We start from the raw sequence: 288,358 nt of genomic DNA on the forward strand, positions 1-288,358 counted from the left end.
ATATTGTACACTCCACCCTCTTATCAGTTAAATGCACCTACATAAGTTGTAATATTTATTTTATTTTTCTATATATTATGGTTAAAAAACAGTGGAAAATGCAGGAAATAGTTGCATTCTTCCATCATACAATGACACAGCTACTAGCAGGCAAAATTCAGTGTATCTGAATCCACATCCTACTTATAACTGAGGGGAAAAAATGTCTTCACGCAACTACCTCTGACTGAAAGAAAGGACAAAAGTCAATCTCAAATAAATCTGAGCATGACATGTGAACCTAACCAGGGACATGGAAAATAACAAGAGGAAAACAATTTAAATACAGGATATTTCTTTGCTTTTCAGGGAAGGATATCCTCCCTTGTGGCTTACAACTAACAGTGTTAAAATGAGTTTGCCTTGTGGTGGGAAGGGCGTTTCTGTATTCATTCTTGCACTCTGCTCTAACCAGATCATCTCCTTGGCAGGGCAATCTCAAATGCAACATCTCTGACAAAGGGGACCATTCTCTCTTTCCAAATCTCTTCAGTGGTACCTAGTCCTTATAAATGATGGACAAGTTTCTGTTGAAACATGGATTCCTATTAGACATGTAGAAGGGCAGCAAATTTTTGGAACAAATTTCTTAGATATATAAGGGGGGAATTGGTCAAGATGAATAACAAGCACACTTGCCAGTAGTTATGGAGTACTGCTCCTTTTCCATGATAGTTTATACTAAAAAAAAAAAACTGATAAAAATTGGAAATGAAAAACAACTTCCATATCAAGTCCACTAGGAAAACAAGAGGTGTGTCCAAATAATAAAAACTGGCTTTTCCCCAATCTACATACAGTCCTCTAGCTGTCATCCTCCCACATTTATTTTCCTTTATAGGCTTTATACAAGGGCATCATTGGTGGTCTTTGGTGGACAGAAAGCAGATGTTTCTCCCACACTGCAGAGGAATCTTCTCCTACACTTTTTCCGAAATCCATTTTTTTCTTCCCATGTTGAAAGTGTATTTTCAAAAGATAAAATGCAAGCATCAGCTTATCCCACAAAATGTTCCTTTCATCTACATTAAATTGCAAAACTCCAATTCTTCCATCTTGTATAGGACATCTTGCAAAAAAAGAAATAAGTTTTTATGTATTTTTTAAAGACATTTGTACTTAGATTTGAATGTGGGAATTGCTACATAAATACTAAAGGGAGCATAACAACACTGATTTCACCATAACTTCTCATTTGTAAGTGTAGAAATAAGTAACCCCAGCAGTGAGGCATAACTGAAAAACTTTTCCTTTCCCCCCTGCCCCAATTCTTTCAGTCTTTAAAAATAAGAGAGGTCTTCCCTTTTTTCTATGTATCAAAATGTCTTAGGATCACACAGAGATCAGTGTCATACCCCTGTAATAGCTCTTGACAGTGATCTCCTAACCAGTATTTCTAGTTTTACAGATCAGTAAAACATCATAGCTATATAACTATTGCAATCAAGAGGGGCAAAAGTATTATACTGAATGAAAGGCTATGTGTATGTGAGAGATCCCATTGTTAATATAATCATATCTGCAGAGATCCAGTTTGGAACTCCTTTAAAATTCTACCCCTCTTGTTAATGTAAATTAATCTGATGCTACTGTGTGTTCACGGTTAGTTTCCTGTTATTTGTTTTGCTGTTATTAATACTTTCCAATTACAGCTACATTATGCTACAGACATTACAGTGCAGCTGAATTAGGAGTTTATGTAACATTCAAATATATATCAGTATTTTTTAATCTATAAAAGAATAAAAACATGAAAATGGCATAAACAGAAAATGTGACAAAACAGTAGAAAAAAAGATTAAAATTTCAACAGATATCAAGGAGTCTGAAGAAATAATAAAGTTGTACATGATGGCAAAAAAGATGCAAGTGTAGGCTTAGCCATGTATTCCAAGGAATAGTGTTCTACATGCCATTAGCCATAGGGCCATCTACCTGCTACAAGCTTCCTCGCTTCTGACAGTCATAGCTACCATAGCAGGTATCCTGGATCACCTCTAGATCACATCAAGGATGAACGGAATTTTTAAGGGTTTATGCTGTATAGAACACTATTTAGGTTCACTTTTTGACAGCAACATGCTTCAGGCTGGGCTGAAATCTTCACTGTTATACTCAGGGTGCATAACTGATAACCAAGAGCAAAAATCCATCAAAACGGAAGAGGGGAAAACACAGCTGAGGAAAGAAGGCAATCTGAAGATCAGGGGCTAGATATACCAAAAGCAACAACAGAGTTGCAAGGAAAAAATCAGACACAGCTAATAACTCAAGGTGACAGCAGAAGTTCAGAGTCCAGGGTAACCGTATGTGCAACTGAGGATCAAAAGCTTAAACAGCAGGAAGCAGGAGCAGGAATATAATAGCTTATACCACTAGAATCCCCAGGGCAGGATCCTGGGCATAAATGAGCCCTCCAACATCGCCTTTGGCACCAGGTATGTTCCCTGCCTATTTTCATATTTTCAAAAAACATTTAAAAGAAGAACCAGAAAAGTAACATGTTGCAAAGCAAAGTGCCAGCCTCCGGTGTCATCTGCATTCGCAAGAATGCCTCTGAGCCTGCATCTGACATTTCTTCAGATATCCAAGACTCTGTATGTGAGGCTGTGTCTGGAAGCTTCATCTGGTGCAAAAAAAAACAAAAAAAAGCTGATGCCAAAGATGTTGTCTGAGGAATCATTTATGCCCAGCATCCTGACCTGAGATTCCAGTTGTGCCAAAGCCAGAGTGTTAATCAATGCATGCTATTAGGAGCAGGTCATTGCCAGTTGTTTGCTGGGCACAACTTAAGGGTGTTAGCTTTAGTCTTTGGAACACTGAATGGTTTGGGGCTTGATATAGGAGAGAGTACCTATCGCAATATGAGTCTGTCTGAGCTTTATTCTACAAATACCTCTTAATATTGGCTTTACCTTCTGCCTATATTGTGAGGCACGTTGGATAGCCTTTTGTGTTGCTCCCAAGCTATAAAATAGGCTCTCTTGGGTTGTGTTCAGCCCCCACTCTTTCTACTTTTAGGAAATATGTTAAGACTTCTTTCTTAAGCCAGGCCTTTTCAGTTTGAGTTATTCAGTATTTGTTTGTAACTCTTTTTATCAGCTTTTTAATGGTTAATTCTTTTGCATTTTTTCTGGAAAGAAAGGAATACTATCCACTTGACTGTATTACAGTCAAATAAAAAATAAACATTCCTAGGTTGAACAGCCTTTACATTTGTAAATATAAAGTATATACGTGATTAATTGCAAATCCTGCTCTTGATTATTCATTTGCAAGGCACCTTAAATCAGTGGAACTTTGCCATCTATATGACAAGAGCCCTTTGACTTTATTAACATGTAAAGAAAACAAACGAGTTTATTTCCACTCAATATAATTAGTTTTTATTAATATAATTGTTCAATTTACATATAACATTGCATACAGATGAAATTGAGGCAAAACATTTCACATGTTTCGTAGAAGAAAATTCAGAAGTTCCCAAATAAAGAAATTGGGTCATATTAATCTTAGGTTTGGTGATATGTTGTTATTTCAACAGGTGAAAAAAAAAATCTCTGCCAGAATTATGTATAAGGGATTAATGTTATCCCCCACAAAAAATAAAATTTTGATAGAATTCTTCTTAGTGTTGCTTTGCTGCCCTTGAAGTGAGTTGCTTCATGATCTGTAGTCCCCAAAAAGCAATGCAGAGGGAAAATAGTACCTGTTGTATGAAAGATAAACACAAAAAGACATTTTTACCTGCTTATGAGTTATACAAAGTAATGAAGACAGCTTTGTTCTCAAATTACAAAATAAAATACAATAACCTGTTAATAATTTCAGAATAATGCAAGATATACTAAAGAGACAAGGTATATTAAATATGAACATAAACCTCTCCAACTGCATTCCATAGAAGGATCATTAACAAATAAGATTGCCAATATTCTGGTCAGTTTTTATATTGGTGTGCTAATTTGTTGAGGGATGCATATTGTTAGTGGGCAGGGCATAAACCAGTGGGCAGGGCATTCTTTAGTATCTCTTCTCTGTTTTTCCTTTTCTCTTTCTTTGCAATGGTCTGCTCTGGAAAGTAAATAAGAGGACTGTGTTAACTTAGCTTGATGCATTCCACAGCTGCAAGTTATCTCCCCATGCTGTGAAAATGATGTATTCAACAATGAACATGCCTCAGGGAATTGAATCTGTGGAGGCCATATGGTTTGGAAGGAGTCAAGAGTAAGTAGAGGCATGTATCCATAATAGAAATTCAAGATGCTGCTGGGAAGATGGGAGGACCATCCGAATATAAGGAACTGTGGTTGGCTTGGAATGATATAGAGACAGGGCAGAGAATTTATTGAAAATCAGTTGTATTATCCAGGAACAAATTAAGTAGAGGTCTAATTGTGGTCTTCTAAAGACTTTAACAAGCCAAAAATGTCCATGAAGGTGAGGGCTTGATTATGTTCTGGACCTCTAGTAATTGGACAGTCCCATTCAGTTCCACCAGGGCTTACACAGAATAAATTTCTTGAGGATTGTACAATAATTAAAGACACACATTTAAATGCTGTCAACAGTACAGAAATTCAGTTAACAGCAATTCAAACTTTCTGAGCCTCCAGCCTGTCTTATTTTCATTAGTTTTGATGTAAAACACAGAAGCAATTGCTGTGGTGATAAAAATATGGTTAAACTGATTGTGATTCACTGGACTTATATAAATATCATTTAAGGAAGGAAGGAAAGAAGGTGAGATAACCCATCATCTAAATAATAACAACAATAATATAAGTAACATATTTACTACTTCAATCCAATGACAGTGTATTACTTTAGGACAGCAAAATGTATCCTAAATGTCTCCAAATAAATATACATATGTAGTATAAAATAAATATTCCACTGGACCTTATTTTACTCTTCATGTTACAACTGCAAAAATCAGTCTTTTTCTTGATAGGTTTTATATCTCCAGTTGTACTTATGTATTTACAGAAAGAAGTATGAATGACAATATTTATTTTAATGTTTATAGTTTACTGCTATGCAGGTTACACTGACATTGTCCAAGAAGAAATATCATGTAGATCTAGTTCTGTATAAATTCTGTAATAAAAATAACCTTATGGCTAATTTTGTCTCACACAACTGAAATGTTCAGCTATTAAAAAACTGAATAATGATATTGCAATGTTAAAGAGCTGAAATTAAAATATTAAATAAATACTGGAGTTCTCTATACACCAGGAAGTAATTCAAGGTAATTTAGTGAGAATTACTTTTGATTAAATATGTACAGGTTTGCACTGAATATATCCAGATTATGATTCACAGTCTTAATTCTGAAATTCAAACTGTTTTTGACTCCTGCAATTTAGAAGCGAATTTGAAATATGAATGGTGAAGAGTAGTGTTTCTTTCAGATATAAAGTAATTTTTTTCTTATTTTGTTTAATGCTCCAAGTGCATATGATTCAGCAACTGTTCCTTATCACACAAATGTTCATTTGATAAAGCATTACATTTTAAAAAGGCTTAAAAAAACGGGTCCATTTTTTTAAAAAATCAACAGCAATGACTAAAGAGCAGAGTTGTTCTGGAGAAATAATTAATGGATGCCTTTGAGGCAAACTGTAGGACACTAAAAGCCAGAAGACGTTCTCAGCTGAAGCTGCCATAGCTATTCTTTATAGAAGGGAAACCCTTTATTTATTAAATGTTATCACCACCCATCCCCCCCCAAAGGAGGGACTCTGGGCAGTTTACAATAAAAACAAAGTTAAGATTCAGTACAATTATAAAACCAATAAATGTAAATATAAATAGACAATAAAAATATAAAATCTGAGGGACTGAGAAAGTCTATAGGAATCCATGAGTCTAAAGGGCTGTTCTAGGGGGCTAGCCATTCCCAGGAATAACTATTCCCCTTCCCGCTTCAGGCATGTTGGAAAAACCAGGTTTTTAGTTTTTTTCGAAAGTCCAGGAATGAGGGGGCTTGTCTCACCTCCGGGTGAAGAATGTGTGTGCAATTTTTTAAACATGTTTGCAATTTTTTTCATTTGCAAACACCATCTTGCAACGGTGCAAGATTTATTTTTAAAACATCTTCTTTTTACCATGTTTTAATATGCAGTGAATGTTTGTGGAAAGGAATATACAGAATTAAAGAACTGGAGTAACATACACTATAGCAAATAGTCTTTTAGAATTCCATTACAAAAGAAAAACAGAAACATGATGAATTCAAAGCTAAGCACATTTGAAGTATTTTTCTATTGCTGAAGGCACAACGTTCTAGTTACCACTCAACATAATTACAAACTATGGTTTTTCATTATTTAAACTGATGGGTCTAACCTGGCATGACAATTTGATAACAATTTGACAGAATATCAAGCTAAAAGATGATAGAATGTACATACTTATTTGTCATCCATGCCATCAATCAAGACAGCTTTTGAAGTTGTTCATAACTGCAGGCAATGTTGAATGCAGCCGTAAGCATGGAGAGATTTTTTGCTTGAAATTGCAGAATAGTGGTAGTGTTTTGAGGGGAGGAGTAGGGCTTGCTTATCATTTATTTTGCTTTTAACTTACTATCTCATACCTTCTCTGCCTGTACAGGCCCTTTGATAATCTCTGAGGACATCTTGACGTGCTGCTGCCAAGTGATGTAATGTAGAGGAGCATTATAAGGAAATAAAAACTTCCTGGCCTTCCTATGTTAATGTATCATTAGCACCAGGCAAGGATATTTCTCTCTTCCAAGGCATTTTATAGTTTGTATTCAACTTGGTATCTGGTCTGACCTGGAATAGTGAAGTGTGTGTGTGTGTGTGTGTGTGTGTATGTGTTTGTATGTAAATACACATATTGCACACAATGTATTTTTTTATTATTATCTTTAGAACCTTTTAATCACTTAAACCAATTTTTAACTCAGAGAACTTTGGTTGTTGGACAGATAATAAACATGATTAACAAATGTTGGAATAATAATCCAGTGACTTGAAGGTTAAGAAAAACATTTATCTCTACTGATGACAATTACATGGTGAGGTAAAGGGGTATTTAACATAACTGGAAAGTTTGGTTTCTAAAATAACGAATAATGATGTTTTCCCTGCTCTCAAACGGCACTGCACTAACAGTTCATAAGAAACTACATTTCACCGATTTTTCATTTTATAAACCAGGCAAACTATCCTGTTGCTGAAAAATTAGACAGCAATAATTCGCACTGGGAAAGTGTACAAAATAAATCATAATAGGCAACTTACTTATACAACTGTTAAAAGCTCTTTCCACTTTGATATGAAAATTTAGGAATTATGTTGCCAGTGATTTATTTGAATCTACAAACTACAGTGACTTCTTTCTCTTTCTCTGAGTCAATAGGATTTTTCAGGATGTAAAACTATCCTAAGACTCTAGAATTTTTTTCCTCTGTGGGCTGGGGTTGGGAGAAAAGCTGCCTCTTAACTCTTTTCCACCAATCATCAATCTTCTCCCAAGTATTAACTATCTTACTTCACTTTTTGATCAGGTAACTATCTCAACAGATTGAAGGAATACTATAGACATAATAAGTCTTAACAGTGATGAAGCATTTGACAAAATACTATATGACAGGTTGATTAGCAAGCTGTTTAAGTGTGATAGATGTCATGACAATTAAGTAGGTGCATAGATGGCTCCAAAAATCATCCTCAAAGAGTGCATGTTAATGGCTCATCATCAGATTGGCAAGAGGTATTAAGTGAGGTGCTAAATGGATCCATCCTGGGTCCTATACTCAATATTTTTAATTCTGTGGATGCAGTAGCAGAAGGACTAGTTATGCAGTTTTCAGATTATAAAAATTCTGACTCCTAATACCCTAGAAGGCACAACTAAAATTGAAAACAATTTTGATAGGTAAGAAAAAGGAACAGAAAGAACAGAATGAAATTTAATGGAGACAAATCTTCATTTAGAAAACAAAAATCAGATGCAAGATATAGGATGATGAATTACCTCGCTAGGAAATGCTACTTGTAAAACAGGTTTAGAGTAGTAGCTGACTGCAAATCAAATAAAGATGAACAGTATGTTTTGTTGTTGTTTATTCGTTCAGTCGCTTCCAACTCTTCGTGACTTCAAGGACCAGCCCACGCCAGAGCTTCCTGTCGGTCATCAACACCCCCAGCTCCCCCAGGGATGAGTCCGTCACCTCTAGACTATCATCCATCCACCTTGCCCTTGGTCGGCCCCTCTTTCTTTTGCCCTCCACTCTCCCTAGCATCAGCATCTTCTCCAGGGTGTCCTGTCTTCTCATTATGTGGCCAAAGTATTTCAGTTTTGCCTTTGATATCATTCCCTCAAGTGAGCAGTCTGGCTTTGTTTCCTGGAGGATGGACTGGTTTGATCTTCTTGCAGTCCAAGGCACTCAGAATTTTCCTCCAACACCACAGTTCAAAAGCATCGATCTTCCTTCTCTCAGCCTTCCTTATGGTCCAGCTCTCGCAGCCATATGTTACTACAGGGAACACCATTGCTTTAACTATGCCGGCCTTTGTTGTCAGTGTGATGTCTCTGCTCTTAACTATTTTATTGAGATTTGTCATTGCTCTTCTCCCAAGTATTAAGCGTCTTCTGATTTCCTGACTTCAGTCAGCATCTGTGGTAATCTTCACACCTAGAAATAAAAAGTCTTTCACTGCCTCTATGTTTTCTCCCTCTATTTGCCAGTTATCAATCAAGCTGGTTGCCATAATCTTGGTTTTTTTGAGGTTTAGCTGCAAGCCAGCTTTTGCACTTTCTTCTTTCACCTTCATCATAAGGCTCCTCAGTTCCTCTTCGCTTTCAGCCATCAAAGTGGTATCATCTGCATATCTGAGATTGTTAATGTTTCTTGCAGCGAGTTTAACTCCAGCCTTGGATTCCTCAAGCCCAGCATGTCGCATGATGTGTTCTGCGTACAAGTTGAATAGGTAGGGTGAGAGTATACAGCCCTGCCGTACTCCTTTCCCAATCTTAAACCAGTCCGTTGTTCCGTGGTCTGTTCTTACTGTTGCTACTTGGTCGTTATACAGATTCCTCAGGAGGAATACAAGATGACTTGGTATCCCCATACCACTAAGAACTTGCCACAATTTGTTATGGTCCACACAGTCAAAGGCTTTAGAATAGTCAATAAAACAGAAATAGATGTTTTTCTGAAACTCCCTGGCTTTTTCCATTATCCAGCGGATATTGGCAATTTGGTCCCTAGTTCCTCTGCCTTTTCTAAACCCAGCTTGTACATCTGGCAATTCTCGCTCCATGAATTGCTGAAGTCTACCTTGCAGGATCTTGAGCATTACCTTACTGGCATGTGAAATGAGTGCCACTGTTCGATAGTTTGAACATTCTTTAGTGTTTCCCTTTTTTGGTATGGGGATATAAGTTGATTCTTTCCAGTCTGATGGCCATTCTTGTGTTTTCCAAATCTGCTGGCATATAGCATGCATTACCTTGACAGCATCATCTTGCAAGATTTTGAACAGTTCAGCTGGGATGCCGTCACCTCCTGCTGCCTTGTTATTAGCAATGCTTCTTAAGGCCCATTCAACCTCACTCTTCAGGATGTCTGGCTCTAGCTCACTGACCACACCGTCAAAGCTATCCCCGATATTGTTATCCTTCCTATACAGGTCTTCTGTATATTCTTGCCACCTTTTCTTGATCTCTTCTTCTTCTGTTAGGTCCTTGCCACCTTTGTTTTTGATCATACCCATTTTTGCCTGGAATTTACCACCAATGGTTCTAATTTTCTGGAAGAGGTCTCTTGTCCTTCCTATTCTATTGTCCTCTTCCACTTCCATGCATTGCTTGTTTAAAAATAATTCCTGATCTCTTCTGGCTAACCTCTGGAATTTTGCATTTAATTGGGCATATCTCCCCCTATCACTGTTGCCTTTTGCTTTCCTTCTTTCTTGGGCTACTTCTAGTGTCTCAGCAGACAGCCATTTTGCCTTCTTGGTTTTCTCTTTCTTTGGGATGTATTTTGTTGCCGCCTCCTGAACAATGTTGCGAACTTCTGTCCAGAGTTCTTCTGGGACCCTATCTACTAAGTCCAGTCCCTTAAATCTATTCTTCACCTCCACTGCATATTCCTTAGGAATATTAGTGAGCTCATATCTAGCTGATCTGTGGGTCTTCCCTAATCTCTTTAGTCTGATCCTAAATTGTGCAATAAGAAGTTCGTGATCTGAACTACAGTCAGCTCCAGGTCTTGTTTTTACCGACTGTATAGATGTCCACCACCTTTGGCTGCAAAGGATGTAATCAATCTGATTTCGGTGTTGTCCATCTGGGGAAGTCCATGTTTAAAGCCGTCTCTTAGGTTGTTGGAAGAGAGTGTTTGTTATGCAGAGTGAGTTGTCTTGGCAAAATTCTATCAGCCTATGTCCTGCTTCGTTTTGTTCTCCCAGGCCAGGCTTACCTGTAATTCCAGGTGTCATTTGACTGCCCACCTTAGCATTCCAGTCTCCTGTGATGAAAATAACATCTCTTTTAGGCGTGTTGTCCAGTAGGTGCTGCAGATCCTCATAGAACTGCTCTACTTCAGCTTCTTCAGCATCTGTGGTTGGGGCGTATATTTGGATCACTGTGATGTTAGATGGCTTGCCCTGAATTCGAACTGAGATCATTCTATCATTTTTTGGATTGTATCCAAGCAGAACAGTATGTTACAGCAGCAAAAAAAAAAAGCAAATGCAGTTTTAGGTTTCATGAATAGAAGTATACTTTTCAAATAATGGAAAATAGTTTATTTTTATTTTATTTATTTTCTATCCAGTCTTTAGTATTTTTATAAATAACTCAAGGCGGCGAACATACAACAACCACCCTGTGAGTTGGGCTGGGCTGAGAGAGAGAGACTGGCCCAAGGTCACCCAGCCGGCTTTCATGCCTAAGGTGGGACTAGAATGCAGAGTCTCCTGGTTTCTAGCCCAGCACCTTGACCACTAGACCAAACTGGCTTGTCCCACTCTATTCTGGTTTGGGTCAGACCTTATCAAAATTACTGTGTCCAGTTGAAAACACCACATTTTTTGGAATTGGAAAAATTGGAACAGTTTTATAGAAGGGCAATGAAGATGATCAGGGGACTAGAAATCATGACCACTGAAGGGAACTTGAGAAAAGATGATTTGGCAAGAACATGATAGCATTTTCTAAATATCTGAAAAGTATTTTTCATACAGCAGAATGCCAAAATCGATTATCCTTCCAAAGTGCAGTTCATAGAATGGATGTAAATTACAGAAAGGTAGATAGCAACTGAACATTAGGAGGGGGACATTTGTACCAGTAACAGCAATGTCCCATAGAATTGGTGGAAATCTCTTTATTGGATGTGTTCAAGTGGAAGCTAAACATCCACCTGGATTCATAAATGGGCCTTCCCTATGATTCTAAGTATTTAATATAAGCATGGTGGAGATGTTATGCATAACAAAGATAGCCATGCCTTCTAGATACCAGCTGGCAATGCCTCCGATCCATATTCATTATTGTATATATCTCCAGACATCTGAGTACAAGACTACCACTACTGAGACATGAACCTTGAGTGACCAAAGTTTGCATCCCCCTTATATAAAGTTCACTTCAAACTGATACGAGTTACATGTTAGCTGGGCTGCTGTCTGACATATGTATTAACGTTCAGGGGCAGGTCTGTTCAGTTGGTGCATGAAAGCCCTTCCGATAGTTACACAAAATGCCTAATGAGAAATATAATCTATTTTTATTTATTAGCACATCATGTAACAGGCTGTGCTTTCATGTATTTTCCTGCAAATGTTCACTTTCACAGTTGTACTTCACAATATACTGTTTTTACTAGAAAAATAAGCTATCTTTTATAATGGAAGAAGAAAACAAAATTAGTTCAACTCCCTCACATAGAGCTTCAAAACCTAGGACTCTGGAGAACAAGTCAGAAATCTGGGCTCAGCCACAAAGCTCCCTGGGTGACTTTGGACTAATCATGTTCTTCTACCCAAAGTTACTTCAGATGGTTAATGTAATCATAGGACTGCATTGTGATTCTGATGTACTTATGCAGATGGCCACTAGATGGAAACAAATACATACAATTCTAACTATTTGCTGCCAACTAGCAGTTATGTGGAGTTTTGCAGCCCAGATATGGAAGCTCAACTGTACATTCATTTGCCAGAGTACAGCTTTTGCTATATTTGCATCTCAGATTCTAACCCTGGAGAGAGTATGGGAGGGGGCCAATACATACCTTCCATATTCTTCTATTCTTACAACTTCATGCTCTTAGATAAAGTACTGAAAAAAGGCTAATAATGTCCCTTTCACAACAATGCTAGAGACAGTGCTACACTCATTCTAGCATGCACATTGCCAGCATCAAGTTTACAATGAATATGGAAGTTCTTCAGTATATGAAAATGTACTGAAAAGCATCTACAAAACTCTAAGTCAAATTAGGAGCATATGAATATCCATACATTCTATACCTTCAACACTCCTTACCCTCTTGAATGATCTTTCATCAGATTCAAAGTTATAACTTTAATAAAGCCCACCAGTAAAACATAGCTTGATGCAGAGGCAAGATGTGACATATAGTATATATCCAGTCTCTATTCTGTAGTTCCTGTGCTCTTCCAGAAACTGTAGGCAAAGTGATAATTCAATGTACTTTTTTAGCTGTCACAGAAGCCTTGTATTCATAATGGGTAAGGAGGGGGGAAGAGGAGGAAGTCATCAGCCTTTCTCCTGCAGTATTAACACTGCCCTCTGCTGTCTCAAAAAAGAGTACCTATAGGTTGTCTTCTAGACTGTTTTAGGACTATTTGATCAACACAAACATATTGTGTATGAAGATTTTTCAGAAAACTGATTTGATCTCAAGTGGAAACCTCAGATTAGTATAAAAATCAGAGGGACAATAAGCAAACTTAGTGAACTTTGCTTAATAACTGTTCAATATAGGTTTCTGTTCATTCAACCTGAGGCATTTCATACTGGTCACAATACACATACTAGTAAGACTCCCACTTCTGGGCTACAAAAATCCAGGCAATCATTTGATGGCACCAAACTGACAAGGGTTTTGTGGTTTTATTTGCTGACATCTAGTGGTTGTCAATATCTGTGCAGTCCAATTCAGGAGAAAATCATTCTCTAATAATGAAGCTAAAAACAGTTGGACAAAAAACAAGGAAGCAAGAAGAAGAAACCAATGATTGGACAAATGGAAGTTAAGTGCAAAGAGGCCATCAGAAGACCAGGTGGGTAGATAACTATATCTGATGACACAAATATGAGTTTATAAGATCTCCAAGAAGCAGTTACAATCCTGGCAAAATGGCAACCCTTGACTCGTGAAGCATTGGAACCAATTAAACAAGTGAGCTACAACACCAAAACCAACTTTTTCTAAGAGTGTGGGGAGGGATTCTTAGAAAATCCACACTTTATTCCCTCTCTTACTGAGAATTTGCTTCAAGTTTTGAAGCTGCCTAGATATTCATGCTTAATACAGGAGGTGATAGATGCAGTGGGGCCAGTGATGGAACAGCAATGATTCAGCACACACCACTTTATGTTTGAAGTGGTATGCTCTTCGTGATGCCCTGTCAAACACAATGAAGGCTTTGGTGGAAATAATCTAACCCAGGCTTTCCCCTAATGGTGGCTTTGGAGACTTCAGTTCCTGCCAGCCCTTGGTTGAGAATTAAGGAAAATGAAGTCTAATGCATCTGAAGGGCATCTGGCCTGTGAAGGCTGAATCATAAGCGATGAAATCATTTTAAATAATAATACTAATAGGATATTTTTCTCATGATCTGTATGGGTTGCGATTTTTATACTGACTTTTTAAACCGGTCATTTCAAATGTTGTTTTCCATTTTATTTACACTGCCTACTAAAACCAACACTATTTAAGAAGAGGGGAAAAAATCTAACCCACATAGCTGTATCCTGGCAGAGCTTGTTATTGTTTTGCTTCTATGTCAAAGGATGGCTGAAGTTTCAACCATTGTTAACCTCTCCCATGGTGTGCTAAGAAAAGGTCAGAGGCTCACATGTGGCTTGAAGCCTTGGGAATTGCTCTCAGTGTTCTGCCAGGGAAAGGAATGGCCCAAATGCTTTCTCTCATAAGTTCTAAGCCATAAACTGCATCCTACTTGATGAACTATGCCAAAAGTAGACCCAAGGGTATACTGGGACTTGGCTGATGGGAAAAATGAGCGCTTCCTATGGAAGCTACAGATGTTTTCCTGAGAATGAGAGAGAGGACATGCATTTGTCAGAACTCTTTCCTCCTACTTTCCACTTTTAACTACCTGTTCTGACAAGGTTTTGATTAAAGGAAAGAAAAACAGCAGACACTGTGCATTGAAAATATGGATAATTCCCATAGAAAGGCAAGTTTTGTCTGTTTAGATGCATTGTGTCTTTTTTTCCCTTGGCACTTAAAGCTGTTAAAATGTAAATATATACAAATGCCCTACCTCTCAAGATGAAGCCTTTGATTATGAAATCAGTATGAAATTCATACTAACAACCATGTGATGGTTGCTTAAAATCCCACTAACGTGGGAGGTGTTCCTAACAGCAATGCATGCTCACAAACCCCCTACTTGCAGGGCATATGTAAAAAATGAAGATAGTTGTGTTCATCCAGGAAGAAAATTCCAAAATGTAAGAGTTGGGCAATACTTTAGAATCAGCTAAAATACCTTGCATGAGTATGAGTATCTCCAGAACTCATCATCAAGGTGGTGGTATAAAAACAGATTGTGGGAAAAGACTAGAAAATCCCAAAACTGCATCTAACAGTGTTCATTTTCTTCTTCTTGCCCTCCAGTGCATTAATATACCAAACATTTTACACAGATGGGCTTAGCCTCAAAGTCACATATACAGTATTAGCTTGTCTTTATGAAAAGTACTTCTAACAGCACCCTTCCTTTCTCTTCTACCAAACTGAAACTCAGCTGAGAGAGACTTCACATTTCTAGATAAAAATTAGTTTTACAATATTAGATTATAGCAATAAACTGCATGGTAAAAGAAAAAGACATGAGAAATAACCTAGTGGGCAATAATTTAAAGCACATGCCTTCTAGGTAAAAGCACAAGGTTTAATTTGTTATCTGTAATAAAATAAACAAACAAAAGGCAGCAAGTGATGGCAAAGAAGGTTTTATCTTCATCTGGGAAGGTAGTGCCAAAGTAAATGCTGTTTACAAAAGAAACACATCCCTACCTCATCTCCTCTCCAGTTTTATCACAAAGGTATGCATATTCATCTGGGGACTAAAGTTGTAGACTTCCTTAGAGTATCTGTCATCATTGATAGTATTTATGTAAAATACTGTTATCCATTAATAGCATTCTATCTCTTCATATAATTAAACACAAGCCAACGATGTCTGTTCATAATAAATCCTTACACTAATAATGGAAATATAAGCTCACATGGGCCAATGAATTGTCTCCACAGAGCTTCTTTTTTTTCTGGGGAAAAATTTTTTTCTACCTAAACTCAGAATCAATATAATAGTTTGCATATTTGTTACTCAACTGCTATTGCATTTCAAGTACAAGAGTTCAGTTAGAAGGAGGCCGGAAGGTTAAATGTTTTCAAGCCTTTTTAAATATATAAATTTCCCTTCTCACCCCTATGGGTGGTATTTGTCTTTCTCAACTTCTCTACCAGAGGCCTGAGAGTTTGAGGGTTCTGCACAGTATCCTAGCTGTTCCTACCACTGCATTCTTCTGGACAGAGAGCTCTGATGTTGTTCCTCGGATCTGTTGGAGCCACTCTCCAGCCTAGGAGTCACAGCCCCGAGTGCCCCTACCACCACTGAAACACCTTTGGCCTTTACTTTCCACATCCTCTCTAGTTCTTCCTTCAGGCCCTGGTACTTCTCCAGCTTCTCATACTCCTTCTTCCTAATGTTGCTGTCACTTGGCACCACTACATCTATCACCACCACTGTCTTCTGGTCCTTGTCTCCTACCACAGTGTCTGGTTGATTGGCAAGTACCTGCCTGTCTGTCTGGATCTGGAAATCCCACAGGATCTTAGCCCTGCCATTCTCCATGACTTTCTGTGGAATCTCCCATCTGGACTTGGGTCTAGCCCATACGCTGTGCAGATGTTCCTGTACACAATGCCAGCTACTTAGTTGTGCTGCTCAGTGTATGCTGTTCCTGCCTGCATCTTACATCCTGCCACTATGTTCCTCTCTCTCTCTCTCTCTCTCTCTCTCTCTCAGAAAAAAAAAAATATTTTCAATAATTCCCTAAGAGTTATAGAAGGTAATCTTAACTAGCTAGTGTTTGGGATGAGTGGTGGAGTTGGTAAGTAAATTGGTTTATTATTACTTTTTCCACATAATTAGCAAGCATTAAAATGGTTTATCAAAGTAATTGAGCTGAATTTGTTTTAATAATTTCAGTGATAATTTAGATTTAATCACTAGCACTCTTTCAAAACCATTAGTTTCATATTTACAGATAGTCAGTAGCCTGGAACAGCCTTAGACTATGGGTTGTCATTTTTCCCCCTTATCTGGATTTTCGGTCAAGTATTCATTATAAGCATTTAACCGATCAGTTCACACAGCTAAGTCACCATATGGCTGATTGGTTTTTTGTGAGCATCTGTCAGTGTGGTTCAGTGTATCGGCACTGTAGACAATGGGTGAGAAGATAGTGGTGTGGACTCCTTTTTCCCGCTCTGCACATGTAAGATTCAGCAAGCTATAGCAATATATACTGTATGTTACTTAGCAAGCTTTGTGGTTTGCACCATTGTTTTGTGAATCACTCTCACTTGGAAGCCTCTTATCTGTAATCTTACTTATCACAGTTAAGATAATGAGAACACCACCAGCTCCTTAATCTGACACCTGCTATGGGGAAAGAGAATGATGTTTCTCATAACTATATTCATAGCAAAGGAACACTTATCTAGATTCCCAAATTATTCACAGATGTGTCATCAGACCATCCCCAGTGGGATGCTGTCTTACTTTAAAATATCTCTGGCAGGAGATCAACTGAGTTGTGACCAAGTCACTTATGTACTAACAAACCATATTCAGGTATTATTGTTTATACTCCTAGTCTTGCTAGAAAAGTATGGTGGGGGTGAGAGGTGCTTTGGTCTGAATTGCCAGCTTTGGGGAGGATTGTCAGCTACCATTTCTTCTGTGGGATTGCTGGTAAGCTAAAGAGACATAGATTAGCATATTTCTTTTTATCTCTTCCTCCTGTGATTCTTTTAATATGTACTCAATAACAATCCTTTTTGGCATTTCACCCTGGTTTGAGTTCATTGTCTAACGAATTTTAAACAAAGTGCTGTCTTCTGGCTGGCCACCAGGTGGCAACACAGTCAGCAAACCAGAGTTTAAAATCATGGTTTAGCAAAATGTGTGAGCTGAGCCCAGCCAACATAATGCAATTCAAACAAGCTCTTTAGGTTAATAACAGGCCTTATGAACACACACATCAGGACCATTTCCGCTTTTATTTATTCTCTATTACTCTTTGCACTAAACTGAGTCAGTTGCAAATGCCTTCAATATTTCCATTTTTCCCCCTCCTATGAATGCCACTGAAAGAAACCCATGCATATTGCATATGTTCCTTTGTGTGGAGCATAATAGAACAGAACTACCATGACAGCAACAAAGCAGCCATGTATGAGGTTAAGAATAATTGGTGTATCTAATGTAAAATTCCACCCATATTAGAAAACAGTCAAATAAATCACTTGTCTATTTACAGAAATGTATGTGACTGGTTAGATAAAGTAGTAAATAATTATTCTCAGGCTTTCTGACTTCCAAGCATTTTGTGGTTTAACATGTCCTAGATGCAGAATTCAGGATTTCAAAAGACATTATTCTCTTCATTCCTTTTCTGGAATTTCATTAATTCTGTCAATCTTCTTCCAAGTCTACCTATAAATCTTTCCCTGAAAAAGACTGGATTTTTTAATATATATTGCATCTCTTCTAGTTCTTCTTTTAAGCAAAATGCAAACAACCCTTGTTCTGAGTGAAACTGTAAGAATTACATCTTAAAATAAGATACTCTTTTGCATCACACTCTATGAATGGCAACCCTAGTATCCATGGTTAAGCAGTCCAATAAGATGCAGCTGTTTACTTCTATACTCTCTTGTTTGCTACATATGGAAGGGTACGTTTTCCTACATATGAAGAAACTGCATGGATTCTCTTAGCTGCAGGCACATTTGCTACCAGAATTCAGCAGCTACTTGTTGTTCTAGATCTTCTATTTTTTTTTTCCTTCCTAGCGTTTTTCCTGAGAGTGCAGGATCCACTTTTTTCAGATCAGCCAAATGTTGATCCATTGGTTGCAACAGGAATCCAAGGAATATTTCCCTTTTTGTAATTGTTTCTCTTGTCTACAGAATTTCCCCCCCCCCCATTGTATTCTGGGAGGAAACACTCCACCTGGAGACAAAAGGTTCTTGGTGTTCTACAGCTGTTGCTTGCTGTGCTGCAAATGACAGTTGTTAGTCCAGCTTACAAGGAGTGGTTGGACTCTTGATCCTGGAAACTAAGATCTATGTTGCTCTACAGGTAGTGGTTTTGCCTAGCTCAGCTGACCTCACAGATGAGAGGTGGGGAACCACTTCTTAGTATAGTGATATGTCACTGAAGCTATTCCATACTAGTGTTAAAATGGTTAGACCTGCTGTCTTTATATTGTTTCTCTGCATCTTCCATCCCATTGGTTTTAAAAATGTATACACATACAACTTAATATATGTGCAATACAATGCATGTACAGACTGGGCCAATAGATGTACACTGAAAGTAAGTTTACAGTTTCTTCATTTGGATGTAGGTTTTCATAGGACAATAGAATATCACTCAACTTCAGTCATTTAGTTCAAGCCAATCTCCTCTGGCATATTTGAAAATGGAGTCTTCACACTAAACAGTGAAAGATTGAAACTGCAGGCCTTTGTCTGTAATGCTAATCAAAATTGCTGCTTTTCAAATAGTTTCTACTTTGGAATACATCTTAATAAAGATATTGCCATCCCACTAACTTAGTGAACTTAGCTACTGGAAGGAATAAGGACAAGCATGAGATGGATTCATTCCCAAACATGTTCAAGGCCATTTTTTAAAACAAAGGATCCTGACTGGGAAGCACAATGTTCCTCATACAGTAATGCTTCATAAAATTGGGTTATAAAGGGAATACAAACTAGCCTTCTGAACCTGTTCCCTTAAGCTGAAGTCTGATAGATCTAAATGTTAGCTTTGTGACACAGTAACAGTTGCTTTGCCCAAACATTATAGCAATTTAAAAAGTGTGCCAAATCTACCATTGCATTTTTACTATTGTTGCATTAGAATATTTTTGTTTCACAAGATGTTGTGACGCCCCAAGATTGTTGGGTACCATTGCATAAATTACTACATTTGTTTTTCTGGGGAAAAGGGGTTAAATTTAATACAGCTGGATAGCTGAACAGCTGCTTTCATGATTTAAATAAAAACAAGCTGAAATCCTTGCTGTCAAATGGGTGATATATGACTTGTAATGGGATGTTTCCAACCTTTTCTTCCATATGGTTGCCTATGTTAGGAAATACACACAGCCTCCACTCCAGCCAGGTTCCCAGAAAACATCTGGCTCCTATTCCTGCTCTGTTAGTTCCAAAGTTGCCTCCCACAAACATAAAATGATTCATAGGGCAACATCCCTTTGCTTAAGGATCCAATTAGGAGCTTCATTGATAATTTTATCATGTGCCACAACTAGAGATATGGGAAAATGGAACACATTCAAAATGGATTTTTCACATATATCTGATTGTACAGTATCTGCACATGATAAATTTAATATTTCAGGCGGTATTTCCATAGCTAATTTTGGAAGCCAACCAAGGTGTAGTAAATGTATTGTTAAGAGTTAATTAACTATGTTATTGCTATTTATTCTGTAACAAAATAAAATTAAAATAAGATTACATTTTTTCAGCAAAACAACATCAGTCAGTTATTATTGTGGCCCTGGAGTGGGCTTTTCACAAACAGAGAGGTTTTGTTTGTTTGTGGAGGGAACCCAGATTCAGTGTAGATTCCCATCTGGTCAAAGAAGGCAGGGTCTCCTCAAACTTTCAGAGATTTCTGCCAGTTCCTCCTGCAGCCTCCTACATCATCTCATGATGTTCTGGAAGGTCTCATCAAACTTCCACAGCAGATTTTCAGACACACAGGAGGCTGCAGCATCATGGGAAATTAGCAAAAAAAAAGAAAAGAAAAGAAAAAAGAAAAGAAAAGAAAAGAAAAGGCTTCTCCAGTCCTTTCCAACAATAGGATTATTCAGTCTGTTGTGTTTCATTTTAGACAATCATGGATCATTACTTCTAATGGGAAAATTGTAGTTTTCTGCAAAACCATTAAATCATTTTATATTGAATGGGCATCTCTGAAGTAATTATATCAGTATTTCTCAAGCAATTAATACTACAGTCCAACCCTAATCCTAACTGTAGGAGCAGTTCAGTTGTTCCTTTTGACTATTCAGTAGATACATAGAAGTAGAGTTGGAATATGTCCACAGGTCATACCACCCTGCTTCGAACATTTAGCTGAACATGTAAACATCAGTCTGAGCAGCTATCACAACCCAGTCATACCTGGTTACAGACTGTGAGATACTGTCAGAATATTTGTAAGAGTCTCTTTTACAAGCTTAGTTGAATGCACAGAAATCGAGTCCACTTGGTCCTTAGCATGCTCACTGATGAATAAGTGAAGGGGGCTTAACATAACCGCCCTGTGTGTCTCCTCAGAACTAAGAGCGATTGAGTTCAATGAGATTTAGCCTCAAATAATAATACCTAACAAGAATGTGAAATTTTTTTCAGTCTTTGTATGGCATTCTACAGACCACATTCCAAAAATGGTGGGGCAGGGTAAAACTAAATTGGATTTAATTTAAGCTTAATTAAATCAATACAGCTCATATAATTAGCCCCTGTGTATTTCATATTTTTCCCTTTCTGTCAAATGAAAAATTATCAATTTATTGCCAGCTTTTGAAAGAGCACTGTTTTGGCAGGCTGCATGAACCTCTCATGTATATGCCTGTCGTTTTTCGTTTACCAGGGCATGGCAATAAATCTGCCTCTAGAAACTGAACCCTCAACAGTCAGGGACTAGCAGTGGTAGAGTCAAGGGCAAGGCTCAGACAGACAGGCTGCTTTCGCTGCAACTACAAGGAGCTTGATACCAAAGAAGAAAAGCTCATGCAGGACACAGCACTGCAACTTAGTAGAAATATCAGCCTAAGGTTGAAATTCTCTGTCTCTTTCTCCTGCCCTTCCTAAGTGGGAATGGATTCTTGCTGCTTGTTTCCTCCCAAGCAAGTGTGATGTGGAAAGCAAATACATCTTATTTTGAGAATGGTTCTGTCTGGTTACAGGCTTTTTGTTTCTAGCACTGGCAGATTCTGCCCTCAAAGTTAAATTTTTTGAGGTTGTTATCTTTGTGTTGATGGTCTTATGTGATACACTTATACTAGCAATGAAGGTTCTACGCGTACTGATCTAATAGTGTATGACAGAATCAATCAACTGTTTGAAGGGAAGCTAAATCAGGCTTTCTGCCATAAATAGCTAATTAGCATTCTTACCACTAGTCTTGTCATCTGGATCAAGTTAGTGGCCACATTCTTGGCATTTGAGACCTATTCCACACTTCTCTATTGTCTAACAAACATGAAGTTGCATTGTTGTAACTCTATTCCAACACCTCTCCTTCTATTCTCCCTTTTTGCATTTTCCAGTGTCTACAGTTTTGAGTTTCTCAACACTACACCAAATTTCTCAGAGCTGATTAAAAAAATATCTGTTTTATTTACAGTTCTGTTCAGGTTTTATTGAAACAATTACAGATATGCTTCAGCAAGTCACAGCCAAAGCTTTTTTCCTAGTATTCCCCCCCCCCCACACACAAACAACACACATTTGTTCTTTTTCTTCTTCTCTATCATTCTCCTTCTTTCTTCTTTGTTCAGTTAATCACCTACATCTTTGGATGAAGGACAGGATCCACATAAAACCAACTCTTCACCAAAAGTGTTCTGAAGGGATGCACAATCCCAGGAAGTGCTCATGAATGCTAATGCTTAACTAAAATGAGAATAAACTGCTTCGTGTTCATGGAGGGCTTTTATCTAACTGAACATGGACTTGAATTTCCTTTCCAGGGTCCCCAAAAAGCTATTGAGGGATGCCAATGTGCCCACAGACACCTTCCATAATCCCCACTACATTTCCTGCCCCACCTGTGTTTTTGCATTTTTAAGAAATTATTTTATTCATTTTTTAAATAAGAGAAGTTGGCATGCTACAAAGGAAGTGCTAGACTCCACAATTATACTAATCTCAAAAGGAAGGCACCCTAAAAACGTTCTTAGAAAGTAACAATTATGAGCAGTAGCAGCTCAGTGCAGAGTTTGGAAGTGTGTCCACCTGCCCAGAACATCCTGCATGGTGATGACAAGAAGGCAGAAAGCTGTCTAACACATTGTGTTTATAACAGGCTAGATTTCACCATGGCAGCCATTTTGGCCAAAACCCTTAGCAGCCATTTTGTGAGCATTCCCACAACATGTTCATGAATTTCCAGAAAGGTCCATCTACCAACAAGATTGGGCAACCCGGCTCTGTTCTATTATTCCAGGAATGCCAATCCTGGAATATACCATTTTTCCCTCAAGCACAGTATTTTAGATTATGTCCACAATAGCAACAAATAATTCTAACTGCATCTACTGTATTTGGCTGATTGGATGTTTTTAAAGAAGAATCAGTGTTGCTTCCATCTACCAGCTATTGAATGTGAAGTGTGGGCTTTCGCACTGCAACTTTAAATATCAGAGCAGAACTGTGTGGATTTTATTTTATTCTCTGGGGTATATGCAGGGATAGCTAAATATAGTTAAGTAGCTCCCCCCCCCCATGCAAACACCCTATTTAATATAAAGCAGAGGCCCATTTATATAGCAGTAATATTGCTGCCATTTATGAACTCAAGTTATCCAGTCACACATTCATTTCATATATTTATATTTTCTTTTCTTTTAAACATATTCCTTCTGAAATTGTACTTTAAGGCAATAAACTGATGTTTAAAAAATACACTCCCTCCAATGCACTTGTAAATTTCATTATACTGTATGTAAAAACGGTTCTTAAAAAAACTTACACAGGAGAATAGTTCATGGAGGAAGTAGAGTGGAGGGCCAATGGAAGGTGAAACTTTAGTTTATACTTTGTATGACCTATAAATCTGAATCTTACCCAGATGATACTCAACCGTTATTCTCATAAGGAAAAGAGAATGAAGTGGGTGGAAGGCTATCTTAGTGTCAAGAGAAATCCTATCGGGATGGGCTGTAATTATTTGCAAGGAATTGGCATAACTATTCAGATCAATTTGTTTTTCATTAGTTTGCTTTCAAATAATGGGTCAAAGATTGCCTTCATTCTCCACCACGTCTTAGAATCACTCTTTTCTTCAGATTAATAGAAAAAGCAAAAGCATTTCACTGACTCCTAGTAAGTCCAGATGTGGTGGGACAAGTACCAGAATTCTGAGCCAGTGCGGCTGCTGACATTTTAACACATCTGGAAGGCGCAAGGTTAGAGAAGACTGCTCTACAAAGAGCTCCTTTTCTAAACAAATATATTATTCTGAATGCCCAAAGCAGAAAAGAAACATCAGTCAGTAAGCTACTAATTAGGTGGCATAGCAAGATGAAGAACATTTTCCATACATCCACCAGAAGTTGAACCTGACCCCATGGCTCCTACTTGACTATAGTATTAATTCATATGAATCTCTGTGCTGAAAATAGTTGTTGTTGTTAGTTGCCATTGAGTCATTTACGACTCATGGGGACCCTATATATAACAGAATGAAGCTATTTGGTCTTGCGCTATATGCCTGGCTGTTCCAATGTTTGCATCCACTGTTGCAGTAATTGTATCAATCCAGTGCATTGAAGGTCTTCCTCTTTTCCACTGGCCCTCGACTTTACCAAACATGATGTCCTTTTCAAGCGATCGGCCTTTCCTGACCATGTGCCCAAAGTATGAGAGTCTAAGCCTAGTTATCTTCACTTCTAGGGAACATTCTGGTTGTATTTCTTCTAAAACTGATTTGTTTGTTCTTCCGGCAGTCCATAGTATTTTTAACAATCTTTGCCAACACCACAATTCAAATGCATCAATTCTTCTTCTATCTTCCTTTTTTAATGTCCAACTTTCACAGGCATATGTGGCAATTGAGAAGACCATGGCATGAGTCAGACGCACCTTTGTTTTTAAACTGACGTCTTTACTTCTGAAAACTTTAGATAGGTCTTTGATGGCAGATTTTCCCAGCATGATACGTCATTTGATTTCTTGATTACTACTTCCCTTGGCATTGATAGTTGATCTGAGTAGACTGAAATTGTTGACGACTTCAATTTCTTCTCCATTTATTGTGACATTGTTTATTAGTCCATTTGTGAGTATCTTTGTCTTGTTCACATTCAGGTGTAGTCTGTATTGCTGACTACAATCTTTGATCTTCATCAGCAAGTACTTCAAGTCTTTTTCACTTCCAGCAAGCAAAGTTGTATTATCTGCATATCACAGGTTGTTAATGAGTCTTCCACCAATTCTGATACCCCGTTCTTTGTACACTCCTGCTTCTCAAATTATTTGTTCAGCGTACACATTGAATAAGTAGGGTGAAAGTATACAACCTTGCTGCACACCGTTTCCAATTTTGAACCACTCGGTATCACCATTTTCTGTTCTAACAATTGCCTCTTGATCCATCTACAGGTTCCGCATGAGTACAATTAAGTGCTCTGGAATTCCCATTCTTCATAATATTAACCATAACTTGTTATAGTCCACACTGTTGAATGCCTTTGGGTAGTCAATGAAACAGAGGTAAACATCTTTCCAGTATTCTTTACATTCAGTCAAGATCCATCTGGCATAAGCAATGCTATCTCTTGTACCGCTTCCTCTTCTAAATCCAGCTTGGACTTCTGGTAGTTCTCTGTCAATGTAAGGCTGCAAACATTGTTGAATTATTTTCAGCAAAATTTTGCTAGCATGTGAAATTAATGAAATTGTTTTATAATTTCCACATAATAATTTATGTGCTGAAAATAAAGTCCTTAATCTTCAAATATGAGTGCTTGGTGCATATATTTCATTATGAGCTTATTACACTGTATGACTCAAAAACCGTGCCTAAGATGGATGGAGAAGAGGGATCTCAAACATGAATGTGACTGTCAAAACCTGTTCACAGAAGTGATTCAGGCAAGAATAGGCTGGGTAAGGACAAAAGCAATTTTACCCCAATATATTTGTATTTGTAAGCCACCCAGAGTCTATAGGACTGGGTAGCTATAATTTAAATAAATAATAAAGGTTGTGTGAATTGACATACTGCTGTCACTTTTCCAACCTGGTGTTCTCCCAAGATGTTGGGCTATTCTATTCCATAAGTTATCATCTCAGTATCTTGAGAGGCTGACTGGTTATGGAAAAAACATCTCTTCTAAAGCATGAGAACATAACAAACTGCAACTGTAATTATCGAAGTCTTTTTGAAAATGCTCAGATTATTAGGTATGGGCAGCTCTGATCTCCTTCTTAGAGGATGTTTTGACCATGATGCTATACTCTCCTAACTACATAAGACTGTAATCTTTACTACTTTGTAAAGATTATGAAGTGGAGAACTTTTATTTGGGGGTAGAATTGAATATAAACCTAACGAACAGAAACAACAAAAAAGTCCTGAATTCTATAATCACAGATGCATATTCATCCTACATTCATACTGTCCATTTAAGAGCAAAACAGCTTGGTAAGATTTGGATTACCATTAATTAAAAATAACAAATATTTATTCCTGATGTGACTGCTTGCCAAAGTCCATTCACAAAATCTTTCAGTATAATCCTTCTCTTCCAGACAAGAAATAATTTTAGATTATTCCTGATTTTATACACCTTTAATACTGTATACAATGTACTATGTACATTTTAATACAGATTGCACATGAAAATCCTTTATGAAGTGGGCTGATCCCTTCAGCGAACTAGTTCCATTGTGCTTTGTTTTTTATGTCTAGCCTATAATATGTGACTAGTTTTCTAACCCTACTGGGACTGTCTTCTAGTAAGTACATATAGGATTTAAGCCAAACTTATTTACACTTAAGTCCACTGAAATAAATGCGAAAGGTTAGTAATGACTAAGTGAAAGCCCACTGAGTCCAAGATTGGCTATACTTCCTTATGATCCCACAGTCATCTCTCTCCTGCAACTGAGATAATCTACAGCTGTGACACAAGAGGAACCAACCTCAAGCTGGTTTTCTGATCCTGGAATTCTACAGATCTTTGGCTTAGTGTGTTTGTCCACTGGAGGAACTCTGCCTCATTCATGTCTACTCTCAGGTCCTGCCCTTCAGCTGCCATAGCAAGTCCTCTAAAGGAAAGCTGCTTCAATAGTTTCTTTTTCCCCACACAGATGAAGTGAGCAAGTATTGACAAAATTCAGCAGGAAATTGGCAAAATTCTGCAGTTTCTTTTGCAGGAAATGAGCTGGAACACATTATGCAATTTCCTTCCTTGCTTCCTTCTCATTTTGTGTAAAGTAGAGGGGAAGATTTTCATTCCTTCTTCCCAGAGCTTCTATGTTGAGAGAAAGTAAGAAGATTGTGGATTGGTTTCAAGGTGCTTTTGAGAGCCTGGGGAATGGAAATTATGGTACAGAAGTACTCCAAAGTTGGGATTGACCCTAATAAATGAAGGCTATAAAAGCCCCAGATAGATCAATGTAAAAAGTAATCTATAGATTTTAATGTTGTAAAAGTTACACAATAACTCATATCCACTCAATGCTAATCACCCAATCACCTGTACTATTTTTTTTTTAAATTAGTTCAGGATTGATCAAACAAATTTATCCTGGAGATATAATCTATGGGGTAGATCTTCAGACATTCATCCTCTTGCCATCAACAAAAACTGCTTCCACTTAATGGAAATGTGCAGTTGGACTCCAACCTGAGCATTTCAGCCAAAGCTACCAAATAGCTTTTGTTTGCCAATCCTTTCCATCACTATTCAGCCAAACAATCTGCCTGCACCCAGGTTTCTCTGAATTATAGCCAATGTGTATGGCATTATTAATTTTTCTGTTTAAAATATGGAAAAGGTTGATTCTCTGAATGGTTCTTTCACTTTACAACTCATATGTTATTCAGGACAATTGTGATGGTTGCCCTTATTCCAATAAAGCACAGACTCACTAGCCAGGGCTAAGGATTTCCGGTTGATTGGGAATAGAATGCATACACAGAAAAAGACGGGAATGAGCACATGGCGTGCGAGGTAGCCGGTAAATACCCGTGGTGCGGACCTGGTCCTTCTCCACCCCCCATTGTCCCAAAGTCCTGATCCGGAGTCTTGATGGGTGATCAGGGTGCGATTCCAGAGTCTCAATGGGCGATCAGGGGGCTTAGCGCTGATCACCCTGTCCTCTTCCTGTGCCCGGCGCAGGTGTGTCCCCCGGGGTAATGCAGAGATGTCAGGGAGATAGGATGATGGCTTCTCGGGTCAGGGCAAAGGTATGGTTCCTTTGTCCTTTATTGGTATTTGTCTGTTAGTGCTTAAAGGATTATCACTAATTCCTTCCTCTTTCCTTCCCTTCTCCAGAAAGGCATGTTCCCCGTTGTGATGCATGTATGCATTGCAACGGGGGACATGACAACAATGCTAATTAATCAACCATGAAAAGGTTTACCCACAAATGATTCAGTGCAAGTAGCTTAAGTTGGAGTGACTTTTCTTCAAAGATTGCTTTGACTACATCTCCTTTTGATCAATTCCAGTTGTGTTATTAATGCTTTTATGCATGTCTGATCTCTATAATGATTCACTTTTTCCATCCACTCACTTTCAGGTAACTTGAAAACAGATGAGGTGAAACAAAGGCTATTCCATGTGGACCATTGAGATTTTGGAAATATTCAAGATTGCTTCATTAATTAAGTTGAAATCTTCAAGATAGTGGAGAATGCTCAAATCAAGCATAGGAGAGCCAGCAGTACTTATTTCTTTGACTGCATTATCCAAAGATATATGGCGGTAGACAAGGGAATAGGGCAGAATTCACTCTTGTAGAGATGTCAGGAAAAAGTTTTGTCTTTTTACTTGAACAAAATCATGCAAAGACTGTCTACCAAGTTCAAGAAGCTTTTTAAATAAGGCCAAAAATATTGAGTAATATTACAATAACACACAGATTTCTGATACTTTTTTCTTTTTTTGGACAAGCTCCCAGTTTGAAAGTTGGATCAAATTTATCTTTATTTTGCCAAACCAATGGAAACTCAAAAATACTAATAATTAAAATTAAAATGCAATATAAACACAAAACATCACTTATTAAGAACAACTCGATAACTGATAAATACATTTTAGAATACATGATTCCGAAGTAGCTTCTATTTGTTTTGGACTAAATAAGTATAAAAGAAGAAAAAATGCTGCAGCAATGTAACTTAAATATGACCTACGTTTTAGACAAGAGGAATGGCAACTCTGTCTTTTCTTACAGAACAGTATGTTTCTTCTCAACGGAAATGCACATTATAAATCTATTGACCTATGTGATTCTAATGATTGGAGCATCCAACAAACTCTAAAATCCTGCAGCCTCCAGAATGCTGAATTCCCATGTTATGGTTGTCTCTCAGCTCAGAAAGAATATTCTCATTTCTACAAAGCTTCTTGGATTGTTCTCTCAGTGTAGTAATATATTGCAGCATTAATTTCTGTTGAAACCAGTGGGGCTTAAATAAACCAGGTTCTCCACTGACTTCAGTGGGATAGAACACTGATTAATTTAATCTGTATCAAACCCAGGAACATAGAGCCAAAGATCCACATGCTTCAGTGGTACCACTTTTGTTTCCCTGTGATAAACTGCTGACTCTCAATCACTGTTTTGCCATTCCCACTTCTGCAGTCTCTTAACACATGGATGGAAGGTAGATGTTTGATTGTGACCCTCCTTCTATTTCAAACTGGACTCAAAATACTAATACATTAATGGAAGCTTAATTCAAGATGTGGTTCGTGAAAACTCTGTTGCTGAAAAAATCATATTGTGACTTCACGAAGTGCTCAAACCATAGCTAAGAAATGGAATGGAAGGGTAAATGTTCCATGGTGACAGTCTCCTAAAAATTTACCAAGGAAGCAGATGAGTTTTGATGGTGAGAAATACTTAAGGTCTCACTAGAACATTAGAACGGAGCCAGTTTGGTGTAGTGGTTAAGGCATCAGGCTAGAAACTGAGACACTGTGAGTTCTAGTCCTGCCTTAGGCACAAAGCCAGCTGGGAGACCTTAGGCCAGGCACTCTCTCTCAGCCTTAGGAAACAGGCAATGGAGTCAAGACTGACACAAATGTACGTGCACACACACACACAAAACAAAATTAGCAGCAGCTATGTTGGGGTCAGTAACTTTTTCCTGCTGTGGGCTTCATTCTATAATTTCATATGATGTTGTGGGTGCTAGAATTAAAAATGACCAACATCTCATATGAAATTTAGCTATCTCATGACATTGGAGCCACTTGTAGTTTTTTAAAATAATTTTAACAGTTTATTGCTATTTACTATTTTTTTTTTAAATAATAGATACATATCCAGTACTTATTATTCAGTGAGTACTGATCAAATGTCATATAGCCTTACTATTATACACATGGTCCTTCCTCACTTGCATCTGACCACAGTAGAAATATTCCCTGGTTAGATTTTTTTTTTCTATATGGTGTCCTTAGTCATACCAGTTTTTAAAAGCAACATTCTCCTCCTTCAGCTGGCTCCATCCAACCAAGATGCAAGCTATATAAAAATGGTTACTGCAGCAATGGAAGGGTAAGTATGACCCAGCAGTTGTGGGAGTGATCAGAGCGGTGCTTATTGGCTGATCTGTCCTGCAGTCTTTGTTAAAAAAAATTGAACTATGATTAACAAACATTAACAAGTAACTGAATTAACCTAAATCCAAGATGCATAGAGAAAAAAGATATAGAAAATACAAAACAAATCTACTAAAAAGCAGTCCTGTGTTAGCTGTCAGGCTTGCTGGCAAGACCTTGGCAGTAATTCCTGAATATCTGAACTGGCATGGCTTTACTGGGTTGTACAGCCAAACTGAGCTTAAGACTGCCAGACATACAACTTGGTATGCTAAATAATGATGTTCACTGGGGACAAGGAAGAATCCATGAAACATGCGATCGCTCTCTGTCAACATGAAGGTACAGTTCCTTTTTTACGCTTAGTTTAATTTAATAGCAGCACATCTTTCTCCCATGGTTTAAGAGACTTTGGACCCTAGGTATCTTAACCTATAGTAAGTGACTGTGGATTGCTGACATCACAGACCTCTCTGCCTTGAGTTGCTCCAGGCCTCAACTTCCTTGTTTGCTGTCTCACTCCTGTTGTCTCCTAAAGAGCAGTGCTGTGCTGTGCTGTGCTGTGCTGTGCTGTGCTGTGCTGTGCTGTGCTGTGCTGTGCTGTGCTGTGCTGGTGATCTCTCAGAATGGCACTAGACAGCTCAGTTAGCAGTACTTTAAGTATTTTATACCCAGTCATCCTGGATTGTGTGTTGTTGCTATATGATTTTTTTTATATATATATATATATATATATATATATATATATATATATATATATATATATATTCATTCATTCATTCATTCATTCATTCATTCATTCATTCATTCATTCATTCATTCTATATAGAGAGAGAGAATATAAATGAAACATGAATTGATTAGGAGAGGGGATCAATGAGCAGCCGTTCAGCACAAACAAGGCCAGGAACCAGTTGACTGAGCTTACCTTATAAATCTCTGTAGCCAATATAATGCATATTCATAAAATTATACTGGACATTATTTTTGGCTTTTAGGTCTTATAAAAAGGCTGGGATTGCTGCTGAATAAACATGACTTCAAGAAAGCAAGCAAGAAAAAAATGCTTGGACATTTTGAAAGCAGCTTTTTTCCCCACCTTGAAAAATTGAGAGATTTAGTTTTAGTGCTAAGATGGAGAGAGGATTTAACTATCTGAACTGAATGTGACTTTGTTCACAGATCAAAAAAGACTTGAAATATCAGTTACTTTGAAGAAATAACCCAGGACATTGAAATAATGGTAAACGTATTCTTCTGGGATTATATCATCTTGGGGAGCTATCCAAGGGGAAATACATAATTTCAGACTTACTGTACTAGCCCAGGGTTTCCCTCCTTGTAGAACAACTTTTTATAATAAGCATTATTAAAAAAACTTCATGCTCCACAAATGAGACTAAGGAGTAATCACAACTGCTACTGGAATCAAGTTTACAGGATCCTTGCATGAACAATTAAGAGCAGTACAGCCAATGAAAGAACAGTTTATTCAAATCTGTAAAATATTCTGGTCAATATGCAGCAGCACTATAAATATATTTTATGCTATATACAAAAGTAAAATATTTTTATCCATGCATGTACAGTACATATGTATGTATGTATGAATATTGCTGCTTTTAATGACATATATTCTTGAGCAAAGTTAACTGAGTGAAATTCTTTTTTGCGTTTTGACAGTTTCACGCTTGTTCTTTACTACGTAGTACAGACTGGTTAAAATAACTAACAAATTTACTCGGATATAAGTCACAATTTGTAGCAGCCATTCAAAAAATATTCCCCAAGAACTTTAAAACTATTCTTTTAATTACTTGTCAATCCTGAAAAGAAACAGGTCAAACCCCACTAAGATTAAAGAAACTATTAGAAGTACACCCAACATGACCCTGAAATAAATAACCTAAATAAATACAGTAAAAATACAGTTATACCATTTTGGGAAAATATTGCTCTGCATAATAGCACAGATCCCAGTACTAAACTGCTTTGTTCCAAGTCAGCCATTCAGGAGCATCCACAGAGGACATCAAAAAAGTCAAACCTGTGTCTGCCACTGAATGTTCAGAGCCCCACCCATTTTTACAAGTATTGTGATGCAGTGAGAAAGGGGAGGAACTTTGATCATATGGTTGCAGAAGCCATCTTTATTTTTTGATTCCTCTCCCTGATGGATGGCCCTGCAGACCCTTCTAGTTCACTAACAACTCACCACCATTTTAGGTAGGAGTCTTTGTGTGTTTCCTGGAGATACTGGAGGGCTTAATACAAGCACAGGTTCTGCTCCATCACTGAATTACATCTGTTTCCTGAAGTCTAACTAACCTCCCTCCTGGACAGAGCCTGTTTTAGGAATCATGGAACAAGCCTCCCATTAGGCAGAATGAAACAACCACATTAAATGGCAGATGCTGACATGCAGGAGTGGCAGTTCCTGACTATTCCTCTTAAGCCTTGCCAGGTTTTGGAAGAAAGCCTTTTGGAGACAGCTGAACCTGCCCTAATCATCAAAACCAGGAGTACAAAGAGTAGGGTTGAGAGACTGTATGTGGCCATCAGCATCCCTTTGAGCTTTTTTTTTTTTTTTTTCCTTTTGGGAGTTGCGAGAAAATTAGAGGGGCAAATGTGTGGCTTAGACCCTGCAGACTCTCCTGTTCTACTTTTTTGAGCAACTCAAATCTCCTCTCTAAATGGGCCCTCATGCCACCCTTGGAGTACAGACTCTGACATGTCATATAAGGTTTACTATTGTTATCAAGCTGATGGAAGTGATGGAACACCTCCATCCTAAATTGATGTGTTGCCTTCTGGTATGGTGTAGGATATCATGCCACCACAATGTCTGGCTGTGGAACGGCAGAGGAATTGTCACCAGCACGAATTAAAGATTTTGCTTGTGAAGGTTCACACAGTGTTGTGTCATTCCAATGTCAGCAAGGGGCAGAGGAAAGAAAGTGTGTGTGGCTAGATTCAATAATTCCATCCTCTCCTTGACCACAAATTGCTTATAGCTGAAGTAACTATATTAGTCATCTCAAGTTGAGCTGAACTGGGACACAATCTTCACTATAATCCTATAAATCCTATGAAGTATTTGTGCTTTTTATACAGTACATGGAGCTAAACCATTGGCTTTTGTAGTTTAACCTCCACTATTTTTTCTCTTCCTAGGATGTGAATGAACAGAACCAACCAATCAGATTTAGCATGTCTAGGAAACTCTAACTCATACATGGAGACCTCTGACCCTTACATGCTGCTAAACTACAACTCTAACTCTCTCCATTGGTCCTACATGGTGGGACTGCAATTCAACAACTGGCAGACTATTTCTCTAAATACAAGAATTTACAATGCCCATTTTCCGTACCTTTCAGGATTCATTCCCCACCCCAAATGTGATGGATACAGCTGGCTTTCTGTGGGTCAGAGGTAAAAAACCCATGGCATCTCAGATCCTGTTGAACTACAGTTCCCAGAATCATTCCTGTTGCTCATGCTGGCTGAAACTGCTAGTTGTAGATCAGCAACAGCTGGAGGGCATAGATTCTCCATCCTGATTGTAGATTATATACACATTTTAGCTAAATATGTTTATCTCATGGAGGCAAAATCCCTGAAGATGTTCTGGCATGACTGCAAGACATGCATTATCTTAATTGGGCCAAATGATTACCCTTGTAAAAGACTCACAAACTGCCATGAAACAACTGCTTAGATAATGTAGCACCAACATATGCAATACACATACATATCATCTTGGACAACTGGTTCTCTTAACAGCATATCAGAGAATATGGTACGAGAGAAACTACGAACTGGGAAAACACACACATGCATTCATGCACAGGAGCCTATAATTCCACCACAGGTTAAGAATAATTTCCAGACAAGTTTTGATTGCCAGCATGGTTACACTAAAGAACTGGATCTTGGTTTCTTGGTTTTAGAAATTTATAGAGCCATATGTAGCCTTTTGGGTCGAAAACATAAATCATGTACCGCTGTGAAATAAGTCATCACTCATCAGCTACATTTCATACTAATGCTATCATTGCACTCTCTCTGGGTAATTTGCTCAGGAGCAACAGCTGCTGAGATCTGATACAGTATGCAGGCCTCTGAGCAGGTTGGCTCAATGTGAACTGAACAGGCTTGGTTTTCATTTTAAAAAATGGCCCACTGAATACTTTCAGAATCTGAAATAAGGTCTGAACTTCAGGCTTATTATATTGATAAAAGCAGTTTGACATGGGAAAGGAAGACCTGAATTGCCTCAACTAATATTTCTTGGGGATAACATTTTTTTTTGATTGATACAAAGAACCATGAAAGGATTTCTACTTACATGTGGGAACTGGTCTCTCATCCTTTAATGGCACACCCTTGTGCCCCACATAAAGCATTACTTAGAGTGAAAAAGGGAGGCAGAACAGCATGCAATATGGTGTGGAGGGACTATAAATGGAAATTTATTTTTAAGTATTAAATTTATACTCCATCTTCCCTCTGGAAGCTCCAGAAAGCATATGTGGGGGCGGGGGCGGGGGGGGGGCTCTCTTCATTTCATCTTCACAAGAACCATCCTCTGAAGTTAAGTGGGCTGAGAGACAGCAACTGGCCAAAGTCACCCAAAAAGCTACGCCACTGTGTGGAGACTTGAAACTGTTTTTCAAGCCTAATCCACCTACTAGGTCATACTGGCTTACCTGAGCAGAAATGCCCTTGGTTCACCTGTGGGACTTATGTGGGTTCTAATCACATTCCCTTCCATAGGGCATGTCTGCCATTCCAGAGCTTTTTGACTGATGTTCCCCCAAATAATCTTGATTTAATGGACTCTTATTTAGCAGACTTCCCATGGTTCCATGGAATATCCCTGCAAAATAGTGAACTGCTACATTCAAAGTAATCTAGGCCAGTGTTTCTCAACCTCAGCAACTTTAAGATGTGTGGATTTCCTAGAATTCCCCAGTCAGCATGTCCACACATCTTAAAGTTGCTGAAGTTGAAAAACACTGGCCTACACAAGGAACTTCAATTTGTGAATTGTCCTTTGTGCCAATTTACGTCATTGCATAAGGACATCATCACACATATTGATGCAAATAGTGCATCTGGATAATGATTGGATTTAAGTGACATCCAGGAGTAATGGACAGCCCACTTCCTAGAATGGTTCATTAAATGCGGTTTACTGTAATACAGTCAATATAAAGTATTAAGGAAGACAACAAGCTTCCCCAAACTACTTTGAAACAGTTCTTAAACACCATCCATGACATTTGACCCCAGTGAGGGAAGACAATTCTTCTAGAACTGCAACGCTGGCACTGAAACCTTCCATTCAACTTGACCTTAATTCTCAGATATGTATATGTCGGCACAAGTAGAATCAGGAGATTGAATTGACTGAAGTTACGGTATGCAGTCAACAAAAAAGGGATATTACATTTTAATATCTTCCATTCACAAAACTGTATATACAATTTAATCCAACTCCCAGATTTCAATTAGTGTCAAATACAAATTGCATTCACCGTACACAACCACAAACCAGAATATAAATGCCAAAGATTTATGCACCCCTCTTTCCACAATTCAGATCAAACGAAGTGGGATGGTAAAACCTTTTCAGAAGATGGAACAAAAACCATTCTTGCTTAAAATTATTCTTTAAATCTTTTGATTGTCCAGGCCCCCATATGCCCAATTTTGTTTTATTTTGTATTACCTAAACGTTTGCTCAGTTACTTGCTGGCAAAGATGTTGGTGGCTTGATTCCATTAAATACAATTCATTTCCATCAATAAGTAGAAAGTCTACATTTTGGCAGGCTTGTTACTGATTAATCACAGCGTTCTTCAACATGCTTACTGTATATTAAAACACACAATAGGAAAAAAAATAAATTGTTAAAAAGTGTACCCTCCTCCTGGTTCTGTGGCTTGTATTATACAAAGCATGCTGAATCAGCTAAGGCCTTAAATTCCTTACAGATGATAGGTATGCATAGCACAATATAGCAGACTAGGACTCTACAACATACTTGAAAGGCCCATGCTATAAAAATTCAGCGGCTCAAAGTACAAAATAGTCAGTTACATGGATAACGGGGTATGCAGTTTTGTAGGAAAGCTACTAAAAATGTCCCAGCTTTTTACAAGGATTGACCAGAACTCAATGTGCCTGCCTGTTCAGATTGAGAGAGAAGAAAACATTATGCGATCATCTGAATTGGTGCTACCAATTTGTGCTACCACTATGGAGGCAAAATTGATCAACTTCACAGTTACATGAAGTTCATTCAACATAAGAGCAAAACCGCTGTCCTCAGCTACATTTGTCAACTTCGTAAATATATTGTGTAATCAACTACTTTGCTTACCAAGGCATTGTAATTTTGAATTATATAGGACAGTGCTGCACTGGCACATTAAAAAATAACTGAGGTTTTGGTTTGGGGTTAAGGTTAGCATTGGCCCAGAATGAAATGATGGAAGGAGAGCTAGGCTTTCTAGCATAAATAAAACATTTCTCCACTAGAATTAGCTTTGCAATAACATTCATTTCTGTATTAGCTAGGCTAGGAAAGAACAAGTATAGGTGGCAAGCATCCTATGCATATACAGGACTAAAATGTAAGTGTTGAATGAGCCAGATTACCTGTTGTCATGAATTAATGAAGTTCTCTAAAGATGCATTGAACAGAATTCCAGTATTTCTTCCCATAAACATTGTATTGACACAGAGACTATATCAGGAATCGTACACCACACTGTTAAAATGGTTTGACTTAATAGTGTCACATATCAAATATAAAGCTAAACCATGGTTTAGGAGCCTCAATAACTGGGTTCTGACCAAAAGTTGCTTAGATGATACATTCTAACTGTACTAACTCCTCACTGAAAACATACTTTAAGCTGAGGTGACAGTGTAATAGTACAAAATGATGAGTAATCATGAAGCAGTTGAGTTGTTGGGTTGACTACAATGCTTCTTGTCCAGAGATGGGAGTCCCAATCATGTTACAGCTATTTGTTATCAGTGCTGCCTATTTTTAGGGTCTCCTGAAATGGCCTGAAATGAGCACTTTGTATGCCTTGGATAGGAGGGCAAACTGGCTAAGGCTTAATTGTTTCAGTTAGTTCCTCCCAGAAGAGAGAATGGTACTGATTCCTAAATGTTATTTTACTTGAAAAATGATCTAGGATGTGTAAAATGCAGGCCTCGTTCATCACCACACCACCCCGACCCCCAAAAAACCTTCTTGCCTAACTGGTTCAGTAAAGAACTCCCCCTCTATCATTATTCTTTTGGCAACTTTTCTTAAAAGAGCAAGATCCAGCCTTGGGAAACTGTTGATTCCCTCAACCACTGACTAAAACAAAGGAATTAGCTGTTGTCATTTAGTAACCTTGACAGTTGTTTACTATATACTTTCTTCTCTTTTCCTTCCAATATATTTCCAATGAGACTAGGAAATTGCATTACATATTTTAAAAGCTCAGTCACTCTTTATTTTATTTTGGGACTGTGTATTACAAACATTTCTTCCTAGAGTTCCTAATAATAGGTAAACAACATGGTAACCACAAGAGAAAGAAAGAATATTTAGCATTGGCTGGATTCAGCCTTGTCATATTTAGAATAGATTCCATGATAAATTTAAGTCACATTTGATTCATAGGGTCTACTCTCAGTATAATGAAGTCTGGATCCATCCTCCCATGAACTTTTAACTGGCAGCAATAATATAAATGATTTTTCATCCTTTTCATCTGTTGAGAAATCTACAAACTTCCCTGTCATATTTATAGCAAACAATTCTCAATTCTGCTTTTCAGGACTTAGCTTGTGGTATACTGAAAAATATTTTTTTTTATTTAGATGATGGTAAATAGTATAATTCTCATAGCTGAGGTGAAGGATCTTCTATTTACCTTACTTATGAGAAAGCCAAAAGGCTTCAGTGACTGTCCTGTTTCTCACTGTGTCCAGAGATCTGTAACCTCCCTGACTTTCTACATTTCTATTAAATGCCATGAAAAACATCAAGAAAATCTACTCCCATGGGGCTTTTCCAGATTCGGAAATAAGGATCCTCTAGAGGGCTGCAGGGAGAGAGCCGTGGATAACAGGAGAAAGCTATAGCAGCAACATTTGCTTCCTGATGACAACAACTTAAACTCAAGCCACCACCAAAAGCAATTTAAAAAGAATTTTGAAACATCCCAAGAATGAGATAAAGAAACAGATGCCTCTCTTGAAAAGGAAGAAAACTTTCTGAAATTGAAGGGCAGATTTCAGTACAATAATAAACATGGTTATGTTGAACTGTAAAAGAAGTGTCCATGACAAGGAGTTAGAATGCAACTAAAAAATATCTAGATAGCACAAGAAAAAGTAGAGGCATCCCAGATCACACTGCTAATGTCTGATGGACAGTGGAAAAGGCAAGGGAGCTTAGAAAAACTATTTTTGATTTATTGATTATACAAAGATTTTTAACTATAAACAACAACAAATTGTGGCTATGTATTAACACACTGCTGTACCAGCCCACCTCATCTGGTTATTGAACAAACAGAAATTATGGGGAGAAACATCAATAACCCTAAACATGCTAATAATACTATTATCATGCCTGGAAGGATGGAAGAAAGAGTTAGAGAATCATACTGAAGATGAAAGAAGAGAGTGCAAAACCTCACTTATAGTAAAACAACAACCATAACCACAAATATTATCTCAACAGGCAGTACCTGTTGCAAGTAGACTAGGTATTCTCAACAAATTTGTCTAGCGTTTTTTCTTTGCTTGGCCTTTCGGAGGAACAGCCCTATGATACAACTGGGAAATTCATAGTCTTGACAGTACTTACCTTTGGAGTCAGTGACATGTCTCTGTACCTTAATATTCAGTCTACTTTTGTTAAAGTCTTTCTTCTAAATAGCTGAAATATCTTTATTTCATGGCTATAGTCACCATCCTATGAGTTATTGAGCAAACTACTTTTACTTGGACTTTGAAGAGATATTGAAGAGTTAACAGAAAATACTGGGACGATGAACTAATATGTTGGTTATATATATATAAAAATCCTTTAAAAATGCAGGCAAGCCTTCCAAACAGAAAGGGAGGGCATTAATTAAATACAGGTAAAAGGCCTTGTTAATTATTGACCAGAGAGTTAAAACGGTTTTATAGTGTTGCGTGCATTTTTACTATAAGTCAAATTAAGCTGTTATAAATTATTTCTTAGTGTTAACTACTTAAAGTCATGGGAACCAGAATGATCAAAACAGGCATGTGCAATATTCACAAAGGATTTTTTTTTTCTTGGCTCCAAGCTGAAATACTAGAAATTTCCATTAGATGACTCAAGCTTAGTAGAGTTGTCCCTAGACAAAAAAATGCTTATTGTTTCTAGATTTATAAACATAGAGCCATTAATTTTTAATTTTTTGCTGGGGGTAGAAATATGGCGTGGCTTATTTTCACCATTCCCATGTATTTTTCTGAGAATTTAGAATGCTTATTATGAAAATAAATGTGCAGGGGAATATTTGAAGAACTGGTTGAACAGATGATTTTCTTATGACGGCTAGATGGTGTGTAAAATTAACTGATGGACTTTCAATATACTTTGGAAAGTCCCTTTTGCTGTAACTTGGACGAATACAATTGAACCAAATAAATGCACAGTGCTCTTTCTGCTGTTCCCTTCCTCATTCAGTTCCATGTCTGGATACCCAAAAAGAACATAACACATTCTCAGATCCAAAGGACAACAAGCAAAACCAGAGATGGGCAATATGCCATCTTTCACAAATGCTATTAGGAATGCCGAGTTGGCAATCACCAGGGTTCAAAAATATCAGGAAGATTAGTTTTCCCCACACTTAGTTAGCAATGATTTAGCAGAGGATTAAGGAAGGAAGGGATTTGCTCCTGAACCACTCAAATTTAGCAACAGCTCTCTTTTCCAGAATTTATAGGATAGAAATACATAAAATCAGTATGAAATTAACATAAAGATGCAAGCTAAACCCCAGGTCTGTCATGCTGGAAGTAAGTCCCATTGAATTTAGTGGGGGATATTGTGTGAGTGGACTGGCCAGCAGTAATCTGTAAGTACCTGTTTTCCTTTTAAGTGGAAGTGTGAGCAAATTGCCTTTCCACGTTATATTTACCATCCAGCAATACAAGGATTCAGATAATATTTTTGAGGACTGTTTCTGGCAACAGACTATGCATTGCTCATTTTGGAATTAGTTCTTAGATTTTTCATAAGCATGAACAAACTTTCAGACTTTTTTTTTAAATCTACTTCCTAACATTATGTTCTCAAAAGGAAAAAGATCAATGCACAAGCATTCCAGTTATTTTGCTTGCTTTTGGAATCTTCTTGTCAGATTTTGTTTTTGCATTAAACCGAGGGTCTTTTTGTGTGTCAGGTTTCTGAACAAGTTAAAATATTCGTTCTTGCTTGCTCTGCCCACCTCCAGTTGTCAGTGACCTGCCAAAAGCAAGGATACTAGCATTTTTTTAAAACCATCTTTTCTTCTTTAGAGTTTAAACTCTCAGAAGTTTAAAAAATGAAAGAGAAAGACATTTGCAGTCTCACAGTAACAAAATGGGACTACTTTGTTTCAAATGATTTTTAAAACAAAGGAAACCAAGACACACGGCAGGCCATACCCAGCCATCCCTACAGAAGAGAAATGGCTCTTTGGTTGTAGATGATCTTTTCCTTAAAGGCTATCTCCTGCAGCAGGGAGTCTTGGATGGGTGGCTTCCCATGCCATTTCTAAGCCTTATCCCTTCCAGCATGTGATGTCAGGGGCTGGACTAACTTGTGCTGCCCTGTTACAGCCTTTTATAAAGTTGCTCTGTCGGGAGAATAACACTCTCACAGGGCTGCAGCCTGACAGGATATCATATTTGCAGACTCGGAAAGCAGCACATACTGTATATTAACTGAGTGTAAAGTCGGGCTATCAAGCCATCTTAACTGTCAGCATGCAGGCCAGAGGATGAGCCTGTGGCCATATGAACTTGAAGGTACCATGCAACTGCTGAAGACAGCCACTCCATTCTTATCAGGCTCTCAAGTCAGCATTGTGTGCATCATGGTGTACATGCCATAATTTGTAATGCTCAGCTGAGAGGGTCTGAGCCATTCTAATCAGGCTAACACCATCTGAATGAGGAGAGCCTTCAGCAGTATGTGTGAAGTATCAGATACATAATGACCTGCAGTTTGAAAGAAGAATTCATATAAGACATGAATTTATAAGACTACAAACCAGCCTTAAAAAGGAATTACTCAGAAATCCTCCAAAATGCCCAAAAGCACATATAGAAAAATATTTTTGATTACAGAGAAAAATGCCTCTGAGCAAATGAATTTTCAGGGCCAATGCTGCAACCCAGAACAGAAAGCAAGCTCCAGAAGAAATTTGTCTCCAATGCTTCTAAGACTAGTTCAAAGGATTCCAAGGAATAGGGGAAGATTTATTAATCCCCCAAGTCTCGTAAAATGATTGTTATTCCCTTTCCCAACCTCCCTTCCAGGCAAGGTTCTTTATATTCTCAAAACCTCCTAAGAGCTGAGGCAGCAGAATTTTAGCTTTAATAGAGGAAGTCTTTTCCTTGGGTTAGTAAGCCATAATATTTTAAAAAGTTCATACCTAAATAACATTTTATCTTCTTCAAGTAAACAGGGAAACCACAACAATTACTGGTATCTAATCTTGTAGCATGGCATTCCTGAATATAGCGAAAGTAATTAACAATTTGCAATACTCTTTTTACTAATGTAACCATGATTAAACTTGACGATCAGTTTCCATATTGCAAAACTCTAGTGCTAGTTAAATATCTAATGAGCCATAACCTATCCAGCTGTGCAAGTGTGCAGTACATGATGGGTCACTGTGATGGGTCACTATTCTAATTAAACTTTATCTTCACTTCTACAGTAATTAATTCCACAAATGTTGAAGCATCTTCTTGTCAACCAGCCAGTAGATAAATAAAAAGCACAGCAGAAGTGGACAAAAACTTAAATGATTTTTCTAGTTAAGAGAGAGTGGACACTTCCTATTACATCAGTGTTCAATTCCAATGGGTTAAGGTCCTATGTAGGAGGATTCTTAGGGACGCGGTGGCGCTGCGGGTTAAACCGCTGAGCTGTCGATCGGAAGGTCGGCGGTTCGAAACCGCGCGGCGGGGTGAGCTCCCATTGCTCGTCCCAGCTTCTGCACACCAAGCAGTTCGAAAACATGCAAATGTGAGTAGATCAATAGGTACCGCTTCGGCGGGAAGGTAACGGCGTTCCGTGAGTCATGCTGGCCACATGACCCGGAAGTGTCCTATGGACAACGCCGGCTCCAAGGCTTTGAAACGGAGATGAGCACCGCCCCCTAGAGTCGGACACGACTGGACTTTACGTCAAGGGAAACCTTTACCTTTACCTTAGGAGGATTCTTATTCCCCTAAGAATAATCCTTGCCACTCCCCAAATTGCAAAAATAGGTTTGTGGGACCATATGCAAGCCTGGGTTCCCTACAGTATGGTGAGGAATTTACAGTGGTGGACTAGGCCTGGGAAATCCAGGTCCAAGTCAACTCCTACTCATGGAAGCTTACTGGGTACCTTTGTTCCAATCTCTCTCTCTCTCTCTCTCTCTCAGCTCAGTCTGCTCCATAGGCGGTAGCTGTTATGAGGACATGATGAAGGGTGATCACTGTTTAAGCCATCTTAAGCTCTTGGGGAAAGATGAAATATAAATGTAACAAATAAACTAAAATGCCCAATATTGTTGACATTGATAGATGGCTTTTAGCCATTACTATATGAAATACTGGAGCCTGAACCTGGGATTTGTAGGAAAAACAAGCTTTGCCACTGAGCTATGAGGGTGTTTTTTTGTTTTTTTTTTCAAATCTAGCAAGGAGAATGGGAGAGCAATATTCAGACAATGTCTTCTCCACAGCATCTGGCATTCAGAAGTGTTTTGAGATCACTGTATTTTGACTTCAATTATAGATCATTATTGTCAAAGAAATCCAAAAGTTTAATGTAGAATTCTTTCCAGAAACAATTCTAATTCTTACTCTAATTCTATACCTAATCTCAAAATACAATGATGGAAAATTACTATGCATGAAAGGATGCAAATGACCTTAAATAAGGATAGAAATGTATTCTAAAACTGTAACAGTATTCCAGCTCACAGAAACCAAAATAAAACAATTGGACATAAACCCATATTATAGAGTTTGATTATTACAAATTAGGGGGAAAAACTGTTAGCCTGGAGAATACATTAAATTGTTTCTAGTGAAGAAACCTGGGAGTGGTATACAAATAAATAGGGGGAAAGGATTACAAATAGTATACAACTATTAGGCTGCAATAATTGGTCAAAAATAGCTTTTCAAGCTTCATGCAAAAATAAGTTTTAATTAGGTAGGTTCCAGAAAAGATAACCAAAATGGATTTGTCAGGATTACTTTTCAAGTATAATGCCTGTAGCTTTTCGGCTGTAATTAAGTTAATCTGAATAAGAAAATACTAAGACCTTCACAGTTTCTACAGAATTTTTATTTATTGTTTCAATAAAACAGTGAAATAAGAAGAGGCACATTCATAATTTAAAGGCAGCCCATTCTAAAGAAATTTGCACTCCAGAGCAAGCTCGGTTTTAGCAGATTAATTCAGCTTTCAAAAAGTTATAATGAATAACTGAAAGCATTTTATTTTTGCAATTAAAGCCAAATTGTTTGGTTAGATGTGTGTATGCAGCTCCACAGCCATTTCCTATGTTCAATAAAGATAAGTAAAAAGCTCTTCATAATATTCAATAATGTCAGTAAAATAAAGGAACATTTTCCAATTCCATGTAATTAGTCCAACACTCTACATTCAAGTACTGCCTTTCAGTTGGATGTTTATTTGACCTTTAAGAACAGACATAGATAAAATATGATCCTTTATATATCACTGAATTCCAACATCCATTAGCCACAGTAAGCTATGATGGGAGTCACAATCAATAACAACTGAGAATTTCAGATTGACAGCCCTGTGTTAAGATGGTGGCTTCTCATAATGCATTTAGAAATGCTACAGAGATAATGTTCTGGATAATTATCTCAATTATTAACATATGAAGAGAGAGAGAGAGAGAGATGGCAGTAAATAAAATCAAGTAGAAAATGAGGATGTACACTTTGTAGGTAAGGAGGGAGGAAGGGAGTATATAATAAGCATCAGCCACAATATACTGTAATGTGATGACCAGGACACATTAGATTCAGTTGAGTAAATTCGTCAGGATTCTTTTAATGCTTTTAAAAAGAGAAATGATCTAACAAAATGCATACAACAAAATACAATCAGCATAATCACCGCCTCAGGATGCAATTCTAAGTTATTAGTATTAATAACTATATTAAAAGCAAAATATCACCCTGGTAAATTTTATACACCAACAGTGTAAAATGTACAGAAGGTGATTTTATTCTTTTTTAAAGTTTACATTCATTCACACAGGGCTTGGTTAGATTTTATCATGTGCTCATTCAAGCAACAGATTTTCTTTAACAACTCAAAAAGATATACCTCACATTAAGAACATTTGAAAGCTGAAGACACATGAGTGTATGGGTATCAGTAAAGATACCGCCATCTCTAACTCAGCACTATCTCCGGTTCAGGTGAGCAGAATTAAGGCTCTGGAGTTACCAGGGCTCATTTGAAACATTCTGGCACTGCCTAAACAGTGTAATGGATTTTTTGACACATGATGAATTAGGCATTATGAAACTGTCAACTTTTGCAGACATAAGGGTGTTAAAATATGGAATCTGTAAGTCAATAGTGTTCCTTTTTTAGAAAAGGAGGAAGTTCATATATATTTATATCTCTTTCTCACATCACAAACTGGATCATGCTGGAAAGGGATTATGGGAATTATAGCCCAACATATTTTGAAAATGCTAAATTGGGAAAGTGTCTATAGGCTGACTTTCCAAAATGTCTTGGGTCACAAATAACATTAACCTGAAATCAATTCCCAAAGCAAGTCTGCTAAGCCAAAGCCAACTAAACCACATTATGATGTGTGAATCTGATCAATGTGTTCTACATTAGTGTATTCAATTCACCACACTGTCTCCTACAAACCTTAAAAAAAATGCAGTATTTTGCAGTTTGATTCATTTGATCCACATGATCCTGCCATGAAGAGGCTCCTGGCATACATGCATCCATTCATTAAATTAATACCAGTGATTTTCTTCCACTGAAAACCAAGCAATGTTCATAGGGTTCCTCAGCTTGGGAAATGTCTACATAGTTCTGTGTGACTGCTGCCTCAAAACGTATTTCCAGCACCCCAGAGGCCCAGTCAAAATCCCAGATGAAAACAAATACTTGCCGTTATTTAGACTAGTCACCTAAACCTAATCCACTGATCTGGACTAATCATCTAAACAGCAAGTATTTTTTTTCCCTCATATCTTCCTACTTTATAGGTAACTCTTTTCTGGTTTTTGTCACACCTCATAATTTGCATTGTTTCCACAGAGTCAGACTTGCATGGTGACCTCAAAAGAGCATACCTTTTTATAAAGTGGCTCTCTCTTGAACCACTATATTAGTGCATCGTAATAGTAGTATCTGATAGTTAATGCCACAGACTTCATTCCACTTCAAAGCCAAGATGTTAAAGTCTTATTTTCCACCACAAAAACAGGTGCATTTTTATTGCCTCCCCAAACCCCAAAAGTTGATGCACATTCACTTGTGGATATCTTACCAAGCACCATTATATAAAGACGTGCTGTGACGGCCATAGAACATGCAACTTCTGAAGAACAAAGCTTATACAACTGGAGTCTCCTAACAAGTGACTGGAACCAAGAGTTGCATCATTTAAGCTAAATCATAACACAACTACAGTACATTTTCCAAGTGTGCTAAATTAAGCAACGGTATCCAGAAAAAGTCTATAGTTTACAGAGCCCCAATTGTCAATTAACAAAGGATGAGACCAGACTGATTCTTAACTTAGCCTGGAAGATGTGCATCATAATGAAATGTTTCCTTAGTTTTTATTGGTAATGGAAGTGGATTGCCAGCTCTGTATTTAAACACCTGGCTATAAAGGACAGACTCCCCATTTGTAAAACAGTTTCTGAAAGTGCCTGAGGGGAAGATAAGCAAACTGGGAAAACAAAAGTCTTTAACTGATTTTGTAAGGAGAAATTTCCATTTCTATCTGGTGTGGTCTGAGGCTTGTTTGTTTGATAGAAAAGGGGTCTGATACTATTACCTCCTTTGCTGTTTATTTTCTTTAAAAGATTAATTGGAAAGTAGAAGCATTTTATCATCTTGTCACAATCCTGTAATTAAAAGGAAAAAAAGTTGTTGATTAGTAGTACCACAATGCTGCAATTTAAATTACCACTAAAATAGTACAATGAAAAATGATCTTTTTCAATTTACTGCCTTTCACCACATTGTCCTCCAGCTGGAAATATTTCACCATCACATTGGTATGCAAATGGGGGAAAACGTTTAGCAAGCTCCGCAGTCTTTCAGCTTAGTTCCGGAAATTTTTTCAGTGCCCATATTCCACTGGAAAATATTTGGTCACTCATATGCTACCTTGGACAGAAAGTTGTCTCCTGGAATAGAAATCATGTTAAAACTGCCAGCATCCTTGCTCAGACTGGCTCTGAGAATATGTATTAGGCCAAATTTCTGTCAAATCATTTTCATCTTGGGCCAACAATACCTTTTAAATGGACTTTGATTGCCAGCTGCCAGGCAAGAATTCATTACACCATGAATTGTTCAATATTATTTTACCTTTCACGTCTGCAGTTTTAAGCTTATACAGTAGCAACACATTTGCATTCTGCATTATGTCTTTCTACAGGTTTGCAGACAGTGGCCAACCACAATATTCACACTTCACACTAGCAGCTTAGCAATCTTTCCTTTACTTAAAATAGAAGGATTCATTGAATGCAAAAACCTCAAACATAACTTTTAAAAAGAGTCTCTCTTTTGAGGGAGATGGGCAGTGACGGAATTTGAAATATAAGTAATCCATAAAGATATCACTCTATTTTAATTGGTCCACAGTATAAGATTCTTCATAAATAAATGTTTAACATAATGTAACTCACCAAGATGAAACTAAACACTATTATTTTGCATATATTTGCTTTTTTTTTCTGTGTGCCTTCAATTCAGCTTTGACTCCTGGCAACTGCTTGGGCAAGCCCCTGCAGTCTTCTTGGCCAGATTTCAGAAGTGGTTTGCCATTGCCTCCTTCCTAGGGCTGAGAGCTGGCTTTTTGCCTAGATGGGATTAGAACTCACAGTCTCCTGGTTTCTAGCCTGGTGCCTTAACCACTACACCAAACTGGCTCTCATATATTTGCTTACAACATATAAAAGTTACTGCTATATTGACTAAGTACATTTCCAGAATACAGTACTCATCATGGATTCGAAAATGGAACTGATGCAGCCCAACAGAAAGTTATTAGTACATTTTTAGCATTTCTACTACTCTGACGAATACAGTTCTAGCTAGAAAGAAAACATAGAAGTTGTGCACATTGTCCAGGTGGGGCTACTTCAGAAACTGACCAAAACATCATTCTGATTCTGTTAGTTGAAGGTATGACTTGCATGTCTGCAGCCATTTGGAGGGTGTCCTCATGTTAGCTGAACATTCATATGTATGCACAAAACTTCTATAGAAATTCAGCTTTTGCAGTCCTGGCCAAAATGTCTTCCATTCATACACACCCATGTTGATGTTAAAAGATATAATTCTCTTTAATTTTCTTTGAGTATGTTTGGTGGGGCAATTCAGCAGAGATGTGCCTGAGGGGGCAGGATGGTGGGAAACAGTAGAATTTTAGGATTAATGGTAACTGACCCACCCTGTCATGCAGAGAGGGCATGTTATGGACCCCGTCTGTAAAGCAATTCCATCCTGCAGGGTCTCAGAAGCAGGCCTTCTCTACAATACCTCCCGCTCTCTGGAACATCCTTCCCCTGGAGGTGAGACAGGCCCCCTCGCTCCTGGACTTCCGTAAAAAAATTAAAAACCTGGTTTTGCCAGCAAGCCTGGAGCGGGAAGAGGAATGGCCACACCTGGGGATGGCTGGCACCCTAGGACAATCCTGGAATGGCCCTTATACTCATGGCCTGATAGAGAACTTTTAGTCATCTAGATTTTATTATATTTTCATTTTTATTGTATTTTGTATTCATAATCATCTTGAATTTTAACTTGTTTTTATTGTAAACCACCCAGAGTCCCTCCTGTAGGGGGGTAGATGGGCGGTGATAACAATCTAATAAATAAATAAATAAACTGGGCTGATTTGGACTGCTGGGCTTGGTGTGAAAAAGGCAAAGAGGATGGAAGGCAACAAGTTAGTTCATATAGATTTTTGAGACAAGAATGGGACTGAGAGGGTGAGTAAGGGTGGTGGGGACAGGAGCAGTGAACAGCTATTTGCCTCTTAATGAAGGCTACTGACAGGAAGAGTGTAATTCACATAAATACCACTTTGTTGAATGTCACCCCAAAAAATCAGGTATTTAAAGAAAGAAACTATGAACTATGTTACTTATTTCAAGTTTTTTTTTTAAAAAAGCTACCTTTCAAACATTAAACTCCTGACTGCTCTTTGTACTGAGGTGACTTGGGGAAGCTGTCAAAGTGGGTCTGTCAAGTCAAGAGAACACAGCACTTCAGCTCCCTAAGGATGTTTACTTTGCAAAGCACCCCTCCAAAAGGTTCACACAACTCTGGGAAACACATTATTGTTTTACTGAATTTCTATTGGTGAGCAATTAATCAATAGGGTAGTGGCCAAAATTTCACAAAATTGTATGACAGAATTATTGAAGACTCTGGCTTGTGGGTTACAGTCAAATCTGTTGGTTCATATAGTATCACATTCTCTAAAAAGTGTGAACAAGTACTCTAACTAGAATCTTAGCAACCACAAAACCTTAACCCTTTACTAACAGTTATAGCTGCCTTCTGGATTATGACTTGCTATAGGAACAATAATCCAGGAACTTAACTCAGACATAATGCTCAACTTTCTACGGCAGACTCATACTTGGTTCCTGAAGCTAGTCCATCCTGCAAGTATAGCCAAGTGAAGAGTTCAGGCAAGTCTACCACCTTACTAATAAACCTTAATTCTCAAAAGTTCTGATTGACTGTTTTAGGTCTTGCTGCTCACTGCATGTTTGGTTATATTGCAAGTTCTGTTTCATAGAAGTAGTTCTCACTCTCTGCTTTTGCACTGATGTCTTCCCATTTTTTGCCATTATGAGAGTTCTAGGTTTAAATCAATGTTTGTTGAAAATAATCTGGAAATAATTGCTAGCACGTTATGAATAGTATCAACTCTTGCATCTGATCATCTAAATACTCTACTGAAAGGCATATCTTTCAGAATAGCAAGAACAACTTCGCTGAATTAGACCAGTAGCTCCTTTAATCTAGTATTCCAGTTCTGAGAATAGATAGCCAGATGGTCTTTGTATTGCTTTTCTTCCTAATAAAACTGCAAAACTGTCAACATGCCATTGGTGGCCACTCTATTTGGTGTACATTTCTAGTAACACCGTCCAACAATGTGGATAGTTGATTTTTTTCTAATCTCCAAGCCAAGAGAACAAGAATGTCTTTCTACATCTTTAGGCTGGAAATCAACCAAAACTATTGAAGTCATCCTTAATGTTACAAAGTTTATAAAATGTGTGACTGAGTTCACATAGATGGCTAAGCCAGATTTTTAAAATCCAATTCTGTTGAATAAAACACTGTGACCTAGTTTACAGATATCAGAAAACCAAATGTGCTCTATTTTTTTTCATTTATTAGTGGGTTTTTTCACTTGTGCAAAGAAGCATTTTCTGCTTCAAGGGATCACCTTCCATCACAGAAACAACATGCCTGCCTTTGTTCCACCTTGAGGTTCCACTTTGACACTTTGCTTAGAAGCATCAAGGCAGGACCAATACGCCTCAAGTGACCACCTCACTTCAAGAAAAGTGTGAAGTGCAGAACTATTTTTCAAGCTCCATGCTTTTTAGTGTGGTGTGATCAAGAAACTTAAGGAGGTTATATGGCACTAGTGCAAGGCTGAGCAACCTGCAACCCATTTGTGACCCACAAACATCCCAAGATTGCACCACTACCATTCAGTGAATTGCTGTAGCACAATTCTCAGCAAAACAATGTGATAATAAGGCTGGAAATGGAAGTACAAGGCTATGGTTCATACATGTGTGAAATGCCCCATTGTATTTGTTGGTGCAAGACCATGGCTGTGTGTGTGTGTGTGTGTGTGTGTGTGAAATGCTATCACCCATTGTATTTGTTGTTATGAGAATGACAAAATGTGTGTCATGATTTCACAAGACAAACTCCACCCTTTATGTGTGTGCATGAACATTGTGACACATGAAAACAAGGGGCGGAGTTTGCCCTGTGATATTGCAAGCACATTTCATTAAAAAAACCAAACATTTTATTACTGTATTTGTATGCTGTACACTCCCAAAGGCTCTGAAAGGCTAACAGTCAGAAAGAGAATAAAAAGATCACCATAAGAATAAATAAACCCATATAAAAATCATCATCATCATCATCTCATCACCATCATAAAGGTTAAGAAAAGCATCCAACATTCAAAGCATGCCTTCCTCCTTCCTCTAGGTGGAAAAGCTTAACTGCTCTCCTGAACAGGAGGAGGAACAAAGGGCTAGACCATATTGTATCTACAGAGGGAGGGAATTCCAAAGGATGGGGTAGCAATAAAAAATGCCTGTTTTCTAGGTCCTCCCAGATTGCATTCTCCTGGAAGGAGTTGACCCTGTTTGATCTGATCAGATGGGCATATGAATATGTAAGATGACCTCATAGATAAACAAGTCTGGAGTCATGTAGGTCCTTACAGCTGACAACCAGCTATGTACTTGAATTGTACCCAGAAGCTCACTGACAGCCAATGCAACTCCCAAAGCTGTGGGATGACCAGATTATAATGGGAAATATCCATCTCTGCCTGGCCCACTGCAGTTTGCAATAGCTGTAGCTTCCAAATGCTTTTCAAGGGCAGCCCCACTTATAGCACATTACAGTAATCCAGGCGGGAGGTAACTAGGACATGAGTGACTGTGAGCAGGCTTTGTAATAAAGGAATGGCTGCAACTGTGTGAAAGCTTTCTGGTCACAGCTGCCACCTGCTTGTTGAGCAGAGTTCTGAGTACAGGAGGACCCCCATCATTTATTTATTTGTACTGTGTCACCATCAAATGACTATCAGCAGTTAACACAATATAAAAACAATTTATAACATCCACGGTAGGCATAAAAACTACATAACCATAAAATAACAATTCAAAGATAAATCAACTCAAATTAAAAGTCCAATCTGATTAGAATGCCTCTGGAACAGTTTTCTTTTCAGCTTCTTTCTGAACATAATCAGGAAGGGGGCCAGCCTGATTTCCACAGGGAAACTGTACCAAAGGGAGAAGCAGTGCCTCCTAGCTTCAGTTCCCTTTACTTCCTGAAAGTGAAGAATTACAGTAGTTTCTCCCTAGAAGACCTAATAGGTCAAGCTAATTCTGGTGGGAGCAAGTGGTCCTGTAAATACTAAGGTGCCAAGCTATAAAAGGCTTTATAGGTCAAAGCCAACAATTTAAATTGCATCTGGAAGCTAACCAATAGGCAGTGCAGGGTCTGCAGTATAGATACAATATGTTCCTAACAAAGGTGCTGTTGAGCATATGCCCGGGCTGCTGTATTCTGACAAACTGCAGCCTGTAAGTAGTCTTTACAAGCAACCCCATGGAATGTGTGTTCCAGTAGTTTTACCAGGTGGTAATAAGGGCATGAGTCATTGTAGTTAATTACTCTGGCACCAGGTAAGGTTGCAGCTGGTACACCCAGTGAAGCTTAGTGAAGTCTCCTCTAGACACAGCTTTCATCAGCTGCACCAGTGGAAGCTGCAAATCTGAAAGTTATGAACCTGCTTCTTCATGGATAATGCCAGAGATAAGACTCAAGCCATCAGAGAGCTTTGGTGGACAAACACCATAGTATTTCTATATTGTCTGGGTTCAGCTTCAGCTTGTTCTGTCCTTTCCAGACCCTGACAGCTTCTGAGCACTGGGAATGGACATTCACAACATCTCTCCTATAGCCTGGGGTGGCATTTAAAGTTGAATATCATCCATCCTGGTGATAGTTTCCCAAGCTGTCAGTTGACTTCATACAGAAGCGCAGGGGAGAGAGGACTGTCCTTTGTGAAACCCCACAAAGCAAGGACTATTATGTCAATGTCTCCTCCCCCACTATCACTAACTGAACCTAGCCATTTAGGAAGGAGTGGAACAGCTGCAAAACAAAGTGTCCAATCCCTTAAGGCAATCCTGAGTTTACAGGCCAGGAGTTCCAGGTAATATGACAAGATAATGTCCCAGTTACCACCCAATAATTTTTTCATCATGGTCAATTGTATCAAAGGCAGCTGAGAGATCTAAAAGGACCAGAAGAGACATACTCTCCTCATCCAAGTCTTGACAGTCAAGGAGAGAGACCAGTGCTGTCCCCATCCCATAACTGAGCCTGAAATCTGATTCTGAATTCAGATAATCCACTTAATCTAGGGTGCTTCATAGGTAATCCATCACCACTGATGTCTCAACAGCTTTTCCAGAAAAGAAAAGGTTGGAGTCCAAGGAGGATCTCTTCAGGATGAGGTGCACCACCACCTCTTTCACAGCTGCTGGGAAACCCCTCTGCAGAATGCAGAATGGTGTGGGTATCTCCCATATCCAAGTGGTCACACCGACCCTGGCCCCACATATGAGCCAGGATGGCAAGCTCACAAGTGGCAGAAAATTACCTTGAGAGCACTCTATCCACCTCCTCTGAGTTTAAAGGCCAGAAGTTCCAGTAATATGACAAGATAATGCCCCAGTTACCACCCAAGATTCTGTCCATGAGGATTCTGGGAAATCTGAGATTTTACTGGCAAAATGCTGTACCCATGGGTCACAGCAGCCAGGCTGAAGATCTTGTTGACTTTTTTCTGACAGGGAATTAGTTACCCTAACAAAGCTGCTGGATAATGGCCTGCAGATACAATAAGGCAGAAGAAGGAGAGACATTTCACCTCCCTTGTTGCCATGGTGTAGACCTGTGACACGTACCCATGACTTAGGACAATAATTTTTCATCATTCTCTGCAAGACTGCTAGGCTTCATTTATGTTGCTTCAGTAAACCAAGGTCGAAACCAGGATCAGCCAACAGAATGAGGCCACTTAGTAGCAATTTCATTCAGCGCTCAGCTTGTCTCCCATTGCCAGTGGTTCACCAGAGTTGCCTGCTAGAGTGCTGAGGAATTCCCCAAGTGCCTTTGAGAAACCATCCAGATCCGTAAGGCAGTTGTGGCAGATCATGAGTTCATGCGCTTGTTGAGGTCCTAGGTGGTATTCAGTGTTATCCAGATCAGGGTGATTCCTTTATATGCCCCTCTTCCCTTGACACCCATGTTACCACACTATCTTTAAATCATTGCCAAAGCATATTGCCTGCCATTGGTCTAATGGTCTAAATAATGTTGAGCCCACCTGCTGTGATCTGCTGGCTGATCATGAAAGTGTGTTACAATCCTTTGACTAGAAAAATTGTCCACCTCTTCCCTAGGACATAGGTTATGAATTCCTGACCTAAAGAACAACTTCCTCCTTCTATAATCCTCCCTGTCAAATAAGAATTTGAAAGAGGGCCTTGCTCCATGTTATGGAACAAATCTTAAGCTTATATTTTATTTTTAAATTAATAAACAATGTGCATTTATTCACATTCTAGCTAATTGGATTCTGATCTAATTTTAGAACCATTAAACACCAGATAATTGAAGGTGTATTCATCACTATATTCAGTGATTGAAAATTACAAATATTGTTGGCTGTTTATTTTTTTCTGGAGGGTTATTTGAAGTAGCCAGAGTATAGGATTACTACAGGCTATAAAAACAGTGTTACAATGTAAGCACATTTTCTTGTTTCTTATTGCTAATTTCTATTTCTCCTCTACTAGTTAAGTCATACATATTCCAGCTGAAGATAACTAATGGTCTGGTTTGTATAACTATTTGTGTTTTAAGCACTGCGTCACTGAAATACCTTACCAAGAATTAAATCATAAGAGAGCTGTCATACCTGGACAATTACAGCATGTGAGCAGTTACACGTCCATAATGATATAATTACACTTGATGGCAGTAATAGCACATGATGGAAGCTATTAATAATATATGAAACTCTCACAAACCTCAGAAATGATGAATCTCCCATGTGGAGAAATAACATGAGGAATAGCAGGCATCACTTATCTATTTCAAGTGCTTGGTTTGCAGAAAACATGGATGGAAAGTTCAATTGCAAAATGATTTTGCAATCTGTGATTCATTTGAGAGAAACTGTTACACTGCTGTTTTTTAGTACTTCATGTTGTTTTTCTGTTTAACATACTTTTGAATCGCTCCAACATACAGTGAGACCTTGAAATGACTTAAAATAAAACCATAAAGCAGTGTACAACAATGCCAAATAAGTAAAAACTTATTGCAAGGTAAATACATACAGTATTTATATTTAACTCTAGAAAATTACAATAATTACATTATTTATGAAGAATTTCACAGAACAATATATCCCGCCCCCGCTCTCTGAAGTTCAGTAATCATGGAATCAACCGAAAACTCTGAATAAAGCATCAAAAGCTACTAGAATGTTGCATGAATGTTATTACAAGTTATACCACCAAAACAGACAATTCAGAAGAAAAAGAAAGTCAGTGCAATTAATAATTAGTAGTCAGGGAGGAAAAATGAGAACCAAACTCTTTCTAGCTGAGTGCTGTCCTATTGTGTTGGGTTTTACATCCCATGATACCACAACTAGCAGGATTAGCAGAGTTTGAATCCAACTCATCTAATCCAGCACTAGATTTTCTAATGGGAAAAAATGGGAAAATGGGAAAAATATAAAATCATGTTATAAATGACACATTCATATCTGTATTCTGAAGTTTCAAAAACTATTTTGCTCCTGAAATTTTTTATACTTCAGAACTATAAATACTGCATCCTAATGAGTTAATGAGGTCTGATCAAGATTCACTTCCTCCAACCCAGCTCACATTTGATGTGGCAAAGTAATCACAGGATTTTGCCTCATTAATTTTACAGTTGTGATGGTAATTTTCCAAGCAACCTCACGTAGTTCCAGGTTATACTGTATACAGCTTGACAACCAACAAGATGACTGACACTGTAGGCTCCATCTTTCATCTTTCTTGGAGGAGTACCCATAATAGTCACTATGTGATTGCATAATTTCTTCAAAACTTTGCCACATCAAAAGCAAACATGGGAAATGGTCCTACATTCCATCTTTTCTAGATTATAAGTGCAAATCAAAATGATGGAATACTATGAGGCGAGTTCTTGTAGAAATATTTGGCAAACTTTCTACCTGACCTTTCTGATATACATAACTTATGGTAAATATAAATCAAGAATAAACCAGATAATGGAATTACCCAAGAAACCTAATATATTTTTCTGCATGAAGCAAGGAATGAGATGTTTCCTCTTTCAATATCCAAAATCTGATTAAATTAGCAGCTGAATCTTTAACACTGCCACTGCAGCAGAGTTTTCAAGTAAAGTCAAGTAAAGGGTTAGAAAATATAGGGCACATAGAACACACAACTCTCTCTTCTTTAATGATGTTTACCTAACTCTCAATATCTGCTGTCTGAGATGGCATTCTGCCTAATGTTTGGTCGAAACCTGCAAAGCGACAGTCATAATATAAGTGTTTTCTGGCACAATTAAGTCTTAAAACATTTATTATGACATAAACTTGATGCAATTAATCAACTCAGCTGCTTTCCCCTGTACAATGCTATTTATCATGTGCAGTACCATTAAACTTTTCTACAAAATATTAGGCATTAATTACTGTAATGTATTACAATTGTACACACACACACAGTGGCATATGTATTATACTGCAAGCACCATGGAACAGTCAGCTCTTAATGTCTATTTTGTGTTATCTGAGCTAAATTACGTGTTACCTTTAATATATACCATGCAACCACTATATGCTCAGTGTTTTTTTTTACCCAATTCTGCTGAATCGTTAAAAATATTTAATAGATTTCCTATGATGGTCAATGAGAGGTGCAAAGCTTCAGTTTCCAAACAGGCAGCCAATGAAACTGATCCAACTATCATTTTTATTTCTTGGATTACTGAATTGGGTTGAATTTACTGGTCTATGCAACTCATACAATGAAATGCTTTGCATACCCTTGTGCATCCACTCCTCAAAGCTGCAAACGAGCCACAACAGCTCAAAGGATTTGTACTGCTGCTTCAGAGCCTGCCCAAGGTTTCCTGGGTACCTGTGTACATTCACAGAAGGCACTCCAGCTGCAATAGTTAGCAAAGCAAATATGTGAGGCTTTGAGGAGTGGATCCAGTGGGGCACTTTGCTTGTTGAATGATTTGCACAGCCCAAGTGCAGGCTTCTATTATACTGTTGTCATGACAGTACAATAGTTATTGCAACATTTCTTAAACTATTTTGCTCCAGTTGAAAGCTTCTACAGTGACACTGCTGGAATATTTTTCTCTCATTTATCACAACATGAGAAGTAAGTCAATTCAGGGTTCCACCTAATTCCACCCACATTTCAATCCCTTCAGAGACCATACTGCTTGCAGTTTTTGATGCTGCTGTTTGATTTGAAGATTTAAATTAGCATTATTTGCTACATATTTAAAGAGTTTGCTTTTGAAATAATTCATGGAATGCAAATAATAATAATACTAGAATATAAACATACAAGCAAGTTTCATGTCATTCTGAAGCCATTAAGACAAAACTGCAAAACTTCTGCATATACAGATGTGGTTGTGAATCTGGATGTCTGCTTCTCTTTCCAGATTTTTTTTTACTACTTATTAACAATGTCTTGAAAAGCAGTGGATCCTGGTTTTAAGACATAGTTAAGCTTATATTTTTAGATGAAATATATTTGTAAAATATGAGTTTTAGACTACAAATATAAGTATACTTACTTTTTCAGGACAATTGTCAAAGAACAGGAAGTAAACCCTCTAGATGACAATTTGTAATAAAGTGGTTGAAGCCTTAGTTATTTAAATATAAAACAGCCATTTTTTAAAAATGCTCAGTCATATTGTTAATATCATATTGTTAACACTATCTAGGAAAGATTGCATTCCACATTGTACACAAATTATTGCCTTGAGTTGTCAAATGGGAATGACATAAATACTGCCAGATGTTTCTTTTGTAGCAAGTACTACAGAAAACTTCATAATTTCCAGTTATATACAACTGCTGGATAGACTCTCACAACCAAGAGGTCCCAACAATAAATGTTTTATTTACTTTTCTATGAAGAAACAGATGTTTAAGTCTCATCTTCAGTGATAATACTTGACAGTTTCCAACCTGACTTGTTTTGGTCTCTCTCAAATCATATATACTTTCTGATTGTAATTAAGCCCAGGGAAAATTTGCCTCTTGATTTTACCACCTGAAGCTGCAGCTGTTGGCTGACATTATCAAAGCCTCACAATTGCAAACTCACGTGCAAATCTCATCAAGGGTAGACATTTCTAATTAATTCCAGAAGTCTTTATTTTGTTCAGATCAGGAGACAGAAGAAAAATAATGATCAGCTTCCAAACAGTGGGTGTTCAGCTTCAGCATGGAGACTTTAAAAGCTCTAACTTGGCTGCCTCACCAGAAATGCAGAGGAATTTTACGGTCAATTGGCCAGAGCATTTGGAACTATACATCATCATCTGTAGAGGATGGTAATGAAGCTCACACAACTAAAAGTAGAATTGGTAATGACTCTGTCACAATGAGGTAGAAAGCAATATTTCCAAATGGGTGTTATTACCATTTGGGCTCTCATCTTATTGAAAAGGTCTATCGTACTAGTATGTGGGTCAAGAGTTATTTGTTAGCAAACATGATATCAATAGTACAAGTTCAGCTTGTGTTTATTTAAACAAGAGTAGGCAATCATGGTCAGGACAGAAAGGCTTGGAAGCCTTTCCCTTACTATGTTGAGGGAAAGGCTTCCAAGGGCCACTGAGGCATCTGGTAGTCACTTGAAGATTCTCAAAAGTTTTGATCTTTGGAGGGAAGTTCTCCAAATAACCCTTAACAATTTGTGCAAACCAGTATTTCTTGGGAGGGGATCTGGAAGCCATAAAAAGGAGCTATACATGTGGCTTGCAGGATATCTATCTTTGGTTTCCATCTATATATGCTGCCAAAGCTTTTTATCTTGAACCTTTAAGGCAGCTTTTTTCCATCGCTTTCTTTCTTCATCTTCCTATAATTGCCTTCAACCCCTCTCCCATACATACAGCAAGGGTATGGACGATGAGCAGGGAACTTCTTTTCTAAATTCAGGAGTGTGAAGCTTGAGGGCTGCACTGGGATTTATGCAGTGCAGCATGTGTTGCACTCCAAAAGTTGATGAAACTACTTTTATTTTTTACTTTTTTCCCAAAAAAAATTTACTCTATTATTTTGTTAATTATAATTATAGCTTCATCAGTAGAGGGTGCTATAATGCTGACTCTATTTCAGTGTCCTAGCTTCTTCCACTAATAAAAAAAAAAGTTGCAGCTATTTTATTCCCCCACCCCACCCCAATATAACAAATATAGACTTTAAACTGGGGACAAGGGAGCAGGAACAGCATCTACTTGGCCAAAATCCATTTCAAGTACTATGTCCAGTTCTAGACACCATATTTTTAAGAAGGATTCTGAGAAACTGGAACAGATTCTAAGAAGGTCAATAAAGAATCAGGATCTAGAAACTAAGTCCTATGAAAAGAGACTGAAGGAGCTATTTTTAGCCTTGAGGAAAGAAGACTTAGTGGGGATCTTTTCAGGTAGCTATTCAAGATACCTGAAAGAAAGTCACATAAAGACTTGTTCTCTATCATTTTGAGCACAGGACACAGAATAATGGATTTATGTTACAAAAAGATAAATTCTAATTAATTTTTTTTAAAAAAACCCTTCCTAACAATACAAACAAGGTTTGAAAGCAGATCCAATTATTAAAAGTAGACCCTTCCCTATATGTGCTGAAATGTAAGTTAGACAGCCATTTATAGTAGATGCTTTAATTTGGACTCCTCTCTGAGCAGATTTTGAGACTTGACGGACTAATTGGCTCAGCTTTATGTTCTACCAGGAAAGAGAGAACAATAGGAATTATCAGCAGGGGCTGGGGAATAACTTGTGGAGAGGAAGCAAGGGGCAAGGAATTGGGGGATCAGAGGAGGAAAGTTTTGAGGTAACAAGTGGGGATGAAAGCAGACAAAGAGGGCTGGAGAAGACATGAAGCAACAGAGACAAGTGCAGCCATGGGAATAGTAGGTAGGTAAAATGCATATTGGCAGAAAGGTATTGGCAGAAAGAAGCTTATGAAAGGGACATGGGAGAAGGGGATATACTGTGACTCTACAATGGATTCTCTCAGGCCACATGCTGCCTGCAACCATAGTTTCATATGTTCCTGTTTTAAACAAAGTCCTACAAATAGTACTGTCTTTCCACACATCCTCAGTGTATCCTGAGTTCTTTGGAACAAAGGCAAGATGGAAAGCAATAAACAAATAGTAAATACAGAGGCAAGGCAGAATTATAGAAACAAATGCACGTATGTATGCATAAATATCTAAAATACTGCATAAGAAAACCAACAATTTTAGGTACTGATTAGCTCAAATACTGTATATCTAGATCAACAATTATGCTAATTTGAGATACATGAACATAATTACAAAACTTGGAGGTATGAATAAATGAATTATATAGATGACATTTACAGTAATTTATTTTACAAAGAGAATAATTTGGTAAACATAAATTGTATTTATGTACTTTATATTTAAATCATAATGTCTGTTTCAGAATGATAACTATTCTCTGCTAAGCTTGCAAAATAAATAATCCACGTACAAACACACGTGGATCATACCAAAACAGCTGTGAAATAGATGTGTTGTGTGGACATCAGTATGTGTAATTCCATAATAAAGCAACTTTTCTTACCTCATATGTGATTGACAAAAGCACAGTATGCACTTCCAAATAACCAAGCTTGTACAGAGCAAGGAAAACAGAGCAACGTGCAGATTCCAAGAAAGCAGCTTCAGGTCTAAAAATAATTGCAGTTTTAAAATGATCAAAATTAATTGACTCTTTAATTGGTTACAAGGCTCATTTTATAGACCTAAAAACCAGAGATGCACAAAGCCATATGTGGCCCTATACAACCTTTCTAAAAGTTGGTGCAGAATTGTAACTATTTCATGAGACAGAAATGGGAGATGTTTAACTGCATTGGGAGAAATCACATATTAAACCAAAGTTAGCTTCTGTCTTGGACCTATATACGTATCTGAGAGAAGCTCCTAGCATATTATTCAAAAAACATATATTCGAGGTAGTCCTCAACTTAAGATCATCCGTTCAGCGACTGCTCAAAGTTACTATGGTGCTGAAAAAAGTGACTTGCGACTATCACAGTATCCCCACAATCAAAATTTAGGCGCATGGCAACTAGAATGTATTTACAAGGGTTGCAGCATCCTAGGGTCATGTGATTGCCATTTGAGACCTTTCCTTCCAGCTTCCAACAAGCAAAATCAATGGAGAACTGCATAATTCACTTAATGACCACATGGTTCGCTTAATGCCCATGTGATTCATTTAATGACCATCACAAAAAATGAAATTGGGTACGGTCACGTGATGCCTCACTTAACTGCACCGCTTAATGATGAATTTTCCAGTCCCTATTTTAGTCTAAGTTGAGGACTACCTGTACACATTTCTGTCCTTTAGGTAACAAAAATGGAATCAGCTACTGTGTTTCTAAGAAATGAAAAGTACTCAATGGTATCATTCTGCTAGCACAAAGCATCCCATGTTGGTAGAAACTTTATTTCTATTCTAACAGATGTATCAGATCTAATTCTTTGTTTCTGTTGGTGCAGAAAGTTGTACAAACTGTTGCACAAACACTTCAGTGACTCTGAACAATGTCATTATGCTAGCTATTTCTTGCATTTATGGCTTTTGCTAGTAGAGTACACAAAGACCAGCAAAACGTCATTTCTTGGACTTGTTCAGCTAGTATTACATAAGACACAGCAAGCAAACTTTAAATGGTACTTATGAATGTGTAGATATTATTGAGAGGTATACCTAAAAAGAGAAAGGAATGAATTTTATACTGGAAAAATATATGCACTGTATATTATTGTATAAAATAAAAAAATATTAAGAATACAAATTATATAATAGTCTTATTATTTCTGGAAATTGACAGAATAATCTGTGTTATCTGTGGCAGAGGTATTCTATCAGTCTTTCGAAGTATTATATCTGCAAATAATTTTATGAATTATGGAATTCCAGCGGAAATTAGTGTTTGCCCTTCTTGTTTCTTGGTAGTGCTCTCTGGACCCTCATTTTACAGAGGTCCTGGGCTTCTTTATTATTATTTTTAAGCATCTTTCAATTACCTTTTTCTTCTAACAGGCTCCCAACATTATTTTTAATGTGAGTTTTTGAACTTCATATACCTATTGCTTTGAATCCATATTCTAATGTTTGGTACGTTCTGTAATGGTATTCATTTTATGCTTCAATACATTTTCTTCTGAAAATATCATAATTTCTTAAACATGTACATATAGAGAACCAGTATGGTGAAGTAATTAAGGTGCTGGACTAGGAGCAGAGAACCCAGGTTTTAGACCTCCCTTGGGCAGGGAAGCCACCTGGGTGACCTTGGGCAAGTCATTCCCTCTCAGTCCTAAATCAGCATCAAGCATTGTGACAAGCTGACTGAAAAATAAAACTCCTTCCTCACACCATGCAGTAAGAACTTCAGCAAGCACACTACAAAACAAGTGGATCCTGCAAGCAAGCTGAACAAACCCCAAGGCAACTTAAACATGGCTCTAAAAGTGTCAGACTCTTTTAAGTTAATCCTGAAACTTTTGGGTCCTATGTGAACTTTTGTCAGTCCGGGGGTATAAATCTTATAAATCTCTTAACTCCTGATCATTGATCATGCTGCTTAGGGTTTAGATGAGCTGTTGACCAAAACATCTGGAGGATACCATGTTGCCTATCTGTATTCTATATCAAGGGTTTTCAAACTTTTTCAGCCCAGGGAACTTGTTAGTTAAAAAGGAAAAAAAAAATCCTGGAACTGTGATTAAGAGGCAAAGCAGACTTAAAAGATCAATACTAAGACATTAGTTTTGCTATTGTATGGAAAAAGACCTCAATCGTTTCCCCACTCTATTGACGCTTAGGTAAAAAAAATCAAAATCTTGATGCATTATCTTCACTTGCACTATCATTTCAGAACAGGTATGTAAAATGTTTCTCTGTTTAAATCACAAAATATCATTTTGACATTTGTCCTTTGTGTGATTTCAGCACCAGAAGAGACTGTTTTGGCAGATGAAATGCTTTTACTGTCTACAAACGGATACAGGAATAAAAGCTCAATTGCCTACCTTTGGTCCATAAGGAAACCAATGGAGGTCAATGTCAGGATAATGTAGCCAACTCCCATGAGAAGAGTTACCTGTGATAACGTCTGTTAAAACAGCAAGCAGACAAATTACTCATTTAGGTTAGCTCTCTGGAGGGATATTGTATTCTAAACTTCCCAGTGAGGTAGTCTGAACTTTCACTCCCAATTATATGAGTTTGTTACTGTCTGTTTTTTGAGCAGTTTGATACTTTGAACTTTACAACTAAAAATCCACTGCAGATTCTCTATTCCTCCTTCATGTCATTATGTTTCAAAGCTGAAGGTTACAAAAATTGGGTATTTTCCCCCAAGTCATTCTTCACACAATGTTACTCTTGAAAATAATTATTTCACTCTTATTATGGTTTCTTGTCCTGACATTATTTGAACCTTTGATGACCTGAACCAAAGTGGTAGACCAGTTTTCTAAATAAATATAATATCACATATCTGCTCCCCTTCTCCAGCCAGAACTCTTAATAGCATTAGATTTTTGTATTTTCCAATCTAGATTCTCTGGAGAGTATTGGCAACTGAAAAACATTATCCTGGTAAAAGGAGAAAAAAAAGTAGAAAGAAAATAAGTAAGGCAGTTTTATTCTACATATATTCTTCTGCTTCTTAGCTATTCAATATATTAACCTAGAATCATTAGACTATTTGGAGTATGGGCTCTTTACACTGATTCAAGTGGAACATTAAGCATATTCAGTTCATTCAGACACAGGGTTCCTGACTTGAATTCTCAATGGGGACTCAACAAATAGAATAAGGTGACAAGATTACTATTTGACTTCATGCCCTTCTGTATATCTGGAAGGATATTTCCCTGCTACACTAGACAAGAATGATCAGAGACAGTATTTAAGGCAAACTTTCGGCCAGCATAGAATTTTATTAGAGATACATCAAGGAAATAAATGGCAACAAGCACAACCAGAAGGAAAAAGAAAAAACAATGAAATCTATGACCTGGTATTTTCAAAGACTGACAAGACTGACTTCAGGAGTCATGTTAATATTATGGTTAGCTAAGAGATTAATTAATGCACTTATTAGCATTTTATTTTTGCTTCCTCCTGATAACATATTCTCAATTTTCTATAAATAAATGTGTTCTTTGAATCCACAATAGCCCTCTTCAATTCCTTTCCTCTCTCTCTGTACTGAAAAGTTCATGTTTCTCTCTTTCCTACCTCCATTCTCTTTCAGTAGAGTATAAAATATTTTTATCTATCTTCTCTTTAGCCTTCACCTTCCTTTTTCTATGTTCAGTTTACTGCCTTTACTGCTGTTTTATACCTCCTGTAGTTATTTCTTTCAGCTACAGTATCTGACCAGGGTTTCATTCTCTCAGAAATCCTCATAATGGATCAGGTCAGTTCTGACCAGCGGTTACAACAGCCTTGGAAAGGGTGCTTTACGGCCTGTAAAGCACTTCCGGCCATTGTGAAATGGCATGCCACCCGCCACAGTCACGCAACCACATTTCAGGCACTTGGTGACCAGCTCGCATTTACGACCGGTTGCCAAGCACCCTGCAATCATGTGATCATCATTTGCAATCTTCTCTGCCGGTTTCCCCAGAAAGTCACTGGGGAAGCCTGCAGGGAAGGTTGCAAGTGGAGGGGACGGAGGGGAAACCCTTCAGCAAGTTGAAGGAATGGAGCTTAAATCCTGAAGGTTTCTGCTTTGTTCCAGCAGCCCCACAAAGGATTTCCCCTCCATGCATGGAGGGGAGGGGAAACTCTTCAGCAGGCAGCTCTTTCGTTCCATCTGCTTAATGAAACGGGAGATTGCTTAATGACCGCAACTGAGAGTGCTGGGATTGTGGTCGTTGAGCGAAGCAGTCATATGGGCATCTCGCTTAACAACCAATTCGCTCAAAAACCGAAATTCTGGTCCCAATTGTGGTCGTTAATCAAGGACTATCTGTAATAGAAAACTAAAGCAATTTGAGAATATTTGTAGGGATTAAAAAACATCAGAAAACATGCACTGTAATGTGGTAATACTCATTCTGAAAGGCTTCTTCACAGAATCAGTAAGCTGTAACACTTGAAAAATCAATAAAAATTAATAAAGTTGCTCTTAGATGAAGATAATGTTGATGGTTTGAAACCTATAAAATTCATCCTGAAAAGATATGGCAGCTGAGAGAGTGGCATGTGAGAAGGATGCTGTTGAACAGGATCCTCAAATTTAATAGCAGCATAAACTCTTTTTGTCTGTGTTTGGAGAACTCATCAGGCCATATGATCCAGGCCATTTCTGAGTGGGCTTTGCTTTATTGAAGATTCAAAAGGCACCCATCATCCTCAATATTTTAATTTCTATTAAACTACAAAACAGATCCATTGCTTAACAACTTAATCAGTTTACAAGCCAATGAAGATTTCTCATTAGCACCAACATTTTAACCACAGATTCACATCCGTACTCCCAATAAAAGTGATGTTAAAAGGAAAGTTTACTGCAACAATTATTTTTACCACAATACAGTTACTAGCACATTTTATATAATTAAAAACCAAAAACATACTGATTTAGAACTTTTTTCCTTTACAGAAAAGGGGAATTTTAATATTTACTTTTTGGATAGTATTAACTATATTTAATTTAATTTAATTTTATTTCTTAATTATCACAGATCTTTATTACCATAAGTTACCTTGATACCATTTCAAGAAATGGGGAAAAATTAAATAGACAAGTTATGAATGTGATTAAAACTTAGAATGATAGAACATTGTACTAAAATATTTTTCATTGATTATATTTTTGACATGCCTCTTTTCCCCCTGTGAATATATGAATTTCTTTTGATACATGTAAACATAGCAGCTGACAACTATGTAATGTACATTTAAGAGCTGGCTCTAGACTCCAGTTCTGCCCAAGATTCCCCTCCCACAGAAATGTCATTTGATTTCTGAAAGTTTCTTCACTACTCCTACAATATACAAGCAGATCTTGCTTAATGAGCACAATTGGGACCAGAATTTCAGTTGCTAAGTTAAGTGGTCATTAAGCAAATCCAACCCAATTTTATGACCTTTTTTGCAGTGGTCAATATTAAGAAAACTGAATACCTTGAAAGCAATATCCAGACCAATGGTACACTCAAGACTGATAGATTCAAATTCAGTAGGGTAACCCAGTTCAAACATCTGACTCCATACATGTCTTCCAACTGTGACACACTACTGGATGTCCATGTATGAGTTAACACTGCCTGTTACTGGTGTTCTATACAATAAGAAAATCCCTCTATACCTGAAATTTAAAGTCTACCAGATGGTCACCAAACAAGTGGTAATGTAGGGAATGGAATATTGGCCAGTGACAGAGAAGCATGAGCAGGCTCTCCATACTATGGAGATAAGACTGCTACAGTGGTCACTTAGCATAAGAAGATTAGACTGAGTGACAAAAAAAACAACAACAGAATCCTTGGTGTTGCTCCCATCGCTGAGAAAATGTGAGAATCACAGCTGTGGTATATGGCCATGTACTATGTAACAGCAGCAACTGTGCAGCAAGAACAGCTCTAGAATTAAACATAGATCACTAGACAAAATGACAACTAAAAATACATGACTCAACCAACTGAAAGATCACAGCATCTTGTAAGACTCAAATGTAGAGGTACCACAGATCATGTGAAATGGCAAATACAATGCAAACAAGTGGACTCTACAATCAAGTGGCAAAAATGCAAGGAGGAGGTAGTAGTAGTAGCAGTGGTACATATAGACTGTAAACCAATAGTTGATGGATGAATATGAGTCTTATTTCTTATGAGTTTGATTTTTAAAAATGATTTGAGCAGAGGATGATACGTTTATTTCAGACACTTAATCAACGATATCAGAATAGTATGATCTCAGACTCAGAAATTCTACTGAACATTGCCATACCTTCTTTTATTGCCCCATCTGTCCTAACAGTCAGAAATCATGCTGAGATGGGGAGTAGGTCTCTAGTGTTTATTACTGCTACATTAACAGAATCCTAACAAACTGAAGAAGCGTGGGAAAAACCCAGACATATAAACCCCAAAAGCTAAGGCGGGCCTGATCTGTCTCTCTTTGAATGGCTGCTTAATTCCTCAGTACTACGCATGCGTTTTCCACCCTGGATCGAGGCCCCCTCCTGCTCGCCATCATTATGCATGACACCATCTGGAAATATTTCCCATCTATATTATGCTTTGCTTAATAAAACTTTTCAGCTTTTACCTCATTTCTTTATTGCTTTTGAATCCATGAACCTCCTACCTGCCTTTTAGTGTGGCAAAACAGAATCCAAACTCTTTCATTCAGTAAAACATTTACGAAACAATTCTTGTTTTTTCCATTGTTCCAAATTATGAAGTTGATACTTAGGATATTTATCATTCTCCTGCCAAATAAATCCATTCCAGTGATTCTGCTAGATACCATCAATTGCAAGGAGCCCTTCATTTTGGTATCACAAGCCATGGTCAATGAAACAAAACTGTTTCCAACAATATCACTTGTGTAGCCACTGACTCATTTTCAGTGTCCAACTTTCCTTACTAAGACCAAAAATGGTCAGACTTAATTGTCATTTAGGTTAAACTAAATGGTGGGGAGGAAAGGACATAGAACCAGATCTGAAAGAAAACCAACTGAGAATTTCTTGCTGTCTTGAACTATTAAGTTTCAAGATATTTCCTCTTAATATAATTTGAAATGGAGTCATATCCTTTTAGAAATCAGTGAAGTTCTTTCCATTGGAGTTTTATTTAAACCTGTTTGTGAAAGAATCATCTAACCAAATGTGTGTGGGGTTTATGGTCCAAATATTTTCTTCTGTGTTTCTTATTTTGTCCAAGAAAAACATTTCATACTGAGATGAGGAACTTCATGGGCAGAAAAAAACATTATGTGCTTGTGTGTAACAGCAAAGATAAAGTGACTATAGTAATGAGAATTATAAAATTATATACTGTTTCCAATGCTATATTGAATGGAACATATGTCTAAAAATGAGGAAAACAGTTGTGTCTGTTTATGGACCAATGCCACATTTGTGACATAGCCAAGGAAAAAGCTCCAGTTGTGTCTACGGGCATTTCATAATTCATTGTAGTGGAAAATTGATATTGAAGATATATGCCAAGTTATATTATTCACATAATGCTTTCTTCCTACAATAGTTTTTCTAGATTTTTGGAAGATTCCTGCAACACAGATTTTTGTCTAGCTTTAGTTTCTATTTCACGCCTAGGATAAGGATCCTGAAATGTGGACTCTTATGCAGTTTTTCCATTATTTTGTAATACTAGTCCTTTGAGCAATTATTCCCTGTCTTTGTGCTGATCATTGTTCTACATTCCATAATACTCTTAAATTGATGCTATCTATCCAAGCAGGGCCCTTTACAACCAGAGCAGGGAAATCATGGGGAAGAAAATGATCCTCTCTCAAGAGTTCTTCTCAAACAATGACCAGGATAAGGCATCCCAAGAACCATATCCCAGCAACTATGCTAAATAAACCTAATATCTGACTTGCCCTGCCCTTGACCCATCAGGAGGGCATCAGGAGCTTACTCCATCGAGTCCTTAAGAACATAGCACCCCTTATTAATTTTGATATTACCTCATCTTGGATTTTATATTTATTATCTTATTTATGCTTTTAGATTGTAATTTAGGTTTTTTATATCTTTATTATTACTTTTACTGTAAACTGCCCAGAGTCCCCCATTGGGGGAGACAGGCAGTGATATAAATTTTTAAAAAAATAAAAAATAAAAAAAAAATTGTCTAAGCGTAGAACATCAGAAGATGGAGTGGTATAGAAGTACTTGGTTATACACAGACAGATGAATCAGGTACGACTACTCACAAGTAAAGCAAGCCTGATTAGAGCTAGCTATGCTTGGGTAAGGTAAGAGAATCCTAGCAACCTGACCATGATAAATCCAATGGAACTAGTTATCAGTGAAGGTCCATCTTGACTCCCAGATCATCAAACATTACTTTATTACAAATAAACCCCTAGCATTTGATTTTAGCTTTTCCATTATGTTAGCCCATTGCATGCTGTCCTCAACAAACTTTCTTTTGGTATTCTGATATTGGATTGAATTTATGAGAACAACATGAAGGATTCAGTATATTAATACCGTGGCAGGTTTTAAAGGAACAGTTTGCTCAGCCAGTAACAGCTATGAATAACAAGTAGGCAAAGGTGAGTCAGCTGGTTAATCAGCTGCCTCTAGCTCTGATTGTTAGGTAAAGGTAAAGGTAAAGGTTTCCCTTGACATTAAGTCCAGTCGTGTCCGACTCTAGGGGGCAGCGCTCATCTCCGTTTCAAAGCTGAAGAGCCGGCATTTGTCCGTAGACACTTCCATGGTCATGTGGCCAGCATGACTACATGGAACGCCGTTACCTGCCCGCTGAAGCGGTACCTATTAATCTATTCACATTTGCATGTTTTCGAACTGCTAGGTTGGCAGGAGCTGGGACTAGCAATGGGAGCTCACCCCATTATGTGGATTCGAACTGCCGACCTTCCAATCGGCAAGCTCAGCAGCTCAGCGGTTTAACCTGCAGTGCCATGAAAAATGCCCTATTTCCTCACCAGAGATATTTAATGGGGAGCCTGGGAAATTTCCAGACTTCTTGGCTCAAATCACCTTGTTAATGCAGCTGAGAAAAAGATTTTTCTAAGGTAGGACACATAGCTGTTGATAGAAGTAGCTACCAAATGTGTCACCTGGAACAAATTCCACTAAATATTAATTGTTGTATGCTTACTTACTCATTTATTATGGGAGATGAGATGCTTATACTGGTTAAGAGATGAGCATAAGATTAAAGCATAAAATTAAAAAATTGCAGAAATTACAAACCAATAAAAATCACTATTTTCTTGCCATGTTTAAATCATGCCCATATTAAAAGGTAATTGGACAATCATGCCTCACAAAATACGGTAGCATAATTGGTTCAGTCAACATGTTTTTTTCAGTTTTATTCATCAAATGTTATCAACAACCCAAATGACTTGCATATTCTTGTATTTTTTCTTCAGTAACTCAAAGTAGCCTTTCTAAGTAAAGTTTAATTTTACTTACAGATTTGGAAGCAGATAGGTCAATATAAAATCCTAACATTAGGACAAAATGCATTACTACATAGATATACATGTAGTTTCGCAATTTGCAGTTGAAAGGAACTTCCTTTCCAGTGATCTGTAGTTAATAAAGCAGATAAGAGACTTTGTTACTAAAAATAATCAGTAATTAAAATGCATTGTCATATATGTTTTATTGTTAATTTCTTTAAACAGAATTTTCCTGAGATCTTTCACCTCTATAACTGATTTGTTATTTTAATAAACCCAATAGTTATACATATTTATGTAATATTTACTGTTAGATTCAATCACCCCCCCTTTTCCCCCTCACTCTCACTGATATCCTGTTTAGCTTCCATAAAGTGCATATGTATTTCAACCTACAGCACTGAAACAAGTCCCTTTCCAGTCCTCTGATTTTAAGAAATCCTACCTCCCACCACAGGGGAGTTAAGAATACTTAAGCAGACCTATCTATTTATCTGTTTAGAACACAGAAATATCTTAATTCTCTCTTCCCCAGAGTTTCAAGAGTATTATATGTTCTTAAGGTAAATAAGTTATAGATCTATGCATCAATAGTGTTGAAATCAAAGTAATTTCTTTTTAATTTTCTTTTCAATTAAATGGACTGAGAACTGCCAATTGTATTCTGTACAAAGATAAAACTAACTTTTTTAAAACTCAAAAACTGATCCTCTATTGTACTCAAACTCAGTGGGTTGGCTTTTAGACAACCATATATTAGGACAGCTTGTTCACAAAGGACAGGGCTCAAGGTATCTGGAAATTACTTAATGCTGAAGGGACATTTATACTTACTTCTGGAATTTCCTCAAGAAGGCCAAGTCTTGGCTTGCCTGGTGCCCATCCTGGTCCCTTGAATATAACTGAAAGCTTATTGCAGAATCCAGGGGTGCTCCAGAATACATTCCACATATAAATACAATGATGAAACTGTAAAGATGGAAAAAGCAAAGGTTTATATTGCTCATAATTAAGTGCTAATGAGAATACAAAGCAGAAGAGAAGTTTTCATTACAGGAAGTTTTAAGTAAACAGTATTATAGAGAGGTAGATTGTAACAAAGCTTTGCTTATTTGAGGAGATACTGTTAAACAGGATAAACATCCATAAGCAATCGCTGAGCTCCCATACTTCCTTGCCCATTCCACTGGCATGGAGAAGATGGATTCTTTCACTTCTATTTCAGATGGACTATTTGATTTAAGGAGAGTCAGTTTGGTGTAGTGGTTAAGATACCAGGCAATAAACTGGGAGATATTGGGTTCAAGTCCCAGGTGGGTGGCTTTGGGCCAGTCACTTTCCTTCTCTGTCCTAAGAAGGAGGCAATGGCAAACCACTCCAAACATCTTGCCAATAAAAATGCAGGGACTAGGCAGTCACCAGGAATTACTAGGAGTTAACATTGACTTAAAGGCACAAAAAAAATGATTTAAGACTTTTGGTTATTATTATGGTTTAAGAAAATAAACCAGGATCAGAATCTATGGTTTGATATCAGACTGTTCCCCTAAGTCATAATTAGTACCTAACATGACATTTACAACTAGGTGAAAATGACAACAGACACTTTCAATCTGTGTCCTGTGGTCATACCAATAAAGAAGGGGGTGGAGAGAGCAGACCCTTGAAAAATGTGCGTATAACTTACAGAAGCTGACACATGAAACAACCCAATGTGCAAACTCAGACCAAAGGAAATTTGAGAAATGTGTTAAGATAAAAAAATAAAAAAAAGCATGAAGCAGTGTTAAAACTGAGAAATCTGAAAAAGCTGGAAAGGCTTTGCCCATTGGTAAAATGACATATATTGGAAATATTTTGTAAAATAACAAGATATATGCCTGAAGCCTGATATTTTTATTATTACAGGCCATTGAAAGTTGCTGGAACAAAGATTTACTCACTCACTGGTCTAATAATAAAGGAATATTACATTCATGGTTAACTTACTTTTTTTCACCATTGCAGCTCATTTTTTACAAAACAGAATGTTTGTCAGTTGTTCGTGTGCGCGTGTGCACATGCACACTCAAAATAAAAGGAAGACTCCCTACTACCTGTATGGGGCAGTACCCATTGTTATATACAGAATATTTGAAATAAATGAGAAGTATTTCAAATAGTTCAATGTTGCCATATTATATTTCATTTCAGAATATAATTTAAAATTCTGATAATGTAACATTAATTTAAAGCAGGCCAGTGGTTGTAAGAGACCATTTGTTTTGTTAAAGCAATGTCATAATTATAGGAGAGCTATATTCTTAACCAGGGAGACAACTTTTGATGGCCCAGAACTTCATGAAACATGGGGAAGACAGAGATTAAGGGCTGCAGTAAGTAGGCGGATAAGGCAAAGCAGGAAGCACTTTATTAAACATGCAAAAGAGCAACAGTTCTGTGTTTCTTTTAGTTGGGATTATTCTTTAAAAAAACGGTTTGAGACTATTTTAGAGCTTTTGACCTCAGGCCTCACCTATTGCACCCGTGTTCTAAGCCATAGGAAAAAAATAATGATCACAGTCCTTCAAAAAAATAAAAAAGACAGTTTCATCTATATCTTTTATTAAAACATAAAAATAGCATAGGGAAACTTAATAAAAAAGGACTACCTGAACTTTCAAAGGTTCAAAAGTGTTTATGGGGTGTGTTAGGCCATATACAACTTTATCCTTTTCTGCAGCAAATGTACCTAGACAGAAGATAAACACAATGTTTAGAAAATAAATTTTAGAGAAAAATAATAATTTCATTCATTCATTCATTCATTCATTCATTCATTCATTCATTCTGTGATGACTGGAATGCTCAAGCTTTCACTCAGTCAAGACTCATAAGCAATTGCCTAGAAATCTATCTAATGAAGCAAAGTGTCCAGTACAGGGTAAAAAGTTGCAAATCCCATTTCCGGCACATTTCTACATTTAAAATCACAGGTTTCAAATTCCCCCCCACTGCCCCCTTAGGTATGTGCCCCTCCTTCCCTTGCCAGCAGATGGCTGGAACGGTTTCTCTCCCAATGACCTCGGGGCAAGGAGCATCTAGCCCAAACAAAACGATTCACACTCCAACCCAGCTCCCCCTCCCTGCTGGCAACTCGCGGGTTGCCATGGATTGCTGAAAGATGGATGCGAGTCCGATAGGTGTTCTGGGAACATTTGATCGGGGAACGTGAGACATTCATTCACATATATGACCAATATGCCACCCCTCTGGGTAGCTTATAATATCAAATAAAATAATTTCAAAACCAGAAAGTCATAACTGTCCTAACAGCCAGAAACCACGCTGAGACAAGGAACTGATCTCTAATGTTTTATTGCTTGTACATAACAGGAATCCTAACAAACTGAAGAAGCGTGGGAAAAACCCAGACATATAAACCCCAAAGGTTAAGGCGGTCCCGATCTGTGTCTCTTTGAATGGCTGCCCAATTCCTCAGTGCTATGCATGCGCTTGACAGTCTGGATGGGAGCCCCCTGCTCGCCATCCTTACTCATGACATCAACACTGAATCAAAGCATCTTAAAATATATAATAAATTAATCATCTACGTACTACAGAGCAGGATCATAACTACCTCATAAGCACCATACACTCAGTAGAAAGAGGACAGTCTTCTTACTGTTTCTTGCTGATTTCCATGACCCTGCATCCCTGCCCTGTTGCGGGGTGGGGTGGGGGAGGGTAATAAAAATCATACCCTCCCAGATACAGTGTATAAGACAGGGAGACTCTGGTCAGAGAAGATCATCCTGCAAAGGTTGGTAAGGAGCTTTATGTGAGAGTTCATTCCCACACTGATATTCAGATCTGTTTCTTATTTTTTTACTATGAGCAAATGTTCTGTTAGCTTGGGTGGGATGAAAAGTAAGTGTCAGAAGATTTGAGCCATGTCTTTATTTTATTTTATTTTATTTTATTTATTTATCAATCGAATTTTTATGACCGCCTATCTCCCCCAATTTATCAATTGGCCTAGTTCTTGAAGAACTGCAATTGAAATTCTTTTGGTAGGGCTTCCTATTTTCATCAATAAATATGATACATTCTTCATTCTTGGATTTCCTTATTAGCTTATCTAAGTGGTTGCAGTCCTGTTTCCAGCTGAAACCTCATACTTTGTAGGCCATAACCAGCACTTTGAATTGTACCTGAGACAACTGATTTCTGTAACATACATGTGTGATTCTATGGAACTAACCTTGGCCTGTTAATAAACAGGAACAGTATTCTGAATGGACTGAAGGGACAAAGACAGTCCAAGAAAGAGCATTTTACAGTCATCTAAACATAAGTTAACGAGGACAAAAGTAACTTACCAAAAATCCTGTCCCAAATAATTAATGTGCCACCATAGTTTTTATCAATACAATAAGGATTTCTGCCTAAAAAGGAAAATTGAAACAAATCTTTTCATTGGCTTTGAAGAATTTATTACTTTTGGAACCAGACATTGACATGAATGAGGGAAGTTAGTTGTTATTACTACCCAAAGGCTCAATAATTTAAATTTAGCATTATTAACTTAATTTAGATCAAGCCCATCATCTATAATTAGTAATTTTTATAATACATCCATAAACAATAAATGTGGTTTTAAAGGGTTTATTTAAAACTCCTTTCCAATACATCCTTCATAAAGGGCAAGATATCTATTCTATGGCAAAAGTATGATAATGCTTTGGAAAATAATAGCAAATATTTTCTGTAATAGAACTTAACAGTAACAAATGCCTTTGTTCAATAAACATTAGAATGTAGCTTCGATAATACATTTTCTAATAATGTAGAATGACAGTTCAGTCAATGCACTAACATGTATGATAAGAGATGGAAGACATGATGAAAGATAAAACTACAGAGTGTAAGATTAAGGGTGACCAACATTTAAATCAATAGGACACCAATGTCTAATTTAGGAATAAGAATCCATGAAGTTTGTAGGATTTTTTTTTCACATTACTTTAAGATTCATCAACCGAAAACTGTTGCAAAAGAGAATTCTATCTGATTTCTCACATTGAATAATATCAACAAATAAATACATTATTATGGGTAAGATCTAGATTGCCTACCATGATGAACTCTGTGATGACTAGGAGTATTGAGAAGAAACTCCAGTGGGCCAAGATTCTCAATGACCTTTGACAAAAACAAAAAATCACTGTGTATAATTACTATGGTTTGTGGGTCAATAAAATAATAGCAGATTATATAACAGAAGGAAACTATAGAGTGGAGAAAATGTTCAACAAACGATTAGTCAATTCAGAAAATTCAGTCAATTTTCACAAGAAAAGATGGATGTTTCTATGGTGTGTAATAATAGCAACAACAACAATTCAGAATGATCTCTTTCTTCCTATACGTTATCATTTTGATTGATTATGTGCCATCAAGTAATTTTCAACTCCTATAGTGCTATATTTTATCACATTCTTTTCTAAAGGAGCTCAAGGTAATATTTGTTAATGTCCATTTTTTAAAATTCTCCTATCAACCCTGTGTAAGTTACACTGTGAGGATCCAAGATCACCCATTGCATGGCTGAGCAGATATCTGAACCAGCCTCTCCCTAGTTTTATTTTTTAGCCATTACAACACTTCTCAACACTTCTGTTCATGTACAATATCAACTTCTAAACTCACAAACAAGAAATAAGTATAGAAATTGAGAACAACTTGCAAAACCACCTATTTGGTAAAGGGAAGAATATAATCTTGTACATTCAGCTCTTCATAGATAATATTTATTAATTTCAAGGTATTATTTTAGTGATGTGAAAGGAGACATGTGTAAGTGTGTGTGTGTGTGTGTTGTTCTTGCTCTTTTTCTGAATAAACTGATATAATTTCAATATTTTTCTCAGCAAATAAGAAGGCTATTACCTAGGGGCATTTTAGTTATAAACACATATTTATCTCAGTCATAATTTTATTTGTACAAAACAGATCCACTCTAGCAACTTGACTGAGACTATTTCTATTCCTAATATTCAAAAACCAAAAACAACACAAGTGCTTATATTTGAATGCTATCGCAAAATATCTTAAAGCCCTCCAAATTGTCTTAGATTGAAAAAAAATGCTCATATTTCAAGTTAATTCTACTTTCTTCTTTTATCAAATAAAGCAGCCTTACTGCTTTAAGCAGGATGAATCCTGATCTTCTATCAAATAAAGCAGCTTTACTTGGGAGAAGGCCTCATTCAAATCATTGGTACTTGTTTTTGAATAAAAACTTAACAGGATTCTACTGATGTTAAAAGGATTCTCCGTGAATTGTGGTCCATAAAATGAAAAATCAGCAGTTTATCTAAAATACCACACCTAACTTTGCTCTACCAAGTTTCAGTTTGTTTTTAAGATAAACAATGAAATGCTTTAGTAAAAATATACCATATTTAGAATCTCAACAGAAGAAGTACTATGGACCAACTCAAACTTTTTGGCTTTGCTTAGAAGTGGCTTAGAGCTGCACTTTTTGATCAAAGTAGATGCTTTTGATTTTTAAAAATCCCTGCTAACAGCATTGCTTACAATATGGATCCTTTGAAGAGTTTGATTTTAACCTCTGGCCCACATCTCCAGCACAGCAGTGGGCTGCAGTTCAAATCAGAGAACAAAATACTGATGTTATTCACCCACCAGACAGAGTTGCAATAAGGGTAGGAGGACAAGCTATGTGTAAAGTTGACTATCTTACAGCTTAAACTATTCTCATCACTCAGGTTAACCAAAAAATATTGTTCAATCAAAAGTGCTGTAAAAAGATTCAGATGCCATGGAATGGGAAGGAGCATTATCTTGCTTAAAGCAGCTTCTCTTCACTTCAAGTAGCAACTTGTATTCAGTCAACCCTGGATGAAAGGAGCAGGGGTAGTTCTGGAATCAATCAAGCACACATAGATCACTGAAATTGTCAAAGTGGATAGTGTTAACCATCCTTTTGGGTGGTGCTTCCTCACAGCCTTGATGCATACCCATTAATATTAAAGGGTTTGTTTCTGTATCTCCTCCAACTGTAACGAGGCTATGATGTGCACAATCACTTTCTCAGTTTCCCTGGCTTTTGCCAGAAATACAGAAAGCAGCTGAGTACAATCATTCAACACTGAAATTTTAAAACAATTATGAATTTGTTATTGACTCAAATAAATCAGATATACTTCTAGAACTACTACTGCTACTACTACTCAAATAAATACCACTCGGTTTTTATATATTAGCAATACAATCTGAGGCCCTGTGTAATCCCTGAAAGCCTTGGGATGTGGCGTTCAGAAACCTCCAAAAGTTGTTACCTATTTGTAGCTTTGAGTTTGACACAAGCAAAATCATTAAATATATGACTAAAGTATTATTGTATTAATTATATTTCATTTAAATAAAATTTAAATTTAGTGATTGTCCTCACGATACCCATTGTTTTTTGGAGTATAGCTCTCAATTTGTCTCAAAAAAACAACAACCAACTGCAGCATCTGGTCTGGTGAAAATTTCCTATCCTTGCTGCATCATTAGTCATTTATGTCTATAAACTGTCTTAATCAGTACTATTATATATTGTATATTGCATGCATATGTGAGAACATATATCCACACATACAAATGTATTTACTTCATATAAATAACAATCATATACCATAGTGAGAAATAAATTGATTCCTTTGCAAATGTCAGGGGATTGGACTTACATTGCAGTTATTTCTTGCAGCAGTTATATACCTCAATTTGTGACCTCAGAGCCTGTCTGCATCCTGGGAAAGTTTTTTTTCTGCTTAGTACTGCAAGGCATTGAATGCCATTTTTGTTTAAATAATGGGAAAAAAACCATGTCATGAAATCCAAGGGAAATTTTGCAGCTAGTGTAACAAGGCCTTATATCACTACTGCAGGCAAATCTTTATTTCATCTCTTTTGCAAAATACAGAAAGGGAACATTTTTTAAAATCAACATAGATCTAGGAATTACACAGTGATCCTTCTAATGTTCTGCATATCTCCTCCCTGGTGTCCTGAAGGTAACATGAAAAACCACGGGCCACAAAAGAGAACTTGACACTGCATATTTCATAGTATCACCAGTGCAACTATCTGGTCTGTATTATTAGTATTTTTTCATCTGTTCAATTGTGTCTGATTCTCAGAGACTGCCTGGACAACTCCCTGCAGTTTTTTTGGCAAGGTTTTTCAGAAGTGGTTTGCCATTGCCTCCTTCCTAGGGCTGAGAGAAAGTGACTGGCCCAACGTCACCCAGCAGGCTTCGTGCCTAAGGCAGGACTAGAACTCCTGGTCTCCCAGTTTCTAGTCTGATGCCTGAACCACTACACCAAACTGGCTCTCTGGACTGTATTAATACTGTAATTTTAATCCACATATAGTTGTGTTTCAACAATTGCACACCGCAGTGCCTCAGGGCGCCACAGTGACCTCACAGGGACCTCATGGGGTATTTTATTAAATGGAACCATTAGTGAGTTTGCTGCAGTGCTCAGGACATTGTGACACACAGTCTGGGAACTACTGTGGGAGCCACAAAGGTTTGGGAACCTCTGGCATATAGTAAAATATCCAGGCTGCTCTCAATGGCACCTGTACAGTAGCACTTTCTGAGATACCTGCTGAAGACTTTTTTAAAACTTCTATTATATACATAGCTGTAATGATTTACATGCATCTAAAAATAAAACAAAAATATATACATACATAGACATATTTCATGTAAACAAAAGGGCCAAGCAAGATTAGGAGGTGAGTCACTTTAATTACACTGATAGAGCCATTATAGAATATATTTTTCTTTGCATACTATTATACTTTCCTTTACCAAAATTCAAGTTGATTTACACACACTCACACCCTTAGAATATGAATCCATATTTGAGACCATCTGGTGAGGAAACATAAAAATAAAGGCATGGTTTGCTTTCTCTACTCAAATTGTTGTGTTAATTCAAAATAACCCAGCCATGTATTTTTACAGATGGACTTGGTGGCCACACTTGCCATGTGAATTCTCTACAGGGGACCTGGGAACAGCAAAAACCCTAGGATATGCGCTCGTCTGCCTGCTTGCACACTTTGAAATTTTCGGCAAACCCTGATTTATTCACCGCCAAATGTTTTCCTATCTGATTAGGCAGTTTTCTACTTCAGTAAGCATGTAATATGGAGGTAGCCAAATTTCCACATTGAGGAGTGAAACAATAATATTTTTGGTTTGCAAGTAAAAACAAGCTAAAAGAACCAGCCTGTTGGGATCATAAAGAGATTCATGGGGGTTTGAATTCTAATATAACTGTATTCTGGGTATGAAGAAGTGAAAACTTAGGGTTCAAAACTGTTTGTAGAAGAAATAGCAGGACATATTTGTAATAAATTATCTTGAAGGCAGAGTGCTGGCATCTGGTTTGTTTGTTTTTTTCTTTCTAAACCCACATTTGAGTGCACTTGGCATATAATGCAACTATTTCACCTATAATGTTCGATAAGAGGTTCTGCTTCCTGTTGGAGAAGCTCAACTCAGGTCATTAGAGATGGTGCTTTTGGTATGTCTGAATCAAGCAATCTAACTATGTCACATCCACCAGCAGCCCTCCTTCCTTGAAGTAATCTTATGACCTTTATACAAGGAGGAGAAGTTATGTTTACCGAAATACATGTGGAGACCTCAAAAAAGACCGGCCTGGCATCATCAGGGCTTTTACTTAAGGGGAAGCTTCCACATGCTCTGTACACACAGAGCTTTCATTCATATGAATGCATGGAAGAACAACATGGTATGTGAAGTCTCAGGACATGGAACTATTCATATCTGCTAATGCATGCCTATTCAAAAGTAAAGCCCATAAAATTCAATGTAACTTCGATAGGACAGTAAGCTCACTTAGAAATTTTAAAATCAATAATAATACATTAAGTCAGCACAGGGCATAAATAATACTGAAGCTTCCCTTAATATTTAAATTCAACCCGATACCCTCCAGCTATGTCAGATGTTGACTCTCATAATCCCCAGGGATTATAAACATTGAACCCTTAAACTGAAGACCTCACTATTCTAATCAAGAGATACACATTTGTAAGATATGGGTATTTATAGAGAAAAGAATAAATAAGGTACTTTGATATTTAAATAAGAAAAATGGGAACCATAATGTAACATTTATATATACGCTGTTTCCTACAAATTCATTGTATCAAACTGCAGGCTGTAATACAGAAACCTATTTTCTTATTTTGTACTGGATTACATATCTGTCTGAAAATTATGACTTTATAACCCAATATATCTGGAGGGCTAAAAATTAAAGACAGGTGACTATGATGTGATTTGAAGAATGGCACTACTACTATAGCAAACATTACTAAAATACTAAAATATAACCATTCATGTCCAAAGAACGTAGAAAAACTGCCATGAAATTAAAGAGGACTCCCATCCATATTTCTGAGTATTAAAAATACCTGAAACAAAATGTATTTAAAAAAGAGAAAGACTGACAGTTAATTAGTATTTAATATACAAATGCACACATATATGCAACACTCATGAACAAATCATGGAGGTCAATGGCAAAATTGATTCATTCGTTATAAATACAGTCTTATTTTTCTTAAAATATTTAAGATACGAAGTTATTTTTTCAGTGTTGCAGTAAGTTTAACATATTATAAAGTGAAGACATATAGTACTGTACTAAAAGAACATGATTTATACCTGCTATATTTTAAAATGTTTATGCTAATTGGGACCAAATGGCTTCACTGCTTCTTATAAACAGGTATATAGTGGAGAATAAAAAATAAAAATAAGATTGGGCTTCTTTTCAAACAAGTCATAAAAAACATAATTTTCTAATATAATAAATCAACTTCTAGTGAGCTTTCAAGACATTGATCCAATCTAGCTGTTTAGGCATTGTCAAATGTCTAAATTACCTCTGTATGTATCCAGAATTGGTAAAGGAGATTAAACTGGAGATGAACAGCATATACTGAAGGCGGAATGCAAAAAGCCATTGGGAGGTAAAATATCTAAAAGAAAAGGAGTAATAATGATCAAAAGATTCCAAAGCTTTTTAAATCAAAATGAGGCAAGTAAGGAATTCAGAAATTAACAAAACTTCCCTAGTCTATTGTCCTTCAAATCCATTGGACTATAATTCTATTTTTCCAAGCCAGAATAAAGCTGGGGAAGGCTGGATTCCATCGTGCAACTCTTTCTGTAGTGTGAATGTAAGGCTAGCTGCATATTCATGACACACCTTAGACGGTATGACCAGAAAGAGCCAGAAAACAGAAAACTCTTGGCATTCATCTAGGTCATTAGATGCATCCCATCATATTCTAACACTGTGAAATATGTTTCTTTGAAATCTAGTAGTGATAAAGATGTGAAAATAACAAAATGGATAGCCATGTTTTATTATTTTAAATTTCTTAACTCAGCTATGCTCTTTGTTGCTCTTCTGATATGGAACACCTTACTAGTAAGAATGATGAACAATACTTTCCATACTACTCATGTGGCTCCATTTAATTATCATTAAGAAAGAATCTGGAAATCTCATGGCCAAAAGCATTAGCACTTTTATCCAACAAAGGCTTATTTTAGTACTAGCTTGTATTTGTATCATAAAGCATTTCAAGAAAAGAATTTGGAACAGTTATTATCAGGGAGGTAGAAAATTATGAACTGACAGTATACGGCCTTTTCCAAGCAATGAAGACAGATTGTGAGAAGCCTGATTATTTTCCATTTTGGCACCACAAAAAAACCTCATTTTTAGCATAGTGAAACAAAACAAGCAGCATGAAACACTTTTGCTTCTTTGCTGGGTCCATCTGAAAATGGAGACCAATGTGCATCACTGGAGACAACAGACTTTCACAATGCCACACAAATTAGAAAGCTTGGTCTCATTCTGCAAGAAGTTGTTACGTCCATCAACCATGTCCTGATTCTGTAGTTAATAAGCTGTGATGCTTATTATCTTCAATAACATCTCACTTTAATCAAGAGAACAACTTCACCCACATAAATTAACCTACTTGCTTCTTAATCCATTTATGAGTTCGCTCTGATTCTCAAGAATGCTAAGTAGTGTGGTCCCGTGCTATTATATTAGGATATGATTTCAATATTTAAATCATTATAAATCTAAATGACAGAGCTTTTAGGATGAATGTTGGTGAACTACTGTATATCAAAAGGCAAAGACAAATTATAATTTTAATTTAAGGTAAATACATGAAGTCTCACAGTCTAGACACTGCTATGTGGAAATAAGTCACAGTAAAAACAGTAGAGAATTACTTTCAAATAAATAGGCATAATACAAGGCAACATAGTTTGCAACTTCATATTAAACTTATTTTCAATTAATCTATTTCCATAGATTCCACTATTTATCTAGAAAACTATTCTTTTGATTTCTTAAATTGTAACTGTTCCATTCCAAAGGCTTTGGTATCAAAGTTGAGAACTGCCAAACAGATACACTGACAACCCTCTGTGAAACTTCTCCTCTTCAGTAGAGTATACTTCTTCACCCTTTTGTAGCTCTGGTTCAAATAACAGGGATGGTATGAGAAGGAAGAGCAATCAATGGATGTCGCAGCCAGATCGCCTTCCCATCCACCACAGAAGTTATGGTGCATTTCATCATTAGTTCTCTCCCTGGCAACTAACAGTGATAAGGAAGGAAAGAGGGAAAAGTAAGCAAAAACCAGAGTCACTAGGGCAAAGTGCCCACTCAGGGTGCCTTGTAACAAGCCCATTATCTTTTCTATTGGAGCCCGTTATCGTCATTCAAAGGGAATATAATACTAGCATTTTATTATGGTACAAATGTAAAATAGCATTGCTCATCAATTACAAAGAAATATCTTAACACCTACTTTATTTTTTTTAATTTATACATATAGTAGACTCCAACGTTTTAAAATACAGTAGGTGACATTCCCCGTTTCAGCTCCCTCTAATGGGTACACTGACTGTACTAGTTAATAATTTATCAAATTAGTCTTTTTTATTGGATACATTGGGTAAATTACTTCATGGTAATTGAGGGTTGGGTCTTTTTTTCATTTTTTAGAGTAATATATATCATATAAAGAGACCAACAGTATAGTGAAATGTCTCACAAGTACAGAATATACTTATGCACTTAGATTTTTAAAAATTCAATATTCACTTATATATTTATTTTTAAGCCATTTTCCATTATTAAAATGAATTTGAAAGTGGGAAACAACTTAAAAATCAGATCAGAAGGCACAGCTGTACCATTTTAACTCAATGCCTGAGTGCATAGATACATCATAATTTGATGCTGAACATATCTGAACTGAAAAGAATTCCATAGCTATGGTGCTTCTACTAAGAATATCCTTTCTTGAGTAACTGCAGAGTGAATTGCTGACAGCTGAAGCACCCTCTGGCAGACATATGAACTAGATCTTAGTTGACAGGTAGAAATGTAAGGGCACTGTATATGCTGTTCTCTGGTATCCCAACACAATAATCTTCTGACTTGATTCATTCTTTTCTTATAGTTTCTAAAGCTCAGTGTAAAATCTGGTGATTGCTCTACTCTTTCTGTTTATGACATGCACTACACACTGGGCATTCTCACTTACCCATGATCCAAACTTTTGCAAAACAGACTGCCTTAATGCTGTGAATAAGTTATAATATTCAGAACTGTGATGTGTTTGGTGTCCTGCCCATAAGAAATTAATCTCTGCAAAAAAAAAAAGAAAAAGATTTTGTGAGCCATGGAAATGAGGAATATGCAAAATTTGATGAAATGCACATTTCTAAACAAAATTTTAGCAATTAGCAAATGTACCCTTTCATGTGCACAGAAATTCTGCATCTAGAAATATGCATGAGGCTCCAATTCTATGGAAAACATATGTAAGTGGCCTAATCACTATCCCAGCAGTTACTTCTGAAAAAATATCAGATAGCATGCAGAGCATGGCTTCTGGTATTCTTTCCGACTCCTTTACCAGCAGTAATAATAGGAGACATTTGTCTTTTCTTCTGTGTAATAAAGTAGCATGTTGCATCTCTGTGCATGAGTATGTGTATGTACATGAGGAAGCACGCTGTATTTCTCTATAGCCCCTTGCTTGATCTAGCCCATTTCCTTTCTTTTGCCAGCTTCTCCTGCCACACCAAATTTTGCTTTGCACTGTTCAGTTTTCAAACAGTTACTCTATTGCTGGAAAGACAGATGGACATACCAGATTCTCAAACCTCTTTACATAATTTCCAACATTCCATCTGGTTGGAAAGAATAATAATATATAATTGGTAGAAAATTATTTATTTTAAAACTGGAGAAGAATACCTAAAAAACAAAACTGTAAAGGAAAGAAATAGGCATTTTAACAGAACCTATGTGCTTTATAAACATAATTTTAAAAGTAAAAATGAAATAAAGAAATGTATGTTGTTTCTTATATTGCAATTCTTCTTGCATACTCTTTAGGTTTAGGTAGTTCCCAATGCATACATTCCATTGAAGATGAATGTTTTATGTTTTATACTATTCTGCAGAAAAATCAGGTATCTTTTCCTTCCTATTCTGGAATTCCAAAGAATCTTTGAATTCTTCAGTTTCTTGCAAAGACATAGAACACAAGGATCTTTCATTGACTTTTTAATAACTTATGTAGAGATATAAATTTGACCTGTCACAAATTGATCCTCTGATTAAAATCTTAAATTTACCTCTAATTTAAAAGTAGTTCAGGCTTTTACAACGGACTCAAGCCACAGAAAGGTGAACCAAGTATTATCAGAGGCAAGCAATCTGGTCCCTTTGCTTTTTTCAATTCTAACTTCTCGCAGATGGCCCCTTTCGCCAGAACAAAAAAGAACTCCAGAAAGACCTGAGACAAGATTTCAAGGCAAGGTTGGATGAACTATAGAGCATTGGCATGCACTTGTTCAGAAAGCTAGCCTATTTGATCTCCTCTTAAGACAACAGTAAATGCATTCCACAGCAAAATTAAAACTTCATACACCACCAATCTTCCTCAATGACAGGAAGTGTTTGCAGAGGCCCACATGTGAATGTGTTGCTAAAAATACTGGGAAAAACCAGCCTTTCTTAACTGGAGGTCCAGAGGCCCTAGGGTTCTATGAGAGGTCGGTAGGGGTTCTGTGAGAGATCCTGGTTGGGGGAAAAAAAAACATTTTTAAAAATATCATGTGTATAGATATCATAGTATCATAATTGTATGCAGGGGATCCCAGAGACCAGAAATTACTTCAAGGGTTCTTCCAGGGTAAAATGTTGAGAAAGGCTAAGTTAAACAGATTTTATGGGGTGATTCCCCGGCCCAGTCTATTCTCTTTGACAAGTGCATTTCTTCTTGGAAAAAAATAGTAGTCTTTGATTCATCCTACTGCAGCCTCTCAGTCCAGAAAAATAAATGTTAGAAGTCAGACAGAGACTCCTTGACTTAGACCCACAGAATGACATATCCAAAGTCTCAAGCTATTGTTATGAGCCCTTGTAGGAGATATTTTGTCGTTCCAAACAACTTTTCTAGCGAAGTGTCTTTCATGCACAGAAGTGTGTTTATGTTAGCCAGGTTTATTGCCTAACTCTTGAAAGTGTTAGTAAGGAAAATTCAGGAACACTTGATATTTGGAATACCTCCGTCTATGCTCAGATAAAGCCACTGAGACAGTCTTGCACAGCCTTTCTCAACCTTTTAACTCTGGAGGAAACCTTGAAATATTTTTCTGGCCTCAGGGAACCCCTGCACATTCAGGTTCAAATATAGACCAGAAGTTACAAAATTATATTTGTTTCATGGGTAGGCCTGTATTATTTATGCATTATCAGTGTTCTTAAACTAAACATAAAGAATGAAACTTATCTCTTTAATGTGAAGTTGCCCAAATTTGAAATAATTTTTTAAATAAATTGTGATCGCCCAGGGAACCCCTCGTGGCCTCCCATGGAACCCTACGGTTCCACGAAACCCTGGTGGGGAAGCCCTGGTCTTGCCCATCTTGGCGTGTTGTCCCTTGTACCACAGAGTGCTCTGAGTTAGCATTTCCCCCTCTCTGCAGAATGTATGGCTTGGCCTGAAATGTTTTTTACAAGCAAATTGGTCCACAGACATTTCAGTGAGTGGTTAAATTCTCCTCAAATGTGACTACTGCCATATGATGATCACCTATGTCAGGTCTAGGTTGATAATTTTTTTTAAAAAAAATTACCACCACCTTCATCTCTGTGTAATGTATTAATTCCTCTTTTTATTTATTGTTTCATATTGGAGCTATGTTTTCTTTTGGTCTTTGAATATAAATTCAGTAAGTCAAATGCATAAATAAATAGACATGTATAAATAAATTTCATACTGTGGAACAGGCAAAAGTTGGCAGATAAAGCTTTTAGGGAGGGCCACAAGGCTGCCAATCCCTCTCCCACTTTTTATATTTTACTGTTACACCAGACAAATCTCCACCCTGAAAAGTCCTCTAAAGGTCCAGCAATTCTCCCTGAAGTTGTGTTCTTAGTTGTGCCAATCCTGCAGCAAACATTGACAGAGCACACACAGTACGTTCAAAAGCCTAGAGATGATGATGAAATGCTGGCTAATGCCTTGATGCCACCATTCCTACATTTTCACTCAGGAGAAGGGAAGCAGACACAGGTTAATCTATAGCCCAACACATGCATGTTGTTCTTTGTCACCCAGTGTCACTAGCCATTTATTACTACAATTTCTATAAAGTAAGTCTAAGTGGCCAGATCACTATTAGTTTTATAAATCTTGGATATATGAGTATGTGTTTGGCAAACTCAACTGAAAAGACCAACCCTTTCAGGTTTGTCAGATGTACAGCCTAAAGCCTGTGAGACTTAAGTACATCACTGAGTGAGAGTGGTTGGTGGAGTCCAGATGTTCTTTTTATATTTACATTATAAGTTTTGATGAGTGAAGTTTAAATAAAGTCTGTGATGATAATGTGAAAATTGACTGAACAGGAGCCAAGGTAACCCCTTTCTGCAATAATGCAAATATGCCATTAAACATACTTGGCATAAATTGGGATTTTGTTGTGGTTTATTCGTTTAGTCGCTTCCAACTCTTCGTGACTTCATGGACCAGCCCACGCCAGAGCTTCCTGTCAGTCATCAACACCCCCATCTCCCCAGGGACGAGCCCGTCACCTCTAGAATATCATCCATCCACCTTGCCCTTGGTCGGCCCCTCTTCCTTTTGCCCTCCACTCTCCCTAGCATCAGCATCTTCTCCAGGGTGTCCGGTCTTCTCATTATGTGGCCAAAGTATTTCAGTTTTGCCTTTAATATCATTCCCTCAAGTGAGCAGTCTGGCTTTATTTCCTGGAGGATGGACTGGTTTGATCTTGCAGCCCAAGGCACTCTCAGAATTTTCCTCCAAGACCACAGTTCAAAAGAATCTGTCTTCTTTCTCTCAGCCTTCCTTATGGTCCAGCTCTCGCAGCCATATGTTACTACGGGGAACACCATTGCTTTAACTATGCGGACCTTTGTTGTCAGTGTGATGTCTCTGCTCTTAACTATTTTATTGAGATTGGTCAGTGCTCTTCTCCCAAGGATTAAGCGTCCTCTGATTTCCTGACTGCAGTCAGTATCTGCAGTAATCTTCACACACAGTCTTTCACTGCTTCTACGTTTTCTCCCTCTATTTGCCAGTTATCAATCAAGCTGGTTGTCATAATCTTGGTTTTTTTGAGGTTTAGCTGCAAGCCAGCTTTTGCACTTTCTTCTTTCACCTTCATCATAAGGCTCCTCAGTTCCTCTTTGCTTTCAGCCATCAAAGTGGTATCATCTGCATATCTGAGATTGTTAATGTTTCTTCCAGCGAGTTTAACTCCAGCCTTGGATTCCTCAAGCCCAGCATGTCGCATGATGTGTTCTGCATACAAGTTGAATAGGTAGGGTGAGAGGATACAGCCCTGCCGTACTCCTTTCCCAATCTTAAACCAGTCCGTTGTTCCGTGGTCTGTTCTTACTGTTGCTACTTGATCATTGTACAGATTCTTCAGGAGGCATACAAGATGACTTGGAATCCCCATAGCACTAAGAACTTGCCACAATTTGTTATGGTCCACACAGTCAAAGGCTTTAGAATAGTCAATAAAACAGAAATAGGTGTTTTTCTGAAACTCCCTGGCTTTTTCCATTATCCAGCAGATATTGGCAATTTGGTCCCTAGTTCCTCTGCCTTTTCTAAACCCAGCTTCTACATCTGGCAATTCTCGCTCCATGAATTGCTGAAGTCTACCTTGCAGGATCTTGAGCATTACCTTACTGGCATGTGAAATGAGTGCCACTGTTCAATAGTTGGAACATTCTTTAGTGTTTCCCTTTTTTGGTATGGGGATATAAGTTGATTTTTTCCAATCGGATGGCCATTCTTGTGTTTTCCAAATCTGCTGCCATATAGCATGCATTACCTTGACAGCATCACCTTGCAAGATTTTGAACAGTTCAGCTGGGATGCCGTCATCTCCTGCTGCCTTGTTATTAGCAATGCTTCTTAAGGCCCATTCAACCTCACTCTTCAGGATGTCTGGCTCTAGCTCACTGACCACACTGTCAAAGCTATCCCCGATATTGTTATCCTTCCTATACAGGTCTTCTGTATATTCTTGCCACCTTTTCTTCATCTCTTCTTCTTCTGTTAGGTCCTTGCCATCTTTGTCTTTGATCATACCCATTTTTGCCTGGAATTTACCTCCAATGTTTCTAATGTTCTGGAAGAGGTCTCTTGTCCTTCCTATTCTACTGTCTTCTTCCACTTCCAAGCATTGCTTGTTTAAAAATAATTCCTGATCTCTTCTGACTAACCTCTGGAATTTTGCATTTAATTGGGCATATCAATATCACTGTTGCCTTTTGCTTTCCTTCTTTCTTGGGCTACTTCTAGTGTCTCAGCAGACAGCCATTTGCCTTCTTGGTTTTCTCTTTCTTTGGGATGTATTTTGTTCCCACCTCCTGAACAACGTTGCAAACTTCTGTCCAGAGTTCTTCCAGGACCCTATCTACGAAGTCCAGTCCCTTAAATCGATTCTTCACCTCCACTGCATATTCCTTAGGAATATTAGTGAGCTCATATCTAGCTGATCTGTGGGTCTTCCCTAATCTCTTTAGTCTGATCCTAAATTGTGCAAGAAGAAGTTCGTGATCGGAACTACAGTCAGCTACAGGTCTTGTTTTTTACCGACTGTATAGATGTCTGCCACCTTTGGCTGCAAAGGATGTAGTCAATCTGATTTCAGTGTTGTCCATCTGGTGAAGTCCATGTATAAAGCCATCTCTTAGGTTGCTGGAAGAGAGTGTTTGTTATGCAGAGTGTGTTGTCTTGGTAAAATTCTATCAGCCTATGTCCCGCTTCGTTTTGTTCTCCCAGGCCATGCTTACCTGTAATTCCAGGTGTAATTTGACTGCCCACTTTAGCATTCCAGTCTACCATGATGAAAATAACATCTCTTTTAGGCGTGTTGTCCAGTAGGTGCTGCAGATCCTCATAGAACTGCTCTACTTCAGCTTCTTCAGCATCTGTGGTTGAAGCGTATATTTGGATCACTGTGATGTTAGATGGCTTGCCCTGAATACGAATTGAGATCATTCTATCATTTTTTTGGATTGTATCCAAGCACTGCTTTAGCCACTTTACTATTAATTATGAAGGCTACTCCATTTCTTCTGTGGTCCTCTTGTCCACAGTAATAGATCTGGTGGTCATCTGATGTGAAGTGGCCCATTCCAGTCCATTTCAGTTCACTGACGCCCAAAATGTCTATCTTTAATCTTGACATCTCACCAATAACCACATCCAATTTGCCCTGGCTCATAGATCTTACAGTCCAGGTTCCAATGGTGTGTTGATCCTTAGAACATCAGATTCGCCGTTCACCACCAGCACCGTCGGCCACTAGCCGTCCTTTCGGCTTTGAGCTAGCTGCGTCATCACGTCTGGGGCTAGTTGAGCTCATCCTCTGTTCCTCCCCAGTAGCATTTTGACCATCTTCCGACCTGGGGGTCTCATCTTCCGATGGTATACCGACATATCTCTGGTTGTACTGATCCATTTAGTTTTCACGGCAAGAATACTGGGGTGGGTTGCCATTACCTTTCCCAGGGATCGCATTTAGTCTGACCTCTCTGTCATGACCTTCCCGTCTTGGGTGGCCCTTCACGGTTTAGCTCATGGCATCATTGAGGTGCTCAAGCTCCAGCACCACGACAAGGTAACGATCCTTTGCTGAAGATAAATTGGGATACTATCTGCTATATGACATTCTCCAATTTAATATGATGGTATCCTCTATGCCAAAACCGTATCAGGAGGATTAATGCTTTATACCAAAATGTAAATCTCTTAAATGAAATACATTAACGGATCTTGAGGTCATCCAATTCCAAGACATTGGAGAAATTTCAAACTATGTGTAAAGCTAGATATTAACACTGATAACCAGCAAATTATGACCTGTTATAGGAAACAACTTCATCATTCATGACTGCACCTTGAACCTCTCACAATCCATACAGCTGGACCCCCCAAACACACACAACGATTTAACATATTAGAAAAGAATCCCTAATATACAATCTAAGAAATATTTTTTTTGAAAAATTCATCTTCCACTCAAGTATACAGGATTCTTAAACTTCAATTCTTAAGGGAAACAAAACCTCTTAATCCACCCTTCCTAATGAGTTCATGAGGGGATAAGTTATTCATTCAAACTACAATACTGCACAATAATTTGTATTTGAAATACTTCCTAGGAGTATGACAGAAGCTAAATGAGCGAACAAAAAAAAATCTAAAAAGTGTGGAGGTTAAAGATCTGTCTCCTTAGTTGTTTTAAAAGCATATACTTCCTATCACAAACTGTGTGTAACACAAGCCTCAATTCAATGAGATACAGCTGTACAAATACAGTACCGTAACTGAATCTTGCTTCACCCCCCCTTTTTTTTTTGTATTGTGAAAAGTTCAAGGAAAAGAATCCATGATGATTTTTACATTCTACACTCATACATGCTAAAGTCAAATGGTATTCAGAAAGAATTAGCACAAGTCCTTTTTATTACTAACAGTATTCAATTAAACAGCTTCCTAAACCAGTGAGAACAATGCCAAATTATTTTCTTCATTTTAAATACGTTAAACAGTCAGCTGGTAAAAAATTGTGTGTTTTAAAAACACAGTCCAAAAAGCCATGCACAGATGGGGCTGAGCCATATATGCCCTTGAGCTCCGATGGTTACATTTGCTATAGCACTTCCCACTGCTTAATTGGAAACCAAATGATCAGTTAAAATAGCCAGCAAAAAATCCATTGATATATCTTCTTTCAATCAACAATTCCATGCAATACCCATTCCAAGGTGTATTTACTCAGCTAAGTCCCACTGAGTTTGATCTGACTCATTCTTAAATAACAGTATATAGCACTGAAGCCTAAACTTGGCCTAAGTAATCTTTCTAATCAAAGTGAAAAGTTTAATTTTGATTTTATTATACTAACAGCAGACTTTCATGAAAAATTAACTTTGCAATGTGCACATTTATTGGGTTGCTTTAAGGGAATTTTCCACTTCAAAACACTGTTGTTTGATGTCTTGATTAAAATATACATCACAACAGACTTCGCTTTATACACTAACCTTAAAATAAATATTTGGAGAATATAATTTTCCAATGAGATGAATAAAATACAGCACAGTTTTCTTTTGGCGTATTTATTTAATCTGATCTGTCAGATAAAAATGCCAAATACTTTGGCTACTTTTGAAGCAAAGATTTTGTACAAGTAATATAGCATTCATGTTATAATTATGATATCAGATAATCTAGTCTCTTTCTTATTTAAATTAGGCAGAAGCACAAGAATTAAACTTAAATTTAGTGCCTGGTTGAAATATCTGAACCAAGGATTAAAAAAAAAAAATTAATTGGGGGGGGGCATATTTGGGGGAAGCAACAATGAGAATAGTCACCTTTCTTTTAACCCTCAATCACATGATATGGTATCACTTTCAGTTGGCTTTTCTCAGAGAAGAATTCTGCTGGGCCATACTACTAAAAGGAAGATTAATTGCAACTTTTGTCTTGAATCTATCATGGGTAATTTTTTTTGTGCCTCCAAAAATCTTTGAAAATGCCTATCCCCCATCCATAGGAGATGAATAGCCCTGTGTAAATGGATGGAGAAGTTTCAATCCAGCTTTATATGTAGACTATAATATATCGGGGCGGGGGGGGGGAAGGAGTAAAGAAATGGATATTGCTTATTTATTTTGATGCTACTTCATCCTATCAAGGTAGCATCCAAGTGAAAAAGCAAGACAAAAAAAAATGCTAAAATCCAATAAAAACTCCACAGCTAATTTTTAAAAAGCCAATTATAATAAATTAAGTATTTGGGATGTTCTGTTATAATAGAGTTTGAACAATACCGGCTACCACTGATCTACTCAAGAGACATGGGCCAGGGTGGTCTTGTCATGGCTGGGGAATCATCTTCAGATGAGGAAGAGGAACACTGCATTTAAGGAGCCAGACACTCAAACTTCAGGCCCAACAAGAGCAGAGAAGTGGCATTAGACTCCATAGTCCCTGATCCTGGAAGTCATAGTAGAGACAGAACACTGTGAAATAGTTTGGCTCCTGGTTGGCAAAGAAGTGAGAACAAGTCTCCCCTTATTTATTTAACCTATATGTTGAATATATATTAAGGGATGCTGGACTGGAAGAAGATGAGTGTGATTTTAAAACTGGAGGAAGAAACATCAATAACTTGCACTATGCTAATGACACTAATCTGATAGCCAAAAATGCAAAGTATCTGCAAGCTCCAGTAATAAAAGTCAAGTAGCACAGGGAAAAATGGGACTAAAATAAATATAAAGAAAAACCAAACTAATGACAACATGTACAACAACCAGCCTTAGAATACTCCCAGCTGAATTAAGCTCTCTCATTTATAGTTCTCACAATACTCTGTAGAGAGGCTATATTAATGCTATTTAATTATTATATCTTGTTTTTTGGCCAAACAAAAATTGGAAAGTTAGATTTTTTAGTTAGCTGTCAGTGTTGAGTCCTATCATGATATCAGAACTCTGAAAGCTATATGATGCTGCTGAATCTGTTCAACAGTTAGCAACTAGGAAGAGAGTCTTTTCATTGGTCCTATGTTACTAGAACAGTCTAGACATGTTGCTGCCAGGTTTTGACTTCCATTTCCACCAAGCGATTAGTCGATTGCCTTGAATTAAATTGTTGCTTGCTGCTTTGCTCATTTGATTTGCTGCTTGTTGTTTACATTATTGTTGATTATGATTTTACTGCTTATTTTTACCTTTTTATCACTATACATCACTTTGGAAATGTTAGATCAAGAAGCAATTCATTTGCGTGAAAAAAATCAACTTATGTTGCTTTAATCATTTTCAATTTTTTCTCTCTCTCTCTGTTGTTCCATACCAATTGTTGGCTTTCTCCCATATTCATTCTAAGGTCTGGATCCAAACATAAACTTCTGAGATTGACATAATTGCCCTTAAATTATTTTAAACAAACTTGTATAATGTTAGAAGGCGGCAGGAGGGGAGAGAGAAAGAAAAAGAGATGGATGGATATAAGATGCTTTCTTGGAAAACAAAACTAGCAAATTTACTGCTTCAATCTAAGTTTTGATATATATTTTTCATTCAGTCCTATTCATATTATTCAAAAGTTAAAAACTTTGTGTGGTCTGACAAGGATTCAAGGAGTGGCCCAGCTAGTATCAAATAGGAAATCAGGGAAATGTTCCCAGGATATATGTGCCAAGAATGAGTGCTAAACCCTAATCTCTGCCTTAGAGATCTGTGCATATGCCAAACAGAAACCTCCTGCCTGATCTTCTGCCATACCATTTGAAAAGGACATCAATCCCTCCCACAGATAAGATCCACAAAAGTTATAGTAATCCAAACAAACCACCAGTCTGAGGTAATGTGGGTAGATGTTTCAACAGCCAAATATTGCACAGCCTATCCAGAAAAAATAGAGGTAATAACACCATACCCACAGAAAAATCCCAAGGTAGGTTTTAACACAGCCCTATATCTTAAAGAGTTTGGGTTGTTGTTGCTGTTATCAGAAAGCAACAAACAAAAGTTCTTTATTTTGGTCATTGATTATGTCATTGATCATCTTTGATCATATACTGTAACCTAAGCCATAGAAATAAAATTAATAAAACAAAATGGAATGAAAAGATAAACTGAACACGATCAGCACAGGTGAAACTTTCTTAGTTCAGGTAAACCACTTTGAATACTGAGACTATTAGCACTAAGACTTCAGTGAAGGGATCGCTATAAATATCCCTGGAAGCAGATAAATAGGAGGCTTAACAGTTGTTATTACTAAGCTTGGAGCAAGTTAACCAAGCCAACTCTTTCTAGTGAATCCTAGTGAATTACCTGTCCTATTGAATCTTGCTGGTTATTAAAATTTGGTGACATTGTAAGAGAGTGCATGGCTCTCATCAGCTACAATAAAAGGTAATTGAGATAAAACATGTTACTTCTGGGTAGAAAAAGGTCAGTAACGGAGGGAGGGAGAGGGAGAGAGGGAGAGGGAGAGAGAGAGAGAGAGAGAGATTAATTTAGCCCAATTTTAAACATTTTAAACCAGAGTATGTAATCTTACACTTATGCAGCTCCTTTATTCTACAATTACTAATTATTAAAGCTTCAATCCTCTATATATTGTATTGACAAGCAAGGACTGCATGCTTTCTAGCAGACATGCATAGGATTATACCGTCATACAGAATTATGACTTTCTAAGAAAAAACTAGTTCAAAAATTATATTAATCTGCATGGGATTTTGATTTACATAAATGCAAACCTTTATCGGCTCCAGGCGGAAAATCATAGTGCAGGGTTTCCCACACTGTGTGGTGTGCCTCCCTTGGGGAGATGTAGACAGAGTCCAGGGGAGGTGTGAAGAACCTAATAGTTGTACGTTGTTACAATAAATCCACCCTTCCCAAAGTTTCATTGTATTGTTTTCATTGTTCATTTGTGCTCATTTTGGTGTTTGGATTTTTAGGGAAAGTGTGTAGATTAAGAGTACAGTAAAGGGAGCTGTGATGGCAAAAAGTTTAGGAACCCTTGTCATAGCAAAAGACTGAATGAGAGAGAAATATCTGTTGAAGTTAGCACTTCAGAAATCAACGCTATGTGGATGAATATAACTATAAAGGGATAAAATGAAATGAAAACTATCTTCAGGTTTGGGTTGGGAAAATATATTTGTAATAAAGTTTGCAAGCTTGTCTTGATTCATTTTGGAAATTAAGAAAACGGGAAGTTTGTCTCCTCTGACCCTACAAATCTGTAGTAAGTCCTTTTTTCCAAGCTATTCTGAGAATCTAAAATACCAGCAATCTGACATTTCACTGGAAGATATTCTGTACTCACCTGTCAACCTCCTCAAATGTGGGGCAAATCCCATCTCCTGAGTGTGATCCTTCTACTCTAAGAGCCCTGCATTAGCCAGATTTTCCAGTACTAGTTTTTTTTTTTTTGCCACAGAGAGAAGCTAGTAAATCTTCTCCTGCTTAGGGAGGGAGGGAGGAATCAGGAGCTTTAAATGCTCTCCTCTTGTTTGAGATGAGCACTATCAGAAGCAGATTTCAGAGGAGATAAATGATGTTCATTAGGTAGTTAAGCAAATTAATACAGACTGTTTTTTTCAGTTCTACCACACCCAGCATTTGATTTTCTCGTAATGATAAGAACAGAAATTCTGTGCACTGATAGAACACGCAGAACTACGAAGTTTTGTCTTCCTTTTTTCCTGTTCTGGTTGGGGTACTCTAGTAAAAAAAAAAAAAATCAAATTTAGGCAACATCAGGGAAGCAGGAGGAACAAAGATAGTTCAAAATACAGATGGCATAAAGCACAGCTTATTTCAACGTACTGGCAACCTTTTCAGGCACCTCCTGAAATTTTGCCACTTAACATTTATATATTTTTGGTGTCTGGTGACCTGAAAAGTTTGCAAAATTATGATATAATCAATCAGAAGGGAATAAAATTCCCTACAGTCCTCTGAAGCTATAGCTAGAAGTTTATCGAGTAACAGTTACTAATGCTGGGAAACCAGAAATCCACATACACAAAAATCCTATAGTACCACTTCTCCAACTACGCTACTATTGGTTTACCTGCATATTACCTATATATTTCTATAGACTTGCATGAACAGCGACCCTACATTTCAAGAATCCAAGTGTGATACTTTTGGAGCGCAAACGTTTAAAACTTTAAAACTGCATTTAAAATTGCAATAATAATTTAAAAAAAACTGAAATGTCACTGAGAATGTATTCTCTCTGGAAGCATCTGAAGAGGAAACCACGGGAATGAGAATGAAATAAGATAATTCTGCTTTTGTTTTGTTTTTTTAGAGTTCTTATTTTTCCTCTGCACTGGGCTGTCTTGTTAAAGATTGATGTTTGGTGTCACTTCTAGGAAGTGCAGACTGTTCGGCTTCATTGCAATCTATGTCCTCATCCCCTTTCTCTGTTGGATACCACATACTTTGGCAGCCGATATTCAGATGGGAAGTGCTTTTAATGGCAAGAATAGTTGCCAGTGAAACCTTTTCCCACAACATCCAAAATTCTGAATGCGCATACATTAAAGAAACATAAAGACAGTTACATCAAGAAGGAAACAATTGATGAGATTAATGCAGCTGAATGCAAATCCTGAAAACTCTTAAAGAGAGTCAGAGAAATAAAAAGCAGGGCAATCATATTTCTTTCTTAATGTCATAACAAGGTTCCAAAGAACTTTACAACTAACTCCACATCCCTGAGCAGCTCCAGTATATCGAGGACCATCCCCCAACCTGATGGCAAACTGCATTCAAAATGAAAGGGATTTGTGAAAGCAGATTGCATCGCACCGTGGCATAAAGGCCAGCAGTTCAGAGAAAAAGAAAAGAAAATAATAGTAAATCCCACAGGGGATACGAAGTCCATGAGGACATTTAAAGTAGCTCTTTAGATCCTGTCTTATGCATTTAAAGTGGTTCTGCATGTTTTATATTAAAAGTAAGAATTATTAGTTGCCAATTTTGTTCCAGAGAAATTGCACCCAAAAAAGCATGTGCAGAAGAGAAAACGTAAGTTTTTATTGTGTATTTTTTCTTCCTAGCCTTCAGCGTAGGAAAAAAAGGAAAATAATGTGCTTTTTATATGGTTTAAGCCAGTGTTTTCCAAACTTTTTCATTCATTACTCAAAACATTTTTTTATCAAAAAGTCCTTTTTACCCAATGTAGGTAAAACACTTTAAGTCAATTTAATGAGTTCATGTGTCATTACCCAAGGAAAAACCACTTTTATCCAATTTTGGGTAATTTACCCGGGTTTGGGAAGCACTGGTTTAAGCCAAGAAATCTCATAGCTGAAAAGGGCAAATTGTTTAAAGGAAAACTGGCACACACTAAAGAATGCATTTAGCCTGAAATTTGCTGATAATGATCTAAGAAATCAGCCTGCAGACTATGTCCCTTGCTTCCAAAAGAAAACCATTCTCTTTATGAAACTGACATGGGCTGAGTTATCAGGCTAACTTCGAATTTGCAAGTGATGTTTACTCTCGCGCACCCCTGCGCACCCTCCCTGGGCCTCTCTGCACCTCACTCATACCCTCAAGTACCCTCCTCCACTCATGCAACCTCCCCATGCCTCCCCCAGCACTTGGGCACCCTCCCCAACCTTTGCCATACCTCCCTTGCACTCTCTCACATACCCTTGCACCCTCGTCCCCTCCCCAAGCCTTACCACACCTCACACCCTTGCATACCCCCATGCATCCTCCCCATACCTCCCCACCACTCGTGCACCCTCCCCAACCTTCATCACACCTCTCTCACACCCTCGCACACACCTTGCATCCTCCTCCACCCAGCAGCACCCAGCCGGCCTGCTTACAAGGGGGACTTGCAACCTCCTGCTGGGTTCCCCACTGACTTGGTTGTGTGAAGCTGGCAGGAAGTTGCCTCCCCTAATGACTGTGGGATTCGGTTAATGATGGCAACTGGGACTGCAAGGATTGTCTTTGCTAAGCGATGTGGTCGCACTTTATGACAGCATCACTTAGCGATGGAAATTCCGGTCCCAATTGCAATCGAAAGTCAAGAATTCCCTGTATTTAGAAACTGATATGCTATAAACCAGAGTAACAAATGTCACTTTATTTTTATTAACAAGGATATCTTTGGCCCCACATAGATCTTAAACATATTCTTTTTAAAAAGAATGGGTGATTGGTGCCTATAGCTTTCTCTGCGAGAAAATGACAAACTGGTAGAAAGCATTCAGAAACATGGGAAGAAGAAGTTCATTGAAAGTAATTACCCAGTTGTCTTCCAGAAAATTAGCATTTTGGCAAGAGTTCCCTACTGACCTATTTGGGGGGGGGGGGCTGGAAGATACTCTCAAATGTAGCCAGCGGTTCAAAACGCCACCTAACCAAAACTTTGGTTAAAAATGCATTGATTGAAGAATGCTAGGAGGCACATGGAAAACTAAGATTAGAAAATAACAGGCTATTTTCTATCAATTGTTTTGTCTCATTTTCACATCATTTCTACCCCTCCACTCCTTTTCAATATGTCAGAATTTGTGAAATAGGAAACAGAAGGGAATTCCAAAAAGCTGAATAAACTGTGACCAACAACTTCTAAGTGTGGGAAAAATTCCACTGCAGTTTGTATGAATCTTTGTCCACAGCAGATATTATTAGCATATTTTTCATACAAATCGAAGTCATGGGAACATGTCTTTCTCAATGCTTATTCATACTTCATAAGGGCTACATGTCCTGTGTGATGGCCTCGCTTTGACTTCCTGCAATACTGTTACAGACAAAAACACAGATGAAAACTTCCTCCAATACTGTTGCAGAATAAAACATGCATCTGTAGCATAATACAACATTAACTAGAGCTCATAATAAAATAAGTATTTCAGGAATTTTTAAAGTAATATTTACTACATTATGCATATTTTGAAATAATTTCTTACAGAAGACTTGCACAACTCACGGAAGGGGAAAGGACCAGACGGATACCTTGAAAATAACTGGGCCACAAAGGAAAAGCTGGCCTGCCAATTAGCTCTTCAGCGGCTAGGGGTGTGGGCAGTGATGGAGTTGGTAGTGTCCATGAGGCCTGGAGGTATTGGAGGAGCTTGCTAGTGTGTCTTTCAGAGTGGAAGTAGCTATAAAAACCTAGTTGGCAGTGGCAGATCCTTCATGCTAGCAGAGACATTTGGTGGCAATGGATTATTTTTCAAAAAATGCCATGGGGGCCACACAAGGCTGCTTAGCAGGCTACATGCAGCTAATGGGCCAAAAGTTGTGCAGATCTGCCTTAGAGCAGCAGTACTTGACTTTTTGTATCTTAAATCCTACCAAGCACCTTATCAAATAATCCTATTGAGATCGTAACAATACTCCTCTATCAAATAATGAGTAAGTGCTAATTGGGGCTGAAGCAGTGTTTGCCACCATGGGAGCAGTCTTCCTGTCAGCCAAAACCAAAAGGCATACCCAGATAATAGGAGAGTGTTATTTATGTTGGCTCCTAAGCTCAAACCCCTAAGAGGTTTATCAGTCTGCTGAGATGCTTAGTTCCCTTTCTCAGCACACTCAGCTGAAGACTTGCAGCACACTCTCCTTCTTGGTTCATAGGCAGTGTCATGATTTGGAGAAGGAAATCATGCACTCCCTAGACTATTTTGCACCACCAATTAAGTGCTTGCCAAACACTGCACTGTAATATTCCACTATAGCACTACGCTGATCCATAGGGCCTGATAATGGAAGTAACAGGTAATCAGCTCATTTTAACAATCGTATTTCAGGGTCAAACCCAAGCACTAAAGAAGCACTACAGGGGATCCCAGAGACAAATTAGGTTTGAGTCTATACACACAGATAGATATATATTAGGTCCTACAGTACGTTAGTAGGCATAGATTCCTATGGTTCTCTCAAGCTGTACAAACAAATTGCAGGCTACCATTTACGGTAAAAAAAGAAACGGAAAAAAAAATATCCAGGTGACTTTAACAGCAAGTATTTCATACAGCACTCCAATATCCTAGATTCAGCAGGACAAGAGAGGATGCAAACAATCCAGTATCCACATTCAAAGTACTTGTGAATAGATTGTGGGTTCAGTTCCCTGCCACAAACATGAACATGGATTTTTCCAAGCAGGATCAACCCTTGTATGGAGAATATCTCTATACCTGAAAAGCCTTCCAACCTGTACCGCTTGACTGCTGGTCATAATATTTGTGGGAGACAACTAGCCCATGTGGCTCCACAACCCCTCAAAGGTATTATATGTAAGTAGAAATTGAGAGAGAGAGAGAGAGAGAGAATAAACAAGTAAAATATTGAGACCACACAGGAGGGGGGAGGGAGTGAGAGAGAAAGTGCTGAGCTGAGCTGAATTTAAAGAGCTAAGAATTCATATTTTGTGCTCACATAAGGTTTGTAGGATGTATATCATAGCAGTTAAAAAAAATCTCTTTGTACAGCCAAAATTCCCAGCTATGATTAAAAAAAAATGATCAGGAAGTAGTATCACATGGTGCTGTATAGGCAGGATTTAAGACTCTGAGGACTTCCCAAAAGGCAGAGATCCTAAGCAGGGCCAATTTTTCCACTTTCAAAAATAGTTAGGACAAATGAATTTAACTATTCTCCCAGGAGGAGAATAATGGAGGTTCAATTACACTTCCTAGGAAGACAAGTATAAACAGATTGGTGCTCATTGTGTACTGCCAAGACAAAAGAGATGATGCTGAGGCATCAACATTTCAAGAGGAGTAAAAAAGCAAAATAGTCATAGAAAAACCTATTTTCTTTCACTGTTGGGCCTGCCGTTTCATTAACTGATATAGGCAAGGCCATTTTGGTGGGAAAACTGTTCAAAGATTAATAAAGAACAGAATAACTAGGCACAGCACTGTGGGCAATAAGACAATGCAGTTCACTTGCTGATACAGATATTCTGAATTTTGTTTGCATTGCTTGGGCAAGAAAATAAACAAGACTTCTTTTTTGAAGTAGTGAGCATTTGGAACACTTTCCAGGGAAATCTTTCCTGCAATCCACTCTGATACCTATGTGGCCCAAGACAACTTGTTATTGTAAAACCTAAACCATGATGAGAGCTTCCAAACCAACATGTATGACATAGATTAGAGCTGTCTTCCATTTTTTGTCTGGTCAGCAGTCCTATCTTGGCATGCAATAACTTCCAGACAAAAAGGAAAGGATTCAAATCATGTTCTGTCAACTTTTAATCTTCCTTAACTACTGCTTGGTATGACAACTAAAGTGAACCAGTGAATCCTCGAAATCTATTCAACAAATTTATGGCAGAAAAAAAAGATCTGAACCAAAAACTTTCTTCTTTAGTATTTATTTTCAATATGCAGTATGATGCTGACTTTCTTGGAAAGCATGCTATTAATTTGGGTGAACTTACTCTTCAGTAAACACATGAGAGAGATTAACAGCATCACACCACCCCACGCCAGCTCCAGTTCTTTTTAAAAAAAACCACTGTTCATACACACCATGCCAGTCTGTTGGCTTGGATCCCACTTTCTTTCCTTTTGCAATCTTCTGGCAAGACGCTTACCAATATCAAGTGTATCATACAGCTAGCTGATTTTTATTATCACGTCAGCACTTTTAGAGATAGATACCTGTAGTAATTCAGAAATGTCACTTAGGAATAAAAGGGCAGGCACTGAAGCTTGTGAAAGACAAATGAGCCATTCTACCTAAGGAAATATAAATATACCTGGCAATAACCAGTATAGTTTTTAATTGCCTGTCACAAGAGAATAGCCAGTAACTTTGGCACTTTGCCTCTACATGCAGAAGAAAGTGCCTTTGGGGAAAACATATACAAGTAAGATCAAATGTCCATAAATACAGAGGAACCATTTACCATGGCAAATTCTATTAGCTGAACCCATAATCAATGACGTTAAAATCCAGCATTCATGACTGCACTGCAAAGACTGTCTTAAATTTATCTATGATTTTAAAAGGCAGCAGAAGAAGTAAAACTGACCAAGCTTAAAATTCATACTGTGCACAAGTGTTATACTGAATTGTTTGATTTTATCATCTTGGCCTAACAAGAATGATGCACTGCTTTATTCAAACACATTTTTTTTGTGGCTCCAGGCATGCAAAGGTGTTCTTTATACTGGAAGAGATGAGCCTTTCATCTGCCTTCTTGGTCAGCACTGTATAAATCATAAATTGGAATTATCAAACAGACTATATAACTGCCTCCTTTGGAAAACAAGATAGTGAGAACTATAATCCTTTCCATATCAATAAAAGATTCTAAGTGCTGTATTGTCCCTTAAAATTATGACCACTTGATATAATTTATTGCCTTTATTTTTCCCCCAAAGATACACACACTGTACTTATTGCATTAATTAATAAATTACATTTGGAGTATTGATACTGGTTTGGATCCCAAGGTACAGTACATTACCTTAAAAACTTTGCTGACCCCCCTTGAAGCACTCTTCCATGACTCACACTATATTTTTCAGGTTGTCCCTCACCTCACCTGAGAGGATTTCCAGTTGGCACAGGTGTTATTTGTAGAACAGGACATCTTCCTTTTCTGAATGTCACACATTTCCACAAATTTTCTCCCAAAAGGTAAGAATGCATGATAAGTATAAGACTACAGATAGTCCTTGACTTAGGACCACAGTTGAGACCAGAACTTCTATAGCTAAGCAAAGCGGTCATTAAATGAGTCACACCTGATTTTACAACTTTTTTGCCATGGCTGTTAAGTGAATCACAGTGGTTGTTAAGTGAGTCACATGGTTGTAAAGCAAATCCATCTTCTCCCATTGATTTTGCTTGTCAGAAGTTGGCTGGGAAGGTCACAGCAACTGTTGTAAATACATGCCAGTTGTACCTGACTGTCCTTTATCTTTGTTTTAATATAAACCATTTTTAATGAAAATTTCTCTCTTTTCCCAGATGTTGGTATTTTACTGTAAATTTATCTGATACAAACTGTTTTTAAACATCTCATTACTGACTTGGTTTGCAACTTCAGTTTATTTTTTGTCAGATGCATTTTTTTACTAAGTTTCCTTTTGGTGAAGGAAATTATTTTTGGTGAAGGAAAAATGTTAGCCAGTTTCATGCAAAAGAAATCCAACTTTGCAAGCCACGAGAACTTTGCATCTATCTCACAAATGCACAAATATTTCCTTTGGGGGAACGACATTATTTTTGGTGAAGGAAAAACATTAGCCAGTTTCATGCAAATGAAATCCAACTTTGAAAGTCAGGAGCGTTGAAGGGAATAGATTAAAAAAAAATGTTGAAAAAGGCCAATAAAAGCAGAAAAAAGTTATCACTTCACCCTGTTGGAATGATGTAGCACAGGAGTGGCTACAGAAGGTCCTTCTTAGACCAGATCCAAAGTCCATTTAATCCAGCACTTTTCCCACAGGGACCAAGAGGTACTGTAAGCAGGGATCGGTATAAGAACTCCCTCTTGTTTATACCACCCTAAAATTGACAATAAGTAATCTTTATCATACTCCCTGAACAGAAGTACACAGGTAAACAAATAATTAAAACACTTAGTTCCGATCCTATTTCAAATAAAATAAGGCAACCTATCACTGTAGCTAAGTCATTGAGACAGCGTGTCTGGTTTTACAGATAGCATAACAAAATTTAGCTAAGTTCAAAGAATCAAACTGTACTGGCATGATAAAAGTAACTGTAAATAAAATAAAGCAGAATTATCTGAGCCCCAAAACTAGTGTTCAGCTAGAGGTAATATATAACTATTATCAGTAGTGACATATAGTCAGCTTGATTCTCCACAGAAAGCATAGCTTTCCTACCTTTGTACTCCCTGGATTGCTCTGCCAGGATCCACAGATACAAAACAGAGTCCTTTCCAAGACTCGACAGAAAAGAGCTAACTCTACTTCCTTTTGCTAGAAGACAGGGCTTAAGGCTTCTTCCTGCCATGGCAGAACCCTCTCTCCCTTCAACTGCATAAACTGACTTCAACTGAATGTGTTTCAACTCCCCCTTTATGGTGTTTTCCACTCTAACAATGGACATGCAACTAGTAACACACGTGGGATTTGAAGAGCAATGCATTAACAGTCAGCATACTAGGGGAATGTAGTTCACAATTAACTCTTGTGCTTGTTCCAAAATAGGGTGGGTTTGTAAGGTATTTTGCAATAAGCCCAACTACTATCTTCAGTCACTAGAAGTGCAGTGACAGGAAAAGGGTGTGTTACAGCATAATTCCAGAGAGGGTCAGTTTACAGTACTCGAAGTAACTCAGTGTCACCAAAGTCTGTGTCTGACAAAATAAGCTTTCCTATTTAATAATGTTTCAGAAAGGCAGGTGACTCTCTCCCAGAGCCACTTTTTGTTGTTTATTTGCTTAGTCGCTTCTGACTCTTCATGACTTCATGGACCAGCCCACGCCAGAGCTTCCTGTCGGTCATCAACACCCCCAGCTCCCCCAGGGACGAGTCCATCACCTCTAGAATATCATCCATCCACCTTGCCCTTGGTCGGCCCCTCTTCCTTTTGCCCTCCACTCTCCCTAGCATCAGCATCTTCTCCAGGGTGTCCGGTCTTCTCATTATGTGGCCAAAGTATTTCAGTTTTACCTTTAATATCATTCCCTCAAGTGAGCAGTCTGGCTTTATTTCCTGGAGGATGGACTGGTTTCATCTTCTTGCAGTCCAAGGCACTTTCAGAATTTTCCTCCAACACCACAGTTCAAAAGCATCTGTCTTCTTTCTCTCAGCCTTCCTTATGGTCCAGCTCTCGCAGCCATATGTTACTATGGGGAACACCATTGCTTTAACTATGCGGACCTTTGTTGTCAGTGTGATGTCGCTGCTCTTAACTATTTTATCGAGATTGGTCATTGCTCTTCTCCCAAGGATTAAGCATCTTCTGATTTCCTGACTGCAGTCAGCATCTGCAGTAATCTTCGCACCTAGAAATACAAAGTCTTTCACTGCTTCTACATTTTCTCCCTCTATTTGCCAGTTATCAATCAAGCTGGTTGCCATAATCTTGGTTTTTTTGAGATTTAGCTGCAAGCCAGCTTTTGCACTTTCTTCTTTCACCTTCATCATAAGGCTCCTCAGTTCCTCTTCGCTTTCAGCCATCAAAGTGGTATCATCTGCATATCTGAGATTGTTAATGTTTCTTCCAGCAGTTTTAACTCCAGCCTTGGATTCCTGAAGCCCAGCATGTCGCATGATGTGTTCTGCGTACAAGTTGAATAGGTAGGGTGAGAGTATACAGCCCTGCCGTACTCCTTTCCCAATCTTAAACCAGTCCGTTGTTCCGTGGTCTGTTCTTACTGTTGCTACTTGGTCGTTATACAGATTCCTCAGGAGGCAGACAAGATGACTTGGTATCCCCATACCACTAAGAACTTGCCACAATTTGTTATGGTCCACACAGTCAAAGGCTTTAGCATAGTCAATAAAACAGAAATAGATGTTTTTTCTGAAATTCCCTGGCTTTTTCCATTATCCAGCGGATATTGGCAATTTGGTGCCTAGTTCCTCTGCCTTTTCTAAACCCAGCTTCTACATCTGGCAATTCTCGCTCCATGAATTGCTGAAGTCTACCTTGCAGGATCTTGAGCATTACCTTACTGGCATGTGAAATGAGTTCCACTGTTCAATAGTTGGAACATTCTTTAGTGTTTCCCTTTTATGGTATGGGGATATAAGTTGATTTTTTCCAGTCTGATGGCCATTCTTGTGTTTTCCAAATTTGCTGGCATATAGCATGCATTACCTTGACAGCATCATCTTGCAAGATTTTGAACAGTTCAGCTGGGATGCCATCGTCTCCTGCTGCCTTGTTATTAGCAATGCTTCTTAAGGCCCATTCAACCTCACTCTTCAGGATGTCTGGCTCTAGCTCACTGACCACACCGTCAAAGCTATCCCCGATATTGTTATCCTTCCTATACAGGTCTTCTGTATATTCTTGCCACCTTTTCTTGATCTCTTCTTCTTCTGTTAGGTCCTTGCCATCTTTGTTTTTGATCATACCCATTTTGGCCTGGAATTTACCTCCAATGTTTCTAATATTCTGGAAGAGGTCTCTTGTCCTTCCTATTCTATTGTCTTCTTCCACTTCCAAACATTGCTTGTTTAAAAATAATTCCTGATCTCTTCTGGCTAACCTCTGGAATTTTGCATTGAATTGGGAGTATCTCCCCCTATCACTGTTGCCTTTTGCTTTCCTTCTTTCTTCAGCTACTTCTAGTGTTTCAGCAGACAGCCATTTTGCCTTCTTGGTTTTCTCTTTCTTTGGGATGTATTTTGTTGCCACCTCCTGAACAATGTTGTGAACTTCTGTCCAGAGTTCTTCCAGGACCCTATCTACGAAGTCCAGTCCCTTAAATCGATTCTTCACCTCCACTGCATATTCCTTAGGAATATTAGTGAGCTCATATCTAGCTGATCTGTGTGTCTTCCCTAATCTCTTTAGTCTGAACCTAAATTGTGCAAGAAGAAGTTTGTGATCGGAACTACAGTCAGCTCCAGGTCTTGTTTTTACCGACTGTATAGATGTCCGCCACCTTTGGCTGCAAAGGATGTAGTCAATCTGATTTCAGTGTTGTCCATCTGGGGAAGTCCATGTATAAAGCCGTCTCTTAGGTTGTTGGAAGGGAGTGTTTGTTATGCAGAGTGAGTTGTCTTGGCAAAATTCTATCAGCCTATGTCCTGCTTCGTTTTGTTCTCCCAGGCCATGCTTACCTGTAATTCCAGGTGTCATTTGACTGCCCACCTTAGCATTCCAGTCTCCCATGATGAAAATAACATGTCTCTTAGGCGTGTTGTCCAGTAGGTGCTGCAGATCCTCATAGAACTGCTCTACTTCAGCTTCTTCAGCATCTGTGGTTGGGGCGTATATTTGGATCACTGTGATGTTAGATGGCTTGCCCTGAATTTGAATTGAGATCATTCTATCATTTTTTGGATTGTATCCAAGCACTGCTTTAGCCACTTTACTATTAATTATGAAGGCTACTCCATTTCTTCTGTGGTCCTCTTGTCCACAGTAATAGATCTGGTGGTCATCTGATGTGAAGTGGCCCATTCCAGTCCATTTCAGTTCACTGATGCCCAAAACGTCTATCTTTAATCTTGACATCTCACCAATAACCACATCCAATTTGCCCTGGCTCATAGATCTTACATTCCAGGTTCCAATGGTGTGTTGATCCTTAGAACATCAGATTCGCCATTCACCACCAGCACCGTCGGCTGCTAGCCGTCCTTTCGGCTTTGAGCTAGCTGCGTCATCACGTCTGGGGCTAGTTGAACTCATCCTCTGTTCCTCCCCAGTAGCATTTTGACCATCTTCTGACCTGGGGGTCTCATCTTTCGATGGTATACCGACATATCTCTGGTTGTACTGATCCATTTAGTTTTCACGGCAAGAATACTGGGGTGGGTTGCCATTACCTTCCCCAGGGATCGCATTTAGTCTGACCTCTCTGTCATGACCTTCCCGTCTTGGGTGGCCCTTCACGGTTTAGCTCATGGCATCATTGAGGTGCTCAGGCTCCAGCATGACAATGTCTATACTTCTGCCATTAAGGCCACCAATAGTTGTTCTTTCACAGAGACCGCTGAGAAGCAAGAAAGCAGCAGCATCTTGCTGGCTGTGAATGCCAAGGCAATGCATTTTCCAATCTATGTATTAATTCTGGAATGAGAAATTTGCTTGCCTTAACTTCCTCCTCTGTAGGAAATAAACTACCAGCCCCTAGCCCTTCTAAAGTTCATTTGAGGTAGATCCTCAGAGCTGTTCACATATCAAGGGTTCTCTGGGGTGAAGAAATCCAAGGAAAATTGGGAAACACTTTTGTGTGCTCACTGGAATTTCGAAACTGATTTAGGTATGAAGCAGGGATCTGGCCAGGATACACCTGACAGTACCCTATTTTCCTAATCTTCCAAGGTTATCAAATGCCTGGTTTCCAAGACTGTTGGTGGGAATTCATCTATTGAGTTCAAGAAGGGCTGTCATTAAGACGTTGAATATTAATGCCAAGTCCCATATAGGGAAATACCAGATAGCTATAGACAGCAGGTGTTTCTTCGTCTATGTCCCTAGATAAGTGGACTCTCTCTGAAGGCTCTTTGATCTATTTTGGGTCTAATGATTTAAATGGGCTTTAGCTGAATGTCCATTTGTACTAATCAATATAACCCCTTACCTACTCTGATAGTGCTTTCAGGGCCAGTCACAGTGCCCTCTGCTCTATATGATTGACTGCCACTTTATGGGACACAGGTGACACACTAAAAGGAATAGTCTGAATTGAAACTCTGTTCCTGTATGCAAACATCAGGAACCTCTGAAATGGGTATTCTGAATGGAATGTGTTGGTAGACTTCTGACAAATAAGTCATCCAGAAGGATAGCTTCTCCTGTTGACTTTAATGTCTCCATATTAAAGCTTTAATGGACAGATTTTTGGAAATATTAGTTGGTGGCTAACTGTCCTCCTGGACTAAACCCATTAAGAAGTGGCATGGCTTGTGTCTTGCTCCATGGACAGGGGATCTTTTTCATTGCTTAGGGCATCTGCGGCTGAAAGTCTTGAATGTGAGATCATAGTGTTCATCTCATTCCTTCAGTCCCTCTCTTTGCCTACAGTTAGGCAGGTGAGGGCAGGGCTGCAACTAGGGTCTGTGTCATCCAGGGCAAACATGGATTCCGTGCCCATTTCGGCACCCCCCCAGCGCTCATTTTGGCGTCCCACCAGCTCTCATTGTGGTGCCCCACCAGCGCGGGGCCCGGGGCACATGCCCCGGTTGCCCCCCACCCCCAGTTGCAGCCCTGGGTGATGGGGATGAATTGTACTCACATAGCTGATTCCTTAAAAAGAATACTCAAACTCTGCTCTGGAAAAAGCATCAGTGGGGGAGAAGAAATGTGGCTGGGGTTTCTAGGCCTTGCATGTGTAGCTGTAATGGACAGCGGGAATAACCTTGAGGAACAGGAGGAACAGCCATGACCTAGACAATGGTCAGATAAAATAAATCTGAGTCTAGGGCAGAAATGTAATTTGAGAAAGTGTTTCAGACATGACCCTCCCTAGCAATAATGAAGATAAAGGGAGGGAGAGGGAAGCGCACTGAGACTTGAAAGATTGATGTCAGCCCTCCAAGGTAGACCAAACTTGGAAACCAAAGACATGCAAGCTAACGCAACTTTTATTATGTTATAGTAACAGAATCCTGAAAGTCTGAATGCACTTCCCCACTCTGTCTCTTTATCTTCATGAGAACTAGGGAGGGCCATGTCTGAGATGCTTCCTCAAATTACATTTCTACATTCATAGATTTATTTTTATCCGACCACTGTCTTGGTTATTCCTTCTGCCCATTACATCAACCAGAGCCCATCCAAACCTTATCTCTTCTCTCTAGCCCCTGAGTTTGCATGCTGGCTAGCTGTCTTGTTGGGCTCTCCTCCTTGTGCTCCTTCTTGCTAGTATGGAAGGGGTGGTGTTTCAGACCAAGAAAGGATTGGTGCAGTTAGTGCCACCTGATGCCTAGTCTGTTGGGAAAGGGGAAGGTTTCTGAAAGGTCTTCAGTTTTTCTTCATTGCAGGAAGACTCAAAGCACTTCCATTTGTCTCTTGCATGCACTGCTGCCTCAGGAGTCCCATTTGGCTCTGCCCTCAACATTACTTTCCCCATCTCCTAGGGCATCCTCTCAGCTTGGCTATATGGTTCTCTTGGCTGTAGCTCCCTTGACATATGCTAATTAGCTGTCAGGAGGCACTACTGTGCAGCAGAGAGAGCCTGGTTATCTTCTATTTTGTATTTTGTTTAATTCTCAGTTCCAAGATGGGAGCTGGTGGAAAGCCACTGCTTCTGCTAGAAATTTGAATGTTTTAAAAAACTGGAAAGAAACTATTAGGGTGTCAGTAAATGAAATAAATTAATCAACAAATGAATGAGAAGGGAAAAGAAGATGGAAATAGTTTACTGTTTTCTAAATGTATCCCTATAAAACTCTTCTAATAAAGTATTTCAAGTCTCTGGCAGAAAAAAAAGACAGTACAGTGTGACACATGTGAGCAATATGCTGAATAGTTGATGACTTTCAGCCTGTTGACTGAGATCTTGTCACCAGCACAGTCAATGGGATACAAAAACTTGAGGAATGTGATCATTCAATCCAGCCAAGCAAAACCACCATTAGATTTGAGATGCCGCTCACGTCAGATGCTGTCAACAGTAATGGCAAGACTGTTTGCTGTCCAATTTTTAAAGCTAAGCTCCTGAAATAACACTGTACAATTCACTTTTTAAAATTATTCACCTGATTAAACTTTAGAGGTGTCTTTTATGCTAGGATAGTATTTTCTTTTAAAAACCTTATCTTTAACTTGGCCTGTTAATGAAATTAAAATGATCTGTTTCAACATAGATGCATTCAGCTGGCTTCATAAGACTAAAACAGTGTAAATCAATGGAGTTTGGTAAACTAGCTTATTATGAAAGTTGTCAGAAAACTAAAGCTATATTTGAAGCCCAAATAATTTTCAAACACATTTTCCCTCACAAATAAGGAAGCTAGCTTTCCATGTACAACTGAAACTCAGGTGAAGGACCAGGGAGGAATCTGTTTCTCCCAGCTGTGTATCTTGGCTCAATAATAAAACAGTTTGAGAGTTGGGGAAAGGTAATTGCTATTGTGTAGATTCTTCTCCAAGCAAGCAATAAAGTGCAATATTTAGACCCAGAAGGTCTTAACAAGTGCAGATCAATATTGAAATAGTCCTTGCAATCTCCCATTAAATTAGCATATACAGAATCCAGGCTGTCTTTGAATGATACTTGTTTTCAATTAGTGTGACCCTGAAACAGTTTTTATCCCCAAATGGGATGAGCCTTTTTGGAAGACAAACTGCAGAAGCATAATTTGATCGATTTCTCCTCCTTTATTTCTCAGCAATACAGGAATCATCATACTATGTGCTCCCAGCAAATACCGTCAGTTCTTCAGTTGTATAGGAACAATACCCTTTCTCTAAGCAAAAGAATTGTGAATCCTACTCCATTGGTCAGCACTTGATATACTTGCCAACAGGCTATGCACTCTGGGGCACCTATTGAGCACTGCATCAAATATAGAAGCCAACACACAGGAGAAGGAAGAGCTTAAAAAGGCCTGTAGGGCTTGGTGCCTTGAGCTTCAAACATTCCCATAATTCCTTTGTCTACCATTCCACCCTCAGGTCCTGGCTACCTATGCACTTTTTTTGTTAATTCTATATATTCACAGTGAAGCATGATGTAAATTCCGCATGTCTTTTTAATTTCACAGCTTGTGTCCTACTGGAAAAAAACAATCCTTACAGATTGTTCAGTTTATTGTATTCAAATATTGCTTTTTTACAAGTAATTGCACTATAGATCATGTGGTGGAAAAAATTCATCCTTTGTTTAAGGCATAAACCCAAGTTCCTGTCTGTTTTGCGGATGTTAGAAATCCCATGACTCCTGACAAAGAAGAGTGGGAATATTAACTCTTAACAATGCCTGGCTAAGTACCCAGAAATATATTTTTTTTTATTGAAGCTTAAGTTCTCAACACAGCAGACAAAGAAAATTTGAAATGAGGATTGAAGAAAAAAGGAGCTTATGAAATCATTGTAAATTAAAGGACATTGTGAGAGATAAATACATAAGGCTATTATATGCCCTATTTACTATTGTGAAATATATATAAATAACAAGGCATTGGATTGGTTAAGTCAAATTATTAAGTTTTAAGTGCACGAAAGTTAGCAGTTTGAGAAAAAAAATATTATTATAGTCTCTAGTACACTTTGGACATTCATAATTTAATTGTTTATATTTGCATCTTCCAATTAAGGGCTAATTGTTTTAAGGATGGAATCAATGTGGAATATTTCCAATCTATGTTAATATACTTGTTTTTGACAGGACTATGAAAGGTGAATTTTCTTAAGCCTTCAGTTTGTTCTGTTTATGTCTTCTGATGTGGAAACCACTAAATCTAAGCATGTCTCCTCATGATTCTTGGTTCCACCCCTCCGAAGTTTCCATCAACTCTCCAATATATCAGTTACCTTGGATGACTCAGGGCTGACAGATAACAAGAGCCCAAGCTACTGTGCCTAACAGAATGATGGACATCCTGCTTGGAACTGGGAGGGAGAAAGCGTTTGTGTGCACAGATTGTGAAGACAAACAGAGAACACTGATACCAAGAAAGGCCACCCTACAGAGCTGTGGATGGATGTTATTATTTTTTAAGAAGGATGATATTCTGATGATATAACAGGGCTGACCCTGCAAGTGAGGGCTTCATAAATCTTTCTCAACTGAAAGTTCCTGGGCGTGCAGGTTGGAGGGCAAACAAAAGAATCAAAAGAGCCAGGATGTGAAGTCTCTGTACTGTTCATATTAGGCTTGCCTGTGGGACTCTGCAATAATATAACAATGGCCAAGACTGCAAGGCACAGCTTTCATTCTGTGCTTTGTTTCAACTGCTTCTCATAACAGTTTTAATTTCAGATTCCTAGGGTTACTGTATGTTAAACATTTTAAAATGATGCTAATTCTTTCCCCTCTTTCAAACAGACATCCTCTCTTTTGATGGTAAACTTTAAGAAATAGTTTGTTTGGAACAAAATCAGATGGTGATCTAGTTGAATTCTGCATAACTTGCTTAGCCCTTAGTTACTGCATACTGTATTGAAATTATTGTATAAAATACACCATCTATAGAAGACATTTTATCATTGCTATGGTATCTGCTAATTATTAATTAGAAAGACTAGTACTTCTTTCAGAGCCATTTTGGTGTAGTGGTTTAAGGCACCAAGCTAAAACCAAGAGGCTGCAAGTTCTAGTCCTGCCTTAGACACAAAGCTGACTGGCAGATTTTGTACCTGTGGCTCTCGCTCAGCCCTAAGAAGGCAGTAATGGTAAACCAGTTGTAAAAATCTTGCCAAGAAAACTATATGAATTCCTCCAGGCCTTTGCTGGATTTTTAATAAATCTAGACTGAGATGGATGAATTATGTATAGTAACACACTCTGCAATCATCTAGCCAACAAAGCAATTCATATCTTAGGACAGTATCTACTGAATTATATGGCTCTATAATTTATGCAGAATTTAGAACCTTTAGCTAGTTTTAAAATCAATATTATAAAAGCCTCATAAAGCAATTCACCAGATATAAATGATTCATTACAAACCTCTAAAAAAATGGGGCCAATACATTATAAAAGATTATCATTCAACAGGAAAGCCATCTAGACCAGTGGCTCTCCTGTTTTTCTTTAACTGAATTGTCTCTAATATCTATTGATGTTTCAGATGTGCTCCAAAATACCCACACAATCCTGTGATAACAGTTGAAATATCTTGCTCAAAAGATTACCCATTTGCTGTTGATTTACCATAATCCCATAAGTGTTCACACAAAATGCCAGCTATACTATATTTGTTCTGTCAACAACTTCCCATTTACTAAAAGGCAAAGTGGTATGCTCAGCCCCCTAGATTCCTAGAGGGGTCCCTACTGCCCCAGATGTTTTAATGGGAAGAAAAACACACTGCCAAACAAAGCACTGTGCTGCAGCCACCCATGATTATTGTTTTTTATGCTTGTTGGTTACACTGACCATTTGAGGCATTCTTGGGAAGAAAAATGCTGGTGCTTTGGCCAGCCATTTTCATTTAATGTTTTTAGTTAACAGTATCTAAGAAGAGAATATTAGGGGAGGCAGAGGACCTGGTTGGCATTACAGGAAATGTCTGCAACAATTTTAGGGGCCATGATTACCATATTAACTTATGACTTAGAATAATGAGTTAACTAGGGTAGTAAATAAAAATTTTAGTATTTGTTTGGAAGCAATAAATCATTTTTTTTTTTGGGTGGAATTCAGATTTCCACTACAATTTTGTAGGGCACGCAAATGGAAGAGTATATGGCTTGTTCATAATTTCATGACTTATTCCTGTTTTGATCCCCACCAAAGTCTCTAAATAATTCATGGATGCAAGGACCAACTGAACTACTAATGCCAAACCAGGATTATGGAAAAAGGACAATGCAATCAAAAGAAACAAATTTGTTGCCTGTCATGCTGCTTTCAGTACCAATTTTTAATATCTCATTTTGTTATGTGTGTCAGCCAGTGATCATTTAATCTATATGACATCACACAATCAAGTAACCAGTTAGATTTGGCTATGCAGTGTCACAAACCCAATACAGAATGTGGGCAGAATATCCTTAATCTGAATTGACATATGCTTTTAATCCATACACAGCCAACTCTTGAGTATCACCAAAAGGAGGAATTTTTGGAATGGAATGGGGTAAATGCTATAAGAAAGAACAGTTTCCATTTCAGCTCAACAATGGTGTCCCCCCTTTAGAATAAGCGTAAACATATACTTAATGTCTTTAAGAAATAGATGATAGATACTTTATTTAGTCTTTTGACCGTATCAGGTATGAAAGACATTAAAATAACATACAAGTAAAAACAAGTAGATGCAAGTAAAACTGTAATACAAGTTCATATCACCCCTACAGTCAACTCCAATCTGGTCTAAGTAATCTGTCCTCTTTAAGACTGCCTTTGATATGAAGAGTGCAGTCTTACTGGTAATGAGCTGATTCTTACCCTGTAAAAAGTAAGAAAGTTTCTGCTGGCTGCTCCAGTATTTTTTGTTTTTTTAAATATAAATCTAAGTGGTCAGTCCCTTCTACAGAGTATAATTTGCAATCAAATAAGATATGTGTGTTACCTTCAACAGCTGGGGTGCCACAAATACATCAGGTTTCTTTGTATGGAATTCCTTGGAACCTCCCATATCTTACCATAGAGTCTAATTGGTCAAAACGAGCTCTAGTAAAACGTCTTCTAAGATATTGGGGCAAGAAATAAGTAACGAACTCCACAATAGCATGCAATGTTAAATTAAAGGCTGAATAAACTTGTATTCCTTCCTCATGAGCTTAACGTTTACTGTATATCAGACATCTGCTTCAAGTAATGCAAACAGAAACAAATATGAAGTGGAATGAGCAAAAAGGTGTGGATGTGTGAAAAAGGAAGAGTCATGGTTTTCAGGTTTGTAAATAAATAGCATGAAACATGGGAAATGACCATATGAAGAATGTGAATTAATAGCATACCTATTTTCTAAAGATGAAAAGACAACACTAGAAGCCAAGCCGCCTGTGAATTCAAAACGAAGCACAAAGGGTATTCAAGGGAACTTAAAAGATGCTATTATTATTATTGTAAAAATACTTCCACACTGTACAGATTTATTCAGAACTGTTACAGGCTTACTTTTAATAAACTGCAAACTTCTTAGAAATTGAAGACCTTTTTTCTTTTAATCAAGGATACACAGATGTATTTTTTTTAAAAAGCTACGTGTGTCTACAACTTCCTGTCAGGCGATACAGGTATAACATTGTCTTCCAAAATGTAACATTATCCATCTGGCCAGCAAACATCTGGATATTCATCTTAGCTCATAATTTCCTTCTGTAAGTCCAGAAATTGTCAGTTATTTCAGCTGAGATTCACCCCAAGGGAGAAAGGAAAAAGTTACATCCTTTTTTGCCCAGGTTTTATAAACTGAACTTTATCTTTATCCCTAGGATGCCAGTAACTATATATATAAGCAGTCTGAAGTATTTTTATTGTGGTTTTAAGGCTATGCATATGAATTCCTAGGGCCACACAGGAAATATATTTAATTTCATTCATTATACAACTGAGCTTTAAAATTTTGTTCAGACAATGCAACAACTAAGAGATCCTCACAGTCTGGTACCTAGTTAAACTGCAAAAAGCAGAAGTGGGAATAAATAGCAGCTTTCACAGTTGCAATATGTAAATATACAGATCTGATTTTTTTTATTCTATAGTAAATTTTATTAAGTTTCAAGAGAAGAATAAAAACTACAAAAAACAAAAAACTACAAAGAAATAAAAAAACTAAAAAAGTGCAGAAACACAAGAGAAAAAAATTTCAAAGTTACAAAAAGATGTAGCTTCTGACTTTTAACAGCCAGAATATACAAAAATTTCCATATTCGATCTCTTACTCTATATTAAACCAAAACCACATTATTTCTATAAATCATTCCACTTTGGCACATAATAAAAATCACTAAGTACAGTTACTCCTCCCCCTTTTATTAAAATAAAGAAAAAAAGTTCATATAAACCTCCTAAACATCTTTCTTCCCTCCAAAAGATAATACATATTTAATTATTCCCTTCCTACCACTATTCTATATATTTCTGTCTAATAAGAATCAAATTAAAAAGCACATAAGTTGTCTATTATACTTAATAATACAACAATTTTAATAATCCTAATCTTAATAAACCCAAAAAACAAGGACAATTCAAAACAATAATTCCATATCTTTAAAAATGAATAACATCAAATCCTTAAAGCAAACCAGATAAACATTCTTTAACCCTAATACAACAGTTTTAATCTTAATAAACCCCAAAAACAAAGCCAATTCAAAACAGTAAATCCAGATCTTTAAAGGCAAATACCATCAATCAAATCCTTAAAGCAAACCAGATAAACATTCTTCAACCCTTATCCCACTTCAAAATAAACCAAAGCAGTTACATATCCCCACAATGGACACAGAGCTTTTCTCTTGAAAGAATCAAACAGCCCAACTGCCCCCCTCAAAGATTCCAGGTTCTTTTCATGGCATTCCACAAGGAGATCGATTTTACTTACGGCTTGCAGATCACTCTCTCCCTTAGATTTCTCCAACTCCACTAACCAATCTTCATCCAGCATCTCAGTAAAAATCCCAATCTCACTCTTAAAAAAAAACAACCTTTCTATCTCAAATTCTTCAATTTCATCCACCACATCCCCAACCTGATGGCACATTTTAGATCTCATATTTTCTACAACGTCCTGAATATCTTGCATATAAGCTTGATAGAAGTCAGAAGAAATCTGTTTAAAATCTTGGTGGAAGTCAGAAAGAATCTGTTTGAAATCCTCCATCTCTCACACAGTAGATTATGGCACCACCTAGAAGCTTAACCAGCAAAAGTCAAAGATATGAAAGAGTTCCAAAGTGTGTTTACATAAAGTGAAAGTGAGATAAGCAGACAGTTCCCAAGGGAAAGTGAAACCAGAAAGCTGAAGGTTCAAATCAGCCAATTCAATGTGTAGGAAAATGCTAATATCTTCAAATTTAATAGAAAAATATTAACAGGAAGACAATTGTTTACTCTCAATCCTCCTTTATATTTGGAAGGAAAACAAAATCCAAAACTAAAAAGTAATCCCCAAAATAACATTAAGCACCAAGAGAACCAGCTTCTCCTCACTGTAGAAAGCCTCTCTTGGGGTACATACGCTTAAAAAAAAATACAAATTGATGACTTAGAAATGGAGTGGCCGGTCTTAATGTTCTTTTAACGCTACAGCACAGCTTGGAAAGTGATGAAGTCCCCGGCTCCCAGCTGGTTCTTACCAGTCGAATGTGAAACGCTGTTTGCGATCTTTTGGCTGCAAGCAGCTGTCCAGAGGACAGATGGGATGATTCCAAGTATTCTCCTTGATCCGGAAAACGTTTCTGGGCTTCAGGAAAACCTGCCTGAGCCCGAAAAAAATTACCTCAATGTCAGCTCCGCCCGCTGAACCCACGGGCACAGCTGTTCAGTCCGCCATTCCCACCAGAAGCCTTGTAAATATACAGATCCGGTTTTGAATTGAGGTGAGCAGAAATGTAGTCAAATGAAGACTTTGGAAAGCCTCATTCGAAACTAGGGACATTGGAATTAATATGCAGGGGAAAAAAATCTTTTGCATATCAGCTCTCATTCAGCTAGAAGAAAATGTGTTTTTTAAATTTATTTCAAAGGAGAATATAATCATATTTATTTGTTTGTTTGTTTACTTACTTACTGGAATTTCTATGCCACTCCATTCCTGCAGGCTCTGAGAGGTATATAATCATCAAGGAAAAACTTAAAAACTTAAAACTGAAGCCATATAAACTCCAAGACAGCACCATCCACCATGTTAAAATTTGCAGAGCAAAAAAAGAAATTGCAATTATTTAGTTATGATATGGCCAAGAAGTGTGTGTGAATCTGTTTTTTTCTTTTAAATTGCAGAATCATCTTCCATTAAATCTCAAAGGAAGACATGATGAAGGAACTGGACTTTATTACATTAAGAAGGGTGGACAGCCAGGTAGGTTTCAGAATAATGAAGCAAAATAATGGTACCAATTAATACTACCTCTAAAACTTCCAACAATCAAGCAAGTTGCAAAACACTACAAACAATTTGCTAACACACAAACACATAAAATCTCAAGCACTCTCAGAATAAGTACAAAAGCCTCTTCCACATTAGAAAATATTACCAAAGCATTAGATATTAATTAAAACAGCAAATGTGGTTCAACATAAATATAAGGGGAAAATCTAACTTTAGAGATACATTGGCAAAGTCTGAACTGGCAGTAATTGCCTGGTATAAAGAACTTAGGAGTGGGGCGATCGTTGCTGCAACATTCTTATGACACATAATATTCTCTTCACAAGAAAACTGAAGTATTTATAAGCAGTGCTGTTTCACATATACTTTTGGGAAACAAAACAACGCAACTAAGGGAAGAAATATAAAAATAGCACTGCCATTCTGTCTGAGCTGATGCTGGTCAGGCAGGAACCAGCAGTTCTCAGACTAGACAGTTAACACTGAGCAGGTGTCTCCTCTGAAAGCTGGCAGGTGAATGGTCACATTTAAATTGTTTTTATAAAGCAGCAGAAAAAGTCCCAGAATATAAACCCTTCAGCAGACACACACAGACATGGATACATGGCTTAACTTCTGCATCCTGCAGCAGCCAGATCTTTTACGTATACTGTATAGAGCTTTTATCTGCCTGTAATAAAAGAACTTATCTAACCAAGTCATGTCTGTGAACTTCTGCTCTAAGCCAGTTCCTCTGTATGGGTCGAAGTGTCTAGATTTATTGCTATGCCTGACATGAAGTCAGACACTCTGTGCAGACCTCTGCCTCTGTGGGCAAATTTGGCATGCTAAATTCCCCCAGTTTTCTTCCCCAGATACAATTATTTTTTGCACTTAGTTACAGTAAGATGCTAGCATGAAGCTAGATTACTGTCATAAGTGCAGAGTATTATGTATTTTCCTGTAGACACAGCTTCATTGAGTTAGATTTCATACAAAACAAGCTGCCTATTGTACCATTGAAATCCACTGTGTATTCTGACTTTTTCCAGGCAATCTAGATCCTATACTTGGTGACAGCTCAAATCACTGAAAGGCTGGTTAAGGGAGGGTTTCATCTGCACCAGCAATAACACAAAACAAATCCCTCTACGAGAACTTGCCCAGAGCAGTCATTTCTGGTTATCATCATTGTGTATATTTATGACTGCAGTATTACTATACACTTCAAGGGCACTGGGATTACAATATTGTTTTCTGAAAACTTTTAGAAGTCTTATTATTTTCAGAGATTCCTAATGACTAACACAATTTTGAAGGCTCTTTTTCAAAAACTTCAATGGCTGGATTCAAGAATGAGGGGAGGAGGAGATATAAAAAACACTAATTAATTTGAACATCCTCTCTTCACAAATGACTTCTTTGTATCCTTGACCATTTACTAACAGACGTTTCCCCAAGATTTCTATAATCTTTAAAGCATATTATTTTTTCCTCCACTACCATAGTTTTGGTTGTTTCTGCTGCTGTCCTCACACTGAAATGTAGCCTGCATTCAGACTGGAGAACCAGGAAAGAGTTGCCCATTTAATGTGTTCACTTTAAGAGAAGCTTCCTAGTTTGAGCAAAATACAAACTGGGCAGCTTTCAATACCATAGCATCTTGAAGGAGCATCAGCAAGGGATCAGAGTTGGTTCATCTCCTACACGAACGGGAGGTTCCCACCTGTAGTCCATGCTGAAGCCCTTGTTTGTTCCAGTGGGGAGAGCATCAGAGCTCAGAGCTTTCCCCTACTGTATTCTATTTAACATCTACAGTATATGAAATTGCTGACAAAGGGCATCTGTTAGTTATCCTACTGTTATAAGCAGATGACACTCAGTTATTGTCAGCCTTCCCAGATAGACCAGACAGGAAACATGACCAGATGAGCTAATTCTACTTTACTGTAAGACTACATTAAGAGAATCTTGGAAGTCTGAAAGTACAAATCTTCCACCATTGTTTTTTATAGCCTGATAAGTTAGGGAGGTTCCTTTCTGAGTTTCTTCCTCTGCCCGTTATGCAGCTGCAGGCTATGCCCTTTCTTATCCGATCGTTCCCTAGGCAGCATCTCTTTCCCCCATCTCCCAAGGTCATTCGCACATACCATTACAGTTATACATCATTATATCAGGCTGAGCCTTGTATGTCACAGAAAGCAAGGATGGGTCAAAACAAGATGATATTAAACTTCTCCAAGACTCAGTCGCTCTATAACAATAAACATTTGATACCACTGGCTGCAGTAATTACTCTTGACAAGGTCAAACTCCCCCTAAAAAAAGGAGTTTATAATCTGGGAATCTTCTTAGACTCATGCCTCCTGCTCAAGCAGCAGGTGGAAATTGTATCTAGGAAGGCCTTTACTTGTCTTTGACTGGAGTATCACTTAGGACCTGGACCAGTGCTAGGGAAATGGTACCTCATGCCTTGATCACCAAGCAGTTGGACTACTGTAACATGCTCTATGTTGAGCAGTCTTTGGAGACAACTCAGAAGATGTAGCTGGTCCAGAATGCTGCAGCTAGACTGCTGGCATGTCATCCCCACCTCTGCAGGATAATCATAATTCTTAAATTGATGCACTTGTTATCAATGGGTTTCAGGGCCCAATTCAAAATAGTGTCATCCAAGAAATACCTCAGTATTAATGGGAAAATAGCCCATTTTTTGAATAAAAACATTTTGGCCTCTGAAACCTGTTTTGACATATAAGCACTAGAGCTAACAGCACAAAATTCAATTTAAAAGTGCATAGGAAAGACAAATTCTATACAGCATAACACTATAGCACTATAAAGCCATATATAGCATAGCATTGGGATACTTTATACACCATCTTGTTAAGGTGAATATGCTTGCCTGGGCTGGAGATCTTGAGAAGGCTTGCTGGGAGTCCACGCACATACAAACAAGATGTGGATGGGGCACAGACCACACTTTAGCTCCCACATTTTGGAACTTATTTCCTTCAGACATGCATTTAGGCTCTGCCCCACGTTCTGTAAGGCAGTGAAGACACCATGCATTTATCCTTAATTGTTGTAGGCGTGGCATTTTATGAAGGGTTGATGTGACTTGTATTAATTTTATGCCTTATTTTTTTACATGTTGTTATGTCTTTCAGTTGGGGAAGGTAACAACATTAAAATAAATGAATAAATCATAGTTAAAGCTATGAAAAATTATATTAAATGGAATATATACAAGGAGAAGAGAGGGAACACAAAGGAACAGTGCTTAGTTCTGAGCCCTCCAAATATTAGCTAACTTTAAACACTGGATGACTGATATGGGCAAATATCTTGAACTTAATCCATAGAAGACCAAGGTACTTCTGATTGGCTAAATGACTGGATCCCACATTTGCGCTCCAGAAATCAATCCAGAACTCGATTCCAGATTTTACATCTCCTAAACTAGTATATAAAACATACGAAAAATGCCCAGACTGATTCTTCAAAGGAATTTCTTTATTCCTTGAGGTGAAGTTTGCTTCTTGTTGTTTTTTCATTCAGTCACTTCCGACTCTTCATGACTTCATGGACCAGCCCACACCAGAGCTAACTGTCAGTCGTCAACACCCCCAGCTCCCCCAGGGACGAGTCCGTCACCCCAAGAATATAATCTATCCATCTTGCCCTTGGTTGGCCCCTCTTCCTTTTGCCCTCCACTCTCCCTAGCATCAGCATCTTATCCAGGGTGTCCTGTCTTCTCATTATGTGGCCAAAGTATTTCAGTTTGGCCTTTAATATCATTCCCTCAAGTGAGCAGTCTGGCTTGATTTCCTGGAGGATGGACTGGTTTCATCTTCTTGCAGTCCAAGGCACTCTCAGAATTTTCCTCCAACACCACAGTTCAAAAGCATCGATCTTCTTTCTTTCAGCCTTCCTTATGGTCCAGCTCTCGCAGCCATATGTTACTACAGGGAACACCATTGCTTTAACTATGTGGACCTTTGTTGTCAGTGTGATGTCTCTGCTCTTAACTATTTTATCGAGATGGGTCATTGCTCTTCTCCCAAGGATTAAGCGTCTTCTGATTTCCTGACTGCAGTCAGCATCTGCAGTAATCTTTGCACCTAGAAATAGAAAGTCTCTCACTGCTTCTACGTTTTCTCCCTCTATTTGCCAGTTATCAATCAAGCTGGTTGCCATAATCTTGGTTTTTTTGAGGTTTAGCTGTAAGCCAGCTTTTGCACTTTCTTCTTTCACCTTCATCATAAGGCTCCTCAGTTCCTCTTTGCTTTCAGCCATCAAAGTGGTATCATCTGCATATCTGAGATTGTTAATGTTTCTTCCAGTGATTTAAACTCCAGCCTTGGATTCCTCAAGCCCAGCATATCGCATGATGTGTTCTGCATACAAGTTGAATAGGAAGGATGAAAGTATACAACCCTGCCGTACTCCTTTCCCAATCTTAAACCAGTCCGTTGTTCCGTGGTCTGTTCTTACTGTTGCTACTTGGTTGTTATACAGATTCCTCAGGAGGCAGACAAGATGACTTGGTATCCCCATACCGCTAAGAACTTGCCACAATTTGTTATGGTCCACACAGTCAAAGGCTTTAGAATAGTCGATAAAACAGAAACAGATGTTTTTCTGAAACTCCCTGGCTTTTTCCATTATCCAGCGGATATTGGCAATTTGGTCCCTAGTTCCTCTGCCTTTTCTAAACCCAGCTTCTACATCTGGCAATTCTCGCTCCATGAATTGCTGAAGTCTACCTTGCAGGATCTTGAGCATTACCTTACTGGCATGTGAAATGAGTGCCACTGTTCGATAGTTGGAACATTCTTTAGTGTTTCCCTTTTTTGGTATGGGGATATAAGTTGATTTTTTCCAGCATCACCTTTAAGGCATCATCTTCCAAGATTTTGAACAATTCAGCTGGGATACCGTCGTCTCCTGCTGCCTTGCTTCTCACCGCCCATTCAACCTCACTGTTCAGGATGTCTGGCTCTAACTCACTGACCACATCATCAAACCTATCCCCAATATTGTTATCCTTCCTATACGGGTCTTCCATATATTCTTGCCACCTTTTCTTGATCTCCTCTTCTTCTGTTAGGTCCTTGCCATCTTTGTCTTTGATCATACCCATTTTTGCCTGGAATTTACCACCAATGTTTCTAATTTTCTGGAAGAGGTCTCTTGTCCTTCCTATTCTATTGTCTTCTTCCACTTCCATGCATTGCTTGTTTAAAAATAATTCCTGATCTCTTCTGGCTAACCTCTGGAATTTTGCATTTAATTGGGCATATCAATATCACTGTTGCCTTTTGCTTTCCTTCTTTCTTGGGCTACTTCTAGTGTCTCAGCAGACAGCCATTTGCCTTCTTGGTTTTCTCTTTCTTTGGGATGTATTTTGTTGCCGCCTCCTGAACAATGTTGCGAACTTCTGTCCAGAGTTCTTCCAGGACCCTATCTACGAAGTCCAGTCCCTTAAATCGATTCTTCACCTCCACTGCATATTCCTTAGAAATATTAGTGAGCTCATATCTAGCTGATCTGTGGGTCTTCCCTAATCTCTTTAGTCTGATCCTAAATTGTGCAAGAAGAAGTTCGTGATCGGAACTACAGTCAGCTCCAGGTCTTGTTTTTACCGACTGTATAGATGTCTGCCACCTTTGGCTACAAAGGATGTAGTCAATCTGATTTCGGTGTTGTCCATCTGGGGAAGTCCATGTGTAAAGCTGTCTCTTAGGTTGTTGGAAGAAAGTGTTTGTTATGCAGAGTGAGTTGTCTTGGCAAAATTCTATCAGCCTATGTCCTGCTTTGTTTTGTTCTCCCAGACCATGCTTACCTGTAATTCCAGGTGTCATCTGACTGCCCACCTTAGCATTCCAGTCTCCTGCAATGAGAACAACATCTCTTTTAGACGTCTTGTCCAGTAGGTGCTGCAGATCCTCATAGAACTGCTCTACTTCAGCTTCTTCAGCATCTGTGGTTGGGGCGTATATTTGGATCACTGTGATGTTAGTTGGCTTGCCCTGAATTCGAATTGAGATCATTCTATCGTTTTTTGGATTGTATCCAAGCACTGCTTTAGCCACTTGACTATTAATTATGAAGGCTACTCCATTTCTTCTGTGGTCCTCTTGTCCACAGTAGTAGATCTGGTGGTCATTTGATGTGAAGTGGCCCATTCCAGTCCATTTCAGTTCACTGACACCCAAAATGTCTGTCTTTAATCTTGACATCTCACCAATAACCACATCCAATTTGCCCTGGCTCATAGATCTTACGTTCCAGGTTCCAATGGTGTGTTGATCCTTAGAACATCGGATTCACCGTTCACCACCAGCACCGTCGGCTGCTAGCCGTCCTTTCGGCTTTGAGCTAGCTGCGTCATCACGTCTGGGGCTAGTTGAACTCATCCTCTGTTCCTCCCCAGTAGCATTTTGACCATCTTCCGACCTGAGAGTCTCATCTTCCGATGGTATACCGACATATCTCTGGTTGTACTGATCCATTTAGTTTTCATGGCAAGAATACTTGGGTGGGTTGCCATTACCTTCCCCAGGGATCGCATTTAGTCTGACCTCTCTGTCATGACCTTCCCGTCTTGGGTGGCCCTTCACGGTTTATCTCATGGCATCATTGAGGTGCTCAAGCTCCAGCACCACGACAAGGTAACGATCCTTTGCTGAAGTTTGCTATTGACTCAAATTCAGATTTTGTCCTTTGTATCCAAAATATATATAATCAAATATATCCAGGCCGCAACTAGGATCTGTGTCACCCAGGGCAAACATGGATTCCATGCCCATTTTGGCACCCCCCAGCGCTCATTTTGGTCCTGCCCCCAGCGCAGCGCCCGGGGCACATGTCCCACTTGCCCCTCCCAGTTGCAGCCTTGAATATATCCTTCATATCTGCTCAACTAAAAATTGTAAAATCACGGATTGTAAAATCATGGATTTACCATATCAAGGCCAGGAACCCTGAAATTTCCTGCCAAAATTAATTGTAACTGCATTTCCCCTCTATCAGCTTTCTTCTAAAAAGCACTGGATACCCTGAAGTGATTTATGACAGAGAGAGGGGGGGTTAAATTTTTTGTTTTAATTGGATTTTGTTTGAATTGGGTATTTGTAATTTTGTTTTACAATATTTGTGTTTATTTTATCTGTATCTGCCTTCAGCTATTTTTTCCCATCTTCCATTTGAAGATCAAAGATTGATCATTTTTACAGCAGATTGTGTCATGAGCACTGATGGTGAGCAGGAGGGGGCCCCTATCCAGGGAGGAAAACACATGCGTAGTAGAGAGAATTTGAGCTGTCATTCAAAGAGACACAGAACAGACCCGCCTTGACTTTTGGGGTTTATTTGTATGGGTTTTCTCACACTTCTTCAGTTTGGTAGGATTTTCTGTCTACTGTAGCAGTAATAAAACACTAGAGACTTATTCCTCGTCTCGGCGTGGTTCCTGCTTGTCAGGACAGATTGTGGCATTAGGAAGTATTTATTCCACTTCTGGAAAAGTCTCCTCCTTCTTCTTCCTAGCATTTTCCAGCTATCGCAGGGTCTGCTTTTCAGATCCTGAAATGCCACTTTGCCCAATCGTCTGCATCCTCAGGAAGCAGACCCTCAATTTGCATGTCCTTATTGATGGTGTCTTGCCATTTCTGTTTTGGTTTCCACTTCTGGAAAGGTGAAATACATATTTCTAAAATTACAGTTTAGTTAACAGGTCAATTATTCAGCAGCTTCAAGTGGAAAGGCTGGACTTGTAATAGCAAAATCCTGACTCCTGAAATCTTGGCTTTTCTGGAAAACCACAGAACTTAAGCCTCTATTACATTATCTCCACAGCTTCAGGTCATGATTCATTCTGCATGATTCAGATTTATAGATCTAGCTCTTTGTCTCTATTTTATCCATAGTTAGTTCAACCATAACCAGACTAGATCCCCTACCTTTAATAACTGGCTAAAACAGCATATTTGTGTAGGCAATTTTTCTAGCCACAGTGCTTCTTTCCTTGCCAATGAATGACTTAATTACAGAATTCGTGGTGCTTGTCAATAGTTCAGAACATTTTCAAAGGTGATTAAATGAATCCGTGGGGGATTAGGATATTAATGGCTACTCTTCTTGATGTCTGTTTAAATATTACATGCTGGGAAATGAAAGGATGCTATTGCCTTCCTGTCCAATTTTGTGAGTCTTCCCAAATGTATTTGGTTGGCTACTATTTAACATAGAATATTAGACAAAATGGAGATAGCAGAGCCTTTATGCTATGTTATTATGCTTTGTTAGGAAAAAGGACAATATTTTAAGAGCACTTTCCAGACTGTATACAAATATGATGGCATAAGACTCCTCCACTTGTTAACTGGCACCCATCCAGTGTTACAGGTTGGAAGCAAACCATCAGAACACAGTACATCTGTATACTCTCCTTGCTCAGAAGACAACTGAGAGACAGAATACAGACAGTGCTCAATTTGTGCTTCTTTTCATGCTCAATCTGTAATTATTTCCTTTCCAGTACCCTGCACAAATAGGAAAACAGGGAAATGGCAGGAAGAGCTGCTCTTGTTATTCTTCATCATAGCCTTTAAAGGCACTAAAAAAAGAAACTGCTTGAAGAAATAATTTTGCCACTGTCATATTACTCTGTTTGAACCTTAGAAAATTTCACTGCCTACCACAAAGTTAGCTGAGACAAAGACTTTCATAATCTCCAGCTTTCAAGGAAGAATTGCCATTTTGCCAAACAGAACGGATTTTCCTTCTGTCAGCATGAGTTTGGTTGAAAGAATTCTGTGTTCAGCATGATACATATTGTTATATCTTGGTATAAATGTTATACTTCCCAAGATGAAAATCTGAGTTTTTCAGAAGGACAAATTAAGTGCTGCCAAGTCAGCTAACACTGTTGTTTATGAAGCATATCCCCAGTCTCTCTCACACCCACACACCCAACTTGGCTACTCCTTATGATGAATATTCCCCTCCCCTTTATATTATTGTCTCATCTCCATGCACTTCCTTACATCCCACCCACCCTCTCCCTAAATCAAACCTGAAGTTCCTCCCCATAGGATTGCTGTATGTCCGATTACCTCCTTCCTCTTCTGCTTAACTCAGAAACTCTCCCCACATTGTACTAGCCTGGTTCTGACCTCATCCCTCGTTCTATCATCATTGTTCTCATCAGGAACAGAGACTATTCCGCTCTTCCACTCAGTAGTCTGCATTAATTTATTATATGTTCCCATCATTTTTCAGAGGCTGTTCCAATGTTTTCCACATACAAAATCCAGTGATATTAAGTATTATATAAAGAAAATCCAGAAATGCATCGTCTAGCTCACTGAAGATCCCCCATTAATTTGAAGCAAAACAAGAAGATAATAAAGAAAGAATTATCATTTAAGTGCACTCAGTTAATTTCCTTATCTCAGCAAAGTTTTACACTATTTAATACATGTACCAAAAATCTGACAACAAAAAACTTTATTGCAGGCTGGAAGATAATGACTCCCCGATGCAGAAAGACAATGAAGCTTCTGAAGTCCTTTTTGCATTATGATCTTTATGTTTGCCTAAGGAGCAGGTAGATGAGATATTACGTTTGTTCCTACTTTGGTCCACTGATTATTCAAATACCTGAACTTTTAAAAATCCTTTTATTAGTATTTACTTGAAAAACTGGTCATTGCAAAAATGAAATAGTGTCCATGGCAAAAGTTTTAGCTTTATAAATATTTACCTCTACCAGTATTTGTGATATGATCACCACATCATCCAAGTGTGGCAAAAGAAAATGATGTGGCTCCTTTAAGGAATCAACTTTTTTTATTATTAAACATTTTAAAAAAGGATATACATAAGGAAAGTCAAAAGACATGAAAAAATATAACAAAATAAAATAAAATGGTAAAGTACAAATAATAAGAAGTAAATAAGAAAGCTAAAAATGCCAAAGCGATTATAGTTTTCCAATATATTACTTATGAAATCATAAGAATCATTAAGAATCATTAAGCTTTAAGTTACCTATCAACACTAACACAGTATATCTAACTAAAATTACAAACTAACAGTACTAGTTTCCTAAAAAGTTAAAGTATAGACTCTATACATAGAAAAACCCAATTTGTTTTGAGGGGGGTAACAACATATTAGATTATAGCCCAAGAATAATTTCCTTGGAATCAACTCTTTAAAGCAACTGTGTCATTAATAGCCATATAGTTCTGTCACTGGTCACTTTTCTTTATGGGCAACCATTCAAAAGACAGCTCAAAATGTTCACCATTCACAAAATAAAAATGAGATTACATAAAAATCTTACCATGGGCCATGCGATGAAACCAGTAGTATCCAAAATCTACTCCAATTAAGGTCAAATACCATGTCCACGGTGAATCCCATGGCAGTTTTATGATTCTGTAGTTGTTCCACACATAGACATATGTTGATACTTCAATACTTCTAGAAATAATGCTGAAATTCAAAAACAGAAAAATGCACATTAAAGATGCATCAGACTACCATCCTCAGAGTGTTTTGTTGTGGACTTAACCACCTCCATAAAAAGGTCATGGAAGAATGGTTTCTGGAGCTAAAAGCAGAGACAGTTGTTTAATTTAGCAAGCAAAAAAAGTTAGGGAAGATTAAAAACTTTTCCTAAAAGATTCTGCTCATCATCAACAGGGCAGCAAAATCATCAAAAGATCAAAATGAGATACAAGACAAATACAACATTAGCAATTATTGCAGCAGTGCTGGGTCTGAATAAAATGTCTATTTACATGCTATCTAAGGTGAATAAAATATAACTGTAATGCTCTGACCACCTGATTTTTATCCCAGCAAAGACCCGCAGTGATCAAAGTCTGGTATCACTAAGCTACCATTTGAGAAAACAGGACCTCAATTTTTCTTAGTTATTATTCCAAATCCCCAAAAGCCTTGAGAAGAACAGGAGGGAGGGCATGAAAAGACCCTGATTCACCCTGACTGTCATTCACCACCTGTGCCTCACTCATAGCCCTCTAACAGCTGGCCTGATTTTCAAACCAAGATATCTGTTTAACTTCACTCTGGCAGCTGGAGAACCAAGAATTTCCACACAAGTTTCAATGGCAGGTGTATCTGTCCTTTGCTGAAGCAAAACACCTGGAAGATGTTTAATCTTTGTAAGAGCCTTGCAAAATATTGCTAAAGATTGTTTTTTAAAAATGTAATCCAGCATATTTTTGCAATTTATAACTTCAAGTATTACCACAAATCTTAACCTAAATTCTTAATCATTTAGACAACTGGCCAGAAAGGAACTAATGTTGCTCTAAAGGGACTGGGGAGGAGAGAGGAAAACTCTCTCAACACTGTTTTGCCAGGAAATTAAAAAAAGAAGCATCTTCTGCATACAGTGGTATCACTTACCGGCTATTGTCCAGAACAAAGTTACATATGCTTAAGGCCCATTGAATCAAGAGGGCTTAAGAGTGCCTGACTCTGCTTGGATAATGGCCACTGGGTACTGTTTTCTCACTTTGGCCTTATTAAGTACTGTACTGTTTTTGCAACATATCCGGACAGAGAAAGAGATAAAATTTCCTAAATTTGTCACTGAGCGTTTTTCCATGAATTGTAGCTAAAGCTAGAGACTAACTCTGCAGTACAACTTTTTCTCTTAAAGTTATACAAGTAAAATCTGCCTATTTTAAATTAATCATTAGCATACTACAACTGGAATTGTTAATCGGTTATCGAATGTGTCAAATGTGGAAAGGAATTTACAATTGCTTTATTTTGGGACAGCATATAATGAAAGTCAAAAGGAGCATTGTTACTCCAACAATGCTTTTTTAAACCTTCATTTTCCTTCCAACTGAGGTCTCAAGAAAACCGAATATTAAATAATCTGAACTTTGATAAGAAATATGCTAATTGCAAGTAAAGCTATTTAATGAACAAATATACTCCATTTATAATCGGACAAATTCTCACTGAAAAATAGCAGGAAAATTCAAGGGATTTATTATTAATTCCCATTTGATTTTAAAATTTCCCTATCTTGAACCAAAAATTCATCAAAAATAACCTCTGCATGGGACAGTGTGAAATATATGAATTACATATAAAAATACATTAACTGCTATTAATTTTAGAAAGCCGGCTGGGTGACTTTGGGCCAGTCGCTCTCTCTCAGCCCAACTCACCTCACAGGGTTGTTATTGTGGGGAAAATAGGAGGAGGAAGGAATATTAGGTATGTTCGCTGCCTTGAGTTACTTATAAAAATAATAAAGGTAGGATAAAAAATGTTTAAAAGTACTAAAAATATTATCTTATGAATTAATAACAATCAACCAATTTTGAATCTTCAAAAATATATCAAAAGATAAAAATCTACAGGATAATGAAACAACTAGCAAGTAAAAGAATGGACTGGTATCTGTGATTTATACATTTTATATATAATTTATAAAATAATTTTGCTAAAATAAATTCTTGATATCTGTTAAATGTTCATATGCACATCAAGTACCAAAAGTTAACTAAAATCTACCAACCTAAACACACAGAAATACTAGAAACATGTGAAATACTGTATTTAACACACCCACCCACGCACACACACACACACACACACAATAAATACTGTATTCTGTAATACAGCCTCCATGAAAAAAAGAAGAGGAAGAGAAAGAGTAGGATGCTTGGGAAGCCTCAGACTAAAAAAGGAAAATAACTTGCCTGCAATTTAAAGTCTCATATTTTTCTGAACAGGTTCCAGTTCGTGACCTGACACCCAATTTATTTCTCGGTCAACTGATTTATTAGACTTGAAATGCCCCTGACATATAATGGTCACAGCTTCTCACCCTTTTGCTTTTTACACTCTACTATGAAGCCAAACAATCCAGAAGTTGACAGAAAGAGTGAGAAAGATCTGGGAGTTTTACTCCCTGTCTTCACTCAGCAAGGCAAATATGATTATTTTCCATTTTTAATATACAAACACAGCTACAGAGTGATCTATTTGCTAACAACAGCTTGGGAAACTGTTAGAATATTTGCCTATCCAAATTCTTAATTACAGGAAGTAAAACCAGCACTTTAACAACCCTTCTTCATCTGGAAGAGTATTGCACTGGAAAAAATTAGCCTAAAATCTCTCTCACATAGAAGAGATAAAATCTCATCACAAACATGAAAAGTCAGCCCAAACATAAGTGAAAACTCAAAATATTTCTCCCAAATATTTGCTTTCCTACCAAACACTTGACATTTGTTTGTTTAATTACAAACAAGGATTCCTAATGGCTTTCATAATTGACCATAACATTTTAAAAACAATTAAAATCACGATCTAATGTTGTGCTGTATTTAGGAAACCTTATGTTATCAATTATTGTTTAGTATTTATAGCACATTATTAATGTACATGGCATTTGCTTGTTGCAACAATTAATTAATTATTCCCATTAGTCAACAACATATAATTTTATTTGTTAGTCATTTTGTGGACTGTAATGACATATCAGTTTTGGAATATTTCAGAAAAAAGAAATTTAACTGAAAACTAAAATAGTGCACACTCTATTTTGGAATTACATGAAAAGCTGACAGGCACATGTTAGGTCCCTTCCTTCAGATTATTTCATTCCTAAATCAATTTGCCATTATATCTGTCTAGTCAAATTCATTTTTATTGCAGCCAAAGGCCAGCTAATTAATACATTACTATTTAAAAAATTAAAATATGCTGCATTAACATGCACAGTGTAACTGTTATTACACAAAATAATGCTCAGAGTCAGCTTCAACTGGAGTTGCTTTAAAGCCTTCTAAAACTATTGTTGTTATTACTACCTTATCTTCAAAGGAAGACTGGTGAGTGAGAACTTTACCAGGTTAAACAAACTGTAGTGGAGGAAAAAACAAGGGGTTAATGATTACATTAAGACAACTAAAGAAACTTTATTGAAAGAATCTCAGAAAGAAGAGCTATTTGTGGAAATAGACTCTAACTACAACAATAAAAAGCAACAACTAGAATTGAGACTAGAAAACTGGAAAGCTAGAGCACTCCATGGGCATTTTTTGAAAAATACTGAAGGAAAATTGGACAGCACCAGAACAGGGCAATGGCTTAGGAATGGGACATTTAAAAAGAAAACAGAAAGAATGTGGGGGTTTTGCTACTTAAGAACAAACCTTAGGCAAATGTCAAAACAGAAAATACCAGTTTGGATAGTAAATGGCTTAGGAATGGTACATTTAAAAACAAAACAGAAAGAATGTGGGGGTTTTGCTACTTACGAGATAACACAGTGGACCATTTAATAACTGGATGCAGCAAAATCACAGACTGGTTACAAAAAAAAAAGGGGCATGATTGAGTTGGCAAGATATTACACCAGCATTTATGTAGAAAGCATGGCTTTACTGTCAATAAGAATTACTTGTAATATGAATTCACAGAAAGTCATTGAAAATGACAGAGGAAAAATATTTTGAGTTCTTACAATCCAGACTGATTGATACCTGAAATATAATACACCAAACATTATTATAATTGAAAAGAACCATGATTGCTTTATTGATGAAGCCATTCCAAGAGACTGGAATGTTGAAGACAAAGAATGGGAAACAATTACAAAATACTGGTATTTCCAAACAGAGATTGCAAAAATTTGGAAGAAGAGGGTGGTCACTAGGTGAATTACCACAAGGATTTAGAAAGAATTTGGACTGCCTAAAATTGGAACAACTAATGACAGCCCAACTACGTACAAGCATCAGCACATTTGGCACCTTATACATAATTAGACACTACAGGGAGTCCTTGCTTAATTATGGTAAGTGGGACCAGAATTTCCATCGCTGAGCATGACCACATTGCTTAACAATGGCAATCCTGGCAGTCCCTGTTGCTGTTGTTAAGCAAGGACTGTGGGCCATTAAGCAAGGACCTCCTTGTGATTTCCTGCCAGCTTCCAACAAGCAAAGTCAATGGGGCAGCCAGCAGAAAGTCGTGAGTCCTGAGCAGCTCACAAGAAGACCAGTGGGTGGGTAAGTGGCTGCTGCAGCCCAGAGCAAGTGCAGCCAGGTCAGGGGTGGCTGCTGCTGGGGTAGGAGGGCATGCAAGTGTAGGCTCCACCATCCCTGGCACCCCCAACTTACCTTCGCTGTTTTCTTTCTCCTGTTACTGACAAGGCACACCAGGCCTGGCCCTTCACGAAGCCGCAGCTGCCCCAGCCCAGCCCAGCCCAGCACCAAGGCATTGCCATACAGAACCCCGCAGCAGAAACCTTCCAAGGCCTCAAGAAGAAGGCCTTGTACAGCCAGCAGCTGCCTCAGGAAGGGCCAGGCCAGGCACACCTCGTCAGCAGCAGGAAGGTGGCAAAGATCAGCTGGGGACAGTGGAGCACAGGGCAGCAGAGGCTGCAGAGTGCAGGGGGCCAAAAGGGCAGATATGGGGGAAGATAGGCAGGTGGGGGTTGTTGAAGCACACCCTGCAGGCATATAGTAAATGCAGGCGGGCTGCCAAATGACCACAGGGGCACTCCAACAGCTGTAAGTTCGAGGACTGGATGTAAATACCATTCATTCAACGTTGTAGTAAATTTCAACAATCACTGAACGAATGGTCAGTAAGCGAGGACTACCTGTAGAACACAGTTTTAACTCTAAGACCTGCTTCCACCTGAATGCAAAGCTATTGATGCATATGTGGGACACCAGACCAATTGGGAAAAATATTTTCAGCCAATCACTAGCAATTGCAAAACAGGTTTTGATTTCAACCTTCAGCATTCTGGCCTCTAATCACAAAGCTGCATTTGAGGCTCACCTCAGAAGGCAAAAAATTGTTTTGAGAAATATAGATTCTATTCAAACACTCTGCAACTAGAGTAAGGACCCAGTTGCACACTTTTTGGAAGCCGGGCCAGTGGTCTGACTAGCACACTTTGATGGCTGCCAGAACCAATCTTCTACCGCTATCGCTCCGAGTATGTAAAAAATATCTTAAACCAAACAAGTCTTTTCCCAGACATGGGAAGCCAGCTGTGGAGGGCAGCCGCACAAACCCAGGAAAAGATACAGCTGCTTTATGGTGTTTCGACAGGTGGCATGTGCACACTCATATTTTACCCTTTGAATATGCATGTCCACACAGCCTTACTCTATTGCTCTCCACATGTTATTGGACTTGATCTCCCATCATCCCTGATCACTACTATGCTATTGAACATGTAAGATTGAATCCCAGTAACATCTGGAGTCCCACAAGTTTCCAGCTCTGGCCTTTGTCCAAAAGGATATTGGCAAAGCAATAGAAATGGTTTTCCTAAATTATGGGCATAAATTATTTCTGCAGTCCTATATTCTTCTTTTGAAATAAATAGGATATTAACTCAGATATAAAATATTTTTAAAGCATATTTATTAAGATTATGTGCCAAACTTGTTTTGTTATGTTATACTGATTTAGCAAATGAAAATGAACAATATAAGAAATAAATACATGTTTCTATCCTAGCTAGCTGATATTTATTTCTGGCATATGGCTGCTAAGAGAATGTTAAAGCAAGTATTTCAAGCTTTATGGCAAATGTTATTGTAATTTGTGCTTTAAACACAAAATATCCAGAACAATTTACATAAAGGCATTCTATAGGATGGGTGTTATTTATTTATTTACCAACATTTGTAGGCCATCTACTCATGTAAGTCTGGGTGGCTTACAATATTCAAAACATCTATAAACATATTTCAGTATTAAATAAAAATATGATACTGCCTTAATTATGATATTAATTAATTATGATATTCCTGTCTTATTGGCCTGTTTTCACCCATTTCCTAATGGACACAAGGTTGGAGGCCAAACCTGAACTCAAGGAGCATACTGTTTCACAGTAAGAATGTTTGTTTCCAGACCCTGGCCACCAAACTCTTGCTGAGTAGACACCCAGAACATCCTCTCCTTGTTGGGCCATATAGGATGGGCAGATTCTATCTGAGCTGTCATACCTCTCCTTAAATAAAGAAAGGAAAGCTGGCAACTATGTGCAGATGAAGATCACTGCAGAAATCCTGCATAATCAGAGTCAGACACTCCTAGTCAGGTTCACTTTTTGCAAACCTGGACCTAGTGGCAGACCTCACTGATAAAGCTATGTTCTGCTACAGAAAATCAGAGGTTCAAAACAGGAGTGCTCAACATGCAAATATTCCTGATCAGCTCTGCCCGTCCATCAATGCTGCACTGGGTGCCGGTTTGCTTCCGGGTCCAATTCAAGGTGTTGGTTATCACCTTTAAAGCCCTACATGGCATGGGGCCAGGGTACCTGAGGGACCATCTCATCCCCATTACATCGTCCCGTCCCACCCGGTCATGCAGAGAGGGCATGCTACAGACCCCGTTGGCGAGGGAATTCCATCTAGCAGGGTCCAGGAGACAAGGCTTCTCTGCAGTGGCACCTGCCCTTTGGAACATTATGCCCCCAGAGGTGAGGCAGGCACCTTAGCTTCCGGCCTTCTGGAAGAATTTGAAAACCTGGTTCTGCCACCTTGCTTGGGATGGGAAGGGCAACAGCTCTTCCTGGGGGTGGTTGGCGCTGTAGTGCCCTCCCCATTGAATATGATCTTATATTTGTCTATTTATACTGATGGTCTGTATTGTAACTTACGTTTTATGGTTTTAATCTGTTTATTTTGTTGTAAACCAGCCAGAGTTCCCCTTTGTGGGGGGTTGGGCAGTGACAGAAATTTGAAAAATAAATAAATAAATGTCTAATAATATCATTGGCCCTGCTGACATCCACACATGCAAAGGAGAAAAATATTTGTCTGAAGGTAGATTGCTTCCAAATGAGCAAGGATGCTGATAATGGCAGGGTTTTTTTGCTTATGGAGGACCCAACATGCTCACAAATATACATTTTTCCTCTGAAGATAGCAATGCTGAACCCTAAGAGGAATGAAATCTTTTAAGTGGAATCCATTTCTGATGGATTTTTTTCAATAAAACCTTTATATTGTAATGAGCAATTTTGAAGGTTTTTTGTTTTCATATTATTTCCTTGTGAATCAAAATTACAATCCTTTGAATGCCCACTTAAAGATAAACATCAAGTTCAGTTGGGCTGATTTGCTAGAAAATATAATAAGTTCCACAATAGCCCAAAGTTATTTCCCTAAGCCTTCAACACTTTTGCTGCGTTTTTTTTTTATTTGCTCACTGTTTGGAATCTAAAATCTACCTTTTCACATTCTTCCAGTGAACCTAAAAAGTTTTTCTTTTCTTCTATACCTGAAGCTCTGCTTTAACTACAAGGCCATGTACTAATGACAAGTTTTCCAAGAATGAGGCAAATTTCAACTGCTAGCTGAGAAAAGAAGAATTAATCCCTAGGAGAGGATACTATCAATAGTGCGTTAATCTGACCCTCAGCTGTTAATGATTTACACTGCAATTTCCCTTGATACACTGAGTTTGACTGAAATATAATTTTAACAGTTTCTGCTGGGTTACCTGAGAATGGGAGTCACTGAAAGGCATTGTATTTTGGAGGGACAAAGCACGTTTTTAATTTTTAAGTCTACTTAGGGTTTTGTTTTTTCCTATGGCTCATAATTCATTTAAAATAGGGATTAATGCTCAGTCAGCTACATACTAACTGGAAGAAATTAAAGAAACTTCCCAAGCCAAATGCATAAACTTAAACCGGAACCAAACGTTAGTTAGGAATCCAAACTCAAACTATGTATTTCCAGTTCATCTATAAGGAACATTAGTTCGAAGTAAAGAGGAAATAATAATTTGAATCTCAACATGGGGAGTAACTACACAGTCTCAAAATTCATTCAAGCCATATACCTGCATTATATATAAGCTACTTTCTGTGTTGCTCATTTCATACACAGTCCTAAACCACAATGTGGCTGGTTTACTAGTACTTAAAATGTATGATATTATGTGTGAATTTAGTTACTGCTACTTATTTAACAAACCACAGTTAAAAATCCCAGAAAGAGAATCTTTTCTGACATGATTTCCCTGTGGGAATCACCCCCTAGACCTCAGATTGACCCTGACCTTCCCAGCCTGAAGACATGACTCTGCCACCATGCAGAGGCCCTGAAGACATGACTCTGCCACCATGCCTGGGGGTCTGGCAATGGTGGGGAGCTTTTACAATGGCTGTGCTTTGCTCATGTATGGATAGATTCTGCCACTGATCATAATTTGTTTTGATTATTTACTGGCACTTCTGTACTGAAAGGATTTGCCAGTGACATCACCGTTGCCCAGGGGACACCTGAGGGGGCTCCTTTCATGTCCCTGTTATTTTCCCACCAAAGTGGTACCTATTCATCTACTTGCATTTGCATGCTTTCAAACTGCTAGGTTAGCAGTAGCTGGCACAAATTGACAGGAGCTCACTCTGTCACGTGGCTTGCGCTCTCGGGTTTCAAACTGCCGACCTTCTAACCTTAATGGTCCTCTGACTCAGCGTCTTAACCACCGAGCCACCGTGGCCCTTATTTACTTGATCAGTTGCATTAAATAAAGAAACTGACGTAAACAATATAAGCATGATAAAGCTGAAAGTTGATAAAGTGAAAACCTTTTCTATTATAATTCAAATAAAACCTAGGGGATTCTTCTTATAAAAAATGTCTTAATATGGTACTGATCTGCTTAAAATAATTTACATGTTTTATCATAATCATTCAATCAATTAATCGTTTTTCTGTAAATTCAGTGGGATTTTTTACGATTTCCATAGGAATTTCAGAATTTTATAAATGATTTAATTGAAAACCTAATAAAGTATAAAATGTGGCACAATATTGTGGCATAAAGTACATAATTTTCAATAAGACATAAGATATAATGACATACTATACAATATATCATCAGCATATGATAATGTGTCCTTGCCATCTACCCATTTATGTTTAAACTGTTGTTATATCCTTCATGTCTTCTACCTGACTAATAAAGCAGATCAGCGCTTCAAATATTGAATGAAAAATAAGAAGAGTCCCATCGGACATCCTGACAAATGAAAAGATAACTCAGTGTGTAATAACTCTAGCAAAGAGAGTTGATACTTTAATAAAAAGGAACAAAATCCATATTTAGGCAAGACTTCTTTCAAAAATATTCACCACACCAGATCAAAGAACATTTCTGCATCCACTACTGGTTTCAGTGTTTCAATGCTGTATATCTATTTATTTATTTATTATTCACATTTCTATCACCGCCCATCTCCCCCTAAAAATCTAGAATGTTGATTACTAATCTAATATTATCCTACACTTGGTGATGTTTTATGAAGGCAGAATATGCAGGACGGATAACTGAAGGTAATATGATCTGTAATCTTTGTGCCAGGGTTGCTGTGAGTTACTGTGAATATTTCTGCTCATTGTTTAACTAGGAAATTTATGATAGTTTGCAGACTCAGCAAGATCTTTAACAATACAATTACACAAGCTTCACTAAAGCAATCTGGAAAGCCATTATTTAAAAAGGCATCATTACAGATTTCCAATAGTACTGAGGCAAAGAACACAATATGTTTTATATCATTCAATGGACAACCATCTAGGCCACGAACTAATGGTAACTATTATTTCTTGGAGAGATCAGGGTGAAGCTAAATAGGCAGATTGATCACACATAATCTTAAGAAGGACTATAATATATAAAATTGATTAACTTTTTCCTTGATCATATTTACCTCAGAAATACATAATTGAGAATTTCCCATTGGTGAGGCCTAAGCACCTGTCTCCTTTATAATCCCGTGAGTAATCCAGCAAGCCACTGGACGCTTCAATTCATTAAGATGCAAAAAAAGAATATTTTCAGTTAATCAAATGATGTCTCTATATTTTTTTTTAAAAAAGCAATTCTCTACCCTTTCAAAAATTCAACATTTAAAAATACATTTTCGGAAGGAAAAAATTTTTAAAGGTTAGCCCACCAATACAACCAAAAACGTACCACTAACATGTTACAGAGCAGCCAGGTCTGATTCACAGGATCAAAGACTTAAACAGGCATTTAGGACCACTGAGTCTAACTCCCTACTCAATACAGGAATCCAACAACTCATTATCCACCTCTGCCTGAAGATACCCAGAGAAACAAATTCTTTCATAATGGCTTCATAGCTTTTTTGCAATGCACTGCCTTATCAGAATGTATGTGGAGGCTTATTTATGCCAGTTTCCAGCAAGCCAGTCAAGAGAAGCCTGACAATTAGCTATTCCATCCCTTTTTATCATCCGCAAATTTGATAAGCATTCCCTGTATTTCATCATCAAAATCATTAAAGAAAATGTTGAGAAATACCAACTTTAGAACTGGCCTGTGAAATCCATTAAATGCTTCACTCCAGTTTGCTGGGGAACCACAGGTTTCAAGCTAGCTGTAGAGCCAGTTAAAACTTAAGTACTGGCTGAATTGGCTACTCAGAGTGATGTGACATACCTTCTCAGATTAATCATATTATTATTTTTTGATCTGGTGGTAGATTGTAAGAAAGATGTGGATGCAACATAGCTTGACTTCAGTTCGACAGAACTACCCCTTTGGCAATCCTACCTCTCTTAGTCCTGTTATTTTCAAGATGCTTACAGATCAATCACTTTATGATCTGCTCTAGAATCTTCTTAGATATCAGTGTCAAACTGACCAGTCTGTGTATGTGTGAACCTTCTAGTGAATCTTAACTCCTTGCAACTATGCAGATAAGTCTATGCAGGTTTTTAGCAAGATTTTTGGAAGTGGTTTGCCGCTGCCACCTTCTTAGGGCTGAGTGAGTATAACTGACCCAAAGTCACCCAACTGGCTTCTATGCCTAAGGGAGAACTAGAATTTAGGTTTCCTCACTCCTGGTCCAGTGCCTTAAAAACTAAACCAAATTGACTCTCTCCCTGGTTTGTAGCTTTGCATTTTGTTATCACTTCAACTATTTGGGGGGGAATGGGGTGGGTTGGGACACACCTCTAGGTGTATATACCATGCTTTACTCCACTATCTCAATTTTCAATGTGGTTATAACGAAGGCTACAAAGATCAAAATTAAATAGCAACAAATGGTTAAAGTTTTCAATATCTGTTTGCTGCCCTCCGGCATTTGTCTAGATTTTTGCCATCCACACATGGTAATCCTAGTAACACATTAGACAAAATTGCAGAGAAATCAAAAACTTACAAACCAAAAGTCAAACTGCCAATAATTCTAAATACAGGCAGCTCCTTTGAACATTCATGAATTTGTCTAATTCATCTAATTAATTTGTCTAGGCCACCTAAGACATCAGCCACAAGCACATCCAATGGCCATTTCAATGAACTTATTAACAGAATACAATGTTGAACAGGCCTTATTCATACATACTTTTGTTTAAAAACAAAAGCGTAGGAGTCTATCATGGTTTTGAACTTGATATATGTATATTTATATTCTGAAAGTGTGCATAAGTTTTTATATCACTATATCAGCCTTCCAAATATATTATTTTGTGCTGTGTGTTTTATAGAAGCTTTATGCCTAAACTGTCATGTTCGCCGTTTCAATGTCTTTGATACATCGTAACGTTTCGCATGTCATTAGCTGGATGCGTGTTTCATCTTTCTCGGGAGGATGGGAGTAGTTATCTTTTGGCTTTGCTCTGGAATGTATTTGCATTATCTACTGCGTTCAAGGTTACTTTCCCAGGCTAGCGCTCTGACGATTGCTAGCACCTGTGACGGGCGGGGCTGTTACGAGGGAGGCGGAATACGTTTGCACCAAGGGTTTAAGTTTGTATTTGGCGCGCTTTTGCTCATTCTCAGCTTTCTCTGTATTTGCCTTTAGTTCCTTAATAAATCAGATTTCATATAGCAGCCTCTTGTGAGTCTGAGTATTTGGGCTGGGGCAATCATTACATAAAGCTGAGAATCTAAGATCCCAATTCCGCTGGCCCCTGTCCAGGAAAAGACAAGTTGTCTAACCCTGTGAGGGAGAGCGCCAGCGATGACCGAACCCGACATCGTGATGATGGAAGAAGGGGAACCGGACTCGACCGTGAGGCAACCCAACCGACCATCCCAAGGGGGGGAGCTGTCAGCCATCCTAGAAGAGGCGAGCTCCGAGTCGGAGGGTGAAGCCGGGGGCATGAAAACTGCCCCGGAGACTACCGTAACTTCTCCGGGTGAGCTGGTCACCTGGGATGAGACCCAAGGGGATGTCACGGTGGCGGGGGGCCCATCCTGGAGGCAGAGATACCCACTATCCCCCACCGTGGTTCAGGTGCAGCCAACGGAGGGCTCCCCCACCCCGGATCGTATCCGAGTGCTGGAGTCAAAAATGGACTCGTCAGAAACGATACTGAAGCAGCTGAGTCTAGATGTGACCTCGTTGAGAGAAACCCGGGAAGGATCAAGCCAACGGCATTCAACCCCTTCGTCCCATGGGCAGTCCCCGGAGCAGCGACGGCCGGCGCGGAGGCGCGAGGGAGACCAGACGGTCCAGATGGAAATAGCAGCATCGCCGGTGCGGCCGCCCCAGGGCCCCCTCGCCGCCGCGAGCCCGGGAAGCACAAACCCCGGTAGCCCCGGTGGCGGGGCGCAGCCCGGCGGGGGGCGGGATGAGAGACTTCCCTGTCAAGTTTGATGGGGACCCGACCAAACTCTCATTTTTCCTGACGAATGCTAAAGCCTACATGGAAGAATGGGGGTCGCTTTTTCAATCGGAAAAGGCAAAGATCATCACCATTGCCACCAAACTGAAAGGGAGGGCGGCAGACTGGTATGTCCAGATGTGCCAGTCGGAAGCGCCTGAACTGGAGAAATTCAACGAGTTTCTCTGGGCATTGAGACAACACTTTGAGGATCCCCTGACGAAAGAGAGGGCAAAGCGAGCTCTGAAAGAACTTAAGCAGGGGTCAAGATCCGTGGCTGATTATGCGCTAGAGTTTAAAGCGCTGGCTGGGAAGGTGGATGACTGGTCCCAAGCTACCATCATCGAGTTATTCAAGGATGGCCTGAACACAGAGGTGCTGCGCTGGTCTTTGGGGAGGGACGACCCATATACACTGTACGAATGGATCCAGCTGGCGGGGAGGGCTGAGCATGCCCATGAGATCTTCGCCCATCGAAAGACCGCCAAATCGGGGCGGGAGGTGAAGCCCAGCCGCCCACCAAGCACCGGGGGGCGACCAGGACAACGACCCTGGGACGAGGAGCGAGAGAAGCGGTATGCAAAAGGCCTGTGTCTGAGATGTGGTAAGGAGGGGCATCGAGTGGCGGCGTGCCCGAAGGCGAAGGGAGAGGAACGGATCGGCAAGCCGCCGACGAAGTCCCCTGCCCTGCCGAGGAAGCAGAAAGCCGCGGTGGCTGAAACCGAGGGAGACGATGTGATGTTCTACGAGGATGAAGGTGAACCCGAACTACTGCAGCCGGCGGGAAACGCCAGCCACCTGCTTTAAAGGGCGTCGCAGGGCAGGTGGTGGAAGAAGGGCGCGAGCCTTCATCGGTGAGTGGTAGTTACCGTATTCTCACGGGGAAGTTGAAGTTGGGCTCCCGATCCAAGACTGTAGAAGTATGGGCCATGATTGATTCGGGGTGTTCCCGGTGTCTAATGCACCCTGATGTGGTAGCGGCTCTGGAGCTACCTACTTTCCCGTTACAGCGACCCATCGCCTTTACACAGCTGGATGGGTCCATGGCAGGGGGCAAACCGGTCACCCATTTCACAGGGCGGGTAGCCTTGCAGCTGGGCAGCCATCGGGAAGGTTTGTCTTTTGTCGTGGCCCCAGTAGGGGGACCCTTGGTGGTGTTGGGGGTGCCCTGGTTGGTTCAGCAAAATCCTCAAATAAACTGGGTTTACCGGACTATCACGTTTAGGGATGGCTTCTACCAAGCGACAGAGGGGAAGGGTACCCCAGAGGAGATGGTGGGGGTTGCGGCAGCTGCGACTCCGCATCTCCTGGCCCTTCCTCTGGAAGGCTTGCCGCCGGAGTACCGGATGTTTGCTGATGTGTTTGGCGAAAAGGAAGCCGACCAATTGCCCCCTCATCGAAAAACGGACTGTGCCATTGAGCTGTTGCCAGACACACAATTGCCCAAGCCAAAGATTTATTCCATGACACAAAAGGAACTGACTCTGTTGAGAGACTTTGTGGACAAAAATTTGGCGCGCGGATTCATTGAGCCAGCGAATTCACCGGTGGGGGCGCCGGTTCTTTTTCGCCCAAAAAAGGATGGGACATTGAGACTTTGTACCGATTTCCACGGATTAAACGCCGTCTCAATTTCCAATAAATATCCCCTGCCATTGATCAAGGACATGTTGTCACATCTGGCGAAGGGAAAGATCTTCTCTAAACTCGATTTAAGAGAAGCCTGCTATCGTGTACGAATCAAGGAAGGCAATGAGTGGAAAACTGCCTTCAATTGCCCGTTGGGAGCATTCCAGTATAAGGTGTTACCTTTTGGTTTGGCCGGGGCCCCTGGGGTATTTATGCAATTGATCAATGAAGTACTGCATGAGCATCTGTTTAAGGGGGTATTGGTGTATTTGGATGATGTATTGATTTATACTGAAACCATGGAAGAGCATGTGTCTCTGGTAAAAAAGGTGCTGAGTAAACTCAGATCAGCAGAATTGTATGCCAAACTGTCTAAATGTGCATTTCACCAGACACAAATTGACTATTTGGGGTATAGAATTTCAGATAAAGGCATTGAAATGGACCCTGCCAAGATGCAGGCTATCATGGACTGGGAAAGCCCCCGCACCCGCAGGCAACTTCAAAGTTTTCTGGGGTTCAGTAACTACTACAGATTATTCATAAGGGGATTCACTGAAATTGCCTTGCCACTAACCGACTTGCTCCGAACCAAGGGTTTGGGAGATACTCGGAGAGTAAAGAACCCAGGGGCGCTGTTGCGCTGGACGCCTGCTTGTCAAACGGCGTTTGAGCGGCTTAAGGCAGCTTTTATCAAAGAGCCCATTTTGCAACATCCTGATCCCTCAAAACCTTTTGTGGTGCAGGCTGATGCCTCCGATTACTCTATTGGGGCATTGTTGATGCAACAAGATGGAACAGGATGCCTCAAGCCATGCGCCTATCTGTCCCGCAAGTTCTCCGAGACTGAGCGACGTTGGCATGTATGGGAGAAAGAGGCATTCGCAGTAAAAGCTGCATTAGAAGCCTGGCGGCATCTATTAGAGGGGGCGAATCATCCCTTTGAGGTGTGGACTGACCATAAAAACTTGGAAGCTCTTAGCACCCCTCGAAAACTGAGCCCAAAACAAGTCCGTTAGGCTCAATTTTTTAATCGGTTCAATTTTCAATTGAAGTTTATTCCGGGGAAAAAGAATTTCCTGGCTGATGCGTTGTCAAGGCAACCGCAGGACTCTGGGGCAGCGCCAGAAGTGGTTAGCACCCTGTGGACGGCGCCCCAATTGGGTATGCAGGCTGTGACGCGTAGCCGAACGCGCGCGCAGCAGCCACCCGCTGCGGACGCCGCCCAGCCGAGCGCTTTGTCAATTCCTTCCCAGTTGCAACAAAAGTTTCTAAAAGAGCTGAAAACTGATACTTGGTTGCTGGCAAATAAAGACAATGTTACTTTTGACCAAGGCTTCGCTTGGAAATCTAACCGCCTCTACGTCCCTGAAAGCCTCAGAAAAGAGGTGTTACTACGTTCACACGATGACAAACTAGCGGGTCACTTCGGGTTTGTTAAAACCTTGCACCTAGTTCGGAGGCAGTTCTGGTGGCCCACATTACGCAAAGATGTCAAGGACTATATTGCCTCCTGCACTGTTTGTGCAATGTCGAAGCGCAAGGTGGGGAAGCCTCAGGGACTGCTGCAGCTGGTGGCTGCCCCTTCTTGCCCCTGGGATGAAATTTCCATGGACTTTATTGTTGAATTACCACCCAGTCAACGCAAAACTGTCATTTGGGTGGTCAAAGACTATTTCTCAAAACAAGCCCACTTCATCCCTTGCGTGTCCATTCCGTCGGCACGTCAATTGGCCCGCCTATTTCTGGTACACGTGTACAGGCTACACGGATGTCCCTCCCGCTTGATTTCGGACAGGGGCACACAATTTACCTCGCAATTTTGGCGGGCGTTCCTCAAATTGTTAGGAACGAAGCAAGCCCTGTCCACGGCATGGCATCCCCAGACGGACGGGGCCACAGAGGCTTTAAATTCTACTCTGGAGCAGTACCTTCGAGCTTTTGTGAATTACCAGCAGGACAACTGGGTAGACCTCCTCCCTTTTGCCGAAGTGGCTTACAACAATGCAGTTCATCAAAGCACCGGCCAAACCCCATTTCGTGTGGCCCAAGGCAAAGACTTTGTACCCATCCCTGATCTACCTCAACCTTCAGGCGGATCAGCCACGCCGGGTGATTGGGCAACGCAACTGGCAGACTCTTGGCCAATGATTCAAAAGGCACTAGCTGATGCACAATTGGATTATAAACAGTATGCTGATCAGAAGCGTGCCCCTCAGCCGGCATTTCAAGTAGGGGACTCGGTTTACCTTTCCACCAAGTTCATAAAGTCCTCACAACCTTCCAAGAAACTGGCTCCTAAATTTGTGGGTCCTTTCCCAATTACCACTCAAATTAACCCTGTGACTTTTAAACTTGACTTGCCTCATAACCTCAAACGCTTACACCCTGTTTTTCATTGCAGTTTGCTCAAACCGACTATTCCTTCGGACCGCTGGCATCGCCAACCTCCACCTCCAACCCCCATCATGATTGACGGTCAGCAACACTTTGAAGTTAAAGAAATTTTGGACTCTAGACGCCTTCGCAATACTCTGCAATACTTAGTTCGCTGGAAACATTTCCCTCATCCAGAGTGGGTCGCTGCACCAGATGTGGCTTCCCCTGTCCTAGTTGCCCGTTTCCATTCGGCTTATCCCACTAAACCGGGTCCCTAAGGGTATTTTTAGGGGGGCGGTATGTCATGTTCGCCGTTTCAATGTCTTTGATACATCGTAACGTTTCGCATGTCATTAACTGGATGCGTGTTTCATCTTTCTCGGGAGGATGGGAGTAGTTATCTTTTGGCTTTGCTCTGGAATGTATTTGCATTATCTACTGCGTTCAAGGTTACTTTCCCAGGCTAGCGCTCTGACGATTGCTAGCACCTGTGACGGGCGGGGCTGTTACGAGGGAGGCGGGATACGTTTGCACCAAGGGTTTAAGTTTGTATTTGGCGCGCTTTTGCTCATTCTCAGCTTTCTCTGTATTTGCCTTTAGTTCCTTAATAAATCAGATTTCATATAGCAGCCTCTTGTGAGTCTGAGTATTTGGGCTGGGGCAATCATTACATAAACGTAGACTATTCCCAATATTCAGTAGTTTTGGGCTTGATTTCTAAGATGATTTAAATTGAATTAATGAAAGGCAAGTTTCCCATTTTCTCTCCCTTCCTCAACCTTGCAACCCATGTTGATTAGGACCCAACTCTTTGGAGAACCATGGATTGCAGTAGGAAAACAGAAGAAACAAATTACTTCCATAAATTGCCTTCAGTATATTGTAAGATCCAAACTTCTGAATTACAAAGTGATGCAGATAAATGGTCTTCTTACTCCAGAGATCTCTCTTTGTTTGTACAATTAAAAGCTGCATGAAGAAATAGTTCCTTTTTTACTTTTGAACTAATTAAACTGCTAATTAATTCCACTGTATGAGACTGGACTCTTATATTTGGCAAAAGATAAATGCTCTACTTAAGAACACAGCATGAAACAATAGATGTGGAAAACCAGATTCTCTTAAAATTGCATATATATTATTAGCTACATATCTCAATAGCTTTTTCATATTAGTCAAAGCTTATGAAAATTCCTATTAGCAAAATTAAGGATCTTTTTCCCTCTATAAATCTGAATCATCCAAGCTACACAACAGATTGGACTTACTCTGGCAGTCGAGAGGAGATACCTGCGGACACAGACGTTATACTATCACTGAGCAAAGATGACAAACGTCCCTTTTGGGTCCACTTAACTATGAACTCCAGCATAATCAGGGTAACGAACAAGGGAACTGCCTAAAATGAAAGGGGAGAGATATAAACAAAGTAAAGATTTAATCATATCATGTACATTCTGCTTTTGCTTTCCAACTATGATCTAAACTTGAATACACATTTTTTTCCATTACTTCCTCTACAGCATCATCTGTATATCTTAATGAGCATATCATGGTAGGTAAACTGTATGTGGTTTTACAAAGGATGCTGAAAGTGCAGCCCATGCACATCCATTCAGCCTGACTTAAGCCACAGACTTTCTGGCCCTTGATGCTCTGAAAACATGTAACATGCAGCTGTATCGTTCATGTCTGATTCTGATTAACCTAGGGTGGGAAAACAATCTTTATATATTAAAATATTTTGTGCCACGTGAGGGGAGACAATTACTGACTTTATTCAAAGTGCAATTAAAAACTAAATTACTATTGCCAAGGTTAGAATACTGAACAGATCCCAATTAATGCCAACTGATTTTTTCCTCTATATAGAAAAGATCCCAATTAATTCCAACTAGATTTGTTTCCCTTCTGTGTTCAGCTCTAGGGGGAATGGGGAGCAGGTTAGATTCCTAACATATGCCTCCTCTTCCATACAAAGCATTTATAAGGCTCACCTGCAATTTGTTTCAACAAAACCAGACACACAGCTACATTCTATGAATTTCTGAAGGCCTACTTTAGTCCTTATTTTCATGATAGCTTGCCATACTGGGAGTTTTAAGTCCAACACAGGTTGGAAAAGACTCCTTAAATGTAACCACAAGTGATCCCACTAATGCAATGTCTTGCAAACTACTTTGTAGATGTTCTGCATTTGGGAAGGGCCATCACAAATCTAGCACTGCACAAACTCCTGTATCACCAGTATAATCTCAAATAATATTTTTAATACATATAGTTAACATGTTTAGGTAAGAGTCATCAATCAGTATGAAACCAGATGTAACTTCAATATGGTATTGGATTATTGTAATGCATTCTGTGAGAGTACCCTTGAAAACAATTCAGAAGATTGCAGCTGAATTTTGACCAATTTTATTCTAGTCAAAAGAATGGGCAATATATGGGCAATAAGCAAGGTTGTTTAACTCCAGCTCTCATAAGTTTTACCCTGCATGGTTAATAGTGAAGGAGTGGCAGCCCAACATCTGGAGCGTCACAGTTTGCACTAATATTAATAAAAAAAAATGTTTTGAAGGAACATGACAAAAAAGGTGCCTTGTCTCTTTTCAATCAGTACATGTGGTTCAATTATCAGTAATAGTCTCTCCTTGCATTCCATCTATACCTGTAACTTCAGATTCCATCCTTAGTATTTCCAAGCAGGGATGGAAAAAATTCTGAAAGTCTGGAAGGCTGCTGCTTGGACTGGATTCCTACATCATACTAAGCCATGATTTGTTTAACCATGACTAAGCCACAACAGGGAAACCCAAAAACACAATAAAGAAGCCACGGTGAAGTTCATATCCCACCAAGCGAACACTATACAAGCCACATTATGGCCCAGAATTCTGTCATTTATTTTATTTTAATTATTTGCTAGATGTCTATCTCTCCTTTCCCCTAGAAGGAACAACAACCCACTTTGGTACTGCTGCCAAGAGCTTAAGACAGCATATACTGAATCTCTCCTCCATTTTTTTCCGAAACACTCTGAAGGGAAAGTTGGGCTAAGAGATGGTGACTGGCCCAAAGTGTGTAAATCCAGCCACTTTCTCACAATCTATTTATTTTGGGATTAAGAGAGCTAAGAAAAAAAAAGTTCACTGACCTAAGAAATGTGTAAAAATATAAGAAAAAAATTATGCGCCTTCTAACTAAAGGGGAAGGGGTGACATTAATAGGGACACTGTGTCCTACCCAGTTGTACACTCATATGGTGCAAACCAGGGGTCACAGTCCAGCATACTTTGGACCAGTTGCCATCTCTTAACCCAAGAGATTTCTTGACCTTCTTCAGATGTATTGTACTATGGCCCCATCAACCTCAAGAGAATGGGAGATGCACCCTTTCAGGTGAGCCTGATTCCTGGTGACCTCGCAGGACACTTCCATATAGTTTTCTTGACACCAATATGGAAATAGTTTCTCTTCTCCTGGGATGTTTTTTGTTTTTTTTTAACTTCCCAGTTTAGCCATGAGCTGAGTTTTCCTGAGGCTCTCCCACTCAAACGCAGCTTCTCTGGGAACCAACTAAGGTTGGCTGAACGTTACTGCCTAGCCCCACGATTCTCAAAAGACACCGTCTCCTTCAAAACAACCTGGTGATTTCACAGACGCTCCCTGCACTCGCGGAGGAGGCGGGCAGGAAGACTATGGGAGAAAACGCTTCCCAAATCTGAGAAAATTCCGAAGAAACTTCCCCTCCACGCTGAGGGGCCAAAAGTGCGTTTTCAAGGTCCCCTTTTCACCCCAAACATCGGCAAGTCGGCTGCGTTCTCCAAACAAGAAGCGAGCTTTGCAACTGTAACAGTTTGTAGCGCGCAGGGGGGGCGCACTGAGGAAGCTTGGGTTACGAGCTCTCACCTTGTCCACGTAATCGGGAACTTCCTCGACGCTGCGGAAAGAGCTCTCGTTGGGCCCAAGGGCGTAAAACATGGCGCGGAACTCCTGGAAAACAGAGACAGCCTGTTCGGGGGACGCGGCGGTGGCTTCCATTGTTTGCAGGCCTAAAACGTTTGCCCAGCGGCTTCTAGGAGTTGGCCCCTCCTCTCTAAAGCGAGGCTAGCGAGAGGCTATCCGACGCGGATACGGAGACACCTCAGTAGCTCGCTCAACTGGAGGAAGGTTCAATTCTCGGGCTAGAAAACAATTCCTTTCGGAGTGCTATTAGTTTCGCGGGGACCGCACGTCTCGTTTCTTGTAGGGAGGATTAGATTCTCTGTGTTCCGGCACGAGGAAAGCTTTGGGCGTTAAGATCAAAGAGATATGCTCAATAGACGGTGGTTCGCAGACTAGAATGAATGCTATCGGTTTGTGGCTTAATTTAAGAGTCATTTTAAACCGTACAGTGGGAGTGTTTTAATATTTTTGCAATTGTGCATTGCTTCGAGGATGTTATTTCTTTATATTTGCTTTGCACCGCCGAGTATCTGTAACTAGTGGAGGTCTTTTAGAAGTTGTGTCTTCTGTAAACAGGACTTGGAGGCACTGCTAACATATTATGAGAAATTAAGACAGCCTGTCAGTTAAAAATCCAAGTTTCCACGTTTTTCCGGCATCATCCATTTTGAAGGTATGAGGTAGATTCCTTCACGAAAATGACATGGGCTAGTGCCACTGGGAGATGGCCCCTACCTCCTTCCAAAGGTGCAAAAGGTACCTTTCCCTCTGGCAAAAGGTACATTTCACGGCCATTTCTTTCAATGAATGGCTGAGGGATTTCTCTGTATTCCCATATTTACAATATGATCAGAATTTCGGTTTCTGTGAGTGTGATCTCAAATCTGGAATTTGATAAGAAGGACTATCAGAACCCTAAAGATTTCTCTAATCACCAGACGAATGAAATCTAGACACTGAGCACAGCGCTACCTGAAATATCCCCATGGCTAGAATACTCCTTAAGCTTCCTTCCATTTTCTTCTCAGGCATCCTTTTTTTCTTTCTCTGACTGTGAAGTCAGTGACCCAGTAAATTGGGAATGTGTAGATAAGCTCCAAATCTTGACATGACTGTTGGGATTATGTTATAATCTATTAGTTTTGCTTCCTTGAATGAAAAGTATTGATCCATCTGATCAGTCCAAATGCCAAGCCATACTGTGAATGGGAACGCCATCTGTGTGTGTTGTCTGGGACAACTACTGTAGTTTCATTGTCACTCTTCCTAAAAAAAAGTCCCTTTACTTACTAGTGAAGGAACTAGTAGTTTCCTGCCAGTGAACCTCTCATATTGCCTGTTCACACGTGCAGCCATCATACAGTAAACTTTGTGGGCAATCACAGGTAGCAGCAGTGTTTGTCTGTGGTGTGGTGCCCTCAATCTGAAGCTTAACTTTTGTCTTTGTGTTACAATTAAAGGAACAGGGATCTCAAAGGCTGGGATTCTCTTATTGACTAATAAGTTATTTCTGTATCCAAGGAAACTAAACTCTTAGAGGAAATTAAGGAAATGGCCCAGTGTGATCTGCAGGCAGCTCATGGTTTTTTGTTTTCTCTGAAGAACTCTGTCCCACCCACTCTATGAACAGAAAACACCCAGAGGCTTCCTGTTTGAGTCTCTTCAGAGCACTGCAGCAGCATTAAGTATGAAACTCATAAAGAAATTTTGGGTAGGGTTAGAATGGGTTGGGCAATACCATTTGCCTTGGCAGTAGTTCGTTGCAAAGTGAAATTGGATCCAGACATGAGCTGGGAATAGTTTGTTTGAATAGAAGTTGAAGTTATATGTAAATATGGGCAATAGCTTTACATAATAATAAGAACATTAGAGCTTTAAAAACATACTTTAAATACATTTCTAGTTCAGCTCTTCATTTAGGTTAGCACTATGGCAATACTGTAAATTATTCCTGGCTGTTACTAGTATGATAAGAATTGTGTGTTCATAGTCCCTGTGTCCTAATCTGGTACAATAACGCTGATATCTTTAATTGCAAAAGAGTTCCAAGTTCATGATTACATAACCATCATGTCATATATTTGTACTTCTTAAAAGATTTCATAACCCTGTATCTAATTCCATTCCTTTAATCTGCCCATGATTGAACAGCTGTAGCCAGCAAAATATTTTGCAGTTAGTGAATGACCTATTTTGCCACCTAAATAAATGATTAATCTTTGTAAACAAGAACTGAAAACGTCCAAATTACCATAACCACAGTCAAGTATGCATAGTATCCTGGAGAAAACTTTGTGTTAATGTTTTAAATAAGCTACATACATTTTTCCTTGCAGTCTGTTATTACAAATATGAAATTGGTAGGGTTTATATCAGTCTATCTATTTACCGAGAAGATCTGCTTTTTCATTATAGTGGAAATACACAAGTAATAAAAAAATACATCTGCGTAATATAATCAGTAAAATATCTGTAATAAAAACTAAAGCTCTAAAATATAAAATAATACAGAAATACAGTTTCTATTAGAACAGATGTATACATTCATGCATGGTATGAAAAATACAGGCAGAAAAAGATTTTTTCCTCCTCTTCATAGCATTATTAGAGCTCAGACTAATGTAGGGAGATTCTGCACTAATAGGCCATGTCAACCAGCCATACTGGCTGGGTTTATATATTGTGCTAAGCCATTATGTAGTTTGCTTGGTTGTATTTTAGTGCAGCATATAAACATAGCCAGCATAGTTTTTACATTCTAATTAAACTTATGTTTAAAAGATAGTTGGATTGTTACCTACAGTTAAGTCTAGAAAGGCTATTGAAAAGGTATCACCACTAAGAAGGCCCTTTCCTATAATCACAGGACTGGTTTCTGAAACCAGAAGAACTTCCAGTTAGGGCTTCTAGATAAAATATAATCACTAAGCATAGGAAACAGTGTAGGGAAGGGGGAAAGTGATGAAATGTGCATTGTGATGCAGACTCCACTGTTTTGTAGTTGCATGCAGATGCTAAAGGGCAGAGCTCACATTCTAATACCACAATGTACATTTTGTCATTGTGGTTAGGAACAGATACCTATGTCACTGGAGTTTGCAACTTACTATTGAGAGATACATCAGGAATTGTGTAAAAGTTTATAATTTAATGTCCTTTTAATGAAAGCTTTTATCGTATTTTTTAATGAAGGTGAGCCACCATTTTTCCCTGCCTTGCTTCAAACAGCAGCTACACAAACACGAATTAAACAGGTGAAGCGCTTCCCAGATTCAGTGTTTACCAGCCATCTGGAAAAAGCTTTAGCTGTATTTCAGTTGCTTTTATAGAAGTGTTATTAGGTAGCAAGTCAGCTTAAGTTGTGCTACATGGTGCACAGAGTTTTACCGTCCAACATATGCCAAAAAATTCCAAAATGCATTCCCTGAGACAGCCAAGCCATTTCACCTAATGGCAAAGACCAGTCTGGGATTACAACTATAATCTAGGAAAAGGTTCCCTTATTCCATTTTTGTAACTTATCAAGCTGTTGTGCATGTAATCCTTCTGCCGCATTTCCTGCTTGGTTCTTGTTGGGAATGGCACTCCTATCCCCTCTTCTATGCAGCACAATAGAGCATGACCTGAATTTGCTTCCAAAGGCACCTGGTCCAGCCCTCTCAGTTCCCGTATTGAACAAGGAGTCGGAGGGGAAAAGTGGATAAAACATAAGTCTGCATTATCATGGTCCAAGATCATCTGGAAAGTTATGTTCAAGTTCAGATGAATAGGTGCTGAGCTTCTCTTCAGATCTCGCTGCTTCATAGCTTGGTTGTACTTTACGCTAAGCCATAGTTTGCTTAGTCACAGTTTATAGAAGAAACCACATTTGGCTGCATGCACAAATATACTTAACACAAATTGAATGAACCACATTATGCTTTGGTGAGATATGTGTATCCAGCCACAAAAGGTATAACATGCTCACCACTTTGTACCACTCCATTGCTGTCCTGTTTCAGGCAAATGCCTTGACAGATACAATGAGCAGGAAAGAATAAGAATTCTCCAGGATGGAAGTTCAAACTGCAATTCAGTTTTAAAAATGCTTTGGATTATAGCCCTTGCAAGCATGGAAAACACATAATTCTCTCTTTCTCTATCATTCCTGCAGTAAGTAACAGGCTTCCACATACTCACTGGCTGTTTCCAAATCCATTGAGGAGAGTATTACAAAGTTAGAAAGGAAAAATCATAACTTTGGAATTTACTAAATTATATTTAGTTAGGAGGAATCCTTCCAGAGCAGCAGACTGTTTTGACAGCAGCTGTGATCAAAATGTGGATGGATTTTTCTGAGTGTGTTTTTATTTACTAATTTGGGAAAGTCTGAATATATGGGATTTTATTTAAGGCATATTGATGACATTGGCAGACTTTAATATATGTAGCATGTTGCTGTATTTTAAAGGATAATGATATACAGAGTTGAAATATATACCATGCCTGTGATAGGCAATCCATGTTATAAAAAAACATTTGGTTAATTGCTGGCTTATGCATAAGAGCTTTTGGTTGATTCACATTCCTAAATACAAGAAATATCTAAAAGTCCTGAAGTGTGAATTAGAAAGAGGGAGAGAGGCAAATCTTCCTTCGGCTTTAAAACATTCTGTCACATGTCCAACAGAATGATTTGGCTCACATCTTGTGTTAAGTCACATTTGTTTTAACATGGTTTGTTAAGTAAACCACAAATGATGAATCCATGCAACACACTAGTCAAAAACAGAAAAAAAAACATGACTTAGCACTGGATGCATGCAATTAACAAGTGAGTTGTGGATTTAAAATAAATGTAAGGAACGGCTTGTCTTTTTATACAATGCAATATCTGAAGCAATTTGTAGGAAAAAATTCCAAGAGAAACTGAAATACTGTATGTTTTTGATCTACTACCACTCAAAAATATTCTACCCACCAAGCTGTTTTTCTGTTCATTGAAGAAAGAATGATCACATGATTTATCCAGTTTACCTGTCCTTCAGATGGGTAGAATAAAGAAATACTGTAAAACGGGGACTCTGCTTTGTTTTCCACTGCCATGGGTTCAAAGGAGATCTTTTTTGGAACAAGTAGAGTGGGGAAGTGCTTGAACTTGATTTTGAAAAAGAGTTGAAAGTGCTGTATGAAGAATTTCTGTCCCTCATGCCAGAGAAAGCTGTTTTGTAGGATGACAGGAATCTTTAAGATGAGCATCCACTAGACCATTGACTCAAGAAAGCAGGAAGAAGAGACACAGGATTCAAATGTTGAGACTAACATATATAAAGATCAGAATTCCTGGATGTTCTTAGATGAACTTCTTCCAAAGATGGCTTCCCAGTTCTCTGCAGTAAATGTACTTATATAACCTTCAGCCTGCTTGGAAATGTGGAGAGGGTGATAATCTAGCAGCAGCCTCAGATTTGGTTTATAATTGTGTTTCAGAAAATCCCAGGCTATAAACTAGATTGCAGAAGGAATTATGACAAATCACATCTATATTGTTGCCAAGAAGTTCATGTGGTCACCAGACTCAAGTTCAATTCAAGATAATTTTACATTTTCATCCTGCGGGCTATAGCTCCGGTGCGGATCCGTCCACCACAGGCTTTCTTTTATGGTTGCCAGTACATTTTCTTTTTTTAAGTGCCTGCTTATCAGTACCTGCTGAAATACTTAGTTAAAAGAAATAATGCTTCTGGCTATAATATGCTAGCATTCAGGTGCATTTGGTGGGAGAGTCTTTTAAACATCTCAGGGTGGCTTAGCATGTTCTGCAAACCATCCTGTAGTGGGATCTTTTTTTTTTTTCCATACAAAGAAAACCAATTTCAAATTGCCTGTTGTGGAATATAGTCTTTGTTGCCTGCTACATGGAGGCATTGCCAATGTAACCTTCCTACAAACTGGAGACAAATCTTAGCTGCAGCTACAGTCTCTAGAACAGAGGAAATGCAGAAGGCAGACTTGTTGCTCTATACAACTAGTAAGATTTTATACTAACTTTGAAGTCTAATTGAGGCCCCTTGTGGGACCATGCACCCCATTTGCCATAAATCATTTTTCCAGGTGCTCCACAGACATGTAAGTTGCTAAGAGCCTGTTGTCAGCTTTGAAAAGTAAGCCAAATTTCCTCTCCCTCCCTTCACTCATCAAAAGGACTTTTGCCAAAAGGTGAAAGTGTTCAGGTGCAGAATGGTACGGTTCCTCTAAGTTTGCCCAAACCCCGTTACAAATAAGACATCTCCTGCTGATTTCAGCAAGGGCTGGCTCAGAATTGTAGGAAATGTATACAATCTTTGAGACATTTTTTCCTACAGAGTCTGTCTCCATAAATATCAATAAGGAATGTGAAGCTATTTCTCATATATGGTACACACCGTACAGGAGTAACTGTTGCTCCTGCCTTAATTTCCCCAGAATAGAGGTGAGATAGATGCCACAAATATGTTCTTCCAGAGATCAAATGATTAGGTCTATAGATGTTTTGTTGTGTAAACCTGTGAAAATAAATAAATAAGAGCATTACAAAAGGCAGGTGAGTCATTCATTGTGTGCCGAATTACATGAATCACCTTTTTTTCCCCACAAGTAAACCTACTGCACCAAATATTTCATGTGAAATTACTGCTTAGATAAGCTAGCTTGGCCATGTTGTCAGTATGTGTCTGTATTTGGACTTCTGAGTCTTAAGCTTCCAAGCATCAACAATATTATATAATCCCATGGGGAGAAGAAGGTCAGGAAGTGTCAGAAATAAGCTGGCACGAGGCCAAGAGAAAAGCTAGGTAGCATCATTGCATGTTGGTTTGGGGATTCAAAAGCTGACACTTTTCTCCTTGAGTCAATATTGATCTAATATCCTGGAGCAACAGAGCATCTCTGTTGGAGGTGCAGTAAAGAGAGAGAAAGAGAGAGATGGAGGAGAAAAAGATAAAAACTAAGGCCTGGTAAGACATGCCTTTTAAAGGTTTTAGTGGGGAAGAGAAATTCTCCCACCTTTTTCTGAAGTAGAGTTCACCGTTAGCAAAGGCTGTAGCATAGTGCTTTTTCTATAGGAAGTTATTTGTGTGTTGTGCTGATGCAACAACTGTGTTGGCCTCTTGTGGAATCATTTTGCAAATTCTACAATGTCCTCAACCTGTAATCATTGTGTGATATTATGGTGGGGTTCCAATAATTTTTCCTTTAAAAAAAATAAGTGGAGAAAATACTACAGACTTGCTTTTTCCTGATAGATTTTGCAGAGAGGAATCAAAACCTGTTCACAGAAAAGTATTTGACACACTTGCAAAGTGTTTTGCCCAATGCTCAACTTAATTTCCTATCATTCTCATTCTGTTGATTGAGTTTCTTAAGTTGTTTTTTACATATGACCAAATTCATCTAAAAGCCTTAATAGTAGCACTGTCAAAAAAAAGATTGACTCAATATAACAAGCAGGACATATCCTTTTGTTTTTTCCAAGGCCTTTTTATCAGTGAAGTCGTTAAGAATGGCAGAAATCTATGACCAAATATCAGTACCCCCTATAAACATGACAATCCACTCCAATTCTCGGATTTGCCCACTTTATAGTTAAGATACAGTGTGTCCAACTTGCAAGTATTTATATACTTCCAACCCATCACAATTTTTCTGATGGGATTGATCTGGGAATGTATAGTATATAATGGAAACAACCATCTTAGTTTCTCCGCATTTTTATCCAACAGATTGTCCTTTTAACAGTTATGCAGCAGCAGATATTAATCACACAATACAAGCAGACTTATAGGAATTGAATACAGGGAGGCAGAGGTCTCAGAAAAGTGACCACATAGAGCTAAAATTTGGAGTTTACCTTTATTTGGATTGTTGTGAGGGAAATGTTTATGTTGTACCCAATACCACTGAGATAATTTACAAGTAGTAATGTTATTCTTGTGCTTCTATTTATTTCATTTTTGTAGGACATTGGCCCCCATTTTATCTAGGTAAGTCTCAGCATATATGTTATCCTTTTAAATTCATGTCCCACTCTCTTTTTTTTTTTTCGCCTGTATTTGATGAAACAGAACAAAGGGAAAAAAGAAAACAATAATGAAAAAAGAAAAGGAAGGAAAAAGATAAAATAATACAACACAAATTTATGTGTGTCTCTGTGTGCAATTTTCATTCATGTATATATGTATATATATTTTTCACAACAGTTTCAATAGAAGATAACCATATTTCATTGTAATTGTCAAAGTGTAATCTGTAAACACAGGGACGCGGTGATGCTGCGGGTTAAACCGCTGAGCTGCTGAGCTTGACGATCAGAAGGTTGGCGGTTTGAATCTGCATGACGGGGTGAGCTCCTGTTGCTAGTCCCAGCTCCTGCCAACCTAGCAGTTCGAAAACATGCAAATGTGAGTAGATTAATAGGTACCGCTTTGGCAGGCAGGTAATGGCATTCCATTTAGTCATGCCGGCCACATGACCACGGAAGTGTCTACGGACAAATGCCGGCTCTTCAGCTTTGAAACGGAGATGAGCACCACCCCCTAGAGTCGGACACGACTGGACTTAATGTCAAGGGAAACCTTTACCTTTACCTAATCTGTAAACACAGTATTTATAAATCACAAGTAACATACATCAGGTCTTCAATCCATTGAGAAGATTGGGGCCATAAATGTATCTTTCCAATGCTGAAGGCCTAGTCTCTTAACAATGAGAAGGGTATGGAAAATCTATATCCATTGTCCAGCCATCATTTTCTATGTTCACCTTTGAAAAACATCCACTATAACTTTGAATAGAAATCACACATTACCAAAGACTGTCCTATAGCCAATCCTTTGTGGGCATCTTACTATTGCAAGCCACTGAAATACTGAGATGCTCTGAGTATATTAAGAACATTAGGAGCAATCTTGTATCACACTTTTTGTATGTCAAGGAAGGGTGAAAAAAACTTTTCACTAAAGAAGAGTAGCCATTTGATATTATCCAGATGTATGTAGACTTTAACTAGAAAAAACAAAATAAAGTCCAGTCTTGGAAGTACAGACTATGCCAAAAGCAATTTATGACAGCGCAGGATTATCTGCTTGCTGTTCAGACTTCTTTTAGAAAAGAAAAATTTCTCTTGGGCATCCAATCTCTGTCTGTACTTTGTGCAGTTCCACGTTGGAAAGCAGCATCTAATGTTTAAGGGAAACATGCACGACATCACAAATCATTATAAGGAATTAGACTGAAATCCTATACAGTACATTCTAGCATGTACTGAATTCTGTGGTGCTTTTGTGTAAGGAAAGATACTCGGAATTACACTGTTAAAACACAGCAGTGGCTGGCCACAGTACAACAGGGCTTACTTGCAGAGAGTTACTTGCCTGCTCAATCAAGTCATATGATCTGTGCAAATGCCTACCCCAGGAAGGCTTGCCAGGCCTCCTTTCAGATATCATTCTTTTGCCGTTGAAAGAGTAGATCATTTGTGTCATTTCTTTAAATCTGGATTTATATATGCCTTTATGTTGCTTTTTATCAGGATTTTTATTTTTGAAATTGCTCTTGAACATTTCATGCTCACTATGATGAATTTTTTAATAGCTGCTTTCTATTGCTTTATCTATTCGTTGCTATTTTTATTCACAGCTCATGTGCATTACTATTTTGTTTTAAATTATTGGAGTGATTTTACTGAAGGCTTGAAAACAAAACAGTAAGGAAAGAACAACTTAATTAAACAGTTGGACTTCTTCCTCTAAAATATCCAGCATGGGCAAGGACAGAAAAGCTGAAAATATATTTCTTTCCTTATTACCTACTAATTTTTCAAGAAGAATTAATTATGTTTGATGTTCTTTTGGAAACATCAACTCCATGTCTATGAATTAATACACTTATTAATATAGAGATAACTGTATAAAGCCTTTGAAAGCCTTTGAAAGGGACACTTTACAAATTTGAGTAGGCACTAGTGAAGCCTTTCTCATAGAATTTGCCTCTTTCTAATGCTTTGCACAGTCCTTATGAATGTATATGTAGAATACCTTATAGCGTATTGTGTGCAATGCACTAATATAACAATTTGTGTCTTTCCTAGACTAGGGAGGGAGGGAGGGAAGGAGGGATATTGCAGTATCAGAATCTGGGCCATCTGGGCTCAGAGGAACTCAAATTCTTACACAAATGCATTGCTACTTGTACCACAATATCCTGCCCCCCCCCAAAAATAGGGAGAAAATATCCCGTAATGTTTTTAAATTTAGTACTCCTCTCTGTTCTGTATTACACTAAGCTCCCTAATTTTATTCTCCTGTTAATTCCATTTTACATTATCCCATGCTGTACTTTCCCAATAGAATATGACAATTTTAGGCAATTCCAAGGTAATACCATGCCTGACACATGACTTCACTGTAATAACACCTGCCCGGAGAATAATTAGTCCACTTTTTCTCTCTCTCCTAATAACAGGAATTCCATGCACTACAGATGGCATTTTTCATACCAGACAGCCAATGATGTATGCTGGAAACAGTCCAAAGTGTCTGCAAAAACTGAGAAATTCAAGACAGACATCTGAGTGGAAAGAGCTTAACTTCTTTCTTTTCCTCCCCCTTATCCAGCCTTGCACATCTGTTAAAAGCCATACTGATACAAACTGAGTTGCCCTTTCTTACTAATGATGCCATACAGTGAAAGTGAGAGGTTAGCACCATCCTTATTTTCGTTTCCAAGAATAATGACACTGAGATTGTTTCTGTATGATTTTATGGTATGTTGGCTAGTTAAGACTCCATACATTTATAATATTTGCTATAAATCTTAAATCATAAATATATTGGAATATATATATATATATATATATATAATTTAAGTATATTGTCTTTATTGTATATTAACAACTATTTATTTCTTCTTGTTTTATTGTAAACCGCCCAGAGTCGCTCTTTGAGTGAGATGGGCAGTGACTAAATTTTAAATACAAATAAATAAATAAATAAATAATAAAGATAAGATTCATTTTTAATACAAGGTTTGACCATTTCAGATCCACAAAATTGCCACAACTTTTGCCATCCCTGAGAAAACAAGCTACAAAGAATCATAGTTTACTAAAAAAAAAAAAAAGGTCTGCCCAAAGTCAGGTTTGTTCAGTGAGTTAAATTGCTAAAAAGTACCTCATGCAACATGTAGGTGGTATCACTTTTAATTTTTCCCCTCTATTTTTGTTGTATTTTTTTTCTGTATCCCCAGTTAAACTGAAGCTTTTTTCCTTTGTCAGTAGAGGACACTATTACTCCTCATCCTGTCTTCTGATCCTTCTATTGATTAAAAAAGCAAAAACATTGCAGCAGCAGCAGCCTCCTCCTCCTCCTCCTCCTCCTCCTCCTCCTCCTCCTCCTCCTCCTCCTCCTCCTCCTCCTCCTCCTCCTCCCAGAGAAACAGTCACCAGGGTAAGTAAGGTTGACATTTTCCTGTGTTTGGGGGAGCTTTTAGGGAAGCTTATGGGACAAAATGGATATGTTGAGCCTTACAGATGTATTAGACATCCATCTGGCCCCTTAAAAACCTCTGAAAAATGGGACACATTGGCCTGATTGGGGGAGAATTAGGAGTACAAAAGGACTGTTTTAAGCCTTAAAGCTTAAAGCATCCATTTTGCCCTATATATATTTGTTCCTTTGACTCTGCGTTGACTCCTGGCAACTGCCTGGACAAGTCCCTGCAGTTTTCTTGCCAGCATTTTCAGAAGTGGTTTGACTTTGCCTGCTTCCTGGGGCTGAGAGAGAGTGACTGGCCCAGGGTCACCCAGCTGACTTTGTGCCTAAGGCGGGACTAGAACTCACAGTCTCCTGGTTTCTAGCCTGGTGCCTTAACCACTGCACCAAACTGACTCTCTTGCCACTTAACTCTCCTGAAACCCCCAAAGCCAAAAGAATTGAGCCTCCAAAATAGAGCCTTATGCGCTCTCTGGTAATCTGGGGAAGTTCTGAGGTTATTTAAAAGGGTGCTGATTAGCTGCATGTAATCTACTGGCCAGGGACACGGTGGCACTACGGGTTAAACCACTGAACTGCTGAGCTTGCCGATCGGAAGGTTGGTGGTTCGAATCCGCGTGACGGGGTGAGCTCCCATTGCTAGTCCCAGCTCCTGCCAACCTAGCAGTTCGAAAACATGCAAATGTGAGTAGATTAATAGGCACCGCTTTGGCGGGCAGGTAACGGTGTTCCGTTTAGTCATGCCGGCCACATGACCACGGAAGTGTCTACGGACAAACGCTGGCTCTTCGGCTTTGAAACGGAGATGAGCACCGCTCCCTAGAGTCGGACTCGACTGGACTTAATGTCAAGGGAAACCTTTACCTTTACCTTAATCTACTGGCCAAATGCTTTGTACCCCTGATAAATGTATTCCAATGCATACAGGATGCTGTAAGAGCAGAGTCTGCTGCATATTTGTCTGGAGGAAACTACTGAATTTGGCACCTCTATTCCTCCCTTTCCAGGAGAAGGAATGGCAAATCCTGGAATACAGAGAGCTCTAGATGTGTGCAGGTTGCTGCTTCTGCCTACCAAATTAGTACGAACTCATGTATCCTGTTTGCGCTGACCTCAAAGTAGGCTGAAAGTAATTTTCTGAAACACGAAGTCTTACAAGAATTACTTTGGGGAGTCTTACATGCATGGTACAATCAAACAGGCAATTCTGTTCATATAAAGTTGTAATATTACTTTGACTTCCAGCTGGAATGCTTTATGAATTAAAAGGTCACATAAACATTTCCTCTTTGAGTTGCATATGTACAAGCATTTATAAGAGTTAGAGAAATATCATGTACTGTTCCTGATGGGTCCTATTTGTTTCTTTGCTGGAATGCCTATACTCCTGTGCAAGTTTTTTATGGAGATTATTTGAAAGATAAAACGTATCTTAGTAACCACATCTTTCAATGTTTTATCAGCTGGGCATGTGCAGCTGTAGTTACAAATGTTTAGAACCTTCTTCTGAAACAGAAAAGGAAAACAAGTCCACAAATAAATGCAAATAAGAAATGATGTACTTATATTGTTCAGCAGGTTTCTCACCATTCCATATTGTATTAATACTGTGGTAAAAATGTGAAGTTATATATTTACATATACATAATTTTTATATAAAATTGCTTGATTGAGGTGCTTGAGTTAATATGAAATATTAATTAATTAATTAATTAACTAGCTAATATGAAATGTTGAGAACTGGCCTCCAGAAGGCATATAAAACTTTCTAGATCATTAAGAATAATCTTTTAAATAAATTTTATTCAAAATGGCTTTGATTTATATTCTTGTTACTGCTTTTACAGCCATCCAAACTGGACCATCAGGATGGGACATTCACATGGAAGCCTTGTTGGCTCCTCCTTCCAATGGGTGTGACTGACAAAGTGACAGCAAAAGCAGTTGCATGATTTTAAGCAAATATTAAAAATGTAAATAAAGCCACCAAAGGTTAAATGCAATGCCTTAAAAATCAGAATTACCTTGGGGATCCCCAACCTTTTTACACCAGTGGGCACATTTGGAATTTGGGCACTCTTATATAATGGCTGTCATGGAACAGGTAGCTCTTCACAGACCATCATCCATTTACCAGAAGGCAAACTGGGAAGATTCATTGCTTCCCATCTTCTGTCCCCTTCCCAAATACTCTCTATCAACACAACTTGTCTGTCTTTTCCTTTGTGGCAGGTGGACACACTTCTAAGCAAATCCTTAGGTTTCAACCAACCACTATTTTTATTTCCTAAGGAAACCTATATGAGACCTAGAAGAGTTCTTGAAATGAAGATGATGTTAGAGGTTGGTGGTTTGCTTTAATTAATAAAATTAAAAATTAAAAATCGGGTAAGTTGGTACCTAAGTAGGTATGGCTGAGGTGGGGATATTGGCTCCTCCGAATACCGTATTGGGATTCCAGACAATTTCCATTTATGAGTCACTTCTGCTTCTTCCTCTCTTTCTACCTGACACAGGCAGATAACTGTTGCTACAGTTAAGACATCAGGATATGAATGGCTTCACATGTCATCATGAGCTATAATGTAGTTTGCTTTTTACTAGGAATGATGTATGAACGCAACAAATAGTGGTTAAGCAAAACATGACTTAGTATGATGTTGGAACTTTATTATAAAGATGCATAACTAGCAATTTTAAAATGTGTGTTAATAAGCTGCTGATGAGTCTACTACTACTGATGAAAAAATAGTGTGATTGTTGCTGACAGTACATACATAATATATACAGTATATAAAATATTAATTGCTACATGAATAATGATAGCAATGAGAAATAGTGGGCTTTTTATGAACCCCATTTTTCCCCTTTGGCCCCCCACATTTCTAGGACTGTGACCTCTGGCATGATTTTGATACAGTTCCCAATTTGGAAAGGTTTGATTACCCATGCTGTGTCATAACTAAGAACTCTGGTTTGTTCTACTTGGAATACAGCTGCCCAATTTTCATACAGATATTTTTTATACAGAAGGTTGGTGTAACAAAAAACCATGGGACATCAGACTTACTGTTCAATTCTAATTCTAGTTATACCCCATCCATACAATTTAAAGAACTGGAGATCTGTTCATGTGGAAAAATGGAAATGTGAATTCCAACGTGTTCAACAGTTCCCAGGGATTTTAGGAAGAATGCTAGAAGATCAGAGAAATTGATAATAGTTAGAGACCTCTGCTTCAGAGAGCCACTTACAGACCATGTGGGAGAGGGCCTTTTCCTGCTTCACTGCTCGGCCATGTCACTCATTTCTACTGCAGGCAGAGTCAAACAGTATTTTTGGAAAACATTGCTAAATAGTTATACAAGTAGAAGCCTTGTAGTACAAATGAACATATACAGTCTCCAGAAGTCACATAGTCAAGAGTCTCTCAGAAAGGTGGAATACAAGCTGCTCTGCGTGGTTTTTTGTCACTTTCCCTCTCCCACAGTAGTTCCCTGGAATATATACCAGATCTTTCCATAGATTTTCTTGAAATCTCAGAATAGGTTTTGGGGAACAGACTCCTGGGAGACAGTCAAGAGGAGAGTGCATTACATATAATTGCAAATATAGATACCCATTCAAATGATTTTAAATATAGCCTACAGTATTTTTGTAATATGCAATTGTTTCAATGTAGATTAAAATGAGAATATTTGTTGCCTATATAAAATAGTTCTCTCCCACTTCTATACAGTTTAAACTCCAAAGTGACTATCAACTTAACCTGAATGAATGAAAATATATCTACCAAAGGAAAACACTATTAAATGGCTATGTAATTACATGGTTTAATGTAGCTGTACAAGCTAACTAGGCTTTAATAGCTATATTAGTAGAAAATAAGCATCAAGGCACTTACACAGATACTTCTAGGACAGTAATTCTGTCTTCAGATGGAAAACTTCCTGTAAATAAGAAGACTTATCCTTGGGGATGAATTTCTTTTTGTCGTTCTTCCAGAGATTGCCATGGAGCACATGGAGTTTGCCTATAAACTTAGTAGGTCCCCTGAGATGTGCAAGGCAATTGAAGGAACAACAAAGGTGAAAGGTCATCCAGATGGAAGCCTTGAGCCTTTGTACATTAACCGTGTCTCAAATCGCACCTCCCCATCTCCTCCTTCACTCTCTCTCTGTTTTAACTCCATTGGAAACATAGCTGCCAGAACTTCTGAAATAGTAACAACTTTAGGGACCTTGTTCTGTGTTTATCCTCAAAAAAGCCTTTTGTTGTTGTTTAAGTTCATTGCCAATTATGTACAGAAATCTTCTAGAAAAAAACAATAAACAGTACATTCAGTTACATCAGAGAAACTGTTAAATGTTGCTCCAGATCTCAAGCTGATCCCCCATTATATGTATGGGTTGTTTGTACAGATCCAAAATATATATTGATCCAAGAGACTCAGCTGGAGAAAATCCAGAAAATGCAGCATGAAGGCTTGGACTAATATTTTGTTCTTAACTTGTTCCGTTTTTCTTTGTCAAGAAAGGAAGAGAAGACCTAGTTCAAGGTCGAACTTTTTAACAAAACTGAAATTTCATCACATAACAGCAGAATCCAAACCATATACATTTATTTATCTGGCATAGATGGTATATTGCCTGCAGTGCCCCAGACCTAATTAAGGAACCAATACTAATGAGGATTTTTTCTAGTGCTTGGTCAAAATTTAATTGCACAAAGCTCAGATGGTCATGATGCTCTGGCTGAAATATGTGCACTGAATTCAAGTGCATAAAATTGCCATCTGATTATGTCAAATAACTTATCTTTATATGATAGTTTAAAAATCTGATCTGTAGAGACAAAAATGTCAGTTATGTCTATTGTTTTCTTCCATATACAGATACTTGGTCGAGGAGGCTTTCCCCCATTCTTCAGAAAAGACGTGGGACTGTTGTAAGTTCAGTTGTGCCATAAGAGGCATGACCTTGAAACCACTGAAATGGGGGTAGCAGAGAATCCGCACTTTAAATCCCAGTGATTTTTGCAGCTCAGATCTGGTGGCTGTATGTTAGGGGGTCCTGCTTTTGTCATACAACAAGCCAGCCCTGATCTATTTTGTTACATTTGGGGAATACTCTTTTTTAAAAAGAAGTAATTATTTTGTTTTGGAACTGTTGCTTTACTTCTGAACCAAATAATGTTTGCCAGGTTCTACACTCACCAGATTCTGGATGTTTTGCTTGGAAGTCCAAACAATGCTTTGCTTGGAAGTCCAATCACCACATGTCATGATGAGGAATTAACTAGACTGGTCATACTTTATGAGGGCTAAATAAGTTTACTTTACTGCATCTAAGATTTGTGATTACATTCCTGGCCACAGAATGAACCAGAAATAATTAAGTTCCAAATAGGTTCTTGATCATTGGTCCAGCTGGGAAATAAGGAAAATAATAACAGGAACTCCCTGTGGTCACCATGAGACAACACTCATGGGCAGAGTATATCAACGTTCAAGACTGATTACAGCATGGCAGAACAGAGATTTAAAGGGTATCCTTTGTCAGCTTTGCTGACCTGAAAAGATGGATAGCTTACGGCTGGTAATTATGTAACCTGACTCAAGTCCTTGAAAGGATGGCTTCAAATTTGAAGGTGGTCCAGATAATATAATAGGAAGAACCTAGAAGGTATCCAGATTGTAAAGAGTTTATTCTCATATAGCAATATAGCAAAAGAATAGAATACTGAGACCAATGGGTCACACTGAAAAAAAAGTTAACTTTTAATTACAATATTGGTTACTGTTTGCACTTCCTTTTAGTGTTTAGGTAATTGCTGAATTGCAATAAAACTGACTGCCTTGAGTTCTCTGAAAAGATAGGATATTACATTATTATTAGTGTTAAATTTGCATTTAATATTGCATTTAATATAAAAACACCCAGAGTCCCTTTTGGGAGATGGGCAGTGATAAATTTGATTAATAAATAAATAAAATAAATAATATTTGTTTATTAAAATATGTTTTCTTTAAAAATGTTGGGTGACTAATGTCTTTTCAAATATTTGTGATCATAATATGTTTGTTTAATTTACACCACATTTTAAAGTTGCCATTTCCCTCCTTCCATTTCCAGAAAATAGGTGCAAGAAAAATATCCATTTCAGAGTTGTCTGAGATCTGGGGAAATGGTTTAGCATAGTCCTTGTTGTTCTTGGCGAAAGGCTTCCTTAGGGTTGCTTTTTCCTGCTAGAGGAAAGAATTTCCCCACTATATCAAAGTAAAAGCTTTATCCAATATGAAATGTACCATTTGTACAATTTAAACACAAGGTACCATTTTAGAGAACATTATAATTCTGATATTTTGAGTTGCCTATGAAAACTCTAAAGAAGAACAAGTCTTATTTCAAAAGGATCATTTATTAAACATTTCCTTTACAAAGTACAATCAATGTTTTGTGTAAATTTTTCGGTTGTTCTTATTTCATTGTATGTACACAAAAGCTTAAAAGAGGGGAGAAAATATTCTGATTTTTGTGTTCTGTATGCAAACATGTTTAATAAAACTTGACTTTCAGACAGACAACTTTGCCTTATTAATTTGAATATTTATTAATATTGTAATATTAATACCTGAATATTAACACAAAATAATGGAAGATAAAACACTTTCCCATTTGTAAGAAAATACTGTTCACAATTTGTTTTGAAGTAGCTTTACTGAATGTATTGGGGCTACTCTGGATTATATCCAGCTACAAGAATCATATGCCTTTTATATTATTTTAGTAATAAATTCTAATTATGAATTAAGAATCAGCTTTCTTTTCATAATAGGCATGATTCTTCTATTTTAAAAAAAACCTTTGCTATTATAAAGTAAGATGATTTGAGGAACAAGGTTTAATAATTTCTTATTAGCAGCAGTTGATAGTAAATGCAACATAAGATTTGTTTTGTCTGTGGTATAAGGACTTCATCTAGCAGACTCATTTGTATCACTTGTTATGTGAACCCAAATGTCTGCATGTTTTCTATAACTCTGGAACACAAAACAAAAATTAGACAAAAAAAAGCCATTTATTCTCATGAGTGATTATTGTGGTCAGCTAATATGAATGCACTGCTAAAAATGAGTGAAAAGTAAAAATGCTGCAAAGTAGATATATACAGAGTTAAAATACAATTCTCATCCTCTTGAGGCCGTGTTCCTGTTGACACTGTGTGGGTGTATTTTTTCAAAATACTAAATTTGTGGAAAGCAACGGCATTGTTCAATGAAAGCTAAAGCAAAAATACCTGCTCGGTTGTCACTGGAAGGACAGACGAATCTGGAATGTTCAAAAGCAAAAATATCTTCTGCTTCTGCTCACGAGGCACATTGGAGGCATGGCACTTACTGAATCTGAGCACAAATAATAATAATAATAATAATAATAGTTCAAGAGTAGTGGAAATAGTAAGTCCTAAGTTTAGTTTTGTTTTGATTGTCAGAGAGTCAGTCACTTGCATATTTTAATGTCCATGTAAATGTAAGCCTGCTGTGTTAGCAAGGCTTTCCTGAGAACAGAGCTAGTGTTCCTTCATGTCTTATCATAAGTGTGCATGCTCAGAGCTGTGATCACTGTCGTGGCTGTCGTCATTTGCCAGGGAGTCCCCCGTATGTTGGAGGCTGGTGGCACCAATGCCAGAAAGCTCTGAAGGGAGCAGGGTGCCCTTTTTCACGTTCACCAGTTCTTTCTCTCGGGCAGCAGCTCCCTGTTGGCCTCCTTTTACCCGTTTCCATTTCATCCGTCTGTTCTGGAACCAAACTTTTACCTTCAATCAGAACATGCAAACAAACAAGAATACCATCAGTAAATGGCCGCACATCTGATACTCATCTCTCACCAAGGGAAAAAGCAACGGCTGGCACTCACTCCTTATGTTTTAAATTGTTTAAAACAGGCATTAAGCAACCTATGGCCCTAGGGCTTGATGGGGCCTATGCCTAATTTCAGTGGATATATTCAGAAGATCCATTCAGATCTCTGGTAAGAGTTAGCGGTTGGTCCCTGTGTCCTGTTGAAAAGAGAAAAGAAAATGTCAGAACACGGTATCAAAGACATGATGGGTGCCTTTGCTTCAGCCAGGCTCAGCATATGGCTTCCTGTGAAAATGCACTGGAAGATATTGGTTAGGATAAACCAATCTGACTAAAATGTTTATTGTTTAAACGTTCTTGTACTTATGTGTTTATAGTTCTCAAGTGGTTTTCTGGTATTGTAACTATTATATCTATTAGCAAATATTTATAAAATTGCATGCCTATTTCATGTTCATATGCCTTGCCAAGGGTATGTTGTTTAAAACCTTAGAGCTGGCAACAGAAAACTGAATTTAGAATAAGCCAATCTGAATAAACTTTTATATAACTATTTTTTGTGGGCTTCCACTTGTATATTTATAGATTCCAAGTGGTTGTCTGGTGGTGCAAGCATTGTATTTGTTAGCAAGAATTTATAAAATACATTTGAGTCATCTGAGGATTGAAAAGAGTTCCAAGAACCTATTGAGTTTTCTGCCAAGATTAACCAATATGCCATTATTAATATTAGTTTCACCACCGTTCAGTAAGTGACAGATTAGCTCACCACTGTTATAAAGTGTTGGAGCACAGACATTCATTTGCACCACTGAAAGCAGACAGCCTTATTATTCTTAAATATATATTATTTATATTGTGGTCCTGGGATATCCAAAATATGTCATACTTAAGGGAGAAAGGGCTGGATAGAAAATTCTGCACAGTGGAAAGTTGTGGAAAGGGAAAAGTTGCCATATCCATGGCTATGGTTAATGATACTTGTTTTAGAGCTTTAAAAAGGCAACCTCAAAGACTTTTTGCAGCATGACACATTATACCTTAGTTAAAGAGCCACAATATATCTATTCCAAAGTCATGTTTTATATTCATGAAATTTATAGATCAAGAATACATTCTGGACATTAATTTAAATTCTACTAAAGATGATTTTCTTTCTAACTTTAATTTCAAAGTTGAGACTGATTATGAAACTTCTTATGTATAATTTATTTATTTATGTTCACATTTCTATTGTAACTAAACTGAAGTATCTAGAAATTGGGCATGGAGCTTCCAGATTAGTTAAAAGCTGCTAAGTCATGCCGAGCCCATCATTTCTTCTACACAACTTGCAGCAGCCAAAGAAGCAGGCTAGTAAAATAAATCTACTCTAAGGAGGAAAGTATTTATTGCTAGCTGTTCTGAAGTTAGGAAATACTGTTACGCCATCTGTCAAAAGCTTTCCCAGAAACAATGTCAAAGGGCTCATAATGTTTGTACTCTTCATGTACTTCTTTTGGTAAATTATATATGTCACTTTTCACAATGAATTTCCCCTAGTAAAATGTTGATGTGTTGGTTAATGCCAGCTCTGCATTAACTACAATGCTTGGGATGATTATTTTGATATAAATCCAGTGAATTTAGTGAACTATGGATTGATTCATATCTTGGTAATTTATAAAATCTGTTTTCATAAAGTTTATCAATTTCTGCATACACCCACAAATGAAGAAGACATTTTTGGAGGAGTGGGGGAGACATTCAATTGTCACTGTCTTATTTCTACATACTGTATTACCTGAGAGGACGAAAAAGTTCCCTCCTCCCCCCACCATTAACTTGTGAATTAGGGGGAGGGGATGGGATGGGATATAGGACAATAGTTGTGGAAAACAAATACATGGGTGGAAGTGCAAATGACTGCAGTTACTATATTAATAAGCAAGAAGTTACTAATTCAATTATTTTCTTTTCCTGGACTGTCCTTTTTTGAAGTGTGGCATCTGATAGGCATGCACAGCCACATAGCACACAGTTATATGCGTTTACATATCCAAGCCTTTCACATGCAAATATTTATTGGGCAAAGGATGGATTTCAATTGGAGTGTCAGCTCTAAATTGACAAGATGGAAAAAGTAGACTTTGTGCACCATTTTTTACTGTATTTATTTAAAGTTTTCTATCTACTATTCTTTTGGAGTGATGATCAAGTTATATTCAAGGTTGTCTTCCTTTTGGATAACTATAGTAACTGGAAATCAAAGGTACCCTGGTACATACATTTTTGTCCAAAATGACACCATACATGTTTTATTAAGCTTCTCAGTATACAATTAACGTTCTATAAAATGTACAATATAACAAAAATTTACCATGTTTAGCTCAAGAGAAATGAGCAAATCAAGAATTAAAAATTTAACCACCCTACTATCATTATGATAAATTACAACCTTATACCCTTATTCAGCAGTGGAAACAAAGACTGAAAGATACAAAAAACAGCAATCTTCCATTATGTCAGAACTTAGCTATAAAATACCTAAATTGGGGACCCTAAAATCATATTGAAGCTTGACAGAAAGAAATCTGATACAGCCCTGCAGAATCTGAATTACACCACAAAGGAATAGAAATACAAGATCAACCAGTGTTTTGGAATAGTGACGCTACAAGGAGTACCAAAGGGCAGATGCCTGTTCAAACTAAATAGTTCTCAGATTAATCAGTCGATGAACTTCAGCCTTAATTATGTTCAGAAGTAGATGATCACAGCCTGTGAGGATGATGGATGAAATATCAGAGATGTTCTAAAATTTTGTAAATTTTTAAAAAGTTATTGGTGAGGGGAAGGAAAAATAATATTCTGTATATGCATTCATATGATAAAGGAAGAAAAAGAGTGTGGGGTTGAATGTGAACAGGAAGAAACTGATAATATTGTAAAATGTAATTATACATGTAAAATAGCAAATGCTGTTTACTTTTAATTGCACCTTGGGGTGATGTATGGTATCCCAGCTGATTTGTAGTATCCGGCAAACGCAGGGCAGCTAAAGATAGTATAGCTGAATTCGCTGTAGCAAAGCACATACACAAAAAGGATCAAGGCAAGGAACCTCTGAGGACACAAGGAAATGGAAATGAGAGAGCAGGTCTAGACAAGTTTTAGTAATAGTTCTTTATGGCAACATTCTATAGAGGAAGAAAAATTGGGCTGGTCAATTCTAATCAGACTCTAATTTTCTTTCTGCTCATAAGAGTACATATCTCAGTGATTGTCTTCTGCAGAAGAATGGCAAGAAGCATGGAAAAATAGATAAAACTGCTTGAAACATAATAGGCCCAAACTGCAAAGGTCATATGTAAAAAGAGGTGTAAATTGGCAAGTGTCAGTTAGTCTAAGGAAGTGAGTAAGCCTAAGGGAGTCTAAGTCAATCTAAGGGAATCTAGGTTGGCTAGCACATACAAGCAATGCCTGGAAGAAAGCATAAGTTAAACCATCTGAGCTCCCTCTAAATTTAGATGCCTTCTGGCAAAATTAAGAAGTGGTCTGTGTAAAACGAGACAACCCCTTTCTCTGTAACTCCTTTTCTTCACTTTTGCTTCCATTAGACCAAGGCTGCAAATAGTGTCAATTAATATATTATTCTCTTGGCATGACTCTCAGTACTTTCAATTTAATGAAGGCAATTTAAGGGTAAGTGCTCTAATTTAGAGACTGAATTGGCCAACCTGTGCATTAGATTTCAAGGCTGACACAGAGGTTGGATTCACACATGACACAAAGCCATAGAATGATTTATTTGGGACTTATCATGACATGGGTGTTGAACCCTGGCTTATTCAGCAAGCCTGGTTAAATAAATCCTGATTTACTATGAAATGTGAACTGAGCCACAGGGAGGGAAGTGGAAAGGCCATAGCTCAGTGGTTGAATATAAGCTTTGCATGCCTAAGGTTGCAGGGTTAAACTCCAAGATCTCAAGTGCCCATGTTGAGAAAGATCTTAAGGCCCTGTAAGAACTGGGTTAGAGAGGGAAATGGTATAAAAATCAGTTTGACAGCTAAACCATGGCATAGAGACCGCCTATCTCCGATCATTTCTGCCCACCCGAGGTCCTCTCAATTAAACGTCTTGTTGGACCAAGGACATGTGCCTTCTCTGTAGCTGCCACTGCCCTCTGGAACATCATCACCCTGGAGACACATATGGCACCCACTCTCCTGGACTTCTGGAAGGCCCTTAAGACCTGGCTCTGTTCCCAGGCCTAGGGGTAGTATGCTTGTGGAGCACCTGGCATGTTTTATTGTTTGCCATGTCTTGTTTCATGTTTTTTTAAAGTGTTTTTAATCCTATATTTGGATATTGTAAGCTGCCCAGAGTTTTCTGGAGGGGGGCAGCCATAATAAATTTAATAAATAAATAAAACCCAAGTTAAAGGGGGCTAGAAATGAATACTTCTTTCATACAGATTAGTAAAGCCCCTCTGCATTCTAATAAAAACCTCAAAAAGCCACTTCCAGCATAATATTCAGTATTAGAACAAGTGTGTGTGTGTGCCTTCAAGTCAGTGTTGACTCCTGGTGACTGCCTGGACAACTTCCTGCAGTTTTCTTGGCAAAGTTTTTCAGAAGTGGTTTGCCATTGCCTCCTTTCCAGGGCTGAGAGAGAGTGACTGGCCCAAAGTCACCCAGCTGACTTTGTGCCTAAGGCAGGACTAGAACTCATGGTCTCCCAGTTTCTAGCCTGGTGCCTTAATCACTACACCACACTGGCTCATTAGAACAATTACTAACTTCACATCTATCAAATCAGACTAAATAATATCCAGACATTAAGAACTGCAGAACTCTCTTAAAGATTGCTTTGCTTTCAGAAACCTATTCATGCAGCATGCTGAAGATAGCTCTCATTCTATGGAAGAACTTCCTCAAAACTTGTATTTGTCTCTTCTTCATTGTTAGAAAATGAATTCAACCAGGTCTTTTGAACTGTTTTCATATTAGGTGTATAGTTAACTATGTTTTAATGAATTGATATTTTAAATTTCTGTAAGCTGTTGGATGGAACAGCAGAGAATAAATTAAATAGTGAATTATTGAGCTTCACATTCTGTAAATATGTGCCAACTCCAGCTGGTAAGCAATTATGGGGTAAAATAATGGTATTTTTTATAATAACAAACTTCCTCATCTGGAGCACAGTTGAAACACCGAAACTTAAACTGATATTTAAACCAAGTTAGATGGCTGAAAGAGCACCTAGGAGGCTGCCCACATTCCATTAGCAGAAATCTTTTCATAAGTTTCAACTCATTCTGGTCTATTACTGCTACTTTTCTATAGATCACTTCTTAAGACATCAAATAATTATTTTTAAATTATATCGGCATAGCAAAGCATCTAGATTCCTGTAAAATTGAGATAGTTCAGCTTAACCTCTTAAAATATTCCATGGCTGATTCTTTCCTTTCTCCAGGGCAGCTTGTACATGTAAATGCGTATTGTAAAAGAAAGGAAGGGAAAGGGGAAATACATGGTGAAAAATCCATCTTTACCATTGGGTTTTACTGGTGCAATTTTTACAAGCTTTTGTGTGTGTGTGTGTGCGCGCGCGTGCGTCTTTGAGTCAGTGTTGACTCCTGGCAACCGCCTGGACCAGTCGCTGCAATTTTCTTGGCAGGATTTCAGAAGTGGTTTGCCATTGTCTCCTTCCTAGGGCTGAGAGAGAGTGACTGGTCACTCAGTCACTAAGGTCATCCAGCTGGCTTTGTGCCTATGGGAGGACTAGAACTCATGGTCTCCCAGTTTCTAGGCTGATGCCTTAACCACTATACCAAACTGGTTCTCACATGCTAATTAGTGTGTTTTAAACTGAATTTATGATGAGTAGCTTGAGCTATTCATTTAAAATCCAGGCTCCCAAGTATTTCATGCAATCCCATGAGGTTGCAATCCTGCATATAATTTTTTTAGCACTATTAAGTCCTATAATGTCATTAGGATTTACTTCCAAGTAGACATGTACAGGATTATAAAGTTAGACTGCCAAATTCTTACTTCTTACTTAATAGAGAACAAGTTACATAAATCTGCTTTGGAAACAAATAGGACTGAGCTGCATTTATCACTTGTACTAAATATAACATCCTGGATGTTTCATATACTATTTCCTCCAGAGATCAAATTCAGAGAGATGAAATCTGAACTTCCTCTGGATTTCATGATGAGTCAATAATGGAACTGATACTTGATCTTGTAACATTTCAGAAATAGTAAGGATGTATGAATTCTGAGAATGAATTCTCTTAAATTCTTGTTAAGTCCACACTTTATATAGGTCCTGTACATTTGAAATTATTAAATGGCTTCCTTGAAAGTCATGATCTATATGGGCAAGAATTGTCAGAATCCAAAAAAGAGACGGATTCTTTTTCTTTATATCTAGAAAAATAAGTGTTGATTTTTGAGGGTTAGTTTGTATTGTTCACAAACATTGCCAGACAAGAATACCTTTGGAAGCACATGCATGGAATCAGTAAACTTGCAAGTCATGCACCAACTATACTAACATCAGTAAGTTCAAATCAGTTTGAAGGGTTAAGATATACAGCCTAAAAGTGATTCTATCGAAGCAAATATGCAATAAATTTAGCTTTTACTAGAAGATACCATTGTGGAAGTACTTTATTTATTTAGATATTTTACTTCCTATGCTACTGATATGACCTAAGAAAGTGCTCTGACTTCTAATACATTTTTCTGGGAACCTGTCCCATATCTACAATAACTGTGTGAGGTATATTAGCATGGGAGACAATGACTGCCCCTAACTCATTCTAGACCATTTGGAAGTTAAACTTGGGTCTCCCAAATCCCAGTTAAACACTTTATCCACTACAGCATAGCAAATCTTATGATTGCTTGCAATAGCTGCTTGCACATACTGTGCAACCAGGAGCTGGCTGCCAGGTTAAGGGGGGATGTCTGTTGGGTGCCTGAAGACCCCCCTCACCCCCTCTTACTGGGTAGGGATGTCTGGGGGCATCCCAGCTCCCATGGTCAATGCACTGGGTGCTGGAGGAGCCGAATGAAACCCACTGGAGCTCCGCGGACCAGCAGAGCTGCAGAGGTGCAGTGCAGTAGGCAGTGGGCAGCTGCAGCGAGCTCAGGATGTATGTCACAGCAGCCAGGCACCACAAAGAGCCCTTGGGGTGGCCTTGCGGACCCAGTGGACCCAGACTGAGCCCTCCAGAGTGGTGGAGGTGATGCATGGCAGCCGGGTGGCACAGTGAAAACTTGGGGTGGCCCAGCAGGTCCAGATGGAGCCCCTTGGAGTAGCAAAGTACAGCATGGCAGCTGGGCAGTGTAATGAACACTTGGGGCAGCCTAGCAGGCCCAAATGGATCCCTCAGAGCAGTGGAGGCACTGCACAACAGTTGAGCAGTGCAACAAACCCTTAGATCAGCCCAGCAGACCTAGTGCATCAACTATAAGCCTCCTGCTAACCCCAGCCCACCAGCTGAATACCATGCCAAACTGGGTGGGCTGGCAAACACCCTGGACCAAAGAGCTAAGTGGGCCAGCAAGCTTGCTGGAGTAAGGAGCCAAGCACCACTGCGGGCAGGAGCAACCTGGCAAGGGGTAGCCTATGAGCCCCTCAGAACAGAGACTGGGGTGGAACCTCCAGGAGCAGCAGGAGTGCAGCCCACAACAGAGAGCCACGGCAAAGCGAGTGGGCAAATGACCTGTCTTGCCCCATTGAACTCAACACTCACCATGATTTACGAAGGAGTTGAGGTTTCTAAAGAGGATTAAGAGACATCTAGAGCACCGCTGGAGAAAAACAAGGACTTAAACAGACTGAACGCACGCTAGAGCTGCTATTAAGGCCTACCTGGTGGCAGTAAGAATGGCGAAATGTCAATATTTGTCCGCTCTTATTGCATCTGCAGAATGCCATCCGATGGCCCTGTTTAAAATCACCTGATCCCTTCTGGGGAAGGTGGGTCCAGTAACTCACCTACAGGGCCGTGCAGAGGAGTTTTCTTGGCATCTGGAGATAAAATCTCTCAGATCCATTCCAAGTTGGATGACAAGCATGCGGCATGGCCTGTGGAGATGCCGGGGAGCATACTTACCTGGTTATCTGGAACAGCTTGACCCTGTTGGGCGTGAGGAAGTGGACAGGATTCTCTGGACTGTAAACGCCACCACTTGTCAATTAGATCCTTTTCTCTCCTGGCTGGTGAAGGCAGCTCTGGAATTGATGTGTGGATGGGTCCAGGAGGTTCGGAATTCATCCTTGGGGGAGGGACTGTTTCCAGCTGCCTTTAAAGAGGTGCTGCTGTACCCCCTCCTCAAGAAACCGTCACTGGATCCCACTGTGCTGGACAATTTTCATCCAGTCTTCCACCTTCCCTTTTTAGGGAAGGTAATTGAGAAAGTGGTGGAGTTGCAGCTCCAGAGGATCCTGGATGAAATGGATTATCTGGACCCTTTTCAGTTGGGTTTTAGGCCCAGATATGGGACAGAAACAGCTTTGGTCACACTTTTGAATGATCTCTGGTGGGAGCGGGATGGCGGAGTGCCTCCATCCTTGCTCTTCTTGACCTCTCAGCAGCTTTCAATACGACCATGGTATCCTTTTGGGTAAGCTCAGGTGTTGGGGGTGGGTGGCGTGGTTTTGTGGTGGTTCACCTTCTTCCTCTAAGGCCAGTCCCAATCAGTGTTGATAGGGAGTGAGAGATCCAGCCCACAGCCCCTCCTTTGTGGGGTGCTACAGGGTTCAGTACTCTCTCCGCTCCTTTTTAACATCTACATGAAACTGCTGGGTGAGATCATCCATCACCACAGGATGAGGTATCATCAATATGCTGATGATACTCAATTATACATCTCCATCCCGGGTGACTTAAGTGATGCTGTGACCACCCTCTCTCAGTGCCTGGAGGCTGTAGGGGTCTGGACAGGGAACAACAGGCTTCAGCTGAACCCTGGTAAGACAGAGTGGCTGTGGGTTGAGGGCTCCTCAGCATCCAGAAACTTAACATCTTTGGTTCTGGATGGGGTTGCACTGCCACAGACAGATCCAGTGTAGAACCTGGGGGTTCTCCTGGACTCACGACTCCTGCTCGAAGAGCAGGTGGCAGCTGTGGCTAGGGGAGCCTTTGCCCAACATCGTCTTGTGCGCCAGCTATGCCTCTTCCTGGATTGCGAAGCCTTCTGTTTAGTCACTCATGCCCTACATTTCCTGTATAGACTATTGCAACACGCTCTACATGGGGCTACCTTTGAAGAGCATCTGGGAGCTACAGCTGGTTCAGAATGCGTGAGCAGTTTTAGGAGCCCCAAAGATGGGGCATATAACACCTTTACTGCGGGAGCTGCACTGGGTGCCAGTTTGCTTCCAGATCCAATTCAAGGTGTTGGTTATCACCTTTAAAGCCCTACCTGGCATGGGTCCAGTTTACCTGGCGGACCACCTCACCCCCATTTCATCGACCATCCCACCTGGTCAGGCAGAGAGGCATGTTACAGACCCTGTTCATGAGAGATTGTTGATTGGCAGGGTCCAGGAAGAGGGTCTTCTCTACCGTGGCCCCCACCCTGTGGAATAAGATACCCCCAGAAGTGATGCAGGCCCCCGCTCTCCCAGCCTTCCAAAAGGGAGTCAAGACTTGGCTGTGCCACCTTGCTTGGGGTGGGAGGGGGGATAGTCAATCATGGGGGAGGTTGGCACCTTGATGAGTTCCTGGGAAATTTTATTGAGACTATTGTTTCACCATCTTGGATTTTATATTTTATATTTATATTTTTATAATGAATCTGTTTTTATGATATTTTAATCTTTTATTATCTTAATTTGATTGTAAACTGCCCAGAGTTACTTGCCGAGATGGGCGGTGAAGAAATGTGATAAATAAATAAATAAATATTAAAAAGCTCAGGCATTATTCAGCACATGAGCAACAAGGAGTGATGGGGCTATGAATCACAACTGGCTTAGTATTATTACAGTAAAATGGTTAAGTGTTATTGTACTATACAGGAATTACTGTGGGACAAATGACTCAAAAAATCAACTTATATCCCCATACCAAAAAAGGGAAACACCAAAGAATGTTCAAACTATCGAACAGTGGCACTCATTTCACATGCCAGTAAGGTAATGCTCAAGATCCTGCAAGGTAGACTTCAGCAATTCATGGAGCAAGAATTGCCAGATGTACAAGCTGGGTTTAGAAAAGGCAGAGGAACTAGGGACCAAATTGCCAATATTCGATGGATAATGGAAAAAGCCAGGGAGTTTCAGAAAAACATCTATTTCTGTTTTATCGACTATTCTAAAGCCTTTGACTGTGTGGACCATAACAAATTGTGGCAAGTTCTTAGTGGTATGGGGATACCAAGTCATCTTGTCTGCCTCCTGAAGAACCTGTATAACGACCAAGTAGCAACAGTAAGAACAGACCACGGAACAACGGACTGGTTTAAGATTGGGAAAGGAGTATGGCAGGGCTGTATACTCTCACCCTACCTATTCAACTTGTACACAGAACACATCATGTGACATGCTGGGCTTGAGGAATCCAAGGCTGGAGTTAAAATCTCTGGAAGAAACATTAACAATCTCAGATATGCAGATGATACCACTTTGATGGCTGAAAGCGAAGAGGAACTGAGGAGCCTTATGATGAAGGTGAAAGAAGAAAGTGCAAAAGCTGGCTTGCAGCTAAACCTCAAAAAAACCAAGATTATGGCAACCAGCTTGATTGATAACTGGCAAATAGAGGGAGAAAATGTAGAAGCAGTGAAAGACTTTGTATTTCTAGGTGCGAAGATGCTGACTGCAGTCAGGAAATCAGAAGACGCTTAATCCTTGGGAGAAGAGCAATGACCAATCTCGATAAAATAGTTAAGAGCAGAGACATCACACTGACAACAAAGGTCCACATAGTTAAAGCAATGGTGTTCCCCGTAGTAACATATGGCTGCGAGAGCTGGACCATAAGGAAGGCTGAGAGAAGGAAGAACGATGCTTTTGAACTGTGGTGTTGGAGGAAAATTCTGAGAGTGCCTTGGACTGCCAAAAGATCAAACCAGTCCATCCTCCAGGAAATAAAGCCAGACTGCTCACTTGAGGGAATGACATTAAAGGCAAAACTGAAATACTTTGGCCACATAATGAGAAGGCAGGACACCCTGGAGAAGATGCTGATGTGGAGAGTGGAGGGCAAAAGGAAGAGGGGCCGACCAAGGGCAAGGTGGATGGATGATATTCTAGAGGTGACGGACTCATCCCTGGGGGAGCTGGGGGTATTGACGACTGACAGGAAGCTCTGGCGTGGGCTGGTCCATGAAGTCACGAAGAGTCGGAAGCGACTAAACGAATAAACAAAAATGACTCAAAATACCATTTTTATCAGTACAGCCCCAATTCAGAAAGAAAAATAGGCAGACTGAATGCATGAGAGTCTTTATTTTAAAATGAGAGCCTAAATTTTTCACTGAAAAGCACTGACTTTTGATTTAACACTGCTTTGGTGTCTGCCAATGTAATTTAGAACTGCAAATAAAATTTTTGTTTATTTATTTTATTTTATTATTAAGTTTATATATCTCCCATCTCACTATAAAAGTGGCTCAGGGCAGCTTATAATTAAAAAAAAAAGATTTGTGCACTATTACTTGGGAATAACCACAACTGACAATGGCAGGATCTACTTCTGAATAAACCAGCCTAGGATTGTAACATAACTCACTTTAAATGCAACTATATTTATACAAATAGCTTGTATATTTGTATTTGACAAAGAAGCAAATCCTGATAGCACAATCCTATGTAAATTTATTTGTTTAGTTGGGCTTTATTCCCAGAATAAGAGTAAAATCAGCCTGAAATTAATTTTTCACAGTTCTTTACTTGAGTCTATTTTTAATGTCCTGAACACACAATCCATCCAGAATGTAGAAAAGGCTACCTAGATAGAAACTTTAAAATGCATTCTATAAAACAAGCAAAGTTATCCCCTTGTATCAATAACTGTTAGCAACCATTTGTAGGCGAAGCTTACACATAATGTAGCAGACTTTTTGAAAAACAATCTAATCATTGAAATTCAGTATTTCTATACTGAATTTATATTATATTATATTATATTATATTATATTATTATATTATATTATAATAAAAATTTGTATAGCTGCCTATCTTAAGTGTATAACTCTGGATAATGAACAATATACAAATATAAAACTCCTAACCCATTAAACATTACAAAAAACAAGTAAATAACCAAAGCACCAAAAACCAATTCCATCAAACACATGCATCTATTGGGCTTCTCCATCATCCTGGCCCTAACGCCTGGGGGAAAAGCCAATTTTTATCAGTCCTCAGGAATGTAAGAAGGTCAGGACCATCCAAATCTCGGGACAAGGTTTTCCATATGGCTAGTGCTAAAACAGATAAAGAATACCTCCTTGGTCTCACAAGATGACACTAGTTAAGGGAGTTTAAGAGAGAAGGGATCTGGAGCGTGCCCATCCTGTTGGATATGGTGCAACATGTATAAACCCTTAGAGATAGATGGCCCCATATGTTCATGATAATCTATTAGGAACATTTTTAATATAGCTAATAAACAGTAATATAATTATTCTTCATTATAGAGTTTTTCAAAGCTCTTTGTTATTGTATTAATTTTTCAGCCAGATGTTACTCATACTTTTAAATTTCATTGATTCTATGAAATCCTATTTTAGTTTCCTAGTATTTTACAACTTTTCCCAATTCAGAAAATCTGTTCCAATATACTTAGAACCTCATCAGTTTCATCTAGAAAAGTTATCTCTAGATTCTTAATCCTACAGAATTCTGGCATGGACTACTCTTTAGCTCATTCTTAGCTGAAACTACTGAAATATATTCTATCAAGCCAATTTGTCACCTTGTTCATTCCAATTCATATTCTTCTTTCCCATGGATAGGTATAGTGTGGACTATAGGCTTTTGACATTTGCAGAGAACAACCATGAGTCATTTTATATAATCAGTTTTTATTATTTTCTTGTTTACCCTCCCCAGATAATAATTCAGATTATATTTTGTTTCTATGCAGTCTATTACAGATATCATGCTAGGGTTATCAATGGGTTTCATTTACTTGAAAATGTTTCAAAAGAGGTCTAAGAAACAGAAAGTCTGAGATCTAACTTTTCTCTTCTACTGGGGACAATCAACATATTTCGACTGCTTGACATATGCAGGCATTTCATGGGCATGCTTAAAAATTGGATGGCCTATTCATAAAATCGCAATTCTCTAAACTCCCATTTACCAGAAGCTATATAGAGGATGTTATTCACTTATTTTATCCCCTTAGGAGGCTGTCCATCACCTCATCTTATCTTTGTTTTTTTGTCTTTCCTAGGCAGGCTGACACATTTCCAAAGAAAACACTGAGCTGCAGGCAACCATTTGTTTTGTTTTATTTTATTTTTCGAAGAACAATTATGGCTATGTCAGTCTCCCCCAAGGCAAGCACAACTTCCCAGAGAGTCTATATGGCTAGGACTCAATCTTTATTGTAATTCATGAATAGTAGCCGTTACAAACAGTAATGAGCCATTTAGTGTAACGGTTGCCTATTCTAAAGCACTATCAGACTCATAAGCAGGAATTCAAAGATATCTGATTTATTAAAGAATAGTATGCAGGATCACAAAGAAAGCTGAGAATGATAAAAGCGGGCCAAATGCAAACTAAAAACCCTCGGTGCAAATGAGATCCCTCCCCTGTAGAATCTTCTCAAGTTCACAATCCCAGGTGCTCCTAACGGCTTCTGATGGTCTGCGGGAAAAGTCCTTGAGCAGAGCACATAACCCAAACACGTTCCATTGTAATGAATACAGATACAGAGCTTGGTACAAGGTCTCACAGCAGCTCCCTCCCAAACAGAAGCGCACGTCAGCGCCATGGCATGTGAAACGTTACGATGTACAGTGCACATTGAAACAGTGAACATGACATTTAGGCTGATTCCAAGTGTGTATCATCCTTGGATTCAAATCCAGCACTCTCCCTTCGCATGGTTCCCTCCGTGAAATGGTAATCCGACCTTTCTTTATTCCACGCTCAGTTTTAAATGGCAGTTGCCTGTTTACATTGTTTGCATTTCTGCTCTGGGAAAACAATAGCCAGTAATGAAACCTTGACAAACTGGGGCCCAGGTGTATCCTTTGAAATAAAGGCAATCTGTAGACCAGTGCTTTCTTTTGCAGTAGGCTAGCTTGCTGTTTATTTATTTATATTTAAAAGCATAGCAAAATTAATTGGGTTCCAAGGGAGGCGTCTGAAGATAGATCAGTGACAACAGGTATGTACGTATAGTTTGCCCACATGTTATTCCCATTGTCTAAAGCTCATTTAAAGCAGATAAGCTTCCCTGTGAATACAGAGTTGTAGGATACCTTCAACATGAACCTATGTTGCATCAAACCTGAGGGCCTAGTTTAAATCTGATGCCTTACTATACAGCAAAAATTTCATTGCGTATTTGTCATCTCTTTTCAAATCACTCCCAGAAATGTAAAGAATTCAGAGAAAGACTAATTACAAACATATGTTTAACATATGCTAGCGCCCTGAAGAGGCCCCCGTGAATTAAACGAATTTAAATTAAGAACTTTTAACATCTCTATCTTGGATTTTATATTTATATTTATAATTTTATTTAAGAATATTGCTTTTATTGTATTTTAATCTGTATTTATACTAGTTTTACTGTAAACCACCCAGAGTCATTCTGTGAGTGGGATGGGCGATGATGAAATTTGAAATATAAATAAATATATAAATAACTAACTCCATAGTGTGTCTGAGCAGAATGTTTGCATGACTTCCTCAACCAAGAGCTGAGAACTCCTACCAGTAGGCTGGGAACCTAGTCATGAGTCTTGACCCACTGTTCAAAATTTTATCCCTCCCTTAGTGAAATCTGTAGACAGAGAGCCAGTTTGGTCTAGTGGTTAAGGCTCCAGGCTGGAAACCAGGAGACTGTGAGTTCTAGTCCCGCCTTTTGGGAACTTGCATGAAAGCTGGCTGAGTGACTTTAGGCCAGTCACTCTCTCTTAGCACACGATGTCAGGGTCAGGGGACAAGCCAGTCTGTCAATTCCTGTCACAGCCTACATACCAACATTCAGTTGATCTGAAAAAACAGATCCTGCACCCACGGGAAAAACATTAGGAAGAAAAAAAAGTGAAATCTTTAGGCAATTCTCTTAACTGAAGGAAAAATACCAGATATTACTTTTTCACAAGCCTGATGCATAGTGCCATCTATACCAGCCTCCATCAGCCTTGGCACTCTTCAGATATACAGTCCCAGAATTCCTAAGATAGCACAGCCAAAACTGATAATTCTGGAGGATGACTTCCATGCATATGGAAGATGCCCAAACAAAGTCAGAGAGGAATCTTTCCTATCTGTCCTTAGAGAGGCCAGAAAATATATCTAGTAACTTTTGAATACTAAGTATGAACTCTACCATGGAGCTATCAAGGTTTGATTGTTTTCCAGTTTAGAGAAAGGCTGCTGTACAATGATTTCAGCTAAGTTGACAAAATGGCTTCCAATTCCCCTAAAAGATAAGAACTGTGAGTTTAAAGAGCAGTGTCCAAAATTGTTTACTCTTTCTTCTTCCTCATCCTGTTTTTGTGTCTGTGTGTTTTTGTGTGTGTGCACCATATCTCTTATATTAAAAGCCTGAGGGCAGAGATTATTTTACCCATAATATTAGTGGGCCACTTTGGAAACATTTTAAACTGTAGAACAAGATAAAAAAGGTCCATGCCAGAATAAAGCACAGCATGGATTTATGTGACATGGAGGGCTCTAATATAGGATTGCAATACAACAGATTCTATAAGTTACCAGCACAATAGAGAAAAATCTATAGGACCATTTCTTGCAACAGCAGCATAATGAACTTGCACCAGAACCCTACTTCATGTTTGTTTAGAAATAAAGCTAACTTATGTCAACAGAACCTATTCTCAGTTTAGTGTGAATATGAATGCAGCTTTCATAAGCATACACTTTTTTTCTCAGACATAAAAAACACTGAGCTGTGGGATATCAATAGAAGTGAAAAATATGCATGAGTAATATGTAATAATAAAGCATAAATGCAAAAGCCACAATTAGGTGTGGGATTTAATGCAATGAAACACCTCAGGTTTGAGGGGTTTAAATGCTCAAGTCTGCTGTGGAAAAAGAAACATTTCATTTGCAAAGCATATTATATGTTCAATAGAGAATGGAAGGGAATCAGTTATTACTTGAAGCAGTATTAAAGTCTCATAAATAAGTTCATTGTAATGAACAGTGAATGTGACAATGAATCTATTAGTCATGAAGGCTTTAATCACAAACTGAAACTATATTAACTACAACAAAAATCATATTGATCAGTATGGATTAGAGGTATAACGTCTTTAAAAGTATTGTGTTTGAGTTTGAAAAGTTCAGTGGCATCAAATTTTCCACCCCACTATGTCAGCACTGATACTGAGAAAATGTTACAGAAGTAATAGAACCAAGGCACCTCAAGATCCAGATCAAAGTGCTGGTTTTAATCCTCAAACCCTGAAACCGCTTTGGCACAAGTCACCTGGGCACCTGCCTTGTCCCCGAATAACTTATTTGGGCTTGAAGTAACTTATTTGGGCTTGAAGTGACTCTGTCATATCAATCAAACATTTTCAGTAATGGATCCCTTACCTGAGGATGTATACTGTATTTCATTCCATTAATTCTGGATTTTAAATAGAAATTTAAAATTTAAATAGAAAGTGGAAATCAATTTCCCTACTCAAAATGTCAAATCATCTATGTCTCCACAAAATAATAAATGTATTATCAATATATTTGATATAAAAAATTGCAGTATCATTTGCAAGAACATTTCAGCTTCCCAGGACACTTTGCCACTGCCCTTAATTGTTCATCTTTGAGTAAAGGAATTACATAACAGCTGAACTAGCAGTTATTAAGACTTTTTATGTTGTTTTTTTAATGGATTAAACATGAATTATACTACATACTATATTTGTTTGAAAGGAAGACTTTTTCTCCCAAATAATTTACCTTTAAAATAGAGGGTTATTTTAGATTCACTGAAAATATGATAACAGAGGAAAATGAGGTTTTTAATAAATAATCTTCTGGGGGGGATCAATTTATATTCAGGGTGACATTTCTTTCAGATGACTATCATATATTAACCTGGTCATCAATGTAAGAATGTTTGTATCAATATCTTAGGATAGTTTTGTTAAGACGTACAGGTAGTCCTCAATTAATGATCATTCATTCAGTGACCATTCAAAGTTACAACAGCGCTGAACGAATGGTAGTTACAGCTGGTCCTCAAAGTTACGACCATTGCAGCATCCCCACAGCCATGTGATCAAAATTTGGGTGCTTGGCAGCCCACCCACATTGATGACCTCTGGGTGCATTTCAACTCCCCCCACCCATCTCCCCCACCTCTGCCCCTTAGGCCACCCTGCATTCCACTGCCCCTGCTGCCCCCTGTGGGAAGGCTGCGCGTGGCCTCAGGAAGGCCTTGTGCTGCCTGCAGCTGCCCCATGAAGGGCCAAGCCAGATGTGCCTTGTCATCAGCAGGAGGAAGCAGACAGCAAAGGCGAGCTGGGGCGGCAGGGGACAGCAGGGGTGATGGGGGTGCAAGGTGGGGTGCAGAGTAGCAGGGCACAGGGGCAGTAGAGTGCAGAGCAGCCAAAGGGCAGAGATGGGGAAGAGATAGGCAGGTAGGGGAGTTAAAGCAGAGGCAAGTGTGGCAGGGCAGGAGAAGCATGAGGTCCTTGCCTAATGAAGGCACAGTTGCGGCCTAACAACCATAACTGGGACTATCGAAATGGATTTCACTAAGCAGTGCAGTCACATGATGTTTCAGCTAATGGCCACATTGCTTAGCGATGGAAATTCAGTTCCAGTTAAGGTTGTTAAGCAAGGACTACCTGTATTACTTATATCTCTAAGCTTCCTTTTTACCATTTGTTCCCTTTTGTTGCTGCAGTAATATTTAGGATTATACTCAATTTCTCAGGATTATAAATATAATCTGGGAACTGTTGCATCTGATGTAGTAGATTGTGATTAATGAAATTATATGCAATAATAAATCTGTTATTCTTTATGGTGCCGCCTTCTTCTTCTTTTTTTGGTCTAAGATCCCTTGGGAGTATTTTTTACTTTAGAGAATTAATATGATCTGTGTCTGTTTCACACATTACCTTCATTTTTATCCTTAGAATAGCTAAATGGGATTTTCCTCTAAACTCACCCTTTTGAATTGTCCAAAAATCCTCTGAGATAACTTAGATTTGATAGTGTGAATCCCAGAGCAATAGCCACTTAGCCATTGCATGGCTGATTTGTGATTTGAATAAGCCACCAGCAGGTGGCTGACCTTGGCTGATTTTGAAGAAACTGAGTAAGGTCTGTCCTGGTTAGTATTTGGATGGGAGAAAATTACAAAATTCCAGGGCTGTGGATTAGAGTGAGAGGGAATTAAAAAAAAAATCCAGAAGGCAATGGCAAATCGCTTCAGTACTGTAATCAAGAAAACAACATAAATACATCCATATAATCACCAAGAGTCTAGCTCAACTCAAGGGACTCAAGGGAATTTTACAAATTATTTGAATCTAAGCCTAAGCACAAAAACACTCATTGAAATTTTAGCTTATTGGAAACAAAATCCAAAAATCACATTTTTGGGCCATCTAGCTTAGTATTGTCTATATTGACTAACAGCTCTGTAGGATCTCAAATGTGAATCTTTCCAGATGCCAGGGACTGATTCTGGGAACTGTTGCATGAAAAGTGCACTGTCTGTTACTGAGCTGCAATCCATTCCTAACAGAGAATGAATAGCTTAGTGCAGTACCAAAATTAATAATAATAATAACAACAACAACAACAACATAGCTCATATCTGGTATGAGATTAACTGTGCTTCTGTTTCTTTTTGTAAACCAAAGTAGCATCACAATGATAGGTCATTATTAAAACAGAGCCAAGGACAAGTTTACCTATCAGTAGCATAATCCTTCCCCCAATTCTCTATGTCCCAGAAGATCTTATTCCCAAACAAGTGAAATTAGGTTTCAGACATGTACAAAGGTGTACATACTTAGCAAGCATCTGGTTCAGTTACTGTTAGTAACTTCAATTCTCTTAATATGTATTTGAAATGTTAGAATTAAGCAAAGTGTGAATATGGATGAATAGGGATTACAATGGAAAGACTTGATGAAGGAAATAAAAGCAATCATGTTGTCAATGAGAGAAAGAAGACAGGATGAATAAATGGATAATGTCTCTGGCAGACACAGACTAAGATCATTCATTCTCCATGGCTGTTATATTAATTCTCCATGGCTAATTGATTTTGTAAGTATCTTTTTAAAAGATATAATAATGTTATCCAGTAAGGATAACATTATTTTATCTTTAAAATAATATTATACAAATTATATATATATATGTATGTGTGTGTGTGTATGTATATATATATATATATAAAATATTAAATTATATTAAAATTATAAATTATTATACAAATGTCACATTAGAATTCTATTCTATTCTGCACATTATCATGTCTATTTCTAAGTGAGTTTGATCTCCACTTAGAACACAATTAATTTGTTCTCTGTCCATACCTGTCTTTCAGTGAGATCCAGGTTCACCGCTATTTCGTATCTCCGCAGCCTGGTGAGGTAGTTGTGATGGGCAAACTCGGCTTCTAACTCTCTGATTTGCTCTTTGGTGAAAGCTGTTCTTTCTTTTCTTGGTTTACTGTTGACCTCAGATTTATAATTTCCCTCTTGAGAATCTGAAACAAACACAAAATCAAGTCAGGAATCAGGACAAGTCTACAATTTATTGGCAAGCAAATGTTACAGATGAAAATACTGTTACAGATTAAAACATTGATCCAGTAATAAATGTGTTTTCTGTTTTAAAGTGTCATGTTCACCTCGGTTTTCTTATCATAGAGAGATTTTGAGTAAATCTCATGATGATCAGGTGGCTGGGCATTTTGGCTTTGTGAAAACCTTACACCTGGTGCGCCGGCAATTCTGGTGGCCTACATTAAGACGTGATGTCAAAGACTATGTTGCTTCTTGTCCTGTCTGTGCCATGTCAAAACAGAAGGGGGGCAAACTGCAAGGCTTGCTACAGCCGGTGGCCAGTCCCTCCCGCCCTTGGGAGGAGATCTCCATGGATTTTATTGTCAATTTGCCTCCTAGTCAGAGAAAGACTGTGATTTGGGTGGTGAAAGACTACTTCTCTAAACAAGCCCATTTCATTCCATGTGCCTCCATTCCGTCTGCTCAACAATTAGCCCGCCTCTTCCTAATCCACATCTACAGGATCCACGGGAGCCCCTCCCGCTTGGTCACAGATCACGGGACACAGTTTACTTCCCAGTTTTGGCAGGCATTTTTAAAGCTGGTGGGCACTAAACAGGCGTTGTCCACTGCGTCGCATCCTGAGACTGACGGATCTACAGAGGCTCTTAATTCGACCCTTGAGCAATTTCTGCGCGCATTTGTTAACTATCAGCAGGACAATTGGGTTGATCTCCTGCCTTTTGCTGAAGTATCTTACAACAACGCTGTCCATCAGAACACAGGGCACACCCCTTTCCATGCTGTTTTTGGCCAAGATTTTGTGCCCATTCCTGATCTGCCTCAGCCCACTACACCACCTTGTTCTGCTTCGGATTGGGCTGCACACCTGGCCGATTCCTAGCCAGTAATTCAACAAGCGCTGGCTGATGCCCAATCTGCCTATAAACTGCATGCTGATAAGAGACGAGCACTTCAACCTGCCTTTAAAGTTGGGGATAAGGTCTACCTTTCCACCAAGTTCATTAAGTCTCCTCAACCCTCAAAGAAATTAGCTCCTAAATTTGTTGGTCCTTTTCCCATTGTGGGAGTTGTGAACCCTGTCACGTTTAAATTGGATTTACCACACAATCTTAGACGTTTACATCCTGTTTTTCATTGCAGCTTGCTCAAGCCTGTCACCCACTCCGATCACTGGCATCTCCAACCTACACCTCCTGCGCCAATCATGATTGACGGGCAACAACATTTTGAGGTGAAGGAGGTCCTCGATTCTCACCGGCTTCATGGCACTTTGCAGTACCTAATCCGATGGAAACATTTCCCCCACCTTGAATGGGTGGCTGCCCGCAATGTTCACTCTCCTGTTTTAGTTAGACGCTTCCACATTGCTTATCCTCTGAAACCTGCTCCTTAGTGTTTTTTGGGGGGGTGGTATGTCATGTTCACTGTTCCAATGTTCCTGGTACATCGTAACATTTCGCATGTCATTTACCTGATACGTGTTTGATCTGGGAAGGGAGGAGGATTCCATCTCGGGGAGTTGTTATCTGTTGGCTGTTGGTTTGGAATGTGTTTGGGTTATCTCATGTGTTCAAGGTTACTTTCCCAGGAACAGCAGAAAATGGTTAACAGCACCTGGGGGGGGGGAGTTTGCTATGGCCAAGTGAGGGGAGGGATTACATTTTCAGCCGAGGGTTTTTAGTTTTTATTTGGCGTGCTTTTATTCATTCTCAGCTTTCTCTGTATTTGCATACTATTCTCACAATAAATCAGATATCATTAAGTACCTGCTCGTGAGTCTGACTCTGTTAGGATAGGCAATCATTACATAAAGTCATTAAAGTTGACTGTATTATCATACAGGGCAGTTCCTGCCAATGGACTACTGATGTCAACAGTGAAAGTCACATTAATTGAAATGAATCTGCAACACATTCCATGTCAAAATATTAAGGAGACAATCTGGAGAGAAACATGGAGAGCAGCACTTCTTATGTAAATTATAAGGGCATCTGGCCACATTGTGCCATCAGTCTTAATGGCCCTGATTACCAGTTTGGACTTTTTGAAAAATTTATCATCACCAACCTTGGGCAAGAGAGGGTTGAACTGGGATTTTTCTCAGCAATTCATTTGCTGAGATGTACATACTTAGCAAGCATCTGGCTCAGTTACTGTTAGCAACTTCAACATTGATTCTCTTAATATGTATTTGAAATGTTAGAATTAAGCAAAGTGTGAGTATGGATGAATAGGGATTACAATGGAAAGACCTGACGAAGGAAATAAAAGCAATCATGCTGTTGGAGTGTAGCAGTCCTAGGTTGGATTAGTGACTGGTGTATACCAATGAAAAGCAGTAGGAATCAATATATTCCACTGATTTCACTGTGCCTATTTTAAACGTAATTAAATCTAGATGTAACTGTTTTGTTCAGTACACAATGCATGGCTTTCTATGCAGTGAAAATTCCACACACAGCTCAGGCACAGACCCAAACTAGAAATCCACAGACCCAATTATATCTTTATAACTTATTTCAAATCACCATCATATGATCATAATTTGTTTATGCCATAAGTTTCAAAAGGGGATATGTTCATATCTTTTATAATGTAAACATATTTTATGTAAAGGTTATTTGGGACATGCCTTGCAAAAGACTTTTGAATGCTTTTAATATTTAATGTATGATTTGATTATTTTTTTCATGCATTCCTCCAGGAGTACATTTGTTATTTTTTTATGCATTCATATTAATTTGCTGTGTATGTTCTAATCTCATAGTACAACAGTAGTTACTTGCTACTGTACTCTAAACATTCAAAATGAATCAATAATGAAAAATTGGATCTTATATAAGATCCATTTTCCACATCAGTTTAAGAGCTATATCACTGCTTTGATTATTTGATCCCTATTTCTGTTCTTTGAATGTTTTTTTTCTGTATTTATATTTTTTTACTTGATAGACACAGTTTCTATGAAAGAGACAAGCACATACCCATAAGTCCTTACAGTATATTGTTGAATTTATGGAAGTTACAGTATATCTATATAGGAAGTCATCCCATGCAACATTCTTTTATATTAAACTATGACTCAGGTATCAGATTTCTTCATCCTCCCTGCCCCCAAATTTTATAGCCATTTGTTTCTAATCTTGGCAATGCTATATGCTGTAAATCCAAAATTAGCTAGTGTTCCGCAAGAGAATCGCTAGTCAATGTTTGGCTTCATCAACCATCTTAAAAATGTCACAGATAAATTCACACTTCAGCTGAGGATTTAAATAGAAACTGCATGAGCTTCCAAAAAGACAGTCTCATAAGCAGAGTCTTTATGACATTGAAGGATACAACATTGGCATTCCCAAAATTAACTTTTTCTGCCACAGAATTTAGTAATGATAGCTAAATCTTTCAAGCTGTCATTAAAAGACTTGGATCCATATTAAACAGCATTCTTTGGAGAAGCAATGAAAAAGGAGCAGTTTTAAAAGAGATCTTTGAGATAATCACTGGTCGTAATACAGTGGCCTTTGGGAAAATATTTAATGGAAAACCCACAGGTCCATTTATTTATTTAAAAGCATAGATTTAAAAAAAGAACTGGGTGCTTACCTGTAACTGTAGTTTAGAGTAGTTATCTGAATTCACACCCATGAGTTATGTGCCTGTATTGAGCCCATTAGGAATCTTCTATAATCCTATTCCCCATGTGTACCATATTACTAGGTTCCTGTCATACGCTTTCAATTTGATGGCACAGAGTATTCAAAAGAGGTCACCTGAGATCAAGTGGAATAGGAAGGAGATTATATGAATTTGCAGATGACTACTCAAAGAACTGCAGTAACAAGTGAGTAACCAGCATTTCTTCAGTGTGGACTAATTAGTATACAGGATCCTTTACCATCTGAGAAAATTTTTGAACCTCAGGTTCAAGAAAATGTGCTAACCTTTTGAAGGCCTTTTGAATGTAAATTAAACACTTGGCTGACAATATCAAACAAGATGATAAACAGACCTATGAAGAATCAGAAACATAACTGGCAGATTCAAGGAAATCAGAATGAGCTCCTTAGCAGGAGCTAAGCCACTGAGCTAAACTATTAGCTCAATGGCTAATAATTAGCTCATTAGCTAAACTACAGCTAAACTATTGAGCCATTGGAGTTCATTGGAGTAATGAACAAAACCTGGGACCAAGAAATTTCAGCAGATGCAGATGTAGTGGATCTTTAGACAACAGGCGAAGTCAGGCTAAAACTTGGATGTGCAACCTGCTCTGAAGGAATATCTTGGAGAAGAAAAAAAAAAGTCCTGAGAAGAAAGCTGATTCTTACAAGAGCTGTCTGTCATGTGGTCAGTCCAAATCATGACTAAGAGGAAGAACCTGAGAAGAATGCATTGAAGCCCAATACATGTAAGGCTTGTCTCACTATATATTCCCTTGTTCCAGGGAGTATTGATTATGGGTCTGCTGGTCAGGAATGTCAAAAGCTTGATGCCAAGAGGGCCAATAACCCACCCTAGAAGAGCAAGACAGCATGGAACTTACTGTAGTCAGAGACTGATGTCCTTTGAATGCAGGGTGGGAATGAGATGGCCAACCCTGGTGATTTTGAAACATCCTGAAAGGGAAGGTATCAGTTTTGAGTATTTCAGCTGAAGAAGATGCTCCAGAAGAATAGATCTCAAGTGGGAGCTGTCCTGATTCTCCCATTCTAAGAACAACTCCCAGGTCTGAAGAGAAGCCAGTGAAGACAATATAAATTAGAGAGTCCATCAGTGGCAGTACCAACAGTAGCAGAGATGGAGAAGGTCATTATGTAGAAGAACTTGAAGCTGCTGCAGCTGGAATTGTAAAGACAATACAGCCCTTATCCTCTTTTTCTTCTTTTTGCCTTGGTTAGGTAGAATTTGGTAACCCCCTTAGAAGGCCTAATAAGTTATTTTTTCCTGTTTCAATAACTTAGGATCCTCAGCATGATAGGAGATTTAGAGAAAGAGATGGGTGCTATAATAACTTCAGTCTACATTTCTTAAAATTTGCTCCCAGAGAGTGATTTGCAAATAAGAAGAATGATTGCAATAACCTGTTTAGGAAATGCCTAGCAGTGTTTCTAAGTGTGTATTGCATGATGTTTACCTACACAAAAATACCTAATTTATGGCCATACAAGGTGGATAAGGGAATTTGCCTCTGAAATGCTCTCATGTATGAAATAAGACTGTAAGTTCAAAACTGGATGCCTAGGAAAGGAAGACAAGGTATCCTGAAAAACAACTCTAAGCAATTTTGGAAAAGACTTGAGTGAAAGAAAGTAAGGAAGAAAAACTAAATAATTTCAATATAAGAGAAGAACTACCAGCTCAAGGATGAACATGCTAACTTTAGGAAGTCAACAACCAATCAAAGGTGTTTAGTGGGAGCCATGCCTACTTGTGTGTTATGCAAGCAGGGTGGAATGCTTGCCAATCATTCTGTAAGCTGTAAAAGATTCTGACTGGGGCTCTGTATAGACACAGAACTCATGTGCGTGAATCACAGAGACCACAATAAAGAAGAAATTAATACATTAAATGTATAAAAAATAAACTTTAGAATACAGCATAGACAGTACTTGGATGTTCACATAATTAAAACAAGACTAGCATCCAAAAGAAAACTCCCCCTCCCTGCTCTATTGGCAATGCATGTACAAATAGAAAGCTCTTCATACTTTGAGGAAATGCTGTGCCATAAGCTTTGGCAGACTACCAAAGCAATGCAGTTCCAATAGCAGTTATGGCCTTCCTAGAGAGTATCTTGTATTGTTTGTTCTATACATTTTTACTCTCTCCTGTTGAATAGCTGCAATATTTATTAAGGTGTTCTCAGTGAAAAGAAGATGGAGCTGGAAAGCTGCACTTTGCTTGCTCCTCAAAGAGACAGTTAAATACTGGGCTGACAGTTTTGCAGATTCAAGGATGGCATAAAGAACATAGAAATGCGCATAACATTTTGAAGTCAAAATCTTACCAGAAGTATTCCATTACTGCTCTCACCTTATCAATTTTTTTTTTCTTGAAACAAACCATTCTCAGAGTGGTGGAAGTCAGAATGTCAGTTCAAGGTAGGAACACTTCTGGTAAGGTTGGGATGATGTTGGAACACTTTCTGTAAGATCGGACCTAGTACACATGGAAAAGAGTAACTAAAAGGATTAGGAGAGGATATAATATTTGGGTCTTGTTGGTTTTAAGGAAAGTTGTGACTAAAGGAAATGTGATCAAGGCTGATAAAATTAGGGGTCTTAACAAATTAATGGTGGAGAAAATGGAAAGATAGTTTTTTTCTCTCCTAATACTAGAATGCAGAGTCATCAAACAAAACAATGAAACCAGAGCTGGCCAAAGAAAGCACTATTTTAGGCAACATGCATTAAATTTATGGCATCCACAACCAAACCTGGATAGCTTTCAAGAATATTCACAGAGGATATTCTTTCAGTGATTACTTGTTTAAGGTTTTATTGAATCTCTCAGCATAGAGAGAGTTTATCTTAAAAAAAAAATTGCTGGTTGGCAGCAAGAATAGGCTAATGCCATTATGATCTGTTTCTGAGCTTTCCAAAGACAAATGGGCAATCACTTTGGGATGCAGGATTCATGGAACTTCTTGATTTTGTCATATATCATAAAAATCTGGCCTGTTTTTCTAGTCTGAGCAACTTGTCTCAGGATTGAGCCGTTATATGATTAGTAATCTGTTTTATCTGCTTGATCAGCTACCCTTTCTGTACTTGTTTCACATTGTCCTAGCATGTGGACCAGGCATGTCTGCAATGGGAACAAAATGACAGGCACAATTGTGGATCAACGCCACACCTTTCTGGGCATACAGCACCATCACAGATAGAAAGGGGAAGGACTTCAATCTGCAGTGGTGCTCACCATTTGAACCCCCTCCATTGTGGATGCCTCCAATGTAGACTGTTTACTCAGTCTACTTACCTACTTACCTACTATAACCTGCCAGACTAGCAATTCTCAAGAAAATTGTGTGAGGCATTTTTTACACTTTTACACTTGTTTTACACTTGTTCAGGTAGTAAGGGCCAATGATAAACAGTTGGTGAAGTCTCACATTTTTAAGCTTACAGCCAGTGATAAGCCACTGCAGTGTTTCTCCATTGACTAACATGAGTCATAGTTAAAAAAATGGATGGCCTGCATTGTAAACTAAATGATTAGCTTTGAACTCACAACAGGTCACATTGTGTCAATTCAGAAAGATCCTGTTTGAAGCTAAAGCAGCAGGGGAAGACTCTCGGTTGTCATCCGAGAGTCTCTTGTGGCCTTCAGGGGCCCTGCTCCACAAGTAGCCAGCTGTGAGACCCTGTTCTTCAAGTTGGGCTCCCAAGAATAGCTGGGAGTGTTGCTGCTGTACCAGCCTCCCCACTGCGTGGCAGTCTCCCTGCCTGAGCTGCTCGAGGCCGTCTCGGGGCTGGCGGTGGAGTTCCCCAGGCTCATTGTTCTGGGGGACTTCAACCTGCCATCCCTGGGGCATGCCTCAAAGGCAGCTTGGGAGTTCATGGCTACCATGGCAACTATGGGCCTGTCCCAGATAATTCGGGATCCGACTCGAGACATTGGCCTCACCCCAGACTTCGTTTTCTTGTCAGAGCAGTGGCAGTGTGATCTGAGGGGAGAGTTACAGCTGTCCCCTTTGTCATGGTCAGACCACACCCTGGTGGTCCTGATATTCTCTTATGCCACCCCCCTCCGCAGGGAGGCAGGACCCATTTGACTGGTCCACCCCCGGCGACTGATGGACCCAATAGGGTTTCAGAGGGAGCTGGGGGTTATACCCAGTGATCTGCTGCACGGTCCAGTAGAGGCCTAGCTGCAGCCTGGAATAGGGAGGCGCCTGTGCGGCCTCTCTTGTCCCATCGAACCCGGCACTCGCCATGGCTTACGGAGGAGTTGAGGGTTCTGAAGAGGGTTAAGAGATGCCTAGAGTGCCGCTGGAGGAAGACAAAAACCAAACCCAACCGAACACAAGCTAGAGCCGCTATTAAGGCCTACCTTGTGGTGATAAAAGCAGCGAAATGTCAATATTTCTCTGCTCTTATTGTGTCCACAGAATGCCGCCCGACGGCCCTGTTTAAGATCACTCGATCCCTTTTGGGGAAGGTGGGCTCAGTGACCCACCTACAGGGTCATGCAGAGGAATTTGCTGAGCATCTGCAGGACAAAATCGCTCAGATCCGCTCCAAGTTGGACTCCAGGCATGAGGCTTGGTCTGGAGAGATACCAGGGGAACGGGCTTACCCAGTTATCTGGGAGCAGTTTGATCCTGTTGGACCTGAGGAAGTGGACAGGATCCTACAGACAGTAAATGCCACCACATGCCATCTAGACCCGTGCCCCTCCTGGCTAGTAAAAGCAGCCCGGAAGGTGACATGTGGTTGGGTCCACGTGATGGCTAATACATCCTTGGGAGAGGGGGTGTTTCTGGCTACCTTTAAAGAGTCGTTGGTGCACCCCCTCCTCAAGAAGCCATTGCTGGACCCTACTGTTCTGGACAATTTTCGTCCAGTTTCCCACCTTCCCTTTTTGGGGAAGGTGGTTGAGAAAGTGGTGGCTTTGCAGTTCCAGAGGGTCCTGGAGGAAACGGATTATCTAGACCCCTTTCAGTCAGGTTTCAGGCCCGGTTATGGGACAGAAATGGCATCCATCGCACTTATGGATGATCCCTGGCGGGAACAGGATGGAGGCAGTGCATCCATCCTCGCTCTCCTTGATCTCTCAGTGGCTTTTGATACCATTGACTATGGTATCCTTTTGGGGCGGCTCAGGGAATTGGGGGTGGGTGGCGTAGTTTTATGCTGGTTCACCTCCTTCCTCCAGGGCCGATCCCAGTCGATGTTGATAGGGGAGGAGAGATTGGCCCCATGGCCCCTTCTTTGTGGGGTGCCACAGGGATCAGTAATCTCCCCTCTCCTTTTTAACATCTACATGAATCTGCTCGGCAAGATCATCCGTCACCATGGGATGAGGTGCTGATGATACTCAATTGTATATCTCCATCCCGGGTGAAGTAAGTGATGCCGTGACTACCCTCTCCAAGTGTCTGGGGGCTGTGGAGGCCTGGATGGGGAACAACAGTCTTCAACTGAACCGTGATAAGACCGAGTGGCTGTGGTTCTTCCGTATCTGGGACATTAACATCTCTGGTTCTGGATGGGGTTGCACTGCCCCAGAAAGACCCGGTGTGTAACTTGGGGGTCCTCCTGGACTCACAGCTCCTGCTTGAAGAGCAGGTGGCAGCTGTGGCCAGGAGAGCCTTTGTGCAGCTACATGCTGTGCATCAGTTACGCCCCTTCCTGGATTGGGAGGCCCTTCAAACAGTCACTCATACCCTTGTTATCTCTCATATAGACTATTGCAATGTGTTCTACATGGGGCTACCCTTGAAAAGTATCCAGAAGCTCCAGCTGGTCCAGAATGGAGCTGCATGAGCTGTTTTTGGTGCCCCCAGAAGGGCACATGTAACACCGCTGCTGCGCAAGCTGCATTGGGTAACAGTTTGCTTCTGGGTCCAATTCAAGGTGTTGGTTATTACCTTTAAAGCCCTACATGGCATGGGGCCAGGTTACCTGAAGGACCGCCTCTTCCCCATTACATCAGCCCGTCCCACCCGATCATACAGAAAGGGCATGCTGCAGACCCCATCTGTAAGAGAATTCCATCTGGCGGGGTCCAGGAAGTGGGCCTTCTCTGCAGTAGCTCCTGCCCTGTGGAACATGCTGCCCCCGGAGGTGAGATTGGCCCCATCGCTCCTGGCCTTTCGGCAGAGTCTGAAGACCTGGTTCTGCCGCCTCGCTTGGGGTGGAGAGGGGAATAGATGTACATGGGGATGGTTGCTATAGACCACTCCTCCCACACTTGGACTGCTTTAGATTCTTTCACCACCTGGATTCTTTATTTTTACCTTTATTTATATTATGTATTATTGTATTTTTATACTGTGTATTTTATGGTTGTTGTTTTTAATTGATTGTTGTAAACCACCCAGAGTCCCCCGATGGGAGGAGATGGGCAGGGACAAATTAGATAGATAGATAAGTAAATAAACAAACAAACACATTAGACCTACTTGCCTTTATTGGGTAGCTGTGATGCAAATATGCTGTAAAGATTTTTGGCAGCCGTGTGTCTATTCAGCAGCAGGAGGTTTCATTGGCAGACTGGCATATAGGTAAAGTCTGCACTGCAGTTTTATTGTGTATCACTGAATATGCATAAACTTGAAGGCATCCGTTCCTGGCAAAGGTCTCCAGGCCTGAATCACGCCGTGGCAGTTCAGCCTAGTGCCTTCATCATTGCATGTTTGTTTGTTTAATGCTCAGGCATTTGTTTCATGTTGTTAATTGGAAACCCTGAAATCTTTTTAAATATAACAAAATATATACCCATACATAATTAATCATAATTAAAAAATAGTGGTAAAATATAATAGTATGCAAGATTGTTTATTATTTAATCATGATGAACAGTTAATAATGATTAAATAAAGATAGCTACAGTGACATCTTTTAAAGCTATCCACGTATATCCATACAGCAAGAAGGAATTCACTCTTTTACAATAGGCTGTTCAGAGAAAATAAACTGAAATGTATATTATTTTCTTGCTGATAATTTGTCTTACGGAGGTAAGTGGAAAAGAGCTTCTCATTAGAAACTAATATTGTGCTTTAAAAAAAGCAAACTACATGATAGTCCAATTGGGTATGCTATTCTTCTTCATTCAAATATACTCCAGATATATTGAACTATAACTTCTTCTTCCCTTAAACAACTTCTAGAAGGTGCTGTTCTATTATACCAATCTTATACAAACTAGAAGATTGGAAGTGAGAAAAAAATGATCTGCCAGAAATTCCCTACTTGATTTATAATTAAACTGGAAAATCTCTAGCTGATTTGTATACTCTCTATAATATTTTCGTGAAATCCATTATCAAAAATATTGCTTATAACGGCACACACGGAATGCCCATTTTCTAATAATACTGAACATAATGAATTATATTTTGACCTTACTGATGTAAATCATGTGTGGGATATAAAATGAATTAAAAACTTACACTATATTTAAACAGTTTTGCCTATTTTGACATATTATAACATTCAAGTCAGCAGAAAAAGGGATACATAAAGCTAATGTAAACAAAATATATTATAAAATTGGCAAAGTGCACAGTAATCCAAGGGCCTCGTAACAAGGCTTATGCAACAGAATTATAAAACTTTTAATGCCTGCATTTTCACAAAGACATCGCTTTTATACAAATTTCATTTAAATGTTAACTAGTTCTGTTGCTTTACTTGCAGCTTCAGAGATCTAAGTCATCTGTCTGAAACTCACTTAAAAGAACATAAAGATCTTTTAAAAGAGTAAACCCCAAAGCACAAAATATTTGTTTCAATTGGTACAAAATATTTATTCCTTCACCATAAGTAGCTCCAGCTTGACTGCTCGTTATGCTTGCAGAATGTTTCCATACATTACTTTACATGGTATCACCATTCTCAGTTGCAACCTTCCCTAGCCAGGGACCGCTCAAGGTGGGTGGACTTCAGTGCCAGAATTCCTCAGCCATTCTGGTAATTGCTGAGAAATCTGAGCATGAGAACCAGTGTTTCTTAACCTTGGCAACTTTAAGATGTGTGGACTTCAACTCCTAGAATTTCCTAGCCAGCAAGGTCCACACATCTTGAAGTCCACACATCTTAAAGTTGCCAAGGTTGAGAAACACTAATGAGGACAGTGTTTCAGTGGACATGTATGACACTATATAATTAAAATCCTATTGGCATCATAGTGTGTAGGTGTCATCATACTAATCCTGTGATTTCTGGTCAGCTGGATCACAAACCCAGTAAGAACAGGCATTCTGAAAAACTGCACAGCAAGGGATGCCAAAAGAGACAAAGAAGTCGGGATTCTAACATCTATGCTAAGCAGAACGAACACTATACTCTTTCCCTAAATCTTCCTTTTAAATCAAAAATTAAAGATAATTCTTCTCAACTCTTTTCTCACAAGAGATGCTAAACACTGTTGATTTGCACATATTGTTCTCTATTATCCTTGGTTCTCCCCTTTTAAAATCTAGATATAAATACTTTGGGCAGAAACCTGTTGTTTCTCTTGGTACTCTATATAGTAACGATATGGCCCTGAATGTTATTACCAAAAATTATGAATTGCCTGGATCCAATTTAGTAGCTGAAACAATTTGAAAAATGTGGATAGAGAAAAAAAATCAATTTTTTCTCATTTTCAATAAACTTTTTTGCTTAAAATTTTGCATCTTAGATGTATCAACTGGTGATTCTTTCAGCTGCTGCTCAGAGGATGACATGAAATTTGTAAACCTCCCACTGAAATACAGATTGCTATTTCACAATTGTAGGTGTTCACCTGCTTAAAAAACAAAACACAATCTGTGTGATCTAATGGAGGCTACTGACCTAATCATTATGTCCTTAAGGAGCTCCTGTGAGCTACTTAAGCTGTTTCTAGCAAATCACCCTGGTACAATGACTTATAAGCTCTATTATTATAATATGATTCAGAGATGCCAGTGGAGCAATAGATTTGAGCAACTAGCAATAAAAATACCCTTGAGGTTATAAATTCTGGAAAAGAGTAGGCTTAACATGAGGCTTACATTTGAGGACCCCACCTTTGTTGTCTTTGTCTTTTATTTTGTACAACGTTTTGTCTTTGGTTAAAACCGAATTACTTGGGATAGTCCTTCCATTTGTTCCTCTAGTTATTTTGATTGTTTTGCTTTCCAAAGCAAGTCAATGTTGTTTTGATGCATTCCGCCCTCTCTATCCCTAGGCATTTCTAATAACAAGGATTGAGAGATTCCATCCCTTTTTGACCTCAGAATCTATATTGAGTATCACCTGAATTGTTTTTTCTTTGGTGGAAAATGGGTGGAAAACCTGGAAGAGATTTCTGGCAAGATTCATGTCAGCTTCCCATATGTTTTGCAGCTGTTGCAAGTGAGGCCAAACCCCTCAGTTTCCCTCTCCTACCTCCATCCTATGCCAAATGGTAGGTCTAGCAGCAGCAGCAGAAGAGGAAGAGCCTGGGAGGGCCCCATAAGCTGCTCTCCCTCCCCACATAATACTTTAAGTATTAACATATGGTATATAACACCTGAGGTTAAAGGAAAACATTATGCATAGGATATATTGTACTCCCCCTTGCATATATTTTTGTAAAATGTAAATTAATCATCAGTGTGATCGTTCACTTGATAGCCTTTGTTCTCTAAAACTTTTGTTCTCTGTGATTAAGCTAACTCAAAGAGACAACAAATATCAGGAAACATACCAGCTTGCTTCCAAGAATTGTTTCCTCTTTAGGCTCTAGAATGCTCAGGGGGGATCTTAAATTTAACTGCTATGGCAAGAGAAGAGACTGCAAGTCTTTACTAAGGGACATAAGGCTTCTTTTAGTATGGGACGGAGCCTTTCAATACCTAGGCAAATGTTCAACAGTTCTCTTTTTTAACATATGACAAATGGAGGCACAGAGAAACTGTAAGACAAATGGTTATGATTATGCTGGCTGAGAGAATTATAACAGAACATTAGATTCTAACTAGCTCTAGAGTTTTACACACACACAGTCTGCCATTGACAGCACTGGTATCAAAGTCTCAATTTTCACTGAATATATTTCAGTAAAGCAATATTAACACTCAGTTCTTGAAATTAATCTGCTATTAGTGTGTACAGATCATCACACATTGCTAAACATTCTCTAATGCATTCTTCATTCACAGAAGTGGGTTTTTTTTCACGCCTTAATTTTCTTCCAGTAGTAAAGATGCTCAGGATTGAACAGTTGAGATCTTGGTGTTCTCTGAGCTTGATTGTTTTCTTGCAGATTACCAGGTCTAGTAACATCTTCAGTTTTCTTTATAGTATATACTGTAGTTATATACTGTTGGGCGAAGCAACCCTATAGGCACAGGGAAGTGTTAATTGGAGCAGCCAATACCTCGTTAATATGTATAAATTGGGCAGTCCTGTGGTGATTGTGGGGTTCTGAAGATTCCCTTAAGCTTGCCCTGTGAGTTGTTGCTGATACTGTTCCTACCCTTTCCTTCATGTCATGATCACATAGAATAATATCTTTTCTCCTACTTCCTTGTGGACATTAATATTTTCTCAACTATAAGCAAATAACGTATTTGTTTATATGAAGATGGAGTAATTCTCTAAGTGGGGCAATTGGCTCCAGAAGGGATGGAGAAAGAAGAGGAGAGAAATGAAGATAAAAAGCAGAGCTTAGACAAGTTAGAAGTAGTAATTACAAGATTCTTCAATAATTTATATTATTTTGCCTTTTGCTGCATAGAGTAACTCATACAATGAAACATATCCTATCTCCTTTTCCTAGTATTTACTATCATGCATACCCCAACAGAGTATTGATGTGGTTCAATCACATAAAAATGTGAAGAAATACACAGAGATACATTAATAGCATTTTATTATCTACCATGGAACCACTTTTCATGTAGAAAAATAATACATTCAAAGGTTTCAGTGTTGTGGCTCAAATAAAATGTCTTACAAAATTGAACAGAAAAAACATAGAGACATTAAGTGCGCTATATAGAATTTTACTGTTCATGTTTCTGTTACCACATTGTTTTTTTTTGTTTTTGCAAACATTTTTGTAGTTTTCAGTGAAGGCACACAATCGTCTTGGTTTCTGTGCATATGCAATTTGTGGCTGATTTTTTAGTGCAACATAAACTGTGGGCTGCCTACTACAGTGAAGTACAGAGCAAATTAGATCACAACTTGTGTTCTCTGTGAGCAACATTCATTTTTCTTTTGTAACTTTACAACCTTATCTAGGAAAAAGCTGTCACAGATGATCATTCTGTATGCAAAAAAATATATTTGCTTTGATTCAAATTTTATGCTAATGTATTTGCCCTTATAAAAACAGAAACGTTATGGGAAAGAAACAGAGCAAAGATTTATATGCAGAAGTTCCCTAGTTCAATCTCTGCCACCTTCAGGCAAGGCTGGAGAAATTATCCTTGAAGTCCAGAGTGTCATGTGGTGAAACCAGGTTCATTTGGTCAAAAGTAGTATAAATTCTTCTAAGTGTAATTTGGGGATAAGCAAACATAGCTCAAAATCTCACCGTTACAACCCCAAAATGCTAAACGTCAATTCTTATATTGATGCTATGTCGTCTCTTATCAGTTCTTTTCCTGGCCATGAAGCATCTTAGGCATGTGGGTGGGGAGGAGTTTGCTCAGAGGGCCAGTTGGTTATAAAGAATTAAAAGGTTAAAATGAAGCATTCTACCAAGCCTAAATTTATCTTTCAAATAATTCTAGTTTTTATAGAGAATAAGGTATTGAATGATTGGCATATACAGGTAATGAGTTATTTATGATCCAATACAAGGCCAAGGGTCAAATACAAGAAGTTGCAGGATTCAAAAGAACGAAGTGGTTAGCAGTTCCAAATTTCAGACCAAATTATCAAGCTAGCTGTCTAACATGGATGGCAGACTAGATTATATTTCCTTATGGTTCCATTTCTTCCATGGAAGGGACAGTCTCTCAGAAGGTCTGCATAGATATACCTGGGCCTATATTTATAGAAATAAACAACTTGTAAGAGGCTATGCAATATTAGGCAATCTATTAAATGTTTGGATATATACTGTACAATAAAAGGATAGGTCCAGATTTCTCCCCTCTTGCTTCATTTTTGAATGCACATTTACAAAGAGGAAGGTACTAAGAAATTTGCTCAGTGGACAGACAACAACTTACTTAGACTGTTAAACGTTATTGCTAAGGGAAGAGAAGATGCTTTGAATCTATTACTACACAGTGCTCTTCCACAGTCGCTTGGTTCCAGTATTTTTAACTAAGTAGCACAGCAACAAAAGAATTACAGAAATAATGGAGAATATTCAGAAGTTTGAATCTGAAAATTTTACAATACATAAAACTGAACATTTATTAGGTACAATCTATAATTTACTAGTGAAATGTGACTCAAAACCCAAACAAGTCCAATACTATATAATTAAATGGATGTAGAATCTGAATATAGTCAGAGAAGTAACGTGGGAATTTCAATGGAAAAATATTTTTTCCTCAGACGTTATACTCAGAGAAAATAGGTATACGATATTTTAGCACCAGTACATGATTCCAGTTTTGATTCCTAAAATAAGTGATTGGTTTTCTGAAAAGTGCTAGAAATGTGGATGTGTTGTGATGTCACATGCACATCCCAAGGGAGCAGAGCTTGTAATGTGATGCCACCACATTGGTTTCGTCATTCTAATCAAAGCAGCAAGATCCTGCAGGTGCCACCGAGATACAAGATGTTTCCATTCAGAGGTACATTACAGAAACTCCTGCGGGCTAATTACAAAACAATTGCCACAAACTCTATCATGGTTTCTCTTTCTATCACTCTTTCCTTGTGCTTCACATATGCAGGTTATCTGTTCCTCTCCTCCTTTCTCCAATAGTCAATTCTCTGATTTTCTCACACTCAGCCCCCCACTCTCATCTGCTACCTTTCTTAGAAGAAAGTGACCCATTAACCCTTTATCTGCATTCTACCCAAGCAACAGACCCTGCCTGATCACACACCACTGCACTCAGAAAACACAAGATCATTCAAAGCTGAATGGTGCCACAAATAATGATTTGGAATAAGCCTGCTTATTGTCCTTAGGGTTCAGTTTTCACCCTACTATATACCAGCTGTATATAAAGCTTTTGGATTTTGGAGGAAACTATAATCATACAGTAGTGAGCTAAACATGTTATTTTAACCTCACCTTTGATATTATATGAATGTAGTTAGCTACATTGTGCATCCTGCTACATTCTTTTTCTTATACTATATTAGTGTTTACTTGAAATAAAAGAAAGATCACATTTGATAGTAATTTCCTTAACTTCTACACACTGAGTCACCTCTCACACAGAAGGAAGGTATCTGGAGTGGTACAATGGCAGACAGAAGGAAGTTAAGAACACATTCTTAATTCCTACCCCCATATTCAAAATAGGGGAGAGTCTAGCTTCATATGTTCACTTGCGGTGTATGTGCGTTGGCCTTTTGCCACCACTGGACCAACTTCTCTTCCAGTCTCTGTTGCTTCACCGCACAATGGACGCTACACAATTTTAAGGTTGTAGTAGTCAATATGAAAGAGGGACGCGGTGGCGCTGCGGGTTAAACCGCTGAGCTGTCGATCGGAAGGTCGGCGGTTCGAAACCGCGCGGCGGGGTGAGCTCCCGTTGTTAATCCCAGCTCCTGCTCACCTAGCAGTTCGAAAACATGCAAATGTGAGTAGATCAATAGGTACCGCTTCGGCGGGAAGGTAACGGCGTTCCGAGTCGTCATGCTGGCCACATGACCCGGAAGTGTCTATGACAACGCCGGCTCCAAGGCTTAGAAACGGAGATGAGCACCGCCCCCTAGAGTCGGATTCGACTGGACTTTACGTCAAGGGAAACCTTTACCTTTACCTAGTCAATATGAAGCATGGAAGACGTATGATGATTAAATGATAGAACTGCCACAAAATATTGGTTGGTCTCTCCAACTGTAGGATTTCAAAACAAGGTAGAAATCAAACCTTATAGGTTGAGGAACAAACATAAGTGAAATTGCTGGACTAGAATAAATCTGATCATAGTTGGATCTGAATATTTTAACTAAATTTTTTAATTTTTAATTTATTTTTATCCTGCCTTTATTATTTTTATAACTAATTCAAGTGGGGAACATATCTAATACTCCTTCCTCCTCCTCTTTTCCCCACAACAACAACCCTGTGAGGTGAGTTGGGCTGAGAGAGAGGTCACCCAGCCAGCTTTCATGCCTAAGGTCACCCAGCCAGCTTTCATGCCTAAGCTGGACTAGAACTCACAGTCTCCTGGTTTCTAGCCCAACACCTTAACCACTAGACCAAACTGGGTCTTATGGAGTAAAATCATGTGAATTCTCCTTAAGTATCTTTTCTAATCAGCCTTTTCTAACCTGCTGCTCTCCAGATGTGTTGGATTGCAATTTTGATCAGGTACCAACCAACACAGTTACTATAGCATAGTCCATAGGCTATGCTTCCTGGAGCTTTATTGGAATTGCCATCCAACACTTCTGGAAGGTTGATTAACAATTTTCAAATTATCTTGGTTTTATTAACATTTATATATGATACTATAATGAGTAGCCTCCCTCCACTCCCTCCTTGCAATACTTATGACAAATCCTGAGTTAACTGGCTTTTTTTTTTTTTTGCTGATTTTTACGTTTTCTTTTTTCTTTCCCAAAATGCACAAGTTCCCATCTGACCAAAAATAATAAATGGCCTGCTTGTAAGCCAAGGAATGTAGACTTTAAGTTTTCTATACTTAGCTATAAAACTGAAACACTCACAAAGTTTAAGGATGGATGAGTTTTTTTCAGAACTTTTTTATTGCTTTGCTGTAAAAAAAAATATTCTGAAAGTCAACTGTTGAGACAACATTACATGAAGGACAACAGCAGTTTGTATTAGCAATTCAGCTGTGCTTAACATCAGGTTTATATGATAACAAGGACAGGACCAAGCATGATATACAGGTCAGCCATTCTCAGAAATATGAAACACTCAACAAGGGAGTCATAACACATACACTGTTGTGTCTTTTCTACTTATCAAACAAAAGACACTGGAGTCAGAAGTAGGGTTTTCTGCTGCTTGCTTTGCTGAAACTTCCAGAAGAACTAACTCCATATGCAAGTAACTCAAGCTAATCAAGCAACAATACTAAATCACAGACATGCTTAATCAATAATACGAGTAATGTAATACGTTACATTCATTGAGTGAATAGGGCTCAAAAGAGTTTAAGATTCCCCATCTTTGGAAGCATCAGCAATGACCCCAGGAATATTCCCCAACTGGTCTGCTTTCTTTTCTGTGAATAATACTGTACTCCTCTTCTTAAATGTTTTAATTGGAAAAAATAAAAGATATATATATATAAATAACATAAATTGCATTCATTCCAACTTTAAAAAAAACACAAAATAAATTGCCTAGATCAAAATTGGGACTGCTTCTAATACCCATTGATCCGAAATGCCTACATGTGTACAAACCAGATCACATTTGCAAAATACATGGTTCATGTTCCATGTTGTAAGTAGAAAATAATCAAAACCAGTAAATTGTACAAGAGAAAAGGCCATCTGTCTATATTTTCATAGATTATAGATTATACAGTAATCTATAGTGAGATGGTAGTGTATATATTTAATAAATAAAATAAAGGCAAAATATATTTGCCTGGCAACATTACCTTACTGGCTCATCCAGGGCATTTGGGGCACTGAGTCTGAATCCTCACTCAGTCCTGCTAAAATCTTTATTTCTCCAAGAGCATCCATTTTATGACTATGTAGAAAAAAATTCTAACTCCTCTTTTGCAGATCTCAACTTCTTGTTTCTCACTGGAAGAAGGCAGTGGCTTTAGAGCCAGAGAATACTTATATTCTATAGCATAGGCAGCTGCCCAGCAAGCCCCTTGCTTCATCATCAGACTAATCATCCATTAGTCTTCAGGCCCCTAAATCAACTATACATTACTTTCTCTGTCTCTATATAAATTATCTATCTTTTCTTATAATAAAGAGATCCAAAGGATATTAGTAATGGATCTGTCAAACAATGCAATATTTTAGTTTAACAGAAGCCTTATTTATTTATTTATTTATTTCATTTCATTTCATTTCATTTCATTTCTTTCTCAAATTTATACTACTGGCCATTTCCCCCCAAAGAGGGACTCTGAGTGGTTTACAATAAGTTAGTCAATTAAAAATTAAAAACAGTAATCATAATAAAACATAAAATATACAATACAATATAAAATTTTAAAAAAATAAAAATCCAGATGGCTACAAAAGATCGTAAATATAAGGGGAGCACTCTAAGGTGCCAGCCATCCCCAGGAATGACCACCCCCCTCCCCACCCCAGGCATGGCGGCAGAGCCAGGTCTTCAGGGATTTCCGGAAAGTCAGGAGGGATGGAGCTAGCCTGACCTCCGGTGGCAGAATGTTCCAAAGGGCGGGAGCCACTGCAAAGAAGGCCCACTTCCTGGACCCCGCCAAATGGAGTTCTTTAACTGACAGGGTCCATAACACGTACTCTCTGCATGATCGGGTGGGACGGGTTGATGTGATGGGGATGAGACAGTCCCTCAGGTAAACTGGCCCCATCCCATGTAGGGCTTTAAAGGTGATAACCAACACCTTGAATTAGACCTGGAAACAAACTTCTACCCAATGCAGCTCAGGATCTTATGTGTGCCCTTCTAGGGGCACCAAACATAGCCCGCGCTGCAAGGGTGCTACATGCACCATTCTTGGGGTGCCAAGAGTTGCCCATGCAGCCACATTCTGGACCAGCTGTAGCTTCTGGATACTCTTCAAGGATAGCCCCATGTAGAGCGCATTGCAAAAGTCTATGTGGGAGATAATAAGCCACTTTGTCTTACCAGGGTTCAGCTGAAACCTGTTGTTTCCCATCCAGGCCCCCACAGCCCCCAGGCACTGAGAGAGGGCAGTCACAGCAACACTTACCTCACCCGGGACAGAGATGTATAATTGGGTATCATCAGCATACTGATGATACCTTATCCCGTGGTGACGGATGATCTCACCCAGAAGTTTTGTGTAGATGTTGAATAGGAGAGGAGAGAGAACCGAACCGTGCAGCACCCCACAAAGGAGGGGCTGAGGGTTGGATCACTCCCTATCAACATCGATTGGGACTGGTCCTGAAGGAAGGAGGTGAACCAGCACAAAACCACACCACCCACCCCCAACTCCCTGAGCCGCCCCAAAAGGATACCATGGTTGATGGTATCAAAAGCCACTGAGAGGTCAAGAAGAGCCAGAATGGATGCATTGCCCGCATCGAACTCCCACCAGAAATTATCCATAAGTGCAACCAATGCTGTTTCTGTCCCATATCCGGGCCTGAAACCTGACTGAAAAGGGTCTAGATAATCCATTTCCTGCAGCATCCTCTGGAGCTGCAACGCCACCACTTTCTCAACCACTTTCCCCAAAAAGGGGAATTGGGAGATAGGACGAAAATTGTCTATGGATCCATTCTATGTTGGACTCCAAGTGTGAGGCACAGTCTGAGGAGATGCCAAGAGAATGTACTTACCCAGTTATCTTGGAACAGTTTGATCCTGTTGGACCTGAGGAAATGGACAGGATCCTCTGGACTTTAAATGCCACCACTTGTCTTCTAGACCCATGCCCCTCCTGGCTGGTGAAAGCAGCCCAGGAGGTGACATGTGGTTGGGCCCAGATGATGGTTAATACATTCTTGGCAGAGGGAGTGTTCCTGGCTGCCTTTAAGGAGGCACTGGTGCACCCTCTCCTAAAGAAACCATCCCTGGACCCTATTGTGTTAGACAATTTTCTTGTCCAACAAGAAAACCACATCCAGTATGAGGCCACTTTCCTGAATTGGGTCCCGAATAATCTGAGACAGGCCCATAGCCGCCATGGTAGCCATGAACTCCCAAGCCGCTTCTGAGGCATGTCCCAGGGATGGCTAATTGAAGTCCCCCAGAACCATAAGTCTGGGACAACTCCACCGCCAGCCCCAAGACAGCCTCCAGCAGCTCAGACAGGGAGGTTGCTATGCAGCAGGGAGGCTGGTACAGTAACAACACTCCCAGCTGTTCTTGGAAACCTAACTTGAAAAACAGGGTCTAACAACCAGCCACTTGTGAAGCAGAGCACCTGAAGGCCAGAGATTCTTGGATGACAACCACCACCCCACCTCTCCTACCCTGGTGTCTCAGCTGGTGTCATACCTGAAACCTGGCTGGGCACATCTCTGAAAGGGGTACCCCTCCTTCCAGGCCCAGCCAGGTCTTGGTAATACAAGCCAGGTCTGCCCCCTCCTCTATGATCAGATCACATATGATCAGATCACATTAGTCAACCCTTGTTGTTGACTAACCTGGTGTTAACAAGCAGCAGCCAGAGACCAGGGCCCTCAAGGATCTGCCGTCCAGGGCCTGGGTAGGAGCCCGGAGGGCCGGAACACACCACCAGTAACAAACACTGGGAGTGTCTTCCCCTAAGCTGGCTCTCCCTCCGGTTCCTGTCATAACATCCCTGGCCCATCACCACCTCAATAGTATAACCTACCCTACAGCCACCAGAGTGTCCAGGCTCAGATGCCTCTAATCCTAGACCTCCAGAGTCCCTGGATTGAAATAAGGGTCCCTTCCCCATACACACACACATCCTTCTACACATTCAGTCAGACAAAGGGGATGGCAGGCCCCCCAGTACACCAGCTCCCACTCTCGGCACTGTTAGGGCCTAACCTTCACCTCCACATTCCCTGTGCCCCCCCTCTATCTCTCTCCCTGGTCAACAGGGGGGTACCACAGCCACTCCTACCTACCTCCTGCCACTCACTCAGGGGTGGGTAGTCTTCCATACAACCATACTATCCTGGACTCTCCCTGCATGTCTCACACCCAGGAGGGAGTTCCACACTCACACTGGAGGGACTCTGATAGCACTCCACCACCTCTGGGTAGGTTGGGAGGGGATGACCAGCACTCCAATCTTGCCGCTCCTCACTGGTGGGGCCTCCTGCAGTACGGCCCACCAAACTGGCTGGGTCCCCTGTGCTGCTGGAATCTGCGGGCCCCACTCCTCACCCATGGGGCTCTGGGGTGGGGCCCGAGACCATAAAAAGTCACTGCCCCCCCTGCCACCAAGATCTTCAACTAGGGGGCTCTGACATAGGGGCCCAGAGTCCCCAAGGCTCATCGTCCCCTGCCGCCAAGCACCACCTCACTGGTTACACTCCAGTCCCCCCACTGTAGTCTGCTGCACAATGGGGGACTTGTGGTGCAGGTCGGACCCCACTGTCCAATGTCCTCTTCCAGGGCTGCGTCTTCCACCAAGTCTGGCCAGCACCAGGACCCACCATACCACCAAGGCTATTCCACCGCCTGAGTCTAATGTCCCATCAAACCGGCCTGCTGCGCCACCGAAACCCTCCACATCATCAAACCCACTCTGCTGCGCTGGGATTCACCATGTCACCAAAGCCGGCCCCCACACCAAGGGCTCACCATCCTGCCAAACCGCCGCACCAGAGGCCCACCACTCCACCAGCCGCCTGCCGCCAACAGCTCACGCCACTGGGCCAAAGACCCTGAAAACACCAGGCCCACCAGGCCTGCCATTCCACACCACCAAAGGCCGCCAGGGCCCACCGAGTCTTCCACACCACAAGCCGCAAGCCTGCCAGAGGCTGCCACACACTGCTGCTCCATCCAGGGGCTCCATCCGTCTCCAACACTGGCAGAAGATATTAGAAGCTGGAAAACCCTCCAGGGCTCACAAAAACTCTCCCCAAAGCCCCAACTAATAACGTGGGGTCAGGGCTCAAAGGAGACTAGGAGCCTCCCCCCTTGGAGCAGCCATTGGCGTCTGCTCCCCTGATCGCCATCTTGGATCAAAAACACTTGAAAACTAACATTTTCATTCCTAGCCTTTCCATAATAACAGTATTTTAGTGGTTTTTACAGCATGATTAAATCAAACTTCCTGTTGTTCTTTGCATATAACATGTAACTTGACACAGCATCCTATCTTTTCTCAGTATGATAATTTTATGTTCTGCAGAAGGAAGGTCTAAAGTTGTCCAGGTGTTGTTGAACTGCACTTTCCAGCATTCCTTTCTATTATCCATATTGAAGGTGGTTGCTGGGAACCAAATTCAACAACATCAGACATATATCCTTGCAAGCCAAATATCATCTATTTTACCAATTAAATATCAGTTGATGAGTTCAAAATAAAACCACCTTCTAATACTTTAGTGTTTAATTAACATCACAATCCTATATATGTTTACTCAGATGTAAGTTCCATTTAACTTCCAATAGATGGTAGAAAACTGTTAAAAGTAAAGACTCCCACTAGTTAAACCTGACTCCTGGTGATTTCATAGATAGGGACATCTGGTATCCTTGGCAACAATATAAAGTTATTTTACCAATACAAAAATGGTGTGCCATTGCTAGAGTTACCACTTCTGGGTTTTAAAACTCCAGACAACGACTAGATGGCACCAAAGGTATACATAAAACTCTTAATTCTTTTCTGTTGTCTAACGGTTGTCCAGATTTTTACAGGCCAGATATGGTAACACTAACCACTGCCTTTTTTGAGGGATGTTTTTCAACTTCCCACTTGTTACTAGATATGTAAAATGTAATAGTATAAATTATTGGTCATCACAAAGTTGCCAATTTTACTCCTATTGCAGTTCTTAAAATGTTATGTAGAAAGCGGACTTTTTTATGGCAAACACATTCAAAATGGAAATATTTATTGCTTTTAAACAGTCGCCTATCTCAGCCTTTAATGAATCGAAAGCTAAGAGCAAGAAACCAATATTACAAAGTAAATTATTGTTATTTATTGCTAACATAATATATAAACCTGGGTATTACCACAACTATATAAATTGTATCTCATTCATTCTGATAGTTAAAGAGTAGAGTGCATGGGTTTCTGAAGCTGGTAGTCATTTATTCCCAGACTTGCTTAGTTTCAAAACTGGGACAATTGGAATCCACTCCCATACATCCATTCTTAAAGATTCAACACTGAATTCAATGCTAATAAATAGGACAGTGGAACATTTTGGATTTGATTCCAAAAAGGTGCTTCAGAGCATACAGGGACGCAAAATAACACCTGTTCACAATTTTTTAAAGCAGTCATGCCTTTTCCTGGGATCATGCTATAGGTAGCTTATATGATGTTTTTCTTCCCCAATTTCTGTGCAAATTTCAACTGTGCACTTTCCTGTCTGTTAACTGAGACATTGGCAGCTGTTCTGACTGCTTCTTATTTCCATCCTTTATTACATCTTTTATGTAGAAATAGCTCCTCTGAATAACTCATCAGAGGTATAAATCATGATTTTGCATGGAACTGACTAATCCACATTAGTGCCTTCTAGTCCATATTTTTAAGCTGACTTTAGCCTTTGATTAGGTACTAAAATATGTCAACAAAAAATAACTGAGTCAGGTTTTAAGTTGCTGTTTTTTTTAATGAGTTATATAAATAAGTCATAGAACTGATAGCCATCCCATTGCACTTCCCAAGGTACTAAATCTCAAATATTTCAGAGATTTTCCATGCAAAATTTTCCTGAAGGATTCAAGAATCAACTTTTTACATTCCCCAGATAAAGACATTTCTTTGATGCCAGCTACTTCTGTGTTTTATCTAGCATTGCAGGGCTTCTAATCCAAAGGTTTTAACTTCTATCTATGCTGTAAATAAGATAGACTAGCAATCCCAACCATTGTTTAGTTAAAATGCCCTTTCAAAGAGTTACTTCATTTATGTCCTATTTATGAGCTTTCTAAAGGCATCTGGTTGACCACTCTAAGAAGAGAATACTAAATCTACCCGGGTCATCCATTGGCTTGGGGTGCAGTATCATCAGTATATGGATGATTTCTAGTTGTACATCTTCACCCTGGGCTGACCAAGCAATGCTGTCAAGGTCCTTTCCCAGTGTCTGGAGAACATGAAGTTCTAGATGGAGGAAAACAGCCTTCAGCTCAACCCTGGTGAGACTTAATGGCTGTAGATTTTAAGAGTCCCCAGCTCCAGGGATTTTCCATCTTTAACTCTGCATGAGGATGTACTTTCCCAGACAGAGTTGGTGTACAATTTGGAGATCCTCCTGGATTCTCAGTTTCTGCTTGAAGAGCAGAGGCTGTCATGGCCAGGGGGCCTTTTGCACAGGTTCATCTTATGCAATAATTGCACATATTCTTGGACTGAGAGGCCTTGCTGATGGTGATTCATGCCTTAGTCACCTCCTGTTTGGATTACTGTAATGTATTCTACATGGGGATGTCCTTGAAGAGCACTTGGAAGCTGCAGCTGGTCCAGAATGCAGTGGTGCAGGCAGTTTTAGATTTGGGGCTAGTTCCATCATGAGTGCTTCTTTTAGTTTTAGAGGATTTTTTGGGACTCAGATATCTGAAAAAGTGATGACTTAACCAATTATTAAGACAATTATATAAATACAAGTCTTTCTCTGAACGTCCATACTAGGGTGGAGAGCTATAGTCCATTATAATCCCTAAGAGGATGTTCTTTTTAGTCCTTTAAATCAGACGTGAAGATAAATGCAAACCATTATTTCAGGCAAAAGTAAACTACTGTGTCTTTCACTTTAAAAATTAATTACTTTTAAAATAACTTCACTGAATGTGTGTATCAGTGAAGCCTGTGGAGATTTCTTTTTCCTTCTTTCTCTTTCCTATGCCCTACCATCATTCTAAATTTTGTTTACAGCTCTGTTTGGTTTTTTTTATATTAAGTCTATGAAGCTGAGGCTTGCCAGCTGATAATACTGACTTGTTTTCCACTGTTAGAAAGCTTTGCACCAGACTTAAAGGACTCAAGCACAATGAAAATATAGAGCAACCCCTCCTGCGGAAGTAAACAAAGCTGTGCATAAACAGATAATCAGTTCTGCTAGTCTACCATTTATGAACAATATTAAAGCAAACCAAAATTTTAGTGTTCCGGTTTTTAAAATGGTATTACATTACCCCCATCCCCATATAGGTGGATAAAAAAATAAACACTAGTTCACTCAAAACTGCAGAAAAAAGGCCCAAAATGTTAGAAGGAAAGTAACAAACTGAAAGCCGGCAGGAAAAAGAAGCTACCACTTTGTGTCTGAAATGTTACAAGCTGCCTAAAAAATCCCTCTTTCCATTTGTATCTAGCAGTTAAACTCCACAAGAATAGGGACACATGCTGGATAAAATCTGTGTGACTCATCTAACAAAGAGTTGACTGCCAGCTTGGATAACCATATTCTCAGAAGTTTTTTCAGAAAATAAAAATGCTAATAGCACTAACAGTGCATTGTTGGGAAGCGTGGTACTTCCCCCCCAAAAAGGGTAGAAATAAGCAAGTATAATATGGAGCATCATAGAATAACAAAGTTTTAGGATTAGAAAGGGAAATCCAGGTCACCAAGTCAATCTACTGTTCAGTAAAGAAACTCAGATTAAAAATCTCGGCAGACAGCATTCCAGATTAAGCAATATTTAAAAATTTCACCCCAAAAGATGATACTTTTCCACCTGGTAAACTGGGATAGAAAATAATGAGGAAACAGAAGAAATGTTGTCAATAGCACTGAGCTAGAAGTTGTTTCCCCAAAGTTAATTTAAGATAATTTAACCTTATCATACATAGACTTACCCCAGACACAGCCTGAGACTTTGTGCAATATGTTATGCAAGAGACTGCACTACAACTAGGTCTGACAGCGGTATGGTCCTAGATGCTATGATCTACTGAAAAAATATAGTTTAGGGTTTATACATAAAGGATCTTGACATAACTCTTTGCACTGAATGAAACAAATCCATGCCCTGACATATTTCTAGAATGTTTGTCCCCTGTTACTGGCTGAAACACTGCTGGTGATACATTTATGCATGTGGTGCTTTCAAAATGCATACTTATGGCCTCTGTACGTACATGTCATTCTACATCCAAAGATCCTGACCACTGGTACAATAGCTCTACTGTTCTAACCAAAACCCTTCAACCAGCTTTTGCCCATATTTCCTCTAAAACCGTGGAGGGGTTGTTTGCTGGAACCTAAGAGAAGTGTATGTTTTCCTTGGCATAAATCTACTTACATCAATGAAACAATTTCCACACAGAACAAAATATTTAGCAACTGAATCTAAGCTCCATTTTAGTACAAGGCATGGGAGTTATGTGTGTATTTACATTTCTGGTCTCAGGCTTTCAAAGTAATAAGCAAAATTTCAAGTAATAATAAAATAAAACTCACAATAAACAACTCCCCCCTCCAATATTGCATGTGCATACACACACACACACGCACACACTATTTGAAGTCCAGTTTGACATCAGGTAACCATAGGTAAAAAAAAAAAATGTTGAAATGTTTTTTTCTACTCCATCATCAGATTTGTACTTATCTCTCAAAGAGATTATATGGATATTAACTTTGATACTTTTCATTTAACTAGCAACTGCCATTTGTTAAAACAAACAAACATACCTAAAGCTGTGTTATGCAAATCAAGCCAGAAATATGAAATTTACTCCAAAGCAGCTGTTTTTTACTCTAGAAGTTCAGTCCATATCCAAGCCATAATTTCACTTACATTTCCAGTGTATTTTATATTGAAAGATTACCATGTGCTAGCTGAACTTATGTTCAGAGTAATTCGTTTACAATAGCCATCAATCAATGTCTTTATAGACACATAAATTATATGCAAAATGAATAGTATTTTCTTTTCAAATTATTTTCAGTCCAATGTACCTTATGCTCGGGCAGTTAGTAACCAACTGAGTTATGACTCGGATGAAGTCTTTTAAATGTTGCAAACACAGTAATCGCAAGTAAATGGTCACAGTACTTGTCTTCTATTTTTAAATGAAATTCTTCAAAAATTGCTGAATGCAGGAATTTATTAACAATTGGGAAACATAAACACATCTGAATGAACGCTGAATAGTTATCTTTTTTCAACCCCCTCCCCCAAAGAAGGGTACACAGAAGAAATTATAATAACTTGTGCAACGTCCAGTTTCCTAACTTTGTTAATCCAAGGTTGCTAACGGCAGCTGAAGCCTTGGAAATCCTACCCCCCAAAAATATGTATAGATGACATTGGTGTGTGTGCATGTGTATGTATAGATCCGCCAAAACCCACAAACACCCAAAAGAGCGGGGCCACTGCAAAAATAATTAACGCGAGTTGAATTAATGTTTACATATTAAAATTAACTGCCTGTTAAATAAGATGTCTCATTTATACACAAATTAATCTCCCATTTGAATATATCAAACATTATATCTTGTTCACACACAGACTGTTCTCCCACAAGTACAGGATGGAGATGGGGAAAAGGGAAGGGCTAGCTGCATATGGAGGGGAAAAATTAAAGTGGATGGAGTGACAGAAGGCAAAGAGGGAAGAGCCCCCCTCCCCCCGAGATAGCTGATCTTCAAAAACACTTTTCAGCAGTGATATCTGCAGCCATTTATACTTCCTACCCATTAATAAGTTTTCAAGTTTTCTTTGTTTTGAAGAGTTTTTTAATGTAAGATTACCTCCCCCAAACTCACAGGGGGAAAAAAAAGCTTAGGTAGATTTTTTAACAAATTTATGTTACTGGTTACCTTCTTATTTGTTGTTACAAGAAGAATTCACTGGCAGATCTTTTTTCCCAAGGATTCTCTGGTTGATGATGATGATGATGATGGTGGTGGTGGTGGTGGTGACAGGTTTCTACAAGTCAGCCAGAACCTCCTAAAGCCTTAGTCTATCTAGTTTTTAACCTTTTGGCTCTAGATGTCTCTCATCAGCCCAGCTCTAGGAATATTATTAGAAAGCTCAGAAGTAAAGAACTTAATAAACCTCTTGCCAGTCTTGAAACACAAGGGACACTCTGCAACAATGCATTCTTGCACATAAAGAAGTAACTTAAAGATTTTAAGTAACAGTTGCTTTTTAAAAGAGCCAAATCTCTGGTTAGAAAAAAGAATATACTAGGAAAAGGGGGAAATTAATTCCAAACAAAATTAACCAAGTCTAACTAATTTTGGTTTGTCAGTTCAGCTAAGTAATCACATAATGCTTGCCCTACCTTGATCTCCTAACTAGCTCAAACTTTTTTTCTCCAGTGTTTTTTTGAGAAGAGAAGAGGAGGGTAGAGTTTTTCTTTTATTTTTAACTGTGGCACCTATGTAGGTCCTGCAGTATATTTTTGTGTGCTTCCTACCATCGGTTAGTTGCAATCAATCCAAGGGTTCCAAAGCCCATAAAAAACAATTTTAAGGGCCACATGCTGGAACAGGAAAAAGTTTTCAGCCACAAATATGGATTCTGAGCCAGCATAAGTTGCACTGCAGTGAAATTCTCTGCTTTCTCTTTCTATTATAGAACAAAAGACTGATTGTGAGAATATAATACAGATTTATTTTATTGATTTATAAACATAGGCATTTTAGCTGCTAAATCCAAAAAATGATCAGAAGTCTTTCCTAGAAATGATAAAAGAAACTTTGCAGCTCTAATGGGTTTCTTTATAGGCAATGCACAGTAAGCTCATCATTCAGACAAGAAGAATGAACAAATATTGGTAATGTCATTTTTCTCAAGTCTCCTGAGGAAGTCCTAGCTAGTTGCATCAAAATTTCTCAGAGTTATATACATACTGATGTGGTGGAGATGATTTGGTTCTTCATGGTTTTTATAAAGAATCAACAACTATTCCTGCTCTCGTATGTCAGTTGACAGAAATTGGGAAGAAAAAACAAAACAAAAGTAACAATGGGAGAAAAGAGTGGCCTCTTGATGTGGGGCTCCTGATGCAAAACACAACTCTTGAAACATTTAGGAGTTCTGTGGTAACTCTAGATTATTTTCTAGACATGGCATGAAAGATGTCTAATTTTTCTAAGTTACTGCATGCCATGCCTCTGGATATATGCCCAGGATCTGTAATTAAGATTTAGTATAGGTTGGCTTCATTTTTAAGGACACATCTGGAAATAAAGCCACAGATGATGAAAAAGTTCCTGCTGATAAAAAGAACAACAGAGGTCTTCCTGGCAACACCACCATGTCTGAGGTCTGCTGTTTTTGTGTTTTTTGTTTTTTCAGATTTTCATTCAGTTCATGTTTCAGTTTTTACAGGGCTGAAACTAAGCCAGGGCTTTAGAACTTGACCTAGGATCATTTGAAATTATAGCACCACTAATAACAACTTATTTCTACATTTTGCTGGTTGTCCTATAATTAATTGCTCTCAGAGTGGTACAAGATAATACAAAGGAACATAGACAAATGTCAGGAATATCAAACTGTTCAGATCCCAAGCCGAAAAGGTGTTTCAGAGGGGCTAATGGCAGACTCGCTCTACCTGTGAGTGCCTCCTTAAAGAAGCTGCACCTTTTCTTGGGTTCACACAGTAACTTCACAGTCCCAAGAAAATACATGTTTGACAGTGTAGTTGCACTCTACTGCCACCTCCTTAACCCCTCCTTAAATCAAACACACATTTTCTTGGGACTTATACACAACCATTCTGACTTCTTTAGAAAAACATTCAGTCCTCACAGCAGACAATATACTGCTCACCATCACCTTCCTATCACATTTCCACATCTTAAAATTTTCCCATCCATTTCCCCATCTTTATTAAACATTTTACCAAGTTACATAAATTCATCTATTTGCTCGATATTTTTTTACATTAATGTATAACTGGTAATCATTCATTCCTTTTTTTTGTCAATCACAGCCACATTTATCTTTAATACATTAATTATCATATCCGTACCTTTATTGCATCATTTAATCTGTCTAGAGATTTGAGAATTTGGATTCTCAACCAACAACATGGCATCATTGGCTGAGAAAAACACACATACCTTCATACCCCTATCCAATTTACCTGTAACCCAAATTCATTCCTTACACATTTATCCATATTTACATTAAACAACCAAGGTACATGACACATCTTTGTCTTACTCCCTGCTCAATATTGCTTCAACACAGTTCTGTAAAGTCGTCATCATCATCATCATCATCATCATCCATATAAATCAAATTAAAGAAACTTCATAAAATAACCCATTGTAACAGCAAACAAAACACACAGGACTAAAAACAAGCAGAATAAAATTTTAAAATTCCACAGATAATCACTTAAAATAGAAAATGGAAACATCTGCTAATAAAATAAAGTCTTTGTGCCTAAATGGAAACAAAATAAATGCAAACAGGCCAACTTTGAAAAAAATATAATTGCAACCAACTTTTATGTATTTGGAATTAGAGATGAACTTCTCATTACAGAGATGGGCCTTCTTAAGGAACATCCTCTAAATACTGGTTTGAAAGATTTCTCTTTCATTATCTATATACACATTGTTCAAAAATTATGATCCATAGAATAATTATTCTTTGCACTCTCATTCTTCATAGAAAAAGTGGCACCTGCAAGGTGAGTGTCATAGCAGCCCAGAAGATAAAATGTATAAAGAGAACAAGCAGTTATGACAGCTACAATCAAAGAATCAATGACAAACAGCCTGAAATACTTTTATGGTAACTGACAATTCCCAAATTTTTGTGTCTTGCTTATTTATTTCATGCATGGATGTGATCAACTGGAACTCTCTATATGCAATGCTTATTATGCTTTTTTTTAAAAAAAGCTTTGTGAGTGATACAGAAGTTCAACTGAATTTAAAGTGATGGTATGACAAATCCAGAAGAACCCATAAAGCAAAAACAATGTACAATCCATCATAATTACCTTCAACTGGCAGAAGTGTTAGTAAAAGGTAAATAAAGCAAACACATATTAAACATCTACTTTAAAAAGAAAATGTAGATTGTCCCTTAAAGTGAAGCTTGTTTGAATGCCAAATGCCCTACATGTCATTTAAAAAAAAATCTTCTGATGTTCCTAGCTTTATTCTGCTTACTGCAGATAATTCAAGAGCAACATCTTTTATTCTATAGAATTATTCCATTTCCAGACAAAGACTCAAAATTTCATTCTTAAATTACTAGTTTTGAAAATATGGTAGAAGATAAAATATTAATTAATTTTTCTAAGAATCCGTAACTAGTTTCACTATGATAACAGAACACCGGGTAAGAAAATAAAAAAGTTTCATTAAACAATTCAAGTTTTTTTTTTTTTTTTTGTACAGTTGCCCATCCAAAACTATAGAAGTGCTTTGCAAAGAAACTGTAAACAGAAAATAAACACATTTGGCTATATGCAAAACTGAAACTAACTGTTCTTTTACTGTAGTTAAGTGGCCAATTCTCATACAGTCCATAAAGTGTAATACTAAGTGTTTAAATAGGCTATAATTTTTTCTTCCTTCCTGCAAAAAGTGATTTAGTTGCTACATAAATAAATCTGCCAAGAACATGCTTCAAAACTTCTAAAAGATCTTTTTTATACTTCCGGAGAGGTACACCTGTGCTTATTTAGATTTCTTTCCTTCCGTTTCTAGATTTATTTTCAAACTGGTTTAAAGAGGTATGAAAATATTCATCTAAATAATGATTCCTATTTGCAAATGCCCATAGCAAGCTTAGCAATGCTTGACAGAAATAAAAATAAATGTAAAAGAACAAAGACACTTAAAATAGACACTACATCCCGAGCAAATGCCAGAGAAGTGAAATCACATGCATAAACCATTCAGCAACATTCTGAACTCCTAGCATTCAGGCCCTTTGAAAGCAGTATTTTGAGAGTTTACCTCGTAACTTCAGCTGAAATATTATGCTTATTGAATGTTTTTTTTCAATATCAAATGGGTTGAATCATACTGAAGAAATACAAAGCCCTTTAATTACATATTTTAAACTGCCAGTCATCTCAAAAGATGCATTACTTAATTATATCCTTATGTATGAAATTCATATGCTTTTATTTCCTACCAATACCATCAGCCTATGATACATAACTAAACAGAACCATGAACCATGTTCAACAACTGAAGCCTTTCTTTAACTGAATATATATAATGCATTTTCAGGTTAAATAGCATATTAATATCAACTGATTTTAATGTATAATTTGGAGTCTCTTTGGTATCCCTGAGTCCGACCTTACCCCAACTCATTGAAAAAAGTTTCTTATCCTGAATAATTAATGCTGCCTTATATTTCTTTTCTCTATAGAGATTGGCCAAGGCCCAATCCAGAAGTGGAAAACTTCTGGGAGCTGAGATTTGCAATATAGCAGGGATCCCACCAAACGTGTTGACAGGACATACGTTTTGGAGGAATAGCATTTGTTTTGTAGCTGTGACATTTGGGGCTTCTACCACAACTGTGTTCTACTTTGAAAAGGTAGGAAACTGTGTTTCGGTTTTGTGCAATCATGGGAGATTAAAGAATCTACCATCTACCTAACCAAAGGCCCAAAACATGAGAAATGAAAGAAACATTAGAAATCTCAATCTCCAGACCCTATATTTAAGAAGTGATAGAACAATAAATTCCTTTTAAAAAGCAAGGGCAGATTAATATTTATTTATGTATTTATGTATTTATTTTATTATTTAAATTTATATCACCACCCATCTCCCCCAATGGGGGGAATATAATGGAAAATTGTTAAGGATCAACGGTAGCTTTCTTTTCAGTGCAATGTCACCCATTACAGCATACACAACTCTCAGCAGCATAGACCTGAATTCCATATGGAAATAAATATAATTAAGTAAATCCCATAGAGGTTAACAAAACTTAAAAACACACACATACGGACAGAACAGTGCCCGAAACAACTTATTACCAGGTCCAGCAACTCATTACCAGATAAAATCTACCAGAATTTCTATAATTTGCTTTATTTTCAAAATGAATGCTTGGTGACCATTCTAAGTAATCGTTAGTAATGTTTTAATCTATTCATAGAGACCCAACCCAAGCATAAGGCTTAGATTGCATTGCTAAAGATGAACTTTTCATTTCAGGAGTAATGTGTGCAGGATATTTTACAAACTCTTGTTTTGAGATTTTAAAGGTACTTCAGATTGTTAGAAGGACATCTATCAAAATACAGAGATATTCTGGATTGTTGCTCGCTTACTTGTAATAAGACATACATTTCACTGAAGAACTACATTCCATGTGTTCTGGTAAAATAGACACAAGGAGTTTTCAATTTTCCCTGCTGTTTACCTTCCAGATCTGTGCACCCATGACATATATCTGAAAGGAAAAAGATCCTTCCAATTATTTTTTCAATTTTAATATTGCACAGAACTGAAATGCCCCGTGCCACTGAGCCAGTGGTATTTTGTACTTTGTTTTAGCCACGGATCATTACCAGATCAATAGGTAATTAGAAATGTTAAGTATTCTCTAGATTTAATACTACAATATACAAACTTCCTTTACAATAATCAGAACTCTGTGCCAAGTAGAGAGCTGATACTATCTATAATCTTAATAAATAAAGTTAAATAAAGACATTTCTATTTGCTTTTTTGTGTGTGTGTCAAATTATATTCAGTGAATGTATATTCCCTAGGTAGGGGAAGAAAGAATTACTACACATTTACAAAGAATAAAACTCATTTTTGATCACTGGAATTTCTGCTCAAGTTTCCTAATAGTTTTTGATATTTCAACAGCCTGTAGAATGGAAGGGGGCAGACTGATACCTTAAAAATAATTGTGGCCCACAGAGGAATAGCTGGTGTGCTGATCAACTACTTAGCAGTTAGCTCATGGCAGCAGCAATGGAGCTGGCAGAGTCCGTGAAGGCTGGAGACCTTGGAGGCACTTGCTAGCATGTCTTTCAGGGTGGAAGTAGCTGCAAAAACCTAGGCAGCAGTAGCAGATCCTTCATGGTGGCAGCGACATTTGGTGGCAATGGATTGATTATTTTTCAAAAAATGCCAGGGAGGCCACATGAGGCTGCTTGGCAGGCTGCATGCAGCTAATGGGCCATACGTTGTACAGGCTTGGCCTAAACACTTTTAGTTCTAACTTAAAGACTTTTAAGACTAAAGGCTTATCTCCTCCTCCCTTTTCTTTACAGGACTGAAGAAAAATTGGTTAATTACTAATTTGACTTTTGCTTCTGCAATATAGTTACTTGCCTGAGTTTTATCAATAAGTAAACTTAATCAGGTTTACTTTTCTCAAGTTTCATATAGGCATGCAAAAACATACTTAATTTTCATATAGGTACAGCACTGAGAAATTAAAACTTCAGTACAAATAACCTATATATAAAACTTGAAGAATCTGTATAACGACCAAGTAGCAACAGTAAGAACAGACCACGGAACAACAGACTGGTTTAAGATTGGGAAAGGAGTACGGCAGGGCTGTATACTCTCACCCTACCTATTCAACTTGTATGCAGAACACATCATGCGACAAGCTGGCCTTGAGGAATCCAAGGCTGGAGTTAAAATCTCTGGAAGAAACATTAACAATCTCAGATATGCAGATGATACCACTTTGATGGCTGAAAGTGAAGAGGAACTGAGGAGCCTTATGATGAAGGTGAAAGAAGAAAGTGCAAAAGCTGGTTTGCAGCTAAACCTCAAAAAAACCAAAATTATGGCAACCAGCTTGATTGATAACTGGCAAATAGAGGGAGAAAATGTAGAAGCAGTGAAAGACTTTGTATTCCTAGGCGCAAAGATTACTGCAGATGCTGACTGCAGTCAGGAAATCAGAAGACGCTTAATCCTTGGAAGAAGAGCAATGACAAATCTCGATAAAATAGTTAAGAGCAGAGACATCACACTGACAACAAAGGCCCGCATAGTTAAAGCAATGGTGTTCCCTGTAGTAACATATGGCTGCGAGAGCTGGACCATAAGGAAGGCTGAGCGAAGGAAGATCGATGCTTTTGAACTGTGGTGTTGGAGGAAAATTCTGAGAGTGCCTTGGACTGCAAGAAGATCCAACCAGTCCATCCTCCAGGAAATAAAGCCAGACTGCTCACTTGAAGGAATGATATTAAAGGCAAAACTGAAATACTTTGGCCACATAATGAGAAGACAGGACACCCTGGAGAAGATGCTGATGCTAGGGAGAGTGGAAGGCAAAAGGAAGAGGGGCCGACCAAGGGCAAGATGGATGGATGATATTCTAGAGGTGACGGACTCGTCCCTGGGGGAGCTGGGGGTGTTGTCGACCGACAGGAAGCTCTGGCGTGGGCTGGTCCATGAAGTCACGAAGAGTCGGAAGCGACTAAACGAATAAACAACAACATGCTGATTCAACTAATGAAAATTAAGACAAATGGAACAGTCAGCTGCATAAAATAACTTTTCAAGGAAGGAATCAAACGGTCAAGATAGTTCCACATTTTCATATACTATAGGGTGTGCATTACAGATACACCTGATTATGGTGGTGGTGGTGGTGGTGGTGGTGGTGGTGATGATGATGATGGTGATGATGATGCAGAGCTAACAATGCATTGTTCCAAAATAGCTGGAACAAAAATGTGTGTGGGCTTTTCTTTATTAAGAAAAGGACAGTTGTCTTACTGGATGTAACCAGCTAGCTGCATTTTCGTTTTTATTCCTTTCCAATTTTACATTTCCTATACTTCTATGAGATTGGCTTTATTTTTACCCATTTTGAAAGTCCTACCATTAATGTCTTTGCTAGGCAACATTGCTTTCACCATCCCAGGGTGCTGGGATTTGTTTCAGTTCCTGTTGTGGGGAAATCCATTGCACTGTCCATACAAGGGTTCCTTCAGCTGCACCTCTTTTCCACTTACTGACTATTTTAGTAGCTGAAGCAAAAGTGGCTTCCGGATTTCCTGGCAATTGGCTGCTTCAAAGAGACCAATAGTGATTTGTTTATTTCAAAGGAAATTGAGGCCAGTCAGTGATGACAGATTTATTAGTTATGTGAACATCTCACACACAAACAGTCATGCTGGATGGGCTAGATTCTAAGCAGTGGCTAAGAAATTCATAATAAAAGATGAGGGCCTGCATTACTAATCCAATCATTCTCATTCTTGGCATTCAGAATTTTATAGCAACATAACATGCCAAATGCTGAAAATCAGTTTTCAAGGTTGTCCTTTTATATTCTGTTCTTTTTCAAATATCACTGACTATTACATTAGTTCATCATGGTTTAGCCAAAAGCTGACAACAAGCAACTCTGTGATCATTTCAGGAGCTGAAACATCCTAGGTGCTCTGAAAATCCACAGATGCAAGAAGAGTGCTTAGCTACAGTCTATTAAATTGTATCAGCAATTCCTACTGCTTACTGAATTGTAATGGAGGATGTTACAAGGAGCAATGATATGAGACTTCATAGATAAATTGAACACTGTAGCTGATCAAATTTAGACTACAAAAATCAAAACACAGAGCAGTCACAGCAGTTTTGAAACATCAAAGGTTTCAAAGGTTTATTAAAAGGGGACAGCATGTTCTATGACTATAAAGGACAGAGTGAAGAAAATCTGAGCTTTACAGAACAAGTACAGAACAGCTTGCCAATAAGCAGAGAACAGCATGACTATTCTAATAGCTATATAACTGGAAAAAGCCAAAGGAATCATAGTAGCATCAGCAAGTTTGGCCAAGTGCTGATTTTCCATTATAGATGAAAGATTTGATTGCAGCAGGCAGTGAAATCCAATCAGGAAATAATCTTTGATCCAGATTAATTTTGCTTTAAAATCTGATGTCTCAGCCAAACATCTGTGAAACTGGTCACTTGGAAAATATATGTTACTTTCATCAGAGTACCAAAAATAGACTTGCATCACATCGATAGACAGAATTAACTAACTAATACCAGCACCTTACACACATAGAAGTCCATGCTAGACATAACATTCAAATATATATATTTCTCCCTGACTTTTTCTTGTGCCTTTAAGTCAGCGTTGACTCCTGGCAACTGCCTGGACTAGTCCCTGCAGTTTTCTTGCCAACCTTTTAGGAAGTGGTTTGCCATTGCCTGCTTCCTAGGCTGAAAGTGAGTGACTGGCCCAAGGTCACCCAGCTGGCTTTGTGTCTAAGGCAGGACTAGACCTCAGGTTTTCCCACTCCTGGCCCAGTGCCTAAAGCACTAAACCAAATTGACTCTCTCCCTGGTCTGTAGGTTTTCCTTTTTCCTGTTTTTGAAGAATGAGCCAATATTTGCCTGGTGCCTTTAATCACTACACCAAACTGGCTGTCTTTTCTCTGACTGCTAAGAATCAAATACATGTATTTGAGACAGGATGCTGGTATAACACAAGCTCCCATTTTTAGCATGGCAGATTTGTTCAGAGATGATTCTTCATGATCACATTTGTGATTCACTGAAGACTAACCAGGCAAGAATAAGAATGAGCAATCTAAGTGTCTTTGAACAGCAGGGTGGCAACCCCCTCCCTTTCAAGTTGGAACATGAAGGGTGCTAGTTATGCTAATAATCAGAGCACTGGACTTCCAAAATTCTTATTAGGACCAGCTCAAACAGCAGAAAAAAATGTGCAAGTGCCAGAGATATTGAAAGATGTCAGCTTCTGAGGGTGGGATCTTGAATTTCATTTGGATTTTGAGACAGTGGTTTTTGTGATTCAACTAGTTTCTGTTTTATTATTTGGGTAAATAATCCTGTTTACTCAGCTCAGTAAAGAATTGTAGAGTCATTTATTTTAAATTCAAAAGCTTCTGTTTCATTTCATTGCAGCAACACTGGAGCAGCTCAACTAAATCTTAGGAGCCAGGCTGCAGTGCTATGACTGTGGGCAGCCATAATAGCAGCTAGAAGCTAACAATTGTGCTGAATCAGTTTAGTGGGTCAGGCTAAAAGCATTAGCCTAGAGACCCCATTGACAAACCTCAGGAGCTGCTTCCATTGCAGAGTAGGAGTTAAGCTGACATAAATATTGAATTTAAGTGGTATTGTTTCAGCTCACATGGTTTCTAGAAGATAAAGAATTAAGCAAAGATATAACTGCTTGTAATCCTGGCAGAGATCCTTTCCATTCATTAGGATCTAAATATTTAAGTAATGTACTTAAATTCCACTGCTCCTTTTTTTTTTTTTTTGGACACTCAAACTTCTCAATATTTTAATATAAAGAGATGAATGCAAACAATATCATAAGAACAATTATTTCACAGCATGCTCTTTCAGATTTTGCTAGACATTTACTATTTCTTGCCTAATATCCAACAGAAAATTTAATACATACATTGGTGCAGTTACAAGTGTTCCGAAGTAAGTATTTCAGAGGCGCACAGACTGATATAAAAAGCCTAAGTCTGTCTCACTTGGCAAATGGTGGGATAAGAAAATAGGAGTCTGGATAGACTGAAAATCAACCCGTAACTGCGAGGCCACTGAAAAGTCTGCTAAGGAACAGCAACGAATAAGGAGCAGCACAGTCTGTGGAGCTGTGGTATTTTAGAAATACATGCATTCGTCACTTTGAGAATCTTTTGTATAATATTACGTATTTGGTCCCAAAACTTTTTGGCCTTCTCACAGGTCCACCAAAGATGATAAAAAGTTCCTTCCTCCTGTAAATGTTTCCAGCAGACATTTGTTACACCATTGTATATTTTTGACAATTTATCAGAATATGGTTTAATTACAGGTAAGAGATTATATCTCAAATTGTATTTATATCTGTACTGGAGAAATCAGAAATAATCTTTTGTTTCTTCACTTTTATAGTGAATCTCTTCTTCATTTGTTAGCTATCTTTCCTTGTTTCTCTATATTTTTTATATTGTATTTCAACTATGAATATTGAAATTGAATAAAGTGCTTATTAAAACTAAAAATAATAATAATAAAAGAAATACATGCATTCGTCAAAAGAGGAAATGCGTAAAGCAGAAACTGGTAGTTGTTTAAATGTCAAGTTAAGGTAACAGGCAAGTGATAAGATGGTGGATAAGATAAGTAAATGAATAAATAATTAATCCACTACCCTGCCATCACCCAAAATATGTCTGGTTTGAATAGGTTAATGTTTAGGGTTTTTGTTTTTTTTTAACTTGGTCCTTCTCATATGGACAAGGTTTCTGCAGATCTTAAACATCTGTGAAATCCTTTTATTGTCTTTGGATAATGTCATGATTTACTATCTTAGGCTGATCCTCATAAGATTATTATTTTGCTTCACAAAAGTGCCCTGAAGTTTGGCTTTTTATAAGTAAGATTAATTTAGCATTCATAAAAATCAAGTGATTTATACATGGCTGGACCAGGTGTAGCTTAGACAAAAAGCTGTAAAAATACCTCCAAAAGAACTGTGCACATGCATCTCAATCATGACACTTACTTCTCCCTTCATTTCATTCCCAAAACAGAAGCCTTTGGAGCTGAGCCTTTATTTTCCGCCAAATTGTGTGGTGGGTTTCTGAAATGGGAGGGGGAGGGGGACTCCTTGGGGATTAGCAGTAGACCAGCCAATGTCTAATTTATATGCTCAATTCAGCTACAATTTTTAGGTTTGAGACTCTACTAATACTCTGAACCTAAACAAATAGGCCACATGCATTCCACTGAAATCTATGGCACATAAACACATGCAAGCCTGCATTGCTTAAATCCAGTTGACCTGAATGGAGTTTACAGACCAACATAATTGAAGGGACACTTGAAGGTAGGCCACTTCAAACAAGATCTTTTTTTTAATAAAAATGATAGGATTTCATGGAGCACTTAAATATAGGAAACAGCTCAATTAATTTCCACTGGATTCTTCAGAAAATTAAACAGGCTTGTTTCTACTTTGTTTTATTATATGCCTCTCAGCAGGTGACAGCACCTAGCCAATCTTGCAGGACTCCAAAACTAAACTCGTGTTTGGAAGGGAGACCATCAGGGCTGTAGAGTTGGGAAGCTGACTGGGGAGGTGACGGAAGCTGAAAAACATTGTAGAAGAGGGCAAGAACAAATCAGTTCTGTATTGTTTTCAGGAACACTACATGGAGATGTGTTAATGCCCTTACCAGGAGTTAAGGTCATCTTTTTTTTTTTTAACAGAATGAATGCAAGCACAGGAAGAAAGAACTGTGATGAGAATTATGGGTCAAAAGCCTCACCGAGAGAATTTCATGGGATGGAGGATGGGAGAAAAGAATCAGGATATACCTAGGCCCTTAAAAGTGCAGTGAAGCTTGGAAGTACAGGGGTCTGTCTGTTTGTCTGTCTGTCTCTCTCTCTCAATTTTTTTTCCTGAGCCTGTTCTAAAAGTAAGCATGGAAGCTCTTCTGTCACTGTTTTAACCCTTTATAATTATTATAATTTTCTAAATAATGAGACAGCACTCTCAGCAGTTATTAATTTCAAGCTAGTTTTTATGATGGAGAGTTGCCAGAAAATGCGTTCTTCACCTTCCTTCTCCTTTCTGAGAAGATTCTTATAATGTTGATAAAAAGTTGTCTTTATAATATATGAAAATTAATAAATTTGGAAGGATGCCATTTAATGTAACAGGATTAAAGCAGCATAACTGAATGCAGGATAGTGATCAGTCCTACTATTTTAATTATTTATTATTTAATTATTTTAATTCAAGAATAGATAGGCCTTCCTATAGCTCATTCAAGCTTGCCCTTTTTAAAAAAGATTCCCAAACTGTGAACTGATAGAATTTAATGAAGAGATTTACCAGTCATTCAGCAGTGAAGCAATGAAATACAAAGGGAGTTAACTTCTTGAGCAAGAAAGACTATAAAAAGACTATTGTTAGTTGTTGCTTTATTAAAATATATAGCCATATGTTCCAGATGTTACTATTTCATGTCATTTTCAATGGGCTTCAAATGGCATATTTTATGGGTAGAAAAACCAAATAAAGTTAAAGACCCATACAGAAATGTCTGCATGTAAGAATTCCCACTCTTAAGTTCAGAAATATTTATCTTTTCATTTTAACAAGTGACATTTGTATACCCATAGATCTCTCCATAATATAATTTAAATGTTCGATAATTCAATACATGAATGGTATACAATCTGATACTGTTTATAATCTTCTTTCTGAATACAGAATTTATAAAAATTAACCATTAATTTCTGCTGTAGATACACAGTAGAGATTCTTCAATCATATAGCCACACTAAGACACTCTAAGATATAGTATATCTAACAGCTGAAATGAGAAGCAGAGATTCCCAGGCCAGAGATGGTTGTTATCAGCTTGGCTTCAAGGCCATCAAATGCCATACCATATTCAGGAAGACAGGAGGAAGAAGCCCTAGATTTAAACTGGAAGGCTAAAAAAGTCATTTACATCTTCTGACTGGCAGTGTCAATCACCTGTTGTATGTGTGGGGTGGGTAGGAAAGTGTGGGTGTATAATACATGGCTTCATTCTTTGTCTAGCATAAAGCTTCTAATCTAGCCAAACAGGATCTGGGAGCCTTCTGCCAAGTCTGGCCAAGGTGTCAAGTTAAATCATGAGGTGTCAGGAGATCCATAATTTACTACCAAGTCATGGTTGGGGGAGCCTGACAGCATAGATTTCTCCTCTGTTGTAATGAAGAGGGGAGACTTTGGGTTGCTGCACTGGCTCTCAGAAAACAGAATCATTCATACTTTTCACAATATACAGGTTATGTTATTAAAACTTACTGTTGGGCTTAATGCAAAGCTATCTGTGTCAAAGGAAAACAAGCTGAATCTTAAATAGGTTTATATACTGTCAAGTTGAATTCTGTGGCTTATGTTTTTGTACTACCAACACAAAATACAGTGCTTTATTTAAAAGCTATGAAAATATAAGAGTGAGGAGGGATGACTCTGCAGAATGATTTGCAAGATGTCTGCTTAATAACTGTTTACTTCCTTAACGGCCCTAGTGGCCAAACTATGTACTTACTGTATGTATTCCATTACAAATAATAAAAGGTTGATAGACTGTAATTACAATGAAATAACTCTAAAATCAGCTCCAGTGAAAGGGTTTTCAGGAAGGTTTTCACAGCTTTCTAAAAAGCAAACAGATATGAGGAAGATAAATCATTTGCAGGGAGGCAGTTGTAAATTCTGAATACCACAGAATGAATGGAATTCAGGAAGAAGTTGATAGTCAATACCGACAAGATTAGAAGAGCCTAACCTGTCATCTGTCAGGGATGCGTTGGTATTGATTCCTGCCTTGAGCAATGGCATGAATTCAGTGGCCTAAATGGACTCTTTCAACTCTGGGATCCTAATCTATACAACAGTGGTTTCCAATTGCTGTGCTGTGGTACATTTGTGTGCCACGAAAGATCCACAAGTGTGTTGCATCAGCAGGCCAAAGTAAATGACAGGTGCTGCACAGCTGTGCAGCCACAATCCTGCCTCTGTGACATCACCAGGGGTGGACCCCCTCCATTTCTCCTCCCAAGTCCCAGCAACTTGTGACGTCACGGGACTTCCAGTTTTGCAACCCAGAAGTCCCACCTATGAGATGTGTCCCATGAAATGGAAGAGGTTGAAACTGCTGCCATACAATCTACAAATTGTGTTAAATTGGGTTACATCTTTTTTAACTATTGAAGTTAAATTGGAGTTGGAATTCCAATATATTCCAGTATACTGGAAGACAGGCTCAGATGGAACATATTACTGTAACCTAAGCTGACAAGGGCTGGCACTTTCCAGGTATGTTAGATATACAATCCAAAGAATTCCCAGACTGGCTATACAGGGTGGTATTCTGGGAATTGCAATCATCTGGAGAGAGACAGGTAAGTAGAAGGCATCAATGGCAAGGAAATTAAAAGGTGGGGCTGATTAGATTAATAAATATTATTTTAATAATAAACTTAACTGTTGTCCTAGCTTCTTTGGAATATCACTCAAAGACCAACTGTGTCCCTTAGTCCAGGGTTTCTCAAACTTTTTCTGGTACAGCTGCTTAAAAATATAAATGAATATGTGCAAATATGAATAGAACTAAAGTTTTCACTGGACTTAAGAGTTGGACATGAAATAATGCACCACTTACTTCCAAAATTACATTTTAATCTATGTAAAAATAATATCCGTTAGATATATGTTACAAATTTTTTAAAATAACAACATAATGAGAGATTACTGAGTGCAAAGAAGGCATTTTATTTAAAATACTAGCACTACATCAGTTATTATCTTCAGGTTTCTCCAGAACAGCAACTGAAATTCTGATCTTCTAATAATACAAAATTCCCCACTGAAAAGGGAAATTCTCTGGTATCGACAGAACTTACTTCCAGATAAATGTGTTACTGAGAACATCTTTAATTTTTAAAGAAAAATGCTTATTTATTCAGTTACAGCATTTCCTGATTTATATTTATTGTAAGATTGCAATGTCCTAGCAAATATATTAGTTTTAAATTTATGCTAATAGAATACTTGTAAAGAGGCACTGGCCATGAATGATAATCTCTTCTATAAATGAATCTAGAAGATTGTTTTTTATATATTTATTTTAAAAATGTACATATTCAGTATCCTGCATTCAAGATTACAGCCTTACTTGTTCAAAAAATAGCCTTATGATAATTTTTTCCAGAAAATACAAAAGGCCTTAAAATAAAATTAACTTCAAAGGCTACTCAAGTATTGAAGAAAAAACTTTTTAACTACAAAGCCAAACATTTCATTGCCCAATGAAATATCTAATCATAATTCATTGATTAATCTTGCTATTTAAATTGTATCACATTATTTCTATAGTTTCAAAGTTTTCAGTATTCTTCCGTACACAGGGCATTTTTAATAGAAAAAGTGAGGGGGAATTTAATTCATATGGACAACTTTTCTTTCTCTTTTATATTTATATAAGACGAATTTAATATTGGGCATTCAAAGTTTACTGTTTATGTTGTATGGTACTAAATCATTAAAGGAAAATACATAATGAAGATCCACACACTGTAATATCTGAATATATAAGAGTTTAGATAAACCCGTTTTGTTGCTAAATCTACCATTAAAAATTCAGAAATTGTAGTTCTGCCATCATCTACTGTTGTAGTAAAACTTTAGTTGTACTGACATTTTTATTTGATTTATATATTTTTTAAAAATGTCCTTGAGCCCAACCATTTGTAGGAAAGATTCTGGATTCCTGTAACACTGTTTGGACAATGGCCAGGATCATATTTGTACAATATGCCATCTGTACTCACATCTCACAAAAAACAGCAGCACAGGAAAAAAAAAACAAGCAGAATCAAGATCAATTATTAGCCATGGTGGTTTACAATTTAGGGACAATGTCATTCTTAAATCTATATCCTCCATATCTAGAGAGCATCAGGTTGGGGAAACCTGCTATTGTCTATGTCCAGATAATAGCAATAGCCCGACGGCATCAATCCACAAGCATTACTGGAACAGCAACAGACAGAATTAGCTCCTAGTCCCATTAAGAACCAGTAGGTTATTTGTTTGTTTAATGTTCTAGATAACATTAATATTCATATTCAGTGATGTACTGCTAAATGTTTAAGAACCAGTTCTGCTGGCTCCATTGCTGGCACCATACCACACCGCTAGCCACAGAACAGCTGATAGGCACAGAAGCCCTCGAAGCTCAGCTTTGCTGTCAACTGGGTCATTAAATTCCAGAAAATGTAACAATTGGCTCTTGCAAGCCAGCTCCAGCACACCACTGTTCCTATTCCAGATAAAACAATCTGTTTCTAAAACAGCCGTTTTAGTGTATCACTGAACATAATGTTTCAGTTCTATTAGTATAGGCATTTTGGATTAGGAAGATTTAAATATGGATTAGGAAGATTCACATTTAATTTGGTGTTTGGAATCGTCATGTCTCCTACTTTCTAGCATCTAACAAAAGGCAAGGGCAGAACATGAACAGAATTTTCCACTTCCATGTTTTAACACTCAGTACTTTCAAGATCATTACGTTAAACACATATAGACACGCACACAGACACACACACATACTAGACACATACATTCATTTCTGTGTGTGTCTATATGTGTGTGTATACATACATGCATACATACATACGTACATATATATATACACACACACATATATTTCAGTAATTTTTCTTAATTTTTGTGCTACTGATATTTCCACAGCCAAAATCATAACCACTGGATATCAATTAATCATCTTCGGAGGTTTTTAAACATGCTGGTTGGAAATTCCAGGATCTGGTAGATTCTCTTGGAGGATACCAAGTTAGGTAAGGCTTGCATAAACCAGTCAAAGCAACAACAACAAAAAAAAGGATCTGCATTTAGTGAAACATCTAGATTAGTGGCCCATTCAAATATACATTTTATTAGTGTCCTCCATTTTGTCAGACACTCCACAGAATATAAACCAAATACTAGAATGACCAAATAGCACATGGCTGAATAAGCAGAAATTCCACAGAAACGAAAGATGCACATATTCCCATGAGAAACAAATAGAGTAGGGCTATGCCCAGCCTTTGAAAACAGTGCTTTGCAACATAGAGGAGCATGCATGAAGCACTTTTTAAAAAACTGGTAAAATTCTTATCTTTCGCAAAGCTCACATAGCTGCTTTGGAAGCTACTGTATTTCTAAGTGGGAAGACACCAAAATGAAGTTGTGGAGACAACCATCTGTGGAGACAGCCAGCAACAGTGTTTAAATATTTATTTATTTATTTATTAGATTTATTAGATTTATTCCTCACCTCACTGTTCTGATGAGCATTCAAGGTGACTAATAATTTAAAAACAACAAAAAAGATAAAAATTCTAATTAAAATTAACAATAAAATAAATACTAAAGCGCTGCGGGTTAAACCGCTGAGCTGCCGATCGGAAGGTCGGCGGTTCAAATCCGCATGACGGGGTGAGCTCCCGTTGCTAATCCCAGCTCCTGCTCACCTAGCAGTTCGAAAACATGCAAATGTGAGTAGATCAATAGGTACCGCTTCGGTGGGAAGGTAACGGTGTTCCGTGTCGTCATGCTGGCCACATGACCCGGAAGTGTCCTATGGACAACGCCAGCTCCAAGGCTTAGAAACGGAGATGAGCACCGCCCCCTAGAGTCGGACACGACTGGACTTTACGTCAAGGGAAACCTTTACCTTTACCTGACAATAAAAAAAATGGTGTAAAATGTGTGCATATGAACAGATGGACACAGTTCTTACGGCCCAGAAATATGTTCTTACTAGCAAAACTTTAAAAAAAAAATGCTTACATGGTTTTCAGCATGGCTTTCTAAATAATAGTTCAGTAGAGCAATTTTCCTTATGCTTATTCTTATGAAAAGTTTTTTTTTAATTCAACTTGTTTATTACTGTATTAATGACCTCTATGAAAAATAAGCATAAGCAGTAAGAGAGATCAAAATGTAAGAGAATATTTACTTAAACTAATTCATAGTCTGAGTACCCGACTGCTGCTTTTCTATTTAATATTTTTCTACTCTTCTGTAGCCCAGTTCACAGTCTACTATATTATTACTGAGAATACACAAAACATTATATTTCTGAGTATACAAAAATATCTTGGTATGACTGTCCCTCCATGATTAATGCCACATTTAGGAGAAAATAGTTCATATTTTAATGCAAAATTATCAAATGTTTTTATTTAATTCATGAACTGAAATGTAATTAGTCTGATAATTAGTACTTCTTCAAATACTGTAACTCATTTTGCCAATATATAGATATCTCTTCTATCTGTATGAATTCCGTCATGGTATTTGAATGTATGCAAAATTCAAACAAGTCATATTTTAGAGGAACTTCTGTACCAAAATGCAATTTTAGCTAATGTACAAAAATGTATCATATAAAGGGAAATGCTTGCAAAAATGTGTTCTTCAGGCTGTGAAGAATATTAAGAAAAATGTATGAAAGTAGAAATCTGCACAAAAGTACATATGAATTTTTAATGCAAACCATTTTAAACAAAGTATATTAAACTAATAGAATGAACAAAGTATAATATTTAAGAAGTGAGAAATCAGAGTAATCAGTTTTGCTATCCTAGGTTTTGATGTCCTGACATGAAATAGGTAAATAAAACATGCACTACAAAATATCTCCATAGTTATTCTTGCAGTTCATTTAAGTGCCTGTCTTCTGTGCAGTTTTTAAGCCTAAAGCACATATTTAGCTGATCGTTAAGATTATGCCTACCTTACTCCACATGTATAAAAAACCAGAATTACCGCCTAACTTACTCCACATGTATAACAAATGGAATAACCGCCCAGAGTCGCTTTCTGAGTGAGATGGGCAGTGAATAAAGTTGATATATAAATAAATATAAATAAATAAATAATTTCACCTAAATGATCTTGTTTTTCAAACTTACACTTGGCTGCAAAACTGCAAAATGAATATGTATTTTCCATATTTCTTTATGCCTCTCTCGTCTCCAAGCACATCCCTCATATTTAAAAAATAAGATCACATCTCTGATATACGGACAAATTTCAGTCATGCTGGTGAGTTTCCTTAGGACAGTTTCCTATTTGTGAATATTTCCAGAAGTACTGGAATTTTCATCCATACATCACTGAAATGTTTGATTGGTAGCTTCCTAGACTTCCTACCATTGCGCTGGCATGAGCTGAGCATGCTAATTGCCACAAAGTTAAAAACAAACGCAAAAAACCCCCAATCATGCTCCAGAACAGGCAATTTGTGGCCTTATCTGTCTCTTTGCATTGGCAGCAGAGAATAAGGAAAATTTCCCTTCCCACCAACCCTGCTTAAAATTTACAGCATCCATAAAGGTAAAGTAGCAATCTGCAAGCAAAATAGTTTATGGAGAGGTACCCTATTGATTTCCTTTTCTTCCAATGAACCTATTTTCAGTTGCTGCAAAGGAAGGTCAGTGGGATGGAGGGGAATCAGTATGCATGTGCCACCCTGGTTGCCAGCATTACTCCCAAATCAACAGATGGTTGCTCTCTCCTGTATTAATATATGCCTAAGATCATTCTGATGCATATATAAAATTATTGTTTGGATTCCAACACACATTAGATACTATGAACTGGTGTATACATGAACACATATTGTTTTCTTGGTAACAATACAGAAGGTATTCTGCCATTGCCATCTTTCAGGATGTCTTCTCAACTTCTCAACTGGTGGTCTGTAGTCCAAATACTTATCTGGTCTGACCCTCCCTAGATTTTTGAAGACAGACTAACTGCTGTTAACTGCTGCTTTCTAGTGAAATAATCTAGTAAATTGTCTTACTTGTCATTGTATACCATTAGAAACTGAGAGCCAGTTTGGTGTAGCGGTTAAGGATAGAACCAAGGAGACCATGAGTTCCAGTCCTGCCTTAGGTACAAAGCCAGCTTGGTGACCTTGGCCCAGTCCCTCTCTCTCAGCCCTGGGAAGCAGGCAATGGTAAACCACTTCCAAAATCTTGCCAAGAAAACTTCAGGGACTTCTCTAGGCAATCACCAAGAGTCTACACTGACTTGAGGGCACAATAAGAGAAAAAAGAAAAGAAAAAAGAAAAGAAAAGACGCTATAAATATAATGTCTTGCTTAGAATGTGAAAACACATTGCCCCTTAAAAGAATCTATTCCTGCATCAATCCCAGTTATGCAACTTAGAGGTTGCGCTTGGCCCTGACTATTTCAACTTAAGTCAAGAATTTTCCCTTCAGCCAGGCCTTTTGAAATATATTTATAATAATTTTAGCTTTTTCACTGGGAATTAATAATTACAATAGAAAAACAACAGCTTGTTTTTACTGCCTTGCATTCTCTATAAGTGGGAGAAGCTGGTTATAAACTGAAGTAAAAAATAATAAAACACACCTGGTCCAACTCATGGCAATTGAGATAAATTTCAGTGATTCTTAAGATAAAATTTCCTATTTTAAAGCTAAATTATTTGCGGGGGGGATAGACCTAGTATTCTTTTCAATAAGTACAGTACATTAAAAATTAATATTTATTTCCTTTTTCATTAAACTTAAAATCAGCTGTCTGCAGAAGGGACCCACTTTTATCTGGTCTGATTCTTTAAAATAAATCTGAAGTCATCTTTATTTTAAATTGATTAATATAAAATTAAATTTTGCCCCAGTCAAGCCTTATTCAAGTACATTGTTGTCATAGCAGTTTTGATTCCAAAATTCTCTCTCTCTCTCCCTCTCCCTCTCCCTCCCTCTCTCTCTCTCTCTCACACACACACACAATCTATGGACTGTATGAACAGGAAGCTTTGAGCTCTGTATTTGGTAAGGCAACACCCAGGGCCACATGGAAAACTGCTTTTTAATTTGGAGAGACTTACAGAAACAGCTTGTTATATGGTACTACCGTCTACCATTCAAAGACAAGGAATAAAAAAATATTAGGGTATATAGCCCAAATATTAACCAGGAACCAAATGCTGAACTTGAATGACCAACCATGTTGCCTATGAAAATGTTTCTTTCTTTTAATAGTGGAGCATTTCCCACGTCGTAACAAAAGTTCATTTTAAAAGAACTCTGAGTTCGAAAGCAATTCACCATGAGGCATGGAGAGCTGCTTTTTAAGAAACAGAAACCCGGAGTCCCAATAGGCATCAGGTATTTTGATAATAAAACCAAGTATCGTTAACAAATTAACTCTGTCCAGAAGAAAATCACAAAGAATACTTCTTGCTTGTTTACACTTAGCAGCATGCTGAAAGGTTTAAGAACTTTGATGAATCAGTTATAGTGTTCCTTTTGAAAAGATATACAGGTCATTTTTCTTACTGAAATGTTTTGGAGAGTAATCAGAAGTTACTAAAAGCAATGAATTCATACTGTTAACACACATTTATCAAATCATTTTCTCAGACGTGATAAGTATATAATTGAATGTACATTTTTTTTCAAAAGCATTTCTTGGGAAATACACTAAATATTTATAAAATAATCCATCAAACATTACTTCTGGACAATCTCTACCCATTGGGGGTGATAGAAGAATACTGTATCAGCTCCACTATGGTGTAGAGAACTGCACATCAGTTGTACTCACAAAGTATTGCAGCATTATAAGCTATTTATCTAAGTGGTTTAAGCACATCTAACCCTAAATTAGACTCTGGCCTTTAAGACTGGGATACCAACATATGTTACAATGGGACTCAGAATTTTAGAAAAGCTTCATTTTCTTAGTTTTTGAATAAAAATTAAAACATATTCCTAAAAATGTATCCAGTTCTTTTTGTGTTAGTGATCCACGGAGAGATTATTAAATATTTCAAGAAGTAATCCAAAATAAATATTATTTTTTTACCTTTCAATCATCATTTCATTACACTGACAGAATACCACTGAATTTAATAGGCCCTGTAGCCTTCCATTTAAGATGGGGCTCCATGATCAGAGCTTTGTGACAGTTAATTGCCTGTGTGCTCTTGTAAATATAAACTATCATTTCACATGAAAGGAAGGTGATCATATTAACAGCCCAAGAAAATAATGAAGATAGACAGATATTACATGAAAGAATATTTTGGAATCCCAGTACACAATAGGAGAAGGAGGAAGAGGGGAAAGTAGCTATCATAAGTTAAAGGTGCCAATTTTACCAGATTTCAATTCATTTGTGATATATAAGAGGATTCTGTTGTAAATAGTACACAGGATTTCTGAAATAAAAAGGTGAAATTATAGGCAATATATGTCATTCAAAATGAAAAACGTAATTTGTTTTTCTTGTGTTGCATTATCTTAGAGAAAGTGGGTATATTTGGTCAGAACAAGCTTGTGCCAACACATGGAACAATTGCCAGCAATTGTCTACTACTTTTGATTACTATATTTCCTGTTGTGATATCATATGCTGACTGTTTTGGAAACAGGTCACACTTTTCCTGGGTTTCTATTATATTCTGTTATATGCAGGGAAATCCTGATGGTCCACGGAACAGCAGTGTAAGACAAGAGCAAAATTGACATAGTGTCTTTTCTATGCAGAGGCATAATTAGAGGTCTCTGGGCTCTAAGATAGCACCCTTGGATGCCCACTTCCAGTGTCAGTCATCAGTTAAATACATAGGGGTGTCCTCCATGGAGCAGACTTGCTCACAGGGATAAGCGGCAGCAGAAGCGGTCAGGGTATCAGCAGACAGGCTACCAGATCTGAGCTGCAAAGATCTGGACAACCACTAGATGAAAGCAAAGAGAATTGTCTGTTTCTGGATGCTACTATCTACTGGTAACCTAGGCTGCACCCTTAGTATATATACTGAGGCTGTCTGCTATGCTTACCTGAAGCCTGTTTCCATTGCTTGCTCCACCCACAAACCATCATGTCACCCTGGGCAAATGCCTAGATTTCTCTGTGGGACCATGCTGGCCCTACAGGAGAACAAACCAAATTTTTTGAATGATCAAAGGCCCAGCCAGGGGCCACGTGCCTACCTATGGGCAATGGAGAGGTTGTCACTCCTGCCTTGATACCTCTGTTTCTATATAGCATCTGTTTCTATATAACAACCAATGTTTTAGCAAAACACAAGCATCCTGCCATTGATCTTGCTAGTATTCCACAAATAATTCAACAGCAGAGATTATTTGTACATCAGAAATACTAGATAAAAATATTTTGTCTAATTGTTTCCAGTCAACAACTGTAAATAAATACTTAGGAATTTTGTGATACTCTCCCCTGATTTCTTTAAGTTTCAATTTTTTTTTTATTAATGCACTGATCAGATTAGTCGCTTACATGGCTTTACATCTTTTATGTTAAATATTTGTATGTAAAATGATAAGATGCAAATATGTTAAACAGCGGTACAGCTCCATAAAAATATTCAGGTATGTAAATTTCATAGGATATGTAATAATAATTTAAAAACTGTTCTTTGTTGGAAATGTTATGTTCCCAAATTCATCATCTCAATGAGGTAAAAAATTAAGAAATATGAACCAATAAATAAATGAATGAATAAATAAAATCTATTTTGCATAATATATGCAGAAATATTTACATATGGAAAATATATGGGTCTGTTGATCTTAAACCTGAGATTTGCAATCCATAATTACATTTACGCTGAAAATGCTGTTCAAAAGTATACAGTGAGTACAGCATTTGATATAATAAAGATTAAAGATAGATGTATACCCATTTATGCCAAGAAGGTTGATAATATAAACTTACATTGGAAAGTTAGTCACATTAAATTGTTTCTTTGTAAGCATGGGCATAAAACTATAATTAGGACTAGCTCCCAATCAATGTTTATAGAATTGTGCTCTAATATTTCATTCAACCTATCACAATGCAAGGTACTGTAATTCAGTTTTAATTATCTAGGCACCTGAACTTTAATAAATGTTAAAGGAGATTAATATTTCTGTTTAATATCTCTAAACATTTCTGTTAAATTCTTATATAGCACTTTTCTTACATACTGCATTATGTAACATTATTACTCTTACACTTCTACCAACCATTATTTCTCTAGAAATAATAATTATTTTCATTCAATTCATAGAGAATTATAATTAAAAATGTTTAATAAATCCCAAATTTACATCTGTTTCAGATCTTTATCCTGCCTCTTTATTTTGTCAATTACCAGGCACAAATTATAATAAAATAATAAAATTGTGATAATTCTAGATTTCTTGATCCAATTAACAGAGGAAATTGTTTAAAGAATCCTAAATTGCTCAATTGTAGACAATTCAGATAGTCAACTATTTTTTTCAAAAACAGAATTTGCAATAAAAGAATCAACTTTCCTTCTTATTTTTATTCATAGGTAGAAATCCTTCTGGTTTCTTTCTAAAGTCAGCTTTATTTACCATCCCATTGCATGTGCTTGATGATGTGTGTCCATGTACACACATCTATTTCTTACCTTTAGCATCATTATAATGAAAGTAACATCCTTCATCCATGACCGCCTGAAGTTTTCTACCCAATTTAAATATTTTTTACAGAAAAGTATATTTGGTTGCATAATATTTTAAACAGCCCTTCAGTTTCTCTTCCTAAACTAAAAGACACATTACAACAAATTTCAAAGTGAGTAGGACTTTATGTATTTTGCATTAAACTGTCAAGGAACTAAAATCAACTGAATTAACTTCAATATAACAGCCCTAAGAATTCAGGTATAATTGTGGACAATTTTGTACTTTTAAACTTCAAATTAGACTGTGACTTTTACTTGACCAAAACTTGGAATTCTTTTCTAAATAAATTTATATGTTATGTTCCGAATAAATTCATATACTGTATTAAAATACAAAAACAAATTTAAACAGGCATTGAAATAGTACAGATATAAGCCAAAAGTCTCCAGTTAAAGATGATAAAGCAAATACAATAAAATCAATGTGGCATATGCTAACTTAAGTTACACTGAATTCAAGGAATCTGCTCTAATTAAATGTAGTTTAAAATTATATATACAAAGACACATATTTGTACACATGTACTTGCATTTGATTATTTTATGTACTTTTTCAGGAGCAGGAATCTACTTCTACAATTCTCTTTGAAAAGTAGAATGGTTTGCATATTTGTGCAATCGGTCTTCATTCAATAAGACTAACCAAAATGATAACTGCAGACTTCTCAGAAGTAGATCTTATCTCAATTCTAGCAACGTTTCAGAAATCCATTAGGTGGGCATCCTAAAAAGAAACTGGATTTACTCCTTGACTGGGGACGGTACTTCTTGTAAGCATGCATGTAGCCCTTCGCTTTTTGTTAGGGAGAATCTTGAAGAGAAAGAGGAGATACAGGTGTCAGAGAGACACACGTGAATATAGACGCCCCCCAAACTGTGCTCTTTGGAAAGATTGTGATTTCACGCATTCTGCAACTCCTTAAGGTTCAAGGGTCCTGTCACTACGCCTGGAAGCATTCACGATTTGTGTCCCCAACGCTTGTGGCCTGTCTCTGGCACGAAGCATCGAGCGGCAATTATAATATTTTAGTGTAGCGTAGTGATGGGATAGTGTCTAAATCCTCGCGTGCTACAGCTGGTGTCTTGTCACCACCACGCGAGACATCAAGCGCTCTTGCGCCGAACGCTTCCCAGAACACATCCAAGACCCGACCTCAGTTGTTTCGGAGCTGCCCGTTCACCCAACCCGAATTTTCTTTTCCTTTGCACGCACGCAAGCACGAGCGCGCACACATACACACACCAAGCCACTTTCCCGGACAGAAGACCCGCAAGAGAGACGGCTTTACCTGAGCTGTCGCTTTTCCGCTTGCCCATTCTTTTCTCCGTTTCCACCGGGGACAGCGCTTGCCTGCCGTAATCTCCCGGAGCGCACGTCGCCCCTGTCGGGGTGCCGCTCCCCAAACTCGATGAGTTAGAGCACAGTCCCGGGGGGCTACTGGCTAGCTCCGGGGGTCCAGCCGAGTCGGGCTGAAGGCACAGGCTGTGCCTGGCTGAGGCGGATGGAGGCGGTGGAGGCGGTGGCGGGGAAGCCATCTGCGGGATGTGCCAGTTCGTCTGTAACGACTGCTGGTGCTGCTGCTGTTGCTGGTGGTGGTGGTGGTGGTGGTGGTGGTGCCCCCTGTGATGCTGGCTGCCGAACATGCTCTCCTCGTTGGGGTATCCCGCTATGATGCAAGAGGAGGAGGACGCGGAGAGCTCCGGGTAGGACATGTGATCGGAGCGGCCGTGCAGGGCAAGCGCAGACTGGGAGAAGGGGTGCAAGCCCTGGCCCGGGGGATGGTGAGGGCTGCGCAGGCAGCCGAAAAGCGTGTGATCCATGGCATGCGGCAAGGCTCCGAGAGGCCACCCCGCGAACGCCAGCGAACGCCCGCCGGAGGACGAGGAGCGACTCGGTCCTCCGCTCTCCTCCCAGCCACCTCTAAGGCCGGAGGCTGCGCGCCGCGCCGCTCGGGTATAATCCAGATCTCCTGCGCTCGGGCGCTGGTCCCGGCCGTGGCTTCGCTCGGACGTTTCAAGAAGCGGCCGCGCGGGGCTCGCCGCCGGCAGAACAGAGGTGGTTCGCGCTAATGCTCCGAGGGGGAAGCGCCTCGCCGAAGTTATAAATACAGGAGTGTGTAACGTGAGCCGGGGGCTGGCTTAGTGGCGCGGCGCTGACCACATGCGAGCGCCAGCCCAGCAGCCACCCCACCAACGACCCGCAGCTCCCCTCGCTCTGACCCCAGCGCAGCCTCCGCCTTGCTCGCCAGGCGTCGGGTCAGCCCCAAGAAGCAGGGCAGTTCCAGGACCTTAATAAGCTCTGGGCGAGAGACCTGGAGGGGGCCCAGCCTGCCCTCACCCGTGGCCCTTCCAGCGCCGGGCTCCGCCCAACTCGCCCCTCATAAGGCGCGGGGCATGAAGGCCCAAACCTTGCCTTTATGTTGCGCAGAGCAAGAGTGCAGGTAAGAGGAAACACACCTGTCACATCTGGTGCCTCCTCTTTTATTTTCTCGTTAGGGCTAGTGCAGCCGGTGGGTGTACTGGACTAAAGGATAAATTCCAGAAAGTGCAACTGGATGCAGGGAAGACTGGAAGGGCAACATTTACCTACCATGTTCTTTGGGGAGTCTTGTGATAGAGACTGGGCAAAGTGGGCTTTACCTATTCTTTCCGGGCGGCATGAAGGAGAGGATTCAGCATATTCCAGGTGTGAGCAAGGAACAGCATCTGCTTTTGCTTATCTTTCTAGGTGTGACCGTTTCTTCTTACCATGCCTCCCAGAGAGCACTTGCTTGCCATTTCTCATTCATCCACCTGCACTCCTTCTTCAAGGGTTAGGGTTAGGGTTAGGGTTAGGGTTAGGGTTCTTCAAGGAGTGCAGTGATAGGAAATAGGAGCATCAGAGCCAAGGGTTCTGATTGTGCCTCCCATAAAAAAAGATGAATGCCAACTGACCCCACAAACTGCTTGCTACTCCTCTGCTCATCTTTGAATTCTCTGGAGAGTGGAAATGAATCCATACTGCCCAGGGCTAGCTGCTCCTATAGGTTGCCCAGGGTCTTTCTCCTCTCTACTTTCAGTCCCTTGAAAAGTATAGTATCTTCTAGGAGTCTTCTGACAGTACCAGCTCCACAGCATCAGCAGCCGTTGGGCAAGCGTTACTGTGCCTCAGCATGTTGTATGATCCTGGCTGCTGAACATACAGGAGCAATCTGTATTCTTTGGGAACATCCAAATCAGGAATATTCACTATCAAATGCATTTCTCATCTTTCCAAGGCTTTTATGATCCTGTTCATCACATAGCTCTGTACAACACAGTTCTTAGAGGGTCAGGCTATATGTCTGTTATACAACTGGCAGCCTGAGCATTATATTCATGCTGATTGTGGACCTTTTATAACACCTTCACACAGAAACAACAGTGTTGGGAATGAAGTAGAATCTCAATCCATTTCCATCAACATTCAATCCAATGTTAAAGTCCAACCAACAGTATCCATTTATTTCAGCCTGTATATTCACAGAGGGAAAGTTTGGATAACTGCAGCTTTCTACTATAAGTACCTACATATAAAAAACAACATCCATAGAAATTCAGTAACAGTCCACCATGGTTTTAAATATATAGTTGCTGATGCTAAAGGGATCCCAGATGTGTCATTTGATCATCACATATCATACCACTGCATATGACAAGCTTTTTCTGAATTGGATGATTTTGAAAACAACATTGCAATTTACCTTTTAAGGCTCTACTTTATGGGATATAAATGGACTGTTTTAAAATTCCACTGATGGTTTGAAAATTCTGGAGTAATAGTTTCATTTCCTTGTTTCCAGTGTTGGAGTTTCTTAACAGGTGACATTGGCTAATGATTTCCTAAGATTTCCAAATCTTGCAGCTATATTTCATGCTACACTTGGAACAGGGGCAGAGGTTTCTCAGAGAATGTATCATATTGCAGCCTTCATTAGCAAATAAACTTCTCCTTGCTTCATCTTCTCAGTAGAGCTTTTCTTGGTTACAGCAACTTTCCATGGTATTATGCAAGCTCTGTAGAGTAAGCATCACTGAATGTGGCAAGGTGTCTCAATAAAGCTGCATAGAATTGGGCTGCAACCTAGAATCACATGATTCCAAATTTCTAAAAGGCTTGATCCTACAAAATAATACTAAGGAAACCTAACTTTGTCCCATTTTAAAATATAGGGATAATACTTGGGTTTATATTGATGCTATAAGGATTACTGAGATTGTATAAAATACACAGATAGAGGTTTTCATGAGATAAGTCAGTGCTGAGGTTTTCTCATCATAATGTCCAGTGATTCTCAGAGTGTGCCACAAACATGAAATTATTCTAAATGTTTTAATGTCAAACAGGAGCACTCACTTTCCTTCAAAAGATCATACTACATAGATTTCAAGGGAATCAGTTATAAAAATTGCCACTCCATATAAATGCTTAGATTAGGGAAAAGGTAACTAATATCCACTGCCTTTAGTTCTTGGGATACAAATGCAGTGAATGAACCAATGATGAACTGATGCTTAAAAAGAGACGTTTCACTCTAGAAGGTAGGTAACTAATTTTTTATTTTAAAAAAAAATCTATAGAGCCTTTTCCCAGTAGGGCTGCTTTATACATATGCTTTAATAGGGTTTGATATTTAATTGATTGACTGATTTATAGCCCATCTTTCTCAATATTCCTGGCTCCATTCCCCCCACCCCCACCCCCAAGACTCTATCAGATAGGTTGGGCTGAGAGAGAAAATGACTGGCCCAAAGTTACCAAGTGAGCATCCATCACTGAGGGGTGAATTTGGACAAGCTCTATTTTCATTAGCCCAAGAGGGATGGGACCTGAAGTCTGTATGGTGAAGTCATAAACAACTGGTGCATACTTAGTGCAAGGGTGTCCATACATGCAGATTATTTAATAAACTGGATAAATTTGGGGTATCTGCTTTTGTATCAGGTGGAGAATGGTACAAACCTTAACCATATAAGATAAATTCTCTCCCTGAGAAAGCATCCCTAGATTTGCCCAAGTACCATTAAGAGAACCCTCTGGATGAATTCTCTGGGTATCAAACTAACTTTTAAGGAGGTCTGGATCCACACATATTGCCCTGTGAATCTCTAATAACTGCTAAAAGTGGAAGGAGGAAGCCCTCCTCACAGGAAAGGCTCAAACGGATAGGGAAAAAAATAAGCAAATGAAACGAAAAAAGAGAAAGGGGCAAGAAAGTCAGGCCCGAGAAGCGGACGCCTTCGAGGAAAGAGCCCAGACCTTCGGGTAGGCGAAGCGCCAGAGCCGTTTCCCGCCAGAGCAGACTGATTCACTTGCAGCCGGAGCCGGGAGCGTCCCGGAGGCAGGATTCGACTCCTCCCGTTTCGTTCCGCCTAACAGAAGTCGAAATCTCGGGCCCACCGGCTGTTTCGAAGTTACTGGAGCTCCCTCCTTCTCTTCGGGGTAACGCGGGGAGTTGAGAGCGAAAACTCCCATAGAACAATCAGCCCTTGGCAAAGGAGTTCGGGTGAGGCCCAACGGAAGCCCACTCAAGCGGTTCGAAGGCAGTATTCGGGGTAACGAATTGCCTCGTGTCTCTCTGTGTCCCGCTGCCCTCAAGACACGCGTCGCAGTACCACGCGCTTGATTTGGGGGCTCCGCTTGTCCCCGGAGAAAAAACCCAGCGCAAGGCACCTTAAAGGCCTCGATTCTCGTCCATTCAAAAAAACGCTCCCCGCCTTCGCCTTCTGCGACATCTTCCCATTTAGCGAAGAGCGTATTTCGTTCCCCTTGGTGGCGGCGTCTGCCTTGTCTCAGGGCAGCGGTACTTCACATTATTAGCTCAACAGACGAAGTGCTGTTGATAAACATAGGATCATTTAGACAACCGGGTGATTTTTCCTCCCCCCGTCCCGAAAAGTCTTGTTTTGATTCGCTGTTGTTGTTTTAGCTATTTAGTCCCAATCCATGAGATTTCCAGTGCTGTTCTCGAAAGCACGTCATTTTCATCTACCATTGGCGGGGGCGGCGGGGGGCGTTATGAAAATTGCGAGAGGTAGTGGCTTAAACGGAAATTGAGTCCGATTTTGTGGGAAATTAGTTCTGCAGACTTTCTTTGAAAAAAAAATCGAAAAGTTTCGTTCAGCAGCTGCTCTTCAGCTCGCCCGGCAGTTTTAGCCCGGGCTGGAACTTGCGGCGTTCTGAGGCTGGTAAGAGTCTTTATCACTTTTTGAACCCTGCTTCTTACGAGGTTTATAATCGTCTGAAATCGTTCTCTACGATGCTTCTTTCTAGCATTTCTCTCTGAAAGAGCTAGTGGTGGCCATATCGCCTGAGAAGGCCAGAGTTACATTGTTTCCTGTCCCCTATTTTTTCAAAAAGAATTTAACAACCCTGACTGAATATTCTTTGCCATATGTTTTATCATTTCAGTAGGACGTTCCAGTATATGTGGATGAAATGAAATTCAGCCCCCTCTCGTTGACTGAAGCTGTTGTTTCTGAGGAAAAGGCTCTTGTTTCCTTCCTTTCCTTCCTCTGTGTGTTAATATGCAGCAGCTTTAGAGATGCCTGTCTAGCGTTTGTATGACAAAGCTGTATTTGGCTGCAAACATACATGCAGTTAAGCCTCAGTCAGAAGCGAAGCTTGCTTTTGAACTGATGTGAGCAGAGATGCACTGGCAATTTGAAACACCGCTGTCACTTGATTAAGTGCAAAATTTTACCACAATTACTTTAGCTTTCATTCAGATAGTTTGGAGAAATAACTGGGGACCACAAAGGGAAATAACACTCTGGTGTTTCAGGTGAACTATAAACAGGGGTTAGCTTTCATCTCTGATAGGTGGAACTCCCCTTAATGCGCCCATGATTTGGGCTGAATTCTCTTCCCTTATTCTCCATGGTTAAGTGCCTTGAAATTTCTTCCCAACCTGTTGCTGTCAATCACTCACTGCTGATGTGGGACAAGGAGCTTTGAAAAATAGAAAAGTTAACAAAGGTGACCACTCAGTTTGAACCATAAAATGCTTCAAGCCGCTAAGTGAAGAGGTTACCTAATATAGTTAATGTTCCAGATCAAAGACAAATGAAATATGGGTCTTTAGCACTACAGATGGAGAGGATGTTGCAAATTCCTTTGTAAGGCAAAAGTGAATTATACATAAGAAAAAGAGAAAAAAAATGGGAATGAACAGAGCTTTTAATATTTGTCCATGTGTAATGTGTGGTGGGGGATATACAAATTATGGCGATGAAAATAATGAAAAGATCAGTATTTAAATGTGTTGCACGTATCTTATTTTGGTCTTTTGTAGATCTATCAGTCAGTGCTCTATCATTTTGCAAACAAATTTTAATTAAATAGGGCTATTATTCTGAATGCATAAAGGAAGCCATACAAATACAACATGATAATTCCCGAGATCATTTTGTTAAAGAAAAATAGGTAGATAAAAGAAAAAATAGATCATTCTGACTTTTATACATTTTCTCTAATTATATAGATAAGTTACTAGATTTATGAAATACTGATGTTTTTCATATTTTAGAATATTGCTAAATGTCAATATTAATCGATTAGAACAAATTACCACATATGTTTCTGGGATGCATTTTTGATGAGATACGATGAAAGAATAAAACAAGTGAATTAGTCCAAGTATCTAATTATAAATCATACAAACTGTTAAACAAATCGGCTAAATTTTCATATGGTATGTTTCAAACATGAAATTCTATATGTATGATGTATATGTATGTGTGATGTATGTGAAATTCCATGTAAGTCTTCCAAACCTGAGAATAATAAAATTTATTTCACACACAAATACATTCTTCACCCCATTAATAGAACTTGATCCAAATAATACTTCATTTATTTATTTGATTTATATAGCTGCCCATCTCACATACGTAACTCTGGGCAGCTTACAATAAAATAGATAAAAACGAATAAAATACATAATATAAAATATAAAATAAAAACACATTAACTGGTTTTATATATCATCCTCCATAATTTTAGCATGTATTTCATAGTTTTGTTGAATGGCAACGTTTTTAGAATAAAAGAGATTTGGTTTATTGTACAAAGGGAATGCCAACCAAAATTACACCAATTTTGTTGTGCCTTTGTTATTTAACCATGGCTAATGTTCCTTTTCATGACTCACTGAACACTGCTGTTTAAATACATTTCAGAAACTTGGTTTTTTGAAAAATAAGGCGAGCAATAGATTTCACACCATCCTGTCTATTGATACTAGCTATTTACCTGCATTTATTTTTCTCAGGTCACATTTTGCGACATGTATCATTTTGCTTCTGACAGATACAGGGTATTTTTTACATCATTTAGTAGCTTACTTCCATACATATCCTAATGCTATATATATATTTGCGACTAATATTCAACCTCTTCCACTCTACATTCTTATTAACGTATAAATACAGATCCCGCATATCAAAGTCTATCTCGAATTCCAAATAGTCACATATCCATGGCATAATTTGTACACTAGCTTTTGCTGGTGCATCAGTGGACTATTACAGGGATTCACTGGATGAGGTACCTGTTTTTATCCTCACATACAATTGAAAAGGAGAGTACAGAAACAACAGACACAATTACAACTTGCTTTCCCTTTGAACATGCTATTCATACAGTTTGTTTTCCAAAATAATTTATCCACCTAATTTTGCATTATGACTTTATTCAAAGTCCTTTGAATCTAAAGACATAATCTTGACAGATGCTTCTGTATCCCATAACTATAAATGTTAAAGGACATGATTTATAAGGAACTTTAGAACACAATTGAAGAAAACAATAAGCATGATAAATCAAAATGTGGAAAATTAAAGAAGAAGCATGGGCAGGCTTATTTCCTTGTTTGCCTCATCAGGACAAACAGTTTCAATGGCCCTATAATCTCATCTGTAGAACATGATTTTGGTAAGTATAGAAAAAACAGGTCTTCTAAGTGTTCAACAGTTCATTTCCAACCATAGTTGCTTATAATATTCAAAAGATGTATTGAAAAAGGGAAACTTTCTGGAACAACTATAATGTATCATAAGCAGTACGAATTAAAAGAGAACAAAGGCCTTGTTTTTAATGCATTCTGACATTAAATGTAAATTATCAAGTTCAATTCAGAATGCTTTTCAAAACTTTAACGTAAAGACGTCATTGAGTTATAGATTGGTGGGTTGGTACCCACACAGAATCAGTAAGAGCAAAAGCACTAGTCTTATATACATGTATTTTAAACTACCCAGAAGTGGGACCCCACATTCGCAGTTGGATTCAGAATAATTTTCAGCTTTAAAAGATGGAAGATTGTTGAATGAATTGATAATGACTCTGTGCACTGTATTGTTTAGCTCTTTCAATACCAAAAAGACATTTCTAATAATAAGAATTCGATTTCTGTTACTTTGTAAAATGTTTTCATGCTGCGAATACAGTTGTTGTATTGTTTATTTTTGTACAATAATTTCACCTTATGTGAAACATGAACTGCATTTACTTTTTTAAACATCATGTGTCATTTTTGGCTTTAGCAATTAATAAATTGGCTATTTAATTGTAAGCAAGGTACAATTCTATATTTGATTATAATGGAGTAATCTCCACTGAACTCGATAGAACTTTGTTCTGAGTAGGCATATATAGGATTGCAGTTTTATTTTGTTACTCCAGGTATCTCTTTAGAGTTTATGTATTTGCATCTTATTAGAGTAAAGAATGAAAATTATAATTTGAAGAGTAAGTCAGACCATTTAATGCAATGTATTTTTTAAAGTTTATTCAAAAGTTCCATTGAACTCAGTGAGGTTTTACTTCCTTAAATGATGCTCAGGATAATAATATTTTAAGTCAAAAGAACAGTTCATAGCTGTGAGATTTGCTCCCAAGTAAGCACACTCAGGATCTTTCAGTTATTTGTAGTCCTCTTTAATTATTTCTGTCATTATATTATAACAATATTTGCTAAAAGGTGTACTGTTCATTACATTCAGCATTTTATCTACAGGTAAATTAATAATTTGATATTATATCTCTTCTACACAGCTGTCCTGATATTATATCTCTTCTACACAGCTGCCCTGTAGGATCTACAGATGTTTCAATGCACACATGAGGTTTTGAAGAGAATCAAAAGAATCATACCTAACTTCCATAAGCTAGGTGGCCCTGGATATGCAATGGCAGGGTACATAAGTAATTGCTGTTATCACTACAATAGATCAAAAAAAGAAACCATTCTGCTTACAAAATCTCAGTGTATGTGTGAGGCCATACCTTATAAAGGAAACCTCAGCATATGGAGAATGCTGTTTTGTTAAATGCCTGTTTTTTGGCATACACACAATATACTACAGTGGTGAATTTTGGAAGAAATCAAGAATAATACTGTTTTCTGTTACCTTAAAATACTTGCAAATAATGTCCAAGTCCTATTAATGACTTGTATAGTGCCCTTTATTTCAGCAATACTTGCATAAGGTATTATTTTGTATTAGACTTATTTTTCCTTCCTACAATAGATATAATCCTAGTTCTGTATTAAATACTTCAATATTACTGAAGAATGAATGGAATTGGAATAATATCACCCCAGATATTGGTGGCCCCCTTCCTCTTGATCTGGTGGCCCCCTTCCTCTTGATCATCAGAAAGTCTGTGAGGACATGGCTATTTCACCAAGCCTTGGAGATATGACTATCCCTCTGGATGAGTAATTATTTTTCATTCTGTTCATGGAATGTTTGACTCCGGGTATATATCGTATGGTTGCTTTAGAAGGTGTGATATTGGTTTTAACTTTTGATTGTTATGTATTTATTTTAACCCAAATTGTTAATTTGGGGAGTTGTACACTGCTCAGAGTTGGTTGACTGAAGCAACTTATAAGCCCTGTTAAGTAAGTAAGTAAGTAAGTAAGCTGTTTTGTTTAAAACAGCTTACTGTACATACATGGTGATTTATATAGGAAAAACCATACTCATAATGTATACCTTCTGATCACAGTATCTTTGTGATGGAAGAAATACATTACATGTATGATTTTTCCTATATAAAATGTATGAATATTTGCAATTATTGGTTGTGTGTTTTTCTTAACATGTACTCCATAATGTGATCAACCTATAGACTGCTTAATATTGATAATACTGGTAAGTCCAAATATTTTAAGTTTTGAGTGAAGATATGTAACTTTAAACACAGAAAGCTATTTATTCCTTTAAAAGAATTACATTTTATACCCTCACACAAAGCTACATTTACCATAATATTCTATAACCTTTAATAATGCAAACTTTGTTCTGTCAGTTTAATATATTCATTTAAATCAGGGACTGGCAACTTTTCAGCTCTTTTAAAAAAAAATAGGTAGTGATGGACGGGATATTTGTTGAGAGAGATGTTAATCCTAAAACAATATTTTACACACCCTGTTTTTCTGTTGAAAACCAGTTGGTGGTTGTGTCTCTGATTCTTGGTGGTTTGCTTATTAAATGTAGTGGTCTAACTTCTAGTGACTCTGGAAGCTACTCTAAAAAGGAATTCTTAAGCTATGTATGTATACATATTTCCCAAATACTGTGTTCTAACTTTTAAAATTGTATGTAACATACCCAGTGACACCAAATTTCACATTACACTGGGATTTTCTTTAAATAAATTATTACATAATGGAGTGTAAATCTATTTTAATAAAATGTTTTATTTTTAGAATTTTTGTTCAGTGAGTCTTTTTTTTAATTTGGGGGCTGGTTCATTGGGGTAGACATTTCCTACTGTTTGTAAACAAGGTGAGGATGCAAGTGTTTTCCATTAAAACAAAAAGATTGAGTTACTGTATACCATTTTACCTTTTGGCAGCAATGTTAGCATTTGCTGACTTAAGGAGCTAAAATGTTTATATGTCACAAATGCCCCCTTTTGTTAGATATGTGCCATTTGCTACCAGTTTGCTTTAGGGTCTGATACACACTGTTCTGCTTGATCAAGAATGGTGCAGGTTGCATGTTAATTCCATTTTCAAATAGAGGACTGGAATGTTTTTTGCTTGTTTTGTTTTAGTTGCTCATATGGAAGCATTTCGCTATCTAAGACATGCAGTACAAAAATCCACAGATGTTCAGTCACAACTGCAATTAAAATATCAGAACAGTAACACCCAAGAGCAGTGCCATTTGGCAGTACTTTGAAGCACTGCATTTCATATTTTGGCTTCAAGGTTTTTCTCTTCTGCTACACGCCTAGAAAATTACAATCAAGACCGATTCTCATTATGCAGACAGCAAAGAGACAATGGTTGGATATCAAAGTCATCTATTTCAGCTGCAATTGGCTGAATAAAACTGGTATTTTGAAAATTACTTGAAAGAAAGTTTCAATTAATTTAAAAGTAATGTAGTCTATTTATTCTGTTCAGCCAAAGATTCAAAACTAAATATTGAATTTATTCTAATACAAAATGGCCAGCTCCTGTTCTTTGTCCAAAGTGGGGACTTGTTCTGCATGGGAGCACAGCTGTATTCAGATCTGGGAAGAGGTGAAACATCAGCATCGGAAACAAAAAGCATGCACAAAACTCACCAGTAGAGCAGGGACTCACTAAATAGTGTAAACAGCTGTTTGCACTGATAACACTATAAACAAAAAAAAAGCAGATTCCTCAGAATCAATGGACAAAAGTTCCATGCACTAGAATTCCAATGGGTCTGCTTTCCTATGAGCTCTTATATTAGGAGAGCTTCAGAACATAAATAGCACTCTCTCCTTGGCTGAACATAAGAAAGGGAGAAAAAGTGGGAAAGAAAAATCACCTATGCATGCTGGCTGGGGAATTCTGGGAGTTGAAGTCCACACATCTTAAAGTTGCCAAGATTGAAAAACTGCCTATGCTTAAAGCTCTGATTCACACAACTCCTTATATCTCCCACTCATTCTGGTGTCTGTCTTCTCTTCCAACAATCCCTTCCATTAGCCCCCATCATACAACATCTCGCTGATTTCTACCCAGAATTGCCTCTCTCCTTCCTCAACACAGTAATAGAAAACAGAAAGAAGGTGCCAGAGGAAAGGCTGAAAGAGCCTTCTGTCCCTCCTGCACTGCCCCAACTATCTGGACAGTCTCTGACCCCAAATGGCTCATAAGAAGAAAAATGCTCTCACTCCTGTTGCACAAAAGGAGAAGGAGGAGGAGGAGGAGGAGAAGAGGCAGCAGCAGCAGCAACAGCAGCCCTTTAAAGGAGGGAGAAAAGGAACAGCTAAGGAAACAATCACCTCTAACAAGAAGGAAAACAGTAGCAGAGCACAGACCCTTCTCTCATCTGTGCTAGATACTCAGATGCTGTTCCCAAATTGCATTGTTTGGATCCTTGTTTATTTGCACTGGGAAGCATGTGGGAATGTATGTGAATGTTTTCAGAACTTAGGCAGGAAAGCTGCTTGTTTTCATTCATTGCTGGCTGTAAGGAATTAAGAGGATGAATGGGTGCAAGCAATCTAAAAATGGGGTGATAGTGGCTTGGTAGTAGCCAAGCCATGGCAGTGAGGCCTGCACAATGGCTGACATAACTGTGTTCTATAATGGGAAGCCAGAACTTTTCAGGTAGTGCAGTGGGGGAAGGAAACTGCCCTATTATAATAATTTACTTTGGTGTTCATGCATCATAGAAGACTGACCAGAGGGCTTTAATCCAGAACAAACTCTGGACTACTTTGGATTAAAACTAATTCCAAGTGTTTACTCATGCTTATTCTTCATGCTATTCCTTACTTGCCTCCTTCATGTCCTGATATGTGACCTGCAAAACTTAGTCAGGGCCACAACTGGGGTGGGGTGGGGTGGGGTGGGGGAAGCGGGGCATGTGCCCCGGGTGCCGCGCTGGGGGGGTGCCAACATGAGAGCTGGGGGGGGGGCGCCAAAATGGGCGCAGAATCCATGTTTGCCCCGGGTGACACAGACCCTAGTTGTGGGCCTGCTTACAGTAACAGTTTGGAAATCTCACTACAATCTTCAGTTTCCTCTACCTGCCCCCCTGCCCCTAGATGATGTCAGGCATGAGAGCAAGGATCTTTTGATAAGGTAATTCTCTGTGTGTGCATGTATATGTTTCTCTACGTGTGTAATCAGACTTGCAAGATTGATGTCAGCCTTACCAGGTAGACCAGGCAGGAAACACAACCAGATAAACTAATTCTACTTTATTGTAAAGCTACATTAACAGAATCATGCAAGTCTGAACGCACAATTCTCCCGGCGTCTCCTTTACAGCCCAAGAAACTAGGGAGGGTCCCTCCTGAGCCTCTTGCTCGGCCCACTATTCAGCTGCGGGTTATGCCCTCTCTTATCTGACCGTTCCCTAGGCAGCATCTCTTTGCCTGTCTCCCAAGGTCTTTCCCACATACCATTACTCTGTGTGTGTGCGTGCATGCATGTAGCTTTTGAAGCCCCTTTTCCCAATTACTACCTTGTCCTGTCTAACAAATTGTCCCTGTTTCAGAATTGTCCTTGAACACAAAACATAGGGATTGGGAGAAAATAGGATCTGAAATAGACACTTCAGGTTATGATGAAGGAAAGTAATTCTGCCAGGATTTTGAAAGGTGACATCTATTTGTGAAATTCTTTTGAAAATGAACACTATATATTTTTGATTAGTGCAGTAAAGTAAGTGTCAAAATTCCATCAGAGATTGGACTCCAATATCATTTTTAAAGACACGATGTGCATTTGGAGAGATGTGGAAAATAAGATACTAATTCATTCCTAGTACTATTGTACTGCTTTTAAACAGAAAGCAAATGACCTTAAATATTTTCAAATGTCTGCTCTGGGGCCTGCTGCAACAAATCCCCAAATGGATTTTGAATGAAGACTCATTTTGGCAATGTTACCTGGAAATTTTTCTTTTGATTTTAATGGAAGTTGGAATAGATTCAAAATATTTATACAAAAAAACAGTAAAATAGATCCTTAGTTATAATATCCATTTAATATTGCTTGACAAACAGTTCGGTTCCTGCAAAAAAAACCTTTAAAAACGCATGCCTAAAATTTTATAATCTAAGTAAATGTATATAATAACAAGCTGACAAATCAAACACATTTGTTTCCTAGGCATTATTTATCCCAAGCACATTTACATAGAAGTACTGAACAGAAAGGTTCTTTAGAAACAATTAGAAGAGATGTGTTATAACTACCATTAATTTTTTAAAATATGACTTTACCCAGTGTTTTATAAAAGTTAAGGAATAGAATAAATTATTCAGCAAATCAAATAATTTATTTCAACAAATGGTATTAGAAGGAGGCATTTCAGCTCTCTCTGTTACAGCCATAGCATCCAGGTCAGTATTCATTCCTACATTAACATGGTCACATAATTCTGTATAAATCTATTGAATGATTATGTGCCGTCAAGTCGGTGTTAATTCTTGGTGACCACATACAGTAGATAGATTTCCTCCATGACAATCTGTCCCTAAACTGGTCTTTCAGGTCTTATAATGGTGCACCCATTGCCACTGTAACTGAGTCCAACCACCTTACTGCTGGTCATCCTCCTCTGCTCTTTCCTTCTACCTTTCCCACCATTAGACCTTCTCTAGCTTTCTGGGTCTTTGCATGATGTCTCCAAAGCAGGATAATCTGAGCCTGGTTATTTGTGCTTCTTGTGAGAACTCTGGGCTGATTTGTTCAATGATCCATTCCTTTGTTTTCTTGGTATCTCCATTCTCAGGAGTCTTCTCCAAAAGTTCAAAAGCAACAATATCCTTCCTATCCAGCTTCTTCCTCCACAGAGTATCACAGGGAATACCATAGCTTGCGCTATACTGATCTTTGTAGGTATAGACACATCACAGCATTTGAATATCTTTTCCAAGGCCTCCGTGGCTGCTCTACCAAGTGCTAGTCTCTGTTGTATTTCTTGACTGTTTGTTCCTTAACTGTTCAATAAATCTATACAGACACAAATTTCATTCCCACACGCACGCACACACACACACACACATCTCCTTATATACTTTCAGCATTGTGCAGTCTTTCTAAATATATAATCAGCCTTTTTTAAACCAGATATCATTCTGTAGCTGTGGTAACTAGATTCTTTGTTTAAAATATACCTTGACTTGAGGATGAGAATATTTGGGTCTAAAAATAGGAGGTACATTTCACCGTTGATATGTCAGAAATGGCATTGATCCAGAGATGTGGGCAAAATGTAGTAAGCCAAACATTTCCAACTCAGTCTCATTCAATACAGCAGGCATCGTTTGTTTTAGACTAAAAATATATTTTTTCTACTGATATTCGCAACACTTCACTCCAAAAACATTGAAACAAAACCATATTGCACTTAATGTAGGAATATGTATTTCAGGCATTTATTGTATATAGCTAGGAAACAGCTCCTAGCAACTAATCTTGAGCATCCATAAATTCCAACCTAGCATTACTTCCGTGGCTATATGCATGTACCACAATACACAAGGGTATTAGCTCAATCTCTCTCATCCGGAAGGGGGGGATTGGAATTGAAAGAGCTTCCAGCCTCTTTTTTGTACCACATGTCTTGAAAACCTATCCTTCTCAGAAGAAACTGAGCCTTCTCAGATCCACTTTGTCTATCATAAAGAATTTGCTTCCATCATTCAGTCCAGCATAATGTTTGTATTTCGCTGACATTAGTACAAGAATAGACCCAGAGAAAGACAGAAATGACAGAGTCAGAAAACTATTATACCAGGCAAACTTTGTGGGGAAAATCTTGCTCTGAGGTCATGGGTGGGATGGGAAGGAAGGAAAGGGTAAAGCTCGCATAGCATCCTGATGCCCCACACAGTTACCTAACTTGTTAAGGTTTCATATTCAACCACTTGAAAAATATATTCAGTCTAATTGTGCTGAAGGTTTGCTTGAATTACCCTAAAATATTTTAATGTTTTTCCAGCTTTCCAAAAGTTCTAAAGAAATGAATTCCATACAATAAAAAAAGAGTTCCTCAACTTCTGCCAAGTATCAGTAAAAACAGAGATATGCTTTAAAATGCTTTGACTTAATGATACTTCATCTGGTTTGGGACAATTGTTTGGGATAAGCAGCATTATGTAACCCTATAGCTTCTTCTGCTTAGCTTAGCCCAGTAAATTCTTTCTTCAGAAATGAGCAAATCTGGCCGTATCAACCATGGGCTGCACAACTCCAGATTGCCACTGTATGGTAGTAAAGGGGTACAATCTTCTGTACCTCTCTGCTGCCATCTAGTGATAACCGGAATATTTGCTGCCCAATTACACTATGCCTAGTAAAAGCAAAACAAAGTTTTTCTTTGTCAATAAAATGCTACTCTACAGATTTAATAGTTCTGTTTTCTAGAAATGATATACTGTGGTGCAATAGCAGTGGCTATTAGCATTATGCATTTAGATATTGCCAACCTTTGTCAATATAACTGAGAAGGCTGTAGGTGCATCCCCAATTTAAGCAGACAATAAAAGCTTTCAGTAGTAATTCCTCATTACTTTAAAACCCTGTAATACGGTACTTCACAAAGAGAAACAGAGGGTGAAAGAAAGAAGACTTTTTCTGTGATGACCTTAATCTCAGTTGTAGAATTCAGCATTCCTTATGCATTTCTCAGGCTGTATGCATTTTTGATAATATTGACTTAAATGAGTGATGGCTGTTCTTAAAATGACATAGTGTTTCCAGCAGATTTGTTCTTCAAGAGGGAGACTATTTAGCACCCAATATTACAATTTCATATTGTTTATTTATTAGATTAAAGCCCTCCTTTCTTCCAGGAGCTCAAGATAGAATACATAATATTCCTTCCTCCAGCAACACTGTAAGTAAGGTTGGGCTGAGAGAGAATGACTGACAAAACATCTTCCATGGCCAAAAGTGTACTAGAACCAGAATGGCTTTCCATATGATGACTTCAGTGCCTCCATTCCAAGAAAAAGAAGCCAAGTAATATCTGCTAACCAAGTTTTCTAGACAAATGATGAGGAAGTAGGAACTTTGCATCAGTTCATATTATGCAGCCATATCTGGTGGTGCCATACCTACTGAGTGCCATGAAGAAGCAGCAAATTGCTGGTCCACCTTGATTTACTGATTTGGCTTGGATCTGAATAGCTTCAGTCTGCAAGCAGCAATTTCATTTGGGTCACACATCTTAGCTTTCTGTTTCTCTCTGCAGTAATTTTAAAACGTCAGCATGGATAGTATGCAGTAGGCAGGATAGTGAATTTTACAAATAGGTCATTTCTCAGCTTGCTGCCTCCTCTCTTATTCTTTCTCCCTAAGGAGAAAGAAACAAAATCCTTTCATACTCTTCAGGAAGGGAAGCTGAAAGGTCAAGAACCAAGGGAAAAGAAGGTTTTTTCACCAAGTAAGTAAGGAAAAAGGAGATAAGAGAGGGTCTGATTTAAACCCCCTGTTGTGCTCCTTCCCATTCTGAGTCTCATTTTATTCCATAGATGTTGAAAGAAGGACATCATTTTCTATTAATGATCATCATTAATGGGGGAGAGAAATCTCTCATCTTTCTACAATCCCTTAGACATAAGCAGGAGTATCCTTTATAGTCAAAGAGATTTTTGAGGGTAAAATTTGGCTTAAGAGAACAAGTATTTAAAGGCCTACAATCCTGCCCTTTTCCAACCATCTCAAATCTAAAATCTATAAGATGATCATTTGTCCTGTGGTACTGTATGGAACCGAGGGTTGGGCAGCAACAAAGGGTATAGAGATCCACCTTCATGTTATGGAAATGCTTGTGCTTCATTGGATATCACGTCACAAATGATGCCATCTGACAACAACTAGGCGTGTCATTAATTACAGAGAAGATGAGAGAAAGCTGACTTCATTGGTATGGACATGTCGTTAGAGCGGAGCCTTCCACTGTCACCAAAATAGTTTACCATCTTAAAATCGATGGCCGGCAGTCACATGGGCGACCAAAACAGAGATGGCAGGACACCATCAATAAGGACATGCAAATTGAGGGTCTGCGTCCTGAGGATGCATACAATCAGACAAAGTGGTGTTTCAGGATCCAAAAAGCAGACTCCAGGATAGCAGGAAAATGCTAGGAAGAAGAAGAATCTGCCCTCTTCCAATCTTTAGGCTCCAGGCTGAAGGCAAATCAAGCAGCAAGGTAATGGTTGTCATTCAACATTATACTTTACCCTTACTTAAAAGCTTTCATTGCTTGCAAATAGGGCAGTCAATCAACAGGATCATTCTGTTGATCACTGAATTCAAAGGTCTTCCCTCTTCCCTTCCCTACATGCCATTTTATATAAATATCTTTTTTTATTTTCTTTTTGGTGTGGATTCTGCAGCATTGTCATTCATAGCATATACAGTACTTTAAAGAAGCAGATTATAAAAAGGTTTCATGGATGCCAAAAAGTGGAATGGAGGAAGCTCAGGCCTGACTACTCCACCTCAGCAAATAAAAGTTTATTCTGAATTAATTCACAACATTCAGCCTTGGACTGAACCTGCAGATATCCCTAGTCTTATCATATGATTTTAAAAGGCATTAATAGGAAGTGAGCTCCCCTTGAGTTGTAATTTCAGAGCCTAAGAAAGGTTTCTGAGAAGATCCTTCCTGGTTCAGACATACTGTATATGTTTAAGTTAAGCAAATTCAAGCTTTGCTAGGAAATGGTGTTTGAATGGCATGAAAGCCAGTTTGGTGTAGTGGTTAAAGGCACTAGACTAGAAACCAGGAGACCATGAATTCTAGTTCCTTCTTAGGCATGAAACTAGCGGGGTGACTTTGGGCCAGTCACTCTCTCTCAGCCCTAGGAAGCAGGCAATGGCAAACCACTTCTGAAAAATCTTGCCAAAAAAACTGCAGGGAGTCATCCAGGCTGTTGCCAGGAGTCAAGACTGACTGGAAGGCACACATACACCCAGACTATTGAATGCAGTAAGCTGCTGATATCACATTGAAACAGAGTTTAAAAACACAATAAATTATAGAAGGAAATATGGTTTGAATTTATGGAAACTTGGATAAAATCCTTTCTCACCCACCTAGTTGGCTTTGGTTAAACCACTATCCCATTGCTTAATTTCTCTTACTGGGTTACTGTAAGGCCTAACTGCCTGTTTTGAGGGAAGGAAGATGGGATGTTAATGTTGCAAATAATATAAATAAAGGTTTTTACAGATATATTTTCTTGTTACATAATCATTTTCTACCACTTTTTATTATGCCTCTTTGAAAACAGCTAAAAGTGTGGAGTGTTTCCAAGTTTCTAAGATTTTTCTTATGAGGTTCTATTACCCTTCCTGCCTTCAACGATCTTGACTTTTAACTTTCCTTATTCCTTGTTCTCCCACTCTAAAATCACTTTCAATAGAAGGAAAACTTTATATTTGCTAGAGGAGAACATAGTAACTGTAATATAATTTATCAAAATAGTATTTGCAGGACTGCCTGATCCCTTCCTTGATTTATACGACAGAGGTGAGACTTACAGACCTAAGGATTTTGTTTTTATGCTAATATGTAACATCTCACTTTTCCATGGCTACTTCTCAAATCTTTACTACTTTGTATTTTAGGTGTGGCCTCTATGTTATCCATTTACATGTTTTTTCCCTTTCATTAGTGACATGTAAATACAATTGACCTTTTCTGTATCCTAGAAATGTACAGCTTCATACTTTTTGTGATACCTTAAATCTTTCCCCTTTTTGTGTTCTTAAAGTTATTTAATAGCTCATCCCAGTTTCCTTGATACTTCCTATCTTTTATGTCTGGATTATCCACACAGTTTGTGCTTGAAAGCAAGCAAGTTGGTGAATATGTGGTTCCTGCTACTGACGTCATGTTTGGGTGCCGCTACTAACATTCATCCATCCATCCAGCTTGGTCTCAATCAGGGTCTGTTTCTCCCCATCAGCCCTTCACCAGGGACAAAAAGACAACTGCCATGAGGCCTCACAATGTTTTCTTACCCCTCTGGTAAATAATTGTTACCTATCAAATCTCACTTTACAATTTAATCAGTAAATCTGCCAAAATGAAATTGAGGAGGAAGTTACTCAAATATACTTCCTCTTTTCATTTTGGTATATTTATTTATTAATTACCTTGTGACAGTGTGAGGGTGTCAGGAGGAGATCCCCAAGATTATATTTTGACCCATCTCTTTGCAGCCATAAATGGGATGATATGCTATCGATTGCTCTCCATTTTGAGCATCAAATACCAGTGCAGTATTTATATTCTTGTTTTAATTGACTTTTTAAAAAAATCTGTTCAATTGTGTCCGATTCTTGGAGACTGCCTGGACAAGTCCCTGCAGTTTTCTTGGCAAGTTTTTTTGGAAGTGGTTTGCCATTGCCTTCTTCCTAGGGCTGAGAGAGAGTGACTGGCCCAAGGTCACCCAGCTGGCTTTGTGCCTAAGGCAGAACTAGAACTCCTGGTTTGTAGCCCGGTGCCTTAACCACTACACCAAACTGGCTCTCGTTTTAATTGATAGTGACAATCTAACACTCCCAAACTTAGACACTGAACTTCAAAGGTTTTTATGTTTGCCTCACATACGAAGTGAGGTGTTCCCAGTTATTAATTCTTCTCTGGCTTGAAATTAAGTCAAATCAGCGATTTCCTCTTCAAACCCTTTCCTATTTACTTATTCCTCAAACTCCTTTCTTCTTACTGCCATGTACACTTTCAAAATCCTTACAGTCTCACAGCTCTGTTTCCTCTTCTCATCAACTCCACTTACCCCACACTGGCCCAGCTACAGTGCTATTCTCTCATTAAACTAATCAGAAAAGAAAGAATGGAGGCGTCACCCTTTATTTTCTCCATGCCTGACATGAGAAAATGTAGCTTTTTACAGGCTACTGTAGTGATATGGCAATTGCCCTTGGGGTACATTTTCCCAAATGCTACCCGTGGTTTTGTAAATAGCCTACAAAAGACACTGAGAGGATATAGAAAAGATCTTTTATTTCCTATAGACATGCAAAGGAAATTTCCTTTAGTTTGGAGTTACCATTGGCCAATATGTCAGGGCGAAGAAAAGGGTGGAATGGACAAAAGAACCCAGATGGCCAAAATTTGGATTGCCTCAGAAATAAGCCAAATAATTTCCATGTATTTGTAAGAGAATCTTTGCTTTTCCAAAGCAATTTAGGAACAATTTCATATTCTTTACCTGTTTGGGTTTAAGAATTGCTAAAGAAAAACTGTTCTAGATACTTTGCAAATTCATGTGTAGAGCAAGACATTGGGTAGTGACTTAAATAATCAAATATAACATTTTTGCATACAGCTAAATAGGGCAGACTTAAAGCAGACATCACAATCTGTAGATATCTTAACTGAGACAAAATCCTTGTGATGGTAAACTTCATGAGATCTATTCAAGAGCTTCTATAATTGTGTCTTAATTTAATCATATGATGCCCAGGGAGTGATTTAACCTTAAGTCAGAGTGTGCAAATTTCTCCCCCCACCCCAGATTTTCAAAGCCACTTTAGCTGCTACAGACATGACATGTAAATTTGAGAAGATCCATAATAATGGATTAATCATTTATCCCTTTGAAGCCATGCTGTTTCCTTTAACAGACTATAGGAATTCATCTCCTACAGACAACATTTGAGTAGTCTCCTCTGTTCCAATTATTTAATTTTAATCCTATAATTGAAAATACAGATAATACTCCCACCATCATGGGTAATATTCTTTCTTCCACTCCAGTTAAAGGTATACATTTGAGAGTTAAAGAATCATGTAGGAGGATGGGGAAAGGCTTTCCCATTCTGGAAAATAGGAATCATCCCCAATTTTGGCTCCACACAATTTCAGAAGATACTGATTTTTACCAGTTGGCAACTTAAATGGTATTGAAAAATGTGTTTGCAGCTGACTTTGACAATTGGGTATCATTGTTTTAAGAAAGTGTCAATGTCTTCTTCAGGATAAATTTACTAGATTTACAGGGGCCAGCATATTGGCAATATCTTGACTTAAAGCAGGGTTCTTAAACTTTTTGCCATCATACCTCCCTTTAGTGTAATCTTAATGTACACACCTTTTCTAAAAATCCAAACACAAACAATGAACACAAACAATGAAAACAATACAATGGGAAAGGTGGATTTATTTTAACAATGTACAACTAAAAGGTTCTTCACACCCCTGGACTCTGACTGCAGGTCCCCAAGGGAGGTACACCTCAGTTTGGGAAACCCTGACTTAGCAAATTTTGGCTTCTATAGACACACTGAAAGGTAATGTCTCCTATAAATTGACCTTGACTCATGATGAGTCCATCACTGCAGTTTTCTTGGCAACAATACAGAGGTGGTTTGTTGCTGCTTTCTTTGGGGATTTTTAAAAAAAATCTATTTTGAGTAATTTCCTATTCAAATATTAACTAGACTACCTTCTGAGGCAAAACAAGATCAGCTAGGTGCTGCCACCTGATGAGACAATGTCATACTTTGCTCCTGCAATATCTTGAGAAACATCCATAATATGTCTTTACCCACCCATACCTATTGACTATTGTTTTAAAATTTTCACTTTGGGAAAAAAATCTTACAGTTTGCTTAATTTATTATGGGCATAGAGCGTCTATCACCCAATCAGCTGGTGGAGATTTTCAGATCATGTAGCTAGGTTCTGTATATTGGCTATAAATGATTGCTTCAAGTGTGCTACATCTGAGTGTGGTTTTATGTTAATGTATATTTTTATGTGCTCTGGTATATTAAAACTTTCAGCAGAATTGTAACTATTGGAAAAAATGATTACTGAAATATGTTTCACACAGACAGTACTTTTTGGGGGTGAGTCCACTGTATCTTTAAGCCAAAGTAAAAGATTTCAAACATTGTTCTCCTTTTTAAAAAACTAGGAAACAATCTGTACATTAATTATTGCAAAAAAAAATCTCTGGCAGCCTCTTCTGATTAAGTAATACCCAGAAGGTAGCATTCCATTCACCAGAAATTACTCACACAATAAGATGAAGGCCTGGAAAAGTCAAAGGCTATTGTAACACACTAAGGGGAGCTATGAGAATTTTGTGAGGCAATATGCTAGGACAGATGTTATTCTATGCATTTATATTAATCTACATGCATATTGTTACATGGACACTATTAATTTTTTATATGTGTAATCTTACAGCCTATTATAACTAATATAACTTAGCCTATGGAGAATAGACCAGGTCACAGATGGCATTTAGATAAACAAAATTCAAATAGTATTTCATAATTCTTCATATGAAATCTTGACCTCAATGATGCGGACGTATTATGTGAATGTTTACCATTCATTCATCTATGTACATAATAATCTGGGGAAAAGATTGTCTTCTAGAGGCTGTCAGCAAAGTCTGCATGCTGACTTCTTCAAAGGTTCAAAGGCTAATACCTCTTTCTCCCCTCTCCTTGCCCAAAATCAAGACATAAACATATTGGCACCTACCAAACATCCATATGATTACAAATAAAAAACAAGGTTGATCTCTACTCCAAAATGCCAACGAAGTAAGATGACTCAGATTCAGCCATAAGGTGAATTGTGTCATATGGGATTTCCCCTCCAACATTTTGCTGAAGAAAATATTTATTTATTTTTCGATATGTTTTAATTTTATTTTTTATGTATAAGAGATGTGAAACAGTTAAAAGATAAAAATTACTATTGGACAATTTCAGTCTAGAAGTACAGTCTGTGGTGAATCACATATACAATACTTATTAGTGTTTGTATAGGTACTATACAATGTCTACATCCTGAGTGTTGAATTTTAGACTCAGATCTGTCATTTTATTTATTTCTTTATAACTGGCCTTTTTTTGGTAGGAATTAAAAGCAGATTATACCAGAATTTCCATTTTATCCCCCAAACACCCTCCTTATGAGACAGGGAGAGAGAGAGAGATTGAAATCTAGTTACCAGTCAGTTTCCATGGCTTGAAGTGGACTTGAACCTGGTTCTATAGCCCTAGTCCAACAATTTAATCATTCCACCGCACTGGCTTTCAGTGCTTCTAAGCACATTTATATGGTGAAACCTGATAAAACATCTCCATAAAACAATTGAACATAGTACAAATTCAAGGAATATATATTTTATAGTAGTTATAGACAACACTACACTGACTTACTTGAGAGACAATTTTAACTTGCCTTTTGTTAAAAAGGTAATTTGTCAGGATGATAATCCATGACATTTTAGTAGCCAACCACTACTTGAACATTTAAGAATCATGAAAACAACAACCACATTCAAATCCCCTAAAAATATCACTCGTTATTTCATTCTGCAGTTATTATATAACATGACTGCTGAAATTAATGCATACTTTTGTTAAATGTACCTATAATGGGGATAATTTTTCACTCCAATATAATTTATTAGTTGAATGGTGTGCTATTGCTCTAATGAGCTAAAATATATGATATCTTGATTACAAATTCTACATTGTACTTTTTACATTGTTAGCACAGAAAAAGATTTATTGCAGTATAGCCCATTTTTTAAATTCCACAAGGTGTTTGCCTCCTAGTCATTTATATTTCACAGAATATGGTGACAACCAACTTTAACATTTACATGAATACTCACTACTTTCAAAAAGCATTTGTACAGTTATTCAGATCTCTTCTAATGGGCATTTCAACTAAAGATTGATAACACTGGAAAAGACTAATTGGTTGAGCGGGTTGCATACAAGTCTCTGCTGCAACTGCATGATATATCATAAAACACCTTGGTCTCTTTCAATAATAACAGTGATAGTGTGTTAGAATTATTTTTTCAGATAATTCACATTTTTAAATCATTAGTTTCTTTACACACACATATGATACTGATTTTAAGAATATGTTAGAAACTAATTGTAAGCAATTACTTTAAGCAGTAAACTAATACAATTATTTTTATTAAATGGAAACACTACATAATAACTAGAGATGGACAAATCTAGCAGCTGGTGCAGTATGAGCTTCCTGGGTAAGATTCAATTCTGTAAAAATCATCTGTAAAAAAAAGGTTTCTTTCTAACCTCAAAATATCAGCACATGCATGTAATTGTATTCTTTTCACAGAAAATCACTTTGTTTTCACTTGCTTTAATCTACAGCGGTTCTAGCTCTTCTAAGTACTGCTCGGAAATTGAACATGAAATAGCTCCATCTAAGAACAAGAGAATCTTAAGAGCTGGATGGTGGGTTAGGGATTGGAGTACTGCCATAAAATATTTCTATTAGTAGTAATCAAATGATCCAGTGTAGGAAATAACTCACCAAAGAACTGCTAGGCCAAGTGGTCTCCTAAAGAACCACCCATTCAAAAGCAGTGAGAATCCATTCACCAAAAGTAAAGATATTTCTGCTCATGCATCACTGAATAGTGACTAATTTCCAGTGCATGGTCTGCAGGTTGTGCAGTAGAATCTTATTTAACCTTCTAGATCAGTGTTTCTCAACCTCAGCAACATTACGATGTGTGGACTTCAACTCCCAGAATTTTCCAGGCAGCATGGCTGACTAGGGAATTCTGTGAGTTGAAGTCCAGTCATCTTAAAGTTGCCAAGGTTGAGAAACGCTGTTCTAGGTGGAGAAGAATGGCTTTAAGACTTGGCTTCACATTGTAAGGCCAATGTGCAGAGTTTTTAGGGAATGGGCATTAGAATTTTGCATTCTTCAGAAAGGATTTGGAAGAAGTGTTTCAGAATGCACAGGGCATAAGGGCAGCATTGCTGCAAAGCGGCAGCTTCTGACTTACCAGATCCAGGGTGCAAAAATTCAGACAACCACAAGGTGGCAGCAAGGGGACCTCTATAGTGTCCTTGGGATTTAAAATGTCTGCATTCCTAGCACTTGAAAGGCCTTTAACTTCTGCTATCGACTCTGGTGAAGTATCTCTGCCCCATGGCCTATGCACCTCTGGTGATTTATCTTCATCTGCTGGACACGTAATTCTGCAGAAAGTACATGATTACAACATATGATCTGCTACTTACTTCCTTTCCATTCTGTTCAAAGCACATAAGTCTCTGCCTACAGTATGATCTGTTAGCAAAACCAAGTATCATAAATAAGTGCTGCCTCCTGGTCTGAGAACTCTCTGCTTTAATCATCAAGGTGACAGACTCTCACAAAAAGGTTGGAGGGGCTTTAAATCTTGCCTTCTTTGCAGTCTTGATCTGTATGCCAGTATGACCATTACTACTTTTACTGCTATTATTATTATTATTATTATTATTATTATTATTATTATTATTATTATTACTATTATTAACACATCAATGTGAAATCACAACTGCCAGTTCTTTAGCTGGTGTTGGACTTCATTCACATCAAGTTCTTCCCAAGGACCTAGGATGTCGTAATGTATCAGTGTAGTATGTGTGCAGATCCAAGCAGTGTGGTCTTTTGTAATTGACTGATGGAAATTTTGTCAATGTGCAGATTTTCTAAGTGGCATCCAAGGTTTTTTGGTATGGCACCCAGTGTGCCGATAACCATTGGGACCACCACTGCTGGTTTATGCCATAATCTTTCAACTTCGATGATGATGATGTGTATTTTGTCCTAAGGACTATCACAGCTCATCCAAAGGACTTTCACAGCCTGCTCAAGAAACCATCGCTGGACCCTACTGTGTTGGACAATTTTCGTCCTGTCTCCTACCTCCCCTTTTTGGGGAAGGTGGTTGAGAAAGTGGTGGCATTACAACTCCAGAGGATTCTGGATGAAACGGATTATCTAGACCCCTTCCAGTCAGGTTTCAGGCCAGGATATGGGACAGAGACTGCATTGGTCGCACTTATGGATGATCTCTGGCGGCAGTGGGATGTGGGGAGTGCATCCATCCTGGCTCTTCTTGACCTCTCAGCAGCTTTCGATACCGTCGACCATGGTATCCTTTTGGGACGGCTCAGGGAGTTGTGGGTGGGCAGCATAGTTTTGTGCTGGTTCACCTCCTTCCTCCAGGCCGGTCCCAATTGGTGGTAATAGGGGATGAGAGATCCGACCCTCGACCCCTCTTTTTTGGGGTGCCACAGGGTTTGGTTCCCTCTCCTCTTCTATTTAACATCTACATGAAACCACTGAGTGAGATCATCCATCACCATGGGATGAGGTATTATCAGTATCCTGATGATACTCAATTATATATCTTCATCCCGGGTGAGGTAAGTGATGCAGTGTCTGCCCTGTCTCAGTGCCTGGGGGCTGTGGGGGCCTGGATGGGGAACAACAGGCTTCAGCTGAACCCTGGTAATACGGAGTGGCTGTGGGTTGATGGCTCCTCTACATCCAGGAAGTTGTCATCTTTAGTTCTGGATGGGGTTGCACTGCCCCATTCAGACCCAGTGCGGAACCTGGGGGTTCTCCTGGACTCGCGACTCCTGCTCGAAGAGCAAGTGACAGTTGTGGCCAGAAGGGCCTTTGCACAACTTCATGTTGTGTGCCAGCTATGCCCTTTCCTGGAGCGAGAGGCCCTCTGAACAGTCACTCATGGCTTGGTCATCTCCCATATTGCAATGCGCTCTACATGGGGCTACCCTTGAAGAATATCTGGAAGCTTCAACTGGTCCAGAATGTGGCCACGCAGGTAGTTATTGGTGCCTCTAGATCGGCACATGTGACACCACTCCTGCGTGAGCTGCACTGGGTGCCAGTCTGCTTCCAGGTCCAATTCAAGGTGTTGGTTATGACCTTTAAAGCCCTACATGGCATGGGGCCAGGATACCTGAGGAACCATCTCATCCCCATTACATCGTCCTGTCCCACCCGGTCATGCAGAGAGGGCATGCTACGGACCCCGTTGGCGAGGGAATTCCATCTAGCGGGGTCCAGGAGGTGAGACTTCTCTGCAGTGGCGCCCACCCTTTGGAACATTCTGCCCCCAGAGGTGAGTCAGGCACCTTAGCTCCCGGCCTTCCAGAAGAACTTGAAAACCTGGTTCTGCCACCTTGCTTGGGATGGGAAGGGCAACAGTTCTTCCTGGGGGTGGTTGGTGCTGTAGTGACCTCCCCATTGAAGAGAGCTTTTTGCCACAAGGATCTTATAAGTATCTATTTATAATGATAGTCTGTATCGTAATTTATGTTTTATGGTTTTAATTTGTTTATTTTGTTGTAAACCACCCAGAGTCCCCCTTTGGGGGAAATGGGTGGTGACAGAAATTAGAAATATAAACAAACAAACAAACTAGATGTTGACTTCAATTATTTGGGTCCTAGCTAAGGACTTAAGAATCATGGAGGTATCACTATAAAATGCCTGCTGTTGCAAAATTAGCACTGTCCACTCCAATATGTATGATTTAAGATTACTAAATATTTGGCCAATTTTTCTGGTACTGCATGAACAGCTCTACTTAACAATTGGGGATAACATCATCATCATCCAGACTTCTATCCCATTTTTTTCTAGGCACTCAAGGTGATGTACATAATATTCCCTCCTCCATTTTTTTTCTCCTCAACAACACTGTGAGGTAGGTTAGGCTAAGAAAGATTGACTGGCCCAAAGTTACTCAGGGAGCTTCCATAGATGAGGATGGACTTGAATGAAGGATTCCTCAGGCCTAATCCAACACTAAAGAGGCTTTTATTGGAGTGCAGAGTAGAGCAGAGATACTTCACCACCATCAGTGTCCTGATTAGGAAAGTGAGCCACAGCCTCTACATGCCTTTAAAAAGGAAATTCTGATTAAGTTAATAACTGGCAGCTGAGTTTAGCTTTAGAATAAGATGTGAGGAAATCTATTATCAAATAAGTCTGGAAACATTATAATCCCCCCCCCCAAGATCTTATTTCATAATGTTGCCACTGCCGTTCCATCCATCTATCCCTTCCTTTCCTGTTTCTTTTTTATTTACTTCTTTTTGCAGTTTGCTTTTCACAATAGAACAGATTTATCCAAAGTTTACAGTGCAACCATGTTGAGGAATGATTTATTTGACTAGGTTTAGCTTTTATTCCAAAAGGCTGGATGCCAAATCATTACAGTGTATCTGGTGTTCTGCTGTTAAAATATATGATCTAGCTTTACAATACTGTACAGAGATTCAAACAGCCAGAGAAAAGAACTGTAGCAAATCAAAATCTAATAACTAGTTTATAGCGTTCTTTTTTATTTCTACCCTGATATGCAACAAAAAGTCATTATTCATCTGCCATGGTAGTGGCAGGGTTGTGAGACCCTTATCCTCCCACCTTTGTTTTATAACAAAATGCATACATTTATTCTTTGCAGTGACTTAAAAAATTCAAAAATTGCTTATTGTCACATTATATTTCCTGGACTACTGTTAATGTTTTAGTTCGTGCCTAACGTTTCCCGTCTCACAGACTAACTTCATATAATAGTTGTACAATGCTAATAATGTACATGTGCACACACATATAACATGCGATACTAAAATGCCCGGCTAGGTGGCAGCACCAGGCCAACCTTAACCAATATCAGAAAGCTTGGCAGGCTCTGACTTTGTTAGTTCTTGGATGGGAGACTATTAGGAAATCCCAAGGCTATAGACTACATTGAGAAAAAAATCCCAGAAGGCAGTGGAAAGCCAATTCCATATTGCTGCAAAGAAAATTATATTGATGTGTCCATGAAGCCACCAGAAGCAGAGCTCAGTTGAAAGGAGACTACTTATCTCTAATATACATCCTGTTTATTTCAAAGCAAGTCCTATTTTTAAAGCAATATTAATTATTCCTTTTTTTAAAGAATGAAAATACGCCTTTGAAAAATATCCACATTTTAATTATGGTTGACCTCTAAGGAACAGTGTTTTAGGGCTAATTATAAGTTATTTGAAATACCCAAGTCCCCTTGGAATACATATCCAAATACAGAAAAACTTCAAATGTAGTAATCCTGCAAGTCATCCAGGAATATAATCCTTCAGAATGCTTCATTTGCAGTATTTGCATATCTGGACTCTTCTTCCACAAGCGTAAAATTAGCCTGCCTGCCTGTTGTTTGGCTAATTTAAAACACCTTTCTTTTGTAAAGTTAGCTTCCAAAAGGCAGAAAGTTTTTGAAATGTTTTTTTTTTATCACAAGAGAATTCACACGTGTGATTCCCTTGCCTCATAGATATGCAGAGGCAGTTAAAAATGTCATATTGCCTCCCAAGGTTGCCATGAGGTAAATATCCACAGGTACAGTGAGTGGGATAGGTGTAAAGCCACAACATTTAAACATTTGTTCAATGTTTTACAAAACTTGTAGATTACAGAATTTCCACTTGACAAGAGTCAAGCCATTTGTGACATTAAACATACCAGTGATTGGGATTTTATTTTTTAAACACATTATAAGACAGCACAGACAAAACATTCCTTTTCTATTTTTGCCTTGACATGATGTCCTCCAATCTGTAGTAGCACCGGGAAGGTTTTTAGTAACAGGAGTATATAACAGGAAGGGTTAAACTCTCCTCCTCCACAGTCTTAATTCACAACACTCCCTTTTTTAGTTAAACAAAGTACCAGAATCTAAACCACAGCATTCAAACAATATTGTGGTACTCTGTGAATGTTGTAAATCAATCTAGCTTCAAAAACAATAACAAAAAAGGACGCCCAGCTTTCTTAGATGTCTTGTCTTTTCTCCAGAACAAACCTGATTTATTTGTTTGTTTACATTTATGCCCCTTTTTTCTATCTTTTCTAAACAAAGGAGGAAAATCTAAAGCACAGAATTAAAAATATTGTTGCACTGTATGAATGTTGTGAACCAATGTGCTTTCAAAAAAAAAACCCAACAAAAACAAAATAAGACACACAATTTTCATAGATGATTTGTCTTTCATCCAGTAAAAATCTGATTTATTTCTTTATATTTCCATGTATGCTCCATTTTCCTATCTATAGGAAACTCAAGGGGCAAAAAGTAAAATAATAAAATAAAACAATAAAACAATCAGAACTCAGTTTTAAAAAAAGCAAAAATTGAAACCATTATTAATCTAACTCAGAAGGCCTTTCTGAAGAAATTTATTCATGTGTGCACTTATATCCCACCTATCTCAGGGAGCATACATGGGAGTTTCCCCTACTTCTGTCCCTGTATCAACAATCCCATGATAAATTTGAGCTGAGAGAATGGCTGGCTCCAAAGTCATCCAGTGAGCTCTCTGATACAATAGGCATTTGAACCTGGGTCTTCCCAGTACTAATTCAACCCCATAACAACCACAGAGCTGATGTGTTGGATGGGATTAATTGTCATTTTCTCTAATAAATAGTGGTAGATTACAGGAATCTAAATGCCTTAGGCTGGAATCCTATATGTATTTTCCAGACAGAAACTCCCATTGAATAGACTGATAAAATTATGCATGCAAGTTTTTCACAATATTTTGGCTTCTAGATTTTGACAGAAATAATGATTAACAACAACAACAACAACAAATCATCATCATCATCATCACAACTAACAGTTGTGATCTGGATGCTGATTTTGAAACCAAAATAAGCCTGACACTTGTTTTAATAGTATTGTATCTTACCTCCACGGCGTATATCAGTACTGGCTCAGTAGGTGGCCTTTTTACTTAATTTGTGCAGCATCTGTATTTTCCTTGGAGTTCTACCCAAAACTTGACACGGTCCAGCCCTTCCTTTAATTTATGATACAAGATGAGAACCCACGGTGATAGGAATTCTGGCACTGATTTGTAAAGAAGTTAGAATTAGTTAAGAAATATGTTTTATGTTACAGTTCAATATTTAAACTTGCTCTGCGTGGAAAACAGAGATCAAAGAGGCATTCAGGACAAAGAACCACCCCTTGTGAGAATCGTATCTGTTCTACTGAAAAAAATATTGCAGTTTTTGTATTCAGCATTCTGAACAAGAGTTAGTTCAACCCTGATATGGGATGCTTTTGTTACTTTTGTTCCTAATGATTGATTATGGTTCCAATATTATTTACACTTACCAGTGGAAGTAAGCCCTAATATAACGTGGACTGCTTCTATACAGATGCAAAAATTGTGTGGCAGATCCTGAGTTTGAACTCTATCTTCTTCAAAATTGTATTAATTTAGTTAGGGAGGGAGGATGACTGGTAGTTGATATGCTTTGCTTGTATAGAGTGTTACAAACTAACTATATTACAATGGAATGGCCATGGACTGAAATAACTATTTCTGAACCATATAAGAATAAATCTCAGCTTGCCCAGAATAGAGCAGTCTGCAATGCTTCCTTATCCAATCACAGTACAGTGGCATTACATTGCAGCTGCATGAAATGCATGGGTTACAAGTATTTTTCCAAGCGCAGTTCAAGGTGCTGGTTGCTCCCTTTGAAGTTTTCCTTGGCTCAGGGCATGGGTGTCTAGGACAGAGTTTTTCAGCCTCAGCAACTTTCAGACGTGTGGACTTCTACTCCCAGAATTCCCCAGCCAGCAGTTGAGAAACACTGATCTAGACACCGCCTTTCCCAGATCAATTCTGTCCTCCTGAGTCACACAGCCACATACTAAGAATCCCCATCCACCAGAAGGGGTAGCAGGAGGGGCCCAACAGTGGGCATTTTCTGTGAGAGCTCCCTTCCTGTTGAACAGCCTGCCTTCCAAGGTGAGGATGGCTCCCCACTCTCAAGGCCTTTTGGAACCTAATAAAAACTTTCTGCAAGGCCTTTAGGTACTGAGTGTGCATTGATGATTAAATTAGTTTAGTACCAGCTCTAAATAACAAACAAGCAAATGATTTACACCCAGAACTTGGAATAAAGAGGATGCTTCCTCCAATATGTACCTGCTTGAGATCTTTCTTCAATTTCTTGTTCATCCTTTTATTTGTTACGGTTCAGCTGAAAGTCTCATTTTAGTTGGGTGGCATATTTTTAAGCGGCCTCTTAAGATGACATTTTAAAATTGTAGTTGATCTGATCCTGTTTGTTATTCTTGATGCATTTTATTATTGTGTTTTATTATTTCATTTTCAATTTCATTTATAAAATTGTAGCTGATCTGGCCTTATTTGTTGTACTTGATGTATTTTCTTACTGTGTTTTATTCTTTCAGGTTCTTTCTGCTGTGCATTTTGCTGCTGTTTTAGAATTAGGATTTAGTTATTTCATTGTTAATTTCTGTGATTGATACCTTGAGTACATTTTTCTTATAGAAAAGCAGTACAGAAATATCTACAGGAGAAACTTATTTTTCTCTAATTCCAATTGCAGGGAAGTAGGCTTTCTGATTCCCTTTACCTTCCCTGCTTTGGGTACATCTTGTCTCAGGGCCCAGGTGGGCCTGACACTTGCTCATGACATCCACTTGCTTGTGATATTTATAATGCCACTTCAACCACCTGAAGGAGTAATGCTGAAATCTTCAACTAACCTTATTTTGAAATATTCCTATGCACTGCTAGCAAAGTGTTAATTTTGGCAGCTTCACAAACAGGACAAATTTATTTGCTAATGACCATGTCTTTGCCAAAAAAGCTCATTTTGAAAAATTTATGTCTTCCAAGATCTAGCGTAACATCTATTTTCTCGGAAGAAAACAGGTTAATAAATAATACCATGCCTGAGGTTTATTAGCCTTTTTTGTCATTCATCCCCAGTGGGAATTACAGCAAGGAACAGTTGCCCTTGTTAACCTGCAAACATTTTTCACTCAACTAGATCACTGACTTTGGCTCAAGGGTCCAATTTTCTTTTTATTCATTAAGCACATTGGGAAGCGGAGTTCCTAACCCTTTCCAGTCTAAATGTGGAACAATCACATCCCTTCACAATCAAATGCCAATGTGTTGGGAGCACCACGTTTCACTGCAATCTCTCAGTGACGCAAATTTTTAACAATTGAAGGATATTAAGTCAAAAAGTTGTTTTCTAATTGAAGGTGCTCAAGGGATTTCGAGAACACACTGGAAGTTGGTACATGTGCCTTTCCAATTATCTTAGCTGAAATCAGGGGAAAGGGCATCGTAAATCTCAGGCAGCAGCTTCCAGAAGCTAAGCTTGGGAATTAAAGACTGTTAGGATAACACATCTGATGACCACAAGCATTACTACTGCTGCCAGCTGACAAGAATGTAGCATTTCAATGGGTGGTGTTTACATTGCAATCTCAGTTTAGAAAGAAAAATAGCTTCTGTGCAAAAAGTCAATGGCTTGAATCCAAAGGTCCCCTTTTCTTCCACTGACCCAAGAGGAAAGGGGTTCCTCAATTTTGCCAATTTCCTGCAGCTCCCCTCCCTTCCATGCTATTCCAGAAGGTTATTCAACCCATAGGAAAGTTACACAGTCCTCAAGGGTCTGGGATATATAGGTAAAGAAATATTAGAGGCATAGCACTGACCTGTTAGTTACCAAGCAATTTTTTTTTCCACATTAAAATGTGACCATGTTCTGGAGTCCTGCTCCCAGTTTGGACCTTGTAAAGACCTGAATCAGAAGACGGAAATGCATACAAAGGACCTTCTCAGGAGTGAAAAGGATATACCCTCACTCCTCCCTGAATCAATCAGCAAAATCAGAGGCTTGCAAAAATCCAGTTGGGGGGGATTATAGTAATCTGCAGTCAAGGATAGACCAAGAGGACTTGATACTTGAAGTGGGAAGACCTGCATACTTTCCCCTGCATATTTTTTCCTTAATGGTAGCAATGCTACTGGGATGCCATGAGGAGAGGGTTTCAAAAAGTCAAGATGGTGACCATGATAGCATGATTGCAGTCCTGTCTTTTTTATTTATATATGCATTGATCATGTGACAACACATGAACAAGTGATTGGGGGTTTGATTGCGTGGTCACAACCACTATCTTGACATTTTTTACCTCTCTCTGCAGATATCTCTAAATGCTATCACTTGCATTAGCTACCCATCTCCGAGAAAGATTATGGGTTATTGCAGCAGCTGCAGGAGCAAACTGATGGCAGTAGATGACAGCAGGTCAGTGCCCCAAGCACCTACTTCATTGTGCCTAACGGTGGAACAGGCCTTGTATGGCTCTTCCATTTTTCATATTCTGGAAGATTGATGTGAAATAAAACCTTGATTTTTGACCAGCCCCGTAGTATGGCAAGTCATTTGCCACGTGCCTTAGATGATACATAGGTATAGAGTGTTCTTTCCCTTCATTGCAAGGAATCAGAAACCTTAAAAAAAATAACTGGAATGTGAGATTCTTACTACCTTCAGCAGCTATGGCTTTTTGATATTACCTATTAATAAGGGACAGGATCAATGTGTCTAGATCTGGTATCCTTACTGCCAGGTGAGGTATGCCACGCACAGCACGTGATTGCTCAGAAGCATTGTTCAGGGCATACCTGATGAAACTGTACAGGTTTTTGATTCCCATTGAGGAAGTCAGGGATGGGTCTGAGTGGAATATACTCTTAAGAGTACTTTCCTTTTCCTCTGTTCTGTCCCAAGTCTGTCCCAGATCCCAGTCCAGAGCCTCCACAGTAGCTACTTCTTTGCAGCCTGCCAACAATAACCTTCTCTGGAAGGCAATGAAAACCAAAGAAATGAGATCATAAGGTGCAAAGAGGAACCCCAGAGCACAGTGTCATCCATGTGCTCCACGCAGGCCCTAACACCTCATCATTTCAGTTAGTGAACCATGTGGTTTAGTACATCTCTGTCCTGGTGTCTCTTCGATCCAATGTCAATATGCTCATAAAGTTCCTGGCCAAGAATGGTTTTCATTGTCTCAATTTCATGTTTGCAGTCCAAACTCTAGAGAACATTATTTAAAGCCGCCATCTGAGAAACTACATTTCTGTAACTTCTCTTTTTCCTCACCATAAATCAGGAATGACATTTGCACATACTGAGGATGGCACTAAAATGTCCAGCCACACCACTTTTCTTCAAGGCAGCCTTGAAGTTACTATGCTTTAGAGCTTGCCAAAAAAAATTGTCTGTATTTTTTAAAAATGCAAGATTGCTCAGTTTAAAGGAAAAATGTCTTTTTTAAAAAAAAAATGGAGAAATTCTTGTACATCTGGTGCAGGGTTATGGCACTTCACTTAGTGAGTGTGAGATGTGTGTTAGTATCCCACCCCTTTTATAATCATCTCCAGTGGTTTCCCAGGCTTCATTAAATCTAAAAAGAAGAATAGGGCTACTAGACATGAGCTGTAATAATGGATAGTAGTAGCAATAAGTTTTTTATATTTCTTTTCTGCCATCTAATAACTGTCTGTTTTTTGCAGCCCTAAGTATTAGGGAACTCCTCAGATAGGACAGTTGGCCAGGCTACTAAGTAATGGACAAAATAGGCAATAGATTAAATCAGTAAAAGCATCACATCAATATAAAAAATTCAAAACCAACCATAATACATTCTAAATCATCCTGCAAATGATCTATCATCTATCAAATTTATATAGCTGCCCATCTCACTGATGTGACCCTGGGCAGTATACAATAAAACAAACAATTACAACAAATCTGAAATAACCATTAAAATCAATTAACATAAAATATAAACAAGGCCATGGGAGAATGCACCGAAATCTCACATACTGTACAATACAACCATCTCGTGGTTGAAGCTGAAATCCTCCAGCCAGCCACTCAAATCTCCTAAGAGATAGGTATCTGCAACTGTGGAAAGTAATTTTCAGTGCTTCAGATGAAGCAGACTGCCTCCAAAAGCTGTGCCTTAATAAATACACAAGCTTTTAAAGGACAGCCACTGTTCGTTGTTACAGTTGTACAGGAATATGAACCCAGGTTCCTTTGGCCTCACATTCTAATTACTACATTGTCTTAACTTTGTTTAAAGTATACTGCTTTTTACATCCACAAAAATTCTACAGTGCTGCTTTTTTGTTTCAAAGAAAATCTGTGGAACCTGTGCTTCTCAGAGACAATGCAGAACAAAGGGCAACGTATAAGTCCGAAAGAAGCCTGCAGTTCCTAAGCTCCAAGAAATCTACTGTGAGTTTAAATGGCTTCAGATGGAAAATATGAGGATTACTGGGAGCAAGTGTGTTAGTCCACAACCTCTTCATGACCTTCTGGTCAAATAAAATGAGGAGGAGGTGATGGACCCCTTCGGCAGGAAGCTCAGAAGTACAGATCATTTTAAAAAATGCACACAAATGCAGTATTTGAATGACTGTTGGGGAAGAGAAAGGAATCTCTAAAGAAAATGGATCATATTTTCCTGGCTGACCATTCTTATTAGAGGAAGGAAGGAGAATCCAAACTCATTGCCAGATTACTAGGATTTACTTAGCATGCCAGAATCGCTTTCCAACTGAACTAAAGAGAATAAGAATAGAAAATATTCCCATTTCGACACTCTTTAACTGTTGATTACCAGTGAGCAAAGCAGAGAACTGAGATGTACATTAGCTCTTTTTCGAAGTGGCACCTACTGGATGCAAGAAACTGAATTCCATTTGTCCCTCCATACGGACTAGGGGTAATAGAGGTGTAGTAGTCTCCTGCAAAAGAGGAGACTACTCTTGTTGTTCAGTCGTTAAGTCGTGTCCGACCCTTCGTGACCCCATGGACCGTAGCACACCAGGCCTTCCTGTCCTCCACTGTCTCCCAGAATTTACTCAAATTCATGTTCATTGCATCGGTGATGCTATCTAACCACCTCATCCTCTGCCGTCCCCTTCTCCTCTTGCCTTCAGGAAAAATTCCTGGGAAATACCAGGTTACAAAAGGCTGATTGAGAAGACAGGACAGTTTCCCCCTTTAAACAGAGGCATCTGTGGGAGAAGCGCAAGGGGATGGGATGGCAAAAGCAACGTGGCACTGTCATGACCCAAACTCAGGGCCGCCGCAAGGCAGTGTGCACGTTGTGTACTGCACATAGGCGCCATGACACGGGTGTGTGTTGGCAGAGTGCTAGGAAAGCATTTGGCCCAGGAGAGATCAGAAAAGTCACATACCAGGCATTTCTACAAAAATAATTTTACTTACAGAAAACAAACGTATTTAAAGGCTGTTTGCTGAGAGGAGAGATTTCTCTCAGCTGCATATTCTCTGCAAGCCTACACAGAAGGGAAACTGAAATTAAAACAAGTCCAGGCAAGTTCTTCCCCTTAGGCAATGCAACCATTAACACATGAAAAGGGGACAATTAAATTCAACCTCTTCACCTGGCCAAAATGATTAGTTACCATAGTAACCTTAATCTGTAGCAGAAAACATATTAACAGTGTGTGTGCATGTGCCAAATTACATTTTAAAAATCAGTTCTCCATTCCAAGCACCAACTGCATGTGTTTGCTTACATCAGATTTAACATCTTCTGAAATGAGTTCAGAGAAACTGTACGTACCGTGAAACCTGAACTAGCAAATAAAATTATTAAGGGGAGGAGCAACAAAAAACCTTTTGCAGGTCAGCAAAGAGCCCTCTGCAAGCTCCACCTCTTTTGAATGCCCATCATGATGTTGCCTGTACTTATGAAAGGGATAGAGCTATTGTTGCAACAGTGCCACACCACTTTTGTCCTTGTCATGAAACCTTCAGGTTTTGTGGATGCCTCTTCCTTTAAGCACAGCAGATTAATCAGAAAAGCATCCCTTTTGAAGTCTGCAGAACAATTAACTGAAATGTGGGTTTTCCCTAACGGTCAGATCAGACATATTGCCATTCGGTTCTCTTTTTTTATTTGCTTCAAAGTTTAACTTTTACAGTTGTAGCATGGTTGCTCAGTGCTTATACGCATCTTATTCCCTACTTTGGGGAATGCAGTATCGCTGTATAAATTGCCCTCCTCACTAATTGTCTCTATTCGCATTAGAGCCGTGCAAAGCATTAAAAAGAGGAAGTGAAATGGCTCTTTCCAAACATTAAAGCAACCATGTCACACTGTTACTTCAATTGTGTGCTCTACAGTATGTGTGTGTGCAGACATCTACAGCCAACCATTTGACTGGGACCACCAGCAAAGTGCAGAGACAACTGGAGACAGCTTTTGAAGCAGCCATGTGAGTCTTGAAAAGGGATGTGGCTGCTTTAACACTGTGAGAAGTTGTGCTTTGTTCTTACCAATGTGTATTGTTAAGTACTTCCTTCAAATGCTTTGTATATCAGATATATTGCATTCCCTCTCTCTACACATATGCACTTTTTAAAATCTGTTCAATCTTGTCCAACTCTCAGAAACTGCCTGGACAAATCCCTGCAGTTTTCTTGGCAAGATTTCAGAATGATTTGCCATTGCCTGTTTTCTAGGGCTGAGGGAGAGTGACTGGCCTAAGGTCACCCAGCTGGCTTTGTGCCTAAGGCAGGACTAGAACTCACAGTGTCCCATTTCTAGCCTGGTGCCTTAACCACTACACCAAACTGGCTCTTACACACATGCATATACATACATGTGGGCATATGCATATACAAGGACATATGCATGCAGAACACCCACTCAGGCTGCTGAGTGCAGCACCTGGCCATGCATGTGTAACACTTCTGTGAAGCCAATTGCACTGGTTGCCAATTAGCCACTGAGCCAGATTCAAGATTTTATTTTCCACATATAAGATCCTAAATAACTTGCAACCAGGATACCTCACATATTTAGCAGGTAGCTAAGACCGTCCGAGGAAGTTCTGCTTTGTGTGCTGAGACTGACAGAATTACTTGCAGGAAGGCCTTCTCTGTGGTTGTTCTGGCTCTCTCAAGTGCTTTCCCCCTGAAATCTATGAGGGACCATGTCTGTGTTTTCACTAGGCCCTACCTGTATGCATTCTGAATAAATTATTTCTGTTTAGCTTTCATTCCCCCTTCCCCAAACCACTTTAATGAATATGTTTTTGTAATGTTTTAAGTTGTTTTATATTATTCCATTTTAAAATTTTATCATAAACGTCTTCGAGATATAACTGTTTGGGGAAAAGCATACATTTTTATTACATAAATAAGCCAATCAGGAATGATCCTTCATATTCTACGCAGCTCCTTCGGACATCCTTCCTCATAATGTTATACTGTCATTCAGCACTATCTAGACAGAACACTTGTACATCCCTCCTCTTTTCTACGTATAAACAAGATGTCCTTAAACAATTCCCATGAAACCTCAAATAAAAGATTATTCTTGACCATTTGCAAAGATAGGTCTGTCCTCTTGAAATAGGACAAATTACACTCTAATTGTGAGAACACACTTCTCAAGAGGTGCTCCCATATATGATCTTATTTTAAATTATAGGATTAATTAAAGAACGTGGAGTGCATCATGGACAACATTTTACCATCCTTGAGATGGATCTAATATATGAAGAACTGCTGCACTTCAGATGTGAGAGCTAGTTCTTACAAGGTCAGAGGTAAACAGCCTAAAATCAGACTAATCCAGTAACATAATAAGGGACAGGCAGAAAATATTCCTTTGGGCCAAAAAAGCAAAGCTTCAAGTGTGTTGCATCAAGCAGATGGGAGAAAAGGTACACAGATATGAACCTTGATTTCATTATAAGTAGGGCTTGTGTTTGGAATGTAGCAGTTGCTGGAATTCTTTTGTAACAGCTTCATTACTCCTTCAATAAAATTACTTCTCGGAGATCTGCATTCTTGACTCCAGTTATAATATTTGCCAAAAGAAGCCTGGCATCAAGTCTCATATTAGGAACAGTGTCTACGAATGGATCTGGGGACAGTAAAATCTGACAACTGGCTTTGAAAAAACCAGATTTCTCCCACCTGTATAATATCTCATTCTACATGGGAAAGCAGGGTCATAACATTATCTAGGGTGCATTTTGCCATATTCTTGTCTCACCTGAAATTACAAAGTGATGCAAGCAGAAGGGTTGACTTTCTTTCCACCTAGGCTGGTCTGTGCCTATATTTAACTGATCTTGGGAAGATTTAGGATTTAATTGAAGGAGCATATAGTTTAGTGTATGCATGTGATGAAACCTGTACAGCTTTTCTGAATCACAGTACTTCAAAAGGCAGGACAAAACTTGAATTGAGCTCCATTTGCAGCTTGGGATATCCTTGGTGATGGAGACTAATTATGGCGTGAGAGCATTCTGTGCAAATATTACAAGCAGAATACCAGCGTTCATTCAATTTTACTTAGGATCAAAGGGCAACCTTGAATGCCAGCATCACTCCATGCCACTTAGAGTGCTGCTGACATGAAAATATTTTTAGGAAACATCATGTGGGGTCAGTAACACGAGATGCAGATCTTGTTATGTGGTATCATCTGTACAGAATATTTTTGGAGAACAAGGGGGGTTTTTTCCTACTTTTTATGGGTATTTTTGAAGAGAGGATTAGGCAATGGAACACTGTGCTTTCTTTGAATTTGAGGTAGGTAAATGTCTAGAAAATGAGCCATTATGTGAAAGCAGAGAAGTAATGCCTTTTGCATCATTACCCTCAGGCACTTTATCTTATTAATTTCTTCAGAAGAACTCTTTGTAATGCAATTGGCTCCACAGTACAAATGGGGCGATCTATGAAAGACATATGAAATTAAGCTTAACATAGCATTTAAGGGAAACAGGCTGACACAGAGCTGACTTTGAGGCTTGTGGTGATGACTGAGAAGTACATGCAATTTTAGGGACCATTGAGTAGTTGTCAGACAGAGTTTTCTCTGGATACATAAATTCCACTCACATTATTAACATTATTAATTCATTCTGGTTAATCATGTGTGCCAAATGTGTTGATCAGTCTTGATTCTTGGGCAGTTCAATTATAAACAGTAATAACTGCCAGGTTTGAGATGCTAAAGAAAAGCTGTTATGAAACAACAAAATAGAAACAATCCATATTATCAGACCACCAAAAAAGTTAAGAGTTTGGCAGAATTCTTAAAGCCATTGTTCTACCAAGCCCAAATCTAGACCACACACACACACTGCTTCAATTAAAGTAGATTTCATTCTCTAGGAAAGTAATGAGGATTTTAAAAATAAAATAAAATTATAATTCCAAATCACACTTGCAAAGGCAAAGCGGGAAGCTTATAGGGGCATCACCAATATGCTTGATGGTTGATTATGAAACAGCAAAGCCTTTGGTTAACAAAAATGTAGAAACTAAACTTTTGTACATTCTCATGCTGTATCTTAATTCTCACATTATTCCTTTGTACGAGTTTAAAGGTTGTGTGCTGAAGAAGCCCTGCAATTCAGTCTTCCATATTTTCCCCTTTAGACCTATATTTGTTTAACTTGCTTTTGCTGATTTATTGATAGTGTCTCCATTTCTTCCTTGGGCACGCTAGTCTCATTATACTGACAGTCACATTATTAGGACTAATGCAAGGGTAACGTAGCGTGACTCTATACATTCTCCACACCAAAGGAAAATTGCTGTAGAAACCATGTAGCAAACCAAACAAACATTTGCACAGCATCCTTGGCAACTTAGTCACCATATACCAAACTTTCTGTTGCACACCACGTATGATCAGCATTACCCAAGCATAGAAAGCACCAATCCATATGAATACCATAAACACCACAATGATTTTCCCATAATGCAAACTGCCACAGGCTTTCCAGAGCTTATAAAAGGGTTCAGATTGTTTGACAGCATAAACACAATAGCAGAACACAGAAAATTTTCAGTAAAATCCTGACACCACCCAGAAAGACAAAGAGGAAATGCCTTCCATTCCATATCAATCAGCCAATTAATTAAAGGCTGCCTACATGTGGAACCCATAGACTCTCAATATGGAACCCATGAAAAAGGTTTAACCACTATAGGGCCCATGTCTGAAAAAGTTAATGTTCCAAGCGCAAATTAATTGTACAGATTAATTTTGCAGTGTATGTTTATGTATGTGTATGAAGAACCATTTTTTCTTCCTGCAAGAGATAAATATGGAGCATTTGCTCAAGGAAACAGGAAACTCACTATAGAAAGCACTATGAGAGCCCTCTACTTCAATGGGAAAGTACAAAGCAAGAGAAATGGGAAAATTGTTTCCAAATTTTTAGAGATGGTGAGATAAAGTCTTTGTGGAAAAGTGTGACTTTTGGTATACAATGCGTTGTTGTCATTGTTGTCTTGGGTGGTAGATGCTGGGAGACGTCAGCAAACTACTGAGCAAGGAACTATGTGCCAAAGGATCAGCAGTGCATCCGCTAAGCTAGCCTGCTGCTAGTTTAAATACTTTGAATACAGTGGAG

General features: G+C 38.6%; 2 protein-coding genes across 3 annotated transcripts; both read right to left on the minus strand.

Annotated features, from left to right (window-relative positions):
* Positions 1-3,409: 3,409 nt before the first annotated feature.
* On the minus strand, positions 3,410-150,573 carry AGMO (alkylglycerol monooxygenase). 2 transcript variants are annotated; one of them, XM_063303717.1, is made up of 14 exons: positions 150,221-150,573; positions 147,577-147,707; positions 128,947-129,098; positions 83,729-83,832; positions 81,026-81,121; positions 75,157-75,223; positions 74,401-74,466; positions 72,691-72,770; positions 70,874-71,008; positions 70,050-70,166; positions 62,917-62,999; positions 60,431-60,536; positions 46,500-46,569; positions 3,410-3,748 (listed from the first exon to the last, which is right to left on the minus strand). In XM_063303717.1, exons 1-14 carry the CDS (start codon positions 150,350-150,352, stop codon positions 3,609-3,611), a joined length of 1,479 nt encoding a protein of 492 aa, XP_063159787.1. In that variant the 5' UTR covers positions 150,353-150,573; the 3' UTR covers positions 3,410-3,608. The 2 variants fall into 2 exon arrangements, with proteins under 2 accessions (XP_063159787.1, XP_063159788.1); XM_063303718.1 differs by lacking the exon at positions 46,500-46,569 and having other exon boundaries at positions 150,221-150,569.
* Positions 150,574-168,170: 17,597 nt separating this feature from the next.
* MEOX2 (mesenchyme homeobox 2) lies at positions 168,171-246,247 on the minus strand. Its single transcript, XM_063303720.1, has 3 exons — positions 245,486-246,247; positions 189,373-189,545; positions 168,171-169,581 (listed from the first exon to the last, which is right to left on the minus strand). Exons 1-3 carry the CDS (start codon positions 246,015-246,017, stop codon positions 169,357-169,359), a joined length of 930 nt encoding a protein of 309 aa, XP_063159790.1. The 5' UTR covers positions 246,018-246,247; the 3' UTR covers positions 168,171-169,356.
* Positions 246,248-288,358: the final 42,111 nt, after the last annotated feature.

The sequence above is a fragment of the Candoia aspera genome, chromosome 4 (genome assembly GCF_035149785.1).
Source record: "Candoia aspera isolate rCanAsp1 chromosome 4, rCanAsp1.hap2, whole genome shotgun sequence".
NCBI lineage: Eukaryota > Metazoa > Chordata > Lepidosauria > Squamata > Boidae > Candoia > Candoia aspera.

Coding starts and splice junctions, on each gene's coding strand:
- AGMO (XM_063303717.1), bottom strand. CDS start 150,352: ATGGAAGCCACCGCCGCGTCCCCCGAACAGGCTGTCTCTGTTTTCCAG. Junction 147,708..150,220: donor TTCCCGATTACGTGGACAAG/GTGAGAGCTCGT, acceptor CTTTCATTTTAG/GCAGTTCCCTTGTTCGTTAC. Junction 75,224..81,025: donor AATTCTGGATACATACAGAG/GTAATTTAGACA, acceptor TTTTTGTCAAAG/GTCATTGAGAATCTTGGCCC.
- MEOX2 (XM_063303720.1), bottom strand. CDS start 246,017: ATGGATCACACGCTTTTCGGCTGCCTGCGCAGCCCTCACCATCCCCCG. Junction 189,546..245,485: donor GCGGAAAAGCGACAGCTCAG/GTAAAGCCGTCT, acceptor TGTTTGTTTCAG/ATTCTCAAGAGGGAAATTAT. Junction 169,582..189,372: donor TGGATCTCACTGAAAGACAG/GTATGGACAGAG, acceptor TTCTGATTGAAG/GTAAAAGTTTGGTTCCAGAA.